Source organism: Moschus berezovskii, chromosome 20, assembly GCF_049115385.1.
Source record: "Moschus berezovskii isolate FMDL1 chromosome 20, NW_MosBer_1.0, whole genome shotgun sequence".
NCBI lineage: Eukaryota > Metazoa > Chordata > Mammalia > Artiodactyla > Moschidae > Moschus > Moschus berezovskii.
This window is the reverse complement of record NC_142479.1, coordinates 30,026,362-30,314,719: the sequence shown is the minus strand read 5'-3', so window position 1 is coordinate 30,314,719 and position 288,358 is coordinate 30,026,362. Positions and strand designations below refer to the sequence as shown.

The following is a 288,358-nucleotide window of genomic DNA, read 5'->3' as shown; positions in this document are numbered from 1 at the left end:
CTGCACTAGGTACTCCTATCAAGGGTTCCCCAAACTTCCTGTCCCTAACTCCTAATACTGTATAAGAAATGTGTCTGTCCTTCTCCCCGACCAGGCAACGAGCTCTCTAAGGGGAAGAACTTGATCTTATTCCCTGCTGGCTTCCCAGAACCTAACACAAAGTAAGCAATCAATAAATACTTACAGAATTTTCAACCGCGCGAATAAATGACTGACAGTCACCCGGTTGTGTTACAGCAGTCAGCATCTGTCTGCCTCCAAGGCTGCCGTCCTCTCATTTCTCTGGAACACTTGGAAGAGCTGGAGAGAAGTTTCTGAACTGATAACCTGTGGAGGGTGAACTTCAAGGCTATGTTAATTCTCTTTTTAATTTCTACGTGGCCTCCTCTCCATCTCCTTAATGAAGGAGTTCCCAATCTCCGGGCCACGGACCTCCCGTCAGATCAGCAGGGTCATTTGATTAGAAATAAAGAGCGCAACAAATGTAAGGTGCCTGAATCATCCCGAAACCATCCCCCACTCCAATCCGTGAAAAAAACTCTCTTCCATGAAACCAGTCCCTGGTGCCAAAATGTTTAGAGACTGCTGCCTTAACTCATGGTTTCCAACCTTGGCTGCACTTTAAAACCATTTAGGGAGCTTTAAAAATTACTGACACCTGGGCCTCACCCCCCAGAGGGTCTTATTTGACGGTCTAGAATGTAACTTGGGATTCTAATCATTTGGCCAGGTTGAAGCCTACCCCTAAGGCTATACAGGGCTTTCCTGGTGGTTCAGATGGCAAAGGATCTGCCTGCAATACGGGAGACCTGGGTTCGATCCCTGGCTTGGGAAGATCCCCTGGAGGAGGGCATAGCAACCTACTCCAGTATTCTTGCCTGGAGAATCCCCATGGACAGAGGAGCCTGGCGGGCTACAGTCCAGGGGCTGTAAAGAGTCAGTCACAGCTAAGCACGTGCAAGGCTATACAACCTTTTCGGCAAGACTCCTATTTACTTTTTAAAACCCATAGCAGGACTTCCCTGGTCCTGTGGTTAAGAATCTGCCTGCCAGTACAGGAGACACAGGCTCAATATCTGCTCTGGAAAGATCCCACATGCTGCAGAGCAGCTAAATCCGTGTGTCCCAACAACTGAAACCCGTAAGCCTAGAGCCCATGCTCTGCAATGAGAAGCCACCGCAGTGAGAAGCCCACAGATGACAATGAAGAGTAGCCCCCACTCACCGCAATGACAGAAAGCCTATGTGCAGCAAGAAAGACCCAGTGCTGCCAAAAATAAAATTTAAGAAAAGAAACCAGGGCAAATGTCACCTCCTTAGAGAAGGCTGCCCAGGCTGACACACACACACACCAGGATTAATCACTTATTTCTCAGTTCTTTAGCTTTTGAACATATTTACCAAGAGGCAATTTGCCACACCATCTCCAGCTCCCAGCACAGGGCCAGGCACATAGAAGATGCTCAACAGATTCACCAAATACACACATGCATAGATGAGGCAATTCCTAAACCGGACATCCTGCCTGAGATTCCCAAGTCCCAGCTGGAGGTCACACATTAGCATGCAGTAGGCAACAGTCCCAGAGAATGATGGTCCCTTTAAACCAACTGGAAGGACACTGCACTCAGAGGCGGATCAGCCAGACACAAGGTAATTGTTGCTCCCCCAGAAATTATGGCAACAAAGCCAAAGAGATGCATAATCATTAAAAACAAAGTTTTCTCCTTGGCACTTTTACAGTTGGGCTGATGGATCAGTTATGAAAATACTGAATAAATAATAAAATGATGGCCCAGGGAGAGCATCTGACAAGAAGGGCTCATGCAGCCATTTTTAAAGGCAGAAACACAGGTTTATTGAACCTGGCAGGTGTGCTCAATCCTGACTCTCAGACTGAGGCTGCGAAACATTCTGTCCTTCCACATACCACCAGAGGTTTATGACTGCTTCAGCTCTAAGTCCATCAGCATGGCTGGGCTTCCTATCCACGTGACTTCCAGGGGCCTTAACGAGAGAAGTCACTGCAATGAGAAGCTTTCACACTGCAACTAGAGAGGAGCCCCCACTGTCCACAACTAAAGAAAACCCATGCACAGCCCAACACAACCAAAAATAATTTTTTTTTAAGAAGACTTTAAAATAATCAGTCTCAGCTCCTCCACTCCCTTCCTCTCCCAGTGAGCTTCTGATTTAATCGATCTTGGTGGGCAGTTGGGTATTGAAAGTTTAAACTCACCCCCACACACAGGTGACTAAATGCACAGCAAGATGTGAGAAACACTGACCCACAAGAGGTGACGTGAGGGATGCTGAGACTCTCACCCGGGGTAACATACCAACTAGGTACCAGAGGGCCATAATCAGAGGTCCTCAGAGCAGCTCTCCATCCAAAGTACATACCAGCATTATCCTGAGTGCTCTTAAGAAGAATGGATAAGAGGCCCTGCCCCAGGCCTTTGAAAAGCTCCCAGGTGAGTCTATGAAGCAGCTACGGTTGAGACCCACTGGGCTAGAGCAGTGTGTCCTCCAGTGTGTGTGAGTCTGAGACTCATCTGTTGCTCTTCAATCTCTAAATCGTGCCCGACTCTCCATGGACTGTAGCATGCCAGGCTCCTCCGTCCTTCACTAAAAAAAAAAACAAAGATAAATGAGTGTGGTTCCCCACTCACAAGAACCCTGGTTCATTCAGTCAGTCAGTCAATCAGACCACCAGGGCATCAACCTTTTCCACACGTCTGCCCTGCAGCAAGGACTGGGATACAAGCTGATAAGACAGCCGCCCCCACTTTTTCTTCCAAGCTATGTGGAGTGGTCTGCCTCACCCTGTGGACCATCTCCAGTTCCTCCCCCAAGAATCCAACCCTCCCCTGACTCTCCTTATCCTTCCAGACCTGCTCTGAGCTAATTCTGCTGAAGAGCAGAACTGACCTCTGCCCTTCGTTCCACCCCCACCCCTGGACACGCATCTGCCAGCCCATTTACAACAACGCTACCCATGACTTGTCTGCACCTCTAGTCTGAGCTCACCAAAAGGACTGGGAATCTGGCTGGTTTATCTGCAACCCTGATAGCCTGTAGCTGGTAAACATTCAATGGCTACTTATAGTTTATCAAGGCAGAAAGACACATACACATAAGACAGAGCAGGAATTGCTAGGATGGAGGTAACTATAACTAAAGTCAGTGGTTCCTTGGTGGTCCTGTGGCTAAGAGTCCGTGATTCCAATGCAGAGCGCCGGGTTCAATCCCTGGTCAGGAAACTAGATCCCACATGCTACAACTAAGACCCAGTACTGTTAAATAAATATTTTTTAAAATAATGAAAATGCAGGCATCAGGGCCAGACAGAGTGCTTGGCCCCACTGGAGACAGAGAGAGGGATAAAGCACAACCCTACCCCCCAGGACCCCTCCCCCAGTCTTGGAAGAAATGTGGAAAACAAAAACCAAGACATAAAGCCAAAGGGAAGGGACATTAGGTAATCAGAAACAAGGTGTCCCCAAAAGGGACACATCATTTCCAGCTATTAATCAGTAAATGTTTCAAGGAGAAGTAGTATTTGAACTCAGATGGAAAGGACAGACTTGTATATTTGAATGAGCAGATGTGGGATGGTCAGGCATCCTAGGAAGAAGTGGTTTAAGCGAAGGTATAAAGGCAGGAACAGGAAGACATGTTTAGGAAGGTCTAAAGATGAGACGTCATGACCCAGAGCCTCAGAGCAGAGTATCTAGGGGCTGGAAAGTCACAGACAGGAGTCTGAAGGGACACAAGGCCTCCTGTATCGTCAGGCTCTCCGGAGGGGCCACCAGAAGAGTCTGGCCTCCCTTTGTCTGCTATTTCCACATTTTCTAGATTTATTTTTCTTAATTAATTCAATTTCCTCAGTTCACACATTCCCAGTATTTGCAACATTTCCCCTGGGCCTCAAAAATCCATCATGTGAAAGATGAGTTATCTGTTGACCAACAGTTTGGAAGAACTTCACAGGCAAGGTCAGAAGTTGGTCAAACCAGGTCTAGTTGGGGAGGCTGGACTCTGCATTGGTTTGTCCAAGAGATGAATTCAAAATGAAGTGTGATTCCTTCGAGGAAGGGGACTTCCTTTTTCCTGGCCTTCTCTCCTGATCCCAAGGTCTGAGGCCAGTGTCAAGTGCTCAGAACAAGAGCTCAACGAAGACCAGGCAACCCGTGGCCAGACCCCCATGATCAGTTCTGGGTGAAGTCTAGTGGAGGCGTTCAGGGAGGGCCACGAGTGTCAGCAGACACTCAGCAGAGCCTGGGGAGAGGGCATGAGAAGCCTGTTCTTGCCTCCTACGCTGTTGGTGTGAATTTAAGTTGGTGCACCCACTGTGGAAAATAGTATGATGGTTCCTCGGAAAACTAAAAATAAAATCACCATATATATGATCCAGCAATCCCACTCCTGGGCATATATGTAAACAAAACTATAATTCAAAAAGATACATACACCCCTATCTTCATAACAGCACTATTAATAATAGCCAAGAGATGGAAACAATTTAAACGTCCATCAACAGAAGCATGGATAAAGAAGATGTGGCACATAAATACAATGGAATACTACTCAACCATGAAATAGAATGAAATAATGCCGTCTGCAGCAACATGGATGCCACTGGAGATTATCCTAAGTGAAGTAAGTCAGAAAGAGACAAACACCACATGATGTCGTTTATATGTGGAATCTACAATATAACACAAATAAACCCATATATGAAACAGAAACACAACTGTGGGCTTAGAGAATAGACTGATGGTTGCCAAGGGAGAGTGGGGTAGGAGAAGGATGGATTGGGAGTTTGGGATTAGCAGATGCAAACCAGTATATATAGAATGGAAAAGCAACAAGGTCCTACTGTATAGTGCAGGGAATTATATTCAATATCCTGTGAGAAATCATAACAGAAAATATGAAAAAGAATGTATATATGTGTATAAATGAGTCGCTTTACTGTACAGAAGTAATTAACACAACGTTGTAAATCAACTGTATTTAAAAAAAATTTTTTTAATGTCTATTCTAGGAAATCCTGAGCCAAGGGAAAGAGAGGTAAGATGCCCACAGTTAACCAGCCATGGAACAGGGGTCAGAGGTCTGAAAGTAGCTAATGATCACCACCACGCAAAAGGACCAAAGTATAAAGGTCCAGGCTTAGAGGTCATCATTCAATGAGGATGAGATACAAACTGGGCACTCACTAGGGTGTTTCTGCAACCAGCGTTGGAGACTGAGATTCTTCACAAGGGCCCAGGCCAAGCCTCATCTTTACTTTATGGCCTAAGTATGTTGTGACTGCTGATTAAACACAAAAGAGCTGGCTAGTAGCTGGGTGGCAAGGCCCAGACCCTCTTTAGAGAAGAATTATTGATTAGAAATACAATTTGTTGTTATTGTTCAGTAGCTATGCCATGTCTGATTATTTGTAAACCCATGGACTATAGCACACCAGGCTCCTCTGCAGGTTATGCATGAAATATGATACGAGCTAACTGTGTAATCTTGAGTTTTCTAGTAACCACTTTCAAAGTAAAAATAAACAGGTGAAATTGATTTTATAGCTATATTTAATGCAATTGATCCAAAATATATTTTAATATGTAATCTATATAAAAATGACTAATAAGATTTTTTTCAGCTAAATCTTTATGTATTTCACACTTACATACACACTTTCACACTTACATTGGGAATTTCATCCCAACTCGGACAAACCACATTTCAGGTGCCCAAGAAGAGCCACGTGTGGCTTAGTGGCACCCACACTGGACAGGGTAGCTTTAAGTTGATTTAGTGAAATCAGATGTGAAAAAGAATATCTCTGCCTCATTCATGGCTGGGGATTCCCTGGTGGCTCAGCGGATAGAGAATCTGACTACAATGCAGGAGATGTGGGTTCGATCCCTGGGTTGGAAAGGTCCCCTGAAGGAGGAGATGGCAATCCATTTCAGTATTTTTGCCTGGAGAACCCTATGGACAGAGGAGTCTGGCATACTATAGTTCATGGGGTCACAAAGAGTCAGACATGACTGAGCACATACACATTCATCCGTGGCCAGAGTGGCTGGCTAGAACGGTGTCCCTTCTGTCCTCACTGCCCTTCAATGCCCCTCCTAAGGCAACATGGTTGACAAAGATGCCCTTGTACACAGAGAAATGGTACAGACATGGTGTGGTCCCTTCTAGACTCTCCAAACCAGTCCTCATGGCCCAAGTACAGAGGCGGGTGTGCTCTGCGCTAAAAGATGAAGTGCTAAGGGACTTCCCTGGTGGTCCGGTGGTTAAGAATCTGCACTTCCACTACATGGGATGCCAGTTCAATCTCTGGTCTGGGAACTAAGATTCCGCATGCCAAGCAGCCAAAAAGTTTAAAAAAAAAACAACTTAAAAATAAAAATTAAAAAAATGGGCAAAGACATTAAAAAAAACAGCAAACTTTAAGAAAAGGAACGGCAAGGCTTCAGGCAAAGACTGCAGAGGGGGAGGGGTGTTAGTCTGCTCCAGCTGACATAACAAAGCACCACACCCTGGGTAGCTTAAACAACAGAAATTTGTTTTCTTACAATTGCAGAGGCTGGAAGTCCAAGATCAAGCCATTGGCAGGGTTACTTCCTTCTGAAGCCTCTCTGCTTGGCTTGTAGATGGGAACCTTCTCCCTGTGTCTTCATCCCTCTATATGTGTCTGTGTCCTGATCACCTCTTCTTCTCAGAACAAATACAGGGCGTAGGGCTCACCTGCGTGACCTCATATTAACTTAATCACCTCTTTAAAGACCCTGTCTTCAAATATCCACTCTGAGTTGGGACTTCAACATCTGAATCTTGGGGAAGACAATTCAACCTATAACAAAGGAAAACACAGGGATACTCTCAGATTAAATGTTAGCTAGAAGTCCAAAGATCCTTGAAATTTCAATAGGAAAGGCAGAAGCTAAGAGTAGGAGGGAGCCTATATTTTCAAAGCTTCAAGCAGGTCTCCATGTTACCAGAGTTGAATTCGCCTCTAGAGAAGACAGCCTTTTATCTGAGGACAAATCCACTCTGTGTGTCTCACAGTTGTGAGGACATAAAGCAAACATTCCCGTAGCTATGGAGATGGTAGAGACAGCTGTGGCTCCGAGGAACCAGAGGAATCCATGAGATGCAGGGAACGGTTATCTGTGTGAGTAAATGGTACCCTGCAGACTGGGAGAGAAAAACTTGCACTAATCAAGAATGTGACTATCCTGTACAAAGAAAAAAAAATTTATCCTTAGGAAGCTCTATGGTCTTATTCAAGCAATACTCTCAGAAGATGAGAAACTGAGGCCTGGTCTTCACTGAGAGTTGGAGAAGAGACTGTAAAAAGAACCTGGGCCAGACTGTTAACATCCACCTCATGATGCCATTCAAGACTGAGGTCACTGGGGACTGGTATGGTTCTACTACCCAGATGATTAAACAAAAAAAGCAAATTTATTCAGGAGGAGATTTGAGACGAAACATCCAGAAGTAACACCCATAACCATGGTCCAAAAGGAAACTGCCAGCCATGTCAAGCCCAATAAGCTTCAAGAACCAGCCCAGCTGCAGTCACTACCACAGCAAGCATTGTTTTCACTTCTGCATCGGAAACTTGACTTTGCTACCTCTGGGAAGCACCATCATGGCAGCCGCCACCACCAAAAGCTGGGCACCTCTGCAGCCATCCACACCAGCAAACATGGCGGCCTCACCCAAGCCTGCTTCTTCCTGTGGCTCCCATCTGAAGCAAGGTCCGCATGGACACATCTGATTGGTAGAGCCAGGTCACAGGCCTGCATCCCAGTCCCAGGGCAGGTGGAAGTGTGGCTTCTGACTTCCTCACTGGGAAGACAGAAGAGGAATTTCCCCAGATACACAAAGATGGTTCAAAAGACACTGGGCAGTACAAGATGAAAAGAGTTCTGTGGATGGTTGGTGGCGATGGTTACACAATAATATGAATGTACTTGATACCACTGAACTCCATGCTTAAAAATGGTTAAGATGGTAAATCTTACATGTATTTTGCCGCAATTAAAAAAAAAAAAGACACTAGGCAGCTGTGAATATGACAAATGACCACTGCTGATCTCAACGAACATTTAGTGAATAAGTAAATAAAGGGAATAGGTGGGTGCTGGACTCCTAGACACACAGTAGTTGTCACCAGCCACTGTTTAACATTTCTCAGTGTACTGAGCAATTCTTGGTGTACTTTGTACTTCCTGCTATCAGAGCTCATACCACACAGGATGACTGTTGTTTACATAATTACAACTAATTTGTATAAGTATTTACAATGTGCCTGGTGCTTACACACGTTATCTCAATTACTCCTCGCAATAACCTGGGAGGTGGGTGATGGGTGACCTCATTGCTCAGAGGGAGTAATTCATACTGGAGGAGGAAGACCATATCAGTCAACAGAAACAAAGTGAATTCAGGGCAAAGATCCAGAAGAACCTGTGGAGAAGCAGAGATTATAAAGAGAGAAACATCAGCCTGTTTTTGTTTTGGGGGGACCACAATAGCAAGGGGCCTGGAAGAGGCTGGAACAAAGGGGAAGTGTAGCTAAATAAGGTCAGGCTAAAACAGCATATGCCCTATATCCAGTAGCCCTGGCAACAAGCCCTCACTCTACAGTCTGATATTATAATGATACAAAGAAAGTAAACAGTCATCCCAGGCGGGGCCACATAGAGTCCAGCTGGTACTACACTAAGGAAAGTTCTGGGAGGAGTTTGAGCCATAAGTTGAGGTCAAAAGAGATATCATCTGAACCATGCATGATAAAGAATTCCCTGGTGAGCCAGCAGTTAAGAAGCTGCCTTGCAATGTAGGGGTCACCGGTTCGATCCCTGGTCTTGAAAGATCCCACATGCCCCTACGCCACAACTACTGAGTCTGCACTGGAGAGCCCTCAAGCTGCAACTACAGAGCCCACAAGCCTTTGTGTCTGTGCTCTGCAACAAGAGAAGCCATCACAATGAGAAGCCAGTGCATTGCAACTAGAAAGCAGCCCCTGCTAGCTGCAACTAGAGAAAGTCTAGGCACAGCAACACAGACCCAGGGCAGCCTACATAAATATACACCAGTCTGAAAAACACCCATCAGGCTCTTTAAAAAGAAAAGAATTAACTTGAACTACGCACTCAAGGGAACCTATTGGTCCAGCCTGTACCAGTTGCTTCTGCCACAGAGTCTGACCAGTGTCTATGAGATTAGCTGACTGTGTGTGTGCTCATCCAAACGGGCTCACTGGATGTTCCTCCCTGGCGTCTCTGCCTGGAAGGAACTCCAGGCTGGAAAAGTGTAGAAGTTCACTCCCTAGTTTGAAACTGAGCAGCTGCAGCAGCCCTCTACCTACACTGCTCTCTTGACCCCCTACCACCACCCAGCTGGAAGTAAAAATGTGAGAGTGTTAGTCACACTCAGTCGTGTCCATCTCTTTGTGATGCCACGGACTGTAGCCCACCAGGCTCCTCTGTCCATGGAATTCTCCAGGTAAGAATACTGGAGTGGCTGCCATTCCCTTCTCAAGGGGAGCTTCCCGACCCAGGTATCAAACTTGAGTTTCCTGCACTGTAAGAGAATTCTTTACCATCTGAGCTGTCAGGGAAGCCCATGACCCAGGTGATGCTAGGGGTAAAGAATCCACTGGGAAGATCCCCTAGAGGAGGGGAAGGCAACCCACTTCAGTATTCTTGCTGGGAAAATTCCATGGACAGAGGAATCCGGCAGGCTACAGTCCACAGCATCAGCAAAGGGTCAAACATGACTGAAGCGACTTAGGACACACACACGTGGGAATGCAGAAAGTACGAAACCTAAGGATCTTCCATTAAAAAAATTAATTTTATTTCATCGAGGACAAGATAGCGGGGCAAATGAGGGTGACCTGGCTCTGTCTTCAAGGGCAGTGATGTGGCCAGTGAATGGGCCTGGGGCAAAATCTGTAGGAAGGGTACCCTTCCCATCTCCTTCCATCAAGGAAATGGGTTTACCTAAGCCAGAGAGTCTTAACTTTGGCCACACATTGTTATCACATGGGCAGTTTTTTAAAAATGCTGCCACCTGGCCCCACCTTCAGATGTTCAGTGTTCAATGGTCAGGCATGCAGCCTGGGTGTTAGTGAATGGGGCAGTCAGGCTAAGAATCCCCAAGCTAGGCAAAGATGCAGTTCTTGGGCTGGGGTGCAGGAGAAGGAGGGAGCATGAACGTGGTTTTTTGTATCAAGGAAGTAAAAGGACCAGTGAGGAGAACATTGCTAAGGCCCTAGACACAAGTCCTGGGCATTCATGACAAGAGCAGAACAGAGCCCCTGCTTCCCAGGGGGCAGCTGCAGGTGTCACAGGCAAGACCTCAGAGCCGCAGTCAGGAGGCACATGCCTCCATCAGCCTGCATAGGGGTTAGTTGCATCCAACTCTTAGTGACCCCATGGGCTGTAGCCTTCCAGGCTCCTCTGTCCATGGGATTCTCCAGGCAAGAATGCTGGAGTAGGTTGCCATTTCCTACTCCAGGGGATCTTCCCAAGCCATGAATACAATGTTCATCTCCTGCATCTCCCACATTGGCAGGTGGATTCTTTACCACCTAACCAACTGTGAAGCCCTCCTTGCAATCAGCCTGAGACACAGCTTATTGCAAGAGCTGCTCACCAGGCTACATGAAAAGGAATGTTATAACTCCAGCTCTGTATCTGGCCTGCCTGACCATGGGAGGAGAGCTGCATGGCCGCATTGAAATGGTCTGTTGTGTTTCCAGAGTCAGAAAATAAAAGGCATTATTATTTTATTAGCAACTCTTAAAAGCTCCTGCAGTGGTGTGAGTTACAACAGATACCATTACTTTCATATATTCATTTTATGTGTTTAGTGCTTAATTCACACTCACTTGTATTGCAAAACACTCAACTGTAACACATTTTTACTGTGTTCTGCTCTTCCACATTCATCAGACTTTATTGATTACTCACCGTCAGGACTTCTCGAAAACAGCTGCCTTGTTTCTAATCATCCCCTTCTTTTGTCGATCTTAATCTGTCATCTTTGTTACCACAGAATCTGCTCTCCACATTGCTTTCTTTCATTAGTCTTTCCTCTGTGGTTTCTCAGAGTTCTTACCATTAGTCCACCATTTTGTGCTTCTTAAAATACTAAGACATAAGATTTGATTGAGGAAAATACTCAGAAAACTTTTCTCTTATCTCCCCACCCCAACGGCAGGGCCCCAACCATAAACCCACACCCCTGTCTTTCAGTGTCATCTTCCCAATCTTCCACCCAGCTTCACTGGTTCTAGAATTTCTGAGGCCTCACTTTCTGCCCCCTCGTTGCTCACTGGACAAACTCAACCCCAGGATTCCTCTCCCTGGACCCATCTCTGGCTCAGCTGTTCCACCCAAACCCTTCCTCAGGTTCCGCCTCCACCCAGGCCCCGCCCCCACCAGCATAGGCTCCTCCCTAAGTCCCACGCCTCAGCCCGAGAAGCACCGCCCTCAGAGCCTGAGCCCTAAATCCCCCATCTAGCCCTAAGCCCCCGGAGAAGGCAATGGCAAGCCACTCCAGTACTCTTTGCCTAGAAAATCCCATGGATGGAGGAGCCTGGTGGGCTGCAGTCTGTGGGGTCGCTATGGGTCGGACACGACTGAGCGACTTCACTTTCACTTTTCACTTTCACACATTGGAGAAGGAAATGGCAACCCAGTCCAGTGTTCTTGCCTGGAGAATCCCAGGGACGGGGGAGCCTAGTGGGCTTCCGTCTACGGGGTCACACAGAGTCGGACACGACTGAAGTGACTTAGCAGCAGCCCTAAGCCCTGGCACCTTTCTCTCCGACGATAGGTCCGAAGGTTCCAGAATCATGGCTCCCAGGCCTCCGGGGGCACTGAAATGAGACTTCGGGGCTCCCGGCTCTGGCCATCTGGTCGAAAACTTAATTCTTATATTAAAAAAAAAAAAACTTTCATGCTCTGTATAAAGCCCAGAGGATGAGATGGTTGGGTGGCATCACCGACTCAATGGGCATGAGTTTGAGTAAACTCCTGGAGTTGGTGATGGACAGGGAGGCCTGGCGTGTTGTAGTCCATGGGGCTCACAAAGAGTCGGACACGACTGAGCGACTGACTGAACTGAACTGAATAAAGCCCAGAATTGATGGTATGTTGAACAACCAGTCCATTCTAAAGGAGATCAATCCTGGGTGTTCATTGGAAGGACTGATGCTAAAGCTGAAATTCCAATACTTTGGCCACCTCATGCGACGAGTTGACTCACTGGAAAAGAGTCTGATGCTGGGAAAGGTTGGGGGCGGGAGGAGAAGGGGACGACAGAGAATGAGATGGCTGGATGGCATCACCGACTCTGTGGACAGGAGTTTGAGTGAACTCCGGGAGTTGGTGATGGACAGGGAGGCCTGGCGTGCTGTGATTCATGGGGTCGCAAAGAGTTGGACACGACTGAGCGACTGAACTGAACTGACTGAACTGAACATTACCTGGTATAGAAATTCTATGCTTAGCTTTCCAAAAAAGGAATAAAAGCTCAGAAACAGGCATAGACCTTTTCATCAGTAGTCATCACCCCTGTCCTTCTGAGTCCTCCAGGAAGCGGATGATGGACTTAGGAGTTAGCAGACCCACAGAGCTGGGCTTCCCAGATGGCACAGTGGTAAATCCACCTGCTAATACAGGTAGGAGATGCAGGAGACTAGGGTTTGATCCCTGGGTGGGGAAGATCCCCTGGAGAAGGAAATAGCAACCCACTCCAGTATTTTTGCCTGGAAATTCCATGGACAGAGGAGCCTGGTGGGCTACAGTCCATGGCGTCGCAAAGACTCTGACACGATTTAGCGACTTGAGCACACAGAAAACACATAGGTACAGAGTTGGAGTTAGAAGTGAAAGATCTGTTGGAGAGCCATAACTGTGAAAGATAAAGGGTGAGGAGGCGAGACTGAGCAGGGAGAGCTTTCGGGAGGCCATGCAGACCCTATTTTGTGAAACAGAAGAGAAAGAACAAAGGGCGGGAATTTCTCAGACCACAGCGCAGATCACGCGGAGTTTCGGGCAATGCAATGGGGGGTGGAAAAGTTGCCTATTGAAGGGTCTGCCAAGGGGCAGAAATGGTAGGTAGGTGCTGGCATCTCCACCACGCTCAGACATTGGTTTGGGGGCTGTCGGGGAGGAGCCTGAAGCTGGCTGAGGAGCTGCTGCTGGAGGCGATCAGCTAACCGCGTTCTTCGCAGCTGAAAAAAACAGCTTTCTTGAAGGGAGGTCCAAGCGCTGCGGGTCTGCGGCGGCCGCGCCCCCTCCCATCTCCTGACAGTGTGCTGCTGCTGCTGCTGCTAAGTCACTTCAGTCGTGTCCGACTCTGTGTGACCCCATAGATGGAAGTCCACCAGGCTCCCCTGTCCCTGGGATTCTCCAGGCAAGAACACTGGAGTGGGTTGCCATTTCCTTCTCCAATGTGTGAAAGTGAAAAGTGAAAGTGAAGTCGCTCAGTCCTGTCCGACCCCTAGCGACCCCATGGACTGCAGCCCACCAGGCTCCTCCATCCATGGGATTTTCCAGGCAAGAGTACTGGAGTGGCTTGCCATTGCCTTCTCCGCCTGACAGTGTAAACCTTTATAAATGAAAGGCGCGGCATTCGCTAACGTTACTAAATGCCTGTCTTTTCTCGGCCTGGCAAGATCAACTGCACTGTAGGAAAAATGCAGTTAAACGTTGTACAGAGGGATACGATTGATAGTCAGTGGTAGGGCCATGGGTAACTTTTCTTTCTGCTTTTCTCTACGTTCCAAATTTTAGACCTTGATTATTTTCTTCTTGATTGGAAAACATTTTTCAATTAATTTTTTTAATTAGAGGATAATTGCTTTACAATGTAGTGTTGGTTTCTGCCATATAGCTAGAATCAGTCATAATTATAAATTTATCAGTCATATTTATCAGGCTTCCCTGGTGGCTCAGCTGGTATAGAATCTGCCTGCTATGCGGGAGACCTGGGTTCGATCCCTGGGTTGGGAAGATCCCCTGAAGAAGGGAATGGCTACCCACTCCAGTAATCTGGCCTGGAGAATTCCATGGACTGAATAGTCCATGGTATCACAAAGTCGGACACGACTGAGCAACTTTCACTCACTAATATATATGTCCCTGGAGAAGAGAACGGCTACCCACTCCAGTATTCTTACCTGGAGAATTCCATGGACAGAGGAACAATATCCCCTCCCTCTAGAGCCTCCCTCCCACTTACTCCACCCCAGTCCTCAATGGGAAACCTTTATAATGAATATTTTAAAATCAGTCTTCATATCATAGCTTTTTGATCCAAAATGGCATTTCCCAATTTGATACCCCAACAAATAGCTTTCAACAAAGAGAACATGGTATTTGACCAAGCATGGCTTTGAGCTCAGACAGATCTGAGCTTGAATCCTGGCCCTGTGACTACCATTCTATACTCCAGGCAGGCCTTTCATCAGGAAAGGGAGACTCATGTCCTTACTTCTCAGCTTTGCTTTAATAAAACATTTTTAAATTGATTTTTAAGGCTTCCAAAACTGCTAGTGGCTTCCCTGATGGTTCAGAGGTAAAGGATATGCCCGCCAATGCAGGAGACTTGCAGGAGACTCGGGTTCCATCCTTGGATCGGAAAGATCCCCTGGAGTAGGAAATGGCTAATTTCTCCAGTATTCTTGCCTGGGAAATCCCATGAACAGAGGATCCTGGCGAGCTACATACCGTCCATGGGGTGGCAAAACAGTCAAACACGACTGGGCAACCAAACAACAAAGCAATAAAACTGCTGCTGCTGCTGCTACATCACTTCAGTCGTGTCCGACTCTGTGTGACCCCATAGACGGCAGCCAACTAGGCTCCCCTGTCCCTGAGATTCTCCAGGCAAGAACACTGGAGTGGGTTGCCATTTCCTTCTCCAATGCATAAAAGTGAAAGTGAAGTTGCTCAGTCGTGTCCGACTCTTAGCGACCCCACTGCTAGCAATTTCTAAAAAATCACATTCAAAGGACAAAAAGTGGCCATAGCTTAGGAAATAGAAAATAATTTCTAGGTAAGTCCCAAAAATGAATTCTAAAAACTGCCTTGATAGCAATTGCCCTTCTAAGTATACAGGCCAAAGAATTGAAAGTAGAGACTCAAACACGTATTTGTACACCCATGTATTCATACAGCAGCATGATTCACAATAGCTGGAAGGTAGAAACAACCCAAAAGTTCACTGACAGATGAATGGATAAACAAAAGGTGGCATATTCATATCATGGAATATTATTCAGGCTTTAAAAAAAAGGAAGGAAATTCCAATACACACTGTAACACAGGTGAACCTTGAAGACATCATGCTAAGTGAAATAAGCCAGATACGAAAGGATACATACTGTATGATTCCACTTATATGAAGTACCTGGAATAGTCAAGTTCATAAGGACCAAAAGTAGAAGAGAGGTTACCAAGGGCTGGAGGGAGGAGGGAATGGGGAGTTAGTATTTAATGAGTATTGAGCTTCAGTTTGGGATGATGAAAAAGTTTTGGAAATGGATAGTGGTGATGGTTGCACAATAGTGCAAATGTACTTAATGCCACTGAATTGAACACTTAAAAATGTTACAGTGGTAAATTTTATGTTTTGTAGATTTTAACACAATAAAAAAAGAATTTTTAAAACCGTGTTAAACTTCCCTGGTGGAACAGTGGATAGGAATCTGCCTGTTGATGCAGAAGACATGGGTTCAATCCCTGGTCCAGGAAGATTCCACATGCTGCGGAGCAACTAAGCCCAAGTACCACAACTACTGAGCTCACCAGCTGCAACTGCTGAAGCCCGCACACCCTAGAGCCTGTGCTCTGCAACAAGAGATGTCACCGCAATGAGAAGCCCATACACCAGAAGGAAGGGTAGCCCTCGCTCCCTGCCACTAAAGAAAGCCCGAGCACAGCAACAAAGACCCAGCACAGCTAAAAATAAATGAATTTTAAAATAATGAAATAAAATAACTACAACCCACCAGAAAAAAACCTCTTTTGTCGAGGCAGTGTTACTACTTACAGGAAGCAAAGCTGAGCTGCCTGCAGGAGTTTCTCACGTAGAAAAGCAACACACACTTTCTGCAATTCATTGTATTTTTCATCACTTTTAATTATAAACATAAGAAAACCACATCACAGAAAAATTTGAAAGTAAAGAAAAAATTCATAATCCCCTTCTTTTCTTCTTTACAGGAATTTTTTTTTAGACCTAGTTGTAATCATACTGTTTGGACAAGTCCCAAAAGTGACTTCCGGAAATCGCCTTGGCCCAGAGCAAGATAATCACTATGATTTCTCTTGGGATGCTTAGCTGTGCCTCCCCCAGAGTAGGAAGCATCCATTCTCTGGTGGATGTGGAGGGCTGAGAGGTGGAGAGAAAGGGGAAGGAAGGTAGGAAGAGAGAAGGCTGATGACCCTCTATGATCCCTTTATACTGGCACCAGGTCATTGGCACACGTGTGCATGTGTTCTCCCCAGGATGAGGGTCTATAACATTACTGAAGGCTCTGTTTGGGGTTAAAATCCAAAAGGAATGCTGAGGTAGCCCCAGACCCTGAACACAAGGACAATCTAGTTGATGGCTGAGACCCTCTGCAAGGAGCCCAGGACAGGGCACCCTGGGGAAAATGAAGTGGAACTATGGCCTCCTATTCGGTTTGATACACAACAGGACAGCAGAATACAAGTCTAGTACTGGACACACCCAGGTTCGAGTCTCAGTACAGCCTTAAGGATGTGATTTGCTTTCATTTGAGCCTCAATTTCCTTAGCTTTAAAATAGGAGTCATATTTCCTACCTCCTGTTGGTATTATGAGGCCTGAAAGAGAAACCATGCAAAGTGCTTGGCAGGGAGCCCTCGCTAAGTGGAGGCTGTAGCAGATACAGCCCTCCTAAAGCCCCAGAAGCAACTTCACTGACCCAACAAATAACTGAAAACCTTTCCACTAGGGACATGGTTGTGAACTCAAGTGAAGAACTCACCAAAATTATCTTAACATTGTAAAGAGACACTGGAAAAACATAATAAAAGGTTTACTTAAGTATTTTCAGAAATACATGGAACACTTAGGAAATTTAATTATATTCAGATCTTAACAAATTTCAAACATTTGGCTTCCTGTCACTTTTTCTAATGGTATAATTAAATTTGAAATCAATTACAAAACTAGGGGAGAAATGTATTTGGAAATTAAGGAGCACATTTTCAAAAGTCATGGGTTAAATAATAAATCAGTGGAAGGACCTCCCTGGTGGTCCAGTGGCTAAGACTCTGCACTCCCACTGCAGGGGACACAGGTTCAATCCCTGATCAGGGAAACTAGGTCCCACATTCCACAACTAAGAGTTCTCATGATGTAACTAAAGACCCAGTACAGCCAAATAGATAAATAAATAATTTTTTAAATAAAATAAACCAGGAATTTAAAAAATACTTAGAACTCTACAGTAACAATAATACTACATGTTAAAACTTTTTTGTTTAACCTAAAGCATTATGGTGGTAGTAGGAATGTACACTTTTATATTTTTTATTACATAATAGGTTTTAAAAAAAAGATTGAAAAACTAATAGTAGAACAAACCCAAAGAAAGTTGTAAGAGAATAATATAAATAACACAGAATGATGAAAAATAAAGTAAACATATACAGAAGAATCAACAAAACAACAATTATGCTATTTTAAAAGATTAATAACACTAACAAACCTCTGGCAACATGAATCAAGAAAAAAATAACAGAAGGCGTAATATTAGGAATGAAAAATAGCATATAACTGCAGATGCCTCATAGATTGAAAAGATGGAGAATATTATGCACAATTTTATGCTAATAAATTTAAAAACTTAAAAGCACATGGACAAATTCCTAGAAAAATGAGCTGACTCAAGAAGAGGAAATTTAAAATCTGAATAACCCTATAACTATTGAAGAAATCGTATCAGTAGATTAAAATCTCACCACAAAAAAACACACCAGGTCTAGATGGTTTTACTACTAACTTCTATCAATCAAGGATCAAATAACTCCAATATTAATTCTTTGAATTATAGTATATGAAGAAACACTTCCCGATTTCTTTTTTTGGTATTATAATTCATACCAGGGTGTCCCTGGTGGCTCAGTGCTAATGAATCCACCTGCCAATGCAGGAGACACGGGTTCGATCCCTGACCCAGGAAGATCCCACATGCCGAGGAGCAACTAAGCCCTTACACCACAATTATTGAGCCTGTGCTCTAGAGCCAAGGAAGTCACAAACTAAAGCCTGCACATGCTAGAGCCTGTGCTCCACAACAAGAGGAGCCACCGCAGTGAGAAGCCCATGCACTGCAACTAGAGGGTAGTCCCACTTACTGCAACTAAGAAAAACCCGCACAGCATCGAAGACCCAGCACAGCCAAAAATAAATAAAAATTATAACAAAATCAATACCAAAACTGATAAGAATACTGTGCAAAACTTACAAGACAATTTCACAGATGAACACAGACACAAAACTCTTCTTTAAAAATTACCAAGCTAGTTCCAGTAATGTATAAAACAAGCTTGATCAAGTTTGTTTTTGCGGGAATCCAAGACTGCTTAATGTTAAAAGGCCAAAAAATATAATTCAAAGATTTAAAGGAAAAAAATATGATCATCTCAGTAAATGGAAAGTTTTGATAAATTTAAATATTCATTCATGATTTTAAAAAATATTTAAAAAACCTTAGAAAGCTAGTAGAATTTCCTCAACCTCCTAAAGTTGACAACAAAAGTCTTATTTACTGTGAAACACTGAATGTTTTCTCTTTAAAGCCAAAAAGAGAATACTTGCTAATAATTGAATTCAACGTTATATTGGAGTAAGAGAAGAGAACTAAAAGTATAAGGATTGGAAAAAATGAATCAAACATTTATTATTCTTAGATATTATTGCTACGCAGAAAACACAAAAATCTATAGAGAAATTATTAGTTGTAATAAAAGTTTAACAAGGTGGCTGAATAAAAAGTTAATATACAAAAGTCAATGACTTTCTACCATCAGGAACAAATGAAAATATAATTATTAACAAGATAATCATGCCAAAAGTATTAACTGAAATGAATAAATCTGACAAAAAACTATGTAAATGCTTTACAGAGAAAATAATGAAATTTTGGAAAACATTAAAGATCTAAATAAATGGGGGGGTTGTGGATACTTTTTCATTTAAATATATTTTTCTTCTAAAATCTCAAAATCAATTATTGGGAAACATATATAAAAACAATTTTAATTTTTAAATATTTTATTATATTCACTCAAACATCTCTGGCCAACCTACAAAGCATCCAGACAGAAACAATTATAGTTAAATTCAGTCATATTTACTGTTTTGTGAATTTCAATAATAGTAATTACATCGTTGGCCATGTATTTTTATGCATATGTATGCATATCTATTTTTTGACTTTGCCATTAGGAGGGCATTTGTCAGGGTAGGAGGATGGAATACATTTAGCACTTTGTTAGCCTGATTCACAACTTTCAAATATTTGGACAGAGGGTATTTGGGCCTCCTTTTGTCTTCTTGTCATGGGATCCTCTGACATTAGGGGCAGGCCTGAAGGCATTGCAGAGGTCCTGGCTGTGGGCAAGGAACACATTTCTGGCTCCTATAGACTCCCTCAGCAGGTGCCAACCCAGGTGAGTCAAGACATCTGTTGTACTTGGAAACATCAATCAAACCCCATGAAGTTGGTTCCTGGGAGGAAGCTACAGCACGTTCAGGGCAAACCTACTCAAGCTGCCAAGAGGGAAACTTAAGCATTTCAAAGCTTCTCACTCTGGGGCTATGTTGAGTCAGGACTGGAAGACATGTGTGGTAAGAATTTCTAGACAGGATGCTGGGGATCACAAGAGGAGAAAGAAAAGCCATTGCACCTTTCTGTCTGTGCATGAGCAAAGCTGCAATTCATTCAACAAACATTTCCAGAGTGCTAGTCAAGGTCGCCATCATCAAAATAGCTAAGATTTATTAAGTACTTATGTCTCGGGACCTGGTGAAATGACTTTTACATAAAATCATGCACAATACATGTTATACAGGATAGTCAGTTGAACTAGATATAATACTATTATTATCAATTTTATGGCTGAGGAAACAGGCTGGAGGTTAGACAACTCATCCAGGGTCATAGAATTTGGACATGACAGAGCCAGGACTTGAATCTGGAAAAACCTGGATGTGTGTCTGGGTCTACACATCGGGCCAGGAGCCAGTGAAGAAGCTATCAAAATGAGTCATGGTCTAAATTCAGTTCAGTCGCTCAGTCGTGTCCAACTCTTTGCAACCCCATGAATCACAGCATGCCAGGCTGTCCATCACTAACTCCCGGAGTTCACTCAAACTCATGTCCATCGAGTCAGTGATGCCATCCAGCCATCTCATTCTCAGTCGTCCCCTTCTCCTCCTGCCCCCAATCCCTCCCAGCATCAGAGTCTTTTCCAGTGAGTCAATTCTTCGCATGAAGTGGCCAAAGTATTGGAGTTTCAGTTTTAGCATCAGTCCTTCCAATGAACACCCAGGATTGATCTCCTCTAGAATGGACTGGTTGGATCTCCTTGCAGTCCAAGGGACTCTCAAGAGTCTTCTCCAGCACCACAGTTCAAAAGCATCAATTCTTCGGTGATCAGCTTTCTTCACAGTCCAACTCTCACATCCATACATGACCACGGGAAAAACCATAGCCTTGACTACACGGAACTTTGTTGGCAATGTAATGTCTCTTCTTTTTAATATACTATCTAGGTTGGTCATAACTTTCCTTCCAAGGAGTAAGTGTCTTTTAATTTCATGGCTGCAATCAGCATCTGTAGTGATTTTGGAGCCCCCAAAAATGAAGTCTGACACTGTTTCCACTGTTTCCCCATTTATTTCCCATGAAGTGATGGGACCAGATGCCATGATCTTTGTTTTCTGAATGTTGAGCTTCAAGCCAGCCTTTTCACTCTCCCTGTCACTTTCATCAAGAGGCTTTTGAGTCATGGTCTAGTGGCAGTCAAATATGCACACAGAAGTGTTCTGATAACCCAACTTGGATAAAACTAGATGATCAGGAGGGACGTCTAGGAACATCCCTCATGGTCCAGTGGTTAAGAATGACAGAACATGCTAGATGTACAGTGAGAGACATATCAGATTCTAGGGGGGAAAAAAACAAAAAACCATAGAAACAGCATGAATAAGTAGCAACCAAGTTAGCTTAATATTGGATTGTGGTAGGGCTTGCAGCTGTTTAGCTAGTCAAGGGAAACTAGTTAAGATAAAGACCAGGAGTAATAAGAACGTACTACCAGGAATGAGACATAATCTTGAAAAATGAGTTATGAACATTACATAGTAATAAAGAAATGCTTATAAGGATAAGTGAAAAGACCAGAATTTTTAAATTCACATGTATACAAGAATACAAATCTCTCTTTAAAGCCCCCCCAAAAAAATACCCAAACAAATTAAGTGAATTAGCCTATCCCAAAATCCTATTTTTAGTTCATTAGTGTTATGGAATGAACTGTGTACCCATCCCACCATTGGACTTCCCTGATGGCTCAGCAAGTAAAGAATCTACCTATAAAGCAGGAAGTACAGGAGATGCGGGTTCAACCCCTGGGTTGGAAAGATCCTCTGGAGGAGGAAATGGCAACGCACACCAGTATTCTTGCCTGGAGAACCCATGGAAAGAGAAGCCTTGGGGGGCTACAGTCCATGGGGTTGCAAAGGATCGGACATAACTTAGCGACTAAGCACAAACAAAAACAAATGCCTACCTTAAATTTGTAGGTTGAAGCCCTAACCCCCAGTGTAGCTATATTTGGAGATAGGGCCTTTAAGGAGGTAAATACAATTAAGGTTAGATAAAGTTAGAAGGGTGGGGCCCTGATCCAATAGGACTGCTAACCTTGTAAGGAGAGGAAAAACACCAGAGTCCTCTCTGTGCACACAAAGTAAAGGCCATGTGAGCACAAAGCAGGAAGTCACCATCTACAAATTAAGAAGCGAGACCTCACCAGAAACTAATACCGCCAGCTCCTCAATCTTGGACTTCCAGCCTCCAGAGCTCTGAGGAGATAGGTATGCATTGCTAAAGCCACCAAGTCTGTGTATTTTGTTATGACAGCCCGAGCAGACTAACCAGTCAGCCACCAAGTCCTGTCCACTCTTTCTTTGCAATACTCGCTTTAAAAAAAAAAAAACTGCTACTGAATTTTTTAATAATACTTTCTTTTTCTTTTATTAATTTTATTTATTTAGTTTTATTTTGGCTACGCTGGGTCTTCACTGTGGCACATGCAGGCTTTTCTTGTTGTGGAGCACACAGGCTCTAGAATGTCCAAGCTCTCTTGTTGCTAGGCAACATGTGAGAGCTAAGTTCCCTGATCAGGGACCAAACCTGCGTCCTCTGCATTGGAAGGCAGATTCTTAACCATTGGACCACCAGGGAAGTCCCTGCAAGTCTTGCTTTCTTCCTCACTGTGTCTACTGTCAGCATAGCTCGAGATCATCTCATGCCCAGATGAATGCAATCAACTCCATTATCTTCTCTGACTTTGTATTTTCTGACTTACTTTTTTTTTTCCCCCTCCACATTCACCCTTTGGTCCTAGTTTAATCCACTTTTTCCTCAGAAGTTGACAAGCATCTCTATTGTTCATCACAGTTAGTTCCTCAAGAACTTTTAAAACAGTTGTAATTGCTTTCTTGAGCTCTCCTTTTCTAAATCCATGTGTGCTCAATCATTAAGTCATGTCTGACTCTTTTGAGACCCCATGGACTGTAGCCTGGCATTCTCCTCTGTCCATAGGATCTCCCAAGCAAGAATACCGAAGTGGGTTGCCATTTCCTTCTCCCGGGCATCTTCCCAAACCAGGAACTGAATCCGAGTTGCCTGGCATTGGCAGGTGGGTTCTTTACCAATGAGCCAGCAGGGACACTGACTTTCTAACAGATGGGTTTGCTCACATCTCTCAAAATCCCTAAGTGTGAACAAAGGGTGACTCTTGAGGGTCCAACTGACCCGTACTTCATTAATCCAAGAGAGTGGAGAAGTGACTGGATCAGGATCATGGGGAAAGGAAGTTCTTCTGGGGTACCCACTTGATCAGGATAGACCTTCTGTGCTTGTCCCCTCTGACCCAGTGGGACAAGAGGCCCTTGATGCCAGCTGGGAACACAAGGCCAGTGGGCAGGGAGGTGACAGCAGAGGTTCTGGGGAAAAGGGGGCCCAGCATAGACTGGTACCCATAGGGCCTGAGACATGGCAGCACCAGGGTGCCTCCACTGTCCCATCCCAAAGACAGGTATTATTATAGCAACAACCACTGAGGGACTGGCTCCAAAAGACAAAGACAACCAGATAATGTTTATATAATTTTTCTTCCAGATTAGATTGTTCACATTAGTATTTTTCTAAATAGCCTCAATCATATCAGTTATTTTATATCGAAAGCATTTTGAATCTCTTTAATGGTTCAGTCTGTTCTTCTTTTATTAATATGTGCTTTGGATTGGCAAAGACCATCTTAAATTACAGCAGTTACAAATCAATGATTCTCCAAGTATGACTTTACCAGTATAGATTAGAGTTTACATAAGACTTTTCTCTATCTATGTCTTGTTTAAAAATAAGACATCCTTGCTTCCAATCACAAATGGTTAGACTCTAATACTCTTCTACATCCATTTTTATTTATTTCAAAGACCTTTTCCTCATCTATGGCTCCTTTTTTTATTTATTTTCTTTACAGTAAGTTCTTATTGGTTATCTATTTTAAATAAAGCAGTGTGTACATGGCAATCCCAAACTCCTAATCTACCCCTCCCTCTCACCCTTTCCCCCTGGTAACTATAAATTCATTCCCTAAGTCTGTGAGTCTGCTTCTGTTTTACAAATAAGCTCATTTGTCTCATTTTTTTAGATTCCACATATAAGTGACATCATATGATATTTGTCTGACTTCACCTAGTAGAATAATCTCCAGGTCCATCCATGTTGCTGCAAATGGCATCATTTCACTCTTTTTAATGGCTGAATAATATTCCATTGTGTGTATATACAACATAAATACAATGACTTGCTTATCATATTCCCAGCCACCGATCCCTACCTTGCCTATCATTTCAAACATTTGAAATGTTTCAATCTGACCCCTAGTATTTTCCTTGAGTACCAACATTTGGCCTCCCTGCACTCACCTCTCAGGGGCAAGTTCTCTGGCCTCTTCAGATGAACTAGAGTTTTTGCTTTTTGTTTTTTTTGGCCACACCACGTGGCATGCAAGGAACTTAGTTCCTAACCAGGGATTGATCCCATGCCCCAGGCAGTGAAAGTGCAGAGTATAACCACTGGATAACCAGGGAGTTTTTGCATTTTAAGTGCCCTACATGCACATGTATCAGTAATATCAGAAGGATCTATTCCTAGCAATGACATTTTGCTAGGGCAACTGATGTTCTTTCAAATGTACACTTTAAATTTTGATAGATACCAGATTGCCTTCTACAGGACTTGTACCAAATTAAACTCTACCCAATAACATATAAAAGAGCCTGTTTCCCCATAGCCGTCACCAGCACAGTCTTTCCCATGTCTTTGATCTCTGACAAACCAAAAGGTAAAAATAGTATTCTGCTTTTGTTTCAATATAAATCTGTCTGATGACAAAGGCTGAGTCATGCAGTTCAGGCAAGCACTCAAATAGCTGGCATGAAGACAGTCTCTTTCCACCTTTCCGGCCTCATCTCTGTGGGTCTTTCCTTCATTCCACATTCCCAGACTTCTATTTCAGACAGAATTTTCCACATGGAAGGAAAGAGGACCACCAGCAGCCATAACCCTAAATCATCCCAACCTATCCAGCAAACTTCATAGGAAAGCGAAGTGTCTTTCTCGCACCATCCATAGGTCAAATTTCAGGAAGGACTGTGACGGGTGTTTCTTGGGTCAAGGGTTTGCTCCTGAGTCTGGCCAAGAAGAAAGGACATTCCTCTAGGCCAGAGCTAGGTCTTGACACTATTGTTTGCAAGAGCAAGAGAAGCCCCTACTACCAGAAGAAAAAGAGATATTGAGCAGATAAAAACAAATGTCTACTCCATGCTGCATTTAAAATGGATAGCCAACAAGGACCTACTGTATAGCACAGGAAACTCTGCTTAATGTTATGTGGCAGTCTGGATGTGAGGAGAGTTTGGGGGAGAATGCTGTACTGTGCTAAGTCACTTCAGTGTCCAACTCTGTGTGATCCCATGGACTGTAGCCTGCCAGCTTCCTCTGTCCATGGGACTCCCCAGGCAAGAACACTGGAGTGGGTTGCCATTCCCTTCTCCAGGGGATCTTCCCAATCCAGGGATCCAACCCTTGTCTCTTATGTCTCCTGCATTGACGGGCAGGTTCTTTACCACTAGCACCACCTGGAAGCCTCTAAGGGAGAATGGATACGTGTATATGTATGGCTGAGTCCCTTCGCTATTCACCTGAAACTATCATCACATTGTTTGTTAAATGACTATACCCCAATTCAAAATTAAAAGCTAAAAAAAAATAAGTTTACCCATCCAGGTGACACCTGAGCTGATGCAACCCAGCACGCAGGGCACCTTTCCCAGGGTCATGCTTACTGACTTTGCCACATCCCAGCAGAAATGAATCAGACGGCACCCACCCCCACCAGACAGAGCCTGCGTGCCCCACACCTTTGGGGCCATAGGTAACCTATTCTGATTGCTAATCCAGGAGAGAAACATTTGAGCGCTTCTTGAAACAAAGGAATGTTTTTCTTCTACAGTGATTCACACAAATTTGGCCGTAGGGTTTTACAGAGAAAGAAAATACACATTGGCATCTCTGATGCAGAACTGAGAGTCCTCCCAGAACAAAGTTGAGCCTCAGTTGGACAGGAAGGATCGGGGTGTGAGGCAAAGTCTGTTGGTTTTAAAGGTTAGGTTAACATTGGTATAGAGCACAAAGTCAGTCTGCAGAAGCTGCATCCTGGGGAATCCCTTTAAATACAATGAGCCAAGGCTGGCAATGGAAAAGCGAATTGGGCACATGTGTACGTTGTTGGTGGGTTGTAAGCTAGTATAAGCCTTTGCCAGAGCAGTTTGGCAATCCTGTTTCTAAAATGTAAATACCCCTGGACTCACAAACTTCATATCTGAGAAGCCACTCCAAGAAAACAATACAAAGTGCTGAATATGTTTTATACCAAAAAAGATGTTCACTATGCTTATTATTTATAACAGTGAAAGTTTATAAACAACATAAAGGAACAGTAAGATATGTTATGGTGAATCCTCCCCATGAGATATTTTTCAGTAACTAAAAAAGAAGTCTAGGGTTTCCCTGGTGGTCCAGTGGTTAAGAATCCACCATCCACCTTAAAATACAAAGGACACCAGTTCCATCCCTGGTCCAGGAAGATCCCATATGCTGAGGGACAGCTAAACCCATAAGCAACAACTAATGAATCCGTCGAACCTAGAGCCCATGCTTTGCAACAAGAGAAGCCACCCTAATAAGAAACCTACGCACTGCAACTAGACAGGAGCCCCTCCTCTCCGCAACTAGAGAAAGCCCGAGCACAGCAACACTCCAGCACAGTCAAAAATAAAACACCTAATTTTTTTAAAAAAGCAAAGTCTAGTCAGTTCACAGAGAACAAAATATAAGTGGCTTTGAAAGATTAGTCTTTCTCGTAAAAAAATTTGTATTAAAAATGAAATACTGTTTTTACCTTTCAGTTTGTCAAAGGTCAAAAACATTGTGGACACTGTGCTGGTAATAGTATGGAGAAACAGGAAATTTTATATCTTGTTGGGTAGAGTTTAATTCAGTACAAGCCCTGTAGAAGGCAATCTGATGGTGTCTATCAAAATTTAATGGTCACATTTAAAAATACCTCAGATGTCCTAGGAAAATTTCTCCTCTACAAAGTTATCCTACAGATGCTACTGACACATGTGCATGAGGGCAGCACTATTGCTTGAAACACTGTCTATAGGAACAAAAGAAAGGAATACTCTTCAATAGGAGACTAGATAACACACTACGGTACATCCAGGCAATATATCTTATCAGCCGTTAAAAAGACCACGTCAAGATCATATGTGCTTTTGTGAGATGATTTCCAACATACATTAAGTGAAACAGACAAGAAAGCAGGGTGTAAACCGATATAACTGATATTCTACTTTTTGTGTTGAAAAGCCCGTTTATATTTGAATAGGCATAGAATTTCTCTGGATATACAAGAAAATTGTGACAATGGTTCCTCTGGAAAGAACATCTGAGGTCAAAGGTGGGAAAGAGATTTTTCATTGTACACCCTGCACTATTCAAAATTTTTTAAATTGTAAGTATGTATTTCCATTTCAAAATAAAAGACAATAAAAACGATAAAATACATAAGCTATAAAAAGGATGTCTATATATATTTAGTTATATAAATATCTATATTGTAACAAGCAAAAAAATAAATTAAAATTATTCAAATAGTATATTCAGTTATATGAAAAGAGAAAAATGGTCAGAAAAAACTTAGAAGAAAATAATGTCCTAAAATGTTACCCTTGAAACTAAGAGTGACTGACTTATCTTTCAACTTTTTCTGTAGCTTCCAAAATGTATTTAATAATCACATTTTACTCTTACAATGGAAAAAAATAAACTTTAAAAAAACTATGTTAAATTAAAATATAATATCCATCCATCTTTATAGTCCAAATGCAGCAGGTAAAATCAGGTGAGACAAGAAGTTTTATTAACTTTTCAATTCCATGATTCTGCATTAAAGAAGTTTGTTGTGGTTTCTTAACTCCTTTTCACTTTTCCAGCTTGGCAACTGCTCCCAATAAAGACAAGACCTAGTTCATAAATCAGTCATGAGCAAACTGTATTTATAATACCCAGTATCAATGGATATGGAGATGGATGAGTTTTTTATCAGACTTTAACTGCAGGCAAATTGATACCACACCGAAACAACCTGACTATATGATTCTGAAGCTATAAAAAGTGTTTCGGCCCCATGTCCAGTCATTTGACTTCTGGAATCTTAAGGGAAAAAAAAAAAACCTGAGATATGGAGAAGTTTACACGTAAAGGTCTTAATTAAGAGTGGTATGCAATCATAAGAAATCACAGTTATGAATAACATGTAGCAACATGAGGGGAAATTTATGACACAGTGTTGGGTAAAGGAAATGAATGCAGAAAAGTGTGTGTCCTGCAACTGACAACCACTTCAGCAAACGCACATGGAAAACCCAGGAGAGCTTGACACCAGCAGGCTCCCAGTGCTTGTGCAGGCGGTGGAATCCTGGGGGAACTCTCGATAGCTTTCTCCTTTCCAAAACGTTTACAGTGTATTTTTAAATAATATATATTTATAAATACCTAAAAATTTGAAGTCTTGGCTGTTCCACAGGAAATAATTACCAAATCACCAGGTCTCTAGATCCCTTAACTGAAAATAAAATTCCTTCATCTCACATAATAATAACAGTCACTGATATTTATTAAGCTACAACTTTCTACCAAGCTCTTTACATTTTCGGTTCCATGAATCCAATGAAGAAATTCTTATTACCGTGCTGCAGATGTGGAAAACTGAGGCGCAGGCTGGCTAGATGGCACAACCAAGTGGTGACAGCACCAGGATTCAAACCCAGGTTCTTCTAGCTTCCAATCCAGTTATTTCTATCACGTCACAATAAAGACCCAAAACAGTTCTCAGGGTCAGGGTGCGTGCAAGGGAGGGAGCTACTGCTTTACACACATGCTTTCATTTAATAACCTTGCAGATGTAGGTGGTATCCTCATGAGGACACAGTGGCTGGGGGAAGTTAAGTTATCAGTACAGCTGGTAAAAGACAGAACCGGGATTCTTCTTTTTTTCTTTTTTTAATTTATTTTGGGGCAGCTCTGCAGGGCATGTGGGATCTTAGCTCCCCGACCAGGAATCAAACCTGTGCCCCCTGCTGTGAACCTTGGAATCTTAACCACTGGATCGTCAGGGAAGGCCCAGAACCCATGTTGGAACCACGACGCTGTGTGGTGCCTTCCCATGACAAGGAAAAGCCAGAGCCTCCGAGCCTGGGGCACAGGGCATCATCATCTCTGGTGCAGCCACTATCAAAAAGGAAGCATCTGGCAGGAAGGTGGGAGATAGCAGGAGGAGGTGGGCTGCCCAGCTCTCCCGCCTGGGCGGAGCCGGCTCTGCGCTCACCGCACACCTGAGGCCCTGGCCGGCTCAGCTGGTGCTGCGCACAGACATCCACGTGGCCTGGCCCGCGGCCAGCACAGATGTCACGTCCTCCTGCCAGCGCTGACAGTGCTGGTGCTAATCTGCCAAAAGGCCTCCAGTAAAGCCCTTAAAGCTCTCTGTAAGGATTCCTGGTTCTGGGAGGCGTGGGGAGACAACGCACTGCCTCTTCCACGGTGGAAAATTCCAGTACCACCTGGCTTGGCAAGAGAAAGGGATGTCTAACCTCCTTGACCCCCAGGAGCCAGAGGACCCTGCAGGGCCCAGGGTCCAGGACAAGGCTGAAGCCGGGTGCGCCTCGACCCAGAGGCTGAGCCAACAACAGGAGCCAAGGCTCCAACTCTCTGGGAAACAGGAAGTTCAGGTCAGCCTGGGGGGCAGCAGGGGAACCAGATCAGAAGAGCTCAGGCCAGAGGCCAAATGAGGCCTGAGTAAGGCCAAGGGGCCTCTGAGACGTGGACACAACTAAGTGGACAGACCGGCACCAAAGAGCGCTCTGAGTCATGCAGTGTTAGGAACACTCACGCCCTGCTGGTGGAAGGTTGGTGGACTCCAGCGCTCGGGAGACATTTTGGCGTGGCCCAGCCCACACTCTGTGACCCAGTAGCTCTTCTCGTCACAGCGCTCCTGGAGAAAGTCTCTCACCACGCGGGCCCCAGCATGTTCGCAGCAACAGTGCTCAGAAGCCCAAATAGCCCAGACCCCTGTGGACGTGACAATGGTTTAAAACATATATATTCTCTCTTCAAAAATAGACTGGTTGCCGAGGGGGAGTGGGGGAGGGGAGGGATGGACTGGGAGTGTGGGGTTAAGAAGTGCAAACTCTCACCTATAGAATGGCTAAACAACAAGCTCCTATTGTACAGCACAGGGAACTAAATTCAATATCTTGGGATAAACCATAATGGAAAAGAATATAAAAAAGAATGTACATTCATGTGTGACTGAGCCACTCAACTAGACAGCAGAAATTAACAGAACACTGTAAACCAACTATACTTCAATTTAAAAAATTAAAATTAAAAATATATATATTCCTTATTCATACAAGGGGATACTATATAGTCTTGAAAATAAATATGCTACAACTTCATGAGTGAATCCCATCAGCACAATGTTAATCACATAAGGTAAATTAGAATATAATATATACAATGTGATTTCATTTAACAGAAGTCCAAAAAACTCTCCAGAGCAAACAATTTATTGATCAGGGACATACGCCTATGTGGTGTAACTATACAAGCAAGACAAACACAAACACAAAATCCAGGTTGGTGATCATCTGCCACAGGTAAGGGTAGGATTTGAGGAGAGCCTAAGGGACGGGGGTTTAGGAAGTACTGGAAACATTAATAAATTAGGGGCTGGGTATATGGGTATTTATTTTTATTATTTGCTAAGCTGACCCTATTCATTTTATACACTCATGGATATATTTGCTGTTATTGCTTAGTCGCTAAGTCAAGTCTAACTCTTTTGCAACCCTCTGGACTATAACCCATCAGGTTCCTCTGTCTATGGGATTTCCCAGGCAAAAATACTGGAGTGGGTTGCTATTTCCTTCTCCAGGGGGAATCTTCCCAACCAAGGGATTGAACCTGTGACTCCTGCACTGGCAGGCGAATTCTTTACCACCAAGCCACCAGGGAAGTGCAATGCGTCAATATTGCTTTATTAGTTATAAGAAATGCATCATACTAATATAAGATGTCAGTAATGGGGGAAACTAGGCGTGAGATGTATAGGACCTCTCTGTGCCATCTTCTTGATTTTTCTGAAAGCCTAGAAATAAAGTCTATTAATTAAAATTATATATAAATATATTTATGTATGCAAATATATAGTTATATATAAAAATTATACATATATATAAAACAAAGGATAAAAGGGACCAAGGGAAGGAGGAAAGGAGGAAACAGGTTGTTGGCCAGGCCCTAAGCCTCAGTCTTCAGGACCTTCTCTTTGGTAGGGGGTGGCGGGGTTGTCCGGGGGTGCCCAAGTTCCCAGCACCAGGGCAGATCCTACCCGCAGACTCACCATGTCCTTACTGTTGTCCCCTCGAAGAAGGCAATGGCAAGCCACTCCAGTACTCTTGCCTAGAAAATCCCATGGATAGAGGAGCCTGGTGGGCTACAGTCCATGAGGTCGCTACTAGTCAGACAAGACTGAGCGACATAACCTTCACTTTTCACTTTCACACATTGGAGAAGGAAATGGCAACCCACTCCAGTGTTCTTGCCAGGAGAATCCCAGGGATGGCGGAGCCTGGTGGGCTGCCATCTATGGGGTCGCACAGAGTCGGACACGACTGAAGCAACTTAGCAGCAGCAGCAGCCACCCACCGAGCAACCATGATGTCATCTGCGTGCAACGTGTCTTCCCTACACACCCTTCCCACCCTCTTTGGGGAATTGATAAATTGCTCTTTATTTCATAATTCTCACCATTGACATTTCACATTTGTCATCTCCTCTCCCAAATCAGACCCAGAGCATGGCAAATTACTGTGAGCACACAGAAAGTCCCCCTGAACTGGGAGCTTTCTCCCCTCACAGTCAGGAGCTCCCATCAAAACAGAGATGGCCTCTCAGTTAACATGGAATCACAGAATCTTTGAGGCCACTCACCCTCAAGCCCTCATGTTATCAGATAAGCTGAGGCCCAGAGAGTCTATGTGATTTTGTGTAAAATCATAGCTAGTTTGAAGGCAAGGCTAGAATTGGGACAAAGGACTCCTGAACCCCAGTCTCTTCTCTGACAGTGTGCCATCTCCCTATGGCTGATGTTGAATGGACTTCTGATTCTGGCCAGCTAGACCCTCCAAACTCCTTCCTACTGAAGCATTCAAAAGGCTGGATAAAACATTGTCAATCCATGAAAGTCACCAAGTGAACTTGCAGAAAGGGTTAAGAATAATCAGAGGCCAAAGAGAAAAGGAAAGCAGGAACCCAGAGAGGATGCAGAAACTGGCTTTCTCCCTGAGGAGCCACGCCAAAGCCGAGTTGAGCATTCATTTTCAAGGCCTTGTGGAGTCCATGCACAAGGAGACAAACCCTGGCTCAGTGCAGGTGAAGAATTAAATGGAGAGCTTCCCATAAGGCTGTGCCCCATCTCCAGTCAAGAGTAGGCTAGAAATATACTTCTGTTCCCCAGAGGGGAGCAAGGAAAATTATCCATGTCATTCATTGGAAGTGGGTGGGAAAGGAAAAAAAAAAACTTTTTCCCTGATAATTCTTTAGCCACAAAGTAGCTCTTTCAGTTCATAGACAGTGGGTGAAAATCCTCAAGCCAATTGAGCAAGGCTGTAGTGGGAGGCAAGAAAGTTATTTCTAAGACTCTCTGGGACAGAACACTCCAGGAAGGCGGAGGTGATTGCCAACTCAAAGGCCCTAAGGCAGAGTCATGCCAGGCTTGTTCCAGAAACACAAGAAGGCCCAAGGGGCTGGGGTGGAGAGAGCCAAGGAGAAGTGAAGAAGATGAAGTCACATAATAGGAGATCCGGTTGGGCAAGTCCTAATGTGCTGTTCTAAGACCCTGGATTCTCCCTAAGACTTTGGACTCCTCCTCCGGAGTGTGGGGTCCATTAGAGGACTTTGAGCAGAGGAGTAAGATGGTCTACCTTATATGTTACAAGGATCACCCTGTGGTGAATGTACTTAATACCACTGAACCATACATGTTAAACTGGTAAATTTTGTGTTATGCACATTTCACCACAATTGACATTCCAGGAATCTAAGTCAGAAATGATGGCTCCAGCAAGGATGGCAACAGAGTAAGGAATGAGACTATATTCTGGATGTGCTAGAAGTAAGGCAGCAAAAAAGGGAAGATCATGGTGACTGCAAGGTTTCCAGCCTGAGCAACTGGAAGGATAAAGCAGCCATCAACAGAAGAGGGATCAGGTTTATAGGAGAACAGAAGAGTTAAGTTTGGGACTTGCTGGTTTTGGGGTACCTACTAAACTTTCAGGTGGAAACATCACAGGTTAGTGAAGATGTGGAGCAAGTGAAACTTTCACACACTGCTGAGGGAGTGAAAAATTGAAACACTGTTGGAAAACCCTTTGTCATGAAAGCTAAAAACATGCATAATCCATGACACAGTGATTCTAGTCCTAGATATATGGTAGTGGTGGTTTAGTTGCTAAGTGGTGTCCAATTCTTTGCAATCCCATGGACTGTAGCCCACCAGGTTCCTCTGTCCATGGGATTTCCCAGGCAAGAATACTGGAGTGGGTTGCTATTTCCTTCTCCACCCTAGGTATATATCCAACAGCAAATCTGCCCATGTGTTCACCAAAAGATAGGAAAAAAATGTTTATAGTATCATTCTTCATAATATCGCAGAACTGGACATGACCCATCAAAAATAGATTAGATAAATGATGATATTGTCACATAATGACATTTTATCAAGCAATGCAAATGAGCGAGCTGCTGCTATGCAATAATGTGGATGAACCTCTCATTAGAGAATATAATCTTCACAAAGTATGAAGTCAGACAGAATATGAATCTGATCCACCAATCCCACTTCTGGGCATGTATCTCCTCTGTCCATGGGATTTTTCAGCCAAGAATACTGGAGTAGGCTGCCACTGCCTCCTCCAAGGGATCTTACTGATGCAGGGATCAAACACCTGTCTCCTGTGTCTCCTGCACTACAGGTGGATTCTTTACTACTGAGCCACTGGGGAAGCCCCAACAATAAAAAAAAAAAGAGAATGAAATAATGTCATTTGCAGCTAAGTGAAGTAAGTCAGATAGAAAAGATAAATATCATATGATAGCACTTATATGTGGAATCTAAAAAGTGATACAAATGAACTTATTTACAAAACAGAAATAGACTCACAGACATAGAAAACAAATGGTTACCAAAAGGGGAGAGGAAAGGAAGGGACAAATTAGGAGTTTGGTGTTAAAAGATACATACTATTATGTATAAAATAGATAACAAGGACCCACTGTATAGCATGGGGAACTACGGTCGATATCCTGTAATAACCTATAATGGAAAGAATCTGAAAAAGAATATATATGTAAAATCATTTTTCTGTGCACCTGAAACATTGCAAATAAACTATACTTCAATTTAAAATAACTGATTCTTTTAAAATATATATATATATGTATCATGTGTCCAATTTAAAAGTTTGAAAACAGATAAAATTGGTGCTCAAACAAAAATCTGTGCATGAATGTTCACAGCAGCACTATTCAAGATGGTAAAAAGGTGGAAACAACCCGTATATCCATCACCTGATGAATGGATAAAGAAATGTGGGGTAGAAACACAATGGAATGCTGCTCAGCCGTAAAAAAGGAATGAACCACTGACGCATGCTACAGCATGGGTGAGCCTTGAAAACGTTTTGCTAAGTGAGAGACACCAGACACAAAAGCCATGAATCATGTGATTCCATTTACATGAAATGTCTAGAAGAGGCAAGTTCATGGAGACATAAAGCACATCAGTGGTTGCCAAGAGCTCAGCAGAATGGGGGGTGGGGAGCACTGAAGGGTGTGAGGTTTCCTTCTGATGTCATGGAAAGCTCCTGAAACTAGGTCATGTGGCTGCACATCGGGAGTGTACTCAATGCCACTGAATAGCATTCTTCGAAAAGTTTAAGATGGTACATTTTATAAATATTTTACTGCAATCAAAGTTAAAAATGATAAAACTCATCTATGGAAAAAAAACAACAACTCATCTTTGGTGTTGTTAAGTCTGGATAATGGTTACACTGGGGTGTAGGGAGGGGTAAGTGATTGGGAGGAGGACAGGGCTTCCAGGGGTACTGATAATAGTCCTTCTTTTAAAAAAACCCAGATGGTAATTACACGAGTGTGTTCGTTTTGTACAGGTTCATTGAGCAAAAGAGACAAGTACAGACAATTCTTGCAAGGTGTTTTGCTACAGAGTGGGGCTGAGAAAGGGGGCAGGAGCTAGATGGAGAAGCGGGATTAAGGGAAGGTTGTTTTGAGATGGGAGAAATGATAGTGATTTCTGTGCACACTCTAAGCAGAATGATCTGGTAAGGAAAGAGAAACAGACGATGTAAGAAAGGGAGGAGAGAATTGCTGAAGTGGGTCTCAGTAAGGGAGAGGCGGCCTCACGCATGCGCATGCGCGGTGAGTTCGGCCGCAAGCCCATGACAGGAACTTGTAAGAGGCCGGAAGCTGATCACAGGATTGTCAGCGCTGGGTTGAGGGGAGGCAGGGAGGTCAGTGGTGCGTCTGTGGAGGTTCACTCCTAGCTTATTACCAGGTTTCTAGTGAATAAATTGAGACACAGGGAGCAGAGAAGGTGGCTCACCATCACACCGGTGGGGCCAGGAGTGACGCCACGTGCAGGGCCCCGCGATGCCCACGGGCCTCCAGTCCATCTCTCCACCATGGAAAGGAGCTGCTTTCTGTGGTTTGCCCTGAAACAACTTCCCAGGCTTTCAGAAAGAGCTCCCTAGGCTTCCGGTACTCCAGGATTTGAGGAATAAATCTGGTCTGCCTTGTGGCTATGCCTTATATGCAAGACTGTAGTTCCATCTCCTCCTCAGCCTCCATCTTTCCCGGAGGGAGAAGTTTCACTGTGGAGCTTGCCCTGATGGTAAAAGCCATGCATCACTCCATTGTCTGGCCCTTTTCCAGTTCTGTTATGTCTTTCTTGGAATGCAGAGGGCATAACAACAGAAACCACAGTGGCTTCCATTTTGAAGAGCTTTTTACAGGGACAAGGGCCCCAATTATGCATTCAAGCCCATGGTCAGCGAGCCTGTGGTCTGCCCAAGGTCACACACAGTGTCAACCATAGAGCCCAATGGGGAACACATGTACACCCGGGGCAGATTCATGTCAATGTATGGCGAAACGAAAGGAACGAACGGAACGGAACGAATTAGCCTCCAGTTAAAATAAATAAATTTAAAAAAACAAACAATAGAGCCCAGAGGAGAATTCCAACTGCTGCGATCTCTCCCCTACATCCCACTGCCCGCATGCAGGACTCCAAATGGACACATGTGTCAGCCAGGGCACACTGAGCAGCAAGAGATGGCAGGAGAGTCATGTCATGTTGTCTGAAAGCAATAAGGATTTAGTGAATTACATAACCGGAAGTCCTGAAGCAGGCAGGCTTCCGGGCTGGTCCACAGGGGCTCGATGATGTCACCTTGGTCCCAATTTCATTGTCTGGCCACCCACGAAGGCTGTAGTGGGTTAAATGGCAGTCTCCCAAAAGATATGTCTCCGTCCTAACCCCCGGACCTGGGAAAGTGACCTTATTTGGGAAAAGGGTGTTTGCAGATGCAATTAAGTATCTTGTGATGAGGTCATCCTGGATAACCTAAGTGGGCCCTAAATCTGATGACAAGTACCCTATGAGAGACAGAAGAGGAGAAGACAGGCGCGGATGGAGAAGGAAGGCAGTGCCTGAGGTGAGTAGCTACAAACCGAGGATGCTGGCCGCCAGTGCACGGTGAAGGAGTCAAGAAACAGCATCTCTGCTAGAGCCTCTGGAGGGGCTCCAGCCCTGACAATAACATGATTTTGAACTTCTGGACTCCAAAACTACAAGAAAATTCATTTCTGTTGTCTTACGCCACCAAGGTCATGGTTATTTGTTAAGCAGTCCTTAGGAGACAAATACAGAAGACAGGAAACACAGATCAACTTAGGCCTGATCCCCACCCCTTAGAAAGGTGTGGCCATCAAGAGGAGGGCCACAGATGTTAAGCGAGGCATCCAGAGTGTCCACCCCACACACCACGTGCATGAATGGGGCCATCTCTGAACATCTGCTCTCTGAGCACAGGAAGGACAGAGGGTGCCCTTGACATGTGACCTTCACAGGCGAAGTTCAAGGTGGAGGGCTACACAGCCCCCCCGGGGAGTCCTCCAAACCCTGAGACCAAAGTTGAACATCTGGAACAAGGAGCACCCTCCTTTTGAAATCGTGGATGTGAAAGGTCTTATGAATCTAGAGGTCATTCACTCTTTAGAGACCATTCCATCCACCTGGTTCCCCAAACCAGGATGACCCTTGAGGTCAGCCCAGACTCTTTCCTCTCCCTCACTGTACCCTTACAGGTGATCTGTCCCCCTTAAATACATAGTCCCTATCTGTTCATCCCCGTCCATCTCTAGAGCCATCACCCTAGTTTAGGTCCCCATCCTCTCTTACTAGATTACAGCCCCAAGACTGGCCTCCCTGGCTTGGGTCTCAGCCTCCTCCCACCAAGAACCAGGAGGTTCTTTTGAAATAAAAAATCTGCCCATCACACATTCCTGCTAAGAACCATTAAACCTTCTTGGCATATCTTTCAGGGACTCTTGCTTAACCTGACTTCATCCCTCACCATGTCCCCAAATATATGAGACCTTCTCACACCTGGAGGCTTCTCTACACACAGCTCCCTCTGCCTGGCTGATCCTCCACCCATGTCATGGCCAAGTCCTCTAGCACTTAGCTTCTAGGTTGTCTCCTTTTAGGGGTCTCCTTGACCTGTCACTCCTTCTTCAGGGTTCCGACCATACCCTGGGCCTACATACTCCTCCTGTGGTGATTAGAAGGGTCCATGTTTGTGCTGTCAACTTCCCCATAGACTCTGGGATCCCTAAAAGCAGGAACCATTCCATCCTGAGTAGACAGTATTAGCAGGTGTTCAGGAATAAATTGATGAATAAAGACAGAGTCTACTTGGGATTCTCCTGCTTTTTCTAAAACAAAATTCATCCTGCACGCTAAGTCGATTCAGTCGTGTCCAGTTCTTTGTGAACTATGAACTATAGCCTGCCAGGCTCCTGTGTCCATTCGATTCCCCAGGCAAGAATACTGGAGTGGGTTGCCATGCCCTCCTCCAGGGGATCTCCCTGAATCAGAGATTGAACCGGTGTCTCTCACATCTCCTGCATTGGCAGGCAGGTTCTTTACCACTAGCGCCCCCTGGAAAGCCTAGAAAGCGAAAGTCGCTCAGTCATGTCCAACTCTTTGCAACCCCATGGGCTATACAGTCCGTGGAATTCTCCAGGCCAGAATACTGGAGCGGGTAGCCTTTCCTTTTCCCAGGGAATCTTCCCAACCCAGGGATTGAACCCAGTTCTCCTGCATTGGCAGGCGGATTCTTTACCCCTAGCACCACCTGAGAAACCTAGGCTGTTGCTAACTCTGGATGTTTCCCATCCCAGTAGAACAAGCGTACAAGCCCGAAAACCTGGGAATCAGATGACTTGCATCACAATCTCTCCTCTTTGTGACTTTTGGCCAGTTCTCTTACGTCCCTGAGCCTCAGTGTCTCTTTCTGTAAAAAGAGAATTATAAGCTTTGTAAGAAAAACCACCAAAGGTGTCATCTGGCAGAGGGATGTAGCACGATGCATTTGACTTTCCTGCATACATACGTGGAGAAGGCAATGGCACCCCACTCCAGTACTCTTTTGCCTGGAAAATCCCATGGATGGAGGAGCCTGACAGACTTCAGTCCACGGGGTCGCTAAGAGTTGGACACGACTGAGCGACTTCACTTTCACTTTTCACTTTTGTATATTGGAGAAGGAAATGGCAGCCCACTCCAGTGTTCTTGCCTGGAGAATCCCAGGGACGGGGGAGCCTGGTGGGCAGCTGTCTGTGGGGTCGCACAGAGTCGGACACGACTGAAGTGACTCAGCAGCAGCAGCAGCATACATAGGTACACTTTGGTTAAAGTCAGCAAGCATATATTAAGTGCTTACTATGTGCCAGGCTCTGGGATGGGTGTTGGGGTGGGGGCAGCGTGGGTGGGTGACTCTTACCCTAAATTTCACAATAACCTTTTCTGAGAAAACTCCTCTAACAAGTCAGGAGTAAATCCTGCCCATGAATTCACAAGTGAGTCTGCTAATTAGCAGGAAGCCCACTAACAGGAAGGTAACCCTGAGCCAGCTGAGCGGCTCTTCCAGGGCTCCTTGCCCTCCCAGCGGTCACACAGCCTACAGCGCGTGGGTGGGTCTGTACTGCCACCTGCTGGAGGAATGGGATAAGGCTACAGGCGGCAGCCAGCAGAGATTCAGGCGCCTGCCTTGAGTTGCCAAACCCATGGCTCTAAGGTCTATCTGCCACATTTGTTCAACAGCTCACGAGAAGCTGTCAGAGGAAATAGCTTTGGAAATCACAATCACCTCACCGGAAAGGGGGCGGGGGGAGAAGAAAAGGAAAGCCAACTGTACCTTGCAATGGCAGAAAGTGGGAGCATACCTCCTGGGGAAACTTCCCTCTCTGACTCAAAGCGGGAGGACTGGAGAACCCTGTAAGATGGAGAGAAATGCCTTCTCCTGAAACTCTGGCTTTGTTTTAATCCCCAGGCCCTGAGTGAGGACACATCCTCGTGGGACCCTCTCAACCTTGGTGCCCTGGGACCCAGTTGAACTCTCCTCCTGCCCATCAACACCTGCAAGATCTAGCTGAGTCCTGGAACCAGCTCCACAGAAACTGCCGGAAGCTGGGAGACCGTGCTTTTCCAAAGGCCTTGGCTTTGCAGCCAGACTCGCTAAGTCAACACAGCAGGAGCCAGCCGTGCAGCTTGCCTTCCTGTTACACCCTCCCACTTCTCCTGGGCCCGCCACGCTCACGCACATGTGTGCACACACACACACGGAGTCCTCCAGATCCAGCAGTCTGTTATTTGGGTGGGGAATCTGCTCTGGGAGAACTGGGAGGCAGAATCCACATGGGCTACAGCCAGGGTATTGGGCTGTTGTGGGTTGTTTTGTTTTTTCTCTTTCTCCATATTCCAACCATCCTGGGAAAGTTGGGTCCAGGAATGTGAACTCCGGAAAACCAAGGGCAGTGCAGCGCCAAGGTATTTACTAAGCCAATGAGCATGCTTCCTTCTCCCTGGAAGGCGATCTCGGGTTTCCTCAGAGCACTGCAGCCTTGCAGACTGCAGCCAGTTGCTCCTGTACATAAAGACAGTGTGGTCTTTGCAGCCTTCCCAGTCGACGCACCAAGCACCAAGCACCTGAGAGAAAGCTACAGGAAGCACCATCCCCCATCTCCCCCAAGGGTCTCATGATGAACATGCTGTCCCCAGTAAACACAGCACCAGGGACTTCCCTTTGCCTTCCAATGCAGGGGCTGTGGGTTCGACCCACAGTTGGGGAGCTAAGATACCACATGCCTCCCAGCCGGAAAACCAAACCAAAACATAAAAAGCAGAATCAATATTGTAAACTTGTAAATATTTAAATAAAACATAAAAAGCAGAAGCAATAGTGTAAATGTTATAAATTTGAATATTGTAAATAATTCAATAAAGACTTTTTAAAAATAAACACAGCACCAAACTAATTTAGGGGTGAGGTGAAAGAGTACATTCCTCCAGACCTTCCAAAAGGAAAGAAAGCCATAAGAGACAGAACCATGCCAGAGCCATACAGAAATACACATGACTTACACAAATTGTGAATGGCACAATTCTGTTTGTTCTGCCACAATACAAAAACGGGGAGTTTTTCATCCAGATAGAAAATAAAAATGAGGCAAAAATTATCGGCACTCTGATATGAATCAGCCCATGATGATACTTCCAATACACCATCGTACCTACCTGATGATCTGGCCCCCTGCCCGCAGCAGTAATTCATTCTCATTTTGGCTTCTGTTAATTCTACGTTTCAGGGGTTCAAGAAGCAAAACGGTCATCTCTTTGACCATCCCAGTTTCCGACCCTGAGCTTCCATGTATACCTTCTGGGGTTCACACTTTCTCAAGCACCTCAAGCAGTGCAAGACATCATCCGATATCCATCTTCACAGGTCTTTCCTGTCCCATGGCCCCTCTGGGTCCCTCCAGTTCTCTGCATGCTCAAGACCTGGGCATCTTTGGGGAGATGGTCCTGACTGCCTAGAAGCACCAACATCTATCATTCTGGGGACCTAACCCCCCGGGGACACACCGAGAAGTAGGGTTCATAATTCCATCTGCTCTTGGCGTCTCCAGAGTGCTCTCTTTGTTCTCTCCACCTTCCTTCTCATATACTAGGGGACTTTTTGTGTGTGTGTGTCCTGGGGAAAATTCTCTGCTCCCAAATTTCTACAAGATTCACAGTCTGTTGGCCCCAAACTCCTCTGCCTGCTTACCAAATATATACGCATTTCTTTTTTAATTTAAAAATTCCTTTTTGTAAAACTGAAGCTAAAAAAAACAAAAAATGTCTTGGCTGTTTTTAACTCTGTCACGTGCCTGCAGGAAGGCAAGGAACCTGCTTGCATGGAGACAGGGCAGGAGAGAAAACAGGGCACATCAGAAATGTCACCCAGACACACAAGAAACACGTATTTCCTCTCCTTTCCATGACCCAAGTTTTTAAAGTGGTCAGCTGTGGTTTCTTTCCTGGTTAATGAGGTTGTTTGAAAGAAACTCCAGAATAAGAGTTTCTCTTCTGTCTCCGCTAACAGTCCCTTCCTGCCTCTATTTCTCCAGCAGCCTCTGCCCACGTCTGCCCCTCTCGCTGGTCACTTTCTCTTCCATCACTGCCTCTTCCCGGCCTGGTTTGCACATTCTGAGAGAAGCTGGCCGGAAGTCACCATTGCCCCCCGTCCAGCCCTAGAGAAACAGCAGCACCAAAAGTTCGGGTGCACCCCTCAAAATGTGTTAGCCTGCGATGCCCCATCCCCACCCCTGCACCAACCCCAAGTCAATACGTTCTCAGAGCTCTGATTCCCACAACCGCAACACCCTCTTTGGCCTGCATCTTACTTGGCCTTCAGAAGAGATGGCCATTCCCTCTTCCTTAAAAGTCTCTCCTCCTTAGATATCGCTTGAGTGGCGCCCACACTCACAGGGGTTTTCCTCCTCCTGGGTCACAGCCTGCCCTCAGGATCCGATCCTTCGTCTACCTGGTGATCACTAACGCCCCCAGGGTTCTGTCCTTGGTCCTCCTCCATTCCACATGCCCTCATTGAACAAGCTCCACCTCTCTCAACGCTGCTGCTGCTGCAGCTGCTGCTAAGTCGCTTCAGTCGTGTCCGACTCTGTGCGACCCCATAGAGGGCAACCATAGACTCTGTGCGACCCCATAGACGGCAACCCACCAGGCTCCCCCGTCCCTGGGATTCACCAGGCAAGAACACTGGAGTGGGGTGCCATTTCCTTCTCCAATGCATGAAAGGGAAAAGTGAAAGAAAGTTGCTCAGTCGTGTCCGACTCTTCGTGACCCCATGGACTGCAGCCCACCAGGCTCCTCCGTCCATGGGATCCTCAAGGCAAGAGCACTGGAGTAGGGTGCCATTGCCTTCTCTCAAAGCTGCAATGCCTGCCAAACCTGCAAAACATTTCCTTCCCCACGTCCCCCCTCCATCCCCTCCTCCCTTCCCCCCTCTACCTTCTTCTCCCCCAACCTCTTGGTCTCAGACACGTTTGCAAGTCCCTAGAAGAGGAAAAGCTGGAGAGAAGATAAGAGTGCTCATTTCCTACAATGGAAAAAATATCAGGACCACAGTGCAGACCAGGACCACCAGATGGCTAGATTCCAACCCCTTACCAGAGAGAATTTTCCAGCAAGTAGCACTAACCAGCAATGGATGGGCTCCTTCTGAGGTAATGAGCTCCCCGTGGCCAGAAGTAAGCAGAGATGATTCCTACACACACGAGCAGGCCAAACTAAACAACATCCATGTTCTCTCCCTATTCTGAGATTGTAAGTCTCAGCTCAGAAATCAGAGATTTAGCTTTTTGGCTTTGGGTTTTGTGGTTTGTAATTTTTGAGTACCAAAAATTAAAGCTCTTCACTACCGGATGCTGGTTAGAAGTCACTGTGACGTTTCCTTATTATTCTATTATTTCTTATATACCCATGATTTGTTGTTTATCTGATAATCTGTATTACAAACTCATTTGTCATACACACGCTCTATAGTGTTTGGAGAACAAAGTTTACATGGTCATTGACTAAAGGCTTTCAGAGGAAAGGATGGTTGCAAATCTGACCACTTCTGGACATTTCTCTCTTCCTATTCCTATACACTGTATTAAAGAAACAGGGAGGCTGAGGAGTCAGACATGGTCCTGCCTTCAGAGAGCTCTCGCTCTGAGGAGGGAGGTGAACCCAAATGCCGGCGATGGCAGCAGAGGGGGGCAGGTGCTGTGATACTTGTCAGAGAGAATGGGGAAGACAAGGCAGAGGAGGCATCTTGTTTTAGGATAACAATGTGCCTTTAAATACCTCACCGCAAAATCTGTATTAAAAAAAACAAAAATACAAAAGCAAACTGCCAACACCTCCACTGTCTGATCAAATTGTTTCCATTTGTCCACGGTAATCCTTATGCCTTACATATGCCATTCTGTCAGGTTTCCAATAGTATCAGAGTGGTTCTAGAGTCTGTATTTTCATTTATTATATCATTAGTATTTTTCCAAGTCCCTACCTTTTTTTCATTTTTAACTCGCACTTCACCCCCTTGAGATAACCAGGGCTCACAGCCTGTGTAGTCAGCCGCCTGTCTACACCCTTCTGTGTTTGATCCACCCTAGCAGAGGGGATCAGAATGAGACCTAAAGCAGAACAACTGACTGGCCCCGTCCCTTTGCCTTTTCTCCTGACATACCCAACTTTCAATCGTAAAAACCAATATTGCTGGGAAGACCCAAGAATGGCAAAGAGTCCAAATGCACCACCATTCCAGGGACCTCGGCAGCTTGTCAATTTTCTTTGCTGTTACTCATGCACATGTGCTTCTTACTTTCTTCCTTCCCTCCAACAAAATGGAATCTCCCCACCTGACCGCTGCTTCTACTCAGTTTCTGCTGCCACGTAGCTGCACGTGCACTGCCCATACCACCAGTTTTCTTTTTGGCGACTCTGCCACGATCCCCAAGCCCTCAGTGTTTCTTGGCTCAAATTCTCCAGGTCCTCTTTTCACGTCAGACATACTCATGGTCTCATCAGCCGTGGCACTAGGAGTACAACAAGAGTAGTGTGGGGCTGTGGTCCGCGACTGTCTCTCCAGGAAGGACAGTGGAAGGGACCGCTTTTTCTCCCTAGGACAGCTGTGGCCGTGGGGGCTCCTCACAGCCAAAGCCATGCCCTCCCTCATATGGTGCTGCCTTATTCACACATTTTATGCACGCGTCCATCATTGTTCAGTCGTGTCCGACTCTTTGTGACCCTATGGACTGTAGCCCACCAGGCTCTTCTGTCCATGGGATACCAGGCAAGAATACTGGCGTGGGTTGCCATGCCCTCCTCCAGGGTACCTTCCTGACCCGGGGATCAAACCCACTTCTTTCATCTAACCTACACTGGCAGGCAGGCTCTTTATCACTAGCACCACCTGGGAAGCCCAGCACACTTTTTAATGGGGCCTCCAAAAAATTGCTTAAACGGTTCATTGTTCATTTAACTGCTGTGAAGTTGACTCAGGTTTCAAGTCTGAAACTTTTTCTTGATTCAGTTTCATCAAGGAGGCAGGGAAGTAAGACGCAATTCCTCAGAATGCCAAAGGGGCAAGTGTGACTGACTCTGTCTGGGGCATCACAAACCTGCCGAGGTGTGGCCCCCCAGGTCCCTCATCCAGACTCACACACGCACATACACACACACACAAGGGCAACCACGGGAAGACGTCAGGGTCGTGTGTGGGATCAAGTCACAGTTCTGCCATCTTCCAGCCATGTGATCTGGGAGAGGTCAAAACATTTTGAGCCTTATTTTCCTCCTCTCTAAAATGAGGTTAAAAAAAATATTTTTAAGTGACTTATGTAAGTAATTGTAAGGATTAGAAGATTAAATGGAAAACAGGGTGTAAAATCCTTTCAGGCCAATTGAGGGTTATACAATTGCCGCTTTAATTAATTTGCCATTTCATTTTCCAGCCTGCAGAAATTCCTTGTTAACTAAGTAAATGGTCAATTTTCCACAGCAGGAATAGAAGTCAGCCATGAAGTCACCAGCATCTCTTGGGTCCCAGTTTCTGGTCAGTAGGACCAGATCCAGAGGCCAAACTAAAATATTGTTTTATTTCACAGTCATTTAATCTTTCATCTCAAAATACGTCAATCCTGAAAATAGACTGAAGGGCTTTAAATGAAGGAGAGGAAGCTCTGCTCAGAATTATCTAACGAAAAAGGGGGAGGAAGTAGGCAAAGGCACATTGACTTTTTTCTTCTTTTATTTATAAAGAACACGGTTCCTCCCCGCAACAGAGACACAAACACTCACACGTTCTAAGGAGGAGCTTATAAAAACAACAACAAAACCAGGGCACTCAGGACCTTATTTAACACCAGTCCACTTGCCCGACTGGGGGATCACTGGGAATGTTTCTCAGATGTGACTTCTCACACCTCAAAGAAAGGAGACCTTGACCTGAGGGGCCCACCTACCCACCCACCAGGCAAAAGTGACACCCTCAGTCTTCTGCATCATCAAACTGTCCTGTTTCAAAGACCATCTTGGAATAATGGGGTATCAGTGGAGGCGGATGGTGCCAACTGGGGTCATAGATCATGTCTCCTTGTGGGGCACAGCACACCCAGGGTCTGACCTCTTGAGAAAGGCAACCTTGGATGTCATCAGCATCTGCAGGCAGTTTTAAAAGATTAAAAGGAAGGAGGGAGTGTGACAAGAGAGACCCAAAAATATCTCGGGGACAGACATTTGCACGTCTGCTTAAACATATCCACAGGTGGGAATACACGCATGCACACAGTCTTCCGTTGCTGGAGAATCCCAAGCACTTTCATTCCAAGGCCACCCACAGTCCCGCTTCTCTGACAGGTTTTTAGCAGTGCAGAGAAAGCAACAGACCACTTCTGTCTATGGCTGCTTCATTCATACAAAGATATTTGGAGAGAGTAATACTGTTTCAACATTCAAACAGACCCATACTGTTTTAAAATAAAATGCAAAACTGGCACTTCCCCCCACCCAGCCCCACCTCCAATATGAAAGAGGAGCTGTCACAGAAATTTCAGACCTGTAAGAGCTATCAGGCAAAGTTAACAGATGTGGCTCCCTCTTCCAAACTGTTTAGGGGTTAATCTGGTAGGAGGGTCTCAGGAGCCTGGCCTGTGTGTGCTCAGTTGTGTCTCTCTGTGACCCCATAGACTATATGTAGCCTGCCAGGATCCTCTGTCCATGGGACTTTCTTGGCAAGAACACTGGAGTGGGTTGCCATATCCTATTCCAGGGGATCTTCCCAACCCAGGGATCAAACCCTCATCTCTTGGGTTTCCTGCACTGGCAGGCAGATTCTTTCCGACTGCACTAGAGCCTGTCCTAGGACCCCAGAAACCCTGCACCTACCATAAGGATTCCCCTGATCTGCTTTCAACTCCAGATCCCAGTCCTCATGAAAAAGGTCACCAGCCTGTTCCTTGGGTAGACAGCCGGATATTCCTTCTGACAGCTCCCAGGGACTCGGTTCCCCATCAGAATCCTCGTCATCTTCAGCAAAGCCTTCCTCTTCACAATGGGTGCCCTCACCATGGGCAGGACTATCGTGAGGGATGCTCTGTGCTCCGTTGGCTAAGAAATAGACAAAAGGAAGAACATCTTAAAACAACAACCTGGCCCTGTTCTGCTAGGAAGATGTTCAGCAAACTTACTGAGAGGGCAACAGTAACAAGTGTATGGAGCCCCTTAGCCACCAGAACACTTATTTAAAAACTGTTGTTCTGTTCCCAGTTTTAGAAGTAGGGTTGATAATTTATTTTCAATAAGATGTTCTGTCTTAAAGGAGGCCATTCATTATCAGGTCTTTTCACTCACATGAGGAAATCGGGCACAGTGTGTATTTTCAGGTGGTTTAAATGACATGGAGGGAAAGGGCTTCTGGCAGTGATAAGCTTTCACAGTACAGACTTCCTTGGTCTCTCCCAAGAGCCACCCCAGCCTCTGTTGCCTACTTGCCTAGTCGATCTGTGGCGTTCTCAGTCGCTCTCTCCTGATTGGAGTGATCAGCTGGGGCAAAGGCAGCCTGCAGGAAGAAACAAGGACCCAGGACTTGGATATCTCAGGAATGGCCAGTATTTCAGCCCCATATCCACCCTTTCAGACCCTCCTTTGTGAGGCTGGGGTGGGACCCTGCAACCCACATTTCTACTGTGCCCTATTATATTGGGACTTGCTGCTTCCCATTCCTGTGGGCATCACCCCTGCTGGCAGGATCACCTGCCTTCACAGAGTGCCTACTGCATCCGGTGTACAGTCTGCCAGCACATACAGAGCCAGTTTCCTTGCTCGGCCCTATCTTTTTTTTTTTAGTTTTTAATATTTATTTGGCTGCACCACCTCTTAGCTGCAGCACTCAGGATCTTTAATTTTGGCATGTGAGCTCTTTGCTGCAGCATGTGGGATCTAGTTCCCTGACCAGGGATCGAACCCAGGCTGCCTGCATTGAAGCGTGGAGTCTTAGCCACTGGACCACCAAGGAAGTCCCTCACTGGGCCCTCTCTTGATCGGTCTGGGCCCTTAGGACTCCTCCTCCAAGCTCAGAGCTCCAAACTAGCCAGGACAGTATCCCCTCCTCAGAGGCTGGAATTTCAACTCCCTGAAATTCTCCTCAGAGCTTGTACATCCTAGTCATTTCAATCTCAACCCTTTGTTCCCTCAGCCCTGAGGCCGCTTGCTGTTTCCCCACAGTGGATACCTCCGTGTTCATTTTTACCTTTACTTAACTTTTTAATCTAGCTAATAGCTCTTTTATCAAATTTCATCTCCTGACCGACACATGAGGACAAAAGAGCTTTAGCTGTTGAAGGGAAATCAGCAGTTGTTGACGGGAAATCGTCTTCCTTCATAGCTATTGCTAGGTTTCTCTGCTCCCATCGCTCAAAAGTTCTGAAATCCTGGGACTTCCCTGGCAATCCAGTGGCTAAGAGTCCACGCTTCCAATGCAGGGGGCATGGGTTCAATCCCTGGTCGGGGAACTAAGATCCCACATCTGGGCAGAAAGGCCAAAACCAAAAAACAGAGAGTTGCTGAAATCCTATCACCTGTGAAGACTTCTTTCTAAGTGAGGCGAGAAATGTTCACAGCCTGCATGAGAAGACCTGACTTCAATCCCATTCACTCAGAGTGTACCTGGGAAACACCACTTCAGCCACTGTGCCTAGGTTTCCGTCTCTGAAAATTGGGGACAATTGTTCTAACCCGGCAGGAGGTTTATGAGATAACACTGATGAAGACACCTAGCACACAGCAGGAATATAACATTTATTGAGCTGAAATCCACCTTGTTTGCCCCTACATTTAAACTGTGCTTGGCACCTGCCCCAGTTAGTTCACAGTCTAGTCCTACCTGGATTTAATGAGCTAATTCCATCTCTAGTAGTTGGTGACAACTCCCGGTCACTCCTGCTGATCAGTAGTGGGACTTCTCACCTCTTCTATTGCAAGGGCTCCCTAACTGCCTTCCCACTCACCCACTTTTTCTTTTTTTAAATTTGGCTGCACCAGGTATTAGTTGCAGCATATGGGAGCCCCCACCATTGGGAGCAGAGAGTTTTAGCCACTGGACCACCAGGGTCCCACACTCACCCATCTGGCCGCAGCCTCACACTGGAAATCACCACTCTGCCCAGAAACCTCAATACGCCTCCACTGCTAGAGCACAAAATTCGCCATGGCATCCACATTGCCCCTTCAGGCTCCATCAACTTGTGCAGCACAGTTCTCTCTCCAAGTTCCCAACCATTTGCCCTGCACATCCTCATCTCCACGCCTCTGCTAGGACCACCATCCTCTCATCTTGGAGAGAAAAGTGCAGGAACCTTGTTGCTGTGGCCTGACAAAATCAGTCTCATCCTAGCTACCCACTAAAGTAATTTTCTTTATAAGCCTACCACTACATTTTTCCTATCTTATTTTGGTTAGGATGTCTCTGATGCTTAGACAAGCATTCCTCTTCCATCCAGTTAATAAATATGCGTGTATAAGGTGCCAGGCACTACACTACGCACCGGGTTTACAGCACTAAATGGAGCGTTCCTACCTTCTAGGAGCTCACCGTCTAAAAGGGATTACTGAACAAGGGCAAGACATGACTGTAATAGCGGTCTTTGAGAAACCGGGAGCTGTCTGGCGCGCAAAAGAAAACAAGTTTCTAGAAAGCCTGCGTCAAACACGGCCTTTTGGTTTCAGTGAAAAGGAGAGCGCGCAGAAGCCATCATCCAGTGCTCTGGCTTAGCTGAGCATCCCACCATGGGACACAGATCCTTCAGGGAAAGTCGCTCTCCTCGCCGCCCTCACCTGGCTCCAGCCCAGAACCCCCAGCAGCAGCCCCAGCTCTCCGTCAGCAGCATCACCTCCCATTTAGCAAGGACGCAAAGGCGCCCTGGAGCCAACAGCCAGCCCTCCCAGCCCAGCGCGCCCACCCACGTCCTCGAGGTTGCCCCGCCCCGCAGTCCCGCGGCCCGGCTGTTTCCAGCTCGGGCGCGCGCCCAAACGGCCCGGCTGGCCGTAGCGGGCTGGGAGCGCTTCCCCAGTTCCGTGGCCCCCGCCCTGCGAGCCCCCGCAACTTCCCGCCGCCGGCCGCAGGTGGTGGCCGCGCCCAGGCCCCGCGCCGCGCTCACCCCCAGGCTCGGGGGTGCCTCCCGCCCGCTCGGCAGCTGCAGACCCCGCGGCTGCTCCGCGGCCCCCAGCGCCTGGGCCCCGGCGGTCGGAGGGTCCATGCCTGTCTGCCCGCGGCTCAGCGCCCTGGTCGCCGCTCGGCCACGTGATGCGCCGGCCTGGCTGCCGGCCGGAGGATACGCCGTTGAGGGCCAATCAGCCGGGGGTGCTCTCGGTCGGGGGGCGGGGCGCGAAGGGGTCAAGAGGGAGGCAGGGGCGGGGCAACGGGCGGGGCGGAGTAATGGGCGGGGCCTGCCCGCCTCCGAAAGCCCCGTCTACCCAACCGTCCCGAAATCTAGTTTTTGTAGGCACTGGCGATGCAGGTCCCAAGGCTAGCCGACTAGCTGGGTCTGGAACGCCCGCGTGTTACCCCTACCCAATCACAATGGACATGATTTCCTTCAAAACCTGTTGGAATAGCCAATTACCCGCGTCTACCTAAGAGTGCATAAAATAATGCTGCTGCTGCTAAGTCGCTTCAGTCGTGTCCGACTCCGTGCGACCCCATAGACGGCAGCCCACCAGGCTCCCCCTTCCCTGGGTTTCTCCAGGCAAGAACACTGGAGTGGGTTGCCATTTCCTTCTCCAATGCATGAAAGAAAAAAGTGAAAGTGAAGTCGCTCAGTCGTGTCCGACTCTTCGCGACCCCATGGACTGCAACCTAAAAGGCTCCTCCCCATCCATGGGATTTTCCAGGCAAGAGTACTGGAGTGGGGTGTCATCGCCTTCTCCGTAAAATAGTGCATAAGAGCTTAAAAACTTTTTATGCAATTGCAGCTCTAATCCCATTTTACTCTTTCCTCTATAAACAGGTTTCTCTAGAACTTGGGCTGGGATCAGGCTACAACTCTTCCACAAATGGATGAGGCAACTCAGGAGCCCAGTGACTCTCACCGAGCTAATGACAAGTCTTAGCGTTAACCCATTAGAAACCAAGCCAGACTGATAAAAACTCCTCTGCCATTTCAGACACCCTTACATGGTGATTCTCGGTCACAGTAACCCTAAACATCCTGCACTGTGCCCATAGTCTCACCTAAGCGCCTATCTTTCAGTGTGCCAAGTCTGGCCCTCTACAGCCGAGGGCAGCATAAGTTATGCAGCACCTAAGCTGGGGAACACCAAATTCTAAAGACAGCCCTTGCCACCTGAACCTCCGTAACAAATCTGCTCAAGGTGTGATAATCACCTTAACCTGTAAGTAGCAGAAAAGCTGGAAGCCGGGATTCTTTGTTCATCAGGCCATTTTATGACAATCTTGAGATTACACTATTCCTTGAAATCTCTCAAATACTGTTTATAGATTATATAAGGCATTTGAAAAATATTTAGCCTAACACAGTCGATAGGTAACATTTTTTTCTCTATGGAGGCTTTCCTACAAGAGTGTAGCCATTTGTCTTCTGTTCTGACCCATGAGTCGGTTTCCCCAGATCTAACTGGATCTAGGTCAAGTTTCTAGCAGAACCTTATTTGATGGTGGAAATAAAAGTTTTGTTATCTGTGCTGTTCAGGAAACCACGGGGCTGGGTGAGCACTTGAAAATGTGTCCAGTGTAAATAGAAGACCGAATTATCTAATTTCAATACATTTAAGTCCCCACATATGGCTGGAAACCACCATTTCAGCAGAGCTCAGGGTGAACTGGCTACATGCCTTTTCATTATCTGCACTGGTGAGAACTAGGTACAGGATGTGATGACTCCAGGGTGACCCATCTTCACAGCCCTGCTGAAAGGACAACCAGCATCCTTATTACTCTCATCTCTTATGTGCTCTTTCCTAAAGTAAAAAAAAGCCCATTAAGGATTTAAATGCTGAACTTCCCAAGACCCAGTGGAGACAGATATGTTTCCTATTTTAGAATAAATGACACAACCAACCATTTAGGGTACAAAAGCTCATAATAAAGGTTTCCTAAAATAGACTAATATTCATAGAAATTTAATATAAAGGTAAAATTAAAATCAGCATTAAGAAAAATGGCCACAAATGGTACTGTGGAAAATTTAGTTACCTGCTTGAGGATAAACAGAGTTGTCCTCAGCAGGAGATGGGATTTTCAACAATAGAAATCATACACGCACACATACAAAACCTCTGAACACCAAAAAACACCACACACAAAAAGCTGGGAGCAAATTATCTGTTAGAAACCACAAGCTAAAGATTACTATTCTTAGTACATAAGAAACTTACAAATTAGTAAGAAAAAAAAAAGTTAAAAATAGTCAAACAAAAAAGTTAAAAATAGTCAAACATGAAGAGAACTAGGAAGAACACAGTAACACACTCTTAACACTATTAACATATACTAAAGTGAAAGAGGAGAGTGAAAAAGTTGGCTTAAAGCTCAACATTCAGAAAACAAAGATCATGGCATCTGGTCCCATCACTTCATGGGAAAATAGATGGAAAAACAGTGGAAACAGTGTCAGACTTTATTTTCTGGGGCTCCAAAATCACTGCAGATGCTGACTGCAGCCAGGAAATTAAAAGACGCTTACTCCTTGGAAGGAAAGTTATACCAACCTAGGTAGCATATTAAAAAGCAGAGACATTACTGTGCCAACCAAGGTCCATCTAGTCAAGGCTATGGTTTTTCCCGTGGTCATGTATGGATGTGAGAATTGGGATTGTGAAGAAAGCTGATCGCCGAAGAATTGATGCTTTTGAACGGTGGTGCTGGAGAAGACTCTTGAGAGTCCCTTGGACTACAAGGAGATCCAACCAGTCCATCCTAAAGGAGATCAGTCCTCGGTGTTCACGGAAGGACTGATGCTAAAGCTGAAACTCCAATACTTTGGCCACCTCATGCGACGAGTTGACTCACTGGAAAAGATTCTGATGCTGGGAGGGATTGGGGGCCGGAGAAGGGGACGACAGAGAATGAGATGGCTGGATGGCATCACCGACTCGATGGATGTGAGTTTGAGTGAACTCCGGGAGTTGGTGATGGACAGGGAGGCCTAGTGTGCTGTGATTCATGGGGTCGCAAAGAGTCGGACACGACAGCGACTGAACTGAACATCAAAGAAATGCACATTAAAACAAGGATATATCACTTTTCACCTATTAAAATGGTAAAAGATATAAAAAATACCCTAATGCTTGAAAGTATTTTCATACATTGCAAATTGGCAATACTTATCAATACTCTCTATCCTTTAACACAGAAATTCTACTGTCATTTGTCAGTCTTTCAAAGAAATAATAACCAGGGGTGTGAACAAGATTTTTAAGAATCTTCACCAGTAGCACTTATAAGAGAAAATGGCGCACGGTCCAACCACAAGCAATTAGTAAAATAAGTCATGACTCATCTATTCAATGGAATGCTATGGATTTATTTCACGTTTTCAAGGCTAATAACATGGAAAACAACATAATATTAAGTGAAACATTTTAAGTAAAACTGTACTGGATGCTTCTCCCAGTGACATCATGTTACGTTGAAGGATATACAACTCAAACAACCGCTTCTTCTGCTCCAAGAATGTCCGTCTCTGCTCTAAGCCACCCTCCATCCTTGCCTCTGAAGCCCTTCTCTTTCTAAATTACTCCCTACCCCTGCCTTTCCTTGTTATTGGGTCTCTCCAGTGTAAACATTTCTGTCCAGATCAGTCCCAAAGACAGAAACACTTTTGTAATTTCTTAAAATCTTCTTAAAGGACAACTTTTCCCCTAATACCTAGCATCCTATTCTGCTGCTTCAACCAACTCAGGATATCAGCTCTATTCCTTTAACCCCCACTTCCATCCCAAAAGCTTGTCTTCTTTCTTGCCCATGACAGGGACTCAATGAATGAATGATCTAACAATATAAATCCAATTCTAACAAAGGAAATCACACCAGTGAGTTTAAGTCCAGATGACAAGATTACAATATTACTCTGTTTCCTCCGTACTTTTACAATAAATGCATACCACATATACTTTTATAAGGAGAAAACAGAACTATATTTTCATCTCCATTTTAACTGAACCAAGGTCTAGATTAAGAGTACTCAAGCGTGACCAGGTGTAGTAAAAACAAGTAAAACATTTAGGACCTACATAGGTCTGGCCTCAACAACTGGCTTCTGGACATTAAACAGCAGCTCTCTTTTCTGGAATTCAAGATTAACACATCAACAAAATTAAAGCAGGCCTCAAAATGAGACACCGTCTCAGCAAACTGCAGATGACTGCATAAAACAAATCTGCCCGGAGGGCTTATAGCACTATTTCACAAAGGTGACTGTGCTCTTCCTCTTTTCACAAATGGCCGGCTTGATGCAAAGCATGTTTAGAGATAAACTCCTCTACCGACTCTCCCTGCAACATTTTCATGGCTCGCCAATAGAGCTGTCCGCAGTTCTCAGGTCTACCAAGCGGGTGGTTCAATTCTTCTTTGATGTAATCCATCCAGAGATCTTTAAAGGGAATCCAAACATACAATGAGATAACTGACAATGCTTTATTAGGTCAACTTTAATTATGTAATAACAATTCAATGCAAGATTTCTAAGAAACAACTCTGTACAGTTATTTTGCTAGAAAACTATGTGAAATAATACCTCTCTCAGCTTCTTACTTTAGAAGGGAGTGGCTTCTAGGTAAAATAATACCTCTCTCCCTTCTTTCTTTGGAAGGGAACGCCTACCCACTCTAGCATCCTGGCCTGGAGAATCCCATGGACTATTCTATGGGATCGAAAAGAGTAGGACAGGACTGAGCAACTTTCACTTTCAGCTTCTTTAGTATGATACATCAAAACCTTTTAAGTAGAAAACTTCACTTTAATCATGACAGTCTATTTATCTCGTAAACTCAAAATGCTAAATATTTTCTAGGGAGGATTTTGCTGAGTCTCTTTCAACGTGAAAGAGACCTCAATGAGTTTATTAGAACCTTGTCAACATGCTTAATAAAACTTGTTTAATGTTAGCAGAAATGCTGTTTTCATTCATTTCACCAGAAAGCATGCTGAAACCTTGTAAAACCTAATGTATGATTTAAAATCTGAGTTTAACATCTGTAAGTGTAATTTTTGAGTTCCTAAGTCAACAGACTTTACATGACACCTATACCCAGAAGTATGTTTTATAAGTCATTTAAGTTAAGACAACGTGGCAATAGCCCATGACAACCTTTGTCAATTATTATCACCACTCCTCTAACCTAAAACCCACTCCATTTTGTTCTGACCTACCTTAATCTTTTCCTTACAAATATCACATTTTTTAAAAGAACCAAACCAAGCAAATCTCCCTCTAATCCAGAGTTCTTAACCGAAGACCCATGGACTTCATTCTGGGCTTGTAAACTTGAAATCAGCAGTAAAATTATGTCTGCAACTATTTACATACAAAGTAAGGGAGGAGGCAAAGGAACGATGCTAAGTTTTATTCTCAAGGAGGGCCATGACCTAAAAATAGTTAAGAAATACGATTCTAAGCATAACGATAGGTTACAGACCACATATGCAAACAGGCTTGTGTGTCAATAACCGAAGTTTACTTACCAGAATCAACAGTTCCAAATTCTCTCAAAGCCCTCTCATAATACTCTCTTAAGTTCTCCATCTTACAGGATTCCTATAAATAATCAGACAATCTGGCCTCAAAAGTCTAATCTGTAATGTCATAAACTCATTCCACACACATTGTTACTACTGTCTGTTAGGTATTTGAAGGAGAGGAAAGATGGGTTTAAATGAACACAGTCTGACTCTGAACTTATCCAGAGAAAAGTCAAATGCACTATGTGGCAGAGTGAAGTAAATGTCAGTGACAAAAGCACTTTGCTCTGGTGGCTTGCAAAAAGCCTAATCAATTCTCACTTGAGGGAACAAGGGCAGCTCCACAAGAAAATATATGTGAAAGCATGCAGGAATTAAATAAATGGGGAAGGTTCTACTCCCTATGGTGAGGGATTTCTTCGTTGAGTATATGGGCTCTAGCACATACTAGCCATGCTCACCTTAAAAAATTGTTTATATCAAGGCACAGTATATAAATACTAGTTTCATGAACTTTAGCAATTTTTTTGAACCCTCTGACTTTCAAGTTTCCTTACCCATAAAATGAGGATAACAGTATCTCTTAGAGCAATTATAAGGATTCAATTAAAATACTGATGAATTATTGGGGGTCGGGCAGCGCAACACCACTCAGCTTATGGGATTTCAGTTCCCTGACCATTCCCCGACCAGGGACTGAACCTGAGCCACAGCATTAAAAGCCAAATCCCAACTACTAGACCAGCAGGGAACTCCCTGCCAGTACTACCTTTACAACAACAAATGTTAATTCTTCACCTCTAAATATCTTCTGTTTCATTTTCAAAGCAGATAAACATCTTCAGTTTAAAAATCTTTTTATGTAGTTAAATAACTATGTCCTTGTTCCAATTTCTCTTTGCTGAGACTGTACTATCTTACAGAAAGCCAGTTTACTTCGTGTCTTACACACGTATGAAAGACAGAATCACACTTTAGGAAGGGCTCATAGTAGATGTGTAACTAGAAAACTTTCCATCCAGTTTTCCATCTGGCCTTGTATATCCCCCCAAAACAGGTATTACAACCTCCTTTACAGGTGAGTATGTCAAAGGTTAAAATTAAGTGACTTGTCCAAGGTACATGACCACTGTGTTATTAATCCAAAGTCAGGCTATGAATTATTATGCTAGATTAATACTACAAAAACAAAACACTGACCCACACAAGGGTCAAACCTTGAAAATAAGAGTTCAACCTCATTATCAATTTTTCAAAATTCAAAGAAAAATAATAAACACAAATCAAAATGCCAAAGAAGAGAAAACAAAATTGAACACATGGAGAAGATATGGAGAAAACAGGTATAATGATATATGTATATATGCAGCAATTATCACCATAACTTTTAGAAAACTATCTGGCAATATGTAAAGAACCATTAAAAAAGCCAGTATTCTATAATCCTAGAAATTTATCTCAAGAAAGTAATTCAAATGAGGAAAAAAAACTCTATATAAATAAAATGCTTGCAGCACAGTTTTCAATACCAAAAATCTGGAAACATCCTATACATAATGGGATAGTTAAGAAAACTTACAGGTTTAGTAAGACAACTATTCAAAATGATATCATATGAAAACACAGGAATATGTTTACAAAATAATGTTAAGGAAAAAAAGAAAAACTCCATGTATCACATCAGAAATAAAACAGTGCAAAACTGCATAGGTAAATAAAGGATTAAAAAAACAACAAAAATAAAAATAATTATGGTTGCTTGTGTCACTGGTGATGGGATTACAGATACATTTGGACTTTTATGTTGTTTTTTTTTAACTGACATTTTCCTGTGTTTTTCCTCATTCACAAGTTCAGTTAAAAACACCCGACAGTTATGCATGCCTTCTCTCTACCTCACAGCCCAAAACAAGAGACAACCAGGGCACTGTAGAGGCAGGGGGTGGTTTCCTATATGAGCTGACGTCTGAGTTGTCTAGTTTCCAGACAGGTCTCTTTTCTTCTTTGCTTGACTACCATTCCTAAAATCACATCTATGGAAAAGGTGCTGAAAGAAGGGACCAGAAATTATACTGTATTATGAGAGCTTCTTAAACAAAATGCTACCATAGATGAATGAGTGTTAATCCATTTTCCCAACAAGAAATGCATAGACAGGACACTTACTTGCTCCTTCTCAAACTGGATCATCTTCCTGAAAAAATCGACTGAAAATGGACGGTTTTCCTGTAAACTAAAGAGGAAGAGGGAAACTGTTATCTTGCACAGAGACAGAAAGCCTCTTACAAACCATGAATACTGTGCCAGGGCCCCAGCCACACATGGTCTGATAGAATTCTGGCTGCGATTCAGTGCGGGGACTGGACCTGACCACCAGCCACTCACCATTTCCAGTCTCCAATGCCTGAACTCTTCACCACCACCAAACACCTACCCAGTTTTCTGTTCTCTTCTTTCTCACTTTTAGGGTTTTAAGTTCCCTCTCCTTCATCTCAAGGTCTTTTTGAAGGAAACCAATAAGCCCATTTCTAAGAATATATTCTGAGAAAATAATTTCCAGTATGGACAAAGAATATTTGTGCAGCAGGGTTCATCAAAGCAGTGACTGTGGCCAAATAAATTATGGCATATCCATAAGTTATTTTTAATAAATATTAAACAATTGTTACTGATAGGAAAAAGGCCAGTCTAAGGTTCATCAATAAAAGTGGTACACTGCATATGATTATAGTATAATCTCAGATATGTGAAAAACAAACTTAAAAGAAGAATTTTTAATATTTATTTGGCTGCACCAGGCCTTAGTTGTGTCATGTGGGATCTTTCACTGTGGCTTATGGACTCTAGTTGTGGCGCCAAGGGCTCAGTAGTTGCAGTGGGCAGGCTTAGCTGCTCTGCATGCTTTTCCCCAACCAGGGATCAAACCCATATTCCCTGCATTGCAAGGGACTACCAGAGAAGTCCCTTTGATTTTTATTAGGGTGAAAGACAAATTTTAAAAAGATTATTAAAGATGCTTTTTCTCTTGATGATGGGATTATAATGAATTATTTGCTACCCACCTCCTTTCTCTTTTTAAAAAAAATTTGTCACAGTGGGTATGAACCAAAAGGCTCTGGATTTATTTCTCACATATAATCTGGGTACAAGGGGCTGAGTATGGGGTGGGGAGACAAGTAACAGCTGTGCTTGTCTGTAAGTACCTTTTAAACACATCTGTAGCCTTTTTATAACCACCACTTCGATAAGCCCAATCCAGGTACAATTCCTTTGCAGGGACTGAGCCAGCTCCTGGGAGACCATAGATAGCTCTCTAAAATTTAAAATAAAAAAGAAACAAGCTACATAAGGAGACATCTAGGTATCAAGACAAATTTCCCAAAACCAGCCCAGTGCACTGAATGAACAGTGCTTTAGGAAAAAAACCCTTTGAAAGCTAGTCAACTAGAATTATTTGCTCATTACCCACACATGAGACTTATGACAGGGGACCTGTACCTTATAGATCATTTCAGTGTCTTCTTGCTTTCCAGCATCTTCACTCCACCGGGCCCAAGTAAGCCACAATGGAAGGCAAATCTGCTCACAATAAAACAGTTAGAAAATGACAGCTTAGTGCCAAGCTCTGAAAACTAGTCACTATAAAGATATGTTCCCCCAGAAATAAAATGTGAAATATGGAGTCACTCCCAGTCTGTCCTCATGGAACACTTGGTACCTGGCAGGAATGGTAAGTCAAAACAGACAGCCTTTGGACTCAGTCACCCAAAGTAACACTATTCTGTTAATTCTACTTCCCCTCTCTTGGGGACTACTGCCTGAAGTTATTATTATCAATGATCTGTTAGTTAAGCACTTAACAGCCCACAATTACACCCAAGCTATCCATAAGGTCACTATATACGATCAATCTGGAGTCTGCTGGGCAGGATCACAACACAAGTGCTAACTCACCTAGGCTGAACTGCCTGGACTTCACTCATGTCCCAGCAGCTCACACAGATAAGCAATAATATAATTATGATTTCTCCCCACTTTAACCCCTAGAATGCTTTTTTCCTACTAGTATAAAAGATTCACCACGAAGCTTTAAAGCTTATTCTTTCAAATTTAAATTTTTTTTTTCAATTTTAAAATAAACTTTAGAGTTTAGAAATATATGTGCTTAAAATGAGACTTAGGTCAGCTTTGGAAGCACGTGAAAATAATATTCTATTAATATTCTTCACTTATCAGATACATAAATAGAAGTAGAAAAGTTTACATAATTTAGTCTATTTTCAAATAAAGACATAGAAACATGCTAGTAAATGGAAGTTATTCTTCCACCCGTGATCCTGATTCAACCATCACCATAAATGCACTCTGAGGCCAGCTCTCCTCTGACAAGTCTACTCCAAACACACTTTGGCTAAAGTCTTACAAGGTCCCAAATAGAACAAAATGCAAAAGACCCAATTCACAGACCTGGGGTTTCAGGTACTCAAAGGCTTGGTTAAAAACCCTGGTCATCTCCTGGCTCTCTGACGAAATCAGGACCTCCAGCTTCACCTGCCACATCTCCACTGATTTTCTGAACAATTTCACCCCAGCGTCTGCCACCTGCAGGGATTCCTTCAACAACTGGCGATGCAGCAACAACTTGCTCTGCAGAAGACAAAAGGTCATCCAAGAGTCACTGCTGAGATCTACATTATCTAACTGGAATTTCGCCTCCACTCCTGTTCCTATTCCCAAAGACTATCGAAAATACAGGCAAGAGCCAAAAAGCAAAGGGACTAAATAATTTACATTGAAAGCTAAATTGTTAATAGCATAGTTCACTGCGACAAAACCCACACCCACCTAACAATATAAAAATCAGTAAAGATAAAACTAGTATCTGTGTGGCAGTAAAGAAACACACTCATTCAATCAAACAAGAGCCTGGCATACTATAAACTGGTACCGTTTCTCTGAAGAGTCATGAACGTGTTCATGCATAAACTTGGGGAATTTTACTTTAACAAGTATGACCCAAGAAATAAACAAATAGGAGGAAATCTTACCTGTTCAGAAATGCTTGTGTCCACGCTACTGTAACAGGGACAGAAAAATCTAAAACCAATCCGTTATTATAAAATTGTGAAGTCATAAGTAAATGGCCGTATGCAATCCACTCATCCAACAAGCATGTTAGCTGCACACTGTGTATTATTATTACTGAATCTTCAATAATGAGGAGGTCAGGTATGTTTCCAAACACCCACAGCGCCTCCAGTCTAGCACCAGAGATAATGTGATATGTATGATCACAGAAAAAGAATCATATGCTATAGGAGTACAAAGCACTGTCTTTGGCAGTGATCAGAAAGGGCTCCCCAAATGGAAGCCCCATCTGTGCCAAGACTTCAGGAAGATCAGACATTATTCAGGTGAAAGCAGAGTTCACCAGGAAGAGAAGACTCTCCCAGCGACATGGGCAAGAGGCTAAAGATGACAGAAACTTTGGATCCAAAAGGAAATCGAAGCACAGAATGACTGGAGGGCTGGGATGTAAACTGGAAAGACTCGAAATTCCTCGGGGGCCAAATTGAGGAGACTGAGCAGCTTTATCCAAAGGACAATGGGAAGCCACAGAATAACCTGATAATCGATTCTAAAAGATCATTCTGTGGAGAATAATCTGGAGAAAGGATGGGTGTAGAATCAGCAAAGCATTTGAAGTTAAGAGGTAGTACAGCGAAGGATTCCCACGAAAGGCAAGGTCACCAAGTCAGTGACAAGCAGGGAGGCCTGGAAGGGTTACTGCCAGAAATGAAAAGAAGAGAAGATGTCTAAAACGGCAGAGCAGGCCTGCCCTGGTGGTCCAGTAGTTAAGACTCCATGCCCCCAATGCAGGGGATGCAGGGTCAATCCCTGGTTGGGGAAGTAAGATCCCACACGAAACACAGTGCAGCCAAAACTTAAAAATAAATATATAAAAATAAAATGGTCAGTTATGACTGGCAAAAGAATCCAATAATGGAACTTGAACAGGACTACCAAGGCACTCCAAGACGCACCCAGCTAAACAAATGTACAGGGTGGGACTGTCTTGCAAGTATTCAGTTACAGCTTAAACATGGCATCTAAACTCATCCAGATAGGGGATTTTTCACAGCTAAGATGCTGTAATGGACGAAGGGCACCCCAGTCGGGGAATAACACGATACACTACTAACATGTTGCTTATGTAGATCCATGTAAAAAGTATAGAAAAAATATTAACACAAAAACAGCAGAATACAAAACAGTAGTGGCAGTTATGTAAAAACTACATACATAATATAAATAAAAAGAATTGTACAAATAAAAAGTACTCAATAAATAATGTCCTTTCTTCCCCTACAAAAGTATTTAAATACATTAACATTACAATCTCATTTAATGCTCCCAACAGTTTTGAGGTGGCAAAAACAAGGATCACTCACTCTAAAATCAAGTCAACAATCTCAGAAGGGTTAAACGGTCTGCCTATTACGTGGCAAAATCCTGTCTAAACCTGTGTATTCCCACACTACTATTAATAACAATCCCACTATTATTCCGGTCTCTATATCACCTTTACCCACTTCAGAACATAAGGATGGGTTAATGTCAGCTTTAAAACACTGGAACACATCTGTCTTTATTGTACCAACAGTTACTCTGAGCCAAGCATAGGTTCAGGAAAACATGGACAGACAAAATACACCCAAGTATGACTCTTGAATGTTTTCCACTTATGTACTAAATAACATTCCTCCCTCTACTGGTACAGATTTCATTTCTGGCCCACACCAAATACCGACAACAAAATAATAAACTCTCTACATCTACCACGCCAATCTTCCAAATGTACTTAGTTATAAAGCCATATATATTAAAACACACGATATGAGCATGAACCAACCAGAACGAAGTACATGGAATCAGCATCAAAGTGTCCTTACCAACTGCCTGTACTGGAGTTCTGGTAAAAGTTTGAGCTCATGTGCCTTCCAGAATGCAACCATGGTTCTTTGCAGCCTCTGAAATCAAAAAAATCTTTTCAGTTCATTACAAAGATCCTAGCAGGGGCCTTTGGCCTCTACAGGAACAGAAGCAGTTTTACTTCCGAGAATTCAGAGAGGAGACTGAGGTGGTTTCACTTAAGATTACAGGATTTGCACCAAACACAGCCCAGTAAGAGAGCGCCCCCTAACATGGTGGCCAGAACTAGAGCAAAGCAGCTGACTGAGACCTTTCAAATCAGGAAAAAGTGCTTATGCATGACCTTCTTGGAAACTCCCAGACCCCAAGAAGCTGTGCCCATGTTCGTCTTTCAGAAAACATTTTCGGGAACTTCCCTGGTGGTCCAGTGGTTAAGACTCTATGCTTCCAATGCAGGAGGCATGAGTATGATCCCTAGTTGGAGAACTAAGATCCCCATGTGCCATGCGGCCCTTCACGCCCCGCCAAAAAAAAAAAAAAAGTGTGTGTGTATATATATATGTGTGTGTGAGTATATATATATATATATATATATGCGTGTGTGTGTGTATATATATATATATATGAAAAAAAGAAGACATTGTCTAGTCAGCCACTTTAAACACTTAGAAGTCAATACCTTCTTTCTGAGGAGCCGACTGCTTGTCTTCTTAGTAAACCTCTCCATGCAGAATTTCATGTAACACTTCCACATAGCCTCTGAAAAAGTCAAAGCTTATGTTAATCAGACCACCACCAATTATTTTAGTCTAACAGTCCTCACATCTTCTCAGGAAAAATTCCTCTGAGGAAGAGCTTGAAGTGGAAATAAAATATTCCGATTACAGTCTATCAAACATCTCAAATATTGAGGGCAAAACAACTGAGAAGTGACAGAAAGATAAACATTAAAAGCCTTAAAAAAAAACAAAAGTCCTATCCATGTCAGGTACCGGCTACTTTTCTCAATATTACAAAACTGTGAAGTAAATCTGTAACAGGAAATAATCAAGGAATGATGATTAAGCAATCTTCTGAAATATCATTTCCTCAGTGTAATTTGGGCTTCCCTTATAGCTCAGTTGGTAAAGAATCTGCCTACAATGCAGGAGATTCTGGTTCAATTCCTGGTACAGGAAGATTCGCTGGAAAAGGGATAGGGTACCCACTCCAGTATTCTTGGGCTTCCCTTGTGGCTCAGCAAGAATCCACCTGCAATGCGTGAGACCTGGGTTCGATCCCTGGGTTGGGAAGCTCTCCTGGAGAAGCGAACAGATATCCACTCCAGTATTCTGGCCTGGAGAATTCCATGACTCTAGTCCATGGGGTCGCTAAAGCCTTTGACTGTATGGATCACAAGGAACTGTGGAAAATTCTTCAAGGGATGGGAATACCAGACCACCTGACCTGCCTCCTGGGAAATCTGTATGCAGGTCAAGAAGCAACAGTTAGAACTGGACATGGAACAACATGGTTCCAAATCGGGAGTACGTGAAGGCTGCATATTGGCACTCTGCTTATTTAACTTATATGCAGAGTGTATCATGCAAAATGTCCAGCTGGATGAAGCACAAGTTGGACTCAAGATTGCAAAGAGAAATATCAATAACCTCAGATAAATAGAGGAAAACAACAGAATGGCAAAGACTAGAGATCTCTTCAAGAAAATTAGAGATACCAAGAGAACATTTCATGCAAAGATGGGCTCAATAAAGGACAGAAATGGTATGCACCTAACAGAAGCAGAAGATATTAAGAAGAGGTGGCAATGGAATACACTGAAAAACTAAACAAAAAAATATCTTCAGGACCCAGATAACCACGATGGTGTGATCACTCACCTAGAACCAGACAGCCTGGAATGCAAAGTCAAGTGGGCCTTAGGAAGCATCACTATGAACAAAGCTAGTGGAGGTGATGCAATTCCAGTTGAGCGATTTCAAATCCTAAAAGATGATGCTGTGCAAGTACTGCACTCAGCATGCAAGCAAATTTGGAAAACTCAGCAGTGGTCACAGGACTGGAAAAGGTTAGTTTTCATTCCAATCCCAAAGAAACACAAAGTCAAAGAATGCTCAAACTACCACACAATTGCACTCATCTCACACGCTAGTAGAGTAATGCTCAGAATTCTATACGCCAGGCTTCAGCAGTATGTGAACCGTGAACTTCCAGATGTTCAAGCTGGATTTAGAAAAGGCAGAGAAACCAGAGATCAAATTGCCAACTCGCTCACCAAAAAGCAAGCGAGTTTGAGAAAAGCATCTACTTCTGCTTTATTTACTACGCCAAAGCCTTTGACTGTGGATCACAACAAACTGGAAAATTCTTTAAGAGATGGGAATACCAGACCACCTTACCTGCCTCCCGAGAAATCTGTATGCAGGTCAAGCAACAGTTAGAACCAGACATGGAACAACAGACCGGTTCCAATTGGGGAAAGGCATACATCAAGGCTGTATATGTCACCCTGCTTATTTAACTTATATGCAGAGTACATCATAAGAAACGCTGGGCTGGATGAAGCACAGCTAGAATCAAGACAGCCAGGAGAAATATCAATAACCACAGGTATGCAGATGACACCACACTTATGTTAGAAAGTGAAGAACTGAAGAGCCTCTTGATGAAAGTAAAAGAGTAAAGTGAAAAAGTTGGCTTAAAACTCAACATTCAGAAAACTAAGAACATGGCGTCTGGTCCCATCACTTCACGGTAAATAGATGGAGAAACAATGGAAACAGTGACAGACTTTATTTTCTTGGGCTCCAAAATCACTGCAGATGGTGAATGCAGCCATGAAATTAAAAGACGCATGCTCCTTGGAAGAAAAGCTTTGACCAACCTAGATAGGATATTAAGAAGCAGAGACATTACCTTGGCAACAAAGGTCCATCTAGTCAAAGCTATGGTTTTTCCAGTAGTCATGTAGAGATGTGAGAGTTAAGACTATAAAGAAAGCTGAGCACCGAAGTGATGCTTCTGAACTGTGCTGTTGGAGAAGATTCTTGAGAGTCCCTTGGACAGCTAGAAGATCCAACCAGTCCATCCTAAAGGAAATCAGTCCTCAATATTCATTGGAATGACTGATGCTGAAAATCCAATGCTGTGGCCACCTGATGTGAAGAACCAACTTACTGGAAAAGACCCTGATGTTGGGAAAGACTGAAGGCGGGAGGAGACGGGGACAACAAAGGATGAGATGGTTGGATGGCATCACCAACTTGATGGACATGAGTCTGAGCAAGATCCGGGAGTTGGTGATGGACAGGGAAGCCTGGCGTGCTGCAGTCCATGGGGTCACAAAGAGTCGGAAATGACAGACCAACTGAACTGAAGTATAATTTATTTCCCCAAATAAGTGAACAAATGCCACAGCTCTTGGGGAAGGTCATAAAAAAGAAAAGTGGAAAGCCAGCCAGGCACATTGTAAACTACCACACAGAGGTTCCAGAACTGATTCTGCTCCCAAGAATGAAGCTCCAGGTTCCCACTCAGGAACACCATTGCTCCTCGGCACACAGGGCCTGGGGAAACTCACCTGTGGGCACAGTTTTCACCGCCTCCTCATACACAGCACAGCACCTCTCCTCCCGGCAGCCCATCTCCTTCGCTTTGGCTTGTTTGGTTGTAGGCAGCTCTTCTCCTGGCTGTGATTCAATCACTAATTCTTGCCGGGCCACAAAGTCCCAAGTGACGGGGTCGTCTGTATGCAGAGCCTTAAGGCTAAAAAATACTGATATCAACCTAGATCTTGTAACTGATTCAGACTATCAAAACAGAGAGTCCCAATGCTCTAAAAATGTACTGAGAACACTTCTTTATCAATTCCCTCATCACAAGTCATTTCCCAACAGTCTCTCCAGATGTCTTCACCCTCACTATGTAATATCAATGGATGAGAACAGTCCATCCATTAACAAGCATCCACACTTGTTAACTGCAGACTGTCTCATTCATAAATATTAACTTACAAAGTCAAAGACAGGTATGTGTGACAAGATGCCTGGTTCTCGAGCCCAGGAGAACCTTCTCATAACCAGGCTCTGGGTTTTCTCTAATAGGAGTCTAATCCTCTACCAAAATCCTAAAGGTATCCACAGAACAAACGGATCCAAGTTCTACCTTATCTCCTATGAAAGTAAGAGTCCTCCCAAGGGTGAAGGACCCACAAGGTAGGCTGCAAATAATTCTTCAACCATACAACAAAACAATAATGTCTGACTACCTGTAGCACTGAACTAACATTCACTCACACTCATCTTAAGGACAAAAAAGACATCAAGAAGGCAGGAATATTGATTTTTACAGAAGCTGTAGGATATATTTCTTACTGAACAAAGATAAAACTACTTCCTAAGGAAAGCCAGTAAGTGAGTCAAAACAACTTCTCCAAAATACATTTTTCAGGGACTACCCTGGCAGTCCAGTGGTTAAGACTCCATGCTCCAAATGCAGGAGGTCTGGGTTCGATCTTTGGTCAGGGAACTAGATCCCACATACCACAACTGAGGCCTGGTACAGCCAAATAAGTATTTTTAAAAAATACATTTAGCTACTGTGATATACTAGTCCAAAAACAGCTTTCTCCCCAAGTATTTTATATGGTATCTTCCATCCCCTTCTCTAAATATCCAACTTAAATCATTACCCCAAGATCAAAACAGACATATTCACCTTCCCACTACTTTACTTACTCATCGTAAATTTCTCTTTGCAGATCTTTGGCAAAGTCGAACAGCTGTGCAACTGAAAGCAGTGACACATGAAATTTTGCACCTAAAATTTTAAAAGCAGGGGAGTGGAGTAAGATTCTAAAGGAACACTTTCTCGAAGTACTAGCGTTAGTTTTGTTTTTTTTATAAAATGCAAAGAGAAAATGGGGAAGAAAATAACAGTCCCACTATACAGAGTCTTTGTTAATATCTGAATATTCATTAAGTACTTCTAACTTTTATTCTAAGCGTCTTAGGGCAGAAAGGAACTTAATTAAATCATCTACTTCTTTTCAACTCCCCACATGATTTAGGTACTCAAAAACTTATCAAAACATGGTTATAATCCAAGGGGAAATCTGCGTTTTCTTAAAGAAATAGGACACTATTTCCTACAATCATGAGTTTTACACATTCCAACAGAAATTTTCAAAACAGGCTAAAGGTCTTCCTCATTATATATAAAACGTTTCATTTTCCTACCATAAATAAGTTTTCAAAAGATACCTACTTTTAATTACACTTATAGAATTCTTATAGATGATCCGTGCCAACCCTCCCGAAAGGATTTCTTCAGCATGCTCGAGATTCCCCTAAAGAGTGTGATGTTAAACAAATGAACAGATGGTGCTGGCAAGTAGAAAAAGCACTAGGGTGAAAATTAACAATCCTAGACTAACTGTGCCACATGACAGCAATCACGCATGACACGAATCACACCCTCTGGCAAATCACACCTCTCTCTAGGCCAGTTTCCCTCACTTGTCAAATGTGCAGCATGAACAAGATCTTTGATCTTACAACTGTGTTCCCAGGCTCCTGGAGTGATGGCAAGATCACACGGCTTAAGGCCCTACTCTCCATCTAGCCCTAAATAGGTCAGGTTTTACATGCTTTATTTCCTCTTCTGTGTAAAATTTTAGCTAGTTAAAAAAGTTCAGAGCTGGAAACCACCATAACAGATGATAGTGAAGTTCCTTTTTCAGCTCTGATATTCTCAAACTTATTTCTATAAACTCACTCTGTCAGGTAAAAAATTACACGAATAGGAAAAGAAAGAAGGCTAGGGATCATACATTTCACCACCTTTCTTGAGCTCCTTAGAACCATTAACATATCACTGAATGAAATCATAAAGAATAGTTTTTGGCCATTCCATCAGTAATAATTTCAAGGGCCACTCCAATGAGTCCAAATGTTTGTTTTAAAAGCACAAAATTTCACTTTTATTACTAGATCCATTTTAATTAAGTTAATGCAGGACATTAAAAGTTTCCAAATATTAAGCTGGAATGAAAAGTACATTCTGGGACTTCCTGGATAGTCCAGTGGTTAAGAATCCGCATGCCAATGCAGAGGACATGGGTTCTGGTCCAGAAAGATTCCACATGCCTTGGAGAACTGAGCCCACATGCTACAACTACTAAAGCCTGCACACTCTAGGACCCATAGACACAACTAGAGTAGCTCCCACTCCCCACAACTAGAGAAAGCCCCGGTGAAGCAACGAAGGCCCAGTGCAGCCAAGAATAAATAAATTTTAAAAAAGAAAAAAACACTCTAAAGATTTTCTTTTTATCTCACTTTGTCTCCAAGACCTTAAACCGAGAGCCTCCAGGCAGTCAGTCACATGGTGCTGGAGCTGCTATGGCACTGGAATGGAACCCGCCAGCCACAGGCAGACCAGCAGGTCACGAACAGTGCTCCCAAAGACTTTCTTTTACTCCTAAGCAGACTCAAAACTCTCTACCTTATTAACAAGTTACAGCGTATTAGGATCTTACCACATCCATGTTGGCTTTTTCAAACTCTTGCTTTTCCTTCCTCAACTTTTCAGCATGCATCAGCTCCATCCTAAAGTACTACACAAAAGAGAAATAACAAACTAATAATCTTTGGAGATTATTTTTTAGTTAGAAATATGTAAGATGACACTTCTTACTCGTAAGTATCAGATCTGAGGAAGTGTGGAGAGACTATTATATCTTGTTATGAAACTAGCTGACATTGACAAGGTATGGTTTTTTGCTCTTTTGATTTTTGGCCATGCCAGGTTTTACAGAAAAAAGAGCAAAAGCAGCAGGAAGGGAGAGGAGGGGAGGAAGAAGTGGAGGGGAGGGGACAACGGGAGGGGAGAGTAAATGAATGAATGCGTATATACCTATGTACAAAAGTATGAAGATGAACCTTAAGCCTCAACTAAAGAACGGTAAGGTTCAGCTCCCTATCCTTCCCGTCATAATGGGAAAGTAGGAGTCTCCATCTCTCACTAAAGATCTGGAAGATGAACAAGGCAAACACCTATTACTGGCCAAGAAATACCCCTTTTCTCCAGCAGCTCCCTATAATCCCGAGCCTCCATGAATCAAAGCCTTCTTAACTTAATGAAGCACGCTTTCCCCAGAGGACCGAACAGAGCCATTCCTCTCATCTTACATGCACACACACTCACTTCCTCATGAAGTTTTGGGCAGCGTGGGTGAAAGCGCAGAGCCCGAAGAAACAGCTGTCTCGCACTTTCTGAAGAAAAACAGTCTTCCAATTCCCATTTGGCCGCCAGAATCCACAAACCTGTAAGTGGAGACATCCAACTTCATTTCAATAAAGTAATCAAGTCAGGTAAGAAAAAACCAATGCTCCCATTTTGATACTCAACTTTTTTTAACCTTGACAATCAAGAAGAAGAGGATGGAGATAGGGAGTTTCTAACAGTTATCTATAAAGTACTGCTGCTTTATCTACAACAAAAAAGTGTTCTGAACCAAACTGGTAAATGTTAACACCTGTTACTTATCAGATTCAAGGTCAATCATCTCATTTTTAAGTCACATACAAATTTTAAGTGTTAAAAGGCTGGGAAAAATTGTGCATCTTAGAGTCAATCAAATAAATTTTGCTCTTTTCTCTGTATTTAAATGATTTTTCATTTAAAGGAAAAATGATTTAAATATTAATGATTTCTTTCAAATGACTGAATTTAAAAATCTGTCTACCTACTGGGAATAAAGGCTTTAAAAGAAAAAAACCTTTGCCTTTCTACATGAGAAATTAACATTGAGTTAACATTCTAGCTCTCTCCTAGAAACTTCATAGAATCAGCTATTACCAGAGAAGACTGTTTTTTGTAAAAATGGCCCATGATTGGTAACCGTGTCTGGACTAGGAGAACTCGGAACGGTACAGAGCCACTGCTTTGCACTTTCTTGAGCATGTGACTCCTGAAACTGAGCACAGTTCATATATACACTACCTGGAAGCTACATGCCCTCCAGGGGTCTTCTTTCCTCTGCCCACTCATGTGCTCCCATGCCCTCTCATCTGAGACAAACCTCCAGGCTGCTGAGAGCACTACTGCCTTCCTGCTGGATCCTGCTGAAGTAACTGGTGCCAAATGCAGCCAATTCTGAGTCTTGTGTAGTGTGAACCTAATACTAGAGAACAGACACTGAAGCACCTCCAGTATGAAATATCGGTGTTCACAAGAGAAGGTTTTCCTCTTGAGTACCAACCCTGTGCCAGTGCTACTGCTGCTGTTTTGTCACGAAGTCATGTTCAACTCGGTGTAATCCCATGGACTGTAACCCGCCAGGCTCCTCTGCCCATGGAATTTTCCAGGCAAGAATACTGGAGTGGGCTGCCATTTCCTTCTCCAGGGGATCTTCCCAACCCAGGGATTGAATCGCCTGCCTGGCAGGTGGATTCTTTACTCCTGAGCCATCCAGGAATAACCCTTGTAAAAATCTGTACTCATATTTTCCCCTTTAAGTTTCTGAAATCCTCAGATTTGAGTGCCTCCAAACAGAATACCCCTCAAAGCACTGAGGAGTTCCACCATCAGTTAAAAAGAACTGCAGTCCTTCTTGCCCACAGATACAATACCTAGCATAGTATACAGTAGGCAGTGATGAACTAAAAGGCAGCTAATTCAGGAATAAAAACTGCTGAGGCCAAGATCCTATGCTCAGGTCCTGAAAATAATTCTTTCAGGTTTATAAAGCAAAATAAATTCCAAAATGGCTTGAGTCCACAAAAAGAGGTAGATAAAGAACTAAGAAGGATATCACCATACCTGGCTTGTTCGAATGAATGGCCAACAAAGAAGAAAATATCTTGCTAAGTTGAACATTGGCAGCCTATAAAAGAAAAAGAAAAACTCTACTTTCTGCACAACAAAGGCATTGCTATGAACCTCTAAGTGATCCGCACTGTACTGTACTCCCCTGTAAAATCCAATGAAGCGAGATCTGTTATTACTAGGGAGATATAAACAAAGATTCACTCAGAGCTTTCTTCTACCTAAACAACTACAGATAAACATTTTACATTATCTGAAAAATGTTTTAAATTTTAATGAACAAATACACATAAAGGTCATTTTCCTTTCAAATGATATAGAAGCCATCTATATAGTCATTCAGACATGCAAATGTTACACTGAAATTCCACACTGAGTTCTCTTCCTGTTTGTTAACCCTCTCTACATCTTTGGAGAAAAATAGAGTTCAGCAGTCAAGTATGAGATTTAACATGCAGGCTAACCTAAAGAAGGAGAAAAGGAGCAAGACAGGGCTGCCCGATACTCACCCACTTCCTACAAAAGGCTATAAAAGACAGCCAAAGTGGAACATCATCCTGAAAGAAAAGCAATGTAGTAAGTTACTTGAATTTGAAATTTTATATACAATACACCTTTGCATTCATTAATTTTGTTTGCAACAGAGGAAGATTTCGGAAACTCCAATGTGTTATATACCACATCCCTCAGCCTATTAGGCTGTCTCTCACCCAGGCTTTAGATCTCTTAACCATGATAACTGTCTGTCTCCCCCTACCCCCGCCTCCCACACTCTAAGACAAAAACCTATCCAATTTGTTTGCTGCACTTTTGAGGGATTTGCCTGGCACTCCAGTGGTTAAGACTCCATGCTTGCGATGCAAGGGGCACAGGTTTAATCGCTGGCTGGGGAACTAAGGTCCCACATGCCATGCATCACAGCCAAGAAAATATTTTTTAAAAAATGCACTTCTGAAATGGTCTCAATCAGGGATCGCAAACTAAAATTTGTCATTCCCAAGAATCCAGAGTACTTCACAGATAATATATTCCAGTCCCAGAACCAAACTTGAAGAAAAACCAAGTTACTGTGCTGCCCCTACTCTCAAGATCAAACCAGTCCATCCTAAAGGAAATCATTGGATTTCCTTTCCTGAATATTCAATGGAAGGACTGAAGCTGAAACTCCAATACTTTGGCCACCTGATTCAAAGAGCCTACTCACTGGAAAAGACCCTAATGCTGGGAAAGACTGAGGGCAGAAGGAGAAGGGGGCGACAGGATGAGATGGTTCGATGGAATCATCGACTCAATGGACAAACTCTGGGAGATAGTGAAAAACAGGGAAGCCTGGCATGGGGTCGCAAAGCCAAACACCACTTAGAGACTGAACAACAACTCTCACCTTTTCTTCCACCTCAAGTCTTCAGGGTATTTTACTTAGAGACATAACCAAACACATCTCAGATAATTTTAAGATCCTTAAATATGTATGAAATCCACTGTTTTCAGCATCATCCTCAAAAAATAACCCTAAGGTAATGCAATCAATTTTCTTAATGGTTGATATATGGTTTCAAGTAATGACACTATCACCAGAGTATCAAGATACCCATGATAAGAATCTACAGCCACACATTTGAGCATCCAAGTCACAATACATACAATACATATCCTCACATCTCTTACAGTTAAGGACACACTGAACACTTACTTTCCACTTAGTTGCTGCACGTCGGAAGACACTCTGTATCCGACGTATAATAGGATCTTCAATCTCATCCTGCTTAAATGTATATCCAACGCGCTGAAAAAGGACATAAAAAAAAAAAAAAAGCCCCAGCTTAATCCCACTTATCCAAACCAGCATTCCCACTTGACCTAAACTTTAAACAGTACCTGACAGAGAAAGCAAACAGTTAAAAATATCATTATGAGCACACCACCACACAATTATCAGTGCCATTTGCTTCCCAAACCCATTCTAGAGTCATGTTAATTAATACTGTATTTTTTCCAAGTTTCAGAAAATCTACTTACAGTTCTTCTTTTCTGGATCAGCTCCAAAAGATTAATTTCATACTGTGAAAGAAAAACATACATAAAAAAGAAAACAAGAAATATTATAACCTTTTATTTAGAGGCGATGCACTTGGTTAAAACTATAAAGTAAATAAAAATCAAGAGCATAAAACAGAAGATAACTTTCTATCAAGAAACCTAATTTACAGTAAGTATCTAGCATTCCCTGAAAACACACATCTACAAAACTCACAAATACATACATTAGCATACAAATATCTTAGATAAAAGAACACATATTACTAAAACTGTAAGACTTATGATTTACTCATCAATCTAACCTAGTCTACAACAGTGTGTGCCAACTTTCAGTAAATCAACCATTTAAATATTTTAGCCGATGTATAAATAAAGCAGATAAACAGGGTTGTACTAGTTGAAACACAGTCCCTAATTGGCTCTCTCTACCGTCACCTCTAAAGGACCCCTGAAGAACCTCTTAGACTCTCCAAAAACCACTACTGTGTAATTCCTCTCTAAGCTTGAAAACTATTGTGTGTAGGGGGGCGGGGCGGGGGGGCGCAGAATACTAGAAAGAGAAAGCACAGAACCATACAAGATCTCACGCTTCATTTTAAAACTAATAAAATATTTCAAACATACAGAACACTCATGCAGCTACCAGTTACATCAAAGCCTACATTTTACTCTATTTGCTTCAAGATATTTTTAGAAATAAAACATTTTGAATAAAGGCAAAGCCCCCTATGAACCATGTCTGATTCTACTCTTCTTCACCAGAGGAAATGACTATCTTGACTCAGCTGTTTGTCATTCACAAGCATGACTTCAAACTTTATTGTTAATACGGTCTTAAACGCTTTTAAACTTTATACAAATGGTATCATACTGAACCCATCACTCCATTATTTTACTCAACATTATGACTTTAGATATATCCTTGTTGTCACATGGAATTCAAGTCCATTCATTTTAACTGCTGTATAGTATATCATTATAGGAATGAGCAATTTACCTATCCATTCCCCTATGATAGTATTTGTTTCCAATTTTTCTATTTCAAAAAGTTGAAATTAATATTCTTGAACAGATCTTCTTGTAGCTACATCCAGGAACTTTACTACTAACATGTAAGCTCCTAAAGGCAATGATTTTTATCTGCTTATTTTTGTACCCCCATGGGACTGGATAGTGCCATGTACTTAACAGGCCCTCATTATACACCGTATGAACAAATGAAACCACTGGGTCACAGAATACATGCATCTCCAACTTTATGAGGTAGTGCCAAATTGCTCTTCAAAGTGGTGGGACGAACTATATACTAATAATGTCATTCTTTAAGATGTCTGGAAATATGACGCTATAAAGCAGTAGTGTACCCTGGTTTTAACCGATATTGACCTGATTACTAAAAAGGCGAACATCTTTTCATAAGTTTACCAATGACTGATGCTTCCCCTTTGTGAACTGCATGTTCCTAGCTCTCCTGTTTTCATTTTCTTTCCATTTGTCATTTCTTCTTGATTTTTAGTTCTTTACTTATTCTAGATTCTCACTGTATGTACTGCAAATATTTTATCTCATTTTGTGGCTTGTTTTTTTACAATATTTATCTTTTCCTTTTTGCACAGAAATTTTTACCTTTAATATAATCAAACTGGTCTTCTCTTTCATGGTTTGCGCTCACAACTCACTCATAAAAAAAGAATGAAATAAGGCCATCTGCAACAAAATGGACAAACCTAGAGACTATTATACTAAGTGAAATAAGTCAGAAAGACAAACGCCGTATGCTATCACTTACATGTGGACTCTAAAATATGACACAAATGAACTTGTTAACAAAACAGACTCAGAAACTTAAAAAACAAACTTAGTTTACCAAAGGGGAAATGGAGTGGGGGAGGGATAAATTAGAAATTTGGGTTTAGCAGATACACACTGCTGCTGCTAAGTCACTTCAGTTGTGTCCGACTCTGTGTGATCCCACAGACGGAAGCCCACCTGGTTCCCACGTCCCTGGGATTCTCCAAGCAAAAACACCGGAATGGGTTGCCATTTCCTTCTCCAATGCATGAAAGTGAAAAGTGAAACTGAAGTCACCCAGTCGTGTCAGACTCTTAGCAACCCCATGGACTGCAGCCTACCAGGCTCCTCCGTCCATAGGATTTTCCAGGCAAGAGTACTGGAGTAGGGTGCCATTGCCTTCTCTGAGATACACATACTATGTATAAAATACATAAGCAACAAGGTCCTACTACGTATAGCACAGAGAACTATAATCAGTATCATGTGATAACCCATAATGGAAGAGAATATGAAAATGATTATATGGGTATATATACACACATATACACGAATAGCTGAATCACTTTGCTATCCACCAGAAATGAACATAGCATAGTAAATCAACTACACTTCAACTTAAATAAGAAACCATTCCCGAGGAGAAATATCATACATCCCTTATATGTGGAATCTTTTAAAAAAAAAAAAAAAAAAGACACAAATGTACTCACCAAACAGAAAACCTCAGAACAGACTCATGGTTGCCAGAGGGAAGAAACAGTTAAGGACTTTGGGAAGGTCACGTATACACTACTATATTTAAAATGGATAATCAACAAAAACCTACTGTATAGCACATGGAACTCTGCTCAATGTTATGTGCCTGCCTGGGGGAGAATGAATACATGTGTGTATATATATATGTACGGTTGAGTCTCTTTCCTGTTCACCTGAAATTATCACAACACTGCTAATTGGCTATACCGCAATACAAAATGTTTTTGGTGTTTAAAAGAAATAGTAAAAACAAAAATTTTTAAAAACAAAAATAAAACTCTTCCCAACCTGAAGTCATTCATTATTTTTAGAAGATTTAAAGTTTTCCCAGCACATTCAGCTATTCAATTCAACAGAAAGGGATCTAATTTCTGTTGAATCCAGCCCGGCAATTCGCATGATGTACTCTGCATGTAAGTTAAATAAGCAGAGTGACAATATACAACCTTGACGCACTTCTTTCCCAATTTGGAACCAGTCCATTGTTCCATGTCCGGTTCTAACTGTTGCTTCTTGACCTGCATACAGGTTTCTTAAGAGGCAGGTAAGGTGGTCTGGTATTCCCATCTCTTTCAGAATTTTTCAGTATGTTGTGATCCACACAAAGGCTTTAGCACAGTCAATGAAGCAGAGATAGATGTCTTTCTGAAATTCCCTTGCTTTGTCTATGATCCAGCAGATGATGGTAATTTGATCTCTGGTTCCTCTGCCTTTTCTAAATCCAGCTTGAACATCTGGAAGTTCTTCGTTCATGTACTGCTGAAGCCTAGCTTGAAGGATTTTGGGCATTACTTTGCTAGCTTGTGAGATGAGTGCAACCATGCATTAGTCTGAACATTCTTTGGCATTGCCTTTCTTTGGGTTGAAAATGAAAAGTAACCTTTTCCAGTCCTGTGGCCACTGCTGTTTTCCAAATCTGCTGGCATATTGAGTGCAGCACTTTAACAGCACCATCTTTTAGGGCTTGAAATAGCTCGGCTGGAATTCCATCACCTCCACTAGCTTTGTTTGCAGTGATGCTTCCTAAGGCCCACTTGACTTCACACTATAGGATGTCTGGTTCTAGGTGAGTGATCACACCATCGTGGTCATCTGTTTCATGAAAATCTTTTTTGTATAGTTCTGTGTATTCTTGCCACCTCTTCTTAATATCTTTTGCTTCTGTTAGGTCCATACTGTTTCTGTCCTTTATTGTGCCCATATTTGCGTTAAATGTTCCCTTGGTGTCTCTATTTTTCTTGAAGAGATCTCTAGTCTTTCTCATTCTATTGTTTTCCTCTACTTCTTTGCACTGACCACTCAGGAAGGCTTTCTTATCTCTCCTTGTTATTCTATTAAACCTTAAGACCTTTCAAATACAAGATTCTTAGCCAGGTATCATTCTAAGATTTATCTTAGTCATATATCATTCATTCACTAGGTTTTTATTTTAAATAAGCCTTAGACCCTTTACTCTTATAAAGTTTATTAAAGTATGACCAACCTGGATAGTATATTAAAAAGCAGAGACATTACTTTGCCAACAAAGGTCCGTCTAGTCAAGGCAATGGTTTTTCCCGTGGTCATGTATGGATGTGAGAGTTGGACTGTGAAGAAAGCTGATCGCCGAAGAATCGATGCTTTTGAACTGTGGTGTTGGAGAAGACTCTTGAGAGTCCCTTATACTGCAAGGAGATCAATCCTGGATGTTCATTGGAGGGACTGATGCTAAAGCTGAAACTGCAATACTTTGGCCACCTCATGCGACGAGTTGACTCACTGGAAAAGACTCTGATGCTGGGAAAGGTTGGGGGCGGGAGGAGAAGGGGACGACGGAGAATGAGATGGCTGGATGGCATCACCGACTCTGTGGACATGAGTTTGAGTGTACTCCGGGAGTTGGTGATGGACAGGGAGGCCTGGCGTGCTGTGCTTCATGGGGTCGCGGAGAGTCGGACACAACTGAGCGACTGAACTGAACTGAAAGTGTAAGACTTAAAACATCTCGTTATTGGGTTCTTTCTGAATCCTGAATTTGTCCTCCAACAGATTATCCTCGCCAAACTGAAAATTGATCTAGCATATATATTTTATCTTCAATCAATTCTTCCATTCATTCACAGGACTGAAGAATCTTGTAGCAAACCTAACCTCTTTCTAAATCAACAGACTATGAGGATCTAATGTTAACTTTCTAACCACCTGCTAGCATCAAATTCACACTCCTTTTTCCCCACAAGACATAATCAATCAAATCTCTTGCTGAAATCCTCACACACTGGTTTTTTATTTCTGTTCAAAAACTGCCTTTCTACTCACCCTCAGTCCAGAAGTTCAAAGAAAACTGACATCAAGCTAACTATTCTATAACTGATTTTAAATTTGTGAGGGGATTCAGAAGTAATAAAATTACTCACCTGAACATATCTGATAAAGTCATCCTTTAGAAGACTTCTTCGCTGTATTCTGTATTCTAGTTCTAAAGACTTCCTAATGATTGCCCTGAAGAAAAAACCACTTAAAATGTAACACTTGACATATGCAGAAATTAAATAAAAGACTTTGGAATTTTAAGTCTATTTTCAATATATTTAAAACATATTTGCCAAAACATGATTCCCAAATAATTATCCTTCATTAAGCAAATATTCTCTTATACACTCACTTCTGTATTCTTTATTATTAAGCCATAGTTGATTTACAATATTAGTTGCAGGACATAAGTGGTCTCAAGAGCATGAAGATGTATTTTAAAACTTTCATGAAAATCACCTCAGTAGTCCCACCAGCAAAGATTTCTTTTCCTCCAAATTCAGGTCACTTCAGTTTAAATAATAAACAAAATTTCTTTCCTAAATTTCTCTTATTTCTGAATTCTCAACAAGCAGATTAAAAAAAAAAACCTGGATTGTCTCTACCGGTATCATTACTACAAAGGGCTTAGGGAGGAAGACTCACTGTATTTAAGAAATGAACATGGGTATATTAGAATTTAAGGTAAGATGTGCAAGACCAAAAATCGCCTTTATTTAACGGTAACAATAACATTTACTAAACAGTTATTAAAGAATTAACAATATGTTGTGTTTCATTAACAAATGTTAAAGGTTCCCATAGTCACGGTACTACTTTTGCAGTCACTGTAAAATGAAAAAAGTCACAAAAAGCTATTAAAAACTATTAAACTAAATTTTAAGAAACTAATGAATAACTACATGCTGGTCGTGGTTCGCTAAACCCTAGGGTAAAACATGAAACTGAATTAAATGATACCCAAAATCAAGTCTTTTTAGAAAAAAATTATCACTCGTGGGCTTCCACGGTCCAGTGGTAAAGAGACGCGAGAGACGGGGGTTCAATCCCTGGGTCGGAAATATCCCTTGAAGTAGGAAATGGCGACCCACTCCAGTATTCTTGCCTGTAAAACTCTACGGACTGAGGAACCTAGCGACCCACTCTGTTCATGGGGGCGCAGTGAGACGCGACGGAGCACTCACACGTACCCCCAGGCGCACAGCACCGTGAAAAAAAGGTTTCACTTGTCTGACTCCCCCTCCGCCCCCCGCGACTGTGTCAGGGCTGCTGCTAGCTGTTGACCGGTAGGGGTCCTGGTTTTATCACCTTTATAGCCTCAAAACTCGGCTCCACGAAGAAACATACTGTTTGCGGGGTAAAAAGACGGATACCCTAGCAACGAATGAGATATTAATTCTGGGTAACATCAAAATCTGTAAACGGCCTTCCGCCATATTAGAAAAAAATAAAAACAACCCAACTGCCGCCCATATCCGCTCCCGCCACACACACGCCACTGCCTCCCCTCTGCCCGCCCCAGCCCTTCTTCTTTCCTCCGCTCTCTCACCTAATCTCCGCTTCACTGAAGAGTCCAGTGCGCTCCAGCTGCTCTAATTCGGGAAGTCGATCCTCTACACGTTCCTGAGTTATTTCCGCCATGATAGCCGAACTCCACAACACACCACAGCTCCTCTCACCGACGACACGCGAAGGAAATGGCCACCCTCTAATCCCGAGAACCGGCAAAAACGTTCGCACGTGCTGACGTCACGAGGGCCCTAAGTCCCGCCTTTTCCGCTTCCGCCGCCTCCACCATTGGACAGGGCTTCCAGACTCTTGCGGCCGCTATCTCCTCCTGGTGGCTAACTGTGAGGTTGCAGCGAGTACTCGAGGTCTAGAGTTGAGGCGCGGGGCTGAGATGGGGGCGGCGCTAAGTTCGCGCATGGATAGACCTGGGCTGGGACCGGGAAAAGCACCTCGCGGTCTGGAGGGTTTACCTGAAAGGGGCCTGAAATGCATTTTCTGCAAGATCCTGTCTCCCTTTAGTCTGCTTTCCGACACTAAGAACACTAAGAACCAAAATACAAACACCCCAAGGCGGGAAGGGATAGAAAATATCGTAAAATTGTAGTAAGCATTTCAAAGAAAAGTGATGAAAGTGGTAGGGGGCGTTAAAAATGGTTCAGACTTTCCCAAACACTATGCCTTTGCATTCGACGAGATTTGGTAAACTAGTGTGATAACACTGGTTTTTCATGTGCCAATTAGCTAGTGTTTAATTTGTAAATGGGGAGAGAGTTTTATTATTTAAAAAACTATCCTGCCTTTGCAGACAATATCTTTCAAAACATGGCCGGCCCCTGGGTGGCTATCAGAAACTTTTTTTTTTTTTTTTAAGAAGAGGGAATCTTGGTATTGAAAAGTTTGGGAGTTACCCAAATAAGAGTCAATAAGATACATACCCTCCTTTAACCTCTGCCCAAGCAAGTCAGCATTTCTAAGAGACAGACAACCGAGCTTGAAAGTTATATTGTTGGTGTCATTACTAAATCTAAAATATTAACTACGTGGCTCAGTTCAAGTTCTGGAATATGATTTCAAAAAACCAAAGCAGGAGTTCTTGCTAGACCTGTATATTTCAACATTAGCATTAGTACCTTGATCCTCCGTGTGATTTATTAAAGGGGAATATAGGCTTAGCAATTAACCATGTTCTACCCTTGATCCTTTTCCTTTCCTTCTTTCTCCCCCTCTGGTCTCAGAACTTAGGCTAAGGGTGGCTTGATTCTTGATTACCTCAGCTGTAAGACATGAGGGATGTGGAAGGAAATCATGGATGTAAAACACAGATGGAATTTCTTTGTAATGTGAAAATCTCTGGGGCCTGGGTTAACAGTAAGAGCACAAATGCTCCTAGAGAGTAAGGTCCATATGGGCAGATTTTTGTTTCTTCTACTTTGATACCTGGGTTAGAACCGTGCCTAAATGTAACAAACACTCAATTAGTAAAATCATGACAGAATGAGAAAATGTACCAAATGTTCTTTAGGTCCAAAGGAGTCAGCAAGCTCTGATAAACTTTCCTTTCAAGGCAAATTTGATGGATAACTACATCAAATCAACCCAACTATAATACTTTGCTCTCTTATTTTCAAATTTAGCTTCCACATTTATCTCGCTCTGCGTGATTAGTCACGTCCGACTCTTTGCAACCCCATGGACTATATAGCCCACCAGCTCATCTGTCCATGGGATTTCCCAGGCAAAAATACTGGAGCAGGTTGCCGTTTCCTCCTCCAGGGGATCTTCCGCACCCAGGGGTCAAATCTGCATCTCTTGTGTCTGCTGTGTCTCCTTCATTGACAGGCAGATTCTTTACCACTAGCACTACTTGAGAAGCCCCTTATCTTGCTCTAGGAATTATTATAACGATAATGACAAACCTTCTTTTGTCTCTTCTGCATCTCGTAATCATAGTTATCACTTATCTAGGACTTACCAATACTGTGTGCCCAGCACCTATGTGCACTAAATTTTTTATATATTAACTCTTCTATTCATCGCAGACATTTTAAAATATAAACCCCAGAAGGAGCTCTTGAAGAGATAAAAAGCGCGATTAAAGAAAGTCTAGTACAGCAGAAGAAACTGCATAATGCCCACTGGGTCTCAGAATCCTTAGCTCAGCACAGCTTCCTTTTCGTTTGTTTTGTTTTTTAGCCATGCCACTCAGGATGTGTGGGATCTTAGTTCCCTGACCAGGGATCCAACCCGTGCCCCCTTGATTGGAAGCTCAGAGTCTAATCACTGGACTGCAAGGGTAGTCCTTGAGCACACCTTCTAATTAAGAAACCAAGGGCCTGAGAAAAAGTGCTCTTGAGTCCGGAGCTCTAAGGTATACCTCAGAAAGTTTCACATATCTATTCGTCCTTTATTTGACCTTTAAAATTAACCATAGATATCAGATTATTAAGCAGGTCCAGACTGTAAAGAACCTGCCTGCAATGCAGGAGACCCAGGTTCAATCCCTGGGTCAGGAAGATCCCCTGGAGAAAGGAATGGCTACCATTCCAGTATTCTTGCCTGGAGAATCCCATGGACACAAGAGCCTGGTGGGCTACAGCCCATGGGGTCTCAAAGAGTCGAACAGGACTGAGCAATGAACACTTTTCACACTTTCACTGACTGGGAGGGGGGTACAAGGGAGTCTACTGGGTGCTGGGAAGTTCTGTGTTTGATCTAGATGGTCTTTATATGAATGTACAGATTATAAACTTCCATCCATTGAGGGATACACTTAAGATTCGTGTACTTTATGAAAGTTATACTTTAAAAGAAAAACATTAATGACCATGCCTTCTCTTTGAGGCTATCTTTCTCTCAGAAAGCTTCGACTATAATTTTTATGTGTGTGGCAGGGTCAAAATATTGACACACAAAAGACCAAAGCCGTCTTCCTCTCTGAAAGAGTTCATTCCAATTTTGCATTCTGGCCGGCAGTAGATTAGTATTTGAATATAAATTATGGTGGTTTTCCCCCAAGCTTGTCAAGTAAGATTACTCCCAGAAAGTTGTACCCGGCTCACCCGGTGTAGAACAACACTTGGTCCCATTGCAATGCGGTCCCAAGACAATCTTTTAATAAGTCTGATGGATGAACATTAGCCAGACATTTGAGTGTGTGAGTGCATGTGTTCGACATTTTGTGACTCCATGGACTGTAACCTCCCCCCCACCCAGGCTTCTTGGTCCTTGGGACTTTCCAGGCAAGAATACTGGAGTGGGTTGCCATTTCCTCCCACAGGGGATCTTCCCAACTCGGGATCGAACCCACATCTCCTGCATCGGCAGGTGGGTTCTTTACCACTAGCACCACCTGGGAAGCCCCAGATGTTTGCAAATCAAGTTAAAATTTCTATTATGGGCTTCAAAGTACTTAAATGTTAATTTCAAAGTAAACTTTAACTTTCCCCTAGAATGTTCTTTGTCACATCTGAAGATTAAGTTCACAGATAGCTCAGTGGTTGAAAACAACAGTAAAGGGAATTCCTTGGCAGTCTACTGGTTAGGTCTCTACACTTTTACACTTTCACTCCTGGGGCCTGGTTCAAAAAATGCCAGCAGAAAAAGAAACACTCCTCTCTTTCTTCCAGTTTTATTATTAGGTAAAGAGATGTACCTAATTTCAGTGCTAATGAGAGGAGAGACACCTGGAATCCCATCCCCCTATCTTGTTCAAAGTCCCCTGCCTGCTTCTCCCACACAGAGAGCCCTGGTAGACTTCAAAGTCACAGAAGAAGTGATAGACACAGTCTGGTCTTTGATGCCTGAGAACATCAGATCCCTCAGTTTGATGCGGATGCAAAGCATCTGTACTTTTCAATCCTTTCATGTTATTTTACGTTGCTAACAACAAAAGCTGAAAAGTTTGAGGTGACACGCATTACACACATTAAAATATTTGGAACCAGGAACTTTTCATTTCTTCTTCTATTATATATAGCTTCTTTTACTTTGCGAACCACACTGGATAGTAAATTACTTCTGGCACTCAGCCTTGTCAGCTTGCCAAATTTCAACTGGAGCAAGTTTTTACAGCTAGGCTAATAAGCCCTGTAAATTAGGAGGTAAGTATAATGGAAATAATGACATGGTCTTTAACTGTAGGAGCACAGAATGACAACGTGAGGTTCCAATAGATTATACTTTTCCAAGTTTTTTTATTCTAATGAAATCTTTAAAAAAAATTTTAGGTTATTCTAGTTCAAAACCCATGTAAATGGAAAGAGTTTCTTTTAATTGGTGAAAAGTACTTTTGTGTTTTTTATGTTATTGCTTTTTGCAAATTCAGGGGAAAAAAAGAAAGAAAGAAAGAAAACCAAGAATATAGTAGCTCAGAGATAACAACCTACTATTAAAACAAACTGACATCTTGAAAAAACATGTTCTGAAATGATTGGCTTCCAGGATGGGGTGCAATTGTTTGTGTATGAATACTTTTCATCAAAGCCACAGCTAATTAGCTACATCAACTTCATTTCAATCCAGATAGAAACCCATGTCCTGCTAAGTAACTTTCAGGTCTTTATGGAACAAATCTTCAAAAAATGGAAAATTACTGTGATCATTTGATTTTTATTGCTGAAACAGGTAGTATGGATTGTAAGGTAGTATCCATTTCTCTAAATTTAATTCTTACATTCACTCCCAGTTTACAAATGACAAGGGAAATTCTTTTTCCCCTTCTCGTTCTGCCCTCCAATTAGACCTTGACTGATTAGCTTCAGCATCACGTGCTCAGTCCCAAATTGTTTAAGCAAGGAAGAAGCTTGGAGTTGTTATGTGTGTGTGTTTTAACTATATTAAAATAATACAGCCTTGCTCCAAAAGTGCCAGCTTTCTTATAGCTCCCCAACCATACCACGCTATTTTGTACTTCTGTCGACGCCCCTGTTCCATGTGCCTGGCATGTCTTTTGTCCCCTTATTTACTTGGCAAACATAGATCATGCAGGGTAAAAAAAGAAGCCAGCCCTTAATGCCCCACCATCCCACCATCAGCACCAATTTGTGTACTTACTTACATACATTTATATAAAGGGCTCAGCCTTGGCCACACCATGTGGGTTACAGGATCTTAGTTCCCTGATCCAGGATGGAACCAGGGTCCTGGCAGTGAAAGTGCCGAATCCTCACTACTGGACCTCCACGGAATTCCCCTAAAGGGCTCAGTCTTTGAATCTCTTTTATTCCCCTCTCACTAATTCTCTAGGTCCATAAAAGAAGAAAATCATTCAGGCCTGTAACATTGAATGTCTTCTATCAGTACTGTCCAATAACACTTCAGTGATGATGGAAATGTTCTGTATCTGTGCTGTTCACTACAACAGCCACAAGTCTCATGTGGCTATTGGGTACTTGAAATGTGGCTAGAGCAATTACGAAACTGAATTCCTAATGTCATTGAGTTAATTGAAATTTAAATGTCACATGTAGCTAGTGGCTGTCATGTTGGACAATGTAGATCTAGGTGACACCCATATTTATAGCACCGATGCATAACTGATGCATTCCCTGAACTCCAGACTCATGCTGGTATACCCAAGTGGCTACTCTATATCTCCACTTGGAGATCTTATAAGCATTTCAAAATTAGTGTGTCCAAACCCATGCTGCTGATATTCTCGCCCCAAATCTGCTTTTGCCATAATCTTCTCCATCTTGGTTGAATGGCAATTCCATTCTTCTAATTTCTCAGGCTAAGAACCTTGTCCCTGATTCCAAATCTAATTTGTCACCCATCCTTTCTGTTCTACAAAATATAACCAGAATGTGATCTATCCCATCATTGCTACTGCAAGCATCCTAGCCCACAGTCCTCACCTGGACTATTGCTAAAGCTTCCAACTCCTCTCCTCGCTTTTCCTTTGGCCCTCTTGAGTCTATTCTTAACAGAAGTCTACTCTTAAGAGCAACCAATGTTGGACTTCCTTGGTGGTCCAGTGGTTAAGGCTCTGCCCTTACAATAAAGGGGACATAGGTTTGATCCCTGGTCTGGGAACTAAGATTCTGCATGCCATGCAGGGTGGTCAAAAAAAAAAAAAGGCAGCCAATGTCACTTTGTTAAAATATGTCAGTCCACATCACTCCTATGCTCAAAGCCCTGCATGGCTTCTAGACTCAGAGTGAAAACTAAAGCCATTTTCACATGCCTACAAATCTCCTAGGATCTGCTGCCCTGCCCCTCCCTTTCCACTCTGACCTTATTTCCCACCCCTGCCTAGTTTTCTCCACTCCAGAAACACAGCCTCCTCCATATCCCTCCCTACAGCAATGCAGGGCCTTTTCACGGGCTGTTTTCTCTGCCTCAAATTCTCTTCCCTTAATAAGTTCTTAGCTCATTCCCTCACTTCCTCTCTCAAAGAGATTTTTCCTATTTAAAATGGCAGCTCCTACCCTCAAAAATCCTTATTCTGCTTTCTTGTTTTTTTTCCCCTCCATATCACCACTATTCAACATATTACAGGAGTGTCTATTATTTGTCTCTCTCCTCAAGCTTATGCTGAAACAGAATTTCCATGAAGCTGACATCGTTTGCTGATCAATCTGCAGAGTTAGGCACATGATAAGTGCTCATTACCTGTTTTTTGATTAAATGAATGGATATCTGTGTAGTTGCCCCACTTAGCTTGGGCTTCCCAGGTGGCTCAGTGGATAAAGAATCCGCTTACAGTGCAGGAGACACAGGAGATGCAAGTTCAGTCCCTGGGTCTGGAAGATCCCATCAAGGAGGGCATAGCAACCCATTCCAGTATTCTTGCCAGGAGAATCCCATGGACTGAGGAGCCTGGCAGGCTGCAGTCCATGGGGTTACAAAGAATTGGACACGACTGAAGCGACTGAGCACACACACACACACACACACTACTTAGCTTGTACTGTAACTTTTCTTTAATCTACCTCTATCCTTTATAATACTGTGACTTCTGTGACAGAGAGAACAAATATTTCATTTGTCTTTGAAGTTCCTAAAACCTAGTATTGGAAAACATTAGGTACTCAATAAACATTACTGAAAAGTAACAACTCTACATTACACACACTGTCATGAGTTATTCACAGAGTTTAATACGCCCAAAACCCTTCCTGAAGGAAACTGATCTACTCACAGCTACTTTTTTTCCTTCCACCTGACCATGGGCGACTTGCTACTACTGATCAGACCACAAGTAAGCTCCTGACTCAAGAACAACCCATCCATTGGGTGGCCAAAAACTTATAATGATCCCTGGCATGAAAAGATGAACTGAACTAACTTAACCCTCCCTCTTTGGACTCTGGATTAAGAATTAAAAAGAGAAGTACGTGATGGGAACATATGAGTTAAAAACCAAAGAGAGCCCATGGATTAGAGACAAGAGCTTGAAGTGTAGAAAGGCAAAGTTGTCAGGAAGTAGAAACTAGGTAAGTAGAAATTATTAAATATAGAAAAATATACAGGGTAAAAGTGGATGGGGGAAAGAAAATAGTGCCTAAGAGAACATGGAGTCACTGAATCACATTAATAAGAGTGCCCTGGAGTGAGGACCCATAGACTCCTGCAACTGAAGTCCCATTTCATACTGCTCTGAATCTCTGTGCCCTTTCTTGCTCTCTGTGTCACTTATAAGAATGCCCATTTGCTTGAGGTGCCTTAAGACGTTGTCTCTGTAACTGACAATGCTCAACCTAACCAAAATACCATTCTTGGTTCATACAGTTGCTGTCACCTGTCAAAGACTGAGGGTATTATGTTTTCATATTTTTTACCAAATGGTACACTTGAGTTGTTCTCCAAAGCCTTAAGCAGTTAACCCTTTGAGCTTTGAATGTTTATTGGGAAGAACAGGGATGAAAGTTCTCTTCAGAGCCATTTGGTTTCTCTTAAAGCCAAACTCCTACGGCAGTTAGAATCCACTCACAACGTGAAATGTACCTTGCTTTAAACAGATTTGAAACTCTGGATTTACAGCAATAGATTATTATGTGTCACTTTAAAAAAATATATTTATTTATTTATTAGACTTTGTCAGTTCTTAGTTGCAGCATGTGCGATCTAGTTCCCCCACCAGGGATCGAACCCTGGCCCCCTCATTGGAAGCTCGAAGTCTTAGTCACTGGACCACCAGGGAAGTCCTTATGTGGTCACTTTTAACAAACTTTATTTATTTTATCCAAAAAGTCACATACTGCTAGAAATTCAAAGGCCATATTCTTCAATAGTTCATAACCACAAGAGAGCCACAAACCTCAAGTTCCCTTGCTATGTTTCAGGGCATACCATTGGCTTGGGTAAATGCAAAGCACCCAAGGAAAGGGGCTGTCTACTTCAATGACTTAGTCACAATCTTTTTCTTTTTCCCCTTCCATGGATAGCCCTCCCCTATGGGTCCACACAGCTGCCACTACCCAAGGAAGCCAACTATTTCAAAATGCAGTTGCTACTTCGCTCAAAGGGCAGTGGGATATAATCATTAAAACCAGGAGCTTTATTTTGAGTATGTTTTGTCAGTAGCTAAAACATTTTAAGCATGCATGCTTAAGGCCTAGCCATCCTGACATCTACAAAGCTATCATAGAAACACTAACAAAAATGCACAGACATATACATACTGGGTTGAATGAAAAAGTGCGTTCGGATTCTTCTGTAAGATATTGTGGAAAAACCCAAATGAACTTTTTAGCCAACCCAATATAAGGAGGGTCACTGAATCAATGTTTATAATAGCAAACTATTGGAAAGATCCTACACTGATTATCAGGCAAGTGATTAAAATAAATTACAATACATCCATACAATGGTATACTATATAACTACTAAAGAGAATGAAGAGTGTTGTATATGTTATAAGATGGAAATAGGCCTATTACACATTGTTAAATCTAAGACCGGCAAGTTCCACAATAGTAGTTACTGTATAATCCATTTTAAAAGTGTGTATGTGCATGTTATGAACAAAATAAAAAGCTAGGAGGATTGCCCACCAAACCATTCATTCATACATTGGTTGCATCTGAGAAGTGGGATGGGACTTTCTCCATTACTATTTTGTTGAGCAATATAACAAGGTGTATTATTTTTGTAATTTTTATTTTAATAAAACATTTCAATAGAGAAAAAATTAAAAAATGAAAGAAGAGATTTCAAAATCAAACTCTGGTTCAAATCCCAACTCTATCATTCTTTTTGGGTTAGTTGGGATATTAAAACACAAACTTGCTTTATCTTATTAACACTTCACAGCAATTGCTTGAAATACCTCAACTTTTATTTTACACATCGCTATTATTAAACACCAGAGGTGATTCTGCCTTAAGGGACTTAGGATCCGCTTTTCACGTGAGGAACACTTTGTAAGAGGAGTAATTTCACTCCCTAACTTATCTGTGTGCTAACAAGATACTCATAAGAAATAGGGCATATTCTCTCTCTTTCGAAAATCCTGCTCCCTTTTCTCCCCTTCTCACCCCAAGTGTCCACAACCTGGGAGCTGTCCAGGTACAAATTAACATTTAAAAAGACCTCTCGTTCACACAAGCAGCTCTATTATTGCTTTCTCCTTTACAGCCTTGGTCTGCTCAAAAACCCACATTCAAATTGGATCACATCCACTGCAGCCCTTCAGCACACAGGTATTGTGGCAGGGAGGCCGCTTTTGGCTATGAATCCCTTTATTCATTCTAAAGTAACTTCATTCATAAGGTTCACTGAACAGCTAGCTTGTGCCCATCACAGACTCTGACAAAGTATCTTTGCCTACCTGTCACTAAGCCTTAGGAAATGCTGTGGGTGGCGCTTCATTTCACAGCCCAGCAAACCAAGGTTCCAAAGGGTGAAGTGACTGGCCCAAGTTGACATCGCTAGTAAGTTGCCGGAGCGTGCTGGGAAATCCAAACTTCAGGGTTACTAAAGGTCACCAATGGTTCTTTATCTTCCTCCCCCTCCTTTTCCTAACTAGTTTTAAAAGCCAAATAGTGCTGTAAAACTTGTAAAGAAAAAACAGCCTTCCGCTACCCCAGCAATCCCCAATCTTTTTGGCACCAGGGACCAACCGGATTAGTAGAAGGCAATTTGTGTGTGTGTGTTGGAGCAAGGGGGTATCCAGGATGGTTTCCCGTCTGCTATGCGGCCTACTTCCTATCAGGCCACCTAGAGGTACCCGTGGCAAGGGAGTAGGGGACTCCGGCCTTACCTTAGCCTTCCCTTCTCTCCTGTGCAACCACGAGTAATCTTGTAACTCTTCTGTGCAACCACGTGCAACACCCCCCCTCCGCCCGCGCCACACACACACCCTGTCTACCGGTTTACGGGCATATCTCTCAATAAACCCATCTGTTGCGCAGTTCCCCTGTAGCTCAGCTGGTAAATAATCTGCCTGCAGTGCAGGAGACCTGGGTTCGATTCCTGGATCAGGGAAAGATCCCCTGGAGAAGGAAATGGCAACCCACTCCAGTATTCTTGCCTGGAGAATCCCATGGACAGAGGAGCCTGGTAGGTCCCCAGTCCATGGGGTCGCAAGAATCTGACACGACTTAGCGTCTAAACCACCACCAACAACAACTAGGACATAACCAAAACGCCACTCTGCGGTCCACTGCTTCTGCTCCCTCTCGATTCAAGGGGTCACCCGCCCCGCCCAGCTTGGAAACTCGGTCCGGACCCCTCTCCTCGCTCACTGAGTGTCTAGCACCACCGCTGCGGTCACTAGGTTGGTCGGAGCCCAGGGACCACCAGCGGGACCCGGACCCTGACGCGGGCTGAACGGTCAGCTCCCCCGGGCCCGGCCTGGCCTCACCGCAGATCCCTTGCGGGCTGCGAACCCGGGTCCGCGCGGCGGTCGGTGTCGGAGAGCTAGGATCGGGCAAGGACGGGCCGGGGTCGCCGGCGAGGGCCAGGGGTGGGGCCCAGGGCTCGGCTCGCGGGACCAGGCTCTGGGTCAGCGGAGTAAGACGGTCGGGATCCCGGGCTGAGAGCCGGGGTCAGGGGACTTGGGTCAGAGTCGCGGGTGGGGGCTGCGCCGGCGCGGGTCGCTGGGCGAAGCGGAGGCCGGCAGCGGGCGCCTGTCCGCCGGGCCGCGGGGCCCTCGGGGGCTCCTGCCGGCGGTCGACAGCGCGGCCGCGGCCGGGGACAGGGCGCCGCCCTCCGCGCCACCAAGTCCCCGCCGCTACTCGGCGCCGCAGTCCCGGCCCAGCCCGACAGCCCTCCCCTGGCGCCCGCAGGCCGTCGGCCTCCCCGGCCACGGACTGCCCGCGAGAGGCGGCCCGGGGTGCAGCCAGCTCGGGGCGGGCACTGGGTTTCCGGGTTCCCGGCCACTCGGCCCGAAGGCCGCTCCTGAGTTCGGGGTCGAGAGTCCCCTCGAGGGACGAAGGGGACCACCATCCCGCAGCCTTGCTCCGAAGAACCTATCCACCAAGCCCTCCAATTTTCCCTTCTGGCTGGTTCCCTTTGCATGTCCTCTCTCAGACTGAGGAGGTCTTCGGAGGGATATGTTCTTTCTTTATGGGGGACTGTTTCACCCTCAGTGTGGCATCCTCTTACCAGCCTCTCACCAACTCCATACCTTTTCCTCCACACAGGCTTATCCTTCCCATACTGTGGGTTAAACCAATCTTTAATTTACCTACAACGAAAGGTATTGAGAATACTTTTAGCAATGGGTCCGAGTAATGTATGATTATATCTCCTTTCTAGTACCTGAGGTTAATCATTGTCTCAATTCCTTGTTCAGCTTTCTATGTAAATCTCACTTATTTCCCCCCAAATATTCTGCCCAAACTGTAAATCCCCATTCATTCAAACTCATCAAGGAATACATCTATTTTGGTTTTTTCTCAGAAATCTTCCTCCCGTTCCAGTCTTCACTGTTGCTCAGTAGGCCAATAAATACCACAACTGTTGTTGTGGGATTTCCCTTCATCGTCATCCTGGGAATTTTCCTTACTTTTTGGTGAGTCCCCTGTTTCCCATGGAGTCCATGTGTTATTTTTATCCCTGATTTTGGTACAGCACATCTTCTGCTAGCTTCCTGAAAAGACTGTAAGGGAGGTGATTTTTTTTCTGACATCTTGCAAGTCTGAAAATATCTTTATTTGACATTGATCCTTCGTCTGGGTATATCATTCTGGGTTGGAATTCATTTTTCCTTATGACATTTTACCTTAGACAACTATGAATTGTCTTCTAGATTCCAACATTAGTGCTGAGACATCTGATGAAATTCTTACTTTTGTTCATGACCGATAGTCCTTTATTCTATTTTTATTATTTCTGGAAACTTTATGTTCTATCTTTGGCTTTCTGAAAATGCCCAATGGTTTGTCTTCATGTACATCTTTTCATTCATTGTGTAAGACACTCAAGGACTCCTTCACTTTAGAAACTCTTGCCCTTCAGTTCTGGAAAATTTCTTCCTTAACTTTTTATCCCTTGCACAATTACTCATTAGATCTCTCCCCTCCACACACATCTTCTATCCCACTCCATCCCCACCCTTCTTTCTCTGTTTTTACTTTCTCAAATTCTTGTTATTGGTATATCAGGATCTCCAAATAATTCTAATTCTCTCATCTTTTCTCCACCACTTCTCATTTCTCTTTTTTTTTTCCTGCAAATTCTCTCATTTCCTTTTTTGTCTGCAAATTTCCTCAACTCTATTTTCCAAACTTTCCATTGCCTCTTTGTCATTTTTGCCTTCTAAACAATGATGTGCCAGTAAATAACAATGAACTCTCCAAAGAGGAGTGTGGGGAACCATCACTGCTAGTGCTTGCCCATTTCCTCTGTGCAAATATTTCCACCCTGCCTGATTTCAAGCCACCAACATTATATCCCTGAAAACAGAGTTGGGGAGAGAAGCATAGTAGTGTATCATTATACTAGTATTTATACCATATATATACAATACACAAATAATCTCAAGAGCATAGGTAACAGTAAAATGTTAATAATAGAATAATTTGGAAGTGATGAGTTTTAAATATTACTTTTATTTTTAATATAATATCTTTAATTATAACCATATATAACCTAATGATATTATATTAAAAATAGAAGTAATACTCAAAACTCATCACTTCCAAATTATTTTATCTTTAATTGTAACTTTATGTAACCCAAGGCCTCCCTGGTGGTTCAGTGGTAAAACATCTACCTGTCAATGCAGGAGATTCAATCATGGATTCAATCATGGGTCAAGAAGATCCCATGGCAACCCATGAACCCATGTTCATTTTTTTGTTAATGAGTTCAACAAACATTTATTGAATGCTTATTCCACAGTAGGCTTTAAAGATGAAGATCCGGTGCAGAAGGGCAAGGTAACCCACTCCAGTATTCTTGCCTGGAGAATCCCCATGGACAGAGGAGCCTGGTGGGCTACAGTCCATGGGGTCGCAAAGAGTTGGACATGACTGAGCGAATAAGCACAGCACAGACATTGGCTAATGGGATAGACAAGTCCATACACTGTCGGTAATTTACTCTATCTCGGAAGATTAGGTGATAGTTTCATGTCAGAGATGACATCTAAGTTAAAGTGATAAATGTATAGCACTTTAATGAGGAAACGAGGAGTAGACATCCCAAACCTAGTAAGAAACTATAGAAATATTCATGGAGTAATGCTTAAACTGGTGTGACTGGACAGCAGGCAGTACAGCCATCAATATAATGAGGCAAAATATGAAAGTAGGAAGGACTCTGACATTGCAAGCCCTTTTCCTGAGAAATAAGGAACATTTATTAACTTTACAAAAGGCTCTGTTTGAAGTATTGTTTGAAGCAGGATTCAGTAGCTTAGGCACTTGAAAAAGTCTTCAAGACTCACAGCTTTCCAGACCACTTGCTACCTGCCATTCTTCTCTCTGAAATACTCCCAAATTCACAGGGTCAGGAAACATTTATCGCAGAATAAAACAAGTTCCCCAACGCTGTTTGCAGGTTTTCTAGTGAAATTCCCTCTGTTCAAAATGTATTCTAGTCTCCCTTCTTCTGCTCAGACAGTTCAGTAAAATTTTAAGTTTTCCAAGAAATGAAAACTAGCTTCTAAGGAGTAAAAAAAGGGAACTCTGCTTTAACTGAGTATAGAAGCAACATCATTAGAATCAGAAAAATATAACTGATTATTACCATTTTCTAGGAGTCCTTAACGTGAGAAACCTGAAACATGCCCCTTATGATGGGGGCTCACGTTGAAGAGGAAGCTCCCGGTTTGGAGGGTGAGCTCTGCCAGGAAAGAGCTGGGAAGCAGACCTTCATTGCCTCTTTCTCTCACCAATGAGCTGTGCCACCCTTCCTTGTTCAGGAGGATTTAGTTGTCATTTCTCCCCTTAAAGGAATCAGAGCTCCTTGGAGAAATGGCTGATATTGACTATGCCAAAGCCTTGGACTGTGTGGATCACAACAAACTGTAAAATTCTTCGAGATGGGAATACCAGACCACCTGACCTGCCTCCTGAGAAATCTGTATGCAGGTCAAGAAGTAACAGTTAGAACTGGACATGGAACAACAGACTGGTTCCAAATAGGGAAAGGAGTATGTCAAGGCTATATATTGTCACTCTGCTTATTTAACTTATATGGAGAGTACATCATGAGAAATGCTGGACTGGATGAAGCACAAGCTTGAATCAAGATTGCTGGGAGAAATATCAATAACCTCAGATATGCAGATGACCCCACCCTTATGGCAGAAAGCGAAAAGGAATTAAAGAGCCTCTTGATAAAAGTGAAAGAGGAGTGCTTGCTTCGGCAGCGCATATACTAAAATTGGAACGATACAGAGAAGATTAGCATGGCCCCTGCGCAAGGATGACACGCAAATTCATGAAGCATTCCATATTTTTTAAAAAGAATACATTTGAATGAGTTCTAATGAGGTGGATGAAACTGGAGCCTATTATACAGAGTGAAGTAAGCCAGAAAGAAAAATACCAATAAATACAGTATACTAACACATATGTGTTCTTGCCTGAAGAATCCCAGGGACGGCGGAGCCTGGTGGGCTGCCCGTCTATGGGGTCGCACAGAGTCGGACACGACTGAAGTGACTTAGCAACACATATATATGGAATTTAGAAAGATGGTAACAATAACCCTGTATACAAAAGACAGCAAAAGAGACACAGATGTATAGAACAGTCTTTTGGACTCTGTGGGAGAGGGCGAGGGTGGGATGATTTGGGAGAATGGCATTGAAACATGTATATTATCGTATGTGAAACAAATCGCCAGTCCAGGTTCGTTGCATGATAAAGGGTGCTCGGGGCTGGTACACTGGGGTGAACCAGAGGGATGATATGGGGAGGGAGGTGGTAGGGGGGTTCAAGATGGGGAACACATGGACACCCGGGGCGGATCCATGTCAATGTATGGCAAAACCAATACAATATTATAAAGTAATTAGCCTCCAAGTAAAATAAGTAAATTTTTTTTAAAAGTGAAAGAGGAGAGTGAAAAAGTTGGCTTAAAACTCAACATTCGGAAAACTAAGATCATGGCATCTGGTCCCATCACTTTATGGCAAATAGATAGGGAAACAGTGAAACAGTGACAGACTATCTTTTGGGGCTCCAAAATCACTGCAGTTGGTGACTGCAGCCATGAAATTAAAAGACACTTGCCCCTTGGAAGAAAAGTTATGACCAACCTAGGCAGCATATTCAAAAGCAGAGACATTACTTTGCCAAGAAATGTCCATCTAGTCAAAGCTATGGTTTTTCCGATAGTCATGTATGGATGTGAGAGTTGGACTATAAAGAAAGCTGAGTGCTGAAAAATTTATGCTTTTGAACTGTGGTGTTGAAGAAGACTCTTGAGAGTTCCTTGGACAGCCAGGAGATCCAACCAGTCCTTCCTAAAGGAAATCAGTCCTGAATATTCATTGGAAGGATTGATGCTGAAGCTGGAACTCCAATACTTTGGCCACCTGATGCGAAGAACTGACTCATTGGAAAAGACCCTGATGCTGGGAAAGATTGAGGGTGGGAGGAGACAGGGATGACAGAGGATGAGATGGTTGGATGGCATCACCAACTCAATGGACATGAGTTTGAGTAAACTCTGGGAGTTGGTTATGGACAGGGAGGCCTGGCATCCTGCAGTCCATGGGGTTGCAAAGAGTCAGACACGACTGAGCAACTGAACTGAACTGAACTGAAGACTAGGGTAGGGAATATACAAGATGAGGCTGACACTTACAACACAAGAAAGTAAGAAATTGCTAAAAACAAAACACAAATGATGGGACCACGTCAAAGGGTCCGATCTCCCCAGTGGCCAAAGCAGGAACAATCTGAACAACAAAATAAATAATGTAGCATTGGATATAGCCCAAAGTATCCAAGTTCAGTTCAGTTCAGTCGCTCAGTCGTGTCCGACTCTTTGCGACCCCATGAATCACAGCACGCCAGGCCTCCCTGTCCATCACCAACTCCCGGAGCTCACTCAAACTCGTCCATCCAAGTAAACACCCATAAATAAATGATTGAAAAAATACAGAAATGAGGGAGAAAAGTCTCCTCTACAGAGAAATTGTAAATAACTTACAAAGCTACTTGCCCATCAAGGAAGAAGAGCTTAATTCACCTCCACAACCGCCATCACTACACCTGAGTGTGGGTTACACATGGGGACTTGCTTCCAAGGATGGGAGTGGAGAAGATTGTCAAATACTAAGTTGGTTTGGTGATTAAGGTTAACATCGTCAATGACGATCATGTTGATGGCAGGTACCCTGGACATGAAATGATGAAAATGGCACTTCACCTATACGATCTTCCTCCCCAAAACCCATAACCCCACTCAATTAGAAAACTGTCAGACAAATCCAAATTGAGGAACATTATATAAATTATCAGTACTCTTTAAAACTGTCAAAAGTCATCAAAAACAAGGAAAGTCTGAGAAGCTGTTACAGGTCACAGACTAGAGGAGACTAAGGACCAAAAGCAATGTGGTATCTTAGATGACAGATGGATGGAGAAGTAGACAGACATAGATGATTAACTTTGTGTTTTGGGGTGTATTTTTGACCACTGGAGGCTTTCAGGTATCTTAGTTTCCCAACCAGGGACTGAACCGAGCCCCCTGCAGCAAAAATGCCAAGTCTTACGCACTGGACTGCCATGGAATTCCCTACGTGATTAACTCTGGACAAAACAGAAAATATTCATATTATTTAAACACCCGTGAAACATTAAAAAATAATTGACCATTTGGGACCCTGAAAAAGCCTCAACAAATTTCTAAAAGCAATTTGTCCAGGCCTCTTTTTTTTTTCTTCTTTGTACAGGCCTCTTTTTTTTTTTCTTCATGCTGCTGCTGCTGCTAAGTCACTTCAGTCATGTCCAACTCTGTGCAACCCCACAGATGGAAGCCCACCAGGCTCCCCTGTCCCTGGGATTCTCCATAGTGTAACAATTAATTGAAGATTGGTTGAATACATTACAGAATTTTTGTTAAAAGGCCTACCAACTTATTTTTTTTAATATTCCTCTCTGTGGGCAATTCAGTCGGCTCAGATCTTTTTGGATTCTCAGCATTTTTCAGATATTTTTGCTTTTATCGGTGAAAGAAGACTTTTATATTCTTACATGACAAGTACAATATAAACTTTCCTGTTTTCATTTCCCATTCTAAATATTGTGTAGTTTACCTTCCTACTGGGCACTCTTCTACATCATTTGACATGTTTTGAGCTGAATTTGTAACCCTTATCTGCTCCATTAGAGAAAAGATAACACTATTTGCCTTTTGTTTATTGTTTCATTCAGGAATCAAAACTAGAACTGTTTTATAATTTTATAGAAAAGGACATTTGGATGAATTTAACTGTGGTATAGCGCACTGGAAGGTGATTTCTGTTATTTTTCTTAGAATTAAAAAACTGGGATAACTTTAACAATAACCTGTATCAGTGTTTCTTGATTTTTTTCCCTCTATACCTAGTTTGATTTTTAGAAAAGTTCCTATTCCCCTACCTCTGTAACCCATGTCTATCTTTGTAGGGAGATGTGCCTTAAGAACACATATTATAGATGTGTCATGTGGTATATGGAAGACTATTTTTTCATATATTCATTGATAAAGAACTTTATTTTTACTGATTACTGTAGATAGCTTTGTTTTTCCCTTTCAAAAACAAAATTATAATGCTGAACATGATTTCCCACATATACATAAACTTCCAGGGATTCTGTTATGGACAAAAATCACTATTCTAAATCAATCCTTAATTTTATATTTGAGAAAACAAAGACCAGAGAACTTAAATAACTTTATCAAACTCACACTGTGAAATAATGACAAGTCACGAGTTGACTGATAGTATAATGTTCTTTTTCCTAAGTTTGTTGCAAGATTTTAAATCTAGGAAAAAATTAGATTTAAAAAATAGAAATAGAGCCAGAAACATTTCTCTCCTATTAAGAAAATTCTCTTCGAAGAGTGCTCTCTAAAGAAAGCCCAACCAAATTAATTTCTTGGCTTCTGTGTATTAATTTGATCCCCAAAGTACAGAAACTTAATTTATCTTGATATGAAGTAGAAGTCCTACTCCCCCAATTGTTCTCTTTACAGTGCCTCTGTGATAAAAAATGGTTACAGAATTCTGATATCTATTACCCAGCGCTTTTATAATCTCAGGGAATTTCTTGCAGGCACACAGAGTACTAGATATCCCAGTGGCAACTTGTAAGCTCTGTGCTGTTCTATCAAAAACAGCTGCCAAATCATTCGGTAGTCTCTTCAGGACATCTCTCTCCTTCAGCTCAACCATCAAGGTGGCAACTTTCTCAAACTAGTCCCATGAATCAGTTATTGTAGGAAGCCATGAATGTGAAGGAGAAAAAACTAGCTCAATCAGGAATAATAGCAATGTTTCCCCAGGATCTAGTTCCATTGGATAGTGTGCAGGCAGAAATAAAATTCTGAGTAGAGTGAGGTGGAAAAGAACTTTTTTAAAGAAGAACATACAACATCCTAAATAAAACTGAATGTAGAAGCTAAGAGGCAGCTTTTCCACAAGTATTTAACCCTATATTCTCTCTCAGCATATACTTCCTGTGTAATCTTAGCAAATTAAACTCTGGAACTCGGCTTCTTCAGATGTATAAAAAGAGGCTTAAGCTAGATACTATCTAAGTTTCTTGTAGCTATAAAATTTGTTTTCACATAACAAAGTCACTTATAAAGAGAAATTGCTAAATATACGTCAAATAAAAAATGTCTCAGGGAAATAAGAACAGTATCTGTAAAACGACAACAAGCTACAAATAAAGGCCTATATCTCTTAATTTGTTCTGATTATCAATAGTAATCAGAAATTGTACAATAAAGGTGAACTTACAAGCTTTAAATGGAAATTCAGACTACAGCATTATTATGGAAGTGGTATAATATCTATCTAGTTTTGTTGATATTATTTATGAAGGATGGTGACATAGTAATGCTTTTCTTCCCCTTAGAAGATAAAGGGGAAACTTAGTTTGGAAACAATCAGTTCACACAAAGATAAGGGATAACAAAAGCAAGAAGATTAAATTTTTTTTCTGGGCAGGGCATGTGAGAAACAGAATTTTTTTCATCTATATTTCATTACTTTTAAAGTAAACTTCATTACTCTTAGCCATACTCATGTTTTTCATGGTGTCAAATTTTGAGGTGAGTATAGCCCACATTATTAGTGCCATTTTAGCTCATTGTTCCTCATTATCAGACTTGGGAAGGTAGCAGAGAGTAATGCAGTGGTTTTCAAAAAATATTTCCTGAGCAAGCAGATCCATTATCTTTGAAATTACAGAACACAGAAAAGCAGAACAGCTCTGACTGCAGATGAATGGGGAAGTAGAGCCTATGTTTACTTTTTGAAACTCTGGGTCTTCCAAGATGACAATTTGGATACCTTTGTTTTACTGGAAAACACATGGGGTTTTGAGTTCCCTGTAACTGGGTTCAAATCTCAGCTTGCTGTGGGATGGTAAGAGAGTGACTTAATTTCTGAGATTCAATTACTTGTGTGTAAGAGACTAACAATAGTAAATAACAATTTACAACTGTTATATGGATAGAATGCTCAATAAATCTCAATTCACTCCTGCTTTTGCTTAAAATTAAAAGCACTTGTCCCAGTTTAAAAACAATGGGCATAGTAGTTATCTCCAGTTATAGGCCTCCCAAAATTCAGGTTTAGATATTTCCATTGTGTCTCAGGTGGTTTCTCCTCCCTCAGGTTATTAGTGTCAAGTTTTTTTTTGTCCCAGGGGTTCTAACTATGCCCCTTATTATATCTAGTTAAACCTAGATAAACACACACAAATCAGTGTTTTATTATGAAAACCCCATAATACACAGTGAATATTCTATGGTTCTTATGTTTTTCTTTTCTCGACAAAGGCAAAAATATGCAAACTTTTGATTTTAATTTTCAAACAGAACTGTTGAAATTATTTTTTCATACTAACTTTTTTATTAGGAAGGTTATTAATATTTTTACTTTGGGGGTCATTCCTTTTTAAAAACCGAATTTGATTGTACCTCTCTCAGAACATGTCAGCAAATACAACTTTAGTTCCCTCAAAGCGAGACTTAAACGTTCTTTTTCGTCTGATATAGCTTTTATTGGCCTACTCTAATAGACTCAATGCTAAATCTTAAAGTGATGGGTCCAAGTCACAGCTCTGCCACCAAACCTGAGCAAGTGACTTAACCTCTCTGAGCCTATTTTCTCTTCTGTAAAATGAAAATAATGCCAGTTTCATAGGATCACTATGATAAACTGAGGTAACATACATAAAAGAATAATTACGACTATAAAGGTCAATACGATTGCTATTCTTTCCTTGCACACATATCTAGTCTGGTGCTAGGAAATATAAAAGAAAAGGTCAGTGGCCTTTGCTTTTTAGGGGTTTACCAATTCCAAATATGCATGAAAGCCAAAACAAACAAAACCCTTGAAAGCAATTCAAATTCAGTGTGAGGTCGGGGACTAAACATATACCTGTCTTTGACAGTGAATTGGCATCACCAGTCTCAAAAACAGTTGCCACACCAAACTTAAAAAATAACAAAACAACCTAGTCACAGAAGTGACCAACCTTGAGGTGATCTATTGACATTTTATCTACGGAACATAATCTGATTAAGAAGACGGTAATGTGATCAAGATAATTAATTCTAATTTGTTCGAGGTTATAAGGATTTTTTAGTATGCTACATACATTCTCGACAAAGGAGAATACAAAAAGTGAGAATGTGTTACACAACTCTTCCATAGCATGGATAGCTTTGATTCTCATAATCAGAACTGGTTAGCTACTGTACATTAAAACTACGCCCAGGGTGAAGCCTAGAATGCTATACCATGGCATTCTTAAAGGAAATACCCTTTACCAACTTCCCAAATCCTTCGGTTCCATTTCTCTGTTCATTGGAGATTTACGATAACCTGTGACTTGGTCTTCATCTTTGGCTCTACCTGTATTTCCACCCTCCCCTTCAAAAGGAGAGCCCCATTCTCCTAAATGATGAAGACTGGTAATTTTGTCAGTTATATTTACTCTTAATTGACAAATTAGCCTTCAGGCTTATAACTTGATATTTTGTGATTTGCTTAGTATGCTTAGTACTCCAGACCTTGACTGAATTGATGAAACTTCATTTTGTAACCCTGTAAAGCTTAAGATGAGCAGTTTAGCAAGATCTAATACCGCACAAGCCTCTAGGAAAAGGTTATTTCAGAAATCTAAAGAACAAAACAAAATCTCTTCTTTATTTTGGTAGGGGGAAACTAAAAAAAATACTGAGTACAGAACAGTGTAACACAGGAGAGCATTCTGAACTTTTTGTCTGACTAAAAATATAGACTAATTAAAAACCAGCAACAGGTATACCTACTTTTGGATGTGTTTCTGAAATGCCAAATTTTATACTACATGCAAAATATGCAGAGCTCACTTTAAGTAGAAAATACACTGATAAAATCAGCGCTTTGGTTATTTAAATAACCATTCCAAAGATGCCTGCTTCGTAAACAGCATTTTGAAATTAACTATAAAGGGCCCAACGCAAGCATTTAAAAAATATAATTGGAAGTATGAAATGGATCTGTGTTTATAGATTGAAATTTTCGAAGATAATATTTCATTTTAATGTAATACAAGATCACACGGTTTCAACTGGAAGGACGACGTTAGAGATCATCTTGCTCAACCTGAAATTCAAATCTCGGAGTATTAGCTCGACTCCAAACCAGTCCGGGCCGGAAGCGTGAATCGGGCCTACCCATCTCTTTTTAAAAGAGACAGGCGAAACACCGGATTCCCTGTAGTTTTTGAGCGCAAAATAAGTAGATTCTCAAGATGGGTGTAGATACTTCTAAAAAATCATCTGGTTTGTCCCTCTGACAACTCTTCTGGTATCCGGGGATCAAATATCTAGGTTTTGCTTCTAACATGTTGAGAAGCCACAACCTCTCTCAGTAAGCATCCTGAAGCCTTACCGCACCTTCAGAAAATCGTTTTCTTCATTTGATTTTTGGACATTCAAGCTCCCTAGAAATCGCTCCCTTTGCTGGAGCCCTGCGGCGTCAGAGAGCAGCAGCCGCAACCCCTTGGTTGCCCCAGTCCTCTCAGGGTCTCGCTGGGTGGGATTCGGCCAAGGGCGGCTTGAGGCACGTGGTGACGAGGGGATCGGGGACGCGATCCCCGGCCCGCGAGCCCCTTAGACCAGAAGCGACCCGACCCGACCCGACCAAACCCCTAGGCAGGCCCCTTCCTGTGAAGTTAGAGACTCGACGATCCCGCATGGATCTCAGTTCATTTAACAGGGCCCTCGCCCCCCAGTTCCTCAGAGGCCCGCCTCTCCTCAGGAGTCCTATGTACCCCGGGGGCGGCGACTGACGACGCTCAGAAGGCGAGAAACGGCTCCCTAAGCGGCTCGCTGGGTCCCTCTCTCCCCAGAATGCACCGGGGCCAGCAGGAAGGCCGCTCCGACCCCTAATTTTCCCGCGAATTCAGTTCAAAGAGGCGGCCGGGCCCGCGATCGGCAGCGCGCACGGGCCAACCAAGCCGCGCCTCCGCGAGAAGCGCCTCCGCGTGACTGACGGGGGAATCCGCGGGCCAACGAGCTGGGCGGCCGGGCGGCGCGCGCTCCCGCCGACCAATCAGAGCGCCAGGCGGGGGAAGTGGGCGGAGCGAGGCCAGGCTAGGGTGAGCGGTCTCTCGAGCGGAGCGGGGTTCTCAGGAGGAGACACTTTTTTTTTTCCTCCCTCCTTCCCTCCTCTCCTCCTCCCTTCCCTTCCCCTCTCCTCCCCTCTCTCCTCCTTCCCCCCTCGGTCCGCCGGAGCCTGCTGGGGCGAGCGGTTGGTATTGCAGGCGCTTACTCTCCGGGGCCGCCCGGCGGGTAGCTGGCGGGGGGAGGAGGCAGGAACCGCGATGGCGCCTCAGAAGCACGGCGGTGGGGGAGGGGGCGGCTCGGGGCCCAGCGCGGGGTCCGGGGGAGGCGGCTTCGGGGGTTCGGCGGCGGTGGCGGCGGCGACGGCGTCGGGCGGCAAATCCGGTGGCGGGGGCTGTGGAGGCGGCGGCAGTTACTCGGCCTCCTCCTCCTCCTCCGCGGCGGCAGCGGCGGGGGCCGCGGTGTTACCGGTGAAGAAGCCGAAAATGGAGCACGTCCAGGCTGACCACGAGCTTTTCCTCCAGGCCTTTGAGAGTGAGTGTGTTGGAGGCTTTGAGGGCAGGAATCTCCACTCTTGCAGCATTCGGGGGCCGGGACACTTGTGCTGGGACCCCCTTCGTCTCCTGGAGTCGGTTTGATTCGGGAGTGGAGGGCGAAATTGAGGGGGCTGTTGGCCTTCGGGGCTCACGGCTCACGGGGGCTCGAAGTCTAGCGGCTTTGGGGGAGATAGGCTAAGGGGTCCAGGTGAGGTTTGTGCCTCCCCAAAGATTTACACGCGAGCTGAGGCCGTGGGGCCCCGCGTTAAGAGCAGGCTGCTTTTAGGTGAGGAGGTCACAGTTGGATCTGCGGTACAGGACTAGTTCTTGCTTTCTTTCATGCCTTCCGTACTCCAGAAGTACAAGGCTGTCGGTTGTAGGTTCAGAGGAGCAAAATTAAGCCTGTAAAGAGAGGAATGCAGTAAAATCGACCAAATTGTCAGTCTGAAATGCCTTCGCAAGAACTTGGTGCTGCACATTAACATGGCACCTTTTGATGCTCTAAACCTTTCAAATCTTTCCACCCATTTAAGGGGGACGTAAACTGAGACAGGCAGTGCTGAAGCAACTCACTTCTCTAGACACGCTCTCGGAATTCTGCCCGTTGTGTTTATCTTCATTTCAGAACATTTTCTGATGTCAATTTCTGTTTTTAAGGTCTGTTTCGAGGGCAAAGCTACGACTTAAAATTTAGGAAGGGGGCAAGGTGTCTGGAAACAAACAATAGAATTTGTGAGAAACAGCATGACTATGAGTAACCTGCCCTGTTCTTTAATGAATATTATATTCTGGTTGTTTTCCTCTCTGCTTTGGTGTGGATGTTGTATCTGGATGATATTTAACAGCTAGATATCTTACAGCAACTTGAATAAACTCGCTCTACCACTCAGTGTCTTTATTTACAATTTTCCGTGGCATATGTTAAGGGCATGGTATCAGCTGTGCTTGGAAAGATGTATTACATTGTTTAATACCCTTCTTTCATTCTCTCTCATTAGTACTTCATGAAATTCTAATTGAAATTTAATACAAGGAATTTCAGTTTTTATTGAAATGAGTATTGAACCTGCTTTAGAGAGATTTACATTATTCTCGTGTTTCCTTAATATAGTTTTGGAAATCTGTAGAGGCTTTTACTTGGAAATACTAAAGCACAGTGATGACAATAAACATACATGTTTGTACCCTTTCTAAAACATCTCATCTCCTTTTAGTTTATTTGAGACTTAAACTTAGCTAACTAAGGATTGAGTGGAAATTTAAAAAAATTCTCTCTAAACATTATGAGAAGATAAATCCTCCAAGAAAGTTTTATTTATCTTGCTTTCTGATGAGTCTGCTTTGTAGAGATGAACTGTCATTAAGAGTTAGATTTGGGGAGGGAAAAAAAAGAGATTTGGTCACAGAACAACTTGATTCTTCTCTAATATTGATCTTAGTTTCTGAACGTATATATGCTTTGATGTATTTACTAATACAGTCATTTTTATACTGCTTTAAAGAAATATATTACTAACATGTCATTAATATAACTGGTATTATGGTATTTGTGTATAAAATATTTTTTATCTATAACATGCATCCTTTGTAACAGATTTAAACATCTTTAAAAACATTCTGGGAATCTATTACTTAAAAAATATGTGTTGTGATAGTATTTACATACTGAGGTAATATTTACATTGAGCAAAATAGAAACTTCAACTATAGCTAGAAATTTATTCAGTGAAAATTTTAGCTGATCTGTGTTTTAGATTTCAGTACTGACTAACTTTGCTTATATCTGTATTGGGACATCTATCTAGGTAACAGTTGTATTCTGCTTGAGCTGACTACTGCACAGACTTTTGAAAAGACCAATTAAAAAGTGAACATTTCATTTTTGTTATTGGCATCAATATGGAGTTCTTTTATGGAATCCAACTATATCATTTTAGCTACTTTTTAGAAAAAGATGGGTTATTAGTAGTTTATACTAAGTTAAATTAATATAACTACTTCTCTGCAGTTCAGCATACAGACTCATTTAAAAATAGCTACCTTAGATATGCAAGGCTTAAAAACAAGATTATAGAGTACCTTAAATTTAAAATAAATGTAGATGCATTTTATGAATGTGCGTTGTAGACTGAATGTCATTTAATGTAATTGTGCATACTAATTTTCTTGATGTAAATATTCAGTACATGATTTTCATATAGGTGTTTAGTTTATATTGGTTATAACATGGGCTGGGTTGGTATTTTCTTAACAACTTAAGTAATGAGTGAATTTAGATAACATTTGGATTTTGTTTCTGTTACCTAGAACCAACGCAGATCTATAGATTTCTTCGAACACGAAATCTTATAGCGGTAAGTAATCAACAAAATTCATCAGCATTATTTTTTCCCTAGAATTTCATCTATTTAATTTGAATATTTTAACTTTTTTTATAGCCAATATTTTTGCATAGAACTCTTACTTACATGTCTCATCGAAACTCCAGAACAAACATCAAAAGGTACATTTTATGAATCTTATTTCAAGTTGATCAAACCATGTTAAAATTTTGTTTTAAAGTATGATCTCTAATGAAAGGTTAAATATGAAAACTGAGGTGAAAGAGTAATTGAATTGATTGCAAAGCGACTTTTTAAAGTACCACTTTTGTAAATCCCAGTTGATTGCCAGTTTATTCCTGATAGAAATGATTTAGTAGTGAAGTAAATGAAGTGATTTTACTGACTGATGTTTTTGCTCTGTGCTAATAGTTTTTTCCAAGTTTGGTAGGAGTTGATTTAAATATTTATTAAATTAGGGCTCATGGGAACTTATCTTTGATACATAAGTTTACCAGTAAATATCTGAGTATTTGTTTTTGTTCTAACAATAAAGAAATTATATTTTATATTTTTGGTGGTTGTTTTATTAAAAGTCCTATTGACTTTTGAAGTCAGTAGGAGGAATGTCTTTTAAAACCTCTTAATCTTAATTACTTAGTCTTAAAGTGGAATCTAGAGGTGTCAGAGAGCTTATTTTTGCTTTTAACATTTAACTGTATATAATTATGGAATGCCAGTTTTTTGTTCTGTGCCCATGATTATTTACTGAGCATATCGAGTGAACAAAACTTTAAAGGAGAGAACCTCTTAAGCATTTGGTATTGTTATAGTCTTGACTTAGGAAAACCATTAAGCTTTTCAGTAAACTTTGAAACTAAACTCCTTTGGAGACTCCTGCTGGTTACTAAGTAAGTATCAATGTTTTTTATGGTAAGACATAGTTTAGTTTTGTAGATCTATCTAGATGTATTTTGAAGGATTGAAATGTTAAAACCATTTGTCTTTTGATAATCCCTCTGGATCCACAGAGAGAGGGCACGCACACGCGATTGTGTGCACGCCTGCACACGTATTTAACCAATGAAAACTGTCAAATTTGTAAACAACTAGAAAGAAAGTGATAGACTAGGCAGCAGAATTAAATATGTCAATTCTTTACCTGTCTACTCTATGCCAGTGTTCAGGAAACTTTTTCTGTAAAGGACCAGATGGTAAATATTGTAGGCTTTGTGGTCTCGGAAACGGAGACAGAATTGAGGATATTAGGTAGTATATAGATATTATACAAAAAAGAAAAAACATACATCAACAAATTTTTTTACCGATGAAATTCAAAATATAATGATTGAGTGCAGTGTATTTTTTTTTTTGGCCACATGGCCTGCAGGATCATAGTTCCCTCACCAGGGATTAAACCTAGGCTCCAGTGGTGAAAGTACTAAGCCCTAACCACTGGACCACCAAAGAATTCCCTACTGCAGTGTTTTATAATACATGCTTACTAGTGAGAAATGTGAAATTATTTTATTTTTGCAAAGTGGGGTGAGGGGATAGCATTTAACACAATTGGAATTTAGAGTTCTCTGTTATCAAATCACTTGGAAATGTTTATCTATAAAAAGCATTCTGGCTTATAGGCTGTGCAAAAACAGACAGTAGGCTGGATTTGGCCAACGGTGCATAATTTGCACTCCCTTGATTTACTCTATAAAAGTAGGAGGATTTGATTAAGTAGTAAATTTTTCTTTCAATATTTTTAATATGGAAATGAGATCATCTAGAGGATTTTCTTGGAGATCCAGTGGCTAAGATTCTGTAATTGCACTGCAGGGGGGCACGGGTTCAATCCTTGATCGGGGAACTAAGATCCTGGATGCCGCCATATGGCCAAAAAAAAAAAATTACTGCAGTTATCATCTAGAATGCTATGTGATTTTAATTTAAAGTGATAAAGTTCTTGTAAAGTAAATTTGAGTTAATCTATAAGTGGATTAAAGAATACATCATAATTGTTTATTAGACTGTCCATGGGATACATTTCTCTTGTTCTCTAATGAGTGGAAGCCATTTTAAAAGTTTGGTAGTAGAAGTGAATTTTCTTAGTTTAGTACCCCAAGGGTAAAAAATTGTCTTTTGGGACAGTTTCTAAGCAGTTTGCCATTCAAGAAACATACACGTTCCATTTAATCTATTTTCCACGTAAAAATGCATTAGGAATCACTTTATTCTTCTGTTGCATGCTTGGCCTGTATAAGACACTGACTCATTTTTAACAGTTATACTACAACTTAATATCTTCAAATGAGTGCTGTCTTTTTCAAAGTAGTTAGTGAATTTGGAAGGTGACGAATTTAGCCTAGTGATTGTGGTCTTTGTTTACGGTGTTCTTGAAACTGCTTTTACAAAATTGCTTTTAGTACTATCCCTTTGCTCACCATGTTTTGGGAACTCCTTTTGTACCATTACAACAACATAATATTCATTGTTGGAATATACTTATCACTCCTTTTGACATGCAGGTGTAAGATTAAATCTGGTGTATTTGTTAAAGTCTTTTACTTTCGTTGCACTTCATAGAGGTATTCAAATTTTATAGGCTGACACTACCCTGGCACAGTGGAAACACTGGTGAGGAGAGAAGGGTGTCTTATTGAGCCCATTTTACTAGGTTTCATGTAAGCTGCTTCTGAATCCTCCCTCCAAAATTTCCTGAAATTTCTTGAATTTTAATAATGTTCTCCACGGGCAGGAATACTGGAGTGGGTTGCCATTTCCTTCTCCATTTGATAACTATATCCCTTGTTAAATCTGAGCTAGAGTAGCAGTACCTTTCTAAAAAACAGGAATACTTGGTGTTGGGAGGTGAGGCTGCTTTTATGTAGTTGCCTATATGGTTTGTTTTGTTTTTCCTAAGGAATGCTGGGTTGCTTGTATGATATAACCTATTTCAAATGGTTGTTAATATTCAGTGCTCCTATGTACAGTCTCCATAAAGTTGGAAGAGATGAACCTTGTGACCTACAGTCTTAACTTTTCTTCCTACAGACAAGGTTTCTTCTTAATCATTACACAAAGATAAACATTTTATTCTTAAAAGTTTTCAGAAACTTTACAACCTCCTCAGTAGTACATTTTAGTATTTATACTGAAAAGTTCTTTGTAACTAGCCTAAAACAATCATACGTTTTTCTTCTTTCTTCTCTCTTATCTATGGAGATTGAAAATGTATTGCCATCCTTCTTAAAGAACTTCTTCCTATGCTTTATCAGTTGAAACTTTAATATTGAGGTTTTCAGTAACTCTAAAGGTAAAGAGAGAAGCTTTTTTTAAAAAAGACCTTTTGTTAATGGAGGCTATTTATTCACCTGAAATATAGATAATAGCAATTCTATTCTTCCTATCAGTGTTGTACTATGATATATTTACATCAGCATTTCTCTACTGATATTTTATTATAGGGTACAGTAGCTGTTTTTGTGGAGAAGGAAATGGCAACCCACTCCAGTGTTCTTGCCTAGAGAATCCCAGGGAAGGGGGAGCCTGGTGGGCTTCCATCTATGGGGTCACACAGAGTCGGACACGACTGAAGTGACTTAGCAGCAGCAGCAGCAGCAGCTGTTTTTGAGGAATGAGCATATTAGTAATTTCTAGTATCTGAATTCACGCTTTACAAAGTAATGTGGAATGCATGAATCTTTTCGAGTTCTAAATTTGTAAGAAATACTTGTTTCTCATTAACATATATGAGTCTAGTTTTTTAGCCTCTTAAAAATGTAAATAGTAGATTACCTTAAGAACGAAGATGAGGCTTGTTTTAGAATCCATTCATTCTTAAATTGCTTACTGAGGGTGTGGTTATTCTTAATTTAAGTTTCTGTTTTGTGGAAAACTACTTTTTTCTCTTAAACTTGTTAAGTTAAAAAGCTGATGATTTTGTTATGATTTGATGGTATGTCCTTTAAACTTCAAAGTTTTTTTCATGATGGTGACAACCATCTCTTTATAATGTTAGCCATTGCTGCCCATCTTTGAGGGTGTTTTACTATACTTCATATGATTTATGGAATATCCGTATTTGTCAGGTTACTTAATAGAAATATGAATGTTTCAAAATATACATAATTTGCATTTGTTTGGCGCAGTCCGACAGATGTTTGGCACCTACCAAGATTAAGGCAACATGCCAAGCATCATATGGCTTTCCTTGAAGAAGACGAATCTCTGCCCTTTAGGAACTTATAATCTAATAGAAATAAAATATTTATTCAAGTTTCACATTTAGGAGACTAAATGTCAAAATAAATATAAACCAGTTGCCATAGGTAGGGAGAAATCCCTCTAGTTTCGGATTAATTACCCAAGGTTTCATGGAAAAGTTAGCCTTTGAAATGGGACTTGAAGGCTTGTTTGCTGAATTATAATATACACTGTCTCAATAGTATTCATCGTTATGGCTAACCATCCATAATTTATCTTATTAAAAATAAAAATCACATACCCAGTTTGCCTATTATAGTGACAATAAAGTATAATTTGTTTGTTTTTCCCAGTTGAGAAGTGATTGTTTTGTTTATCTGTTTCTTCCAGGAAAACATTTAAAGTTGATGATATGTTATCAAAAGTAGAGAAAATGAAAGGAGAGCAAGAATCTCATAGGTAAGATAACCTATCAGTTTACATTAAGTGACAAACTTGAGGAAAAAAGAAAAAGTACAGTGATCATTTGCATTGTGATCACCTCAATATTGTAAGCAGTTAGAGCAAACTTTAGAGGTCATCTGTTCCAAACTCATACACAAATCAGGGATTACTTCTACGGTAGCCTTTCTGGCAGAAACTCTGTTCTTAAGCCTTATCTTGAATATCTTCAGTGCTGGAAACTCACTGTTTTCTAAGGCAGTTCTGTTCATTATTATTTTTCTCCACTACAATTTCTTGCATTTTGAATCAAAGTTTCTGGAACTTTTGCAGTTAGTATTAATCCTGCTACCTCATCTGAAGAAAGATGGAGGCTCATGTTTATGGTATACTCAGCTGTACTCGAGGTGCTGTGCCAAGTGCTTCACACGATCACATCTTTTCTAAGGAATCATCTACAGTTCTGAGAGAGGCACTTTTTTTCCCTTTCTCATCCTTTCTCTTATTGACGTCCTTCAGACAAAATATTCTTAACTGTAGTTTATATTTGAAGTGTGTTTATCACATGATAGTTTCAGAAAACTGGACTTTTGGACAGAACTTTAATGTGTGTTTTCAAATATGATTCCCAGAATTAATCCCTGAATGTTCCCAGTAGCTTAATATCTCCCTAGGCTAGACAGATGCTTCCAATCCTAGACAGTAGGCATCTACTTACTCTTTGATAAGAAAGTTGAGTGTTATTCTAAAGAGAAACAGGGACTTGGGTGTTATTTGTTTATTCATTGACTACTTTTCGGGGAGAATGTAGAACTAAAAATACTAGATTTTTTTAAAAATGGAATTGAGAAAACTGCCACATGGATTTTTCTTTTTCTCTTGAAGTTTTAAATCATACCTTACCAATTTAGATAGGATGTACAGTAACACAATGATGCTTTATTTATAGTATCTCATTTTTGTGACTAAGATGTCATTTTTGTAATTGCTTTTAAGTTTGCCTTTTCAGTTTGGTTATTATTTGAATTTGTTTTTTTTAATCTCAATTAAAAAATGTTTTCAGTCTTGTAGGACTGACGTGTAATTTATATTTCCTTATCTAGGCATTCTTGATTTGTAAATAAACTTTGATGGTTCATTCTAGAAGCTGAGATCCCAAATCTTTACCTAATCGATCACTGCCCAAGGAATACCTTACAGTATTGGTTTATATAGACTGAAAATATGCTCAATGCATGCACCCTCTGTTCTTTGCTTGAATTTCTATTCCAAATCATTGTCTGTTCACCTGCCCTGGAAAGAGCTTTTGGGACCCTCTGGGCCTTTTGTAGTTAAAGTGTGAAGCTGTAGTCGGAGCCTGACCATACATCCTCTCTTCTTTTCTCCTAAACACCTTAATAGTTTGCCCTCAGGTCTTCTGAGGCTTGTGTGAGTAGGAAAAGTGAAAACAAAAAGAAGAAAACTTGACCGTTTCTTCATCTCCCCCATCAAGGTTCTCCCTTCATCACTGCTATACATGACTACTATCTCATTGTGACCTTGGCTTTGATAAATATTATAGAACTTCTCTTAGAGTGTGTGTTGTGAGGAAGATAGATTATTATACTGGTACTCACCAAATAATTATATTCCTTTTGACCCAATGAGTTTAACAACTCTGCCAGTACTGTAACAGTGGTATTGTTGACCAACTCACAGAAGCTTCAGAGAGTTGCACAGAATTCCTGCCAGTAATTTTGAAAATAGTCTAGGATCTAACTGGGACCAGTGAGTTGGTCATTTCAGCTCTCCCCAAGATCTTTTTAAACAGACCTAACTGAGTGAACTCCGGGAGTTGATGATGGACAGGGAGACCTCGCGTGCTGTGATTCATGGGGTCACAGAGAGTCGGACACGACTGAGCGACTGAACTGAACTGTGTTGGAGCTGACCATGCTTACTTAATACTCAGCAAGGCTCTTTAGGCCCATGAGGTATTGAATTACTGTACTAGATATTCCAATCTCCCACCCCGCATGCCACACACACACTCCATCTTTATGAATGTCTCATTGTTGCTCCCAGAGTCACTAAAATTAACTGAGAAATTGGTTAATTTTAAGTTTACCCGCAAGGCCCTATGTTATTAAATTTCTTCAGTGTATTTCGCATCTCGAATTAGGCATAATTCTGTCGTTCTACTAAACTTTATCACATAGGATTGTAAGTTCCCTAGACAGCAGTGTATAATGTCAGCACTATAAAACCTTGCTTGCAAGATCTATTGTCAAATTCTCTTATGGGAGAACAAGGTAAATCTTTGTTGTTCCATGAAATTAATTAGTAGACATTAAAATTGTAAATCATATACAAATAAAGTATCTCCCCTCTATATTTTTATACTTTACTATCTTAAACATAAAGCTCTTCCTCAGTTTAATTGGATCTTGGGTTTGTTCAGTAGCTACAGTTGGGATATATTCCATTGGAACGCATGTTCTTTCAGTACTTCAGCAGTCTTAAAATGTCTCTCTACTCTCAAACCCAATGCATTTCGTTCCCCAAAGTTCCAGGAGACTGTTGAGATACCCCAAATACTGTAGTACTGCAGCCCAAAGGTTAGAACAGGCAAATGCCTGATCTATTTATCACAGTTGTAGAGACTTAAAATCAAATTCCTGGCATTATCTGTGCAAAATGAAGTTGGTGTTGAAGGATCTTTTTTGTCTTTTGTACTTTAACTCTATAGTTATCTTACTTATCACAGTTAATGGCAGAAATTTATTAGGGGAGAAGCTGATAGAAAAAAACCCATGGGACATTTCATGGTTTTCCCTTCTTTAAGGTATCAGTCAAATTAGTGACAGTAGATCAGGGTTGCATTTGTAACCTTAAAACTCAATAGTAATACCCACCAACTATGAAGATTATTTCTTTTGTTGTACAATGGCTTCTGCAAGCTCCATAGCAATTAGCAAATTTTAGAAATTCATAGTGGTCACATCTCTAGTCTCTATTTTTTCCTAATCTTCTTGCTCTTCTAGTGTGGTTATGTATATTTAAAATGTCTTTCTTTGTAGAATTTATGATATAATACTTTATGTTCTATCCTCTCCATCTCTTGTTTCTGACTTGCCAGTATATTGTGGATTTTGAATTTATTTTGAGTTTTGACCAAGCACTACGGTTCATTGGTATAAATCTCTGATCTTTGTGTAGTTTTCTGTTTTAGCAGGATCCCAGGGGATCTCTTGGGCTATTAATCCTACCAGTTTGGGAATTCTCTAGTCACAATTCCTGATGTCTAAGTGCATCTCCACTGACTGAAAGGTAGCATGAAAAGATTTCCAAATTGGAATTGCTTCTAGAAATATTTCCTGTGATCAAATGAGAAGCATTTCCACTTAATCATTTTCCATTCCTGGTCCTGTTAGTAGCTGGAGAAATTCCTTCCAAAGATAACTGAAGTAGAACATCTAGGTTTATTTCGAAGCCTATGTTTTTAGTAGGTTGAAAAGATAAAGTGCCTTCCATCACTTTATGATGTTATTACAACCTAAACTTTTGAGTTAGCAACCTGACTTTTCTTACCATCTTTTTGTACTATAACAAAATTTGGATCTATTTTTTTCTGGGATTCCCATTTCCTTCATGTACCATGTCCCAGACACTTTACTAAGACCTAGTGGATATAATGGTGAGCAAAACAGATGAAGACCTTGCCTTTCTGGAGTTTATCAGCATTTAGGGAAAAAAGGCACGTGTAAATATAAGTGCTGGGAAGTAAAAGTACACACATAGGGAAACTATGGCTGTATGAGGCAGGAGAATCAGCTCTTGTTTGAGAGTCTAGTTTGGGAATAGAAATGTTCAATGAGGGCTTCCCTGAAGGAATAAGCTGAGATTTGAAACATGAATATAGGAGTAAAATGAGGATAGAGGGTGAGCAGGTAGGTGATTCTAGATAACGTAACATCATTTGAGGGCAGTGTAGCTGACTGGAGAGAAAATGACATTTGATAAGACTAGAGCAGATGGCCATGACCAGATAATGCAGAACCTTGTAGGCTATTTAAGGTTGTTGGTCTTTATCCGAAGAAAGCTGTATATTATTTTAAGTAGATATATTGCATTAATGGTGTTACTCTAGCCACCTCTTCTGTAGGTTTAGCTGCACTTTTAAAACTTCAAACTGCTTCTTAAGTTAATAATATGTCTTTTTCCACCATAATAGGATCCGATGTCTTCCTCCCCTTTCTCTCTCTTTTTTTTTTAACAATTCTGTCTTGATTGTAAGTTTTGAAGTTGTTTTCATATCAACATCTTTTTAGACTTAAGTTTTAATTGTTCCTTTTTTAGAATCTGGGCCATAGATTTCTTTGTACATATGTACTTCTGAAGGTGCCTTATCATTCACCACTAATCACATATGATTCTTAAAATCTAGGTATTTGAGAACAGATTTTTTTCCTCCAAAACAATCATATCTTTATTGACTTTTTCTGAATACAGTGGCTGTGTTTTTACTTAAGTCTTAAGGAAAAGAAACATCTTTTAGAAGCAGCTTGATATACATAGTTTATAGTGTGAAGCAATATTACTAATAAGAAATGCTAGTCGTCTTAATGTTTACATCATAACATTAAATGTAACTTAGCTTATCATCACACTTGACCTGTTTTGAGGTCATATAGCCATGCATGGAGGAGCCTGGTAGGCTATAGTCCATGGGGTCGCTAAGAGTCAGACATGACTGAGGGACTTCAGTTTCACGTTTCACTTTTATGCACTGGAGAAGGAAATGGCAACTCACTCCAGTGTTCTTGCCTGGAGAATCCCAGGGACGGGGGAGGCTGGTGAGCTGCTGTCACTGGGGTTGCACAGAGTCGGACACGACTGAAGTCACTTAGCAGCAGCCATGACTCTAGAAATGAAGTCTTAAATCTGCCACTGTCAGATTAATGTGTATAAATTTGAGGCACTAATCTTGGTTTCTTTCCTGCATAAAAATGTTGGTCCTTCTGTGGGATCTGTCTACTCCTATAATTTGAGTTTCCTACATGAATCTCATCTCAAAATATTCGTCCCTTATGAATTTAAACTTACTTAACCTTATTCTGCAGACTGCTTTACAATTGTCAGATACTTGTCAATTACTTGTGCTTAAAATCTTATCCCCAAATTTCACATTCCCCCTCTAGTTTCCTGTTGCCATATTGCTTTCTTCCTAAGAAGATAAAAATAGGGAACACATCACGAAGATGAATCAAATCCTTATCTGATATCTTACTCTGATCATCTAAGCTGGATTCTGTGCTGCCTATGACCAGATAGGCTTGACCAGGCCTACATGTTTCTTTCTTCCCTTCCTCTGATCCAGCTTAACCAATTAAAGATGCAGACACAGTAGCCACAAGAGAGGGAAAAGGGTAAATCAGAAAGGGAGAGAAAACTGTCCTCTTTCCTTGGACTAAACCACCTGTGAAAGGGATCAGCTCGGCCTCATTGTTACTTTGTATTCTAGGCACATATCAGAGTGTTTACTTTTAGGAGAGTGTTTTCCCCCAGAAGTGCTTACTTTTAGGGGAAATTATGCATAGGGAGTTGGTGATAGACAGGGAGGCCTTGGTGTGCTGTGATTCATGGGGTCGCAGAGTCAGACAGGACTGAGCGACTGAACTGAACTGATGCATAGCAAATCACATTCCCAAATTTATTTTTTAAGATAGTTAATTGAAATTTGGAATTCCTTTTCTCAAACAATGTTACATGGTGGCTGAATGGATCTGCCATCTCATTTAATTTGTAATGTACCATTTAAAACTGTGCTTCAAACCATCCTGTAGTGACCTTTTTGTTAGCTTTTAATTTCCAGTCTTTTGTAGATGGATACGTTTGTAAAATATATTGATCACATACTTGGATGTCATGGCAATGCTAAATTTCTATAAAAATGGTTAAAGTCTAATTCTCAGTATCTTGCCTTGTGGAATGGTACGTTTCTCCAATGATCTCAGTGGGTAGACCAGGTATTGAATAATACTAATATAAAGTGTTTTCTGGGCTAGATCAATGCAAGGTATTTTTGTTGTTTCACAGTTGGAACCTCGGATCGAATTTCCTATAAAAACAATGTAAATAATTTTAGAAGTACCACAATATAATGGGTCCTGATCCCTGACCTTAAAAATCTTACAACTCTAGGGAGGACATCATTATCCTTTTGAAAATCATTTGTTGAGTGCCTTTCTGTAAGACATTGCTAGATACAAAGGACACTGATACGTTAAAAGAGAATGTGTTTGAAAAAATTGTGACAAAAAGTGGTAAATACAAGTGCTTATAAAGGAAATTAAGCTCTGGGATGATTGGGGGTGGGGTCTTTGTAGAAGGGGAAGCAAGTATTTTGATGGATTCTTTAGTATTTTACCCATGCCTTCCAATCTTCATTTTATGGATACCAGGTCACAGCTAATAACTGAAGCCAGAATTCAAACTTGGATTTGTCTCTATTTTATCATTCTATTCTGCTTTCCTATATGAGGCTTTAGTACGGTTAACGAGAAATAGGAACCATATCACAGACAGCACTTAGACAAAAGATTTTGCAGTTGGGGACCCATTAGAAAATTGGAGAAAGAAATGATTCATTTAAAATGATGTTTTAAGAAAATTAACCTGGCCTTTAGTATGTAGGTTTAGGCTGGATGTGACTAACAAATTGTCTTATAACATGTGGAAACTGGAATATTTCTCTCAGTTTCTCAGTTTTATTTTGGAGTTTCACCCGTTCTACATTATAACGTTTCGTTTACGGAACAGTTTTTTATAGAAAAATGTTAGTTATCTTTTAGTAAAATGGCTTGTAGGGTTTATAGATGGTATGTATACTATTTAAAAATCAACTTGGTATATAATTAATATTCAGTATAATACACTCACCTTAAGTATATAGTTTGAGTTTTGACAAATGTATGTATTTGTGTAACCATAACCACAGTTAAGATGTAGAACATTTTCATCACCTTGGAAAAAGTCCTTGGAGCTCATTTACAGTTGATCCTCTTAATGTACTCTTGAAAATTTTTTCTTGATACTTAAGTTACAGTTACTAATTTTTCCTTTATGTTTATGCTTTCTAACTCTGCTTGAACCCTTACACTTCCTAGTCATTTTGTTAGTCTGTTGATATCCTAGCTTACTTTTCTTAGTGCTGTTCTAGAAATGCCCTTTAGGACTCCCACCCTGTAGTTTTTTTAGCATACACTTTGATGGGTTATCTCACTAGAATATAGAGGCACCCTCAGGTCTTGTTTTGAAATCTCTCACTTAGCCTCCTGTTGCGCTAAGACTTGGGAGTCCGGGGCACAGTTACAGAACTGTTAGTAGTGTGTCCTCATTTCTGACCATCAGTCGTTCCTCAGCACTCTCTTGCCTCAAAGTCTTTATACAGCTGTTCCCCTCTGGTTATATGAAAGCATACATTGTCACCATCACTTTAAAAAAAAGGTACCCTTTATTGAACCATATTGTGCTTTTACTATTTTACTTTGATTCTTTACACTAGTAAATTTCTTGAGTAAGGGTTCAGTACTGTTTCCCTTTTCCCAACATCTGTTCTCTATAGCCCTCTATAATCTGGTGTCTGTATCACATGACAGAAACTGTTCTGGAAAGTTATGAATGGCTCCCGATTTAAAGATAGATTGCTCTTTTCCAGTTTAAAGCTACTACAAAAGCCTGTTGATGTTTTCATTTATCCCAAATTAATAGTTTTTCCATTGTTGGTAGATAGTTTTCGAAACAAAAGGATCATTATAGTTTATGCTTCCTTTTCATTGCTTCTAAAACTAAAAGTGAAAATGACATGTGAATAGTAAGTAACAAATCGATAGCATATTTGTGGTTGTATATTTCATCCCTCATTAAAGTAGAAAGTGTTGGTTCTGCATCATTTGTTAAGGAGGTTGAAATTCTGTAGCTTGAAAATACTCAAAACACTTTCGAGTATTGAGTAGCATGGATTCAGCTATTTAGAGGGATGGGAAGGGAAATCTGTCCCTGTTTTACAGGTGGAACACTAAAGCACGATAAATTATCTTGCCTCTTATTTGGTGGTCTCTTTCTGCCTTGCTTCTTTGGTGTTTTTTGTTTTTATTTGTGTGATGTGTGTATTTCAGTGTGTATAGACACACTGTTTTGGATGTCATACTTGACACGGAAAGCATGGAGTCAGTGGGCTTGAATAGAGTTAAGAATTAGACAGCCAAATATTTATAAATTAGCTGAAGTAGCTTTGATTTCAGTGTTATATTTAAAGTCTAAGTTATTTTTGTTATAGTATATTAAAGTAGTAAAATTTTTTGTTTGTTCTGTTTAGCTTGTCAGCTCATCTGCAGCTTACATTTACTGGTTTCTTCCACAAAAATGGTATGTATTTAAAAGTAAACTTACTGGCAGTCTAAAGCAGCACACCTTTGTGAATGCAAAAAAACCCTGTAAATTTGTAAAATTATATTTAATGGAAAAGATGTTGATTGTGATCATTTAATTTCTCTTTAGTGGATTTCCCAAGCAATTTCAGTTATGGTTTTTGTGGTCAATAGTGGAATATGGAGGATGTAACTTATAACTCATTAAGCTTTAAAAGTAGTAGTTCTTAAGTCTTAGTTTGTGTGGAAACATTTTGACTGTTTGAAATACATATACGTGGACCCTCTTAAGGCCTCAGATCTAGTAGGGTTTTGGTGGAGTTCAGGAGTCTGTATTTTAATGAGGCATGAAGGTAATTCAGAAATAGGTTGTCTGAGAAACAAGTTTTAGAAATTACTTTAAAGAATGTGTATAACTGAGTCACTTTCCTGTATATCAGAGGTTGGCGCAACATTGTAAATCAATTATACTATTATAAAAATAAATTAAAAACTCTGTCTTAAAGCTTTTTAAAATTGGAGGTCAACCTTATATGAGATTGTGCTCAGCACCTAGTTTCCTTATAGCTTTCTTGCTGTCCATTTAAGTTATGAGTGGATTTTTAAATTGTTAAAATAATCAGTATTTTGTGGGTTCATTCTTGAAGGTAAACATTAGCTTATCTAAATAGATGAAATTCCATCTTTTAAAACTCAATCATACCTTTTAGGGCTCCAAGTATTGCAGTTAAAAAAAACTGTATAACATCTTTCCCAACTCAAAGCCCTCATCTTTCCAAAGATTGCCAGTATAAAATATGGGAAAGATTTAATAAAATGAAATTTCTTAGATTTTGTCATTTTTTATTTACAACATTTTTCAAACTTTAAATTATAAAGATGGTGAGAATTTTAATTAATTGCCTCAGAACCTGGAATAGGGATAAACATTTTGAATTTTTTTCTTAATGACATTTTATGGAAAAACCCAAACAAACTTTGTGGCCATCCCAGTACAAAGCTATAACAACTGAAACGAGCACTGCTAACCAATGTGATATATCAGTATGTTAGATATTGTAAAAGGAAAATTATATAGTCTTGAATGTTACTTCATTAAAAAAAGGTGAAAGCATACTGGGAAAAGTTTCAGTTGGTTTCAAAATGGATAAAATGCCTCTGGGCTTATCCATCTTAAATTTGTGTGTGTACCCTTTAATATAATCATGCAGTGGAATAAAATCTTTATAAGAAACAGGTCAAGTTGTTCATTCTTGGTATTGTTTAGTAAGAAAGTGTAATAATAGAATGGTTATATTAGAACAGTTTGATAACTAGTCAAGTTTTTAATGTAAGAAATTTGAAATCTGGTCATATCTGTCCTATTAGTCTGGTCATATTAGCAGCTAATGTAACTTCTAGTTTTTGTGGGGTTTTTTTTGTAACTTCTAGTTTTGCCTTAGACCTGGTCTATTTTTTTTTTTTTTATAGAAGTAACCTGAGTGGCATTTTCATGTTTTTTCTCCTAAATCATTTATAATCATCTTGTAGAGTTCTTATTTCTGATCATTCACTGTATTTGATCTCCTGTGGTACTTTAAAAGTACATGAATTCTAATACTTTAGAAGCTCAGAATTTGAATTGTATTGGTTTGTTAGCCCTTTGTTCTCAGGTACTTCTATAAACATAAATTTCTTATCACTGAAATTATTGATGGATATTAATTGAGTACTGTTTACTAACATTATATAATTAACAGTAATTTACTTGAATTAATTGGTTGAAATAAACTGGCACATGGTATGATAAATTTTTTTCCTGTCTACATGACAGAAAAGTTCAAAAATCGCTCAAATTCACTTTAAGTTTTTTTCTTGATATTACTGGAATAAATGAGAAAGTAAACTGTCAATACTTCTATTTCCAGAAAGTAATTTCCCATTATAACTTTGAAATTAGTGGAAGTTGGAAAGAAGCAGATATATTGCCTCTCTTGTCTATTCAAGGTATATTTGTAGTTTTTTTAAGAAATAATATTTTTAAGAAACCAGGATAGAGAAACAACATCAAGATCCCTAAAATGTTATTTTTTCTTTTGTTTTTGAATGAAGACTTGTTTAGCAATTACTACTTATAACTGCTTAGAATGAATACACAGATTATTAGGGTACTATTTTCATGGCGAATATTTTTGTTATTGCATTGGACATTTGGATATTTTGGGTATGTTACATTATCTTTATCCTGGACATAGCTTTCAAGAGACTGATTCAGATGTATTTTATGTGTATACCCTGAGTAAGAAGAATGTTTCTAAGCAGAAAAACTGTTGCCTAAAATTTCAAAACAAAGATTATTTCTTTTTATATGGATTCATTTATAACATATATATGTATATTACTCATCTATAACATACGTATGTGTATGTATACATATATATAACATAGTTGTTCTGTATATTGTTGAAACATAATGATAAATGAATGATAAAATATTTAAGGTTTTGGACTATTAGTGCCTTTGGGATTAAAGACAAGTTGTAGGGAAGTATTCTGGAACCTTAATTTGCAGAAGCCTTTTTTTTAACGTTCATTGATAAAGAGACTATATACTGTCACTTTAAAATTAACATTCCTAAACTCTAAACCAAGAGATTCTCCTAGGTAGTAAATAATATCTTGATTTTTGCTATCCCATTTAGGCTTTAAAGAAATTCTGGGGGAGGGAGGGGGGTTCAGAATGGGGAACACATGTACACCCATGGCTGATTCATGTCAATGTATGGCAAAAACCACTACAATATTGTAAAGTAATTAGCCTCCAATTAAAATAAATTAATTAAAAAAAGAAAAAAATTGTAATAAATGGAGAAAGAATCTGGGGGAGAAAAAAAGATTCTGGGGGAAAGGTAAAAAAATAGTTCACTTTCTTGTGAAATGATAATATGTTTATATTATTATAGATAACTTTTATGTTTAATATTTTTTGAAAACCTTTTTTTAATCCTTTCGGTTACAAGTTTTGGTCAAATCAGCCTTTTAGTTTAGACATCTGAGCATTCAAAATGGAATGAAAGATAGTAACCAATTTAAATATATCTTAAACTAGGAAATTTTTCTAATAGATTTTGAGAAAGAAAAAAATGTTTATTTTGTGTCTTACCTCTCCTGAACTATTTCATTTATACTTTCTACTAAGAAGCTTTAACTATATTTGTTAAATTTGGACCTGATTTGGGGGAAAAGGAATGAGTAAACTTCTGAGAAGACTTCATTATAGAAAGTCTTTGTTTGAAATTCTCAGACGTCTTAGGAAAATGAGTAGTTTTTTAAAATAGATTTTGAAGTATTGTTTCTCTATTTAGATAAACCATCACAAAATTCAGAAAATGAACAAAATTCTGTCACCCTGGAAGTCCTGCTTGTGAAAGTTTGCCACAAAAAAAGAAAGGTGATGTATAAAATGATAACTGGTGGATTAAATGGAATAATTTTTTCCATTAAATATGTTTATGCAAATATATGTGTTTTTAAACTATGTGGTGGTTGTTTAGTCGCTAAACCATGTCCGACTTTTGCGACCCCATGGACTGTAGCTCGCCAGGCTCTTCTGTTCATGGTACCTCCCATGCAAGAATACTGGAGTGGGTTGCCATTTCCTTCTCTGGGGAATCTTCCCGACCCCAGGATTGAACCCAAGTTTCCTGTATTGGTAGATGGATTCTTTACTATTGTGCCACCAGGAAAGCACTTGTAAACCTTAAAAGCTTTAAAATACATTGATGGCTGAATTGTAAAATTGATAACCTCTTTTGCCAACCTCCCATGTCTTCAGGTTTTTCTAATCTGTAGGTATCTGCATAAAACTTTGTTATAGAAATATGACAGTGTGGGGAAAGAAGCTTATTTTTTAGCGTCTTAGGACATAAATTCAGTTGCTTCCTGCTACTCTAATCTCTTAGCTTGTTTTTTTTTTTTTTTTTTTAACCTTAGCTATTTAAACACACTGGTATTTTAAATAAGGGCTAAGAGAGAGTTTTTCCTAAAGGATTATCTTGTACCAGTACTGTCAGGCAAAGAAATTCTGCTGCTAGCGTTATCAGTCATTAACTTGTTAATATATTGCTTCAAATTTTTATTTACATGATGAAATCATTTGACCATAGAAACAAGTATTATGCTGGTTAAATTTCCTGGGCAACTCACCAAAGCCAGTAGGTTTACTTTTAGTAGTCTTGGAAGTCCTTGGGTGTTTTAAGAATAGGAGGGACTTCCCTGGCGTTCCAGAAATTTAGGACACTTTCACCGCTAGGATTATGGGTTTTATCCCTGGTTGAGGAGCTAAAAGCCCACAGGCTGTGGGGCAAGGCCAAAAAAAATTAATCAGAATGATCTGTATAGAGGTTCCTATTGCTAATGTTCTTCCAAAATCATAGTAAGATGATATGATAAAAACTGTGCTAGAGATATGGAGTAGACCAAAGTGATGGGAGATAGCAGTGTCAGTGTATATTAAAAACTCTAAAGTTAATTAATAATACTCTCTAGTCCCCCAAACCCCACACACAGTAAGTAGTCATGTGAAAATTCTTAAAGATACAGTATTATTTAGGCAGAAAAAAGAAATGACTATAGTATGATCCTTCTTGTGTTAAGAAAAGGCATAAATATTTTCTTCAAAGGATATGCACTGCCACTTGCTAATGTTAGTCCTCTCTAGAGTGTAAGAACTGGATACTTATATTTTTCCTGTTTTACACTCTTGTAGAACAGAATTTTAAGACTATAAGCATGTGTTTGTTTAAAAACAGAAGCTACCTAAAATATGTACTGTGTTTTCTTGTTATAAAGGTCTTCTGCATCTTGCAATTTTCCGGCTTTGCTCTTTCAGCATAGCCCTAGTTATATAACTACAGAACATTACTCATAAGATGATTAATATTACTTCTTATAGACAATATGTTCAATATATGGATTTACTATTTCTTAAGGTTGTTGTCAGTAGGGTTATTGTAATCATCTTTTTTCATTTCTAATGATCCTATTCATTATTTTATATAGAATATTTAAGGGAAGAGTAGTTTACATGAGTTGTAATACTTCAAGCATGGTTTTAGTTCTATATTTCTAACTTAACACTTTAAGATGACCATCAGCTAAATATAAGATATACTATATCAGTATTTTCGTTATATTGAGGAAGTCCTCAATTGTGTTACTATTTGAAAGATGGTTGATTGATATTTTCTTTGTGCTTCATCACAATTTTCAGACCTTTGTTTAGAATCTTAGCATGCCATTTGGAAATCATGCCCTAAACTGTACTTCCTATAGCTGTAATTAGAGGTTTTATTATCATTCTTATCATTGCATATACATAAATATAATAATCTTTGCCTTTGCAGGATGTAAGTTGTCCGATAAGGCAAGTTCCTACAGGTAAAAAGCAGGTGCCTTTGAATCCTGACCTCAATCAAACAAAACCTGGAAACTTCCCATCCCTTGCAGTTTCCAGTAATGAATTTGAACCTAGTAACAGCCATATGGTGAAGTCTTACTCATTGCTATTTAGAGTGACTCGTCCAGGAAGAAGAGAGTATAATGGGATGATTAATGGAGAAACCAATGAAAATATTGGTAATTTTTATTTTAATAATTTTACTAGATTTTATTGTTGGAGATTAAGATGAACTGTAAAAATGATTGAAGTAGTACATCTTCATAGTATTCATAATTGTGTACAAAATATTTCTTTTTTAGTTATGTTAATAATTATTTAGAGGGAAAAATGATGCAGAACTAGAAGTTATTGCATGTGCTCTAACAACATGGCCTTTATTAGGAAATCTCTAATGAGACAATTAATTTTATGGTAGATTGGCCTGGCACTTAGACTATTGGTTACTGTGCTATACTAGGTATTTAATTTGTAAAATTTTCATTATTGTATGGTGAAACATTTTATGTAGTAAAAAAATATATGGTATATATTGAACACTGGATGGAAAAGACTGGTATTTAAATTAGTCTCTGAGCAAATAATTCATCCCTTCCCCCAGCGTGTGAAGAATTTCATACATACAGAACATTCAAAAGAATTTGGTAGTGAACAACTATTTATCTACCACTTAGATTCTACAGTTAACATTTTATTATACTTACCACATATCTATCCTTCCTTCCTCCACACTGTTCTGAATCCACCTTTGAGGTAACTATTCATATAACATATAGGTGCTCAGGACACGATTAAGAAATCCAGTCCCATCTTCCACAGGCTTATTACCTAGAATCCAGAAATAAAATATAATTGCAGCTAAGTTATCCATGGTATAATAGAGGTATCTGTGAAGGTTAGTGGAGACATACCTTGACAAAAATAATCTTTGAGTCTTGAGGCATTCTTTGAAGTTCTTGGAAAGTAAGCATGAATGAGGAGGAATTTTTTCTCCTTGCCTAGCAGGGAAGATCATTCTGAATAGAAACTAACATCTGCAAAAATGTGGGGTTAATAATGTCAATGAATATTAAAAAGTAAGAACATACAGATAACGTAAAAACATAAAATTGAAGGGTGTAAGTCTGGGTATTATATTGCAACTTCCTGTACCTCATTTGGGATAGAGTATATGGTATGTGAGGGGTCCAAATGTCATAAATATGGTGTATTTGCTTGAATATTTGATTCATGAGTAATGTTTGTCAAATTCAGATGTCAATGAAGAACTTCCAGCTAGAAGAAAACGAAATCGTGAAGATGGGGAAAAAACGTTTGTTGCACAAATGACAGTATTTGATAAAAACAGGTAATGCTGGACAGGCATGGCTCCCATGCTTTAGGGATGGTTTTATTTTGAAGCAGAATATAGTGGTGACACTGTTTCTTTGCCTTTCTCTTTATTCTTATGGATGAAAAAGCAAATTTGTAAATACTCAACTTTTCTCTTTATCACATAGAAAGCAATAAACACCGATGAGTTGTTTGAATGTTCAGTTAAGATTGTTTATTCAGCAAGTATTTTCTCAGTGTCTACTTTTTTTTTTGATAGTGTTTTCGCCCATGAGGAGGCAGCAAAACCCCTGCCCTCATGGAGCTTAAATTCTAGTAGAGGAAACAGGTACTACTACTCCCCAAAACTATATGAGCTAATGTACTAAGTGAGAATGCTGTGAAGAAAAACGAGAATAAATGGTTGTTTTATAGAGAAAGCCTCTGGGAGAAGGTCATATTTGAGCAGAGACCTGAATGAAGTGGGCTTCATGGAAATATTGAGATTATGTACTTAAGAGTTAAGAAAGAAAATTGTGTGTTATCATCATTGTGTGGCTCTGTGTGCATTTGACACAGGGTAGGAAGGAACACTTGGATTTATAATCATTTCTGCAGTTTTCTCTTGGGAATTAAGCACCTCAGTGCCAGTAAAGAACCTCTGGGAAGTGAATGCAGTATTTTTTTTTGATATGATTAGCGGATGAAACCTGTAATATGCCATGATTTCTTGTCCTGAGGTGCTCACTGGTAGTGAACACAGTTCACTTTCAGTCAGGGATAGGAGAAAGCCAAGCCAACTAGTGCGTTTTTCCTGCTCTTTAAAAAGTAGATTACTGCCTTGATATAATCCGCTTACTAGCCACCAGGGTAAAGAAAGGTTCGGGGCTTTTAATGGGAAAGCAAAGGTGATTAGGAATAGTGCCATTGATTTTGCTACCATATTGTCTTTGAATCTGTCAGTTAATGTCAGCGACATTGTTTTCTCTAAAGTCAGAAATTTGAAAGGGGTTATATCTGTGGGAAGAGCAGTTAGGATATTGTACACTGGACTTCATCAATGTTAGTAAATGTTCTGTTTTAGGCACTGTAGGAGGAGGAGTACATTATATTCTTTTAAAAATTCTTTCTACATTACATATGTTAACATATTCCTTGTATATTTTTTAAAAACTGCTTTTTTATTTTTAATTAAAAGATAATAGCTTTAAAATATTGTATTGGTTTCCACCATACATCAACATGAATCAGCTATAAGTATACATATAAAAACTGCTTTTTAAAAAAGTACCAAGAGGAAATCATAGAATAATTTTCTCCCAACTTAAATTTTGGAAATTTTCAAACTTAAAAAAGTTGAAGGAAAAATACAGGTAGTTAATGCCCATGTACCCTTCACCTAGATTCATAATTTGTTGACATTTTACCACATGTGCTTTATTCATGAGTATTTTTGTGATAAACCATTTGAGGGTTAGATCATGACACTTGATTCCGTTTCTTATTCCTAAACTTAGCCCAGATCTCCTGAGAGCAAGGACATTAACCTCCATAACCACAATACATCTACCATATGCAGAAAAGTTAACATGAGACAAAAGTACAGTACTCTCTCCCCAGTTGCCTCGGTAATGTACTTTTCTATTCCCTCCTTGCCGTAGTCAAGGATTGTGATCTGTAGCTAGTTGTCCATTGTTTCTATTCAGTCTCCTTCAGTTTGGAATAGTTTTCTAGTCCCTACCTCCCGCTTTTTTTTCCTTCTGTGACACTTTAAATACAGGCCTATAGTTTTGCAGAATGTATTCCATTTTGGACTTTTGTGATTGTTTCATGTTTAGATTCAGGTTAAACATTTTGGGTAGGAATACTAATTGATGATGTGTTCTTTATGCATGTCACAGACACAGCTGATATTTGGTTTGATCACCTGTTTAAAGTGGTGTTCATATTTCTCCATTGTAACGGTACCAAGTATGGATTAATGAATTCCACTTTTATGGTCTGTTTTAATCTATTCTGTTGCTATTTTAATGTTCAAATTGTCCTAAATTTGCTCAGGAGGAGCTCTGGAGCTCCAAACAGGTTCCTAAGTCCCTTTGACTTATTTTTATTTATTTCCTTGTTTTCCGGAGTATTCTAGATATTCCAGGCTTTACATTCTCCTTTTCCTATCTCTGCTCTGGAATTGGCTCTTTCTTCAGAGTCATGGTTCCTTTTAGTAGAGGGAAAGTATTTGCCAGCCAAGATCTGGGGATTAGATGTTTAAAAATTCGTTTTATAATCTCTGAGAAGTTAAAGTCTCCTTAAAGAATAAAAATCAAAAGCCATATTGAAAAATATGAATATGGAGCAAAATAAAAAACTTCTTTTAAAAAATGGACTTCCTGGTGGCTTAGAGGGTAAAGCGTCCGCCTGCAATGCGGGAGACCTGGGTTCAGTCCCTGAGTGGGAAGATCCCTTGGAGAAGGAAATGGCAACCCACTCCAGTACTCTTGCCTGGAAAATCCCATTGACAGAGGATCCTGGGAGGCTGCAGTCCATGGGGTCGCAAAGAGTCAGACACGACTGAGCGACTTCACTTTCCTTTCCTTTTGAAAACAGAAACAGCATCGTAAGCCAAGTTGAAATAAAAATGACAAGTCAGAAGAAAATTAATTTGAATTCACAATACGTAGATATCAATGGATACCTCATTCCTCTAATATATACAGATCATATTAAGTAAAAAGGAAAATACAGCAGACCAATAGAAGAATGAGAAAGGGATATCTTGAAAATATAAGAAAAGAAAATATATATGGTTTTTAAACAACTAAAAGGTAAAACATCTGAATATAAAAGTGCATTGAGATGTCATTTTTTTCACTTACCAGTTTGATATATATCAAAAAACTTGGTAAAGTACCGTTAATGAGGCTGTGGGGGAAAAGGGACTCTTCATACATTACAGATAGAGTAAATTTGATTGTAGCCATCAAATGTACAACCATAAAACAGAATGTTATGTAGCCATGCAAATGTGTGAGGAGAGCTCCTTTCCATTTTAGAAGAATATTAATATCTATTCAAACTAATAAAATCAGCTTTAAAAAATATTAAACTGATATATTGAAGTAGAAAAAATGCAAGTAGCGCAACATAAAGACAAAAATTCTTAAGTTCTTGAAATCATTTGCTATTAAGAGTCAGACTTTAGAGACAAACTATCTGTATTGTATTGCTAGCTCTGGCTACTCACTGTGTCATCTTAAAGCAAGTTATTTAACCCTCTCTGTGCCCCCGTTTCCTCTTCTGAACAGTGAAGTAATAGTATATACTTCAAAGAGTTGTTGGGAAGATTAAATGAACCATGTAAATAAAGTCTTTAAAATAGGGCCTGGCACATAGTAAGCACTCAATAAATGTCAGCTAATATCACCTAAGAGAATTTCTCTAAGACTGATGAGGAGATGCCAGATTCTTGATATATAGTTAATTATTGGGTATGGTTGGAGAATGGTGTTTAGGTTAGTAGTGTTACCAGTGTTTAATGGTATGGAAAAAGTAAAAAACTATATATACACACACAAATATGTACACACATTAAAACTGTACTGTGAGTATGGGTTTAATTGATTCTTTAATTCAACCAGTATTCCACATATTCATTCACCTGTGAAATGTTTATTGAGCACCTATATGTGCCAGGTGCCCCCTTAGGATCTTATAATCATCTGATTTGTCATTATAATCATCAGTTTGCTGAGTCAAGAATTCTATTTCAAGTATTTACAATAATTAAAGATAACAGACATAATTCTTAGTGGCTGCCTAAGGCAAGTATTAAAACACTGTTGTTATTTCATTTCTAAAAGTATAAAGCCTGCACATATGCTTTATACTTAATATTTAAGCATATTATACTTTAAATGTTTAAAGTTATATCTGAGTAGCTACAATAATGAAATAATTCTCTAGTAATAGTTATTAGTACAAATCATTAAAAAAAAATTTTGGCCAGGAATGGAGTGTAGGTATATTTTTAAATCTTGTTGGGAATGTAAGCTAGTTTATAAATTTAATAAATGCTTTTGAATATAAATCTAAAGATGTAGAATTTGTGTACTTACAATAATACTCAGGTTACTTTAAAGTGTATGTGTTTGTCTAACAGGCGCTTACAGCTTTTAGATGGGGAATATGAAGTAGCCATGCAGGAAATGGAAGAATGTCCAATAAGCAAGAAAAGAGCAACATGGGAGACTATTCTTGATGGGAAGGTATGGACTACTCAGAAGACTGAGCACGTTATAGTTACAAACTCCCATTTCTGATTGATGTTTTCTTCCTGAAAGCAAATTCATGTTGAAAGGAATTCACATTGGAAGGAAGAGTCCTTTTTTTTAGTACCTTGAAAAACACAAATCAAAATTATTATCTAGTCAGAGTATTTAATGGAAGGCATCATCCTTGGAGCCAGACCACCAGGTTCAAATCTCCACTCGTAGCTGTGTGGCATCTGGCAAGTTACTTAATCCTGTGTGTCTCAGTTTTCTCATGGGTAAAGCAAGGCATAGAATTGATGGATTAAATGAAATAATTAATGAAAGATGCTTAGTACCGTGCCTGGCATAAAATAAGTGCTCAATAAATGTTAACTGATATTTTAAATCCCATTCATACTAACAGCAGGTAACATCTGACTAATAATAAACTTATCAGGAAATCTTTAAATCTTAGATGAAACAGGCTTAAAATAACTTTTAAGAGACTTAAAAATAGGCATACATACATTTCTTGGATAGGCAGACAACAGGACTAGTGTCATTTGTTTCCAGATAGATTAGTGTACCAGCACAAGCAAAATCCTAAAAGGATTTTTTCTTAAACCTTAAAATTAGTCTAAAGTTAACCTAAAACAGTGTATAATAGTACTATGGAAAATTATGGAAAAGTTTTCTGAGAACCTTTACTTTCCAGATAACAATAAAAGAACTTAAATTTATTGTACACGTGTAGGAATAGACAAGCACATCATTGAGGCATAGTCTTGAAATAGTTTTGAGTTTAATCTGTGATAAAATTGGTGTTAGATTTGTGTGGGAAAGATAAATCGTTCATTATCTGTGTGACAGAATTGCTCTCTAGCCATCTGGAAATAAATTTAGGCTTAATAAATTCCAGAAGGCTCATAAATGTAAATGTAAAAATTAACAGTACATAGCTTCAGAAAATAGGTGAATATTAATATAATCTTGCTATGAGAAAGCCCTTCTAGGTATGATACAAAAGCTGCTGCTGCTGCTGCTGCTAAGTCGCTTCAGTCGTGTCTATAGTTTAAAAATCTAAAGTTAAAACTAAATGATGGACTGGGGCAAATATTTGTAACATACAAAAGGCTGTATGAATATGCGATTAATAAAAAGCAATCTAATTAGGAAAAATGGATAAAGAACAGTCTGACAGCTCTTAAAGGAACAGATACAGATGACTAGTAAGCTTTTTAAAAAGATACTCAACTTTACTACTATTCAAAGACATGCAAACAAAATCAGAGATTACTAGCTTTTGATTACTAGTTTGACAACAGTTAAACGAGGTTGACAGTTTCTAGTTGGAGATGTGAGGACATATATTCTCAAAGAATGCTTTAAGTTAAGAATAAGTTGATACAACTTTACTGGAGGGGAGACTAACAATATAAATGAAAATTTTAATTGTGTGTATAGTCATTAACAATTTGATATAACAGTTTACATTTTACAATTTTGTCACAAGGTAGTGCCCAGATAACTGAAAAGATCTAGGTAACAAGTCTTGCCTGAAATTTTTAAATAGTGAAAAATTGGAAACACCTTAACTCTTAAAATGATAGCCATTAAAAAGGGCAATATTTTGAAAAGATTTCCATGATATTCAATTTTTACATAATAACACATACCACCACCTTTTCTAAAATTAAGCATAATAGTAGTTACCTTCAGGTGATGGGATTTTAAATAACTTTTATTTATATGTATCTACAGTGCTTGAATTTTCTGCAGGTATTTATGTTTTACATTTTTAAAGTCTAAATTTATCCTTGAGAAAATAAGATTATTATGTATGAGTTTTGAGGTTTTTCCAAGAAATTGAGACAATATTTTCTTTTTTAAAGTTTAAGTTTCTTCATGAGAAAATAGAATTATTATATATGAATTTATACTCATTATATAATGAGTTTATATGCATGCTGCAGTCCATGGGGTTTCAAAGAGTCGGACACGACTGAACGACTGAATTGAACTAATATATGAGATTGGGGGTTTTCCCAAGAAATTGATGTATCCTTTTAAGTCAGGTCATATAGATTTGCTTCTTTTTAACAGCTCTGTGTTATTCTTTTAAGTAAATGTCCCATAAGTTGCTAAACTAATGTCACTTAAGTTGATAATTTGATTATTTTTTTTTATATTTTAACAAATGTTGTGAGTATACTTGTACTCACTTGTACATGTATCTTTCTGCATTGCAAGTATTTTTACAAGATAAATTCCTAGATACAGACTCATTATGTCAGAATTGGCTTATATGATTACCCTTTCACTTCACTCCAGTCTAAAATTATAGTTTTAAAAGGATTATTTGTAGTAAAGATGTAGAAGGAGGTTAGACTTGTGTGGCAGTAAAATAGGAAATCATTGAAGATTTCTATAAAAAGGAATAGCATGAAAGCATCTTTGACAAAAATTACTTGGTCTCCTGAATATGGATTGAGAAGTAAAAATTAGAAGCAGAGAGAGCAGCTGAGATACTGCTCTCTAGTAATAAGATACTGTAGTAAGAATCTATACGTGGTAATTATATGAGAATAGCAAGAATAGGTTTCAAATGTAATTCTGAAATTTTTAGTTTAGGGTCACTGCTCCTGCGGCTGCTGAGTCACTTCAGTCATGTCCGACTCTGTGCGACCCCATAGACGGCAGCCCACCAGGCTCCCCCGTCCCTGGGATTCTCCAGGCAAGAACACTGGAGTGGGTTGCCGTTTCCTTCTCCTTTAGGGTCACTAGTAGAATGATAATATTTGGGACAAAAATTAGTGTACTTGGGAAGAAAAGATAATAGATTCATGTCTAAACATACTTTAGTTCAGGATGACCTTGATCCAAGTGACAATGTTTAGAGCTCTAAGTGTAAAGAAGGAAGAATCAATTTGGGGATAATCCAATAGGTAAATCCTTGAGGATGGGTGAGAGATTGGGGCTTGTGGCTAAATGTTAGCTAGGAATTAATTAAGGAGACCAAGGGAAGAGTGGTTTTGTAAGTGATTGGAAGTGGAGGAGGAAAGCCTTAGTGTCCTAAAATTCAGAGGAGAAGCAAGGGCAGTTGTTAGTGAAGCTGAGCAGTCAAAAATTATTCATTGCTAATTCAGTCAGAAGTAATTGGTCATCTTTAGAGAAGTTGCAAACTGGCAGGCTTTGGGTACCATAGTTGTTGTTTTTTTTTTTTTTAATTTGTTAGTTACCAGCAAATAAAAATTGGAGTATTTTTCATGAGAACTTAGAAAAAAGCCTGACAATCTGGCTGTATTGGGCCAGTGTTTGTATGGGGAACCAGTTTAGCAATTGCCAGTCTGAGCCCTCTAGTACTATATACAATCTTTACTGCGCCATACATTTACTTTATTTCCCTGGCTATCCATGTAGGCATTTGGGGGTTTTTAAAGGAAAAATCTGTTGATTAAAGTCAATTCCACATTAATATGTCATAATAAGTATTTTTTTTTTACTCCTACAATTTCTTTCAATTCATTTTTTGGAATCTTCACTGTTTTCATGTTTTTTCTTTTTTAGAGACTGCCTCCATTTGAAACATTTTCTCAGGGACCTACGTTGCAGTTCACTCTTCGTTGGACAGGAGAGACCAATGATAAATCTACAGCTCCTATAGCCAAACCTCTTGCCACTAGAAATTCAGAGAGTCTCCATCAAGAAAACAAGCCTGGTTCAGTAAAACCTACTCAAACTATTGGTATGAAAACTTTGCTGTCAAAATAATGCTTTGCAGAGTTAGGACTTAGGTTTTAGATTAATTTGTCTTTTGCTCCAGTAATCTTTGGAAATATTATTTGACTTACTAGACACATTATGAGTAAATTGCGATTCTCCTAAAGTTTTGTGATGAAGTGCTGATCAACAGTACTTTATTCACTAGATGTATGTGGGAATTTTGGAGATTTTTTATTTTTTAAATTTTAGAATCATGGTATAATATATGGCATATATGCCATATATTACATAATATCTTCAAATAAGGTCTATAGGTAGCTTTATATCAATTTAGGATAAGTTTTTCCATTAAATAAATTTGTCCCAAACTCATGAGAAAATGATTGGTTTTCAGAGCTTTGTAGTTTGTAATTGCAGCTATAAAGGGCTTTGGAACTATGTGCTTTTTCAAATTTACGTAAAAATTTGTTTATTTTATGGAACTGACTTAACCATTTAAGAATATTCGAACAATTTGGGGGCTGGAAGAGGATTATTATAACCTGAATTTTATCAGGTTAAATTTTGTAGTAAATTTTTAAGAGGAGAAACATTTACAGATTGTAGCAGTTAGCTCTGTTAGGTTAAGGCCCAGGTTGCAGTATTCTTTCATTTTTTTATCTGCCTGATGAGAACACTGTCCTTGACCTGAGAGTATCCATGTGTTTTTATTTAAGACTGTTTAAGAAGGCAGAAGGGAGCTGTCTTTGACATATACCACTCAAGTCCGTCCCTTAGCTGTGTGCAAGTCACTATAGTTAGTCAGCTTTAGGAGATGTAAGAAATGACCCATGTCAGGTAAAAGATTTCCCAAGGAAATTGTAGTCTGGGCACTTCTCAAAGTGTTCTGTGGCCAAATACTAGTAAAAGAGTTCAGGAAACTGAGAAAAGATTTTTACAAAGTTGTACATAGGAAATGATTACTTATGTCAAGAGAAATATAAATTTTCGTTTTTAAGTCAGTAAAATAATACACCAGAATTATTAATAATGATTATGTTTTGGATTTGGAATGATATTATTACAATCATTTTCATTTAATTTCTGTTAAACCAATATTTAGTGGGTGTCGGCTCACTGTTGTGCACTGGGAATACAGAAACCAATCAAAACCTTACTTTGACCTCAAAGTGCTTAAAGCATTACAGTGACTATGTACAATTACTTGGGGTTATTTTTTAAATGTTTTAGAACATGATAGGTGTCCTAATGTTTTAGGACATTTTAAAGGGGAAAAAAAAATGGATCCTACCAGTAAAGACCTTAGTATCTGGTTAGGTTGCCGATAAAGGGATTGTTCACCTGAAATCAGTTGAGGGTGAGAACAAACATTGTATTAAATGCCACAAGAAGAATTTTGTGAAACCTTTATTGTTTAATTATGTTCACAACAGATACTATTTCACTTTTTAGAAGCAAGTATTTTCATTAAAAGTATATGTTTTCAGCTGTTAAAGAATCATTGACTACAGATCTGCAAACAAGAAAAGAAAAAGATACTTCAAATGAAAACCGACAAAAATTAAGAATATTTTATCAGGTAAACATAGCTGACCCTTCTTTTTTTAAGTAATCATAAGATACCTTTGTTTTGCACAGTTCTATCTGAAATATTTTGGCATATTTAAATAAAAAGAATGCCTCTGATTTGATTTTCCTTTTATATTGTTTTAACTATGTTTAAAGTTGATATTGAAACAAAATATCTTGAGATATGTAAGTTGGAGATTTACTGTTCTTTTTGCTTTTTGTTCAAGTTCCTTTATAACAACAATACAAGACAACAAACTGAAGCAAGAGATGACCTACATTGCCCTTGGTGCACCCTGAACTGCCGCAAACTTTATAGCTTACTTAAACATCTTAAACTCTGCCATAGCAGATTTATCTTCAATTATGTTGTAAGTTAGCTTTTCATTTTTTCTTACTATTATACATTATGATACAATTTGGCTCTCAGAAACTGTACTTTGTGTAGAATGCCAAAGTTTCTAGATTGAATGGATTGTTTATGGATGAACTACGGTGAATGATTCAGTGTTTGTGTATATTTGCACAGTGCACCTCTAATGACTCACATAATCCTCACCCCAGCTCTTTTGAATTAAGTGGTAATTTTCTTATCCTTGCTCAGACAAGAAATAATTTGTACAGTTACCAAGCCAATAAATGGCACAGCCAGGATTTTAACATGTATCCTTTTGACTCCAGATCTTCTGGCTTCCTGTTCATCATGTGGTATGCCTGGCTTATTTTAGTTTTCAAAACATTTAAGAACCCACAGGTACATTTTAATTAATTAAGTTGGAGGAATAGGTATAAGATAGGATAATTAATACTTTATTTTTCTAATCACCTTGCCATTTTTGTTACAGTATCATCCAAAAGGTGCTAGGATAGATGTTTCTATCAACGAGTGTTATGATGGCTCCTATGCAGGAAATCCTCAGGATATTCATCGCCAACCTGGATTTGCTTTTAGTCGCAATGGACCAGTAAAGAGAACACCTATCACACACATTCTTGTGTGCAGGTAGGTAAAAAGGTCATGTGGCAAAAGTTTATTCTCTGACTTTATTGATGTTTGAGGAATAAAGGGGAGCCAGTCAAAACTACTATTTAGGTGGCAGTTCTTATTTCAGTATTAACTAAGTCTCTGGGGAGATATACTGCTTTATAACTCTCCCTGGCTCCTGTTTCTACAGCGGTTTTCTCACTTCCTCCTCACAGCTTTTTCCTATGTTAATGTGGCTACTGCTCTAGTGGTTATAGGGGGATTAAAGGGTCTCCCTGTAGAAGTTTCTGTGTGCATGCCTAGGTAGAAACCTCTGTAAGAAAGGAATGTACTCTGTGTGAGCCCTCTCTGTGTTACTTAATATTACATCAACATTTCTTTTCATTAGGCCAAAAAGAACAAAAGCAAGTATGTCTGAATTTCTTGAATCCGAAGATGGAGAAGTAGAACAGCAGCGAACATACAGTAGTGGACACAACCGCCTATATTTCCATAGTGATACTTGTTTACCTCTCCGTCCACAAGAAATGGAAGTAGATAGTGAAGATGAAAAAGACCCTGAATGGCTCAGAGAAAAAACCATTACTGTAATTATTACTGTTTTGTTGCTATTACCATCATCATCATCATCATTATTACAATTTTATGATGAAATGATTTTGTTTGAAAACTAATAACTTTAATATGAATTGAATTTTAGATTTAATGTTGAGCATTTTTCTAAATTAAGGAATTCAGGAATCTACAGTTTTTCTAATTGTGTCATTTTAATAGTTATGGGTTTTCTTCGTGTGATTTTGTGTTTTTTCATTTTATTTAAAGGCAACTATTTCATAACCAAGGATTTCCCTTTTTAAATTACCACTTAAATGGATGTTGGAAACATTGCTGCTTTGCTATATAAATAAGTTGTATTTTTAGTTACAAAAAATTCTGTTTTTAACATTCTCACAATTTTTTCTTAGAAATATCAATTATATTTATTCTGCATCTAACAGATTTTTTTTCCCTCTTTTTTCTAAAAGCAAATTGAGGAGTTTTCTGATGTTAATGAAGGAGAGAAAGAAGTGATGAAACTATGGAATCTCCATGTCATGAAGCATGGGTAGGGTGTTTCTAGATTTAAATACTCCATTTCCTTTATGTTCTTTTTGTTGCTTCACATTCTGTAAATCTGTGTTAGGATCTTACTTAAAATTTAGGTACAATTTGTCCTAAATATCCTAATTCAAGTATTAGAAAGATGGTTATCTTCAAAGAATGTTTAAGTAAGGTGCTAGCTCCATCTAACAGCAGGTTTTTAGTTAATATTTTTTTAATAACCCAGCTTTTATTCCTTTTATTGCTAGGGAATACATAAATAATATACCGTATGCTACACACTTGGAAGTCCTGAAAACCACTAACACAATTATTAACAAAATTTTTAACTGGTTTATTATTCAGAGTAAAATATAAACAGCTTTTCTTATTTCTTACTACCATTTCATAAAGCTGAGGGTAGAACAATCCTAATTTCTCGTGCCTTTGGGGCTGAAGCATTATTCTTCCTGTACATCTGCTTCCCTATGTGAACTATTTACCTGTCGGTACATAGATTCTTCTCTACCTTCGTTAGTATTAGACCCTCAAATAAGGCTTTCTTTTATAGCACATGCACCTAAGGTTTTTTTTCCTTTAAAGGTTAAGTGAAATAAATGGGAAGGAGTGCTTTTTTTTCTTTATTCTTGGGGAATGGAGGACTTAAGTGTTTTAAGTTCTAGTTCAGATGACTGGGTGCATCGCTTATAGCCTCTCTTTTTTTTGGTAAACTGCCTTGAGCTAAGAATAGTCTTCACATTTTTAGTGGGTTGTAAAAAATTAAAGAGGAAGACAGTAGAGATTACATATGGCTTGCTAATTCGTTTCAGTCGTGTCTGACTCTCTGTGATTCTACGGACTGTAGCCCACCAGGCTCCTCTGTCCATGGGATTCTCCAGGCAAGAATACTGGTGTGGGTTGCCATGCCCTCCTCCAGGAGATCTTTCCAACCTAAGGATCAAACTCGCGTCTCTTATGTCTCCTGCATTGGCAGGAGGTCTTTATTTACCACTAGTGCCATCTGGAAAGCCCACATATGGCTTGCAAAGCCTAAAATACTTAACTGTTTAGCCTTTTACAGAAAATGTTTCCCCCTTCCCTGATGTAGTCAAAAACTCAGTTATGAGTAAATATGTATGTGGAGGCTTGGCTGAAATCTCTTTCTCCTTTTGTCCTGATATTCCAGTTTCAAGATAGAATTTTAGTCAAATTACTTAATTGAGTTATATTTTAATTCCTGATCCAAATCTGTCAGCCTAAGAACTACTAGGTTCACTATAAACTGGCATTACAGCGTGGTAGGTAGTTGGTAAACTATTTGTATTTTTTCAGATCTGCAATCAGGGTTTACATTTTACAGATCTGTTTTGAGTCTCAGTGGGTAATTGAACATCCATCTCCTATTTGGTTTAATTTGGTTCTCTCAAATTTTATTCCTTGCCTTCCACCAAAACAGTCACATTATACCACAATTGTTGTGTCATCTTCATTTTTTCAAAAGTTCACCATGAACTGAAAGTGTGTAGAAACACTGCTTCTGAAATAGGAAACTGAGAGAATAGTGTTACACAGTTAATGAAAGTGGAGTGGAAGAGAAAATATTTTACACTTTTAACTGCTAACTTCCTAATTTCATTAGGAAAAACAAATGACATCTGTTTAAGCTCTGGTTAAATTAAACCTCTTTAAATTTCTAACATGGTAAGTTTATTCAGGTGATCTAATCTCAGATTCACTATAGTTTCACTAGTTAAATCATCACTTACCTAGATATAGTCTTATGCTGTAATAGTTATCACTGTGGCCTTTGACAGAAATACTTTGTATTGTTGTTGATGTGTTTGTGTTTTTATTAAATAGGTTTATTGCTGACAATCAAATGAATCATGCCTGTATGCTGTTTGTAGAAAACTATGGACAGAAAATAATTAAGAAGAATTTATGTCGAAACTTCATGCTTCATCTAGTCAGCATGCATGACTTTAATCTTATTAGCATAATGTCAATAGATAAAGCTGTTACCAAGCTCCGTGAAATGCAACAAAAATTAGAAAAAGGAGAATCTGCTTCCCCTGCAAATGAAGAAGTCACTGAAGAACAAAATGGGACAGCAAATGGATTTAGTGAAATTAACTCAAAAGAGAAAGCTTTGGAAACAGATGGTGTCTCAGGGGTTTCAAAACAGAGCAAAAAACAAAAACTCTGAAAAGGCTTAACCCCACATTATGGACAAACACTGAAATTTCATTCTAGGGAATTCAGCCTCTAGAAAGAGTTCTGTTTTTGTTTTTAATCATAGGTTCCAAACAGGCACTGTCAGATGAAGTAAATGATTTCAACAAGGATATTTTTAATCAGGGTTCAACTTCACTTCAGTATGCAGCATTACCCGCTTATCAGTTTTATTGATGTCATTAAAATATTCTCAAGTTCGAGCATGAAAAGCAATACCTTAAAGTATTTTTAACTTCAACAGTTGTCTTATGAAATATACTGAATTGATAATCTAGAAATTATTTCATATTTATAATGTGTTCGGTTTTGTTTTTTTTCGTTTGTGACTGGCTGTTTTTCTACTTTGTAATTGTGAGACATTTTCTTGGGGAGGGAAAATTAGAATGGGATTCCCTTTTTTAGACACTGAAGATTTTTGTGAAATTATGTTGCAGTACTGTTTGAAATCAGACCTTAATCCTTGACTTTGAAATCATTTATCAATTTGGAATGAAAAATTACAGCATAAGGTATTTTACATTATGTGAGTTCATTTTACAATTTAAAAATAGCACTTCTTCATCTTACACCTGTTTGAGAACGTGTTAATTTTTCACATTGTTGTCAGTAAAATGTCAATGTTGGCTTCTAAGGTTACTGACCATCCATTTGTTTTTATGTGGATAATTTTAGTGCATTGCTCACCCAGTATATTTTTTTAAACTTGAACATTTTGCTGTTTTTTTTTTCCCCCCAGTTAGGTAATCACATGGAAGATTCAGCTGTCCACATCTATTCATTAGGATTGTAAACCAAGGGAAGAACGAGTTTAAGATTTTTAAGATGCCACTTTTAAGGGAGGAAATGTTCTATAAAAATGAACCAGAAAATGTAACTTTTTTTCTTTCTTTGCAAGGATGTCTTCATAATGTATTTCATGATTAGAATATCCAATACAGATAAGCTGACTTGAATCGTTTTGAGCAATTTTGCCCTGTGTTATATGTGTCTCATGCACATATTTACAGTTGGATTTTCTCCAACAGAAAGTGGTTTCACTACTGGCACATTAACAAGCACCAATAGATTTTTAGTCCAACTCCAAGCACTGTGGTTGAGTAACATCACCTCAATTTTTTATTATCCTTAAAGATAATTGCATTTTCATATTCTTTATTTATAAAGGATCAATGCTGCTGTAAATACAGGTATTTTTAATTTTTTTAATTTCATTCCACCACCATCAGATGCAGTTCCCTATTTTGTTTAATGAAGGGATATATAAGCTTTCTAATGGTGTCTTCAGAAATTTATAAAATGTAAATACTGATTTGATTGGTCTTTAAGATGTGTTTAACTGTGAGGCTATTTAACTGATAGTGTGGATGTGATTTGTCATCCAGTATTAAGTTCCTAGTCATTGATTTTTTTTTGTGTGTTAAAAAAAATAGGAAAGAGGGAAACTGCAGCTTTCATTACAGACTCCTTGATTGGTAAGCTCTCCAAATGATGAGTTACAGTAAACTCTGATTATGCCTCTGCATAGTGGATTTCAAGCATTTCTCTTGGGCTTTAATTTGCTAAAGCTGTGCACATATGTAAAAAAAAAAAATAGATTATTTTAGGGGAGATGTAGGTGTAGAATATTTGCTTATGTCATTTCTTAAGCAGTTATGCTCTTAATGCTTAAAAGAAGGCTAGCATTGTTTGCACAAAAAGTTGGTGATTCCCTCCCCCAAATAGTAATGAAATTACTTCTGTTGAGTAAACTTTTTATGTCATCTTATAATAAAAGCTGAAAAAATCCCTTTGTTTCTATTTATAAAAAAAAGCTTTTCTATATGTACCCTTGATAAGAGATTTTGAAGAAATCATGTAAGATGATAAAGCATTTGAATGGTACAGTAGATGTAAAAAAAAATTCAGTTTAAAAGAACGTTTGTTTTTACATTAAATGTTTATTTGAAATCAAATGATTTTGTACATAAAGTTCAATAATATAAAAGCTGCATTCTGTTTTGTTTTTTATTATGCATTGTTAATACACAACACAAAAATTTTGGCTTGCCTAGGATAGGAAATATCCAAAAAAATATATCCATCAGTCAGAGCAAATAAGTTGAGAAAAATTAATGTGAAATCCTGTTTTCAGTTCTAGTACTAGCAGTTGCAACTAGTATGTTACACTGTCACATAAAAAATATTTTAAAATTTACAGTCTAGGACAATGTCAATATTAATTGCCCTAATGCCGATTCGCTTTTGGTTTTTTTCATTTTCTTTTGAATGAAAAAGAACTTATGTTGACTTTCAAAAAGCCATATTGCAAGACACAAATAATAAAACAATTATATAATAAAATAGTATATTCTGTGAGGTCAGTAGTTGAAACTGAGGAAAACGTTACTGAAGTGTTGACAGTTCCACTGTGCTTGCTTTATTTACAAGAAATAGCTGGCCTGTACACATGTGTATTTGAGCTGAGCACCCCTCTGGTTCCAAAGCTCACTCTGTTTAAGCACCTGCTTCATTAGACTGCTAAGTCAGTCTCACTGGCCTTTAGTAGTGACTCATGGTCTTCACTGGTGTTCAGATATTTGTTACATAAACTGAAGGCCTTATATGCCATGCTAAGTAAGCATTTGGATTTCAGGCAGTAAGAAGTATTTGATTTACTGCACAGACATGACACAAACCAGTCTGTCATAGGTGAGCCGTGGCTCCAAGAATCTGGGAGTGGAGAAGCTCTCCACAGGGAGAAGCACAGGGATGCTGTGGGAGTTCTCCAAGTGAGATACCCAGGTAAATAACAGAACTCTGCCCATTGTGAATTGAGTGCCCAAAGAGTAATCATGGTGTTTCAGTGTGAAGAAATGAACTAAGCAGCAGTGACAAAGCCAAGGGAAAAAGGGTTTCATAAAGGAAGCCGTCCTGTAACAGAAAATGAGTTTAAGACAGCAACTTCAAGGGTTAAGTAACAGAAAACAAGTTTGAGGAGTTTAGTGTTAATAAATGGGAAATGAGTCGGAGAAGTTTATCATGAATATGTGGGAAAAGGGGCCGTTGAAAAGAGGGAAACGAGCAGAGAGACGGGAGAGTGGATAGGGAGGTTGAGCCTGCAGACTACGTAAGACACAGAGAAGACCAAAGATACACAGTGCCAGAAAAGGAAAGAATGAGACGAAGAACACAGGCGGATTCAGCTTGCTAAAGATGAAAGACTGCTGATAATACTGTTGGGTAAAAAATGAAGTGGGTACTCATGACATTCCGGTGGGGAAATAAGCTAGTACAACCTCTACAGAGAGTAATTTGGTACTTAGCATTAAAATCATAATGCGTTTAACCTTTGCCCCAACAATTTCACCTTCAGGAATTTAATCCAACAGATAAATGGGCACATGTAAATTGACAAACTGACCACTGTTGAGCAGATTAGAAAGGTACAGAAAAGTTTCTAGAATACTTGTAACAAAATTTGAAAAAAATGTGCCCATATTTGCTTGATTGAAGAATATGACGAAATGGATACACAAAAGCAAACTGCTGTCAGAGAAGATGGCTGGGCGAAAGGACAGGTAGGAGGGAGGCTGTTAGTGTGCAGTTTTTAAATCTAAATGCACTGCCTATTTTCTGTAGTTCTTATATTTTAAAAACCTGAAAAAACAGAAGAGGGATGGTTTCTCACTAGGAACCAGGTATAATGGATAAGTTGTTAAAGATTTGGAACACAGTCAATTGGTATTAAAACAGGTGATGTAAAAAATAGTCTGAACGCTGTATTTATATTTTTTTTTCATCTAAATAGTATGTCACTCTAAGGAAAGCAGAGATACATGTTTTATTAACAATACCAGTACCATATTAAAATGGATCATTGATGGTTCCCAGTTGTTGACTGTGTAGATCACAACAAACTGGCAAATTCTTAGGAATACCAGACCACCTGACCTGCCTCCTGAGAAATCTGTATGCATGTCAAGAAGCAACAGTTAGAACTGGAACAACAGACTGGTTCCAAATGGGGAAAGGAGTATGTCAAGGCTGTATATTGTCACCCTGTTTGTTTAACTTATATGCAGAGTACATCATGCAAAATGCCAGGCTGGATGAAGCACAGGCTGGAATCAAGATTGCAAGGAGAAATATCAATAACCTCAGATACGCAGATGATACCACCCTTATGGCAGAAAGCAAAGAATTATTAAAAAGCTTGATGAAAGAGAAAGAGGAGAGCGAAAAAGTTTGCTTAAAACTCAACATTCAGAAAACTAACATCATGGCATCCGGTACTGTCACTTCACGGCAAATGGGGAAACAATGCAAACAGTGAGAGACTTTATTTTGGGGGCTCCAAAATCACTGCAGATGGTGACCGAAGCCATAAAATTAAAAGACACTTGCTCCTTGGAAGGAAAGTTATGACCTACTAGACAGCATGTTAAAAAGCAGAGACATTACTTTACCAACAGAAGGTTCGTCTAGTCAAGGCTATGGTTTTTCCAGTGGTCATGTACAGATGTGAGAGCTGAACTGTAAAGAAAGCTGTGAGCCGAAGAATTGATGCTTTTAAACTGTGATGTTGGAGAAGACTTAAGAGTCCCTTGGACTGCAAGGAGATCCAACCAGTCAATCCTAAAGGAAATCAGTCCTGAATATTCACTGGAAGGACTGATGCTGAAGCTGAGACTCCAATACTTTGGCCACCTGATACAAAGACCTGACAGACTGGAAAAGACCCTGATTCTGGGAAGGATTGAAGGCGGGAGGAGAAGGGGACGACAGAGGATGAGATGGTTGGATGGCGTCACCGACTTGATGGACATGGGTTTGAGTAAACTCCGGAAGTTCGTGATGAACAGGGAAGCCTAGTGTGCTGCAGTCCATGGGGTCACAAAGAATCGGACACAACTGAGTGATTGAACTGAGTTGCTGACAGCATAAAAATCATACTTTTCCTGCCTGATTGGAATTCACTATCTTTTCAATCTTAATCTCTGACGTATGCAGTCTCCCCTCCAACCAGGTAGGGTACCAGAGGACAGCACGGTACACACCATGCACCCTGGTGTTCTCCATACACAGTCTACATTCCAATTTCTGGAGCACCTTCTGTTTCTATGTACTATTTGTACAAGTGTAAGATTGATTTTTATACAGAGGTAAAAATTCACTCAAGTATATTCTTAGACAAACATAAGATTGTTACTTAAATGTTACATGGATGAATCACATTATAAAGCTGGTTTTAGAGAACAGGGTTTATATCTCCCAAAGTACTGTATTTAATCGGTTGTCTTTTCCCGTTTCTGACTACCATCCTATCCACCCACACGGCAAAACTTAACCAGTGGCCACCTACAGGTATACACCGACTCCTGGAACTGTATTTCTATCCAGGCTCCTCCATGCTTTTTCAGAACCCAAATAGCTTCTACCTGCTTTGGTAGCACACTCCCACTCCAGCCGTCCTGTGTGCCGGGACTTGTCCCAAGGACTGGGAATGAGTTGAGTAAGACTCAGGTTTCAAGGATTCTCCCAGTTCTCATGGATCAAAACTAAAGTCACTTCTTTTTCCTATCCCTAAACAAGCATGCACCTCTTCGCTAGACTTATTGCTCATTACTCCAGAGAAGCAGTGAAGTTACACAGGTCACAGAATGAAAGCTTTTTCTATTTTGAGACAAACGTATGAATCACCTAGAACAAGGGCCTAGAATGTAATGGGTCCAGCAAATCTTAGCTCCTTTCTTAACTAATTCAACTAAGATTTTCTTCTGAGTGGATTCTGTCCAAATGATCCCTATTTCTCTTATTTGGGGAAAACGCGGAGCTGGCTCTTGTGTGAGGCCCTGAAGGGAAAGGACCACGGTTGCCATGCCGTTAATTAGGCTCACAGAGCCTTATTTATTCCTTAAATACTTCTTGGGCACCTATAATGGCCTTTGCCTTTAGTTAAGTGTGATGATACAAAGATGAAGAAGCCAGACATTGTTGACCTCGTGAATCTTGGATTCCAGAGAGGGCAACATTCGTTCATGTTTTAGTACGCCAGGTTAGTAAGCTAAATGTCTTATCTCAAATTGGTGCCCCAGGGACATAGGGCAGTATGAACATAGAGGAGCATGACAGAAGAACTGAGAGTCCACAGGCCTGGATTTGAATGCCAACTCCAGGGCCTTTGCAGCTCCAAAACTCAGTTACTTGACAACACTGAGTTTGTTTCTTCAACTGTAAAATGGGATCAAAATCCCTCCTTCAGTAGGATGGGAGGTGAGAGGGAGGGATTCAAGAGGGAGGGGACATATGTATACCCATGGCTGATTCATGTTGCAATATGGCAGAAACGAACACAAACTTGGAAAGCAATTAGCCTCCAATTAAAAATACATTTAAAAAATAATAACTATGTCAACAGACCAAAAAAGAAAAAAGTGCCTCCTTCGACAAGGGATCTAGACAATAGCCTGCTCTTGGTTAACATTACTATTTCATTCCCTACAACCTTACGGTCTTGTCAACTTCAATCCTCAGCTCCCACTTCTGAGGGAAAATCACAAGCTTGCTCCTTCTTCCACAAGCTACATATTTTAAGACCCTGCAGAAGTCTCCTGAGATTACATTAACAAAGTCTTAATTCTCTACAAAACTGCAAGCTTTCTAACACTGCCTAGGTAAGACTAATGAGCAGAAGTGACACAGAAAGGTCACTTTTCATTTAATCAACATTAAATTCCATGAAAGAAAGGCTTTTGTGAGAGATTAGTTTTATTTTGCTGAATATGGTTTTTGTCTTTTAAGAAGAAAAGTACTGTTCTTAGTTCATAAGTACTTATCAGATGTCCACATATCAGGAAATGTTGGGTAGGAAGTACATCCCAGACTTTTGTATTTCACAGACCTGTAATATATATTCAAAATATTTTTTGACATTTTGTCAGATAGGATTTACAAACAAAGCCAGCAAACCTGACATCTACTGTCACTTTAATTTTACAGAAGGACACAGAATAAAAATAGCAAGAAACTTAAATTTCAGAATAAAGGATAATCTTCCAAAGAGAACAAATTTAGATTTACCAAAAAAAATCACCATGGATACTGGACTTTTAGTTACTTTGGAGTGGTTACTCCCAAATCTGCCTTCATAATAATAATTTCATTTCTTAAAAAAAAAAAGTGAGCGCCACTAATACCACTTGAATCAGAATTTCCGCTATTTTTAAAAGCTCTCCAGGAAATTCTACTGTGAGGCCAGGGTTGAGAATAACTTGCTATAGAAGATACAAAAACTCAAGGAATTTATAATCTAGTGAGTTTAAAGCAGGTATTAGAAACTCACATACCTACAGGGTCAGCTGTCAAATGAGCTATGTAGCTGAGTGTTCTACCAAAAACTAGGAAGACAGAACAAAGCAGCCCCAGCCTCTGGGATCTAATACATGATGATCTCAGGTGCAGCTTGTGGAATAATAAAGTGCACAAAAAATATAACGTGCTTGAATCATCCCCAAACCACTGCCCCCGACAGTCCGTGAAAAACTGTCTTCCGTGAAACCAGTCCCTGATGCCAAAAAGGTAGGGAACCGCTGGAATAAAGAGAAGATACTAACTACAGTCTTCCAAAGAGGAAAAACACCCAACATACCAATGAGCAGGTGTCAGAGAAGGGCATTAGTTTTCCTGGGAGACCACAGAGCAGTGCATTCAAATTCTGAGAGGGAATGATTGCCAACCTAGAATGCTTGATGAGTCCCAGTCAAAGGTAGGATTGAATAAAGAGATTTTCAGCTTTCTATCTCAGAAAATTTACCTCTTGGGCACCCTTTCTCAGCAAATGGAGGAAGTGCTCCACTAGGGTTAAGGAATAATCCAAGAGACACACTGACTGGAGCTGAACAAACTGTCCGTTTTGGCACTGGCTGATTCACACACGTGTGGAAAGTTCTGAACCTGTTTAGGAGATACCTCAGTGAGTGCGCTACTGTCAACAGTTGTCACAACAGTTTGTTGTCAATAACTGAATAAATGTCACTTCCTGAACTAAATCTTTCATGTTTAACCAAAGATCTAGATGCTTACTCTGTTCCCCTCGACAGAGAAAGCCCTCCAAAGAGATGTATTTACCCTTCATCCCTACTTACTCTTTTATTTTTGTTTTGATATTAAAATCTATTATACAGCTTCAGAATTTATGCTTCTGAGAAGATGGAGTAGCATAATCTTCCTACTCCTCCTGCTGAGAAAAACTAAAAACTATGGGGAAAAAATATAATAAAACAAATGTAAGAAGACTGACAGATGACCAAGGTACCTCAAAACTCAAGGAACTCCATACTGTGCATTCTTAAGGTTTTTGTCTTGTGTATCCCAGAATTGGGGGCAAAAGATGCTGGCAACATGGAAATGCCGACACAGACAAAAAAGCCCCAACAAAATCCTGCTCTCTGCAGCCAAGGGATCAGGAAAGGGGCAGCCTAGCAAGACCAACTGATGGCCAACAACCACTCCACTCCAGCCAAACACCATCATCCGTGTTGAATGGTGGTGGCCCACAAAAAGACATGTCCACATCAGAACCTATGACAGCAATTTTATTTGGAAAAAGCGTCTTTGCAGGTATAAGTAAATTAAAGACTTGGAGATGAGATCATCCTGGATTATTTGAGTGGGTACTAAATCCAAGACAAATGTCCTTATAAGAGACAAAAAGAGGGAATTCCCTCGAGGTCCAGTAGTTAGGACTTGGTGCTTTCACTGCCATGGGCCTGAGTTCAATCCCTGGTCGGGGAACTAAGATCCTGCAAGCCTCACAGGGCAGTTGGAAAAAAAAAAAAAAGCCCAAGGGAGAAGGCCTTGGAAGACAGAGAGAGAGACTGGAGTAACGCAGTAAGAAGTCAAGGAATGCCTGTGGCCACCGGAAGCTCCAAGGATTCTCCCCTAGACCCTCTGGAAGGAGTACAGTCTTACCAATATATATGTTATACATGTATACATAACTTATTTATTACCATTATATATATATACACACACACTTAAAAGTGAAGATGATTTTTCTCCCTCTACTTAAAAGATTAAATCTGAATTAATCTCATGAAAGAAAAAAAATACACACACATACCTTTTACTTTTTTATTTTTGTTTCAGATAGTTGGATGAGGCATCTACATTCTAGAACATCTTCTGAATCACTAAACAAGTGAAAAACAGCTTACTTATATATAAAAAGGCAACAGGAAAAGGTCATGATTGTCTAATAGGGAACTGGAATCCCCCAATAAATTATCTTACAAAAATATCAAACTTGCTTTTCCACTTTTCTACTCTTAAAAATGGAAAAAAAAAAATTCACATTAAAGAGAAAAGATCTTAGTCTGGTAAATAGCAAGTTAAGATAATCATGTTTACATCCAAGTCCTTCAAATAAATATTTTAAACAAATTTTTTTCCCAAAAACTAGGTCAAGTATTTAGCCTACACTTGTTTGGTCCCCTAAAAGACCATTCATGAACTGGACTGCAACTCAGACCCTACCAAGAGCGACACGCAAGTCACTGAGGCTGGATATGCACCGGTGCATATTTCATACATGGGACATAGCTATTAATAACACTGCTGTGCATACTACTTCTATAAGTAGTTTTACCCTGTAAAACCCCTCAAACCTAATTGGGAATGGAACTGCAAGGAAAGAACAAAAGAAAACACTTTGCCTGTTGTAGACATTTGCTCAGTAATTTTTAAAACTTATCACACTTTTGGGACTTAAAGATTACTGAACATGAGATAAAATTCAATACTGCTTACAAATCCCTGAAGATGAAGAGCATATTCAATGCTCCTGTGGAGAACACACAGGGGATTGCACGTGACAGTGTCCATTATGGCATATTCTGCCTGGTCTATTCCTGGGTTTTCATTCTAAAGTCTTAAATGGCCTTGGATCTTTAAAAGATGGAGACTTAATAAAAAATGATGTTATGTTGCATTTTTCTGTTCTTAAAACCAACTTTAGAAGTACAGTGGAAGGGTTCATAGGGCTTTCTGTATCTCCTCATACTTTAAAAGCCCATTTGATTTTTATTGTGATGTCATATTCCAATTAACACTATGCTAAAAAATAAAATGGACTGCACTGCGATGGTTTTGTCCACCATATTCACGCCTCTTATTGCTAAGATAGTCCAAAAGAAATTCCGTAAATAATTTCTGTTTCCAATGGCTTAACTGAGAGATGAATCTAACCATTTTTTAAACCAGTGACAACTGGGCCGAGAGGAAAGCTATGTGAAACCCCTGCACACCCAAAGCCAAACATCGGAAAGCCTAGAACACCAACACTTTCCACCCAGGATAGAAAAACGAGCATCCAAAGTAAAGAGAGCCACAAGACTGATCGAGCGACCAGTCAAACACCACTTCTCTGTTATTTGAGCTAATAGTCACTCGAAGCTTGAAGTTTCCGCCTTCGTTATTATTGGTGGATCCTAGAGCCACAGCTTCAATGTCAAATGTGACAGTGGACCCAGAAGTAACTGCGGGCAACTGATTAGTCATTTCTTTTCCATTTACAAAAACTGCACCTAAAATGTTAAGGTAAAGAGTCATTCACATGTGAGCAACAACTCAGAATGGAAACAAGATGCTAGATTATTGGTAATGCAGCTAATTTCCTAATTAAAGAAAACATTTTGGAATGCCAACTGGTCAAAGATAATGCAGTTAAATATGTTCATTAACCCCCACATGCCCAAGGCAGAAGGAAAAGTTAAAGCTTTAGTAATGTTTTAGGCTTCTGGTCCAGGGTTCCACTCTTAAAATAGAGACCATGAGTTTCCCACGTGGATGGCATCAAAAGAAACTTGACTCGGAATAAATAAGGATCCTGTCTACCAACTGTTTGACCCACACCATAATAAAATATTAACACATCTTGGTAGTGATTTTTAAGTGTGATCACTGTGAAGTAAGGGACCAAAGAACACTATAGATGTAAACTCTCCTCATTTCCCTAACCTATGCTGAATTTATCTTTCTCTATGTTGACTTCAGATGACTTGCTGCTAGGCACACGGAATCCAGGAGTAAACTGCCTGGCAAAAAAAATCTCAGCTCAATCACCTCCAAACGAAGTCATTTTACGCCAGCTGCTTAAGCCATAGCTTCTCTGTGGCTTATCTACCGTGTGCTGTGTGTGCCCAGTCACCCAGTGCTGTGCGTGCTCCTTTCCAACTCTCCGCGACCCCATGGACTGTAGCCCACCAGGCTCCTCTGTCCATGGAATTTCCCAGGCAAGAACACTTGGGAGTGGATTGCCATTTCCATCTCCAGGGGATCTTCCCAACCCAGGGATTGAACCTGCGTCTCCTGCATTGTCAGGCAGATTCTTTACCACTGAGCCACCTAGGAAGCCCTTTCATCAACTACAAAATGGATATAACGCTACCCCTCCCTTCAAAAAGGTGTTAAAGATTAAATAAGGTATTATTTTTAAAGGGTACAGACTAATGCCTGGTATGAAGCAGTCACATAGATATGTCATTAAGACCTAAATTTTTTCATCTTATGGTATAAACGTGTGATACTGAGACTAATTCAAATCTTATTATAGGAAATCATACATTTCAAAGAGAACGGCAGTTATTTCCTCCTTACTTACCATTTGTACTAATGCATACTGCTTGATCCCGCTGCAGGGAGTCATATCCGTTCTGTTTTTCTGCACACACTCCTATACTGTCTCTTCTGTCTGGTTGTCCCACAGTTTCAACTCTGTCAATGGGGCAGAAATGTCTTTTAAATATTTTTTTTAATGTGATCTCTACTACCTGCTAAGCTTAACAAGAGCTATCTCATCACAACTCCTCTTAATAATAGCGAACAATGATTTAGCACTTCTTAAATTCCAGGTCCTGTTCTGAAAACTTTGTGTCTGTGTATCTTATCTATAAATCTTCTCATTCAATTCATGTAACAATCCATGATGTAGGCGCTGTTATTATCATACCCAGTTTATACATGAGTAAACTCAGGCACAAAAGAAAAAATAAGGTTTTAAAAAAAAGGGACAATAAACAGATCTGATCACCGAGCTGAATGGTGGAGCTAGGACACAAACTCAGGCATTCTGACTTCAGAGTCCACGTTACCTGTTTACGGCTATGACAGCACATGTCTGCTCTATGTTCTGTTTCTAGACATGTAGAAAATGTGTCATATCTGCCATTATAACGCATGTGACCCTCACGTAAACGTTTATTAGGAGAGTCTATGCAATGACTACTGTTTACTAAGCATTTAAAAATAGACATTATCCTTATTTTAAAACAGAGGAAAATATGGTTATGGACACATTCTGTCTGGAGAACTTCATACATAGTAAGTTGAAGCATTTCCTTTTGCGTTTAAGTCTCAAACAATACGTCATCAGGTACTTAGATATAAAGGTCAACCCACATCCCGATTACCAGGGTCATCTTTCTCTCCATTACAGAAAGCTAGACTTTGCAAGGACAGAAAAAGAAAAATGAGCAAGGGGCAGCATTTAGCTTTTAAGGGAAGATGTGATTACTGATACTCAGCATGGCCTCAAAATGTCTTTCCTTGTAAAGTGGCAAACGAATGAGTCCATAATAAACACGTGGGTGGGTTTCTGAAGTCATTTCAGTTCTAAACCAGCAGTATAAAGAAGGAAGAGAATGACGCCAGCCCCACGACAGCACAGTTAAGTTCTAGGACTCATTCTACCATAGGGACACACACTTTCTAAATGATATACAGACCAAAATACCTTTAGGAGATTTCCAGAATTCAGTTAAAAAGTCTCAAAGGAGCACCAAGCTGAGAACAGCTGCACTGAACTGGGGAAGAAGAGTAATTTCACTGGCCTCATGTCAACCCCTTTTCCAAGCTACCACAGCTCGGTACCAGGCAAGAACAGCCCAACTCCTGACTTTTCCTTCAGAAAAGACACACGGGAGTGGAGTGTGCATCCAGCATTCCAGCTCCCTGGAGGGTTTCCCAAGGACTGGTTTCTGTCATGTCTCATTTGCTGCACTGAAGGAACTGGCATAGCATGGATGTCTGAATGCTGCCAAGACCAAAGAAAAGTGAGGGGTGGCAGCCTGCAGCCAGGGCTGCAGGGAGGGAGAGGAGGAAGACTTCTTTTCAGAAGGTGTGCTATCTTTTCACAGGCCAGCTCAAGGGAATGGTATCTGTCTCATTCCCTTGTCAGGAGCCAGCATACTCTGGATCTCTGGGGGCCACTGGGTCCAAGAGAGTGAAGGCACTCTGCGGCCTCAGAATGTGCAGTACCACAAACTGGCACCAGAGGGAGCAAGAGATTACGAACGCCTGAAAAGCCAGCAAGGCTCTAACTGAGAAACCACACACACAAACTCAGGGAAGTCCATTTACCAGGAAGATAGAACAATCATAAATATATACGCAACCAACATCAGAGCACTTACATATATGCAGCAAAAAATGACAGAACTGAAGGGAAAAACAGTTACACAATAACAGAAGGAGATTTCAATACTCTGCTTCAATAGTGGATAGAACATCCAGATCAACAAGGAGTAGGGGATCTGAACAACACCATAAATGATATGGACATTCCTCCCAGAAGCAGCAGAATATACATTCTTCTCAAGTACACAAGGAACATTCTCCAGGATACAGCACATGGTAGGTCACAAAATAAGTCATACCAAATTCAGGAAGACTGAAATTACACCATGTTTATTTTCTGACCACAATGGAATGAAACTATAAATTAATGGCAGAAGGGAAACTAGAAAGCTCACGAATATGTAGAAATTAACCAACTTTTGAACAGCCAATGGATCAAAGACAAAATCAAAAAGAAAATATCCTGATACAAATGAAAACAAAACCAAAACATATAGGATGCAGCAAAAGCACTGAAGAGCAAAGTTTACAAACACATACATCTAAAAAGATATCAGGGACTTCCCTGCTGGTTCAGTGGTTAAAGCCTCTCATTTCCAATGCAGAAGGTCATGGGCTCGATCCCTGGTCAGGGTACTAACACCGACATGCCATGTGGTGCAACAAAAAAAGTTTGTTTTTTAAATCCAATTTTCAAAACATTTAAATAAATAAATTTTTAAATATCAGAAAACAACTTATACCTCAAAGAACAAAAAAGAACAAACGAAGACTAAAGTTAAGAGAAGAAAGGAAATAATAATTATATTAGAGCAGAAACAAACAATATAGATACTAGAAAAACAACAGAAAAACATCAACAAAACTAAGATGTTTTTTTAAATTGATTGACAAAGTTGACAGATTCAGCTAGATTAACTAAGATAAAGAAAGATAAGACACAAATAAAGTCAGAAATGAAAGAGGAGACATTACAACTGATACCACAGAAATTAAATGGATTATAAGAAACTCATGAACAAAATATACCAAGAAATTGGATAATTTAGAAGAAATGGGTAAACTTCTACAAATACACAACCTACCAAGAAGGAATCATAAACACACAGCAAATCTGAACAGATTTATAATTAGAAAGTAGTCTGGATCAGTAATCAAAAATGTACCAAGACCAGCAGTAAACAACAGCCCTGGACCAAATAGCTTCACTGGCGAATTCCACCAAACGATTAAAGAATAAATAACAATCCTTCTTAAAGTCTTCAAAAACACTAAAGAGGAGGGAATACTTCTGTCAATTACAAACTGGCACTTGTCAAGGGCAGTTGCCATCTCCCTCTACAAGGAATTAAATCCTGTGCTGCTGCAGCTGTTGACTTTCAACACCCGTGAAAGGAGTTTGGGGAGGAGAGCAGGAATGAGCCACGCTGTGCTCAGGGAAAAACTGGCAGGACAGGTCTTCAGATATTTTCAGAAGCAGATTTTATGAGCCCAATTCTTGTATTTCCTCATGTCTAGAAAAGCACTAAAATCCTTTACGGTGATGACAGTTCTTCCTGACTAGCATAAACCTTCTGAAAAAAAAATAAGTGCTTGATTGCATGTATTCCCCTTTCACCAAAATCACATATACACTGAACTCTCCCCGCTGCCTCTTTGGAGCAGTTTCTCGGAGCTCTCTGAAATGCTGTTTCCCAGGCTACAGTCCTCATTTTGCCTCAAATAAAACTTATTTTGCAATTCTCATGTTGTGCAATTTTTTTTTTGGTCAACATTTCCAAACTTATTTATAAGGTTAAAATTATCCTAAAACCAAAGTCAGAGAAAGACACTGCAAGAAAAGAAAACTTCAGGCCAACAATTCTGATGACTGACCATAGATGTAAAAATCCTAAATTTAAGTACTAGCACTGTTGGTGAGAATGTAAATTGGTCCTGCTACTCTGTAAAACAGAACGGAGGTTCCTCACAAAACTAAAAACAGAGCCACCACATGATCCAGCAATCCCACTCTTGGGCATATATCCAAAAGAATTCAAGGCACTGAGAAGAACACAACATTACTTCTATAATGTTCCCGCTAAAGATGCATAATCTGAATCTTAACATCTAGGAAACACTAGAAAAACCCAAAATGAGGGACTGTCTATAAAATAACTGACCTGTGTTCTTAAAAAAACACCAATATCATAAAATTGAAAAGAGACAGAGAAACTGTTCCAGATTAACAGACACTAAAGAGAGACTTCCCTGGTGGCCCCGTGCAAAAGAATCTGCCTGCCAACGCAGGTGATATGGGTTCAGTCCCTGGTATGGGAAGATTGCACACGTCTCTGAGCAGCTAAGCCCCTGCACCACGACTGCTGGGCCCATGTGCCGCAACTGTTGAAGGCCGTGAGCCTAGAGCCTGCGCTCTGCTCAGGAGAAGCCACCACAACGAGGGGCGCAGGCACCACAGAGAAGAGCAGCCCCTGCTCCCTGCAACCAGAGAAAGCGCGCCACAGCAACGAAGAACAAGCACAGCCAAAAATGAGTAAATAATTCAGAAAAGAAAGACTCTTCCTGACAATGCAGGGGACATGGGTTCGATCCCTGGTCCAGGAAGATCTCACGTGCTGCAGAGCAACTAAGCCTGTGTGCCGTAACTGCTAAGCCTGTGCCCTAGAGCCCAAGAGCCACAACTGCTGAAAGCCCTTGGCACCCAGAGCCTGTGCTCAGCAACCAGAGAAGCCACTGCACTGAGAGGCCCGGGAACCTAAACCAAGAGGGGCCGCTGCTCTGCAATGAGAGAAAGGCCGCTCGAAGCGACAATGACCCAGCACAGCCAAGAGTAAATAAATAAGTGAGACTAAAGGGACAGGACCAATGAATATCACACATGAGCCAAGATCTTTCTCTTTTCCGCAAAGAATGTTAATTGGGACAACTAAATCTAGTAAGCTCTACAGGTTAGATAATAGGGTATCAATATTAACTTTATGATTTTTATGATCTCTTTTTATGAAATAGTCACTGAAAATGATTTGGGAAAAAAAAGAAAATGATGAAGCAAATGTCGTATTAGGGAATCTGGGTGAAGGCTTTTCGGGGATTCTTTGTACTGTGCTTGCAATTCTTCTGTGAATCTGAAAAATCATGTTTATAAAGATTTCAAAAACACACAAATCAGGGACTTCCTTGGTGGTCCAGTGACTATGACTCTCTGCTCCCAATGCAGGGGGCCAAGGTTCAATCCCTGGTCAGGAAACTAGATCCTACATGCCACAACTAAGAGTCTGCCTGCTGCCACTTGGACCTGACACAGCCAATCAAATAAATAAAAATAATTTTTTAAAAATCAAAACACACAAAACACTATATGCATAAAAATATATATATATATAGAGAGATGAATGTGAGAACCATAAGATACTTCAAGTTTATCCTTAACATCTCTAATATTGTTCTCTAAAAAATAAAAACATGCTAATATTATCACTAATAGATGGAGGATAGTAATTATTTGTTTTATTATTGAATTATGAAGAATTTGGCTTACCTTAATGCCTGGAGATAACCTTGAAGCCACTAGAATGTTCCAAGTGACAGGACTGTGTTTTTACTATCCATGGTGGGCATCTCAGACCCACCATGCTAATGAGGTGCTCCAGGAGGTGGGTCCCTAGACAGTTTATGCTAACAAGATGACTCAGGATGGGAACAAGTCACCCAAGAAAGATATGATCACAGGGTTGAGGCTCTGAGTGAAGGGATGTCAGTCCAATCTCACAGATATGTATGTGTGTGCATGTGCGCATGCTCAATTGTTTCTGACTCTTTGCAACCCCGTGGACTATAGCCCGTCAGGTTCTGCTGTCCATGGGATTTTCCAGGCAAGAACACTGTTTTGGTTACCATTTCCTTTTCTGGGGGATCTTCCCGAGTCAGAGACTGAACCTGCGTCTCCTGCAATCAATAAAATCCCAATAAAAACTCTGGACACCAAAGGCTGAGTAAACATTCCTGCTTTGTAATACTCTTGAGTACTGTTATTGCAAAAGGTCTTGCTCCCCTGACATGTACGCTTCGGTCTGGAATCCCCTCACATCTCACCCTGTGAGTCCCTCTCTCTGGCAGGTTCTGATGTGTATCCTTCTGCTATATTAACAATGCTATCATAAGTGAAGTACTTTCTTAAGTTCTGTGAGTCATGCCAGCAAATTATAAAACCTGAGAGTGGTCATGGAAACCTAGGAATTTGTAGCCAGCTATGTAGTTAGAAGCAAGGATGGGCCCTGGGGACCCCCGAGCTTGCTACTGGTATCTGAAGCGAGGGCAATCTTTTGGCAGACTGTGCTCTCACTTGAGTTTGGCCGGCTCATTTCAAATCTACATTTTTTTCTGTGATTAAGCTTTTTAAATGAATAATTAACTCAAATTTTCTTGAAACAAAGTATGAATTAATAGAACTCAAAGCAGGAAGTTGCTGCATAGAACAGGAAGCTCAACCCGGTGCTCTGTGACAGCCTAGAGGGGTGGGGTGGGGAGGGAGGTGGCAGGGAGGTTCAAGAGGGAGGGGACATATGTATACTTATGGCTGATTCATGCTGATGTATGGCAGAAACCAACACAACATTGTAAACCAATGATCGTCCAATATAAAAAAAAGAACCTCAAAGCAGTGAGAAAAAACATCTTGGGAAGAAAGGAAAAAAAAACTCTTAATCTGAATAAATCACAGAACTGTTCCTAGAAACATTCTGCATGAAAACAGCATTTGATAAATAACACAAGTCTGCTGATAAGCTTACAAAAATTTCTATGAATATAAAATGAACCATGAAAATAAAGAGCTAATTTTCCTGAAACCCAGAACTATGTTCATAGCTCACTACATCATGAGGAACGCTAGGCTAGAAGAAGCACAAGCTGGAATCAAGATTGCCGGGAGAAATATCAATAACCTCAGATATGCAGATGACACCACCCTTATAGCAGAAAGTGAAGAGGAACTAAAAAGCCTCTTGATAAAAGTGAAAGAGGAGAGTGAAAAAGTTGGCTTAAAGCTCAACATTCAGCAAACTAAAATCATGGCATCTGGTCCCATCAATTCATGGGAAATAGATTGGGAAACAGTGGAAACAGTGTCAGACTTTATTTTTTTGGACTCCAAAATCACTGCGGATGCTGATTGCAGCCATGAAATTAAAAGACGCTTACAACCAACCTAGATAGCATATTAAAAAGCAGAGACATTACTGTGCCAACAAAGGTCCGTCTAGTCAAGGCTATGGTTTTTCCAGTGGTCATGTATGGATGTGAGAGTTGGACTATGAAGAAAGCTGATCGCCGAAGAATTAATGCTTTTGAACTGTGGTGTTGGAGGAGACTCTTGAGAGTCCCTTGGACTGCAAGGAGATCCAACCAGTCCATTCTAAAAGAGATCAGTCCTGGGTGTTCATTGGAAGGACTGATGCTAAAGCTGAAACTCCAATACTTTGGCCACCTCACACGATGAGTTGACTCACTGGAAAAGACTGATGCTGGGAGGGATTGGGGGTGGGAGGAGACGGGGACGACAGAGAATGAGATGGCTGGATGGCATCACCGACTCTGTGGACATGAGTTTGAGTGAACTCCGGGAGTTGGTGATGGACAGGGAGGCCTGGCGTGCTGTGATTCATGGGGTCGCAAAGAGTGGGACACGACTGAGAGACTGAATTGAACTGAACAAACAGAATGCAAATTTAACATCTTTGAATACTGTTTTTTTTTGGGGTGCATATCACACAGCTTGCAGGATCTTAGTTCCCCAACCTGGGGATGAATCCAGATCCCCAGAAGTGAAAGCACTGAGTCCTAATAACCACCAGATTTTCAGGGATTCCTAACATTTTTGAATTTTTAAGTTGCAAGACAAATTATCAGGACATTATATCTTAAAAAACTACTTGAGTGGTTCTCTCACATAAACAAGTCCTATTAAAAAAAAAACTCTCCTATAAATCATCCAAATATAAAAAATATATAAAAAAGAAAACGGCATACAAAATAATTTATGTCAGGGTACAGTGACCCCAGAGATATAATTAAATTAAAAAATCAGCTTATGCACAAATTAGCAGGAAGGCATCCATTGCATAGAATCACGGAGAAAGCTGCAGAGGATAATTTTTCTCAAAGATAAAGTATTCTGAGAAAGAACGTGGTTTAGAACAAAAAGAAGCAAGATGGACAGCAAAAAGAAGGCTAAACCTATTACTCTGCACTTTGGCTAACTGGGATTTTAAGTGGTAAAGCCTCAGAACCTCACACTTCCTTCTTCCCACAGTGAACACCTGGAGCAAAGATCCAAAAATTCAGTTGTTTGGATAATATATCCAAACATATTATGAAAAGTATCCAACTTTATGATAAATATAAGAAAGAAAAGAAGAATATTATTATGGCCTACAGCTACAGATTAAAACAGTAACACTTAAGACTGACAAGGATGCAGCAACATCAGTCAGGACCCTCACATGCTGCTGGGAAGACTGCAAGTACCTCCAGGAACACGGCCAGCTGGCCTGTGTGTCACTAACGGGAAACTAGTCCAAGGAACAAATAAGCCGTATGTTAACAAAGAGGGTCATGGCACAGCTTGACTTGTCAGGAAAAAAAGAAATAGAGAAAAGGGATGTCTTATCATGTCACGGTAGACAAGGATTTTTTTAATATAGAAATATATTCCTTACTATACAAATCCTAAAACAGCTTTTATCCTCTCTTAAAATAAAACTGATTATCTTATTATTATCGTAAAAATTGAAAATCTTCCAACAAAGAAAGTTCTAGGATGGCGAATTCACTGGTGAATTCTATCAAACATTTAAGGAACAATACCAATTCTCACAGACAGTTCTGAGAAATAAAAGAGGAAGAATTATTTCCCATCTCACTCTATGAGGCTGGCAATTACCCTGATACCAAACACATCATAAGAAAAAAGAGATAGATATCTCTCTTGTGAAGAGACATAAAAATCCTCAAAAAATAAATAAAAGCTAAATTTACAGCAATATATACAAAAGAAGAACACATGGTCAAGTAGGGCTTCTCATGGGAATGCAAAGCTGATCCAGTATTTAAAAATCTATTGCTGTCATCATATCAACAGAAGACAAACCATATGATTATCTTAGTAGTTATATGAAAATAATATGACAAAATTAAACATCCATTTATAGATAAAGCTCTCAGCAAAGTAAGAATAGAAGGAAACTTCCTTAACCTGATAGAGGGTATCCACAAAAAACATACAGCTAGCATCATACTAGTACCTTATCCCTAGATCTGGAATAAGACAAGGATGTCTACTTTCAATGCTGCTACTCAGAATTACACTTCCTAGCATGTGTAGTAAGACAAGAAAAAAAATGACAAAACACTGATGGAAGGCATTTTTAAAAAAATTAAATGAAGATGGGAATTCCCTGGTGGTCCAGTGGTTAGGACTCTGCCCTTTCACAGCTGTGGGACTTTGTTCGATCCTGGCTTGAGGAATCAAGAACCCACCTCGAGGAATCAAGATCCCACAGGCCGAGCAGTACTGCTGGAGGGAAAAAAAAAAACCTAACAAGGGTGACTTTCAGATTTACATACCTGAGTTCTCTTCACTGGTGGCTGAGACGGTAAAAAAAAAAAAATCTGCCTGCAATGCAGGAGAAAACCTGGGTTCGATCCCTAGGTCAGGAAGATCCCCTGGAGGAGGAAATGGAAACCCACTCCAGTATTCTTGACTGAAGAATTCCATGGACAGAGGCGCTCTCGTCAAAAGCTGCTTACAGACCACTGTCCACTGTCACCAAAACACACAGCCCCTGCTTCGTAAGGTGACGCACTCTGACTCCCCTGGAGATTTGTTACACCTTTTCTCTCTGCTTCCTCAGGAACACTCAAGCACTGTTCTGTCCTGGCCTTGTTCATAAGTCTTGAGGGGTCTTCTTTTGGGACTGAATACCTGGAGATTCTGAGGTTGGCCAGCAAATTATCATAATGTCCTGCCTAGCTGTGTCTTTATGAAGCCTTTGCAGCTCACGTGGAATGTGAGTCTTCTCCATTACTTCAGTTCAGTTCAGTGGCTCAGTCGTGTCCGACTCTTTGTGACCCCATGAATCACAGCATGCCAGGCCTCCCTGTCCATCACTGTTCAAAAGCACTTCTGGGTGCCCCCACCTCTTTTACTCCTCCAAAGTTTCCAGAAGTGGAAAAAATTCAGACCTAAGGTACTGCTATGCATCTACTGGCCCCAAAGATCTCATCTCTCTTTTAAACCCACTCTGACCAAACTTCCTCCCCAGCAACTCCCCTGAAACTATTCACTTCAGGGTCACCAAGCGACGTCCACACTGCAAACCCAAAGGTCAATTCTCAGCCCTTTTCTTTCCTGTTGGGTCAGCGGCATTTGATCACTAGCCCCTCTTGGAAACCCTCTCTTTGCTCGGCTTCAAGGACGCCACATGCTCTCACTTTTTCCATCTACCTCACTTGCTGCTCTTCCTCAGAATCCTTTCCTAGTGTGCTCTTTCTCCCCAAAAGGTAAATGGTAGACTTCCCAGTGTCCTCTTCCTACACGCACTCCCTTGCTGATCTTATCAAGTCTCATGGCACTAAATACTCATCTGTATGTTAAAACAGTGCTTCCCTCGTAGCTCAGTGGGTAAAGAATCCCCTTGCAATGCAGGAGACCTGGGTTCGATTCCTGGGTCGGGAAGATCTCCTGGAGAAGGAAATGGCACCCTACTCCAGTACTCTTGCCTGGAAAATCCCATGGACGGAGGAGCCTGTCAGGCTACAGTGAATAGGGTCTCCAAGAGAAGGACATGACTTAGCGACTAAACCACCATGTTAAAATCTCTGAAGTTGGACTTCCCTGGCAGTTCAGTGGTTAAGACCCATCCTCCAATGCAGGGAGTACAGGTTCGATCCTTGGTCAGGGAACAAAGATCCCACAAGCTGCGCAGTGCAGACAAAAAAAAAACTAAAAAAAAACCCTCTCACTAGTATCTTCAGCCTGGTCTTCTCCACTTAACTCCACACTTGTATATCCACTGTCCATTCCACATCTTCACTTAAATGTCTTATAAGGAAATTAATTTGTGAAAGAACAAACTGATATTCACCCAGAAATAGGCTCCTCAAAAGACCTCACCTACTGCAGTAAATGACAATTCTACCCTAAGTTACTTACTCTGAAAATCCCAAGGTTACACTTGACTCCTTTCTCATACCCCACAACCAACTTGTTAATAAATCCTCTCAGTGCTTCCTTCAAAATAAATCCGGATTTTGACCACTTATCACTAACTTCTGGTCCAAGTCACCATGAGCTGTCACCAAGATTAATCCTGGCACAGCTTTTCCCTCCTTTCTGGTAATATTTTTGCCCCTCCTCTCCAGCCTCCTAACTGGTCTCCTCCAGGCCTTCACCACTTTCCAGACTTCTTTCCACCCAGCAGCCAAAACAACTTGTAAAACATACGTCAGATCACCTCATTCATCTGCTCAATGTCCTCCAATGGCTTCCTGTCACATTCTAGGTCCAAGCAGAGAGAGACGGGGCTGGACTGCCAGGATCTGAATCTCAGGATAACTGTAAGAATTTGTACAGGGAACTCCCTGGTGGTCCAGTGGTTAGGACTCCATGCTTCCACTGCAAGAGGCACAGGTTCCATCCCTGGTTGGAGAACTAAGATCCCACATGCCTCACGGTACCATCCCTGTTCCCCAAAGAATCTGTACAACCTCAGGCAGGTGGTTTAATCTTTTTACACCTCAGTTTCCTCATCTATATAACATTTCTACCTCCTGAGCATGTAAGGAGGATTTATAGACATTAACTCAATAAATACTTAAGAACTAAGAATATCCTACTTTTCTGGGGTTCTTTCTGACTATGTACCTGTCTCTATTAACCCCACTTACACTAATTACTGGGCTTCCCTGGTGGCTCAGAGGTTAAAAGTTCTGCCCTGAGTGCAGAAGACCCAGGTTCGATCCCTGGGTCAGGAAGATTCCCTGAAGAAGGAAATGGTAACCCACTCCAGTACTCTTGCCTGGAGAATCCCATGGACAGAGGAGCCTGGTAGGCTACAGTCCATGGGGTCGCAAAGAGTCGGACACGACTGAGCAACTTCACTTCACACTAATTACTTCCTGTTCTCCATATTTTTCCTCCTCCATATCGTTAGTTCTTGCTTTATTTCCCTACCTGAACTGTCCTTCATCATCCCCTCATCTAGAAGTAAATTTCCCTTCCCCTATATCTCATAGCATTCAGGATTTTTTTAAGGTTTGACTGTCTAATCATATTTTTTTAATGGTGCTACGGTGCTACCAGTTTCTTTTATTTTTAGCCATATTGAACGGCATGTGGGATCTTAGTTCCCTGACCAGGGATCAAACCTGTGCCCTCTGCAACAGAAGCATTGGAAGTGCACAGTCTTAGCCACTGGACCACCAGGGAAGTTCCTCAGTATCTCTCTTATCCTAACTTATAAACTACTAGCCAAAGGTTCTTGTTTTTCTTTTTAAAAAAAACTTTACATTCCCAACCATACCAAATACTGCAAATACCATCAGAGTGGAATAAGAGTTGAATGAAATGGTCAGCATCATTCAGAAAGACCTCAGGTGAGCAGGAGAACTATCCTTACGCTTTAGAAAAGCAGTTTCAGACAGAGAGACATGGATAGGAAAAAAGTATAAGAAATATTCCTCAGATTATCTGTAAGGAATAGTTATAACTCCTTGTGAACATCCCAAAGCAGATATGATTCTATGATTTCATGTCATCCTCTCTCTACAAACAAACTAAAAACTACAGAATCTTTAATCTACTTAGGAAACACCTGTCTTATTTCATCCAAGTTTATAATAAAAGGTCTGTGGGGAAAACTTCTGTCTGACAACATCCCCCACACCTGTAATAAGAGACAAGCTTCACCCTGAAAGAACTTACACATCAAGCCTCCAGAGAGGCTTGATCACTCTAACAAAATAGAAAACACCAGCAAAGCTGTATTCTCCTAGGACAGGGCACTGTCTCAATAAAAGAAGAAACGGACAAGATTTCAAAGACCCTATAGTTAAAACAATTAACTTCCTAATCCTAGTAGAGACAATGCCCAGATGGGATTTTTCCAGATAAAATTATATTAGACTGAGATTTTTGTTTTTTTTATGATATAAAGAGGTAGTAATTAGTATTGAAGATATACTTGGTAATGACAGAGACCAAGCCTGTACAGAAAAAGAAAGATCTCCTCCAGCTTAAATTCATTCAGAAAAGGTAATGCTAATGTTCAACCAAAGGCAAGCACTAAACCAAATGCACATATTCCAAGAAACCCCTTTCTAACAGCTACCAACCATGGCATTTCTAACAGCAAGCCCCCAAATTCATTGATATTTCCTCCATCAAGAAGCAGGGTCTAGGGACTTCCCCTGGTGGTCCAGCAGTTAAGACTCTGCACTTCAACTGTGGGGGGTGAGTCTGAGCGCTGGTCAAGGAAGGTGCAACCAAAACAACAACAAAAAGCAGGGCAAGGATCCAACCAGTCCATTCTAAAGGAGATCAATCCTGGGTGTTCATTGGAAGGACTGATGCTAAAGCTGAAACTCCAATACTTTGGCCACCTCATGCGACGAGTTGACTCACTGGAAAAGACTCTAATGCTGAGAGGGATTGGGGGCGGGAGGAGAAAGGGACGACAGAGAATGAGATGGCTGGATGGCATCACTGACTCAATGGACAAGAGTTTGAGTGAACTCCGGGAGTTGGTGATGGACAGGGAGGCCTGGCGTGCTGTGATTCATGGGGTTGCGAAGAGTTGGACACGACTGAGCGACTGAACTGAACTGAACTGAAGGGTCTCCCCGGCAGTCAAGGAGTTAAGACTGGGCAATGGGCATGGGTTTGATCCCTGGTTGGGGAACTAAGATCCCACATGCTTCAAGGCACAGCAAAAAATATAAATAAATAAAGCAGGGTCTAAGTCTCCTCCTTGGGATCTGGACTCTGACCAGTTGAGCAACAAAACATGGTAGAAGTGACACCAGGTTAGTTTCCAGGCTCAGACCTTAAGAAACTGTCAGTTTCTATTTCCTATCTCTTGGGATGCTTATTCTTGGAACCCAGCCAGTGGGCTATGAGCAGGCATGGGCAGTCCACAGAGAGGCCCCATGAACCAGAATCAATCTGCCAGCCATATCAACAAGTCATCTTGGAAGTCGATCCACCATCCTTGGTCAAACCACCCCAGATGACTCCACATAAGCAGAGATGAGATGTCCTTGCCACACTCTGCAAATTGTAGTTTCCTGAGCTAAATAAGTGACTAGAGTAGTTTAAGTTTGGGGCTGGCTTGTTACACAACAATAAGTAACTGGAACATGACTCCCCCCACCACCCCCCACCACCCCTGTCCCATTGATTGACAGTCGCCACTGACACAGTCCCAGGGCAAGGATATAATCAAGGGTTGTCAATTTCAGCACCAGCTACCAAATCCTGGCCCCACTGCCTAGGGGAGGACCTGTGAAAGTGCTAGTGGAACTTTACTTTTTGATGGTCTTGGAAGAAAAAAGTTAACAATAAAAAGCAGCCAGCTGATTTGCCACGTCATGTTACTTGTGAAAGGCAGGGCAGCACAGTGGTTACGAGCACAGACTAGGGTGAGACACTCAGGATTTAAATATTGATGAGTCAGTCTCTCTCTGCTCTCATTTCCTCATGGGAAAAGAGGAAGACAGTAATCTCCGAGGCTACCAGGATAAGGAAGGCTGTTAGAAAGGAAGATTTTTTTTAATTAATTTATTTAATTGGAGGATAATTTCTTCACAATATTGTGGTGGTTTTAGCCACACATCAACACGAATCAGCCATGTTGTACAATATGTACCCCCATCCTGAACCCCCCCTCCCACCCCTCTGGGTTGCCCGAGAGCACCAGTTTTGAGTGCCCTGCTTCACGCACTGAACTTGCACTAGTTATCTATTTTACATATGGTAACGTACATGTTTCAATGCTATTCTCTTCAATCATCCCACCCTCCCCTCACCTTCTCCCATATAGTCCAAAAGTCCGTTCTTTACATCTGTGTCTTTTTTGCTGCCTTGCATATAGGATCGTCATGACCGTCTTTCTAAATTCCATATATATATATTATTTTTTTCATATACTTTGTTTTTGACAGCATGGCATGCGGGATCTTAGTTCCCCAATCAGGGACGTACTGGAGTCCCCTGCAGTGGAAGCACAGAGTCTTAACCACTGGACTGCCAGGGAAGTCCCTGTTTTATTTTTTAATAAATATATATGTATGAGAGAACATGATGCTAAAGCTGAAACTGCAATACTTTGGCCACCTCATGCGACGAGTTGACTCACTGAAAAAGACTGTGATGCTGGGAAAGGTTGGGGGCGGGAGGAGAAGGGGACGACGGAGAATGAGATGGCTGGATGGCATCACCGACTCTGTGGACATGAATTTGAGTGTACTCCGGGGGTTGGTGATGGACAGGGAGGCCTGGCGTGCTGTGATTCATGGGGTCGCGGAGAGTCGGACACGACTGAGCGACTGAACTGAACTGAACTGAACTGAGAGAACCAAAATCAATCTCTATCATTCACATGGCAACATAGTCAAGTGCTGCAACAATACCCACACTATAAGGTTAACTGTAGCCACACTTCCCTCCAAACTGAAACAGCCCGGTATGGAGGAGAACATACAGGCTCACCACCACCACCTCCTCTACAAACACTATCCAGGCTCAGAGAGCTCATCACAGGTGCACTCAGTAGTATCCAACTACTCTCTTTTGCCAGGCTCTTCTGTCCATGGAATTTTCCAGGCAAGAATATTTGTTGCTGTTTCCTCCTTCAGGGGATCTTCCCGACCCAGGGATCAAATTCCCATCTCCTGAATGGGCAGGTGGAGTCTTTTACCACTGAGTCACCTGGGATGCCCTCATTATAGATAACAATTGCGAAAAATAAAAATTTTAAAAAGTAAGCGCTTCGCCAAACATTCACAACAACAGCAGAAGACTGCTCTCCCTCTGGGCTTCCTTGGCGTTGGGCAAAGTAAGGCTATTTGCAACAATAGTGCATAAGCTGACTATGACAATGCCCACAGGAGAAATGAGGATTACAAAGTTTCCTTACCAAGAATTATTAAATAATTTTCTGAACTAAAACCAAAGTCTCACCATCAAAGAAAATTTTCTTCGTCCCAGATATACTCATATAAAAATGAGATTTCTCAATATCTCAGATTCTTTACTTAATATTAAGCTACTAATGCATAGAATACATTCTCAGGGCTCAAGTCTGAGTAACAGTGATATTCTGAGATATTTCTACACACTTTGCAGATCAGCAAATATTTTATAAGACTAAGGGAAGCTAGCCGGACCTTTGTTGGCAAAGTAATGTCTCTGCTTTTTAATATATTATCAAGGTTGATCATAACTTTCCTTCCAAGGAGTAAGCGTCTTTTAATTTCATGGCTGCAATCAGCATCTGCAGTGATTTTGGAGCCCCCAAAAATAAAGTCTGACACTGTTTCCACTGTTTTTCCATCTATTTCCCATGAAGTGATGGGACCAGATGCCATGATCTTTGTTTTCTGAATGTTGAGCTTCAAGCCAACCTTTTCACTCTCCTCTTTTACTTTCATCAAGAGGCTTTGAGTTCCTCTTCACTTTCTGCCATAAGGGTAGTGTCATCTGCATATCTGAGATTATTGATATTTCTCCCAGCAATCTTGATTCCAGCTTCTGCTTCTTCCAGCCCAGCGTTCCTCATGATGTACTCTGCATATAAGTTAAACAAGCAAGGTGACAATATACAGCCTTGACAATATACTCCCTTTCCTATTTGGAACAGTCTGTTGTTCCCGTGGTCATGTATGGATGTGAGAGTTGGACTGTGAAGAAAGCTGATTGCCGAAGAATTGATGCTTTTGAACTGTGGTGTTGGAGAAGACTCTTGAGAGACCCTTGTACCGCAAGGAGATCCAACCAGTCCATTCTAAGGGAGATTGATCCTGGGTGTTCATTGGAAGGACTGATGTTAAAGCTGAAACTGCAATACTTTGGCCACCTCATGCGACAAGTTGACTCACTGAAAAAGACTCTGATGTTGGGAAGGGTTGGGGGCGGGAGAAGGGGACGACCGAGAATGAGATGGCTGGATGGCATCACCGACTCTGTGGACATGAGTTTGAGTGAACTCCGGGAGTTGGTGATGGACAGGGAGGCCTGGCGTGCTGTGATTCATGGGGTCGCAGAGAGTCGGATACGACTGAGCGACTGAACTGAACTGAACTGAAGGGAAGCTAAAGAAAGGAGGTGGTAGAGAACAGACAGTAAAAATATGGTTTAAAAAATAGTAAAATCAGGAAATTGTGGAAGCAAGGGAAGGCAGGAATATTCAACACAGGAAGTCAGGGAGTGGCCGGGAAGGAGTGGACCCGGGCACCACCTGCGACTGGGCTGGAGAGACTGTTAGGTTTCTTTGACATCAGCAGCTCTAAGCATTTCAGAAACTTCAGCATAGATTGGGTTGAGCCACAGGACAGGGCCTGCAGGAGTATAATCACCCCTCTGACTATGAAGTCCTTAAAAAACTAGATAAAGTTTACCTTTATTCAAGTAGGCCTATCTGCCTGCCCCCTCCCCCCAAACACATGACGGTGCCCCCTACACAAACACACCAATCACATCTTCTGCCTTCATGGCCAATGACTGGCATTACTGTAAACAAGGAAAGAAAACATTTTCAATGCACATTCAAAGGAAAAATGACAAAAATGCGAAGGTCTGACTAAGGTAATACTGAGCTTAACTGTCAGTTAATCACCTGCCAAGAGGGGCCCAGTCAAGCCCTTTGGAGGAGGAGGGAGAAGCTAATGGGTTATTAAGGCCAACTAAGTGTCAGGCCACAGGCTGCAGAAAGTAGGTGGGTGTAAATCAATGTGTAATTTCTAATGTCGTAACCTAAAAACATTTATTGAATGACTTAAGAAACAAACCTAAGTAGGTCATCTATCGGCCCGGTTGCCCTGGTTTCACAGAGGAAGAAGTTACCAGTAGAAGAGCATCCGATCACCATCATCAAGGGAGAAAAGTCACAGAAGACAGGAAAGGAAGAGAGCTAAGGATACGGAGAAACTGTTAATTTCCACACTCTGCCACGGAAAAGACTAACAAGAAGCAATATTGCTGTTTGTTGTTTAGTTGCTAAGTCGTGTCCGACTCTTTGCAACCCCATGGACTGTAGCCAGCCAAGCTCCTGTATCCATGGGATTTCCCAGGCAAGAACACTGGAGTGGGTAGCCATTTCCTTCTCCAGAGGATCTTCAGAACCCAGGGATCGAATTCAAGTCTCCTGCATTCCTGCAACAGGGAAGCCCAAGAAGCAATAAAGGCCAGTGTTAAAATCATGGGACACAGACTGACTGGGTTCAAATCCTAGTTTTGCCATTTACTAGTTATGTGACCCTGGGTAAGTGAATGGGCTTCCCTGTGTCTCAGTATCTTCATCCATAAAATGGGTAACTAAACCTATTTCATTGGGTTATGAAAATCAATGAATGAAGTGCTTAGAACAGCACCTGGCACATGGTAAATGCAACTTAAAATTGCAATATTACACTGATTATTATTATGAGCTGAGATATCTGGCCTGAACCTATTAACTCAGGAAGCCCTGTCATTATACAGAAGTCCTTTGTTCTCAGAAGACTCACCAATGGGAGTATCTCTATCAACAAGGGACATAAGCAGAGAAGAGATTTGTTAGTTCAGAAAACTGATTACCCGGGGTAATAACTAAGTACTAGACTCCTTACTTCTCTGTCAGTAATTTTCTGGTTATTAAGTCATTCTTTCATCGTAACGGAAAGGGCAAGGGGAGGTGTCAGAAATGAGACAAAGCATAAACTAGTGCATTCTGATCATGCTGACAGTTCAAATGACTTGGCTGGTGGAGAACATGGCAACATTAGCTTAGAAACAACTTTCAGATACTCTCCATGCCTTCTACCACAAGAGGCTGAGAACAATAGTAACCCGGAACAAGCATGCACAATAAAACCCCACAGTTCTCACGACTGAAAACCTAGAGGAGAGTTTGCTACACTGAGGTGTGTATGGTGAACATCAGGCGAGCTTTACTTTCCTCAATCAAAACTGGGAAAAGTTATTTAGAAACAGGACTACAGAGAGTGTATCTCAGACAACATGAAAACAAGGAAAAGGGAATTTTTCTAAGACAGGGAGCAATGGGTGAAGAAATAGAAAATTAACTGGTGGCAGGAGAGGTTTGTTTTCCATTTTATTTTACAGAGACTAAACATATATACCAGATGTATCTATATACATAGTATGTTTACATAGGCTGTCTCTCACTGACACCTGCTCTTATGGATTCACAAAGGAAAAAAATAATTGGGGACCTCTGAATTTTTAAGATGGACTTTTGAGAGATATTCTGTTTATCTCTATTTACCAGGAAGAAAGCAGACCTAAACAGTGAATATGCACTATGTTATCAAGCCAAGGAAGGCATTTTATATACACTATCTCACTTCATCCTCATAATAACCCTATGACTCCATATGAGAAAAGCGAAGCAAAGAGAAATAAGGAAATCGCTCCAAGGTAATACTGCCTAGAAATGACAGAATAAACTCAAGACTCTTTAGAGCAGAAGCTCCTGGATGCTCTGAGTATTTCCCGCTACTGCCCAAGGCCTGAGAGTCAGATCTTTTAATATCCACTTGCCTGAATGTTAATGTCTGCCCACAGAAGTAAGTGGGAGCGCTGGAGTAGAGAACACCGGACGACTCGGCATCGTTACGAAGCGCTATGTTTCTTCGACTGCTCAGGCTGTACCCCTCAAAGCCAGCTGTCCACTCTTTCGAAAAAGCAAAAGATATTGAAGATCGTTAGACTCATTTGGGGAAAATCTTCAACACAGATATGTTAAATAAAACTTGGAAGTGGAAGACGTCACCCTTAGGAGTCATGGGCACGTTCAATAAAAGGAAAAATTCAGTGATAGGGTGTCATGGTTAATCCTACATATCACAAAGAAGATTTTAGTCTCTTCCTGAACATTTGTGGCAAGGAAGATCAAACAAGCATTATCTCCTACTACTCAATAAAATCATGTTTGAGCTTATTCCAACCTAGAAGTAATTAACAAGTGAGTCTAAATATTTTTAAAAAGTAATACAGGAGAGATCAATTTCAAACCCTAAGACTCTTTAAAAAAAAAAAAAAGCCCCTACCAAGATATACATTGAAGGTTTGGGCTAAATATTGCAGTCTTCTAATGCAATATTTAAAAATCTTTGGTTTTAGGGATATTTATAATCCTATCTGGCACTATTTGGGGACCCTTGTGTGCATGCATGTTCAGCTGTGTCTCTTTGTGACCCTATGGACTGTAGCTCACTGGGCTCCTCTGTCCATGGGATTCTCTAGGCAAGAATACTGGAGTGGGTTGCCATTTCCTCCTACAGGGGATCATCCCAACTCAGGGATAGAACCCACATCTCCTGTATCTCCTGCATTGGCAAGCAGATTCTTTACCATTTGAACCACCTGGTTAGCCCATTTGGGGATGTTTGAGAGAAGAATGAATGAAAATTTATCAAAATTCACATGAAATAATTTAAGCAGGAAGTAAAAGACATGTCTCATGTCATTCTCCATCAATTCAGGGTCTATCCTTAGGGAAAAGGGTTGTCGGTGGGCTGCCTTTTAGCAAAGAATACAAGTCTTCACACATAGGAAAGTTTCAGGAGTAAGAGGGCAACAGCATACCATGTGGCACCAGCGTGGAATGACCGATCTGGGGGACGCTCCACGGACTCCACTCCTGTCGGCCGTCTCCTCGGGCGCAGACTCTGAACTGATAATCAACGTTGGGGTCTATGTGCAATACAATGAATTCCGTTTCACAGCCTACATATACATCCTCAAAATGATTGGAAGTACATTTACGGAACTGGAGCCTATAATCTTGGGCGGTAAAGTCGTCATCCACCTGGGGAGAAAGGCTTTATGTTAGGTAGAAGTCAGAGAACAACTTTTCTCAGCATCACAACTTAACTCTGAATGGGGGCCTTTGGGGCTCAGCAAACAGGCCCACACGCTAAATATGGGCTGGTCTCAGGAAGCTCAGAGAAAATATGACATCATTATTCCCCTTCTTTTCCTTACTGAACCATGTGTTTTTATTTTGTTGGCTTTTTTTTTTGCTGCACTGAGTCTTTGTTGTAGCACTTGGATTTAGTTGCTCCTGCTGCTGCTGCTGAAACTCTAATACTTTGGCCACCTCATGCGACGGTTGACTCACTGGAAAAGAGTCTGATGCTAGGAGGGATTGGGGGTGGGAGGAGACGGGGACAACAGAGAATGAGATGGCCGGATGGTGTCACCGACTCGATGGACATGAGTCTGAGTGAACTCCGGGAGTTGGTGATGGACAGGGAGGCCTGGCGTGCTGTGATTCATGGGGTCGCAAAGAGTCGGACACGACTGAGCGACTGAACTGAACTGAAGTGAGACATGTGGAATCTTAGTTCCCCAACCAGGGATTGAATCTGCATCCCCTATAGTGGCAGGCAGATTCTCAACAACTGGACTGCCAGAAGTCACTGAACCATGTGCTTTATAACCTCAGTCTGATATGAACAGATCTGCTTCCTTTGAAGTAACGACGTGTTTCCTACACAATAAAGCCCAAGATAAGACAGTCAAAATTCAAAGACAAGCATCTCACAACTACATTATTCATATAACTAAGACAGAGGTAATATCTGAAATATATAAAGGACTGTAAAATTAATAGAAGACAAAGCACCCAGCAAGGGAAATGCACAGAAGACACGAATACGTGTTTTACAGAATAAGAAATATAAGCAGCTGAAAATTATAAAGATATTCAGCCTAACTTGTAGTATAGAAAATGCAATCAAAACCCACAATGAGGTAGTAAACTGGCAAAGATATAAAGTCTGACAACACCAAGTACTGGTGAAGATGCAGAGTAAGAGGAATGCATATACTACTGGTAGAAGGACACTCTGGGACAATCACTTTGGAAAGAGTTTCGCTATTTCCTGGTACAGTTTAGATGCAATATGCTACCTCATAGTTTTACAGCTAGGTATATACTTTAGAAAATCTTGAATGTGTATGCAAGAAAGCATGAATAATAATACTTATAGCAAAAGAACTGACAGGCAAAAAAATAGAAATAGGATAAGAGTCTTTGTTTTGAACCAATGAAAGTATCTCGACTTCTTTCTTCTGTACAAAGGCTTCATTTTTAAAATCTCATTAAAAACAATGAAAAAAATAAAAAATTAATCAAAAACAAGAAAAAACATTTTACAACAAAAGTAAAAATCCCATTTAAGAAAACAGTTTCCAGAAGCTGACCACCCACCTCTGAATGATGTATTTGTCAACAAATAGGAGATTATGACTCACTTGGACATGATTTTTATCTGAAATATGGTAATTCACATGCTTAATAAGAACTTAATACACAAAATTCTTGGTAATGCTGAGAGTGTGGGGGGAAAAAACATACTTTTGAACTTTTATTTCAGAGGTACTAGTTCAATGTTGAACAGAAAAATATCCAACAGCCAACATTCACTAACACCTTCTGAACTTTTCTAATAAACAGAAATGGGAGCAATTCTCAACTCTCCAAATTACGTTTGGGAAGTGTGTGATGGGAAACATTTTGTTACAGAGATTTTAAAAAGTGCCTTCAAAACTGTTTATCTCAAGTTCAAGTTCCCTGTGACCTTAATTGTAAAGCAAAAGGCACTTTTGTTCATGGAGAGAAGAAAATAGTCAAAGGTAACTAATAAAAAAAAATTATAAAGGCCCCTAAAACTCAAATTCACAACGTGGAAGCCACTTCTACAGTTCTGAATTACATACCTTACACCACCGTACGATGATGCCTCCAGGCTTCTCTATCAATTCTTCTATCTGTACTGGTGGGCGAGACGCTACCGTTCCATGTTTAAAAATATGGTCTTTCACTATGTTAAGAATTGAGTCATCCAACTGAGCAGACAAGCAAGGCACGTCGACCAGTAAAGGCACTTCTGGTAGGCTGAGGAAAGAAAGCTCATGTTTATGAGACTTTTAACCAAGAGTTAAAAATACAAGGGAGTATAGGTTTTAAAAATTGCATTTCACTATGTCGTATTGGGCTTTCCTGGAAGCTCAACCGGTAAAAAATCCGCCTGCAATGTGGGAGACCTGGGTTCAGTCCCTGGGTTGGGAAGATCCCCTGGAGGAGGGCAAGGCAACCCACTCCAGTATCCTTGCTTGGAGAATCCCCACAGACAGAGGAGCGAGCCTGGTGGGCTACAGTCCGTGTGGCTGCGAAGAGTCAGACATGACTGAGCAACTAAGCACAGCATATGTTGGATACCCAAAACGCGTACAACACTGTAAATCAACTAAACCTCAAATTTTAAAAAATTAATGAAGAATATTTTATTTTTCATTTCACTTATTTATTTCTTGGCTGAAGCTTGTGGCTTGTGGGATTTTAGTTCCCCGACCAGGGGTTGAATCCAGGCCCTCAGCAAAGAGAGAGTGAAGTCCTAACCACTGGACAGCCAGGGGAGTCCTAACAAGAAACATTTTCAATCACTCACATGCTGTAAGGACACAGAAGCCGCTGGTAAACAAAGCTAGTGGCGGTGGGAAATGAAAAGGGATAGGATCACAACTGTCAAGTTTATGTCAAAAGATTTGGTTTACTGAGTTGTAACTCAATTTTCTTTGTTTTAATTGAAGTACAGTTGATTTACGGTATTGCATTAATTTCTGCTGTATGGCAAAGTGATCCATTTACACATATTACATACATTCTGTTTTATATTCTTTTCCATTATGGTCCATCACTGGTTATTGAATACAATTTCCTGTGATGCACAGTAGGACCTTGTGGTCTGAGCTATGACTCAGTTTTAATGATATATCCAGAATTTTAAAAATTTAATGATTCTCTTACACATTAGGATTGAAGAAAATCTGTAGTAGTTCTATTTCATAGATTACAATCTCGACTATTCCACGCTAGTAATACTGGTAATGGGTAGTGAAACTTTGAAAAATACACTCTCTATCTCCTTGAATCATAATTTTTAACAAGGAAAAAGAAAAGGAGAGAGGGAGAGAGAGAAAGAAACAAAGAAAAGCAGTTTAAGCCCAAGAGACACGAGCTCTCACCTGTCCAGCTGGATGTGCGAGGCTTTCTTGGTAAAGCTCCAGAGCTTTTCATTCTGTTCTCCTACACCTCCCCGTATGGCGAGCTCACCTACAATCAGGGGTAAGAGAACCAGTACAGGAAAAATGGTCACCTGTGTTAGGTGGGTCTCCGCATCTCTTGAAAACGATGCTCATGTGATGTCACAAATTCCCCAAAAGCAAGTGTAGAAACTATTCAGAAGTGACTTTAAAGTGAAACACAAGAGGAACGGGGTATACAGCGACCGCATTCTGCCAGAGATGAAAGATTCTGCTCTACAAGTGGAAACCTGGTTTATCAACCAATTGTATGGCCAAGTCCCCAGGGACCCTGTTCTTCCGCAGCCCTAAAGAACACTACCAGAACTGCTTTCTGTCTCACTGTGCCCCGGAGTCACCCAAGTGTTTTGAGACCACATAACAATGATCCTACCCCTTACCAAAAGGAAAACAGAGGCATACCAACACTGCTTCAGAATCCTTAAAATTCCATAAATAAGTTTTTATCCCTTGGGAAGGGAAAGGAGGAAAAAGTCTGAAATTTAAAAATATTTCTGAAGTATATATAAAAAAAAAAATTAGCAGCAGATGCTGTAACAAACATGTATGTGCCTCAAAGGATTTATTTCTAAAATAAAAACACTGGTTAGGCCTCATGCTGATGGGTACACACTCTTGACCTGTGCTGAACTGCTGCTGAGTTTGTTTCCAAATGCTGAGCCCCCAGGGAAAAACATTCTGCAGTCCTGCTAAAAAGAATTTTCTCAAACGCACTGTTACGGTCAGTGGCAAATAAACACTTATCCTTGAAGAGAAGATGGAAATGGAATCAGCATGTAAAGATAACACTAGTACTGTATTCTAAGTGAGACCAGAAAGAGGACTGACTTCCAGCTGAAGTGACAAACTTGGGAGCCATACACACTTTTTATTCTGTGCCACGCACAGCACTCAATGAAGAATGGTCGGCATTCAGTCTCCTTCCCTGGATCCTCTGTCCTTAACTGACCTCTAGATGTTGGCATCTCTCAGAGCCCCACCTTCTGCAGCTTTCCCATCTCATATTGTACCCCACCCTTTTTTAACTGAAATGTAACTTTTACTTTGATGTTTTTAATGGAGAAAGAAAGACAGGTCTTTGAAAATGTCATAGTTCAGGTAAACCTAAATTCTAAGAATAGTAAGAGTGGCCCTGAACCTTTGAAAGTACAGAGGCGGGGTGGAAGGTGGGAGGGAGGTTCAAGAGGGAGGAGACATATATATATACATACCAATGGATGATTCATGCTGATGTTTGGCAGAAACTAACACAATATTGTAAAGCAATTATCCTCTAATAATAATTTTAAAAAAAGAAACTACAGAGAAAGAGTGGAAATATGAACATCTCAAGGAGTCATTTTAATCATATTGTGCTATCTTTTGATGACTTTACTTATTCCCATGGATTCAGATGTGTTGTACACACCACTCCCTGCCATAGTCACATCTCCAGGGAGGATCTCTTTCCTTAGCATCACACCCATATTTCCAGCTCCTGACATCTTCAGCACCTCAAGCCCAACATACCCCAAACCAACTGTCTAACCACTCACCCTCCCCCTTCATGTCCTGAGTCAGTCAATGGTACAATTCACCAGTCATCTAAAACCACACTGGCCTGGGTCATCCCAAACCCTTCTCTTCCTCCTCCATCCTATAACTGGGCAATCAGCAATACCAACAGGAAGAGCTCAGTAAAATCACTAATCATTCTACCTCCCAAAAATCTTAAAACCTGCCCTGTTTCACCTTCACCTGTCACTGCCTTTGTCATTTCCTATCTGGACTGCTGCCATGGCGTTCTCATTAGGCTCTTTTTAGTTCTTTAAAACCCCTCACACAGTTTCCAAACTGTGGGCAGTGTCTTTTTTTTTTAATGTAAATCTGACTGTGTAACTCTGTTGCCTAAAAGACTTCATTCAAGACCTCCCAGATATGCCATTCACTTTATTCTTGGCATGACTTCTGTTTCCAGTCTTGCTGTGAACTCCTTTTCTTCTTTTGTCTGCTTGATGAATTTCTTCAAACCTTTGTGGAAGTTCTCCTGTTGGGAGCCACCCCACCCTCTTCCAGAGCTAAGCATTTTTCTTTTTGTGCTCCCACGAGGTCTCAGATCTTTCTCACCATGTGTGCCTATCTCAGTGGCCTGTGAACCCCAAAGGGCAGAACTAGTACCCTTTTATTTAATGGACCTGACAAAGACCTACAGGAGGGAAGGAAGGAAGGTAGATAGACATGGAGGCAGAAAGTTAGCAACGGAAGAACCGGGCACGCTTTAACCAAAGTAACTGACTACATTCAGTAATATAGCCACTGCAGTCTCAGGAGTAAACACCAGTCCTACTCCTTAACCTTCTAAAAATAACAATGGAATTAAATCCTATAAACCATCAACACTCTGAAAACTAAGTGAACAGATTCAAAATGATGGCAAAATTGCTGTGCTAACCATGAATGAGAGACTGTTATCACAGAACCATAAGAAAGATCATTTACTCTGTGTTCTGTAAATTACTATAATTAGCACAAGAATTACAACTTACCCTAGGGTACCTCACTGTACCCCTGTTATCCTATTATCACAAACTTTCCCAAGGTACGAACAGCCTAAGCACCCAGAGACGGCAGGAAGTCTGCTGGTGCCCTGGGAAACCAGCACAATGTCAACCTGAATGGGCAGCATTTAACAGGCTCCCTGGACTCCCACCTTCTTGGACTAAGTCCTCTGCGGTGTTAACTCCGTGTTCTATCAGCTTCTGGCAGTCATCTAGTGGTTTGATGGTCTCCTGCTCAATGGTGTCCACCTCTTGCAAGAGGGTCACCAATCGCTCATCCAGGAGCTTTGCAAGTGTTCCCTTTAAATCATTAAAATGCTGTTTGAGGACATCTCTTGTCTGGGATGCACTCTCCTTGATCTGAAACGAAATAACATAAAAACTCAGAATCTCTAGGAAAGGCTGATCCGCAGGCATCACCCATAATAATCTCAAGGCACTACCCCAACATCATCTTTCAGTCATTGGTAAACCAAATGTGATTCATCTGTGCAGACTTGCATAGCGTTTGCCTTCAGGTGAGACAGAACAGCCTCAAACCCTGGTCCCATCACTCACAGACTATGTCAATCGGATTAAGTTATTAATAATTAAACACACCATGCCTCAATTCTCTTATTCATCAAATGAGTATAATTATGCTCACCTGATGGAGCTGCTTGTGGATTAAATAGTCTATGTCCTGCACTTGGTAAAATAAATGGCACACTGTTGTTTTCAATAAATAAACATCAGCAATAAGTATTATCTGCACAAAGCAGTTTTCGGAAATAGTAACGTTTCAGTGCCAAAGAAAAAAATCAGATTAGCAAGAGATTAAAATTCATTTTACTGGAACTTCCCAGATGATCCAGTGGTTAAGACTCCATGCTTCCACTGCAGGGGGCATGGGTTTGATCCCTGGTCAGGGAACTAAGATCCCACATGCCACGAGGCCCACCCCCACCAAAAAACACCTCATTTCACTGAAAAGTAGAAAAGAAATGATAGCTTAAGAAAGCGCAATAAAAAAAAAATCACTGTGGACAAAATGTCCTCATTATGGTAAAAAGAAAAAAAACTAAGAATTTATTTACAATCCAAAAAGTTCACAGGAAGCAGAAGATGTTCAAAGCACACCTCTGGGACAATGACGTCATCCTCTTTGAGTCATGGTCCTCAGTGAATTTCAATGAGAGGTTTATAGACCTTCCCAGAAAAAATGAATAATCCCTACCAAAAAGAAACTGATTCAATATCAGAGATCACAACGTCCCTCAGATCCCAACCACAGCTTGCCCAGCCAGAGCAGTAATTCTGAAACTTGGTTTGAGAAGAATCACATATCAGACAACCTGTTATAGCTTAGATGGCAAGGTTCCACCCCAGAACTAGCTTGGAGAAGGGGTCGGGGGAACGTACGGGCAGAGACCTCCTTTTTCACAAGCACACCTGTGACTCTGCAGCCCATGGTTTGACATACACTACCCTTGGTCCACAGAGCCCAGATTAAGAATGGCTGTTCTAGGAAATATGACAGAAAAATCCTTACATCTCACAGATATTCTGAAAACAAGTCGGCTGTCTGTATAGACACCAGATTTTCTTTTTAAGCATAGAGATAACACACAATTCACCGTTTCTCACTTAATAGGAAAATTGTAACTATACGCCAGTCAGCTGAATTAAAGCAAACTCACACTTTGTTGTTGTTCAGTCACTAAGTCGTGTCCGATACTTTGCAACCCCATGGTCTGCAGCATGCTGGCTTTCCTGTCCTCACTATCTCTTAGAGTTTGCTCAAAATTCCTGTCCTTTGAGTTGGTGATGCTATCTAACCATCTTCATAACCAAGTTCATACTGTACTTGGCAAACATTAATTTCCTAAGACATATGGCATCACCGACTCGATGGACAAGACTTTGAGTGAACTCCGGGAGTTGGTGATGGACAGGGAGGCCTGGCGTGCTGTGATTCATGGGATCGCAGAGTCGGACACAATTGAGCGACTGAACTGAACTGAAGACATATTATGTTTATTACCCTAACCCTCTGCTAACTTGATCTTAGAAAGAGCATTTGAAGGCTAAGAGAAATCCACCAAGAAAAGAACATATCAAAATACAGATAAAGCCCTATATTTCAACAGGTAACAGAGAAATTCTGAAAACTTTCTGTTTATTCTCTAACACTAAAATTGAAAACCAGAATACAAAATTTTTGCCCAGGGGTTTCCCTGGTGCCTCAGGGGTAAAGAATCCGCCTACCAATGCAGGAGACACAGGCTCCCTCCTGGATTAGGGGAGATCCCACATGCTGCAGAGCAACTAGGACTGTTCGCCACAACTACTGAGGCTGTGCTCTAGCGCCTGGGAGCCACAGCCACTGAAGCCCGTGGGCCCGAGAACCTGTGCTCAGCAGCATTGAGATGCCTGCCCACGGCAACTACAGAGTAGCCCCCACTCTCCACAGCAATGAAGACCCAGCACAGCCAAAAAATAAATAAATAGAACCATTAAGAACAAAAAAGTTACCCAGAGAGTTACCCAGAAATGTTCATGAGCACGTGAACACAAAAAATGCCCACATCTAAGGGCTACTAAGAAATATGGGCAAAAAAATGGTTTGATTGGCTGGGGAGATCACAGGAACAATCTCTTCTCCTTTCAACATTAATGGAAGTTACAATGGTGCTTGTGCAGTAAGTGAAAGAATTTCTTAAATCATAAAGAACAAAGAGATTCTAACTTAAGTTTAATTGCTATTAATCTCTGTAAAGTTACTGCTGCTGCTGCTGCTAAGTCACTTCAGTCGTGTCCGACTCTGTGTGACCCCATAGACGGAAGCTCACCAGGCTCCCCTGTCCCTGGGATTCTCCAGGCAGGAACACTGGAGTGGGTTGCCATTTCCTTCTCCAATGTGTGAAAGTGAAGTCGCTCAGTCGTGTCCGACCCTTAGCGACCCCACGGACTGCAGCCTACCAGGCTCCCCCATCCGTGGGATTTTCTAGGCAAGAGTACTGGAGTGGCTTGCCATTGCCTTCTCCAATGTAAAGTTACTAGAGAACTTCTAAATCCAAGTCAAAGTTTAAAAAAATGAGAGGGTTATATTAAAAATGTCCTTGCTTTAGCACATCACCCAACTGTGGGATCAGGTACCCAAGAATCAGGCCCTAACATACATAAAAACTAGCAACTAAGCGCTGTTCATCTCACACACTAGTAAAGTCATGCTCAAAATTCTCCAAGCCAGGCTTCAGCAATATGTGAACCGTGAACTTCCAGATGTTCAAGCTGGTTTTAGAAAAGGCAGAGGCGCCAGAGATCAAATTGCCAACATCCGCTGGATCATGAAAAAAGCAAGAGAGTTCCAGAAAAACATCTATTTCTGCTTCATTGACTATGCCAAAGCCTTTGACTGTGTGGATCACAATAAACTGTGGAAAATTCTGAAAGAGATGGGAATACCAGACCACCTGACCTTCCTCTTGAGAAACCTGTACACAGGTCAGGAAGCAACAGTTAGAACTGGACATGGAACAACAGATTGGTTCCAAATAGGAAAAGGAGTACATCAAGGTTGTATATTGTCACCCTGCTTATTTAACTTATATGCAGAATACATCATGAGGAACGCTGAGCTGGAAGAAGCACAAGCTGGAATCAAGATTGCCGGGAGAAATATCAATAACCTCAGATATGCAGATGACACCACCCTTATGGCAGAGAGTGAAGAGGAACTAAAAAGCGTCTTGATGAAAGTGAAACAGGAGAGTAAAAAAGTTGGCTTGAAGCTCAACATTCAGAAAACTAAGATCATGGCATCTGGTCCCATCACTTCATGGGAAATAGATGGGAAAACACTGGAAACAGTGTCAGACTTCACTTTTTTGGGCTCCAAAATCACTGCTGATGCTGATTGCAGCCATGAAATTAAAAGACGCTTACTCCTTGGAAGGAAAGTTATGACCAACCTTGATAATATATTAAAAAGCAGAGACATTACTTTGCCAACAAAGGTCCGTCTAGTCAAGGCTATGGCTTTTCCAGTGGTCACATACAGATGTGAGAGCAGGACTGTGAAGAAAGCTGATCGCCGAAGAATTGATGCTTTTGAAATGTGGTGTTGGAGAAGACTCTTGAGAGTCCCTTGTACTGCAAGGAGATCCAACCAATCCATTCTAAAGGAGATCAGTGGGTGTTCATTGGAAGGACTGATGCTAAAGCTGAAACTCCAATACTTTGGCCACCTCATGCGACGAGTTGACTCACTGGAAAAGACTCTGATGCTGGGAGGGATTGGGGGCAGAAGGAGAAGGGGACGACACAGAATGAGATGGCTGGATGGCATCACCAGCTCGATGGAGGTGAGTCTGAGTGAACTCCCGGAGTTGATGATGGACAGGGAGGCCTGGCGTGCTGTGATTCATTGGGTCGCAAAGAGTTGCACACGACTGAGCGACTGAACTGAAGTGTTGTTCAATACAATTAAGTTAATCATGTATGTGTTTGTGTGTTAGTCACTCAGTCGTGTCCTACTCTTTGTGACCCCATGGACTGTAGCCCGCCAGGCTCCTCTGCCTATGGGATTTCCCAGGCAAGAATACTGGAATGGGCAGCCATTACCTTCTACAGGGGATCTTCCTGACCCCAGGGATTGAACCCAGGTCTCCTACATTGCAGGCAGATTCTTTACCGTCTGAGTCACCAGGGAAGCGTGTTTAAGACCTTTCAAAAAGAACCAGGGAAAGAATGCCTTAGGATTTTGATACATCTCATCTGGAATATGGTTAGAAATGGAAAATCTCAGGTCCTACCCAGAATTATTGGATCAGAACTTGCAATGCTAACAAGGTGATTCACACAGACCTCACAGATACCAGGATAAATGAAGACGACAAACTGGAGCTCTGAAATACAGTTCGAACCCCCCTCCACCACCAGCAAGAGGAAATTCTGCAGTCGAGTGCTGTACCAACGAGGTCCTATATCTCTCCCTAACGGATACCACATACACAGGAAGTGCACTGGTTAGGTAAAGTCAATTTCCTCTTTAGAAAGAATTCAAAAGCTCCTGCTGCTGCTGCAGAGCCCCACTACATTTTGTTTTGTTTCAGAACCTCAGAAAAAAAGGAAGTGTGTGAACACAAAGCAGAGAGAAGGCCAGTGAACGGAGAGTCCATTTCCAAACTCACCTCCTGTCATTTTATTGTAAATGTGACTCCTTTTTGCTCATAAATTCTGGACCACCACGTTTCAAACTTGACACTTTCTTGGCACCAGTTTCTTCTCCCAGAAATAGCTCTTAATTCAAAGCTACACTCACCTTTAATCAAAACATGTAACTAATTAAGGTCATTCCTTGGGCTTTTATACAACTAATTTGAAAATGTGGACTTCACAGTTGAGTGAATTTCTTGGTATTTGATGTGGCACCATGGTCCAGTGGGCTCACTGTTAGCTCATTCACTCATCCCAACGACTGTGAGAGGTGGGTCTGTATTGTCTACATTGAAGAAAAAGCTCAAAGAAGCCAAAAAACTTCCTCACAGCCTCCCGGTGCCAGAAACAGTATGATTCAAAGGTTCACGGTCTGTCCAGTGCACCAAGCTGCTTAGTGCATACAGGCCCCATTTTGTTTGTTTTTAAATTCTTTTTTCATTTTTGGCCATGTGGCATGTGGGATCTTACTTTCCCAACCAGAGATCAAACACACACACTATGCATTTGAAGTGCACAGTCTTAACCACTGGACTGCCAGGGAAGTCCCCGAGAACCCATTTTAAAGCATTCTGGTAAACCTGTAAAGTTATGTGATTGGTTGAAGACATTTCCTGCTGCAATGTGTATTTCTTGTCCTTGCATAAAGAAAGGTGTGGTAGACAACCACTCAGGGCAAAACAACTGTTACAGTTTGTAACAAAGTAAATTTAAGAAAGATACAAATGATCTACAACTCAAGGTCTCAGAAAAGAAATGTAATATACATTATTTATATTGATTAACAATATTCAGAACCAATTTTCTACTAAAACTTCTAGTATCAGTTCAGTTCAGTTCAGTTCAGTCGCTCAGTCGTGTCCGACTCTCCGCGACCCCATGAATCACAGCACGCCAGGCCTCCCTGTCCATCACCAACTCCCGGAGTACACTCAAACTCATGTCCACAGAGTCGGTGATGCCATCCAGAACCAATTTTCTACTAAAACTTCTAGTATAACAGAGCATTAAAACTTACCAACTTTCCTCTGCAGTTGATTCTAATTCCAAAGCAACTTTTAAAGTTTTAACAGAAGTTCTCAAGAAGTCAATAAGTTTATATAACAGTACAAAGCCATACAAAAGCCTAGTAAAAGATACTTCACAGCCCTCCAAGACAACAGTGACTGATACAGATTTTCCTCTAGAGTTTAGCTACTAAAATATCAAAAAGCCTGTGTAGAATCTGATTTAAGACATCTCTGGTCTTAAGTGGCAATATATAGTAGCTCTATCTATAACATAACATGCCTGTGTTTCAGGAAATGAAGTAACTGGAATCTCCTCTAAACCATGGATTCTCATGACCACAGAAGAAAAGAATTTTTATCCTCCAACTTTAACCTAAGAATTTATGCTCCCAATTGTTTTGCTTATAGGAAACTAAAATTATTAGAGGCTGGCTTTAAATACGATTAGCTAATAAGAACATACGAATCAAAAGTAAAAGACAAAGATACAAAGTAATCAACTGAAATTGAAGAAGCTAACCAAAATGTTCCTTCTCGGTTCACAGGAAATGTACTGCATTAGCTATTTGTCTTCACACTGACACCAAGACATGTCATTAATAATAATAGTAATAATAATGGCAATAATAACAATATAGCAGCTGCTCCCACTTACTGAACACCTGTGTGCCAGGTACTTATACCCATGTTCTCACTTAAATTCTACCACAACCCTATGAAGAAATCATCTGTACGTGAGTGACCTATAGGAGTCAGAGAGATGAACTTATCCACATCACAAAGCCAGTCAAGTGGCAGAAAATCTGAACTGTCTGCTTTATGTATGGACTCATAAGCGCTGCTACATTTCCTTCTTGTCTCTCTTATAGTTCAGTTCAGTTCAGTTCAGGTCAGTAGCTCAGTTGTGCCCGACTCTCCGCGACCCCATGAATCACAGCACGCCAGGCCTCCCTGTCCATCACCAACTCCCGGAGTTCACTCAAACTCATGTCCATCAAGTCGGTGATGCCATCCAGCCATCTCATTCTCTGTCGTCCCCTTCTCCTCCCGCCCCCAACCTTTCCTAGCATCAGAGTCTTTTCCAGTGAGTCAACTCGTCGCATGAGGTGGCCAAAGTATTGGAGTTTCAGCTTTAGCATCAGTCCTTCCAATGAACACCCAGGATTGATCTCCTTTAGAATGGACTGGTTGGATCCCCTTGCAGTACAAGGGACTCTCAAGAGTCTTCTCCAACACCACAGTTCAAAAGCATCAATTCTTCAGCGATCAGCTTTCTTCTTATAGTTAGGCTTTCTTAAAAAATGCTTACTAAACTTTTAAAAGGAAAACTTTACTATATGATTTGGCAGTCTGTCACATTAATGGCCCCAGGGAACCACAAACTATGCCTTGTGGCACTCAGATCCTTGTAGAGACCTCTCTGTGAGAATACAGGCTGGGCGGTGACTAGCAATGCAGTCATCCGTGCATCGTTACAGAGTGGAACTGAACTGTGCTGGTTCCAGGCTGCAGCCTTAAGACGACCTGGCAACTTCTGCTTTTGCACTTTGAGGGGTCCTGCCATTTACGAAGCATGGCTATCCTTCTTGAGAGACAAAGTAGAGAGGGGAGAAAAGTGGGACGGGCGGGAGGAAGAGAGAGGGCCTGGCAGCCAGGCCCAGCCACGCCAGCATTCCAGCTGAGCCCTGCTACCACTTAACACTCCAAACAGGTAAGTAAATATTCCATCTTGAACATTCCAGCCTCAGCTGCCATCTGACTGCAATTACAGGAGAGCTGCCAGCAAAATCAGGAGAACTGCCCAGCTGAGCCCCAGTCAGTCCCCAGAACACTAAGCAAGTGACTGCCTTTTAAGCCATTATGCTCTGACATAGTTTACTATGTAGCAACAAATAACCAAATCATAAACAAATGTTTAATTCGTGATTATCTGCATTAGTGAACAGGGTGCATATCATCAAGGCCACGAACGATCTAAAAAGAATGTCTCCAAAAATACACCCACAACATTCATAAAAGCACTCATTCAATATTTATTGAGCTTTAGTATGGACCAGGAACTGGGGTTATAAAGAAGAATAAAGCATGATCCTGACCTCAGAAAACTGTGTCACTCTAGTAAAGGAGATAGTTCCATGCCCACGTAACTATAGTAAAAAGTATTAAGTTCTTACGTAAATGGGACAGCCACAAACTGCCATCAGAGCTCAAAAACCCCTTTCTGCTGGAAGAGAGAGGAGACGTTTCAAGAATTAGTTGCCAGTGGAGAAGTAGGGGAGGTCACCCTAAATAATAATATAGTGGTATTAGTTCTATAGCTAACGTTTATTAAGTAGTTCATAAGTCTCAGGCATTGTGCTAAACATTTCAAATACATTTCTCCCTTTAATTCCCACAGTGGCCAAATAAAGTAGGTCCTATCCTTATCCTCATTGTACAGATAGGAAAGTGAGGCGTTGGGAAAGTTAAGTGTCTCAAGGTGTTATGACTAATGGGGCAAATGCAAATAAAGTAAAATAACTGCAAATATAAATGATTCATGGATACCCCTCAATAAGAAAAGCATGGGACTTCGCAGGTAGTCCAGTGGCTAAGACTGTGTGCTCTCAATGCAGGGGCCCAGGTTTGATCCCTGGTCAGGAAACTAGATCCCGCAGGCTACAACGAAAAGATCAAAGATCCCACATGGCACAATTAAGACCCGGTGCATTCAAATGAATAAATATTAATAAATATCCTTAAAATAATAACAAAAGCCTGTCCTGGGAATTCCCTGGGAGCCCAGTAGTTTGGACTTGGTGCTTTCACTGCCAGGGCCCAGGTTCAATCTCTGGTCAGTGAACTAAGATCCCAGTGGACTCCCCCCACCCAAAAAAACACCCCAAAGCCTGTCCTACATTTGTTTGGCTTTTGAGATCACAAACTAGTCATATAATTTACCAGGTTTCTAGTAATAAGAAAAGTTCTTCTCTATCAAAATTAAATTTACATCACACTCTATCTTGAAAAAAAAAGAAATCCTAGACAGAAAGAAACTGAGCCTTTCTGTGACACTCACACACTTTTTAATTAAGCTCCTCAGTTTCACATTATTAATTCCAAATTCTTTCATGAATTCTCATTTCCTACTATATTTCAAGTGAGTTTAACACAGCTTTCAGAGTGCTGTGTTTAAAGACAATTTGTGAAGACTTGTTTGAGAAAAGATGACTAAAAAGCCAATGTAAATATGTGGTCTTTTGCACACAAATATATGTGCAGCTTTTTTCCCCTTGGTGGTTGCTTCTAGAGCTTTGCTTCTGTTTTGTATTTTGACATATCTAAGTCAATACTTTTCAGCCTACTATCAACAAATGCTCTATAAGTACCTAGGTAATTTTTATTCACCTCTGGATTAAAAATTAGACTGTATGTGGGAAATCTGTCAAAATAAATGCTTATGATATAACACTAGCCAAAAGAAAAAAGTAGATATAAAGTTGCATATACAGTAGCTTTTCAATTTGACAAAATAATATGTCTAGAAGTATACACCAAAATGTTAACAGTGGTTGTCTGTAAACAGAATTATGAGTTATTTTCAAATTATTTCATCTCTTCTTAGGTTTCTCCAGCTTGGGATTTAACTTTTTCTTAGGACACTATAATGGATTTCCCAGGTGGCTCAGTGGTAAAGAATCCGCCTGCCAAAGCAGGAGACATGGGTTCGATTCCAGGGTCAGGAAGATCCCCTGGAGAAGGAAATGGCAACCCACTCCAGTATTCTTGCCTGGAAAATTCCAAGGACAGAGGAGCCTGGTGGGCTACAGTCTAGGGGGGTCACAAGAAGTCGGACACAACTGAACACACACGCACACAGGACACAAAAGGAACATTTTAAGTAATGCTGCAGTAACAAATTATCTTCAAACAGATTTTTGGACTGTTTTGAAAATGGGTAACAGAAGGGGAAGTGGGAGATAAAAGAAGCAATAACAGCTTTCTTTTCTTTGCTGAGCTACTAAGACTTCCTGCCCTGGTTTTCTGAAATAACTTTTTTTTTCCCCTGCGCTGAATTCCCCACACTGAGTCTTAAGTACACTACGTGTTTTCAGATCCTGTGGGAATAATGATATACAGAGAACCTGGTACGGTACATTAAGAATATCAAGGTTTCTAGTAAGATCCTCAAAAAATTAGCTGAAATCAACTATTTAAAAGTTTGAAAACAGCTTTCCCAGGAGGCTGCTGAGGATGATGGAGAGGCAGGTCCTGGGGCTCGTTGCCGAGGCCATCTCCTGGGCCGCCTGGAAACCGCCGTGGCCAAGCAGGTGCTTCTGGACCGGAAGGCTGTGGTCCTGCACTGTGAGGGCATCAACACTGTTGACAACTTCCACAGAAGGATGCGGAAGTACCCGGCCTTTCTCTGCAAGCAGATGAACACCAACCCCTCTGGGGGCACCAACCACTTGCGAGCCCCCAGACACATCTTCTGGCAGACAGTGCAAGGCAGGCGGCCCACAAGACCCAGCGTGGCCCAGCCGCTCCGGGCCGCCTCAAGGTGTATGATGGGATCCCGCCACCCTATGAAAAGAAAGAGCCGATTGTGGTTCCTGCTGCCCTCAAGGTTGTCTGTCTGAAGCCTATTCCGAAGTTCGCCTACACCTAGGGTGTCTGGATCATGGTTGTCTGTAAATAGAATTATGAGTTATTTTCAAATTATTTCACCACTTCTTAGGTTTCTCCAGCTTGGGATTTAACCTTTTCTTAGGACACTATAACGGATTTCCATTATAGTGAGTTTCCTGGTAGCTGGAAGTACCACCAGGTGGTAACAGCCACCCTGGAGGAGAAGAGAAGGGAAGAAGGCCAAGATCCACTGTCGGAAAAATCAGCAGCTCATGAGGCTATGGAAGCAGGCTGAAAAGAACACAGAGGAAGAAAACTGACAAATTCACAGAGGTCCTCGAGACTCATGGACTTCTAGTCTGAGCCCAATAAAATTGACTATTTATTCCTCATGCTTGGCCTGGCCTGCCCTTCCTCCATCGCCACCCTAGGATGTGGGGGACCCCTATGGGCTGCCATCCAGGTGCCACAGGCAGCCTGGGGCTTAGAAGACTGGGTATAGCAAAGGGGCCTTAGTCACTGCTGTTTAAGAAGTATGCATGCTCAGTCATGTCCGACTCTTTGCAACCCATGGACTGTAGCCTGCCAGGCTTCTCATGTCCATGGAATTGTCCAGGCAAGCATACAGGAGTGAGCTGTCACTTCCTACTTCAGGGAATCTTCCCAACCCAGGGATCGAATCCACGTCTCTTGCGTCTCCTGCAGTGGCGGGTGTATTCTTTACCACTGTGCCACCTGGGAAGCCCAGCTGTTTAAGAAAGGCCTTTTAAAAAGTGGAGGGCTGTGCAGGCATCATTTGGGACCTATTCGTTCATGAACTTTAGGACACAGTTGGAATAACCAGTGCAATACTGGCAAAAGTGAGCTGGAAGACTTAATTGGAAGGGATCCCACATCGCTGCAGGGTGTGTGTTTAAGGTTTCCACGTGGTTGGATACTATACTCTGTACCTGTTAGGATGTGAGAGAATACTTGGGCAGCACAGGTCTGGGATTTTAAAAAAGAGTTTATGGAAAGGAAGCGCAGCCAAGTGGTCACAGGCATCACCTTTGTGTCTTTCCTATATTTTGTGATCCAAAACTAATAGATTATTTTTAAAGAAAAAAATCTGAAAACAAAATACCATGAGAGACAAATGGTTGCATTACAGATGTTTAAGATATGCTGAAATAAGTGCTGGCTTGAGATTGTCAATTAATCACTTGTCTGACATTGTATAATTGTCTAACAAACCCGTGCAATTTCAAACAGCATTTTAATCTTGAGGCTAGGGCTTCCCTGGTGGCTCAGTGGTAAAGAATCCACCTGCCAACGGAGGAGACAGGGGTTCCATCCCGGATCTGGGAAGATCCCACTTAACACGGTGCAACAAAGCCCGGGTGCCACAACTACTGAGCCTGTGCTCTGGAGCCTCGGAGCTGCAACTACTGAGCCCATGTGCTGGAATTACTGGAGCCCACACTCCAAGACAAGAGAAGCCACCAGTGCAAAGCCCGTGCGCCACAACTAAAGAGTAGCTCCCACTCCCCAGAACGAGGCAAGAGCCCTCCCAGCAAGAAAGACCCATCACAGCCACAAAATAAACAAAAATATAAAATTACTAAAAAAATCTTGATGATAAACCACAACATTTTATAACACATCTAAGGGTTCAGCAGAGAGCTGATGAAGTGTTAATGGTACACTCCAAGGCCCTGAGCCTCAATGTTTAATGTGCATACACTTCACACCCAGCAATACTGTTAAAGTACAGATGACTATTCAGGAGGTCTGGGTGGGGCCTGATTCCTGCATTCTTCATCAGCTCTCAGGTCAGGATCCCCCTACTGCAGCCATAGACCACATCTGTAATAGCAATGATCAAAGGGACACCCACAGGACAGAGCTGGGCAGGGTCCTCACCAAACAGTATCCTAATTAGACACCAGGATCTGGCCCATTATTCTGAAAGAACAGGGATCTGCTCTTGTCAGCGCCCTCTGAGACACTGAATCACACTAATTAGAGGCACATGACGGCCTACACATTTATTATATGAACTATTAACTGCACACGGACTGGAATATCAGTATTTCTACCATCTCCAGTACCTCAAACTAACCCCCCTTTGATAATGTACAAAGATGGACCTTCAGCGCCTAAAGATGAGGCTCTGGACCAAGGCAATGTCATCACGCTGGTGTCACTCCGTGAGGCATCTCTGACTGGCCAGCTGACATTACTACCTGACATCCTAATCAGCTATCTCTACTCACAACAAGCAGGAAAGTCAACCCTGTAGAAATAAACAAGGGATGAAGAACACAATGGAAGTGAAATCCGGAAAACGAATACATAAGAATTTAGATTTCTCCTATTTGTTTTGTTTTGAGGCGGAAGTCTAATGATTAGCCACAGAAGGAAAAGATTACATCTGTGACGGCAGTGGTCTGTTTCCCTGACCACAGTATTTCTAGGACCTAGAAGTATCTCTGACCCACAAGAGGCACCCAATACATATTCACTGAATGAATGAACAGATAAGTATTTAAAGACAGTGGGAGTTGATTTCCTTGGCATTTACATCTTAATACCAAGGATTCCAGGGAGCTATATAGAACTATTCTTAATGATTTCAACATCAGTGAGGCCAAGTTGACTGTAAATATCATCTGATTTCCTGAAGACAATGAACCCGTCTCTAGTGTTTAACACATTCAAACAGTAAGAGTTACTGACTACACTTCATTCCTACACAGAACTTCCTTTTCTCTGAAGACAGAGGGTAAGGCTTCAACTTAACCACAAGAGGAGAAACTGCTGCATGCTGGCAGTTGTTTTTGACTCTAAAAGACTGACAGTAAAAGACGTTACTCTTGTTCCTTCTAAACTTTCAAGACATGATTTCCTACAGGAGGCAAATTTCATGAGAGATTTTTCAAGGGTAAGAAACAAAAACAAAGATAAAAAGTATGCCAAGAGTTCTTGAGAACATTAAACAAAGAGCTACCACATGACCCAGCAATTTCTAAGTACATTCTCAAATATACAAATATCTACACTGAAACTCATCCTTGAATGCTCACAGCAACATTATTCATAATAGCCAAAAAGTGAAATCAACCCAAATGTCTATCAGCTGATGGATGGAAACATAAAACGTGCTTATCCACAAAATATTACTCAGCCACAAAAAGAACTAAAGTATGGATACATGCTACCACATGAATGAACTTGAAAACATTATGCCTAAGTCAAAGAAGCCAGTCGCAAGGAGTCACATTCAGTATGGTTTCATTTTTATGACATGTGCTAAATAGGCAAATCCAAATAGAGACAGAAAGCATTTCTTTTTTGGGGTGATGAAAAGGTTCTGGAAACAGACAGTGGTGATGGTTGCACAACTTAGCAAATACACTAAAAACTGCTGAATTGTACATTTTAAGGTACAGATTGTATGGTCTGTAAATTATACATCAATTTAAAAAATTCTGTAAGGAAGTAAAATCAGCAAGTAAAAATATATATACGAAGGGAGCATCCTTTTTCTCTGTTCTCTCATTCATCCCCCACACAAAACCTTCAACTGAAAAGTCATATATTTTATGTAGTTATTCTGAAAATGACTGGAACCCTAAAAATATCCCAACCACTAAACAAAAGCAGCTGCTTATTTTGATAACATTTCTGTAACACAGATCCTCTTTAGACTGCAAGTTGATAGAGGACTTATTCTCCAAATCCAAACGAGTATAACCCACTAGAATGAACTCTGAGGAAGAATTAAAGCTTTTATTGGATTGATGAGAAAGGTTGTTCATGACTTTCCATACAATCTTACAAACTTTTTGGCCAGCCCAATAAAACCAGAAGCCACTGTAACTGGCTGGCACAAAACACATTTCAGGTCACACAAGAGAACTACCATATTACTCAGTCTACTTGGAAGGCAATGTTATTGAGAACCTAAGCATAATGGATGGTCTCTTAGTGTTTTCTGTTTCAAGCCTGAGACAATGGAACTAAACAAAACAAAACCCCATACCAAACTCCACTAAATTATAGGGAAGTGTGTCCAGTATTTAAATTATTGGACATGGAACTTTAAAGAATGTAGGTTTGGAAACTTAGAATGAGATCACACTGAATTGTTTTAATGTGTTCAATAACACATGAGAAATTAATAAGTACTACTCTAGGTGCTAAGCTCATTCATTCATTTAATATCAACTTTGTGTGTCTGTGTTTAGTTGCTTAGTCGTGTCCAACTCTTTGCGACCCCATGGACTGTAGTACACCAGGTTTCTCTGTCCATGGGCTTCTCCAGGCAAGAATACTGAAGTGGGTTACCATTTCCTCCTCCAGGGGATCTTCCTGACCCAGGGATCGAACCGGTGTCTTCTATGTCTCTTGCACTGCAGGCAGATTCTTTACCCACTGAGCCATCAGGGAAGATAATATCAATTCTAATGTTTCTTAATTGTTGATACAGATAAACAACAGTCTCATTCATATATAAGATGATATCTTAACTGGCTGAAACATTAATCATATAATAAGAGATACTTAAATCTCTTTTTAAACATACCCTAGATTTAGAATCTCTGTTTCACAATAGCAGAAGGAATAATACAGATGTTGTCAAGTGGAAATCAAGATGAATGTATTGGAAGGTCTTAAAAAGTATTCATCAAGTCAGAATCACCATATCTAGATTTCCCTCTCAGATTTGCTACTAAACTACAAATGATGCCTGGCCTTCATTTAAAAATCTACAAGAATTTTAGGACTTCCCTGGTGGCACATTGGATTAGAATCTGCCAGCCAACACAGAGGACCCTGGGTCGATTCCTGCTTCAGGAAGATCCCACATGCTGCAGAGTAACTAAGCCACAACTACTGAGTCTGCATGCTGCAACCACCGAAGCCCTCTGGCCCTAGAGGGCTATGCAACACTGAGAAGCCACTGCAACTGAGAAGTCTGCACACCGCAACCAGAGAGCAACCCCCACTTGCCGCAACTACGAAAAGCCCACGCAAAGGCAACGAAGACCCAGCACAAAAGCAATGAAGACCTAGCAGAGTCCAAAGTGAAAATAAAAAAAAAAAAACCTACAAGAATTTTAAAATGGATAAAACCTCAAGCATGTTGAGTAACCTTAATGATGAGAACACCCAAAGGCACTCTTATCACAGCAGTGTTCAACTAGTTGTAATTTTCAGATTCTTTGCAGCATGAGAGCTGCTAGGATGACCAAATAGTTTAGTGACAAGTGTGATGAAGAAAAACGCCACTCACTCAAATGATTCCACTCACCTGGAATCCCACTGATTCAAAAAGCACTTATTAAGCACCTCAATTAAAAGTTGCTCAAGGATTATCTGTCCAACTACACACTGGCCGCCGGTTATATCTTTTTCCGTATATGCTCCAGGGTGTGGAAAAACCATGTGGCTCTCCTATATCTTTGAGGACCAGGTCCCCACGGAGCAGATAACTGCTGTCACTTGAAAGTATATTTAGCTTCTCCTCTCGACACGTCTGTCTTTAAATCTGTTTTTCCATTTCGCTACACTTTTGTATCCCATCCCTCAAGGGTTTCATTTTCCTTCCTTGCCCTTTCCACACAGTTTCACTTTAAAATACAAACTCTCTAGAATGGGATTCCGCTAAATTATTTTTTAATGCATTCAAGATCATAGGAGATATTAAAGACTACTTTCAGACACTAATTCCATTCATTTAGTGTTAACTCTGCTGCTTCTCCTCCCGTCTCTTTAGTCCTTCCCTTCCACGGTCCATTTTGCCTCCAGTCTGCGCTCTCCCAACTCGCTGCCCTACATTTTCCTCGAGCTCTCTAAACTCAATTTCCATCCACAAGGCAGGTTTTCCAAAGAATCTCCACCGCCCCCAACTCTCGCAATCTTGACCACTCTCTGCGACGCCCTCTGTTTCCGCGGCGACCCCGGACTCCCCCCAACCTCACAGCCCTTCGCAGCCCTTCGCATCGCCCCCCACAGCTTAGGAAACACCTCTCACACACCCCCTGCACTCCCCAAACGCGTCTCTTCCTCTCAAGACCCCCTCCCCCAACCCCCCTCAGAGCCCACCGCCCCGCCTCACACCCAGCCAGGTCTCCGGCGCCCTCAGCGCCGCTTCCCTCCTCCCTTCAGAGTGTCCGGACACTCCTGCCCCTCGCAGCCTTCCCCGCGCTCGCCCGCCGCCGGGCACCCCGCGCCCTCCCCCGGGGCCCACGGCGCCCCGGTGGGCGCGGCCCTCAGACCTGCCTCCGCGCCTCCCGCAGCCCCTGCAGCCTCTGGCTCAGCTCCCGGCGGTAGCTCTGCGCCGCCTCCACGCTCTCGCGGGCCTCCTGCAGCAGCAGCTCGGGCTCCAGCTCCATCGTCCCCTCGTCCGGCCGCGCGGCCGGCGGCGGCGGGCGCGGCTCCCGACTGCCCCAGGCGCCGCCGAGCGGCCCGGTGCGGCCCAGCGCAGGCGGAAGCCCCGCCCCGCCCCGCCCCGCGGAGGCCTTGATGGACAGCGGCGCGAGACCCGCGTCAGGGTCCCAGCGCCTCCCGCGCCTCCCGCCCCGCCGCGCACCTGGCCCGCGGTGGAGCTTCCTAGTCCGCGAGGAGCCAACGAAAGGTTAATGACTGCACCTAGCAAAGTGCTTCGCACAACTTATCTCCTTCTGGCTTTTCACTACCAGGCCTCCTTGCACCTCTATTCCACAGCGGAGGAAAGAGAGGGACAGAGAGAGGAATCAACTCTCTTAAGCCGTCAATAGCTCTTAAATCATTGTCTTCAGTTCAGTTCAGTCGCTCAGTCATGTCCGACTGTTTGGGACCCCATGGACTGCAGCACGCCAGACCTCCCTGTCCATTAACAACTCCCGGAGTTTACTCAAACTCATGTACATTGAGTCAGTGAACGAGCATTCCTGCAGCGGCCAGTGGTTTAGGAGGTTACCGTGAGCCAGTCACCAGGCTCGGAGGGATCGCTAACCACCCAGAAGCTCGTAGTCTAATAAAGGAGCCAAGACAGAGGCCTAAGCATGGGCGCCCCCCCGCCCCCCCGTAGGTACCTCAATCCTGCCAGAATTCCAAGACAAGCTTTTTCCTGTACCGGCCAGGTAGTGAACATGTGGAGCTTGGCTGGCCATAAGGCCTCTGTTGCAATATAGTAAGTGGGCGTGACCATGTACAAATAATACTTATGGACACAAATTTGAATTTCACCTAATTCTCATGTGTCACAAAATATACTTTGCACCCTTTTTCAACTACTTTAAAAGGTAAAAAACATTCTTCATTCAGGAGCCCCATAAAGACAGGTGGTAGGTCAGACTTAGACCATGGACAGAGGAAACTGGAGGGCTACAGGCCATAGGATCGCAGAATCAGACACTACTGAAGTGACTTAGCACACACCACACATAGTTTCCTGACCCCTGGCCGAGTGTGGTAGGCTTGCTTTCCCTCAGAAACAGACTGCCTCAAGGTTACACAATGAATCTGTACTAGAGGCTAGATTTCAGTTTTCCTGGGCCAGACTCTCATGTTCTTTCTACCATACTGTTTTGTGCTAAATAACTGACACTTGAGATTAGAGAAGTTTAGAAAAGGAAAGCACTTCTGGAGAAAGTGGGAAATTATCCTAAATTAGCCAGGCACTCCTTAGATGCTCAACAAGCATCTGTGGCAAGAATCAACACATGAACTAAACAAAAAGGAGTAAGGAAAGGCACCCCAGTTAGGACAAAACTAAGTGGGGAAGGATATAAGGCAGGCAGGAATCTAAGTGGATGCTGTAAGGAAGGAGGAGCAGACCACTTTGACTGGAGAGAAAGGACTGAAAATATATTGGGAGATGAAGTTGAGCAAAGTAAGGGCCATGGAGTTCAGGTTAAGAAGGTTAACAGGTACTCAGAAAATCTCCAGAAGATCTCAACTGGGTTCAATCCCTGGATCAGGAAGATCCCCTGGAGGAGGAAATGGCAACCCACTCCAGTATTCTTGCTTGGGAAATCCCATGGACAGAGGAGCCCGGTGGGCTACAGTCCATGGGGTCACAAGAGTCAGACATGACTTAGTGACTAAACCACCACCGCCAAGTACATCAGTCAAGTGGGAGAAGTGTGTATTCCAGAATAACAACAGTGATAGTTATCAAGAGAAAATGGTATAATACTGGGGAGAAAATGACATCTTCCATTTTTCTCCATGTGCTGAGTACATGTCATTGCCAAAAAGCACTAAAATTTGATTTAGGAGACTAGCAATTTTGGAAACGTGTGAGCTACATTTCTAAAAATTGACAATAATGGAAATGTCTTCCTTACAGGGAGTGTGCAAAGTCTTGTTAATATGGCCAGGTAAAAGCACATATTTATGTACAAAATGTTTAAAGAGTGTAAGGTGTGTGTCTGGCTCTGTGCCAGGTGTTGGGACTCAAAACAGGAATGAGACCTCGGACTTGCCTTCATAAACCACTGGGGGGAATTGTGCAAAGATAAGCAGGAATTTGTATTCTAATACATTGAAGGCAATGAGTAGAAGCACAGAAACCTGCTGCCTGATCCAGCCAAAGGTAAAGTGGAAGGAAGAAGGTGTCAGGGAAAGTTTCTTGGAAAAAGTAGCTTCTGAGGTGACTCTTAAGTTTTTTCTTGGCATGGCCCCAAGTGGGTCTCTCTTTTCCCTTCCAAAAACCTATCAAAATAACAACTTAAGGAGTTTAAAACTGGATTAGGGGACTTCTCTGATGGTCCAACGGTTAAGAATCCACCTGCCAATGCAGGGGACACAGGTTCAACCCCTGGTCTGAGAAGATTTCACGTGTTTTTGTTGTTGTTCAGTTACTAAGTTGTGACCAACTTTTTCCAACCCCATAGATTGTAGCATGCCAGGCTCCCCTGTCCTTCACCATCTCCCAGAGTTTGTTCAAATTCTTGTCCATTGAGTCAGTGATGCTATCTAACCATCTCATCCTCTGTCACCCTGCTTTCCTTTTTCCCTTCAATCTTCCCTAACATTAGAGAATTTTCCAATGAGTCAGCTCTTCACATCAGGTGCCCAAAGTATTGGAGCTTCAGCTTCAGCATCAGTCCTTCCAATGAATGTTCAAGGTTGATTTCTTTAAGGATTGACTGGTTTGATCTCCATGCAGTCCAAGGAACTCTCAAGAGTCTTCTCCAGCACCACAATTTGAAAGCATCTCTTCTACTGCACTCAGGCTTAATTATGGTCCAACTCTCACATCCATACGTGACTACTGAAAAAACTATACCTTTGACTATATGAACCTTTGGTGGCAAATGGTGTCTCTGCTTTTTAATATGCTGTCTAGGTTTGTCATAGATTTTCTTCCAAGGAGCAAGTGTCTTTCAATTTCATGGTGGCAGTCACTGTCTGCAGTGATTTTGGAGCCCAAGAAAATAAAATCTGTCACTGCTTCCACTCTTCCCCCTTCAATGTGCCATGAAGTGAAGGGACTGGTTGCCATGATCAAGCCAGGTTTTTCACTCTCCTCTTTCACCTTCATCAAGAGGCTCTTTAGTTCCTCTTTACTTTCTGCTATTAGAGTGGTATCATCTGCATATCTGAGGTTGTTGATATTTCTCCCAGCAATCTTGGTTCCAGCTTGTGAGTCATCCAGGCTGGCATTTCACATGATGTACTCTGCATAGAAGTTAAATAAACAGAGTGATGATATATAGCCTTGTTGTACTCCTTTCCCAATTTTGAACCGGTCAGTTGTTCCATGTTTGATTCTAACTGTTGCTTCCTGACCTGCATACAGGTTTCTCAGGAGACAGGTAAGGTGGTCTGGTATTCCTATCTCCATAAGAACTTTCCACAGTTTGTTGTAAGCCACATAGTCAAAGGTTTACCATAGTCAATGAAGCAGAAATAGATGTTTTTCTGGAATTCCCTTGCTTTCTCTATGATCCAATGAATATTGGTAATTTGATCTATGGTTCCTCTGCCTTTTCTAAACCCAGCTTGTACATCTCAAAGTTCTCAGTTCATGTATTACTAAAGCCTAGCTTGGAAGATTTTGAGTACAACCTTGCTAGCATGTGAAATGAGTGCAACTGTATGGTAGTTTAAACATTCTTTGGCATTGCCTTTCTTTGGGATTGGAATGAAAACTGACCTTTTTTCCAGTCCTGTGGCCACTGCTGAGTTTTCCAAATTTGCTGACATATTGAGTGCAGTCCTTTAACAGCATCATCTTTTAGGATTTTAAATAGCCCAGCTGGAATTCCATTACCTCCACTAGCTTTGTTCTTAGAAATGGTTCCTAAGGCCCAGTGGACTTCACTCTCCAGGATGCCTAGCTCTAGGTGAATGACCATACCATCATGGTTTTATGGATCATTGAGATCTTTTTTGTATAGTTCGTCTGTGTATTCTTGCTACCTATTAGTCTCTTTTGCTTCTATTAGGCGTTTACTGTCTATCCTTTACTATGCCCATCCTTGCGTGAAATATTTCCTTGATATCTCCGATTTTCTTGAAGAGATCTCTAGTCTTTCCCATTCTATTGTTTTCCTCTGTTTCTTTGCATTGTTCATTGAAGAAGGCTGTCTTGCCTCTCTTTGCTCTTCTCTGGAACTCTGCATTCAGGGGGGGTGTATCTTTCCCTTTCTCCTCTCCCTTTCATTTCTCTTCTTTGCTCAGCTATTTGTAAAACTTCCTTAGACAACTGCTTTAACTTCTTGCATTTGTTTTTCTTTGGGATGGTTTTGATCACTGTCTCCTGTACAATGTTACCAACCTCTGTCCATAATTCTTCAGGCACTCTATCAGATCTAATCCCTTGAATATATTTGTCACCTCCATTGTATAATCATAAGGGTTTTAATTCAGGTCATACCTGAATGGCCTGGTGGTTTTCCCTACTTTCTTCAGTTGAAGCCTGAATTTGGCAATAAGGAGTTCATGAGCTGAGCCACAGTCAGCTCCAGGTCTTGTTTTCGCTGACCTGTATAGAGCTTCTCCGTCTTCGGCTGCAAAGAATATAATCAATCTGATTTTGGTATTGACTGTCTGATGATGTCCACGTGTAGAGTCGTCTCTTGCGTTGATGGAAGAGAGTGTTTGCTATGACTAGTGGGTTCTCTTGACAAAACTCTGTTTGCTTTGCCTTGCTTCATTTTGTACTCCAAGGCCAAACTTGCCTGTTACTCCAGGTTATCTCTTGACTTCCTGTTTTCCATTCCAATCCCATATGAGGAAAAGGACATCTTTCTTTGGTGTTAGTTCTCCTTTTTTTTTCTTTGGTGTTAGTTCTATAAGGTCTTATAGGTCATCATAGAACTGGTCAACTTCAATTTCTTCAGTATCAGTGGTTGGGGCATACATAGACTTGGATTACTGCAATATTGAATGGTTTGCCCTGGAAACAAACTGAGATCATTCTGTTATTTTTGAGATTGCCTGCAAGTACTGCATTTTGGACTCTTTTGTTGACTATGAGGGCTACTCCATTTCTACTATGGGATTCTTGCCCACAATAGTAGATATAATGATCATCAGTATTAAATCCTCCCATTCTCGTCCATTTTAGTTCCCTGATTTTTAAGATGTCGATGTTCATTCTTGCCATCTCCTGCTTGATCACGTTCAACTTACCTTGATTCGTGAACCTAACATTCCAGGTTCTTATGCCATATTGTTCTTTATAGCATAGGACTTTACTTTCACCGCCAGACACATCCACAGCTGAGTGTTGTTTCTGCTTTGGCCCTGCTGCTCCATTTTTTCTGGAGCTATTCATAATTGCCCTCTGCTCTTCCTTAGAAGCATATTAGACACCTTCCAACCTGGGGGTCTTGCCTTCTGATGTCACATACGTTTGGCTTTTCATACTGTTCATGGGGTTCTCGCAGCAAGAATATTGGACTAGTTTGCCATTCCCTCCTTCAGTGGACCACTTTTTGTCAGAACTCTTCACTATGATCCATCCATCTGGGTGGTCCTGCACGGCATGCCTCATAGCTTCATTGAGTTATTTAAGCCTCTTCGCCACGACAAGGCAGTGATCCATGAAGGAGAGTGGAACAGTAGAGAACACAAAAAGCACTATCAAGTTCCACAAATTTTGGAAGATAGGAAGTGGAGGAGTAGTGATTGCCCAAGACTACTGCAAGAATTTATATCCGAAACTGTAGAAGAGGAACCATTCAGAAAGGGGCTAACTCCCCCTGAAGACTCCAAGGAAATTCAGGCTATATATCCTTTAAAAATATTTAGTCACTTAAAAAAAACCACAACCTATATTTTGACATTCCTTTTCTTATCTTATTTCCTGCATTATTTTCCCCTTAGCATTTAGCTCTGTCTTACCTGTACAGCCCATGGGGTCACAAAGAGTCAGACACAACTGAGTGACTTTCACTCACTCACTGCCATATATTTTACTTATCTATCATTTGTATTATATATGTCTACCAACTAGAATATAAATCCTAAAAGGAGAGAAATTTTTGTCTGTTTTGTTACAGCTGCTTTGTTCACAGCTGGCATGTATCCGACACTCAATATTTATAGAATGGATGGAAGGATGAATAGCACAGCACATTACAATGAGTTATGGGACTAACTTGGGGGATATCTGTTAATATTAGAGTTAGATATTTTAGGTCCATTGCCCTAGTCCATGCATTTAGGTGATTCCTCCCTACTGCTTCCATGAAACTACATGAGATATAAACACCCCTGCCCCTAAATAGGGGTTTCCCAAGTGGCACTAGTGGTAAAGAATCCACCTGCCAATGCAGGAGATATAAGATTGATCCTTGGGTTGGGAAGATCCCCTAGAGGAGGGCATAGCAACCCACTCTAGTATTATTGCCTGGAGAATCCCATGGACAGATGAGGTTTGTGGGCTACAGTCCATAGGTTTGCAAAGAGTTGGAGAACACTGAGCGACTGAGCATGCACACATGCCCCTAAATAGACTGGAGAAACCAAGTGGTCCAGAGAAAAGACCTCCACCTCTTAATACTGGGAAATTTCTCAGTGAAAATGCTAGTTTATCTTCTGATCATCCTACTGTAGAACCCACTAATCAGTCCTGCCCATGCTGAAAAACTTCAATCAGCATTAACAATTTTTTTAAAACAGCTTTATTGAGTATAACTGATTTGCAATAAACTGCATGTATTTAAAACATATAATGTGATTAACTTTTTCATGGGGAACCATTACCATAACCAAGATAACAAACACTTCTATCACTCCCCAAACTTTCCATGTAATGGATTCTTTTGTAATCCATGCCTTCTTCAACTCCTGAACACAGACCACGATGTCCTGCTTCTTGTCAGTAGAAATTAATTTGCATTTTTTCAAATTTTTGAAAAATAGAATCATACAGTATGTACACTTTTTTCATCTGGCTTCTTTTACTCACCAGAAAGATTTTGAGATTCATCCATGTTATTTCATGTATTGATAGTTCATTTATTTTTACTACTGAGTAGTATTCCATGTTTATTAACATGTTATTAACATATGGATATGTTTATTAACATATGGCTATGCTGATATGATTCCTGGATTTTTACTATTACAAATAAAGCTTCCATGAACATTTGTGCACAAGTCTTTATAATTTAACTGTATTGGGAATGTGGGAGGAGAGGAAGAGTGGAGGGTGGTGTTACAAGAGAATTAAATCCTTACCCACCATAACAGAACATTAATGAATACTGTTTAAAATTGTTAGATCAAGAAATAGCTGTGTAAAGATATTGGATTATTTAAAGATAAGCAGATATTTGTAGTGCTAGAAGAATTTTGAAAGTGGTTGCCTCTGGGAAATAGAACTGGGGGTTGAAATAGAAATTATGTGTTTTTTGATTAAAAGTTTTGTGATGTTCTTTGACATTTTTTTTCTTTTTTTTAAAATTACTTTATGTTATTGTATTGGTTTTGCCATACATTGACATGAATCTGCCCCGGGTGTACATGTGTTCCCCATCTTGAACCCCCCTCCCACCTCCCTCCCCATCCGATCCCTCTGGTTCATCCTAGTACACCAGCCCCGAGCATCCTGTATTATGCATCGAACCTGGACTGGCGATTCGTTTCACATGTGATAATATACATGTTTCAATGCCATTCTCCCAAATCATCCCACCCTCACCTCTCCCACAGAGTCCAAAAGACTGCTCTATACATCTGTGTCTCTTTTGCTGTCTCGTATACAGGGTTATCGTTACCATCTTTCTAAATTCCATATATATGTGTTAGTATACTGTATTGGCGGAGAAGGCAATGGCAAGCCACTCCAGTACTCTTGCCTAGAAAATCCCATGGATGGAGGAGCCTGGTAGGCTGCAGTCCGTGGGGTCGCTAAGGGTCGGACACGACTGAGCGACTTCACTTTCACTTTTCACTTTCACACATTGGAGAAGGAAATGGCAACCCACTCCAGTGTTCTTGCTTGGAGAATTCCAGGGATGGGGGAGCCTGGTGGGCTTCCGTCTATGGGGTCACACAGAGTCGGACACGACTGAAGTGACTTAGTAGTAGTAGTAGTAGTAGTATACTGTATTGGTGTTTTTTCTTCTGGCTTACTTCACTCTGTATAATAGGCTCCGGTTTCATCCACCTCATTAGAACTGATTTAAATGTCTTCTTTTTAATTGTTGAGTAATACTCTATTGTGTATATGTACCACAGCTTTCTTACCCATTCATCTGCAGATGGACATCTAGGTTGCTTTCATGTCCTGGCTATTATAAACAGAGCTGCAATGAACATTGGAGTACATGTGTCTCTTTCAATTCTGGTTTCCTTGGTGAGTATGCCCAGGAGTGCGGTTGCTGGGTCGTATAGCAGTTCTATTTCCAGTTTTTTAAGGAATCTCCACACTGTTCTCCATAGTGGCTATACTAATTTGCATTCCCACCAACACTGTAAGAGGGTTCCCTTTTCTCCACACCCTCTCCAGCATTTATTGCTTGTAGACTTTTGGATAGCAGCCATTCTGACTGGCGTGAAATGGTACCTCATTGTGGTTTTGATTTGCATTTCTCTGATTATGAGTGATGTTGAGCATCTTTTCATGTGTTTGTTAGCCATCTGTATGTCTTCTTTGGAGAAATGTCTTGACCCATTTTTTGATTGGGTCGTTTATTTTTCTGGAATTGAGCTACAGAAGTTGCTTGTATATTTTTGAGATTAATTATTTGTCAGTTGCTATTATTTTCTCTCATTCTGAAGGCTGTCTTTTCACTTTGCTTATAGTTTCGTTTGCTGTGCAGAAGCATTTAATTTTAATTAGGTCCCATTTGTTTATTTTTGCTTTTATTTCCAATATTCTGGGAGGTGGGTCGTGGAGGAGTTCTTTGACATTTTAAACCAAATACAGGCATTCAGTTCAGTTCAGTCGCTCAGTCGTGTCTGACTCTTTGCGACCCCATGAATCACAGCACGCCAGGCCTCCCTGTCCATCACCAACTCCCGGAGTTCACTCAAACTCGTGTCCATCTTACTTGGATGAATATAAAAGCTAATAGTAATTTTTAAAAGTAAGGATTAGCCAGACGGGGAAGATAATAAAAAACAACACAGGCACATTGTAAATGCTAAATTGCCATACAAATATGACAGCTCATTTAATTTAAAATTAATAAATGCTATAAGCTCCTAAATAAATTTGTGTAAAATACTAACTCGATATCTAAAAAAAATTCAGTGCAAATACTTAACAACACAACACATTTTAAATGTGTAGTTTTTTGGAAGACTGAAAAGCACTGCATACTCTAGAAACCAGCAATTCCACATCTAGATGTGTATCCTGGAAAAGCACTACTTGTGTTCAAGGAGACAAGAATGTTCATCAACTCACTATTTGTCTAACAGAAAACTGAAGACAGTTTAAACGATCATCATTAAGGAAATGGGTAAATAAAAGGTGCATAATTGGGTGAAATGCTCGAATGAAAGAGAATGAATCAAGTGGACCTGTATTACGGCTAGCTCTTGAAGACAAGGAAAAATTGATGGGTGATATTTACGTTGTTACTTTCTATGTAAAGAAAAACAAAGCTAAAGATTTTTCTACAGATACTTTTATATGTACTTTGACATACATTTATGTATCCATATACATGGAATTCTGGATCGAACCGGGTGTCCTGCATTGCAGGCAGATTCTTTACCGTCTAAGCCACCAGGGAAGCCCCCAAAGAAAGTCTGCAATACTATACACCAAATGGGCAATATTGGCTGCCTTTGAGGCTAAAAGGAAGAAACTGAATTTGGGGGTGCGAGTCAAGAGAGACTTTCAGTTTTTTTCAGTAGTTTTCTAATTGATCCCTCCTCTTCCCCCCGCCCCAACTCTAGCTCCGCCTCCTGCTCCTCCTCTTCTCTGTCCTCCAAGAGCCGTGTTCTTATTTTACACGAGTTGTAAACAAACCAAACCAAAACAACAAAACAATTTATACTTAGAAGTGCAGTCTCCCTTCCTGTAAAACCTTATCAAGGTTAACAATTTTCAAAGACAGCGTAATTACCACTAATTTCACGGGAGACATTTGTACTTTTTATGTTGTCCTGCTTCTGCTGCTAAGTCGCTTCAGTAGTGTCCGACTCTGTGCGACCCCATAGACGGCAGCCCACCACGCTCCCTCGTCCCTGGGAGTCTCCAGGCAAGAACACTGGAGTGGGTTGCCATTTCCTTTTCCAATGCATGTTGTCCAGACAATAGCAAATACCATAATGATAGACACAATTACTCAACAATTAAAATCAGTCTGCATAACCCGATGAACAAGGTGGCTTCTCGTTATCATTTGATAGGTCTGTTTACATGTCTTGTTTCAGCTCTTACACATCGTGTATTCACTCAAGCAAAAAATACAGTCCGTACGTTGCAAGTGTCATGTAAAAAAATGTAAAGCTAAACGTATGTATGAAAACAATGCAAGAGATATATGAAATTATCGTGACTACAAACTGACATACTACTGGTACCCAGGGACAATTCAGACACACGCCAGCCAGCTGAGGCGATGACCGTGTGCTTGTAGCAGCTCGCGCGGACAAAATCCACAGGAAGAAATGAGTTCAGTTAGGACTAAAAAGTTGAAGACACACACACACACAAAATAAATAAATAAGAAAAAGAGCTGGGGGGAAAAAGGAGTAAAGTGTCGAAATCTTGGATCCCCCAAGTGGGAGTGTCTCGAGGTAGGACGCTTTGCCAAAATAACGTTTAGTCCGTGTGGGAGGAGTGTAATCAACCATTATTCCTTTTTCGGTATTTCTCGAATTTTCACTTTTAAGTAGGGGCTAATCTGGGGCATCAAAATATAGGGGTTTAGGGAATTCCCTGGGCGCCCAGTGGTTAGGACTCCGCGTTTTCACTACTGAGGGTGCCGGTTCAAATCCTGGTGGGGAAACTAAGATCCCGCAAGGCAGCCAAAAAAAAGTATACGGTTTTAATTTTGCCACCCACGGACTTAGTCAAAGCACATCCTCATCCGTGAAACTGGGCGTTAGAAGTTTGAAATCGGCAAACTCCCCGCTACTTTTAGATTCTCGATCAAACAGTCCCGCTTCCCGCAGGCTTGGCAAAGAAGTTTTTTGGCCCTCTCGGCTCACCGTCCGCGCAGCCTCCGGAAGCAACCTAAGCTCCGCCCCCTGCGCGCCAGTCGGCGCGAAAACCCAATTGACAAGAACTCCTTCCGAAGCCCGGGGGTTGGTTCTGCGTTCGACCTGCTTTTCCCGCGGGACCCCCAGCTCCGATCACTCAGGACTGTAGCGCCCGCCTCGGGGGCACCCCGCGGTCACCGACCACACCCGAGAGTTCTCGCTGCCCGCGCTTTCTCACCGCCTCTTCCCGCGTTCGACTCGGCTGAGCTGGGCCCAGCCTCTGCGACCACCCCGGGCCGTGGGCGCGCGGGAGTCCGAGGCGGACCCCACGGCCCAGGTCCTCGCTCCTGCTGGAGTCGGCCGCCTCCATGGCCTCCCGACAAGCCGGGCCGGGCCGCGCAAGGTCCTAGGGACTGGGATTCCGGAAAGCAGGGAGCATGGTGGGGGTCCTGGCCATGGCGGCGACAGCTGCTCCCCCTCTGGTGAAGGACTACGAGATTGAGGTGAGCTTGACTATCTCCGTTTGTGAGGAGAGATCGCAGTTTAGGATCTATAAGGGCAAAGGAGGGACCTGGTGAAGCCCCACAGAGTTGTGACATTGTGTGCTACAATTGCTGGGGTGTATCGTTTCTTGAAGACGTGATAGGTCCTGACAAACGTTTGGATTGTGAGATGTTTGCGGGGACTTCAGGATGCCTAGTTGAGTACCAGTTCCCAGATCCTGAAATGTTGGAACTGGATGTTTTGGACTTGGTTAATGTCATGAAGGATCCCACGGTCTGGTTTGAGTTCATGATAAGGAAGCAGAGAACTTTCATGTTGAAAAGAATCTTTGAGTTCTACTTGTCCACCCAAATCCACCTGCTCTAGGAATACCGATTAGATTGTCACTACAAGAATCAAACAGAACCCTTCATTTAAAAATCACTTTCTCATTTTTCTATAGCTTAAGATCTGCACTTAGAAGTCCCACCTTGCCATACTGTTATTCTCTTGTGTTCATCAAATTTCAGTGCGATGTACTAGCAGTTGTTATGAAGAGCTGCTAACACCATTAAGTAGTGAAGTAGCCTCTTAAAGTAGATAGTTGCTGTATTTTTACTTTTCATCTCAGGCTGGCATTCTATCTGATGTACGTATGCATACTGTATGTATGTCCTTAAAGTGAGCCAAGATGCATATTCACTTATGTAACTGGGACACTTTCTTTTTAGAATCGAGTTCTGTTATTAGTTGTTATGCCAGTGCTTGTTTGCTAAATCAAGGCAGTTGCTCTGCTTGTCTTAGGTGTGAAAAAGAACTTTTAATCCTGGAATCACACAGTTCTTGCTTTTTGTTTGGGCGGTTTTCCAGTCTTTTTGTTACAGCTTCTGCTTCTGATGCCCGGCTTAGAGGGTTATTTCATAGTAATGTTTATTGTTCAGTATTGAAAGGGTATATCAACTCTGTGATGAGGTGTTATTATCTGTATTCTGCGGATGAGAGGTTAAGTAGTAATTAAAAGTAAGTTAAACTAGGTGGTTGTTGTTCAGTCATTAAATTGTGTCTGACTCTTTGTGACCCCAGGAATTGCAGCATGCCAGGCTTCCCTGTCTTTCACTGTCTCCCTGAGTTTGCTCAAACTCACATCCATTGAGTCAGTGATGCCATCCAACCATCTAAATTAGGTTAGAAGAAGTAAATTAGAAAATTAAAAGTAATTTGCTTAAGGTCCCACACTAGTAGATGACGGTACCAGCACTTGAACTTAGATCTGCCTAACTCCAGAGCCTATGGTATACCACCTCTGATACCAGTTCAGGATAATAATACTAACAACTCACTAGCATTTTCTTCTAATACATTTATCACTTCATTTTAAGAGGTAAAATTTTAATCTGTCTGTAATTTATTTTGCCTTATATTTATCCAAAGGGTTAGAAATTTGCCCCAATACTTTTTATTAACTACTTCTTTGCCCACTGACTTGAGTGCTAATATTATCATATGCCAATTCTTAAATATCTAAGTCTTTTTCTGGTTTTCTAATCAGTACTGTTAAATTGCCTATTCATGCAGCAGTGCTATGCTTTAATCATGATAGCTTTATAATACATTTAAATTTTCTAGAAGTATAATTTCTTCATTCCGTTCCGTCGCTCAGTCGTGTCCAACTCTTTGCGGCCCCGTGGACTGTAGCCTACCAGGCTTCTCTGTCCATGGGATTCTTCAGGCAAGAATACTGGAGTGGGTTACCGTTTCCTTCTCCAGGGGATCTTCCCGACCCAGGGATCGAACCCGGGTCTCCCGCATTGGAGGCAGACGCTTTAACCTCTGAGCCACCAGGGATTACTTATCTTTTTTAAAAAAAGGTTTCCTTGTTATTCTGGCAAGTTTATTCTAACAAATGAACTGAAGGAAATTAAAAATAATGAAAAGACTGATGGAGTTTTTTTATAAGGGCAATGAAGAGTGTAGGAGTCAGGCAGTAACTGTTTTAATCAGCTCAGTTCAGTCGCTCAGTCATGTCTGATTCTGCAACCCCATGGACTGCAGAATGCCAGGTTTTCCTGTCCATCGGCAACTCCTGGAGCTTGCTCAAACCCATGTCCATCGAATTGTGGTGCCATCCAACCACCTCATCCTCTGTTGTCCCCTTCTCCTCCCACCTTCAATCTTTCCCAGTGTCAGGGTCTTTTCAGATGAGTCAGTTCTTCTCATCAAGTGGCCAAAGTATTGGAGTTTCAGCATCAGTCCTTCCAATGAATATTCAGGACTGATTTCCTTTAGGATTGACTGGTTTGATCTCCTTTCAGTCCGAGGGACTCTCAAGAGTCTTCTCCAACACCACAGTTCAAAAGCATCCATTCTTTGGCTCTCAGCTTTCTTTACAGTCCAACTCTTACATCCATACGTGACTACTGGAAAAACCATAGCTTTGACTAGACGGACGTTTGTCAGCAAAGTAATGTCTCTGCTTTTTCATATGGTGTCTAGGTTGGTCATAGCTTTTCTCCCAAGGAGCAAGCATCTTTTTTTGTTCTAATAGCATATTAAAATACTGGAAAATCTTATTTATTTGTAGTAAGTGCCCACTATAATTTTTGCTTAATTAGTAAATTTTGGGATTGTAGGCTTGTTCACTGTGTACCTGTTTCTTGGAAATAGAATAATTTGTTTACTAAAAAACCATAATGGGAATGGAAACAATATTTATAAAGCTCCTATCATGGGTCAGACTTTATGTATTTGTATGTAACATGTTCATTGCAAATTCTGTTGGAGTGTGTGGTACTATTTGAAGGTTATTAAGTGAACAGAGGCTAACAGTAATTAATGTATTTATACACAAATATAGTGTCCTTGAAACTTTCTATTGAAGTATACATACAGTAAAGTACCCAAGTTATTATTGTGTAACTCAGTGTGACATTGAGATTTGATTGTAGGTTTAAGTTTAAAGTTCTTTTTATTCCTAACATATCATGTTTATCAAGTAAGGAAGGCTTCTATTTTTTATCCCATTACATAAAATAATAAATCCGTGTTTAAACTTTATAGTATTTTGCTTGAAATAAATGCTTTTTTTCTTCTTTTAAAATTGATAGGCATGCAAGAAGCGAAGGAAAGATGATGACAAAACTTCTTGCAGAACAATCACAAAGTATTTATCACCCATGGGGAAGACTGGAGACAGGGTTTTCTCTCCACCCAAATCCAATAATATTCTGGATTACTTTAGAAAGACTTCATTCACAAATCAGAAGGCTCAGACAACAAAAAAGTGCAAGACAAAGTCATCCACACCGTTGCCTGATGACAGCGGCAAAGACTATTTGGAAATGCCCTTAAAAACAGAGTGTAAGAAGAGAAGAAAGAGACTAAATTTATCTCATCGACTAAGTAGTATTAAAACTGAACATAAAACTCCAATTGAAATTAACAGTGATGAGAGCAAAGAAGACTGTAGTTTAGATAACGATTTTGTGGAAAGTAGCGGCAGTACTTCCGCTTTCCTTGACAAGAAACATGTCGAGGTACTTGCAGAAAGTATTCAAAGTCTCAAAAAACAATCAAGCACTGTGACCTCCAAAAAAAGTTCTAAGAAAGTAAATCCTAAACATGGACCCTCAAAAAATGATCGCAGAACATTGAGAAAAAGGAAGCACAGAGAGGTCATAGATCTATCTGAAAGCTTACCCTTAGCAGAGGAACTAAATCTCCTTAAAAAAGATGGTAATGATAGTAAACAGATAGGGTCTTCCCTAACTAATGAAATCAAAAGTATTGCAAATGATACTGAGCCTAGAGATCAAATAACTGAAATAGCCCCATTAAATGATAGTACAATAACTGTCTCATATGAGGAATTTTTAAAAAGTCACAAGGAAAATAAAGTGGAGCAGACACCAGACTCTACAGTGTCAATTTGTATTCCTTCTGAAACTGTTGAAGATACAGTCAGAAGTGGTTGTATGAGTGACCCTGAAATCTATGAAATTTCCCAACAGACCCGCTTTAAGACAGTCACTGTTCTCGCACAAGTTCACCCCATCCCCCCAAAAAAGACAGGGAAAATACCCTCCATTTTCTTGAAACAAAAGCAGGTGGAAATGGAAAGTAGTCTGTCTGATCCTGAGAATGAACAGGCAGTTCAGAAAAGAAAATCTAACGTTGTTATACATGAAGAAGAACTAGAATTGGCGGTGTTGGAAGCTGGAAGCTCTGATGCTGTGAAACCTAAATGCACTCTAGAAGAAAGACAACAGTTTATGAAAGCATTTAGGCAGCCAGTATCAGATACGCTTAAAAATGGAGTCAAAAAGTCTTCCGATAAGCAGAAAGAGCTCAACGAAAAATCTTTAAATGAGGAAGAAAGAGACAATAATTCTAAAAAAGTCATGGAAAATTCTAAAATCCAAATGGCTTCAAATCATGGCAGTTCACAGCCCCACACTGATAAAGGAAGTTTTCCTAAGGAGAAAAGTAAAACACTGAAAAAAAAGAATAAAAAAATGTTAGAGACTGGTGGCATTCCAACTGAAAATAGAGAGGGAAATACTCAGGAAAAAGAAACAACTCTTTGCTTTAAAGAGAAGCAAAATCAAAACAGGCTTAGAATGAGTTTAAGACAAAAGAAAACAGACCTTTTCAAAAACAGCACATTATTTAACAGGGAAAGCCTTGTTTGTGAACATGCAGCATATGATGACCCTCTAAAGATTTCCTCTCCATGTAATAACAAGTCTTCAAAAAAAACCAGCTTACCAGTTAAGGATAAGTCGAAAGCTGAGACCGAAGACAGCTTGAGAAATGTTTCTACACCCAAATCAAGCAGAAGATCTATAAGAAGTAGCAGCACGCCTGCCACAATAATCGTTCGAGGTACTGATTCTGAAGATGCACAAGAGGATAGTCCAGTCAAAGCTTCTACTCCAAAAGCAGCCAGCTTATCAGAGAAGCATCGCTTATATACAGCGGAGTTAATAACAATACCCTCTGATTCAGAGAGTCCTATTAGGTAAAAGTTCTGTTTTGTTCTCAGGTTCTGAATATCCCATGTAAGTTATTAGATTCGAAGGAAAAGACGTCAGGCACTGGAGAGTAGTTTGGTTTTTTTTTTTCCCCTTAGAACACAGCTTATTTATAAGAAAAAGAAAACAGGGTTTCAAAAATGCTGCTTGTTTTCCATACTTAAAGTTAGGCATGCTTTCAGAAGAATTCTGGATGTATTTTAGATGAGCTTTACACTCTTGTTTATCATAGTTGCTAATTCCTGGAGGAATATCCTTCAAATAAGAATTCTGTGCATTTAGCAACCATGAAATTAAAAATAAGTTATAGAACTTTAGGTAAACTGAGCCATATACTATGAGATATGTACTTGCATGCTGGTTCTAGCTAATGTAAGATTGTGAAGTGGAGTTGAGTGAAAATTGCTCAGTTGTGTCCATCTCTGTGACCCCACGGACTGTAGTCCATAGAATTCTCCAGGGCAGAATGCTGTAGTGGGTAGCCTTTCCCTTCTCCAGGAGATCTTCCCAACTCAGGGATCAAACCCAGGTCTCCCACGTTGCAGGTGGATTCTTTACCAGCTGAGCCACAAGGGAAGCCTAAGAATACTGGACCGGGTAGCCTATCCCTTCTCCCGGGGATCTTCCTGACCCAGGGATGGAACCGGTGTCTCCTGCATTGCAAGCAGATTCTTTACCAACTGAGCTATCAGGGAAGATAAGAAAGATCTTAGGGACTAATTTTCTGGAAAACTTAGGATTTACAAAAGAAGCTTTATGTTTTCTAAGAGTTTAATATTGAGTTTGGCCTACATTTGAACCAGTAACTTGAAACTAATGGAGGATTTGATTTTTTTTGTTTTCTACTTCAGAACTGTCCAGAAATTAGAGTTCTAGTTAGTTGTTTACTATATTTAATTGAAATTCTTAGACATTATAATCATAAAAATATTTGTCAATATCTTTCTGGTTTGCTTTCAGAATGAAATTCACCAGGATTAGTACTCCAAAAAAATCGAAGAAAAAATCTAAGAAAAGGTCTAAGAAATCTGAAGCTGCTGATGAAGATTTTGATATTCAGACTAGAAAGGTAATTGAAATATTAGGGAGTCCTGTAAGTGGTGTTCTGTTTTCTAAAACAACAGTTGCTACTTTTGGAAGTGATACACCAAAAGAAGATTCACATAATTCATAGACTGGTTTATGTTAACTACAACCCTTTACTATTTTTGACTATTCACTCCGTGAGTTAGCTTATTAAGAGATCAATATATCTTACTGTGAGATGAAAGCAATTGATAAAGACCGTGTAGTTTACTTAGAAAAGGTGTTCTTAATCACAATTATATTCCAGTCATTTTCCTTAAGGCTGCTTACGGAAATAAGCATGATTGAATTTTTTTTTTTCTCTCGATTAGAGGCTAAAAAGTGGGGTCTCTCAACCCTGGTACTGTTGACATTATGGGCTGCATAATTCTTTGTTGTGGGGGACTGTCTCATGCATTATAGGGTGTTTAGCAGTAACCCTGGCATCTACATGTGAGATGCCAGTGGCAGTCCAACTCGCCCAGCATTGGCAACCAAAAATATCTCCAGACATTGCTGAATATCCCCTGGAGGGAAGAATCACCCCCAGTTGAAAACCACTATCCTGAAAGGAGAATGTGTAGGAATAGTTTAGTTGCTTCTGTAAAATAGACTGCTTATCCCTTCCGTGAGATAATTGGATTCTCTCCTGGGTGAGTAGATACAAGTGTGTGTGTGTGTCTAAAAAGCTACCAGGGTGATTCTAATGTAATCCTTGGGAGAAAGCCCCTGCCACAGAAAGTTGGTATCTCCTTTGTTTTTCTTTAACAGCTGTCCTTTTTTTTTTTTTGACATCTTATCACATTCCAGGTATTATGCTTAGTACTCATGAAGTAAATATTTAGCCCTCTTTTGAAGGACAGTGGTGCCAAAGAAGGTTAAAACATTTTTGAGAGTTGAATTGATACACAGTGCGTTTTAAGCTGGGGGCATGGGAAGAGGGCTACCAGAAGCTGATAAATAGGAAGAAAGTAGAGAACTGTCAGGACGGAGGTTCCTGTTATATTAGGAGTAAGTAAGAGCTGGGAGGACAGGCAGCTCGGTCACAAAGGAGGATATTGGAAACGACTGTTTTTTGAGGTGATAGGATTATGGTTGATTTTAATTTTCTTCATTTTTCTGTTTTTTTTTTTTTATAAATAAGAACTTTTAAAAACTTATCAGAAAAATAACTATTAAAAAAAAACAATTTCAAGTAAGAGCAGAACTTGCCAAAATGCACGTGTATTTTTTTCCCACACATTTACTAAAACAGATCTCTTTGTTAACTGGTTCAGTGATGGAGTTGTTAATTTAAATTTAGCTGGATTATTACCCTAAGGTTTATCACCAGCCTGTCAAAAATTTTGCTAACAGAACAGATATCTATCACTCTACTCCTATAAAGCAAATCCCTAACATTCCTAACCTCCTTATATACTGAATATCCATGCCTGTTCTTTTTTATTTTTATTTTTTTATGCCTATTCTCTTTAACATTTTTTTAAAAACATTTGAAAAGTTTTGAAGAAATAGCAAACATTTGTTTAAAAAGCTCAGTAGTATATATATATATATAAAAGTGAAAGCTTTTTAAAATTTTTTCTCTCTTATTCTGTAAGGGTAACCCACTTTTAATAGTTATAAGTTTATTAGTCCAGACTTTTTCCTATGCTTAAATAGATATGTAATTTTTAAAAGAGATCATATAATGTAAGCTGTTTTATAGCTTGTTTAATACAAATGTAAAAACTTGTAGAACTCAAAATATGGAAAACACATTATCTGGAAGATTATATTTGAATACACAAAGTCACTTAGTACATCAGTGACAGAGCCAGACCTGCAGGGCAGACTTTGTTCTTTTCTAGTACTCTTTTCTATGCCTACTACCTTTTCAGTTTCTCTCCAAGGATTCAGCCTAAAAGTGACTGAAAACAGAGAAAAGATGCCATGAAGATGGAAATAACCAACAATTCCAATCTATACAGACATCTGTTTTTTTGTTTGTTTTTTTAAAATTTTTATATACAGTCATCTTTCTGGGTGTTTTTTAACAAGTGTAATTTATCTGGATAGATTTCAAGTAAAAAAATGAAGGCAAACCAAATATAATTAGATACATTTTAATTTCATTTCCATGGTAAAATTTGAATAGGCATTTTTTTGGTCCTTTATTTGGTGTGATCTGTGATTATATTTTTCTATTATGTATATATTTAGTGGATTTCAGTTTTTAGAGCACTTTCAGGCTCATACCAAAACTGAGAAAAAGGTACAGGTTTCCCATATACCCTCTGCTGCCACACAGGCAAAGCCTCCTCCATTATTAATTCCAGAATAGTACATTTGTTACCATTGATGAACTTACATTGATACGTCATTGTCACCCAGCGTCCATGGTTTATTTATTTATTTGTTTAAGTCTTTCCAAAAAACATTTATTTATTTATTTAGGACTTGCTTTGCAAGGGCTGTCTCTAGTTGCAGCAAGTGGGGGCTACTTTTTGTTTCGGTGCCTGGCATTCTCTTGTGGGGCCCAGGCTCCAGAGCTCTGGCTTCAACATTTGTGGGAATGGGCTTAGTTGCTCCATGGCATGTAGAATCTTTTTGGACCAGGGCTTGAACCTGTGTCCCCTGCATTGGCAGGCAGATTCTTATCCATTCCGCCACCAAGGAAGTCCCCATAGTTTAAGTTAAGGCTTACTCTTGGTGTTGCATAATCTGTGGGCTTAGAAAAATGTATACTGACATGTATCCACCATTCTATTAATAGTACCATCCAGAGTAGTTTTGCTGCCTTAACAATCCTCTGTACTCTGCCTGTTCTTCCCTTCCTTTTCCCCTGACAACCCACCTGTCTTTTTACTGTCTTTAAAGTTTTGTCTTTTCTGTTTTTTCTATTATTAAATATAATTTGCCAGAAAGCTAAATTATTATTTCATATTTGTGTTTAGGTAAGCTGTGCTTCAAAAAATGTATCAAAAGCAAAACAATTGATCGAAAAAGCAAAAGCTTTGCATATTAGTAAGTCAAAATCTACTGAAGAAGTAGTGACACCTTTAAGGCGTTCGTCTAGACATCAGACGCTTCCAGAAAGATCAGAAACAGAAGTAAGTATTACAGATATTTAGTGGTATAAATTTTGTTCTCTTCTGTTTGAAGTGAGAGAAGGAAACCATTATAAAATTATAAGATAGAGTACTTGTAGGAAGCCTTGAAGTGGTAGGAAGAATATAATTTTCCATTCTTTTTTAGAGGACTTCGGCTCTTTTGCCCACAGAATACAATCTGAATCCTTATCAAGTCATTCAAGACCCTTCATAGAACTAGCTCCTACCTCAAAACAACCCCCTTCCTCAAATACACACTTTCACTCTGTTTTACTAAATTATTCATTTCTCTCCAAAGGGTACAGTTTTAACTCCTTTCAGTTTGTAGTTTCAGCTTGAAATGTGTATTAGGTACTCAGTCCTACTGGAGGAACTCCTACTTAGATTTGAAGATCCTGCTAAATGCCACCATCTTCTGTTTTTTAAAAACTACAACAACAGCAATTTCATTATAGAGACATATAGCTTTGTTAGAGAGAGATAATTTCCATACCATATAGTTTGCTGTTTAAAGTATGCAACTCAGTCATAGAGTTGTGCATCCATCACCACAGTCAATTTTAGAACATTTTAATGTCTCCAAAAGAACCCCCATTGTCCTTAGCTGTCACCTCCCAATCTCCCCTCCCTCAGCCCTAGCCAAACCGTATAGATTTGTCTATTCTGGACATTTAATACAAACGATATATTATCACATATAATACTATATGTGGTCCATTGTATCTGGCTTCTGTCATTTAGCATAATGTTTCAAAGGTTCATCCATGTTGTAGCATTAGTGTTTTCTTTCTTTTTATTGTCAAATAATACCCCATTGTATGGAAATGCCACATGTGGTATACAGAAATACCACAAGTAACGTCCGTCAGTTGTTGGACGTTAAACTATCCACTCATAAATCAGCTCTCCCTCTGTCCCCTAAACCCTGGTTCTAGCCTTGATGCCATATCTCTAGACTTTCATTTGTCTGTGTTTCAAGTGCCTGCTCTTGCCTAGACATAGTAGATACTCAGAGATATATATTGACCATATGAGTACTTATCAGACTTCATCTAATATTTTTCTAGGATATATAGTTCTGAAAGGGGATAGCTAGAATTTTTATAGCTTGGTTGTATTGATTCTTTTATCTGGAATATAGTTTGTTAGTTGCTTCTTTAAAAAAGAAAACTATGATCATAATAAATCTTTTTGATTATGTGAACTTGTACGGTATAAGCACAGACTACTGCCATTCCTGTCATGTATTTTTGTATCAAATAGTTTCTGACAGGGAGATGTATGGAATTTCTAATGTGATTTTCTTGTCTATGACTTCTAGCACTATAATCTTTTTGAAATTGTAATATAACTGTATGTTATTAAAATTTTTTTTTCTTATTCTGTCTTAGGACTCTGTAATAAGTTCCAGTCCTCCTCCTGTTAAGCATCCTGAGAAAAATGAGAAGAAACTTCAGTGTCTGAATGATGTGTTAGGAAAAAAACTTAACAAGACTCCTAAAGATGTCCCTGGTAATCAGATTTGATAATATCGATGGTGAACATTAGGAGGTTCGAGGGGGATTATATAGTTCTGAATTTTAATTTAATTTAAATTTAAATTTCTTGTCTTATAACCTTTTTAATTATATTAAATTTTTCTATTTTGATGAGTTAATGAGTGAAGTTATAGTGTAGCTAGTAAAGACTTTTACAAAGAGTAAGTGAGTATATTTTAAGTGATTGCATTTCTTTGTATCTATTTAGCCTCAGTTAACTTAGTGATTCTGAAAGCTGACTGATCATCAAAATCATCTGGGTAAATTTTTAAAAATGTTAAATTTTTAGGTCCTTTCCTAGACATTACTGACCAAGAGTCTCTAGAGGTGGGTTGTGGGAATCTGTAACTTAAAAAAAGCTCCCCGGGAAATTCTGCTATTGATATTGCCAGGTTGAGAGACCAACTCATTATATAGAAAAATTTTAGTTAAAAAAATTTTTAAAGAATTCAGTAATTGAAGGTAAGTGGAGATGATAAGCCTTGATACTAACCTAAGTATTTATTTTTCTAAGGAAAAGTGAAAGTCGCACCTTTATTTCTTACTAGAAAGACTCAGAAGACAGCTGATCCTGCCCTTGGTTTTGATGAAAGCAGGTCAGTCTGATACAGATTTTAGAATGCCAAAATATTCTATGGGATGTGTTTTGTGTTCCTTTACTTTGATGAGAAAGGTTTAAACTATCATTTGAAGCTTTAGTAAGTCCATTTTAAAAGATGACAATGTTGACATTGCTACAACTGCAATTTGAAGATCTTGGTTTTTTGCAAACATTTTGTGGCTATCTCTAGACACACTAGTGGAAAAATAAATAGGCAAACCAAAAATACCAAAAAACTGATTTATGAACCTAGTAAATATTTAAATATCCATTATGTACCAGGCACTGTGTTTGGTACTAGGAATATCATGGAAGTAAGACACATTCCCCATCCTCTTGACTGGTAAAGAACCTGCCTGCCAGTGCAGGAGAGGTAAGAGACTCAGGTTTGATCCCTTGGTCAGGAAGATCCCCTAGAGAAGGAAATGGCACCCCACTCCAGTATTCTTGCCTGGAGAATCCTATGGACAGAGGAGCCTGGAAGGCTACAGTCCGTAGGGTCGCAAAGAGTTAGACACAACTGAGCGACTTAGCACACACTGTCTTCTTGAGGCTTACACTTTAGAGGAAAGACAATCTCTGATTAAGCATTAGTTGAGCCAACAAGTGAAGATTTGGAGTTGTGCTAAGGAGAGGTACAAAGTTCTATTAAGTAGATTTGGACTGGTTAAGAAAGGAGTCGCTGAGGAAATGATGCCTGAACTGAAGGATGAGCAGGAGTTCACTGGGGAGGAGCAGTGGTCCATCCAGAGGGACCATCTAGAGTCCCTGTGACTGCAAGGAGCATGGTAAATATAGGAAGTTGAAGGAATGTCCCTGTGACTGGAGCACAGTGAGCAGAGTGTGAGATTATGCTGGAGAGGTGGTACCAGCCCACGTGGGTAGGACCTTTCGGACACATGAATGGATTTTGTCACTATGCTAAGAGCAGTGAGAAGCAGTCAGAGGGTTTTAAACATGAGTGGAAACTTAAGCATTTTAATTTTGAAAGTGTAATCTGACTGCTGGATTAATTTGGCTGTTGTACAGAGAATGGGATGGAGGAGGGATTAGAGTGGATACAGGAGTCCTGGTGAGAGATAATGAAGTGTGGACTCAAGTATTGGAGAGGATGTATGAAAGATTTTAGGAGATCCATTCATTTGTTTATTTTTTGCCATACTATGTGGCTTATGGGGTTTTAGTTCCCCCACCAGGGATTGAACTTGTGCCCTTGGTAATGAAAGCATGAAGTCCTAACCACTGGACTACCAGGGAGTTCCCTAGGGGATAAATTTCAGAACCCTTTATGATTAATTGGGCTTCCCTGATAACTCAGTTGGTAAAGACTCCTCCTGCAATGCAGGAAACGCTGGTTCGATTCCTGGATTGGGAAGATCCGCTCGAGAAGGGATCGGCTACCCACTTCAGTATTCTTGGGCTTCCCTGGTGGCTCAGCTGGTAAAGAATCTGCCTGCAATGCTGGAGACCTGGGTTCTAATTAATTATGATTAATTAGACATGGGGACTGGGGTTGGGAGAGTTGAAGATGGAAAGATGACACCTGATCTGGGCCAGTGGGTTGCACAATGGAAGAAGACTAGGTTTAGGGACATGAGTTCGGGTTAATTTTTCTTTTTTTTCCTGTTTCAGTTTTATTGAGGAATAATTGCCTATTGTTAAATGTACGTATCTTAAGCACACAGTTTTGATGAGTATATCTGGATATAACATCTTTCTTTTACTCCCAATTGGTTTACGTTTTCTTTTTCTGTATCCCTACCACCACCAGAACAAAAGGTTGTCACTATTCTGGTTGCTGTTACCATCAGTTAGTTGATTTCTGTTGCCATTGGTTATTTTTTGTCTGTTTCCAAACATCATATAAACGTTATGTTATTTTGTGCTTACATGCACTTGCTTGGTACACAACATACACACACTTATTTTTTTAAATCAACTTTATTCAGGTATAATATGCATACATTCATATGCACCCCTATTAACTAAACAGTTTGAACTGTTACAAACATTCATGTAGGAGCCTGCCATGATACGTCAGCACCACTCTCTCCCCTCGGCCTCCCCATCCCCCCATCCTCCTCTACCCTGTCACCACCTTCCCGTGTAAGTCAGGAGTTTTAGGATTAGCAATAATCCTAAAGATAAGCCAGGTGAAACTGAGACATCAGTAATAAGGGCCCTATGGTTCCTACTGTTGGAAACTTAAAAGTTCTTCTATTAATTTCTAGAAATGTGGCACTGATTTTATCTGATTATAATATAAATGTATGTTTAAAAAAAAAATGTAGACAAAAGACAGGGAAAAAACTCACCTACCATTCGAAGATAGCCTCTGTTAACATTTTGGTGGATGTTCTTTGATGCATTTTTTTTCTGTATATACTTATTCTTATTTAATTTTTTAACATTGACTAGACTTTCATTTTTATGATAAGCAGAAAAAGAATTTGACAGTTAACATCTCAGGGAGCTGATTAAATTTTTTCACATAAAATTAAGAAATATTTATCTTATAGTGTATTTTTTTAAGTGTTTATAACCTTAGCTGTCCTTTTCTCACATTATTTTCTTAAAAGCCAAGATGCATCTGAAAAGTCTCAAGATTGTGATGTGCAGTTTAAAGCAAAGCGTGACTTTCTCATGAGCGGTTTGCCAGATTTGTTGAAACGACAAATTGCAAAGAAAGCTGCTGCGTTAGATGTGTACAATGCAGTGAGCTCCAGTTTCCAGAGAGTCATTCATGTTCAGCAAAAAGACGATGGTGAGTTTATTATTATGAGATATTTTTAAACGTTAGTAGCAATATGAAACTATGTAAGTTGGTTTTAGGTGAGACAAAGGTTCAGGTATTATTCTTATGTGGAATTTAAAGTAGCTTTTTATCCTCTCCATTCCTGGGAAATCCCATCAACAGAGGAGCCTGGTGGGCTACAGTCCATGGAGTCACAAAGAGTCGGACACAGCTGAGCAACTAAAGCGACACCACCGCATCCTCTCTGCTGCAGCCTTGGGCTGAGAAAGGGGGTGGGACAGGAAAGCTGAAGCCCTTACCCCTGCTGACAGGGGAGGGCAGGCACGTGTGTGGAACTGGAGTGACTGCTGTCCAGAGAGGCACTGTGTTCTTGAAATCTGAGCCTGTATGTACACAGGTCATCTTTTAAGAGTTTCTTAGAGGAACTCCATCCCTGTCTTTGTCCAGTCTGCAGCTCACTGTTTAAGAGAAATCTGTTTGCCTCCTTGCTGTAACAGCTTGTGCTGTTGGGCACCACACAAGTATCTTGTGAACCATCTCCTGGAGTTGGTAACAGGGAGCCGTGCTCCACTGTTCTAGCTCTCTCTATCCTCACATGTACCGCACTCGAGAGCGAGATGTTTACCCAAGCCTTGTAGGATGGTGTTAACTTGATCCTGATCTAATTCTCTGTGGATTCAAGTGCTCTGGCAACCACAGTCTTACTTTACCTATTTAGTTCTTAAAAGTACTGATCATATACAAAGCCTTCTATCTTTGCTTTGTTGTTGTTCCTGAAAAGTGTTAGTCACTTCAGTCATGTCTGACTCTTTGTGACCCCATGGACTCCGTCCATGGAATTCTGGCTTCTCTGTCCATGGAATTCAGTGGCAAGAATACTGGAATGGGTAGTCATTCCTTCTCCAGGGGATCTTCCCAACCCAGGGATCAAACTGGGGTCTCCTGCATTGCAGGCAGATTCTTTAGTCTGAGCCACCAGGGAAGCCCCCTATTGTTGTTCCTACCTGGTGCTTTTTGTCAGGGCAAAAACAGTTATATTCTTCTCAGCTGGCTTTGTGGTTTGGTTTAGTGTAATCCCTCTACTCATGAAATGTTCACTATGTTCTGTTTTCCGTTCTTTTCCTTTTATGTTTCTGACCTTGATGGTTTTTGAGTTTTATTTAGCCTGTCTTTTCTGTGTTGTATGGAGAAGTTCCCAGTCAGCCTTTCTAATAATATTCTACTTTTCCTTTTCTCTCAGTTCTGCTGTGGCCATTCAGTGGATGAAACCTTTCTTGTTACTTTCACCAGCTCAGTTTTATAAAGCATTTTCTAATAGTATGTTCAACTATAGAAATTAGTTATACTTTTCCTTAGGATCATGCCCATGATCACCTAGTAACAGAATCTGGATTTCAGGATGCTAATTGCCCCAGAAATTTTTAACCTGAGTAGCAAGGTTGATTTTAAAAGGAAATGAAAAATGTGCTAATATTTGCTTATTTTTAACAATTGGGACGGAAGACTAGGTAATTTTTATTGATCGTATTTGTTACAGGTGAGGATTTTGTTCCTCTGTACTCCTTTGAATTTTGATACTATTGTGTTAACTGTGTAGTTGTTGTTGAGTCTTTTTGGGTTTGTTGATTTGGCATTTATTAAATGGACAAGAATGTGAATGAAGGTAATTAACGTTTTTCTGTTTTTCTTTAGGGTGCCATTTGTGGCGTTTGAAACCACCCACTTGTCCTCTCTTAACTAAGCTTAAAGAACTAAATACTAAAGTAATAGATCTCTCAAAATGTGTTATGGCTCTTGGTGAATTTTCAACATTGAATTCAAATTCAAAAAGTAATGATTCCACTGTTGTGGTAAGTATGAGAGCGGTTAATATTATAGGATGTTTCCTTCACGTTTTTCAGAGGGAAAAAATTTTGCGTGTCTACTATTGGAGCCTAAAGATCATCTCTTCCTAGAGTCCAATTTCAAAAAATAAATCCCAATTGAAATACAAATCTCTTTTAAATTCTCTGAGAGCTTTAAAAACATTTAAGAGTTAATGATTGCCAGTTTCAAAAGAATATTAGATTATATAGCACATTTAGATACTTTGTCAGTCAGAATTATACTCTAATAAATGTATAAAATACAATTAGTTTAAAAAAGAGCAATAAAAATATGAACTAAGTCTTTCTAAAGCTATGCAAATGCAGCTTTGCTGTCAAGGGTTGTATTTAGGAACTAAAGTTAATCCTACCCTGACATAGACTTATAGACAGAAAGTAATTGGTAGTATTCTAATTAATATTATTAGAATGTGAGTTTAATTGAACATTTGGTTTTTTATTGCAGTTTATGGGGAGAAGGAAAGATCTGACTGAAGAAGTAAGAAATCTTTTGTTGGAGGAAATTAGGTGGTCAAATCCCAGATTTCCTTTGAAGAAATACTTCTCTTTGCTTCTAAAAAAGCGAACTGAGCACCAGGTACTTTCTGAGTGTCATTATAAACAAGGTTAGTGATAATTACTATCATTTCCATTAACATTTCCCTTTTGAAAATGCTGAGGTTAGCTATTAACTCTTGGAAGTGGTCACCACTGACAGAACTTTTCTTGTGGTTGACAGTGAAGTTTGTTCAACTAAAGTAAAGCATCTTGTGTGATGCATTGCTGGCCTCTGCTGGCTTCCAGAGTGGCCAACCCCAAAACAGCTTTAATTATCTTAAAATACTAACAATTTATTTAAGGAAAGTCTTAGATGAGGTAGTTTTTATAGCCTGTACAAAAGGCAGTCTAAATAACAAGATAGCAACTAGCTTTCAGCATGCAATATTTGATTCTTGGCTTTTCATTTCATAGTAATAAGGCTATTGGATATTTTGAAGTGGTATTAAGATTATTGGGTAATAAAATTCGTTTTCTGTTGATTGGTAAGCACATGCATTTCTATAATTTCCCAAATAGAAAGTCCACAACTTGAGTCCATTGTCAGCCGAAAAGAAACCAAAAGGAAACGAGTGGAAACGGAAAATCATAAATCCAAAAGAAGGAAACCAAATGAATATTTAGAAAGTCCAAGAAAGATACATGGGAAACCAGAAGAACTTGACAAAAGAAACAACTCTAGTGGGATAAAGCTAGATTCTTCCAAAGGTCTGTTTCCGAAAACATCCAGGAAGAAACAAACAGCTTTGAGTACAAGGTGTAAAGTGGGAAAAGCGACAGTAGAAGATCCTGATATTCTGATAATAGATGATGACAAGGAGCCTTCATCAGCAGTGTCCTCTAGTCCAGGTAAATGAGATTCTTTTCTCCTGGTCCTAGACATTTTTAGTTTGCTTGTTTTTAGCCTCTCATTTCTCCCCTCTTTTTTAATGTATGCTTATTGCAGCATTCAAACAAAATAAGACGTGAAAGCCTCACTGATTAGGGGCTTACAGATAAACCACATTTAAAAGATTTCTGTTTGGCTGTTGATTTCTCTGTGCTTCCCTAAATACGTATGCCTTTTTAAAAACTTGGGATCACACTCTACCTATTATGTTACACCTGTTTCACTGATTTTTCTGACATAGTCTCATTTGGTTATCTAGCGTATCTGGAGTATTCTATTGAACTGATTAATTTATTCATTTAGAGTATGTTTTGGTCATTTGTATAGCAAGTCTCTTTTTTTTTAATTGAAGTATACTTGATTTACAATGTTGTGTTAGTTTCAGGGATGCAGCAAAGTGAATCGGTTATACATGTACATTATGCATTCTTTCTTTTAGCTTCTTTTCCCATATGGGCCGTTACAGAGTGTTGAATAGTGTTCCCTGTGCTATATAGCCGACTCTTACTAGTTATCTATTTTATATACAGTAGTGTGTATATGTCAATTCCAATCTCCCAGTTTTTCCCTCTGTCCATCTGTGATTCTGCTTCTGTTTTGTAAAAATGTTCATTTGTTCCCTCTTTTTAGATTCCGCATATAAGCAATATCACATGTTATTTTTCTTTCTGTGTCTGAGAATGTTCTAATGTATCTTTTTAGTGGTCAAGAAGAGGCTTCGTGAAAAGTATGCTACATTTGTCCTTTTGATCATTTCTTATAATACAAATTATTTTTCATAATTTGCATTTCTTGAGTGCTTTGAGTAACATTTTTAATGTATACTTTTAAATCTTATAGTCATAAGACTTTATGGTGTTTAGCTTTTAAGGGGAACAGTTTCGATGAGAAGAATTTTCAATGTAATATTAAGTTTTTAAAATTGCCTTTTTTGGCAGTTTATAAATATAGACATTTCTACAAATACTTAATGAAACAATAATGTAAATGTATAAGTATATATGTTTATGTCAAGGAACAAAATACTTCAATACGTATTTTTTTCTTTAGATTCAGGAATTGAAGACATGCTTTGGACGGAAAAGTATCAACCTCAGAACTCCAGTGAACTCATAGGCAATGAGCTAGCTATAAAAAAGTTACATAGGTTGGTAAAATTTATAAAGAAATTGAGAAATAGTTTATGAATCTAGTTTTACTATTTATTTATACTGAAATCTAGAAATTATGGGCTTCTCCGGTGACTCAGATGGTAAAGAATCTGCCTACAATGGAGGAGACTCGGGTGCAATCCCTGGGTTGGGAAGATCCCCTGGAGAAGGGAGTGGCTACCCACTCCAGTATTCTTGCCTGGAGAATCCATGGACAGAGGAGCCGATAGGCTACTGTCCATGGGATCTCAAAGAGTCAGACACGACTGAACAACTAGCACAGCACTAGGAATTATAAAGTTATACATCACAAGGTAAAATCTTAAAAAATAAAAATCCAAAGTGAAAAGTAAATGTCCCTCTCTTCTCCTGTTTCTACTCCCTACTATTGAAGATGTCTTGTAAAACCTTCCAGAGAAAAATTAATGCATATATTTGCTCTTCCTAACAGATAGGATCATATTACTACTAACTCAGGTCATAATCCTTTGCCTTCAATTCCCACCTCCAAAGAGTTCTGGAAATTGAAAGTTTATTAACTTTATTATATACATAATATTTATTATGAACTTCCCTGGTGGCTTAGAGGTAAAGAATCTTCCTGCAGCATAGGAGATGCAGGTCAGGAAGATCCTCTGGAGAAGGAGAAGACAACCCACTCTAGTATTCTTGCCTGGACAGTCCCATGAACAGAGGAGCCTGGCAGGCTACTGTTCATGGAGTCGAAGAGAGTCGGACACAACTTTAGCAACTAAACAACAATGACAAGTTCATTATAGTCTTTATCGGTCCCAACCAGAAATATTCAGTGATTATAGATGTACTGCTACAGACCCACTCAAGGTATTATGTGATATGTAGTATATGTTCCAAATTACATTTCTAATATCTGAAAAATCCTGAATTCTAAAACTCACCTGGCCCAAAGGATTTCATGCCATAATAATAAACACTTTGAGATTGGCCTTGTTCTAAGAACTTGATAGTTCTTAGCTCATTTGATCCTTAGAACGATCCTATGAGGGTAAATACTATTCCTCAGGAAGAATGAGTCCTAGAGAGGTTGAGTTATTTGTACGAGGTCACACATCTAGAAAGTGGTGGAGCTCAGTTTAAATTCAGGCCATCTAGCTCCAGACGAGAATTTAATCTTCCTACTCATAGCGTGGTGTATTAGACATCTTTCAAGTCATCGTACAGTCTATTCCATTTCTAAGTTTCTCTGTACTGGTTTCTTATGTGACCATACCATAAGGTATCTTTTTCCTTACTGATGCACTTTTAAGTTTTCCTTTTGGAGGCTAATTTAAACAGTGTTGTAGTGAATATCCTTGCACATATAGTCTTGAATATTTAAGCAAAATTACTTCATTTTAAAATATTCATGCCACTGTAAAATCATTTTACTATATAGTTGATTCAAAAGCATCATGGAATTCTTAAAATGTAACAATATACCATACCTTCCCCCAACAACCATTTTAAGATATTGTCTAAAAACTATATTCTGTGACTTATTTTTATTAACATACATTTTCTTTTCATAGTTGGTTGAAAGACTGGAAAAGAAGAGCTGAATTGGAAGAAGGACAGAATTTGAAGGGAAAAAGAGATGAGAAACAGGAAGGTATTTTGAGTCATTTTTTTTCCATTTCACTGAACATTTTTAGAATTAGATTAGCTAAATACTTCTGTGAGGCTTCTTATTTGGTATCTTATGTTTGGTTTTCTCGTTTTTGTACATTGAATTGCCAACATTTATCGGCAGGAAGTTGTGGGATTTGGTCACTGGGTTAAGTGGGATAGAACGGCTGCCCATGCAATTGTTTTATGTGCATTTGAATGATTTTTCAGATTCATTGGATAGCAGAGACTTCAAGGGCAGTCCAGATGACGAAGAAGAAAATCGCCTTTGTAATACCGTTCTTATAACAGGGCCAACAGGAGTGGGGAAGACTGCTGCGGTATATGCTTGTGCCCAAGAACTTGGATTTAAGGTTAGCAACAGCTCTAGTGGATGAATACTAATGTTATGAAATGAATGAAATATTAACTATTCTGCCCCTTTTCACGTATTCTTCTAGATTTTTGAAGTGAATGCCTCTTCTCAGCGCAGTGGTAGACAGATTCTGTCTCAGCTGAAGGAAGCTACTCAGTCTCATCAAGTAGACAAGCAAGGTGTCAACTCACAGAAACCCTGCTTTTTTAATAGCTACAACATCGGCAGATCACCAAGTAAGTGAATTATTTTCTTCAAATCATAGCCTTTAAGAAATGAAAATCTAAGAAAAGAATTTTAATAATCAATATTTTGCCGCATTTTATCTCTTCCTACATATATATGTGCCTTTCAAATTTTTCTCGGGTTTTATGTTTTAAAACAAATCTCATGACCATCACATAATTTTACTCATGTATATATATACACTTTAATATTTAGCTCTAACTGATAAGGACTTTTTAAAAGCATAATTGCAGTATCATAACCAGACTAACAAAGTTAACCACATACCTTAATTTGATCTGATACGTAGTCTGATTTCAGTTTTCTGTTGTTTCTAATGGTTCGTTCAAATCAGGATTCAAACAAAGTCCACACCTTAGATTAATGTCTCTTAAGTGTCTTTTCATCTCTCTTAACAACCCCCTCACTCTTTCTGTTCATGTTATTTGTTTGTTGAAGAACATGGGACATCGGTCATAAAATGTCTCACATTCTGGATTTGGCTGATTATATCTACATGGTTTCAGTTAACACATTCCTCTTCTTTGTATTTCTTATAAACTGGCAGTTAGATCTGTGGACTTGATTAGATTCCTTTCCGTTTTGGTGCTGGTATACGTTCACAGATGGGGCTGTGCTTCCTGCGGTGTCATAGCAAGAGATATATAACAACTGGTTATACCACTTTTAGTGATACTATTTTTTATTTTAAGATTATACCTCTTCCCTTGTGATGTTAAAATGTCTAATTTTTATGACACGATAGTGATATCTATGGTAATTTTTTTCAAAACTTCCACTGTTTTTTCAAACACAAGATACACAAGAAATATAAGCTCTCTGAAGGTGAGGGTATAGGAAAAGAATAGGACACAGTCATGTATATGTGCACGCATGCTGGCATGTAAAGAAGATCCTGCACTGAGTCTAGGTGGTGATAACTAGTGCATGGAAAGGCTGAATTGGGGTCCTTAGAGGGGAGCAAAGGACAAGCTCTGGGTTAAATGCCAGGCTGCTGAAAGGTGAACATCAGCCATTTGTTTTTTACTTTGTATCCATCTTTCATATCTAGAAAAACATATCATATCACTTGCGTGTAGTATCATTTACTGTGGACTAAGAGTTTGAGTGACCTCCAGGAGTTGGTGATGGACAGGGAGGCCTGGTGTGCTGTGATTCATGGGGTCGCAAAGAGTCGGACACGACTGAGCAACTGAACTGAACCGAACTGAAATCAAAGTTGGACTAGAAGACTTGTAATGTGCTCAGTATACACCAATATCACTTTTCCTCCAGCCTTTAGTTGTGGCATGTGAACTCTTAGTTGCACCATGTGGGATCTAGTTCCCTGACCTGGGATTGAACCCAGGCCCCCTACACTGGGAGAGTGGAGTCTTAACCACTGGATGACCAGGGAAGTGCCCCTCTAGCTTCTTTTGACCTCTAGCAGATATGACAGAGTGAATGGCAGGATTGTGAACAGTATTTACTTCAAAAATGGAAAACAGTATCTTTTCCAATGACTGGCTTTATCTTTTCTACTGATAGGCTAACAATACAGTAATATTTGAGAGTAAAGAGTATTTGACTATAAGAATGAAAAAGAATTTTTATGTCTTTGCTTTTTAACTGGTATGAGTAGAAATATACTGTGGATAACTCAGTCTTGCCATCTGTTTAATTTTTAGAATATTTGTTTTTAAGTGCAGTTTGTTTTTGGCAGAAAAATTATGCTCCCCCAAGAAGGTTGTTACATCACCAAGAAAACTTCCTCCGCCATCACCACAAAGTAGTGGACCAAAGCGAACACTTCCACCTAAAACTTTGGCAAATTATTTTAAAGTGTCTTCTAAGCCAAAAAATAACGAACAAATAGGAGCACTTCTAGAAAATAATAAAGGTAAGACACTAAATTGACAAAGAACCCTGATACATAAAAATTGGATCATATTTCATGAGTTCCTATTGTTATTTTTTAAACCTCTGAAGTTCCTACGTGTAGCACTCTTGATACTTTGTTTCAGTTTTGATAGGGGATTTCAGTTTGAGCTTATTCTGTGGAAATAGTCAATATTCAGTCAAAAGTTGATTTGAAAGAAGATAGGGTACATATATACAATGAATATTCATCCCACTAAGAGAAACAAAATAGGGTTGTTTGTAGAGACCTGAATGAACCTGGAGTCTATCATACAGAGTGAAGTAAGTTAGAAAAACAAATATCATACATTAATGCATCTATGTGGAATCCAAAAAAATGGTACAGATGAACCTACTTCCAAGGCAGGAATAGAGACACGGACATATAGAAGAAACATGTGAACACAGGTGGGGAAGGGGAGGGTGGGATGAACTATGAGATTAGAATTGACATACGTACACTATAGACAGCTAGTAGGAAGCTGCTGTATAGCACAGGGAGCTCAGCTCAGTGCTCTGTGATGACCTAGATAGAGGATGGGGAGGGAGGGAGGGCCATGAGGGAGGGGATATATGTATACATACAGCTCATTCCCTGCATTGTACAGCAGAAACGTAACACTACACTGTAAAGCAATTATATTCTAATAAAAAGTTGGTTTTATATCTTATTTTATATACAGGAATCAAAAATTCATTTGAACAGAAACAAATCATTCAGACTAAATCTACAAACACAACTAATTCAAATGTCAGAGAGTTTGGGGCTGAGGAACCCAACAGGAAAAATGCAACATCCCTCATTCTTTTTGAGGAGGTAGGTTTCCAGAGGTATACATTTGTGATATCTCCTGATAAAAGCTTATTCTAGAGGTTACTATATATTTCACTCTGACAATCTGTAAAACAGCCAAGAAAGTCAAGAATAATTGTGTCTATGACCCGGGTTCAATCCCTGGGTCGGGAAGATCCCAAAGAAGAGAATGGCAATCTACTCCAGTATTGTGGCCTAGAGAATCCCATGGACAGAAGAGCCTGGCGGGCTACAGTCCATGGGGTTGCAAAGAGTCGGGCATGACTGAGTGACTCAGTTCAGTTCAGTCGCTCAGTCGTGTCCGACTCTCCGCGACCCCATGAATCACAGCACGCCAGGCCTCCCTGTCCATCACCAACTCCCGGAGTACACTCAAACTCATGTCCACAGAGTCGGTGATGCCATCCAGCACTCACTCATTTCAAATTAAAGTGAATGAAACTGTCAACCATAGAAGAATTTTTCAGGAACGTGATTCATGCAATTCTATTACTGTTTAGAGTTTGTAGAATTATACTGGATCATACTTATCCAATTATATTAATAGGTGACTCTATTTCTTTGGTTTTAATGTTTGATAATTTCTTTACTCTTTTAATAGTGTAAGACATTGTAAGTGTGGTGTGAAGTCACACTGTTTACAGATTCATAAATTTTGTCTCTGACATACAGTGTGTCTACTGTGTATACAAAATTGATACTCAAGTAAGTGTATTGTTACTATGTCAATATCCTAATCATTTTATTCTTAGGTTGATGTCATTTTCGAAGAGGATGCTGGATTTTTGAATGCAATCAAAACATTCATGGCAACCACGAAAAGACCTGTAATCCTTACGACAAGTGGTAGGTAACCAGTGATTTTACAATTAATTACTTTCGGTTAAAATATTTGGGGAAAGCTTCTAGTTTTGGTTAGATACGTTGCTTTAGAAGTCTGCTGGCAAATTAAATTGGATGTTTTTTCCTAAAGAGGAGGCTTCTAGATCATTTTTATTAATCAACTAAGAATTATTCAAATTTGGAATTGATCTGCAGCCTTGAGTAATTATAAAACTTAATATATTAATTTGAAAATAGCAATGACTTTAAAAAATGGGTACTACTTTGAATTACTGTGTTGGGGTGTTAGATATTTAGGATGCCAACAACAGCCTACACCGATAAATTTATGGACAAGCCAGTGAAGGGGTTTTGGGAAGGAAAATTAACAGATCTTTCTCTTTATCTCTTCCTTACACCTATAATTAGGTCACCAAACCTCATTTACTGGTCAGAATTTTTTATGGAACCTAACTTTTCTGCAGTTCCTTAATATTGAACTTGGCCATTCCTTAGCCCTTGATAATGTTTCCATATGGATTAATTGCCTATTTTAGCTGAAGTCAGCCATCATCAGTCTTACAGAATTGGTCCCCTTTTCTTTATAATTATAATTCGGTTTTTAATTTTAAAATTTCATGCAATATTTTTCATTCTATATATTGTATTATAATACTTTCAATATTTGTTATTGCAGATATTCAGAATGTTTCTACTATGGATTTGTAGGAAAATGTGTTTGTGTTAGACTCTACTTAGAAATTAATGGCCCATTTCATAGTTAATGCTTGTACTCTAAAAATATCGTTAAAATCATATTAATCACAATTGACTTGGTAGTTTTTTTTTTTTTTTTTGACTTGGTAGTTTAAAAGGTCAAGGTAGAAATTCAGTTCCTTAATGATTTATAATTTGTGTGATGTTTTCATTACTGATGAAATATAGAATACTTTGATAGAAAATGTATGACTAGAGAAAGTACCTTAGTGGTTTTAATGTTTAAAAATATGTTTTTTCACTATAGATCCAACATTTAGTTTAATGTTTGATGGCTGCTTTGAAGAAATTAATTTTAATACTCCTTCACTGGTAAGCTTTGAATTTTGATGATCATAAATTATATATCACAATTACATAACAGGTAATTTATTATAATATTTAATCTATCTTTTGACTATTAAGGGGTGTGTTTACATTTTTGGGTTTTAGGAGACTTCTGATTTTTTTTTAACTTAAAAGGTTTTCTTTCAACATTTGAATATTTACATTTTTACTAGACTCCAGTGTTTAGTTCTTTTTCATAGTAACCAGTGCTTTTTTAAGGTGAAATTTACATACAGTTAAAATTGCACTTCAGTATACAAGTTGAAAAATATGAACAGAGATAAACATCCATGTAACCATTATCCAGATCAAAATCACCTCAAAAATTCCCTTGGGGCCCTTTTTAGTCAGCACTCCCCTCTCTACCAGAGATAACCACTATTCTAATGTGTATTAACCCAGATTAGTTTTGTCTGTTATGAAACTTTATGCTTTAAGTTTCAAATTCTTTGTGTTTGCATACATTATAACTCCTCAATACAATGCTCTGTTTTTTGCTTTAGCTGATCATATATACTTTAAAGAAATTAAGGTAAAAAATCAAGTTTTTGTTTACCTGTGTAATTTTGTATGTTCTTCTTTATGAAGATCTGAGTTTTTCTTTGGTTTTATTTCTCTTTAGCCTCAAGAACTTCATTAGCAATTCTTGTAGAACAAGTCTGCTGGCAGTGGATTATATTAGATTTCTTTCAGTTTTTCCGTCACTACTTTAAACATGTCATTTCATTGTGTTTTGATCACACTGTTTCTATTATGTCCCAGCAGTTTGAACAGATTTTTTTAAATTTATGTTTCTGTCCCATATGTAATGTGTCATTTTCTTCTAGATGCCTTCAAGATCCTCTCTTTAGTTTTCAGCAGTTTTCTTGTGATGTTCCTAGGTATTATTTTTCTTCATATTTATCCTGCTTGTGATTCTTCATTATCTATTATTCTTAATTATATATCATTCTTCCAGTTAGGAAACTTTGTTGGCTTATTTTTCCAAATTTATTTTATTTTCATTTTCTCTTTTTCCCTTCTGGGGATTTAATTACAAGAAGGTTGGACATTTACATTGACCCCCATGTCACTGAGATGTGCTGTTTCTTCCCCAAGCCATTTTTTTTCTGTTTATACTTCTGATTTGGTGATTTATATTGATTTATCTTCAAGTCTACTGACCTTTTTTTCCTGCCATCTCTGTTTTTCCATGAGGTCCAGCCACAGAAATCTTTATTCTAATATTACATTAATTTTTAGTTTTACAAGTTCTTTTTGCTTTTTATGGATTCTGTTTTTCTGTTGAAATTTCCTGTTGTTCATTATAAGCATGTTTTCCTTAAGCATAGTTTTACTAGCTGTTTTAAAATTCTTTCTTGCTACTTCCAGCTTTGTCGTCTTGTGATAAGTCTCTACTTGATTGTCTTGCCTCTGAGGTATTGGTTACTTTTCCTATTTCTTTGTATGTCTAGTAATTTTAGATTTTTATCTTGTACTTTGTGAATGATCTATTATACATTGTGAATGTATATATTTATTCTGGATTCTTTTTTGTTCCTCTGAACAAGTATTCTGTTCAGTTCTTTTAGTTTTAGCCGGGCTGCTTTAAGACAAGCTCACACACATCAAAAGTTCAAGCATCAACCAGTGATTTGCGTTCTTTAGAGCTAGGATTTCTGTTTCTGTACTTTCGTGGACCTCCCCCTCACTTTCTAGCTGCTGTGAGTTTTAGCTACCACTGTTATGGCCTGCACTCAGTCAACAATCTATTTTAAAAGGTGTGGTAGGGATTCACCCAAGGCCATTTCATTTGTCCAAGTGTTGATTTTCCTTCCATTTACTTCAGCCTTTGATTATTCTCTTGTTCATTCAGATAATTGGCTTTTTATATTTTCTTAAGTTGATTATAGGACTTACAGTTATTATTGATGGCAAGGTTTGTCTTACAGCAGGTACTCTTTTGTTATTGAAAGGAGAATTCCTGGTCTGTGGGAAGAAGTCCCAGGTGTGTGCAAGAATAATACATATATAGAGAATAAAGTCAAAGATACCATAGGGAAAAATGTTTTTAATTATCTTATTTATTATAATGTGAAAATGCTAGTAGTCTTGTAATATCTGTGAACTGTGAATATAATTTTATATGTTTTAGCTTTTCAAGGTAAAAAGCTTCCCATAAACAATAAGAAGAGAATTATATTGTTTTATAAAAAATATAGCAAATTAGTTGTATACTAAATAAAATTTAAAAGTAAACTTTGTACATTTTCTGCTAACAAATATCATGTATTTAAATTTTTTTCTTCTATTTGTCATTTTCATACATTTATTCTTTTATGCATGCATTGATATAATTTACTAAGTCTGGTTTTCAAAAGTTATACAGTATTTTTCTTCCTGTATAGTATTCATATTTATCATTTTAATGGCTGTAAATGTTCCATCAGCTTGTACCACTGATCCTAAGGGATTGTCTTAAGGTTTAGTAAGATTGCCTTTAGTATTCAGGTTGGAGAATGTCCCATAAAAAAAAAACCAAGATACAGTCTTGGTGTCTCAGACTGTATACAGTTGATAAAAGCAGTATATATAGACGCTTTTAATTTGGTAACATATTTCCTTATATTTTTCAATCATTCTCAATAAGAATTATGATGTTTTAAAATTTTAGCAAAATTTGACTTTTTGTTAGAGTATTGATGTATTTCTGGTAACTCTGCAGTTGACCATGTTTCTTTCCTCTCTTTCTCCCTTTCTACCCCTCGCCTCCCCCCTACCCCAGCTAAATGTTGCCAGCTACCTACAGATGATCTGCTTGACTGAAAATTTCAGAACTGATGTAAAGGATTTTGTAACGTTGCTAGCTGCAAATACTTGTGATATCAGGAAAAGTATCCTTTACTTACAGTTCTGGATTAGAAGTGGAGGTGGATTTTTAGAAGAAAGGCCATTATCTCTTTGTCGTAAGTTGCTTTGTTAGAAAGGAAATTTCTGTTATGGGGTTCTATATTAAAATATATGCTGTACCAAAATATTTGAAAAATTAGAAAACTTTTAAGCATTGGGGTATCGTGTCAATATTAAAAGAAACATATATACATCAACTTTGTTCCTGAAAGCTTTGTAAGCATTAAATGTGGGTATTTACAATTAAACTGAATCTGGAACAAATGGTTACTTGTACATTTATAAACATATAGTTTCTTATAAATAAATAGAATTATTTAGCAGCTTCCTTTTTTTACCTATTAAAAATGTATTGGTGATTTTTCCATATGTAAATTATTTTTAGATGGCTGTATTGTAATTTCCCTGTTTGCTTCTTTAATAGCCTATAATCCTGTCTTTCTTAAGAATTCTGTTATTTCAAAAATGCTTAATTTCTTATCAATCTTCAGTCATTGTTACCTAATTCAAGTCACAGACATTTTCTGAGGACTTTCTCCATGCCAGGTCCTGTGTTTATATGAATAAGACATGGTTCTTTCCCTGAAGAAGTTCATAGTTTGTGGTTGCCATGCTCCATAGTCACAGTTCTGTAGTTACAGATCTTGCTCTGGGAAATATACTAATATTTAAATTTTAAAAAGGTGAAGTTCTGTTATATTAATCCCTTATCAGTTTTTCAATTAGTTCAGAATTTAATATCTTATTCTTTTCAATTATTAATAATTCAATTTAAGCTGGCAGTTTCACTATTTCTTAGAAGTAAATATGATAAATAAGACGTGAAATATCCTATTATAAACAAAATAGTTAATAACTATCACCATATTACTGGATATAAAATGCAGTACCAAGAACTTTAACATTATTTATTTTCTTGAAGGTCTTAAATGCATTTCATCCTGTCTTAAAAACACACATACATACACACAGATATACACTCAATGGAAATCAAACAGTAGAGAAACATTATAACATAAAAAGGAAAAAGGTCTTCCCCGCTTCTTTAAAGGTAGCTACTGTTAGACCTTTATCTGTGCATATACAAATATTGCTGCCTACTATTTAGCAGAATTACCAGCACTGTGTATAGTTAAATAATTTACTTTTTTTACTTGACAATTTATTGTCAGTATATAGTTCTAGCCCTCTTTTTCTCAACTGCACGCTATTCTGTAATATAAAATGGATGTAACATAATTAACTGTTACTTCCTAGGCAACATTTAAGTCATCTTCAGTTTCTCATTAATGTATGCAGTGATGATCTTTTTAATTTTTCCCAATTTAAAAGGTGAAAAATGAATATCTTAATCTCCATGATCATTGGTGAAATTGTACATCTTTTTATGAGTTTATTAGATATTTGTGTGCCCTTGTACTTTTTTCAGTTGGATTGTTTGTAAGCTCACCGCACATCCCACCCCCATTTAATTTATGTAGAAATAATGTTTGTATTGTTCTCTTTGTGAATTAGATACACAGATGGAGAATAAACAAAATGAGGATTAGGTAGAAAAAAATGCCAAAGAATCTTGGTTGTTAAATAATTGCTTGTTAGTCTGATAAAAATATGGATACTCAGTTTTTGTTTTTCTAATTTTCCAGGAGGAAATAGCAGAAATGTACCACTTGTTTGTTCTGAAGATGACCCTGATTCCAAAAATAACCCTAAAAATACAAAAAGGAATCCAACAGACCTTCCCAGATGTGACGCTGGTTGTGCTGAGACCTTGTTTGGCCTTAAGAACATTTTTTCCCCATCTGAAGACTTATTTTCATTTTTGAAGGTATTTTCAGTGTCTGGTTTGGAATACTTACATTCATCTTCATCTTCCCAACACTCACTTCTGTCTTTTGAATCTAAGGTTAATTGTAATTTACCAATAATTTTTATAGGCTTCAGATTGCTGATTTTAACACATTGTACCACTTTGACAAATGGTGCATAGGCATTGCTTTAAATATATATTATAGAATATAGAACTTAGAGATATTTCAGATTAAAAAAAGTTTCAGAATAGTAGTTTTTAAACAAATGAACTGCTAATTATTGAATTAGGGTATATACTGACCATTAGATAATTTAATTCTTCACTTTAATACTCCAAATTAATTTTTTAGACTCATAATATTGTTTTGATGTATTAAGGAAGTGTAAGTTAATAAAATTATGAAGGCTAGAGACTCATTACTGTGAAGATAGATAGGAATGACACTATTCATATGGGTAGAAAAATGTTCAGACTAGGTACTTTTATAACATTTCTTCACTCACAATTGTTTTTCAGCACAAAATCAGAACAAAGGAAGAATGGCATAAACTCATCCACCTTCTTACAGAATTCCAAGTGCAGAACGTGGACTTCTTATACAGTAATCTTGAGTTCATTCTACCACTGCCTGTTGATATCATTCCAGAAACAGAAAACTCTTCTGGTTCATCAATAAGTGTGGACACCAGTGCAGCAACAGAAAACGTGAGAGGTCTTGCTGGGACTGCTTTTGAAGGAGAGAAGCCTTTGAAAAAGTCACCAAAAAAGAAACATAAGAAAAAGATAGTAACTTTAGATGATAGTGATTTATTTGACAGTGAATTGGACATTTCTGATGAAAATATTAGTCTTTCCTCTGCATCTTCTTCAAATTTAGAAGAAAGGAAAGCCAGATATAAAGAAAGCAACCCAGAGACAAAGAAACTAAACAAATGTCTAGAGTCAAAGGTTGAATCTATTCCTCGTCCTCCTACAACACCAGCAGAAAAAAAATGTTCTATCCTTGTTTCTCACTGTTTAAATTCTCTCACTGATTTCATGGACAACATGTCCTTCTTAGATGCCCTTCTACTGGATGTACGGGAACAAAGGGAGTTTGGTAAAGAGGATTTTGGTTGGACAAATGGAAAGGTTAAAAGTGGACTTTGTGATGAGTTTAGTCTCGAGAGTAGTGATGGATGGACTTCTCAAAGATCTGGAGAAATAAAGGCAGCTGTAGAAGCTCTCAGCTTTACTAAATGTTCTTCTGCTATTTCAAAAGCATTGGAAACATCTCTGAATTCTTGCAAGAAATTAGGAAGAGATCCCACAAAAGAGCTGACTTTTTATATTTCTCAAAGACGCAACAATGTACACTTCAGTCAGTCTGCAGCTAATTTAGAGTAAGTTTTCTGTTTAATTTTTATTTTTCAATAATGGTAATGGGGAAGTTATCAGTTTCTTTTTCTTACTAATTTTGAAATGCTGGGCTTTATTGATCAGGTAAGCCCGTAATATTGTAGCTTCTAAGGAGACAGTTAAGTAGACCAGCCTGATTTCTGGGAAGAGAAATAATGAGAGATTGGGGGCAGGGGGAGTAGATTTGGAAGACTCTTGGGTCACAGGGACAGGGTCTGGATTTGCTGTGCAGACAGCAGGTGGCCAAGAAAGTCTTTTCAGTACGGAAGTGACTGATGTGTTGAAAATGGTATAGGAGGTTCATCTGGAATACAGTTAATCTAGTCTAGACTAGAATCAGGGTGGGGTAGAGACCAGAAGCTGGTCGTGTTTGAGACTGTTGCACTTTTTTTGGACATTAAAAATCAAAAGGTAATGCATTATTTTTAATTTGCAGCAGTGCTTGGCAGAGGGTAGCAGTCATCAAAAGTGTATTTTCCAGCCGATCTCTTCTGAACCTGGGTAATAGACAAGCTAGTATAATTGAATACTTGCCAACTCTTCGAAACATCTGTAGGACTGAGAAGCTAAAGGAACAAGGAAAAAGTAAAAGAAGGTAAAGTTTCTTATAAAAAGAACATTTGACATAGCTGTTTACAGATTGATAAATATTCTTATCTGATGGAACTATTAATATTTAAATTGTATTTTTCCTTGTAATTTTGACAGATTCCTGCACTATCTTGAAGGAATTCATCTTAACATTTCAAAAGAGACTATGAACACTTTGGCAGCTGACTTCCCTTAATATACTACATTAACATCGCCTTCTACAGAGTCTCATGTGGCTCTCAAGATACATTTTTATATTGATTTTCATGGAAGTGTTTATTTCTCTTAATGTACATTTAAAACAGACTATTTGTATATTTTTATTAGTGTGTAAATATTTAAAATGAAAAAATTGGAGTTACAAATTATATTTATAATTATGGTAGTATTTTTTTTTCTGTATTTTTTTGTATTACCTGATTTAGCTCTGTTGGAGTATGTGTGTGGGCTGTTTCTAGAAGGTAGAGTTCCCTAAATATTCCTAAAGGTGCTTCAATGCCAAACTAATCCAGACCTTCTCCCTTTCTTGTGACCCTCAATCCGCCTCTCTCCAACCAAGTGTCAGCGCCCTGTCAAATTGTGAATGTGAATCACCCAGGTGATGGTCTTTTTAAAAGTAAGTTTACACAATCCAGAATATGAAGTAGCATGGACAATAGTAAGAAAACTTCCAAGGAAAGAAATTATGTATCATTTTTCAAAAAGTAAGTTTTTCCTGATAAATTTATTTTTAGTGTGCTCCTCCAGGATATGTTACCATGTGAATCACTGAATACTGAGAAGGTGAGATCAAGATTATGAATTGTAGTTTTCATAAATCTTTTTTAGCAACAGTACAAATGTGATATCTTGTATATTTTGATAACTCAATTTGTCTTGTACATTTTTCTTGTATTTTTATATCATTGATGTTTTATTTCATAAAGATATTAATATAAATATTCCGGACAAACTGCTGTTCATTCAAACTGTAACAAAGGATTCTACTCTAGGATTTCTACATGATAGCCATTTCCACTTAAGTTATATTTTTGGAGAAAGTATGTATTTTTAATTATAAGATTTTAAAATACACATTTCACGTAAAACCATTTTTACAATCAGATAATCAGGTGTATCTGAAAATAGTTTCCTATTTCAAGTGTTTATATTATATATTAGCTTAATATTGTTTCATTATCTGGTGAATTATGTTTTCACTTCAAAAGGTAAGGATCCTAATTTTCTACAGTTGAAAAACATAGACATATACCTGTGTACAAAATGTTTTTACCTCTTACAGTATTTGTTCAATATCTTTTCTTGTATTGCTGGTACATTGATTTAATTAAAGGCTCAAGGTAAGACTATGCAGTATTTAAATGGGAGCTCCAGATGAAATCATCTGGGTAGTATGGATATTGAATAGGTTCGGATATAGACTGTATCTTATAGGTTTTGTCTCTATACAAAAGAGAATACGATCTAAGGCACCTTTTTTTTTTTTTTAAAAAAAAGTATATGGATTTATTTTTTCTACTGAATACAAGAGTCCACTGCCTGTAGAGCATTTAACAATTAATTTGGTCTTTAGTTATTAGAAAATTTTGACAGTTCTCATCAACTGAGGAGCTAAAGTAAAATTAACTATAGAATTGTATTTAAATGACCAAAAATCAAGAAATAAAAGAAACATTTTCCTCCGTAGGATGGACACAGGTAATAGCTTTTTCTTTTTTTCAGGTTTAGCATATTTTGGGGAAATACTTTCTCAGTTCTTAAAGGTGATAAATACCTGTAAGACTTAAGACTTTTGTCATAAAAGTAACCACATTTTGATGACTTTTCAGTACTTAGCGTCTTATCCTTTAAATGTCTACATTGAACACATTTCACCACAGCTATTGCCAGAAATATGTGAGAAGTAGAATGCCACCCACCTGGCCTGACCAACTGAGTGGTTGGTGAAACCGTTTACCAGAGTGCAACACAGCGGCAACCGCGGTCGTCTGGAGGGAGAACGATGTTGGATGTGCACCTGGAGGGATCTGCAGCAGCGCCCAGACGGAGATGCTTCTGTATGCGGTCACATAGAGAGATGTACAGTGTGCATGGCTGCAAGTCTGCAGTGCACATCAAAGTGCCTTGGGAGTTGGAGGCGCTGGAAGGGAGGACGTTCTTAAATTTTTTGTTTCAACAAGTATACTTCACTTTTAGTTTAAAGGAAAGAAACGACTTAATGCTCTGACATCAGGGTGATTTGGGTTCAGTATAAGTGAGATATAAGGAGGGCCTGAGTTTCAGCAAAATGGAGAGATAATGGGGAAAAATATTAAGTGCTACTTTTCTGAGAAGATGGTCTGTTGAGTAAAATATTTCAAAGTTAAAAAATGAGCCTGCACAAAATTCTGTAAAGCAATTACCCTTCAATTTAAAAAGTTTTAAAAATGAGCCTGTTGGGCTTCCCCAACAGTCCAGTGGTTAAGACTCCATGCTTCCACCACAAGGGGCACAGGTTTGACACCGAGTCAGGGATCAAATACCTCACACGCCACATGGTGCAGCAACAGAAAAGAGAGCCTGTTAAACAAAGCTTGTTTGTTTGGTGCTTAATAGATTGAGCTGATGAAGAGTGCCTTCCCAAGCCATCAAACCACATTGTACTCACAGAGCAAGAGGAGGACTCCACAAGTTGCATTATCAATTATATTTAGCTTTATTCCCACGATGAGCACCATCCAGAAAATTCATTAGTCCTTTAACAATATGATAATAATGCAAATTTTTAGTATAGATGGCACTTGCCTTTCAAGGAAGATAACTTTGTTTCCTGTTTTGGATGTTCAAGGAACATCATATTTTTTAACACTTAAACCTGAAAGGCACAGGATCTCATATTTATTGATTTAGCCTTGGTTTATTATTGTGTAAACCATTCAAGAGCCAAAAGTCTGACTTTAAACATCTAAATACATTCAAACTTGTGTTTTCTTCTCCGTTAACATGGATGTTCAAAACAGTTGCTTTTACAACTTAGGAGCTAATAAATATAAATTCATAGAATATTAACAGCATGTAACATATTAACCTCAGAATTTTAAGATTCAGTATTAAAAACAGCCAGTTCATAGAAGGCAATAGCTTGTAATAATGAATCATATAATTCCTCCACTCTGTTGTGTTCAGTAGATGAAAACATCTGTCTGTAGCGGACTATCTTCTCTGGTGGGAAGAATACCCGAGGCTCATCTTTCAGTACAGACTCTGAGAGGAGCTGCTTCACAACCTCTTTTCCACTAGTCCGTGTGTCCCCAATCATCAGCTCAAAATGTTTCCCCACTACATTTCGATTCATGCTCAGCACCTGATGTTGACCATCCTGGGCAAACGTCATATTCAGTAAGGCGTACAGCATGGCTTCTGTCATATGAAAATGTAACAGCACAGGAAACAGCGATGTGTTCTGAAATGAAGGTCCTGTTTTTTCCAGAACATAGAAGTCGGCTTTAGGCATCTTTGAAATGACTGAAGAAATCTTTGGGAGGAAAAAAAGGTAAAATAAGTGAACAGGACAACTAGGCCCGTGCATCCGAGAGCCCATGCTCTACAACAAGAGAAGCCACCGTAATGAGAAGCCCGAGCGTGCCAACTAGAGAGCAGCCTCTGCTCGCAGGAACTAGAGAAAGCCCATATGCAGCAATGAAGACCCAGTGCAGCCAAAACAAATTAAGGAAGAATTCATTGAGTTTTATGGTTTAGGCCTCCATCTCTGTCCCACTTCTGTTTGTTAAATACATAACTTCCATTATATTGCCATTGACAATTTTGAAGTAACTGAAAAAGACTTTTATGGAGGAGTAAGGATAGCCAAGTTCTGGTCATGGTTCTAGCAGGAACAAGCTAAGCTAAAACAAGCCAGTTAATCCTCCTAATTACTAGTTTCTTCATCTGTGCAATGGGCTTCATAATTCCTAAGATCTACACTACCTTTAAAACTGGACAAAACTGTCTTATTTACCTTTTAAAAAATTCTAGGGTAGCCTATAGGGTTGGAATGACTAGCCTAGACTCAATCACCTCTGCCACTGACTGATCATGTCAGACAACTGATTGAACCAGTTTTTATAGATACAATCAAGGTGATCATTACTGCCTGTCTCACCAGATTCTGAAGACTCAAATGAGACAATAAATAATAGTGTGTGAAGAACAAGCTTTATAAACATGGTGCAGAAGTTTCTTAACATTGAAAACAGTATACTTTACCACTGATTTTCTCAGGATCGAACTTTGATTCATAAGGCATTTCTTGAAATAAATTATTCAGTTTTTAAAAAGATCCTAAGTGGGGACTTTCCTGGGGGTCCAGTGGTTAAGAATCCACCTGCCCATGCAGGGGATGCGGGTTCGATCCCTGGTCCAGGTGGGTCCCACATGCCGCAGAGCAACTAAGCCTGTGGGCCACAACTATGGGAACTCAAGTACCTAGACCCTGTGCTCTGCAACAACAGAAGTCACTGCAATGAGAGGCCCACACACCGCATCTAGAGAAGGCCTGCACGCAGCAGTGAAGACCCAGCACAGCCAAAAAAATAATAAATTTTTTAAAAATTAAAAAAACACAAGCGATGGAAAACGCAATAGGAACAGGTGAGTAGTAAGTACTCAGAAAATCCATCCTTACTATTTTATTTCACCCCTTAGAGGACTAAAAGATTCACAAGGAGCTCCAGCAGGTCAGGATTTGGAGGTGCAACTGCCTTACCTCTTCTAAATAGACAGATGATAGGTATGATCCTTTCATCAACTGGCAATATTCGGTTTGCTGCCAGTCCAGCACTGCCAATTTACGATCGAGGTGAGCCCAGGCAATTCTTCGAGTACCAGAAACAATGGATACAATACTATTAACTGCCTGAAACAAAAAAGCCTGGTTTAGTTATAAGTGTGAACGTTTTAACAAACACAAGATTTAAGATACAAACTCAGAAATCCAAATTAGTTTATGTGATAGAAATATGTACAGTTTATGAACTAAGAATTATTAAAGAGTAGTTATTATTAAAAGGTAGCCAGCAGTAGTCTGTTTACAGACAGAACTTTTACTTGTTCTCAGCACCCAGCTCAAAGCAGGTGTTCAGATATTCAGACGGTGCTGGGGAATGTGCTAGATACTGGGAAACAAGGGAACATGACCCTACATTGTAAGAAACACCACCATACAAGTTACACTGCAGAGCGGAGAAATGGTCAGGAAGACTTACTGGAGGACTAGGAGACAGTAAAATGGTAAACAGTAAGTTATTTCACCCAGATGTCTGCAGATATAGGCTGACACCTCTCAGACAGTGGCATAAAGAATGCAAGTGGCGAAAGGGCAGAGGGGAGGGCAGATTTCTGCAGAAAGTGACTTCCTTTATCCTGAGAGCTACTAGGAGCCACCAAAGCATACAACATTCAGGTGTAACATTTACATTTCAGAAAGAACACGGACAGCTGTGAGAAAAGTGGATGGGCTAGACTAGGGAGGAAGATCTGTACTAGGTACCTGTTACACAACAAAGTTTTAAGAATCTTAGTCACAGTGAGAAGCACAAACAGATTAAAAGCAAGAGGAGTATAATTGATAATGTGGAATAAGGGAGGAAACGAAAACAGCCAGGTAACTCAACATTCCTACGTAAGTCCTGCACAGACCTACTTCTCTACATGAACTATCCTTTCTTCCTAAAATGCCTTCCTCTTCCTACTAGCCTAGCTCTCTCCAGGATCCAGGCTGAGTTCTAGTAAACATTCCCCAACACACAGTTCTCTCCACTAAATTGCCAATTTACTACCTGTACATCTCATGTCTTTGAGAATAACTATCAATAGACTGTTTATGTGTGTATCCCTGGGTCCACAGGACTAAACTATAATGGCCAGAAGAACCCCTTGGTGCCCAGAATAGTACTTTGCAAAGTAGGTTGTCAAATATTTAGGCAGTAAAAGACATTAAGAAAAAAGAGTGTACCTTAATTCTCTCTCTTCCTATTTCTGGTTTGATGAGCTTTCTCAAGAGCCTGCTTTCCTGTAACTTCTTTTTTTTCCCTCCAGTCTCTGGATTAAGAATGGAGTTACAAACTTGAATGGTGATTTTATACTGGAACAAGGGCACATTCATTAAACTCTCCAAATTCTGAAATGGTCCAAACTTTTCTCTGTGTTCTACAATATTGAGGGACTTTTTTCCACGAAGCAATTTGAAAGCTTCAAGTTCTTTATTAGATGCTGTATTCAACACATGCAAGATGGAAGCCTGCTGTTCTGAAGAGAAGAGCTTGTCAAGTGTCTTTCCGGATTCCTTTGCAGTCTCATCAGAAAAATCAACATGGGAAATGATTTTCTTTGGTGCAGTGGATTCTTTCCGACAGCAGGAATTATGTAGGGCCTTGAATAAGGAGGACCCTAATGGAAGTGGAAAACATCTCCATCTCCCTAAAAGAAAATTTTAGCAAAATTTAAGTTAGACGTTAGTTCCTTATAGTGTTGTGACCTAACCAGGGCCTTTGCAAAGTGATAAGGACTTTCCCATAATTTAAGAACTATCCATAAGAGATATAGTCTGATTTTTGTGGCTAACAAACCTAAATTTTACTACATATAAATCTTGTGTCCAACAAGAGAGATGTATTTAAAACGATTATTTCCAAATTTTTAACGTTTTTAAAAATTTAAACCTTAGAGAAATCTTTTTGCAATTAACTGATATTTTAAACAATATTTATCTTCACTAGTTTCTTTCTCATCCAGTGGAACCAAATAAAACTACATTTTAGAGAATTCCCTGACGTTGGAGTGGTTGGCGCTGTCACTGCCAGAGCGGGGGATTCAATCGCCAGGCGGGGAACTAAGATTCCGAAAGCTGCACACAGACCGGATAAAATAAAACTAAATTTTACAAGTTTACAAGAAATGTTTTAGCTGAGTGATAAATTTAAGAGCGGTTTTTTTTTTTTTTTTGTACACTTTTCACGATTTCTACCATAAGTCTACAAAGAAGAAAACCCATACAAACAGCAACTCTGTAAAACCAAGGGAAAGTTTTTCATTGCGGCCACAGGACAATAACGCATCCAGAAATCAGCAAGCAGCTGTCAGACACGGGACCCTCTGCCCTCAGCCCAGGCCGAGGAGTAGCTCGTGGACCCTTAACCCAGGGAAAGGAATCCCAATCGCTCCGAGGCTCGGCGACCAGAACCGCCCCGTCTCCTCGGGAGGGTCTCCAAGAGGGAGACCTGGACACGGGACCTGAGAGGGTAAATACGCCAGGCGCTAAAAGCATACGGCAGATTCACCCAGTATTCCACGCACCCTACCTCCCGCCAAGAGGAAACTAGAGACATTCATCCTCCAAGCTAAAGCAGTAGGTTCCCACGGTCCAGACTTCCCCCACGGAGTTCCGGTTCCTGCGTGCTTCGCCCAAAAGCGCCCGGCCTCTCAAAGGTTCCGGCGGAAGCGGCGTTCCGGCCCGCCACTAGGGGCCTCCAGCTGGGCTGTGGGCACCTGCTTCGTAGAGCCTCGCTGCGGACTCCGCAGGCGTAGTAGTGCCGGGATCCGGAGCTCCCAGCTGCGCCGTAGGTTCATTCCTCTCCATCCGGAAAACGGCCTCGCCCACTGTGGCCCCTGAAGGCAGCAGAGCCGAATCTCTGGGAAGAGAACGCCTGGGCCGGTTTTAGCTTGTAGTTGGCAAGATCCCTCCTTTGGGGAGCCTCTTTGGGTTTGGATCCAGGCATCTAGATTGGTGAACACCTATCCGGGACCCTGTCTGGGGCGCAAGGAGGAGAGCTTGGCGGGGGAACGTAGGCAGGAACATACATAACCAATACCCCAGGTAGAATGGACTAACTGGGACAGGTGCGAGGTGGTGTTTCAGGAGCCCAGCAAGCTGAAGACAAGCTCCAGGAAGGGAGCCTTAAGAGGAAGTGGCTTTAGCGCCGGGCCTCAAAAGTATCCCCTGTGGAAGGGATGGATGCAGATCAGGCTGGCACCAAAAATGGTTGGTCCTGTTCCACCAGCTAACTGGAAACCAGCTGGACTTTTATAGAGTCAGACTTGAGGTGTGTTTCTGAAAAACTGACCATACGTTGAAGTGTGAGGCTGGATTAGAGGTAACACAGTGTATCTGGAAGCTAGTGTATCCTCAAGGCATAGGCAACCGTCAGGAATTGAACCTGGGTAATTGTGTGATCAGGTAACGCTGGATGGCTGTTCCTTGCTCTTTGTACACTCACTGCCAGAACAGTCCCTGCTTCACCTATACCACCCTCACATGACTGATCATCCCTCCTAGTCATAGAACCTAACGAGTAAATGCCTATGTACTTGCCCCCAGCCCCAGCTAGTGATTTTCCTAATCTATAGCTCAAAACATCTCTACTAGGATAGTTTATCAAAGGGGTACCGAGGGGCATTCTCCTTCCCTGGTTTCCGGGCAACCTGGGGTCATTTCCACCACACCCAGTGAAGACAGACTGCCTTGTCCTGCCTGCCACTGTGCAGTGCCTCTCCAGAACGCTTTTGCTTCAGACATGTAAGATACCTTATCCGTGAAACCACTGATGTCTCTGTTGCTGACTCAGCCCTTTCACAAAAGATGGTATGGTATGATGTGTGTCCTCAGTTGTGTCTGACTCTTTGCAACCTCATGGACTGTTTACAACCCACCAGGCTCCTCTGTCCATGGGATTTTCCAGGAAAGAATACTGGAGTGGGTTGCCATGCCCTCTTCCAGGGGATCTTCCCCACCCAGGGATCAACCCCACACCTCTTGCATCTCCTGCATTGGCAGGCAGATTCTTTACCACCTAGCCACCCATTTCATGAAAGATGGAGAGACTTTAATTTTGTGATGAACAGGGAAATCAGGGGCATGGTGACTTTGGGAGGGAAAAGTGGTGGGTTTGTGTTTTTATGAGGCAGTGGTGTCTGTGTAGATACTGTCCAAGAGGTGGTGGAGATGTAGCCAGTGGTAGGTACTCATGAGAATTCTAGGATTCTTGCCAATTTCTGAGGCACTTATGAATCCAACAGAAAATAAAGCCAACTTTTTGTGCAAAATTCTTCAATGGGAAATAATTTCCTTTTTATTCTGAGGCTTATTCCACTTAAGTGAAAGTCACTCAGTCATGTCTAACTCCTTGTGACCCCATGAGCTATACAGTCCATGGAATTATTCAGGCCAGAATACTGGAGGGGGTAGCTGTTCCCTTCTCCAGGGGATCTTCCCAACCCAGGGATCGAAGCCAGGTCTCCCACATTGCAGGTGGATTCTTTACCAGCTGAGCTACTGCTGCTGCTGCTGCTGCTAAGTCACTTCAGTCGTGTCCGACTCTGTGTGACCCCACAGATGGAAGCCCACCAGGCTCCCCCATCCCTGGGATTCTCCAGGCAAGAACACTGGAGTGGGCTACTAGGGAATCCCTAATTCCACTTAATGAAATGTTAATGAGTTGAAATGTATCTCTCAAAAAGATACACTAAAGTCTTACCCTCAGTACATTAGATCGTGACCTTATTTGGAAAGATAGTCTTTGCAAACACAATCAGTGAAGATTAAAATGAGGTCACACTACAGTATATGGGGTCAGCTCATCCAGTATGACTGCTGTCCTTATAAGATGACCCTGTGAATGCCTGTGAAAATGAAGGTGGAGTTTAGGATGACACGTCAACAAGCCAAGGCCAAGGATCACCAGCGGGTCACACACACCACAAGCTAGGAGACAGGCATGGTACAGAGTCACAAACAGAAGGAATCCCCTCTGCTTGCATCTTGATTTCAGGCTTCTGGCCTCCAGAATTAAATGCTTAAAGTGCGTTTCTGCTGCTTTAAGCCACCCAGTTTGTGGTGATTTGTTTATCAGCCCTAGAAAACCATAATATGGGGCCACAAGGAACCCTGGCAATGCTTTCTGAAATGATGTGGTTCCCTGGTAAGATGCAACAGATGACTTTTTACCTGTGCAGCTTTATAGACAGTTTCTCATCCTTTCTGAACCTCAGCTTCCTCACTTGTGAAATGGAGATTGTGGTACCCACCTCATACAGCCAAGAAATCCTGCTAAGAGGATTTCTCCTTAGAAACTGGATGCAGAGCGCCTGGCATAGAATAAATGGTCAGTAAATGTTACGTCCTCTATTAAAGCACTACCTCTTCTTTGGAGCTAATTATTAATGACCTTGAGGGGAAATGCCGTCATTTCTCAGAGCATTCATTCTGAATTATGTTGACCAGAGTCTGAAAGTAGTGAGAGGCAACCACTAGGCATGATTTACTGTAAATCAGAATCAGTGGGTTCAAAATGAAAGACATCATCTTCCCCAGAAACCAGCTGCTCACTTCCCTGTTTTTGTTGCTCAGATGCAGATGACCCTGGCTCCTCCCACTCCTATTTCTAGCCCATTTTACCCAGTTTCTATATTTTCAAGACTTTTTTTGACCATGACCCAGGAGATGTTGATGTACATGTGAAACAAAAGCTTTATTTAAAAATACTTGTACCAACAAGGACCTATTGTATAGCAGAGGGAACTATACTCAATATTTTATAACAACCTATAATGGAAAAGAATCTGAAAATGAACTTTATATATATGAACATTAAGAACATTATTATATATTGTTACATATTTATGCACATAACATTTTATATATATATATATATATGAATAACTTTGCTGTACACCTGAAGCTAGCACAATATTGTATATCAACTATACTTCAATAAAAAGAGAGAGAAAGGGACTTTCCTTGTGGTTCAGCAGTTAAGACTCTGCACTTCCAATGCAGGAAGCACAGGTTCGATCCCTGGTCAGGGAATGAAGATCCCATATACTGTGTGGTGTGATCAAAAATAAAACAAAATATTGATTAAAAAAAGAGAAAAAAATTTGTGTTCTTATGTAGGATGAATTTTGAATTTTGTAGGATGAATTGAATTTTCTATTTCAATTTGTGTGTGTGTGTTTCAGCTTTTAAAAAACACTGATGTGTATTTATTTGTTTGTAACACTGGCCTGTTTTTAACCACAGGACACTGGGTGGAGATGTCCAGTAGATGGTTAGATATGTAAAGGAGAGGACTGTGCTGTGACATAAAAAAAAAAAAAAGACACTTTATCCCATGAGAATGTCTGGGCTGAGCCAGGGAGAGGGGTGGGTTGAAGGAAGTGCAGGGAGTCCAGGAGAGAACCTGGGAGCACCAGCTCTGGGGGCGAGTTGAATATTTGGATCCCTCAAAAGATGGAGAAGCGACATTTGGAGAGATTCAAAGGGAGACGGGACAAAGGCAAGTTACAAAGGGGACAAAGGACACAGAATTTTGAGGTGGGAAAAGAATTTTTTTTTAAATCTGGGTTAATTGGAACCACTAAATTGATATTAATTTCACAACTCACTACTGTGTGGTATCTTACAGTTTAAAATATATGAAACTATCATCCTTACCTGCAAAATGTCTTTTTTAACCTCTCCATTGCCATGGCCACTCAACTCAGGACTTCCCTGCAATACCCCTCGCCCTCCTCATTTCTCTGCTTTCTGTCAGCCTGACCCTGTCACTATCCTTCACATACGTCCTCCCTGTCCGGACCCCAGTGCTGGCCAAACCTCCAACTCCTGCCCTGTGGAGGGCCCTCACCCCGCTCCTCCAGGTCTTTCTCTGCTCACCACCAGGTACCCACATGCTGCTTCTCCACATTCTTGATACATTCCTGGTTGTGGGTAGGTGGCAATATTCCAGGAGGTGAATTCATTTTGGGAATCCCACTTCCCTTTACTAAGGATTAAGAAGGGGATAAGAGAGGACAAGATGGTTGGATGGCATTCTCGACTCAATGGATATGCGTTTGAGCAAGCTACGGGAGATGGTGAAGGACAGGGAAGCCTGGCGTGTTGCAGTCCATGGGGTCACACAGAGAAATGACTGAGGGAATGAACAACACAAGGATTACGATGAGGGTGTGTGTGCTGGACTTTCCTGGTGGTCCAGTGGTTAAGACTTTGTGCTTCCACTGCCGGGGGCTTCCCTGGTCATGGAACTAAGATTCCACAAGCTCTGTGCTGCTAAAAGAAATAAATAAATAAGAGTGGGTGTAGTTCTGTTGGGGGACTAAGAGGAAAAAATTTTTATAGCCTGATCAAGAGTGGGAGTGATGTATGGGAGCGGAAGTGGCCACCTCCTCTTTCTTCTTGTGACTGACAGTGGGCGGGTGATGTCAGAGAAGCAGCCATCTCTCCATGCACAGGCAGCACTGAGGAGGACTAGAACACACCTTGATGACGTTGTGCAGCTAGAGGACCAACCCTGAAACCGCCCACTTTTGGTTCAGGGAGGGAATAACTGACCTTGTTTAAGGCATTTTCCGATCAGTATTCTGATACTTGGAACTGATCACTTCCGGATTAAGATACCCACTCAGGAGACAGTCCATGCGTTTTTGTTTGTTTGCCTTTTGTTTTTTTTTAATGTGGATGAATTGTAAAGTCTTTAGTGAATTTGTTACAATATTGCTTCTGTTTTATGTTTTGGTTCCTTGTCCCAGAGGCATGTGGAATCCTAGCTCCCTGCTGCTGCTGCTGCTGCTAAGTCACTTCAGTCGTGTCCGACTCTGTGTGACCCCACAGACGGAAGCCCACCAGGCTCCCCCATCCCTGGGATTCTCCAGGCAAGAACACTGGAGTGGGTTGCCATTTCCTTCTCCAACGTGTGAAAGTGAAAAGTGAAAGTGAAGTCGCTCAGTCGTGTCCGACCCTTAGCGACCCCAGGGACTGCAGCCTACCAGGCTCCTCCACCCATGGGATTTTCCAGGCAAGAGTACTGGAGTGGCTTGCCATTGCCTAGCTCCCTGACCAGGGATCAAACCTGCACCCCTACATTGGAAAGCAAAGTCTTAACCACTGGACCACCAGGGAGGTCCCATGTCTCCTTACTTGTTCCTCTTTCCAAGATGATCTGGAAGCTACCAACTAGGATATATCAAAAAGTCATTCCTGGGGACGTTCCTGGTGGTGCAGTGGTGCCAGTGCAGGGGACACGTGTTTGATCTCTGGTCCAGAAAAATCCCACGTGCCCTGGAGCAACTAAACTCCTGTGCCACAGCTACTGAAGCCCGTGAGCCTAGACAGAGCCTGTGCTTCACATGAGAGAAGCCTGTGCCCTGCAACCCCCACTGGCCGCAGCTAGAGAAAGCTGAACAAAGCAGTGAAGACCCGGTGCAGCCAGTAATAAGTAAAGCAGTGTGTACCTATCAATCCCAAACAAAACGAAAAGGCATTTCTGTGGCTCAGTAGCTCTCCTGGAGGCAGAGGAGCTCAGTGGTTATGCTTAAACTTTGAGATCATTCAGTCCTGTGTTTTAACCCGGTTTTAACCGAGCAAACCAGCAGTGTGAACTAGGGCAAGTGACATCGCCTCTCTGTGCCTCTTCAGATCCTCCTAGAGTGCAGGAGGGATTCGAACCGTAATTATATCTGTTATAATATCCAGCGCATAATTTAAATTCTTAGGCCAACTATCAAAATGAAAAACAGCATTCACACTTTGAGACCCAGAATCAGAATACTTGAACTGTATTATATATGTATATATCAGTTCATTTCTATAAGAACAGTTTTCTCTTCTGCAATATAAAGCTCAAAATACCTCTACCTACAAGGCAGTTGTCAAAATGAAATTATATAAGTGATTGGTAGATTAGAAAATGTTATACAGTGAGTGAGGTTATTAATTGGACAATTGGTTATATAGGTTGAGATGAGATGTGGTTGTCTAAGAAATGATCTCAAGGGGAAATACCCAGATGCTTTATAAGATAATTATTTATGGAATTGATTTAGGTGAAACTAAAAGAAATGAAAGTCTTAGTTTTTTTTTTTAAGTCTTAGATTTTGAACTCAATTTAAAAACTCTAGTTCAATGGGGAAGTACCCTAGTGTTCAAATCAAAATGTCACCTGAATTCCTTCAACTGTAGCAATAACTTCTCACTCAGGGCTTCAGGTAATGATGTAAAATGTAAACACTTAACTATCTTGTGTTTATTCAGGCTCTTCAGATTTCATAACTGGATTCTTCAACCCTCCAGCTCCCTGAATGGTTGTATTTTATTCATAATGCAAATTCCCATAAGCCAACTACCTTTGTAACATGGCTCTTAACTCTACTCAATTCAAGTCATTCAACCAATATTTTTTTGTTGTAGAAAGGTACACATAAAATTCACCATTTTAACCTTTTTGAAGTCTACAATTTAGTGGCATTCACAATGTTGTGCCGTCATCACCACAATCTAGTTCCAGAACATTTCTAACACCCTAAAAAAACCCTTGTCCACAGTATTTAGCAGTCCCTCTGTGTCCTCCCTTCCCCAAACCCCAGGCAACCACAAGTCTGCTTCCTGTCTGTATGGATGTGCCTATCTTGCACATTTCACACAAATGGATCAACCAATATTTTTCAGGCTCAGCACTGCTAGGCACCACGGGTTCAAAGATGAATATGACAATCTGCTCTTAAATGAGATCGCTTTCAACTGGGGTGAAAGAGATTTTAAAAAATTAATGTACAATGTGATGTAATGATTATTGAAATGAAAGTATGGACAATGTGGGAAAACAGATGAGGTAGAAAAAGGGTGCTGCAGGAAGTTAAGATTTGCATCTGGGGGTGGTGGGGGCAGGAGTTTGCTAGAACAGTGAGGGCTGGGCAGGAGGATGGAGTAGAAAAGAGGGAGCTGGAGTAGGACAGGAAGAGTGTGAGCAGGGCAACCCCAAGCATGTCACCACCCCAGGGCCTTTGCACTTGCTGTCCCCTTTTGCTGGGACTGTCTTCTTTCAGATGGGTGCCTAGCTGGCTTAACCTCTTCCTTTTCAGTTCTTTGCTACAATGTCACCTCCTCAGAGAAGACCTCCTTGACCTCTCTGTCAAAATAGAATCTTCCATATCCCTCTACCCCCTTACTCTGGTTGTTTTCCTTTATCGCATTTTCTGTCTCCCCCACTTGAAGGTAAGCTGCCTGAAGGCAGAACCGTCTGCTTTGTTTATAACTGTACCCTCGGTACATACACAACAGTACCTGCCACATAGTATGCACCCTGTAAGCATGTCACGGGTGAATGAGCAAACACTTTGGCAGGATGGCAGTCAGGAGTCCCTCTCAGCGCTGTACTAGTTGCTGGTGAAGACAAAGTGACGTTGAACAGACAAATAAGCAGGTGAAATCCATCCGATTCAGAAGGACTGCTTGAGTTTCAGCTGTTACACATGCCTGCCGGTTATTTCTTTCCTTTAGAAAGGAAAACACTTCCAACAGGGATCTACTGCATAGTACAAGGAACTATACTCAATATTTTGTAATAACGTATAAGGGAAGAGAATCTGGAAAAGAATATATATAAATATATATACACATACATATACATATGAGTAAATTAATTCCTGTGCTGTATGTGGTTATTGGCCTTCTCCAATGGCTCAGCGAGTAAAGAATCTGCCTGCAATGCAAAAGACACAGGAGTTTGATCCCTGGGTCGAGAAAATCCCCTGGAGGAGGAAATGGCAACCCACTCCTGTGTTCTTGTCTGTAAAATCCCACGGACAGAGGAGCCTGGCGGGCTACAACCCACGGGGTGGCAAAGAGTTGGACACAATTGAACAATTAAGCACATGGCATTGTTGTTTAGTCGCTCAGTTGTGTCTGACTCTTTGCCACCCAAGGACTGTAGCCCACCAGGCTCCTCTGTCCCTAAGATTTCCCAGGCAAGAATACTGGAATGGGTTGCCATTTCCTTCTCCAGGGGTCTTCCCAACCCAGAGATCGAACGCTTGTCTCTTGCATTGCAGACGGATTCTTTACCACTGAGCCACCAGAGAAGTCCCTATACTTCAATTTTTTAAAAAAAGAAAGGAATACACTTTTGTGACCTCAAGCCCTCTCATTTTATTGCTTGCTATTTTTTTTACCCACACTTTTATTTCTTCGTTTTTATCACAAATATTTATTGAATCCTTGTTTTGTGGCAGACAGGTGCTGGGGGTACAATGGGGATACACTGATCTGACTCTGTCTTCACAGATCTTGGATGAGTGAGGGAGACCAGTGAGCAAGTTCAGCAGAGTTGGGTGCTTGAAAATTCAATGTTAAAGAGGGAAAAGGCTTTGGGAATAAAGTTACTCATTATAGTGCTATGTGTAACAGCGAAAAATCAGTCATGATCCATGTGTCCAAGAATAAGGAAATACATATACCCCATGGACTATTTTAAATCTTTTAAAATGATGTCATGAAGCATCCATAGTAACATAAGATACACTGTAAAGAAAGTTTTAAAGGATAAACAATTATACGAAAAATATGGCCGTGATGATAAAAAGGTGTATAAAAGACCAGAAGGAAATCCATGTAAATATTTATAATAGTAAATCTTGGTGAAAGGACCATTAAAAGAGAATTAGGTTGAACTGCATGACATTACCATTTTGATAAGTCAACTTTACACATTTCAACATAATATTTTGTTGCAAAGAGCTCAAGATGAACTTGGGTTTGAATCCCAGATCCAGTCCTTTGTATCATCCAATATGCCTCAGTTGTGTAACGTTGGTTGGACAAATTTATTTAATTCTCTCTCAGGGCCTCAGTTGTCTCATCTGTAAAATGGGCATAAAAGTAGTCTACACCTCAGGGTTATATTGAGGAGGAAATGGAATAATAATGCCCATAAGGGGCCTGACATACAGCAATCCCTGAATAATGCCCTGAATAAATGGTGGTGTTTTCTTTCTTCTTTATTATGTATTCCAAATTTCCTATAATTATAGATTTCAAATTCTGTGTAACTAATGAACATAATTATTTAAAATTTCCAGAGAGTTATGGTCTATCCCGTGGGGATCTTAAGCTCAATCTAGGCCTGGGAATGTGGTTGAAGGCTTTCTTCCAGCCCTGTCAAGGCTGGGCTCAGCTCGACAGAGACCTTGACCCCAGAAGCAGCACTGATGTTCGTGCTCTGAGGGACCCTGGGAGCTTTATTTACAGAGAACACTGTGTCCCAGGGCCTGACTGCCCCCTCACCCCAGCAGCTGCTGTATGGACTGAGCCGATAAGGTGGGCTGCCTCTGGCTGATCCCAGTGTTCCGCTGGGTCACAACCTCCCTTGGCACAGAGTTCTTCCCTTAGAAGCAGCTTCTGGCTCCCGAATGCAGAGCTGAGCTTGATTTTTATCATATCCAATCCCCACGAGGGGGTTACAGAGTCTCTTCTTTTGGCTTTGAGAAACGTTTGGAACTAGATAGTGCTGATGGTTGCACAGCACTGAATTGTGCATTTGAAAATGATTCAAATAGCCAACTTTATGTTAGAGATTTTTGTCGCAATTTTTTAGTGGAAAAAAAATCCAGTTGTGGGAGGAAGACTAAAGGGAGAGAGCCTTGTCCTGTGGGGTTTTGTGGTCACTACAATAGAAGAACTGGATGTAAGCCCCGTTCCCACCCTTGCTGGCAATGACCTTGGGTACCTTAACGTCTCATCCTCCATGAGAGTAGCAAGCTGCCCTCAGATGGCTGTCATGGGATGCAAATGTGATCAAATAGTGTAAAACTCTCTAAAATAACACTGAATACTTTAAAATTAGAATTATCTCCCCTTCCCAAAGAAAGAAGGAAAGGAAGAAATTCATCACCAGAAGTATAACAGTACTGGTTTTGGTTTGTTTCTGGTTTTTTTTTTGTTGTTGTTCTTTTGTTTGTTTTTTCTTGGCAAATCTTGAGGCTTGAAATTCTGTTTGTTTTAGTTTTTAAAAATGTATTTTAACGAAAAAAAGTTTGGCCAAGCCCTGCAGCATGTGGGATCTTAGTTCCCCCACCAGGGATCGAACCCATACCTGCTGCAGGGGAAGCACGGAGTCCAAACCACTGGACTGCCAGGGAAGTCCCTTGAAATTCTGTTAACTGGAAATAAGGAAGAGAGGAAACTAAAGGAACCTCTCAATATCTGGCCAAAGAGATGCTGTTTTTTCCCTTCAATTGTTTTTTTGTGGGACTTCCAGAGAGGGGATGTTGAGACTCAAGGTGCAAAGGAGGGCAGCTCAGTGGGACAAAAGCGCCCAAGAGCCATCCCAACATCACCATTCTGCCCTGGCATTGTCAGTGGAGAAATGATGTCTTTGGTCTGTCCCCTGTTTGTCCCCCTCTTCCCCCTTGCCTTGCCTTCATACCTTAGGTTGCCTTTCCCATCTTTCTCCTGGGAGATTTATTTCTGTCTCTTTTTCATGTAAAGCAGCGGAAATGAATCATCTTTCGGCCTGTTTGGTAAACAGCCTCTGACCCTTCTCCAGACTCTCTCACTGGTTCCTCTAGAGATGTTCCTAGGCCAGGCAGCACCCCCACAGCCAAGACTGTCCTGGCTGGTTATTCTTGGTCATATTCCCCTCCCCCCGGGCCTGGAGGCCTGACCTCCTCCACCCTGGAGAAGATGGGAAATGACACAGAGCATTCCAACAGATGATCCCATGAGCTGCCCAGAGGGGAAGCAAGGGAACCACTGAGTTTTGAGGGCTTTGTGTGCCAATGACCGTCTCAATGACCCTATTCGGTGATCTCTCGACCCTCATTTTACAGATGAGGAGTCCAAGGCTCTGAGAAGTGAAGGAAATTACCCAAGGCCACACAGCTAGTAAATGATAGAGCCAAGATTCAAAGTCTGGATTCCTGAATTCATTCCATTATACCATGCTGCCTTACATGTTCGCATGCATATATGCATATGTGATGAATTGGAGATGCTGGCAGGTCAGCTAGAAGATCAGCTGCAACCCACCAGGATGGAAACCGAAGATCCATGTGCATTAAGCCTTATGCTTATGACAGACAGGTGTTTGTGTACAGAGGGAATGGCACGTGTGCACAATGAGTGCCTTACCAGGAGTCTGTGCATCCCTGAGGATGCTGTCAAGGAGGGACAGGAATGGGGAAGGGGGAGAGGGATTCATGAAATGCCCAGATTCAAGACCACCTAAACCCTGCCCACACCTTAAATGAACATTCTCAGATAAAAGTGCCCGGTGGTATCCCATTGGTAAAGCCTCACTTCCTGGGGAACACAGTCAAACAACTATTTATTGAAAATATGCAGGTGCTGTTTCTAGGAGCTGTGTGGGATACAAAAGTAAAAGTTCTGACATCAAACTAGTGTGTGTCAGAAGTTGGGGAGGAATTAACATAAATATATAAATAACTGTGATGCAAAGTTGGTTGAAAGCTCTCAGGGCCAAAGGGAGAAATGGATCCTATAAGGGCCAGTGTTCTAGCAAGACCAGAAGCTGGAGAGATCACTCCAAGCTAGCTAAGTATCAAGGAGGGCTTCCTGAGGAGGTGGCATTTAACATCTCTATGTCTTTAAGTAGATGTAGGATCTACATCGATATTTCCTACTAGCTCAGCTGGTAAAGAATCCGCCTGCAATGCAGGAGAGACCAGTTTGATTCCTGGGTAGGGAAGATCCCCTGGAGAAGGGAATGGCTACCGACTGCAAGGAGATCCAGCCAGTCCATTCTAAAGGAGATCAGTCCTGGGTGTTCATTGGAAGGACTGATGCTAAAGCTGAAACTCCAATACTTTGGCCACCTCATGGGAAGAGTTGACTCACTGGAAAAGACTCTGATGCTGGGAGGGATTGGGGGCAGGAGGAGAAGGGGACGACAGAATGAGATGGCTGGATGGCATCACCGACTCGATGGACATGAGTTTAAGTGAACTCCAGGAGTTGGTGATGGACAGGGAGGCCTGGCGTGCTGTGATTCATGGGGTCGCAGAGTCGGACACGACTGAGCGACTGAACTGAACTGAACTGAACCCACTCCAGTATTCTCGGGCTTCCCTGGTGGCTCAGTCGGTAAAGAATCCATCTGCAATGCTGGAGACCTGCGTTCAATCCCTGGGCTTTCCCCTGGAGGAGGACATGGCAACCCACTCTAGTATTCTTGCCTGGAGAATCCATGGACAGAGGAGCCTGGCGGGCTACGGTCCATGAGGTCGCAGAGTCGGACACGACCGAGTGACTAAGCACTGCACAGGACCTACATCAGGAGAATGCCTTAACAGAAGTTAGAGCCTTTCTAGTTTTCCAAGGACATATGTCCTCATTCCCCTTTTACAGAGGCGAAAACTGAGGCCCAGAGCGGTTGATCAGGTTGTCCACAGTCACAACGCTAGCCGGTGATAGGCCAGGATTTGATCAGCGGCCAGAGTGAGCGACTCCAAGCCCTGCGCTGGGTCCCTCCCGGACGGGTGCGGCCTTAGAGAGAAACGCGAGCCGCGCAACTGGGGGACAAACTGGACGCGCCGGGGGCGGGGCGGATAGTCCAGAGTGGGCGGGGCTTAACGCCAGGGGCGGGGCTGGCGGCGAGGGCTTGGCTGTAGGCGCTGAGGCTGCTTCCCGCTCCACCTGCGGGCGAGCGGGCGAGCGAGTTGGCCATGGGCTGCCGCGTGCCGAGAGGCGGCCGGGCTGAGCCCTGAGCCCGCCGGGGCCGGCCATGGGCGACCGCGAGCGCAACAAGAAGCGGCTGCTGGAGCTGCTGCAGGCGGCGGGCACCGGCAACTCGTATTGCGCAGACTGCGGGGCGGCGGGTAAGGTCGCGGCGGCGCGTGTAGCTCGGTACTCTGGGCCGGCCAGCGGCCTGCGGGTCCCGTTTCCTGCCTCCAGACCCGGGCGGGTCCCAGACCCCCTTGCACGACTCTTATATCACCTTCGGACCCGGGCCCCAGACAGCCGTCTCCTCGGCCAGTACTGCCCCCACTCGAAGCCGGGCCCCCTCACCTGCCCCCTCTGGACCTCGACACTAGATCCAGCCCCGGTTGCCCTGCCCATTCTACTCACCTCCCTCTGCCAGACACCCTGCCACCCGGACCACGGTCCTTGACCTCTTCTTTTCGGACCCAGCCCCTTTCCCCACCCCCGGATCCAATCATCCCACACACCAGGGTTCCCAGACCCCGGACCCAGGTCTTCCCGGATGGTCCAGTGTCCCCTCCCGCGCCTCGGACGTCCCTGGGGTTCTGCGCGCTCAGACCCGGCACACGCCAAGGGACTCTGACCCACCTTCCCACCCGAAGCTCCCGGCGCCGAGTTGCGGGTCTGTCCTTCCGCGCTCTCCTCTCAGTTCCTTGAAGTGCTGTCACTTCCACTTCGCGCCGCCTCAGCCTCTCTCTCTCCTTCCCCCGGACTCCTTCCAAGATCTTCATTCTGGCCGCCGCCGCAGCCGCGTCAGGGCCAAGTGTGGGCTGACCAGAGGGATTCATGCTGGTATCTTAGTTCGCACAAGGGGGGGAGGCCGAGAGAGAAGGCATGGGCTGTTGGTACCTGCCAAGCCCTTGCCTCTCCTGGCGCCCCTAGCCTAGCCCTGGTTTCTTCAGCCAGCTCTTCACCCAGCTCCCCACCCTGCCCTCTCACCCCGCAGATCCCGATTGGGCCTCTTACAAGCTGGGCATCTTTATCTGTCTGAACTGCTCCGGAGTCCACCGCAACTTTCCAGACATCAGCAAAGTGAAATCCGTCAGACTTGACTTCTGGGACGACAGTATCGTGGAGGTAGCAAGGGTCCCAGGTGGAGAGCCTTTGAACAGGAGCCTGCTCCCATTCTCCAGGGAAGGAAACTGAGGCCGAGAGGGGGGCAGTAAGGAACCAGTTAGCGTTGCCTTAGACAGAGGCCCTGAGTTCAAATCCTAGCTCCCTCGCTTACTTACTTGCAAGCTATGAGGTCCGGAGCTTGCTATTTAACACTAGCTGTGGGCCCTTCCCACACGTATATTATAAATATACCACTATCCCTTCACAGGGCTGCTTTGAGGATTAAATGCTGACTCAAAGTGGGTACAAAGTAAATAGTCAATTAACAGCTGCTGTTCTTAGTAGCTGAAGTCCTGGACCAGAACAGAAGTATCCTGATTCATGGTCCATAGACCTTCTCCAGTCCCCCTAGCCAGGGAGGGAGCCACCTTGTTCTCCTGATCTCCAGAGATAGAGAACACTTTCAGCCTGGATGATGACACCACTCTGGCCAGAAAACCTTCAGAGAGCAGGCAGTCCTAAACTGGGCTGGCTGAGGATATCAAGGACTACCGGGGAAGCAGACCCATGTTTACTGAGTACCCCTGTCTGTGTCAGGCACTGTGCTAGACCACTGGGCTCGATGCTTCATTCATTCATTACTGTAAGCCTGCGTTTGCTGGGTGTAGGAGAGAGCAGTGAAGATAAAGTCTCTACTTACGTGCAGCTTACATTCTAGTGCAGGAGAAAGACCAGAAACCAGCACATAAACCTGAATGTCGTTTCTTTGTGCTTCATCACTCGCCCGTTATGGGCTTCCCTGGTGGCTCAGTGGAAAAGAACCTGCCTGCCAATGCAAGAGACATGGGTTCAATCCTTGGGTTGGGAAGATCCCCTGGAGAAGGAAATGGCAACCCACTCCAGTGTTCTTGCCTGGGAAATCCCGTGGACAGAGGAGCCTGGTGGGCTACAATCCAAGGGGTCGCAAAGAGTAGGACACGACTGAAGCAACTTAGCACTTAGCACTCCCCGGTTATAGCTTCTTCATCTTTGCGGTTGAGATCCCTGAAGCTCAGGGGGTTAAGTGTAGCCCAATGGGAACCCTGCTCTATGGAGACTCAAAGCCCATGCAAATCCTGCGACACAACCCAGTGGCCAGTGGGGAAGGGAAGAATTGGGTTCACTCTTTCCAAGAGACATGGATTAAAAATGGGCTGTTTTTCCCACATGTGTCCCCAGCCCAGATATGCCACTGATGTTACTGAGTTCTGACTGATGGCCAGGGCCACTCCTGACACATACGCATGCCCCTGGGTCTCTCTGGTGCGGTCTTCCTGACCCACATGCGTTATGGGGTGAAGCACTGAAGTGCCCCATCCTCCAGTTCCATCTATCTCCTACGGACTTGCAGGGACTACTGCTGGTGGTCCTGGCCATCTGTGGAGGGCAGTGGGGAAAGTACATGAGCTTTGGAGTTAGGCAGGTCTGGGTTCAAATTCCAGCTCTCCACTGACTAGCTGTGTTACCTTGGGTAAACCGCCTAACCTCTCTGAGCCTTGGTGTCCTTGCCTTATAACAGGGACAGTAATATTACAGTGATTGAGGGGATCAAATGAAATAATGTGGGAGAGCTGTAAAATGCTATGCCTGTATGAGGTGTGGTTGTTACAGTGTTCCAGGCTGGGACTTCTGAGCATCATGCGTGACCAAACTGGGTCGGGGGAAATGTCAAACTCCAGGAGGAGTGTCTCCTGACTCAGCCTAGGAGCTGGTGAGAACAGTGGCCTTCTGGGTAGACTGTGGTTTCGTTTCACATTTTTTCAAGTTCTAACATTACCCCAAGTTGCTGTTGTCTTGCAGTTTATGACCCACAACGGGAACCTCCGAGTGAAGGCCAAGTACGAAGCCAGAGTCCCTGCATTCTACTATATCCCCCAGGCCAACGACTGCATGTGAGTGGGTGATTTCCTGGTCCCACCCACTCCCACCGCTACCCTGTCTCCCGTGCCTTTGTCTCTGACAGTCTTTTCTGTGGACCTGCCCTGCAGGTGGAGCCAGGAAAGCATTTGGTACATGAGAACACGCAGATGTGTGTAAGGCCCTCTCTACCTTCGAAGCAGGCTGCATTTCTACCACCATTGTCCTCTAAGCATGGCAGGATGCTGTTGGACAATGCACAAACTACACAACCATATCTAGTGTCCTGTAATTTCCCAGTATTTAAACAACCTGGGAGTGGCAGAGCAGGCACAGCTTTCCACTCAGGAGATGCCAGTGTGGTTCTCTGTCTCTATGCAGCTGTGGAAAGGTAGACAAGGGAGCAGAACTCTGCAACTTGTGGCAGCCTCATCTCTGAAACATAGACGGTGATGCCCACATGGTAGCATGATGGTAGAGATTAAAGGAGATAACTTAGGTAAAACATCTCACAAGACACCCCTCATGCCATTTTTTGGAGGGGGGATTTATTCCGGAGAAGGCAATGGCACCCCACTCCAGTACTCTTGCCTGGAAAATTCCACGGACGGAGGAGCCTGGTGGGCTGCAGTCCATGGGGTCCTAAGAGTTGGACACAACTGAGCGACTTCACTTTCACTTTTCACTTTCATGCATTGGAGAAGGAAATGGCAACCCACTCCAGTGTTCTTTCCTGGAGAAGCTCAGGGACGGGGGAGCCTGGTGGGCCTGCCGTCTATGGGGTCACACAGAGTCGGACACGACTGACGCGACTTAGCAGCAGCAGCAGGAGGATTTATTTACTTATTTTTATTGGTTTGGCTGTAGTGGGTCTTTGTTGCTGTGTGCAGGCTTTCTCTGGTTGCAGCAAGCTGGGGCTGCTCTTCGTTGAGATGCGCTGGCTTCTCACTGCGGTGGCCTCTCTTCTCGGGGAGCCCAGGCCCTGGGCACGTGGGCTTCAGTCGTTGCAGCACAACGGGCTCAGGAACAGTGGCGTGTGGGCCCTAGAGCACCCGGGCTTAGTTGCTGCTCAGCATGTGGACTCCTCCCGGACCAGGGATCCTACTGGTGTCCCTTGCCTTGCAAGGCAGATTCTTCACCACTGGACCACCAGGGAAACCCCTTCATGCCAGTTTTAATCATTTCTGTGTCCACTTTGGCATACTGGCTGGTGGCTGGCCCAGCTGTGGGATGTACCAGGCTTAATGTGAAAGGGCTCCTTTTGCCTCACTGCTGCCACCCAACCCTTTGCTCCAAGGGGAAGGGACCGGATACTTGGTGAGCACCTACTGAGCTCAAAGCTCTCTGCCAGTGCCACACAGACACTGTGTGTCCTGACCCCAACCACAGCCCTGAGCTGTAACCCCTTCTGGTTGAATACTAATGGCCTCCATCCCTAATTCTAAAAGTCCCCTCAATTCTCCACCTCCAGAATCTCGGTCTCCATTCCCTCTCCCAGCTCTGATCCTGTGATTCAGGGTTCCTCCTTGTCCTGGGGGCGAGGGCTGTACATTCAGTAGGGCTCTTGACTATATACAACAGAAACCCAGTTTAAACCCGCTTATGCACAAGGTGATTTTCTGGGTTCGGATCAGACCGCACAAAGAACAGAGGTGGAGCCACCCTCCGGAAGGACCAGCTGGAGGCTCCTGCACTATCAAGTCTCTGAAATCCCTCTAGTCCCCATTCCTGCCTCTTTCTCTCAGCCAGGCTTTCTTCCTGTTGTCGTTCAGTCGCTCAGTCATGTCCGATTCTTTGTGCCCCCATGGACTGCAGCACGCCAGGCTTCCCTGTCCTTCACTATCTCCTGGAGTTTATTCAGACTCATGTCCATTGAGTCAATGATGCCATCCAACCATCTCACCCTCTGTTATCCCCTTCTCCTCTTGCCTTCCATCTTTCTCAGCATCAGGGAGTCAGCTCCTTTTCCAATGAGTCAGCTCTTCGCATCAGGTGGCCAAAGTATCAGAACTTAAGCTTCAGCATCAGTCCTTCCAATGAATATTTAGGATTGATTTCCTTTAGGATTGACTGGTTTGATCTCCTTGCAGTCCAAGGGACTCTCAAGAGTCTCCTCCAGCATCACAGTTCGAAAGCATCAATTGTTCGGTGCTCAGCCTTTTTTATGGTCCAGTTCTCACATCCATACATGACTACCGGAAAACCATAGCTCTGGCTATATAAACCTTTGTTGGCAAAGTGATGTCTCTGCTTTTTAATATACTTCTTCCTGTAGCTGGAAGCAACACCATATCCATGTTCCCAGCTCCAGCTCCCAGCTCAACCCTGGAGAGAGGGCTTCCAATCCACCTCTCTCAGTTTTGCTCCTTTTGGTCCCCACAGCCCAGGGCCAAGCTCTGATTGACCAGTTTGGGTCAGGTACTCAGTTCTAGGTCATTCCCTGTGGCCATGGGATGAGGTTATAGCAACCTGGGAACGTTTGCCTGGAAAAGGCAAGAGGGAACCAAACAATTGGAATGAAGTCCCTCACAGCTGCGTGGATTTTCTGCAGTAGTTGTGGGTGACAATGTCTGGTTGGGCTAATAGCAAACACCTGTTATGTGCTCAGCATAGTACTAGGCCCTCTGTATGCATTTAAAGCTCTCAACAAGTCTAAGGGATAGGTAGATATACTATTACTGGAATACTCCCCAAGTTCAGAGGAGTAAAGTAACTTGCCCTTGGTCACACAGTGGATAAATGGTAGAGTAGGACCAGGTCCCACATGGTCAGACCCCAAGACCATTGTTCTGTCCATTGTAGCATGCCCAGATCTCATGGGTGGGCCTTGGGGAGAGGCTCATGGACTCTTCTGGCTTAAGCTCATGAACACACAGTGCAATGTGGCATAGTAGACGGTCCAGGGGAGCTGGCATCTGTCTCATTGACCTAGAGGATTGGGGCTAAGGTTGGAATAGCATAGCGGTTTGAATTTAGCCCCTGGGGGAACACATTATTCCCTGGTGAGATACTGGCCTTGTCTGCAGGCAGTTTGGAGTATCACAACTTGGGAGGGGTTGCTATTGGTATCAAGGCGGTGGAGGTCTGAGATACTGTTAAACATCCTACAAAGCACGAGATAGTCCCCCACCATGAAGCATTACCTGGTCCCAAGTGTTAATAGTATGCAGGTGGAGAAACTTGACCAGGCTGGGCAGGCAGCCAGGCATTGGTGTGAAGCTCCCATCCTCAGCTACAGGGTCTCATAAAATTGCCATGAAAAGAGGATGCATCAGACACAGCTGACTAAAGGTTCTCTCTTTTTAGGGTCTTAAAAGAACAGTGGATTCGAGCTAAGTATGAGAGACAGGAATTTACGGCCGATGGGAAAACCATCTCACCCCCAGGTAAAGTTATTTTCATTATCTCTTGAGGGCTGATTCTGATGCATTCTAGAAAACAAAGTGCCTGAGTATTAGGAACAAGGTCAGCAGAGAGATACCTGCCGCCCTCGCTCTGGCCCCAGAGACCAAGGTGTGGGTTCCTCTGCTTCTGAAATAGCAACACATTGGCTGGTGGGGTTTTATGGTCTTCTTGGCTGAGAAGCTCATTCGTTTCAGGTCCTTGCAGGACCACAGGGTGTACAGAATCTTAGTATAAATTGCAAAAGGATTCATCCCCTGGGCAGACCAGGTAGAAATAGACAACCTGCTTCTGGCTAAGGGAGCCCCTGGTGTGGCACAAGCCTTGAGAAGGAAAATGGGCTGGATTTTGCCTCCCTTCCCGGCTTTGTACAGGGCATGACCTCATCGGTGGCCTTGGACCTGTGGCACATTCTACCCCTCTGCTGTGAGTCCAGATGGACACTGTCCCAGAGAGAAGAATGTACAAAACCGCTCGAGGACCAGAGGCAGCCAGTGCTGAACGCTCGTAGCTGCCAGGAGCAAAGAGTGTTCATCTACCAGCAGGGACCTAGAGGTCACTCATTATTCCCCTACTTGGGAGACTTTCAGTTGGCTGATACGAACGTGAAGTTGGGCCTCTTTCAAAATTGGTCCAGTTTCTCAGTTCTTCGCCTACTTAAGCCTACTTTAATTTTGAATGTAATTAATTTATTTATTTTTGGCTGTGCTGGCTGTTTGTTCCTGCACTGGCTACTCTCTAGTTGCAGTGCATTGGCTTCTCACTGTGGTGTCTTCCCTTGTTGCAAAGCACAGGCTCTAGGCTGCAGGCTTCAGCAGTTGTGGCACGTGGGCTCAGTAGTTGTGGCACATGGGCTTAGTTGCTCTGCAGCATGTAGGATCTTCCCAGACCAGAGATGGAACCCATGTCCCTTGCATTGGCAGGTGGATTCCTAACCACTGGACCACCAGGGAAGTCCCCACCTAAAGGTTTACTATGTCTTCTTAGGAAACAGCCAAGAAAGAAAGCTGGGGGGACCCCCAACTAAAATCATACAGCACTGCAAAGTTTCCTCAGAGAGGACCCCACATCCTGCAGCTGAAAGAGCTAAATCAGATCCGAGACGTCTCAGCAGCAGGTGGGAAGTCCATTCCACCCCTGAGACTGCACAGCGCGGGGTCACCAATAGGCAGGTGAGTTGCCTGTTGGTCTCAGAGCTGTGGTGGTTCACTCTTTCTCATCTTTGGTGGCAGGTAACCGAGAAGGGTTCCTGTGGAAGCGGGGAAGGGACAACGCACAGTTCCTGAAAAGGAGGTTTGTCCTCCTGGCAAGAGAAGGCCTGCTGAAGTACTACACTAAAGAAGAGGTAAGCTTCTCTTACTCCTGCCTGAGCGAGGGCACTCACCCCTCTCCGGTCTGTGTTTTGATCAACCATGCCTGGTCTTGCAGATGAGCTCAGTCACTGAGACTTAGGTTCCACATGCTGCTACTTTTCCTCATTGTACAATCCATCCAGTCCACTGAAGACCTCACCTTCTCTTCACCTTGAATGGGCTTAGATTGGTCCATGATTAAGCTTTTGATGATCACTTGACTTTCCTTCATTTATTCATTCACTCAAGGAATATTTATTGGGTTTCCTTGGTGGTCCAGGGGTTAAGAATCTGCCTGCCAATGCAGGGGACACGGGTTCGATCCCTGGTCCGGGAAGATCCCACACGTCGCAAGACAACTAAGCCTGTGTGCCACAGTTCCGGAAGCCTGCGTGCCCTAGAGCCTGTGCTCCATAACAAGAGATGTCACTGCAATGAGAAATATGCCCACTGCAACTACAGAGTAGCTCCCGATCACTACAACTAGAGTAGGCCCTCATGCAGCAGTGAAAACCCATTGCAGCCAAAAAATATATATTCATCAAGCACCTACTATGCTAGACCTTATTCCAAGCCCTGAAGATACTGCAGTGAACTAAACGCAGTTCCTGATCTCTTGGGGCTTCCAGTCTAGTGAACAGAGACGGGTAATAACCAAAATACATGTTACCTATCCAGTGGCAGTAAGTTCTATGAAGTAAAATAAAAGAGAGTGAAGGGTTAGAGCATGATACAAGTGGGGCATGGGGAGGTGGTCAGAGGAGGCCTCTCTGATGACCTTTGAGCACAGAACAGAATAAACCTGAGTAAGTTATGTGGATATGTGGGGGATGGGTAGAAGAAGCAGAGAGAACCGTATGTGCAGGAGCATGGTCACATGTGCTGATTAGAAAAGATGTCCCCTCTGAGAGGGTGCATCCCTGGTCCCAGTCTAGGCAAGCAGAAGCCTGGATGCCAGTTCTCCCTCATCCCTTCAGCCAGGAGCTTTCTGTTCAGTGCACAAACTGCCCAACCGTGAGCCATAGCCATGGCTTGAGCTGGGAGTGTATTTGGTGAGTCTACAGGGCATGAAGGAGGCCAGAGTGCCTGGTACAGTGTGAGCAAAAAAAATAACGGAGAGAGACGAGCTCACATAGTGGAAGACTTTGAAGACCGTAGGAAGATTTTTTTTTTTAAACAGCTTTATTGAAATGTAAATTCACATACCATAGGATTCACCTATTTCAGTTCAGTTCAGTCGCTCAGTCGTGTCTGACTCTTTGTGACCCCATGAACCACAGCACGCCAGGTCTCCCTGTCCATCACCAACTCCCGGAGTCCACCCAAACCCATGTCCATTGAGTCGGTGATGCCATCCAACCATCTCATCTTCTGTCGTCCCCTTCTCCTCCTGCCCTCAATCTTTCCCAGCATCAGGGTCTTTTCAAGTGAGTCAGCTTTTTGCAATTCACCTATTTAAAGTATATAATTAATAGCTTTTAGTATATTCGTGGAGTTGTGCAACTTTCACCACAGTCAATTTTAGAACATCTTCATTACCCTAAAAAGAAAACCCACATGTGTGAGCTCTAGTTCTCCACTCTACTAGCCTCCCCCAGCCCTGTTGTTGCTTAGTCGCTCAGTCGTGTTTGACTCTTTGCAACTCCATGGGCTATAGCCCGCCAGGCTCCTCTGTCCATGGGATTTCCCAGGGGGTTGCCATTTCCTACTCCAGGAGATCTTCCCGACTCAAGGGTGGAACCCATGTCTGCTGCTTGGCAGGTGGATTCTTTACCGCTGAATCACCAGGGAAGCCCTCCCCTTGCCCTGCTGCTGCTGCTGCTAAGTCACTTCAGTCGTGTCCGACTCTGTGCGACCCCATAGATGGCAGCCCACCAGGCTCCGCCGTCCCTGGGATTCTCCAGGCAAGAATGCTGGAGTGGGTTGCCATTTCCTTCTCCAATGAATAAAAGTGAAAAGTGAAAGTGAAGTCACTCAGTTGTGTCCGACTCTTAGCGACCCCATGGACTGCAGCCCACCAGGTTCCTCCGTCCATGGGATTTTCCAGGCAAGAATACTGGAGTGGGGTGCCATTGCCTTCTCCACCCCTTGCCCTAGGTAACCACTAATCTCCTGTCAGATTTGCCTGTTCTTGACATTTCATATAAATGGAATCATGCAATATGTGGTCTTTTATAGCAGACTCCCTTCATTTAGCTTAGATTTTTAAGGATCATTCATGTTGTAGCGTGTATCAGTACTTCATTTCTTTTTATTGCCAAGTAATATTCCACTGCATGGATATACCATATTTCACTTATTTATTCATCAGCTGATGGACAGTTGAGTTGTTTCCACTTTTTGGCTAGTATCAATAATGCTGCTATGAACAGTCATGTACAAGGTTTCATGTGAATCTACGTTTCCAATTTTCTGGGGTAATTCTCCCTAGGAGTGGAACTGTTGAGTCACATGGTAACTCTATGTTTAATTTTTTGAGGAATTTTTCCAAAGTAGCTGCACCATTTTACATTCCTAGCAGCAATGTATGAGGGTTCTCCACATCCTCACCAGTGTTTGTTATTATCTGTCTTTTTGATCATAGACACCTTAATGGGTACAAGATAATATCTCCTTGTGATTTCAATTTGCATTTCCTCGATGGCTAGTGATGTTGTGTGTCTTCTCATGTACTTATTGGCCAGTTGCACATCTTCTTTGTAGAAATGTTTATTCAGAGCCCTTTCTCATATTTTGATTATGTTATTTGTTTTTTTTCTTTTTTGAGCTGTAATAGTTCTTTATATAGTCTATATACAAGGCCCTTATTGGGTATATGATTTTTTTAAAATTACATTCTTATTTCTTAATATTCTTTTTCGTTATGGTTTATCACCAGAATATTTTTACAAAAATTTTCTGTGTTTGGATTTTACTCTGCTATTGGGAAGACATACGAGGGTTTTGGGGCTTCTCAGGTGGCACTAGTGGTAAAGAACTTGCCTGCCAGTGCAGGAGATATAAGAGACCCAAGTTTGATCCCTGGGTCAGGAAGATCCCCTGCAGGAGGGCACTCCAGCATTCTTGACTGGAGAATCCCTTGGACTTTGGAGCCTGCTGGGCTATGATCCATAGCATCGCAAAGAATCAGACACGACTGAAGTGACTTAGCATGCACGCAGGAGGGTTTTGAGCAGAAAAGTGATAAGCTTTGACTAAAACTTTTAAAAAGAGGCACTCTGGCTGCTACTTGGGCAAGAGTAGGGCAGGAGGAGCCAAGAGTAGAAGAGAAACCAGTTAGGAAGCTACTACAATAATCCAAGATTGGGATAATGGTGTTGGAGATGGTTAAAAGTGGTCTGCATGCATTTTGGAAATACAGCCAATGAGATCTACCGAAGGATTGGACATGGGGTATGAAAGTCAGAGGGATCAAGAATGATTCACAGGACTTCCCTGTTGGCCCAATGGTTAAGAATCCACCTGCCAGTGCAGAAGACACAGGTTCGATCTCTGCTCCAGGAAGATTCCACGTGCTGTAAAGAACTAAGCCTGTGTGCCACAGCTACTGAGCCAAGTGCTCTGGAGTCCGTGAGCCACAACAAGAGAAGACACCACAATGAGAAGCCCATACAACTAGAGAGAGAGTAGCCTCCTCTCGCGGCAGCTAGAGAAAGCCCAAGGGCAGCAACGAAGACCCAGCACAGCAAAAATAAGAATGCATCCTGGATTTTTTGCCTTATGCAACTATGAGGTTAGTTTGTCATTTGCTGAGATGGCAACGATTTAGCTCCCTAAGGGGATGATCATGAGTCTTTTTTCATTTGAGATGCTTATTAGTCATCCACGTAGAGACTGAGGAAGACGTTCTCAGAAGTTCTGAGTCTAGAGGTTTGGGGAAAGTTTTGAGCTGGAGTCAGCAGCATGCAAACTGGTTGAGCAACAGGACTGGTTGGAATCACCGAGGTGGGGGGTGGGGGGCGAATGAGAAAAGATGTCTAAGGACTGAGTATTTTAGGTATTTGTTACTGAATGACACACCACCCTAAAACTTAGTGGCTTGAAATAGCAATTGATTGTGTCTCATAATCTTCTGGGGTCAGGAATTTGAGCAGGTGGTGGCAGTTGCAGGGTACTCCCTGTGACTTCAGCTGGGTCATTCCCTCTGCTACATTTTCCTGGGCTGGGCTAGGAGACCCAGAAAGCCTTCACTCACATGTCTCAATCTTTGCTTTCTTGTGGCTTTTCTCTCTGTGAATGTTCCTCATTCAGGAGTCCAGCTCAAACTTTGTTACAGCATGGCGGCTGACTTCCCCCAAGCAAACGAGCATGCTGCCAGGCCTCTCAAAGCTTAGGCCAGGAACTGCCTGCTATTGGTCAATTCAAGTCATGCAACCAAAACCAATTCAGTTCAGTTCAGTCGCTCAGTTGTGTCCGACTCTTTGCAACCCCATGGACTGCAGCACGCCAGGTCTCCCTGTCCATCACCAACTCCCAAAGTTTACCAAAACTCATGTCTGTTGAGTCGGTGGTGCCATCCAACCATCTCATCTTCTGTCATCCCCTTCTCCTCCCGTCTTCAATCTTTCCCAGCATCAGGGCCTTTTCCAATGAGTCAGTTCTTCGCATCAGTTGGCCAAAATATTGGAGTTTCAGCTTCAACATCAGTCCTTGGGGAGGGGATAGAGATGGTGCCTCTTTTTCTTTTTTTAATATTTATTTATTTATTCCTTATTTTTGGCTGTGCTGGGTCTTCACTGCTGCACTCAAGCTCTCTCTGGTTGTGGCGAGCAGGAGTTACTCTCCAGTGGTACCCGGGCTTCTTACTCTGGTGGCTTCTCTTGCTGTGGAGTATGGGCTGTAGAGTGCTTCAGCTCAGTAGTTGTGGCTTATGGACTTAGTTGCTCTGTGACATGTAGGATCTTAGTTCCTTGACCAGGGACTGAGCCTTTGTCCCCTGCATTGCAAGGGGGATTCTTAATCACTGGACCACCAGGGAAGTCCCTGATGTTGTATATATCTTGATTGTGGTGGTGGTGACATGAGCATATATGCTTGTCAAAAAAACTGCACTCTTAAAATGAGTTCCATTTATTGCTTATAAATTATACCTCAGTTAAGTTGAATAAGTGAAAATTAACAACAAACTGAGAGTCCATTCAAACTCATCGTGTTGGCAGAATGTTAAAAAACTGGCAGCATCAAGTGTTGGTGAGAATATGGAGAAAGGAAAACTCTTCTGTGTTATTGTTGTAAGTAAATATTGGTGCAGCCTCTGTGGAGAGCTAGTAGTGAAATAATTTGGCAGTTTTCAGTAAGTCAAAGATGTACACACTTGTGAGCTAGCAATTCCATTCCTAAGTATGTACTGTGACCTAGAGACACCCTCACAGATGTATACCCGGGAGGCAAGCTGACTGCAGCAAAAAATTAGAAACGATCTCAATATTTGCCACCAGGAAAATAAATGGATAACTTCTGGTGTAGTCATTTACAAGAGCTGAGTAGTTGGATTTATTTCAACATGGACAGAACTAAAAACGACAAGGCTGAGTGGCAAAAGTAAGATGAGAATGAGCTGTATTATACGATAACCATTTATGTAACTTAAAGCCACATAACACATGTGTGTTCACAGGCATGCGTATCTGTGTATAAAAGTACAAAAAGTGAGCTGGAAAGGTGAACATCAAACTCATGATGGTGACTGACTGTGGGGAAGGGAGGAGGGGAAGGGACAGGGTAAGTCGTAATTGAGGGATTTCGACTTTATTAGTAATCTCATATTTTTAAAATAAATTTCCTTTTAAGGAACAGTATTGTCAAAATATACTCTTTTTGTATTTTTAGTATTTTTTATAGTAAATATTTTAAAAGGAAAGTCTTCTAGTAATCTTTCAAGAAAGCTATTATGAAGAGTGTTGGCCTGAATCTGTCCATACTCCCTGTGTATGTGCAAATAAACATATACACATATAGTTTATGTGCATCATTGTACACTATATGCAGGTAGCGTCTGCATATATGTGTGTCTACAATTTTCGCATTAACAGGTTCCTACTATATGTCCCTTGGACTGCAAGGAGATCCAACTAGTCCATTCTAAAGGAGATCAGTCCTGGGTGTTCATTGGAAGGACTGATGCTAAAGCTGAAACTCCAATACTTTGGCCACCTCATGAGACGAGTTGACTCACTGGAAAAGACTGATGCTGGGAGGGATTGGGGGCAGGAGGAGAAGGGGACGACAGAGGATGAGATGGCTGGATGGCATCACCGACTCGATGGACATGAGTTCAGGTAAACTCCGGGAGTTGGTGATGGACAGGGAGGCCTGGTGTGCTGTGGTTCATGGGATCGCGGAGAGTTGGACACAACTGAGCGACTGAACTGACTGACTGACTGACTGACTATATGTCCTGTCCCAGTACTAGGTATTTCTTACACGGGGATATCATGGATATTTTTTCATATCAGTAATATTGATTTGAATTTTCCTTAAACAATTCTGTGATACTTTGTTGTGTGGATGTGCCATGATTGATTTATTTATTTAACCCATTATCACTGATGGACATTTAAATAATTTTTTTTCTAACTAATATAAGCAACATGGTAGTAAAACACCTTTTGACATAGGTATTTGCATAGTAATGCAGGTACTTTCTCAGATAGATTCTGAGATGTGAAATTGTGGGTCAGATTGAAACAGTCAATGTTTTAATAAATCAGATCAAATTTCCCTCTAGAGAAGACTGTCCGTTAGAACTTTTATCAGTGATGAAAATATTCTATGTCTGCATCTGTCCAGCACCCTAACCACTAGCCACAGATGGCCACTGAGTACTGAAATGGGATACGTGTGCCAAGGAACTAAAGTCTCTTTTAAAAAAATATTTACTTATTTATTTGGCTGTGATGGGTCTTAGTTGCAGCACTCGGGATCTCTGGTCTTCATTGCGACATGCAGGAACTTCATGCAGCCAAGGGATCTAGATCCCTGACCAGGGGTCGAACCCAGGCCCCTTTAATTGGAAGAACCGAGTCTTAGCCACTGGACCACCAGGGAAGTCCCTGAAGTCCTAACTTTCATTCATTTTAATTTTAATATCTACACGTGACTACAGCTACCGCTACTGTGGAACTAGATGGTTGGTATCATTTTTCTTCCTCTCATTAGTTATGAAAGGAAGCATCTGTTTTCCCTTCGCCTTCTTAGCGTCAGGGAGTGCTCAAACTGTGTTCAGACCCTGAGAACAGAGTATAGTGTGGGAAGGCATGCTCTGAGGCCCCCACCCCTGCTTTTATTTATCTGTTTCATTTGATTGGCTTCCATGGATATTCATTATAAAATTTTTTTTTTTTTTGGTTTCATAGCATGAAGGATCTTAGTTCTCTGACCAGGAACTGAACCCATGCCCCCTACAGTGGAAGCATGGAGTCCTAACCACTGGACCGCTAAGGGAAATCCTAATGATTTATTTTAGAAAAAGTTCTAAGTTACAGTCTTTCCAAGCCCCCTTCCAGCTCAGAGAAGCCAACTGATTAAGCAGGATTGGTGGGATGGCTGGATACAGAGAGTGGTAGAATATCTGTGGATCTTGATATTAGAGCAAGAACATTAAAAACCCATATGGAGTTCTGAATTGGTCATGTTTGCCTTAAGGTTCGCTGGTGAAGGTGATGAGAAGTCACTCCATTGACTGTAGGCATCCTGAGTATCCGATTCTTCCCTTTTAGGGTAAAGACCCCAAAGCTGTCATCAGCATCAAGGACTTGAATGCCACCTTCCAGACAGAGAAGATTGGGAACCCCCACGGGCTGCAGATCACCTACCGGAGAGACGGCCACGTTCGGAACCTGTTTGTTTACCACGAGAATGGGAAGGTGAGAGCATGGTGTTGCCACTCCAGCCTGCAGCTCAGTAGCCCCGAACCTTGCAGACCCAGCTCACTTACTCCCTGGTGCAGCAGTCTCTTGAGACTCGCTGCTGCTCTTCGCTTTCATCTGTTGTCACTTTCTGTTTTTGGCCACACTGCATGGCTTGTGGGATCTTAGTTCCCCAACCGGGGATCAAACCCGGGCCCACAGCAATGAAAGCACTGAGTCCTAACCACTGACCCATCAGGGAAGTCCCTGTTGTCACTTCTGGTCTGGACAGAGAAGTTAAGGCAGAGTGAGATCTGGAAGAGGAACCTGGCGGGGACCAGGGGTGTGTCTGGATGGTGCACAGCCACCAAGGGGCATCTGGTTAGCAGACGGGACTATGCCCAGAGGTGGCAAATCAGGTGCAGCCAGAGATTCCAAATATGAGAGGAGGGATGACTCGAAGCTCAAACAGCAGTGCATCCCACGGCCTCCCTTCTCAGTGTGTGGTCCAGCACCAACTGCAGGAGCATCACCTGGGAGCTTGTTAGAACTAGCGTCTCGGGCCCACTCTGGACCTGCTGAGTTAGAAACTGCATTTTCGCAGGATCCCCAGGTGATACGCAGGCACACTGAAGTTTGAGAAGCACTATCAAACGTCCAGGAAGTCAGATTCATCAGAGAAGAGCAGGCCAATAGTCACAGCTGCAAAGACAAAAGCCGGCTCTAAATGGCAGGGTCATGTGACTGGGCAAGGGTCAGAGATGCTAAGTGGAGGTGAGGAGGTGTGAAGGTGGGGGCTGACGTTTTGTGAGTTGCTATTAATTCTGTGCTGGGCACTTTTCTTGGAGATCACTATACATCATTGCTTTTCTTTTTTAAAAAATAATTAATTAATTTGGCTGTGCTGTGCGGCATTCCCTGACCAAAGATGGAACCATTGGAAGCGTGGAGTCTTAATCACTGGACTGCCAGGGAAGTCCTGTATATCAGTTCTTAATCTTCAAAACAACCCTGGCAATGTTTTATCCTCATGTTATTGAGGCATGGGACTTCCCTGGTGGCTCAGCAGTAAAGAATCCACCTGCAGTGCAGGAGTTGCAGGAGATGAAGGTTCAATCCTTGGGTCAGGAAGATCCCCTGGAGGAAGCCATGGCAACCCACTGCAGTATTCTTGCCTGGAGAATCCCAGGGACAGAGCAACCTGGTGGGTTATGGTCCATAGGGTCTCAAAGGGTCACACACAACTGAAGCGACTTAGCACGCATGCACTGAGGCACGGGTATGTTAAGTGATTTGCTCAGAGTCATGTGGGCGATGGTTCCTGAACCTTGTACATGTCTTACCACCCCATGTGCCTCTGCTGGAGGGAAGACTCTTGAGAGCAGGAGTCAGAAACTAGAAACAGGGACTGGATCTTCCCAAGAGGCCCCAGCGCTGGAATACTGACAGTGGATCGTCCTCCCAGCAGGCTTCATGCTGTCTCCACAGTCTGGGCTGACTTCCCGGCGTGGTCTGAAGAGCTGGGGTTTGGAGTCAGAAGTTGGGACCCTGCTTCTGCCACTCCCTTGTGTGATACTAAGGCAGGTCCCTTCCCCTCCTAAGTCTGCTTGTTTATGGTTGATAATACCCACTTCCCGGAGGGGTCTTGAGGATTGAGAGACTGTGAACCACGAATGTGAATGCATCTCATTTCTGTGAAGTGCATTATAAACATTAGTTGTCACTGTTGTTATTTGTTCATGATTGTGGCAGCAGCAGAAGACAAGCTCTTAAGGGCTGTTTCTGATCATTTCTGTGTTCAGCACTTCACTCTTTCAGTAAATTCTTACAGCTCCCCTCCCTGCAACGTGCACAGCACTGGGGTGTGTAGTGAATGAGACAGAGCTCTGAGTGGGCTTCTGGGATCTCATAGTCTTGGGAAAGAGACAGATGGGGAAATAGGCACTGAAGCTACTGTGTGATGATGCCCGCGGAGGCCGAGCTAGAGACACACAGGAGACATATTAGTGGCCTAGGCTGGGGGAGGACGTGGGGTTGGGGTGGGAAGGGGCAATCTAAAAGGCTTTCCAAAGAAGGAGGTTCTACTTAAGAATTGTGTGAGTATGTTGAGAAGGAGAACACTCAAACCAGCTTAAAAGGGTCATGAGTGGAAAAGAAACAGGGGTATTTATTTCAAAGGACAGAAGCATGGTTGGGCCACCTGAGAGGTTAGAATTAGGAACTGTGGTGTGTGTGATTCTGTGTGTGTTTGGAGAGAGAGAGAGAATCCACTCTTAACAGGAACACATTGTTCTATAAAACCAGGAGTGCAAGTGACGTCTCGCTTCTTTGTTTCTCTAAATGCAAGGATCTCATTCCCCAAACTGCCAAGAAGTCTAGTGCCACTCATTTTTCTCAGCTCCCTCCATTGGCTTTACCAGAATCTTGGGACTGGGTGCAGTCCAGGAGACATGGAGGAGATCCCTGGCTCTCAGTCCATGGTGGTCTCACTGCTATAGCCCCATGTCCAGACTGACTGGACACCAGTGGCTACCTCTCCACGCCCATCACTGCTAAAGGACTTTTGCTGAGATGCCCACAGTCTCAGACACTTATGGTACCTGATTCCTTCCTACTGGCCCAGCTGTGGGGCGTCTGACAACATGGTTCTGGCCAGTCTCCTCTCCCTGGTGATGCCCCAGCTTCTCCCTTAGATGGGCGTAAATGGGGGGGCTACAAACTCATGCCTGCAGGAGCCAGGTGGGCAAATTAAAAGCAAAGTGGACAGTCTTAAGTCTGTGGCAAACAGGAACACGGGTATAGAGAACTGAAACAGGCAAAACTTAAGGACAAACAAACCTGTATGCAGGTTGGATTTGTGACCGGAAGAGTCTTTCCAAAGTGAAGGCCTAGGTGGGTCTTCTGTGGGGATGATCCCCTTTCCTTAGTGCCCCTTCCCTATAAGGTTCTTAATGCCCTGGTCAAGAGAGCTTAGGAATACTGAACCAGCAAAGCTTGACCTAAAACAGAGCAAAGGAACTGATGTTTCATACCTTTGAAACCAAATTCAAAAGAATTTCTCAATCACTGTATTACATCCAAGTGCAGCACAACAGCTATTTGAACAGGTCTTTCCTCTCCTCAATTCCATCCTCCTGTGAGATAGAATCTGATAAGCCCTGTTCAGCCTCTGTACTGGTCCAGCCCTCATCCAGTTTCTGTGGTCAAGAAGGGGTAGGATCATAGCAGCAAGTGTGACTGCAACTGTGGATGGGTGGTGCGTGGCTGAGAATGGGTGGGGCATTTTCATAGAATCAAGGTTTGGGTGGAACAAAAATCTATTCCATCTAAACTCACTCTCAGGATGAATAGAATGTTCTAGATAAAAGGTGTATCAAGGGTGAGGGCAGAGAGGTGGGCGAGGCAAGGTGTTCCAAGAGAAGGGAAGAACATGGGGGCAGCGATTGCAAATGATTTTGTATGAAAAGAGCTCAGAGAGCAAAGTGAAAGTGACAGTGTTAGTCACTCTGTCCTGTCCAACTCTTTGTGACCCCACGGACTGTAGCCCACTAGGCTCCTCTGTCCGTGGGATTCTCCAGGCAAGAAGACTGCAGTGGGTTGCCATTTTCTTCTCCAGGGGATCTTCCTGACCCAGGCAGATTCTTTACTGTCTGATCTGTCAGGGAAGTCCAGAGGGCAAAGTAAGTCATACTAAAGAATTTAAGACTCTTTCCCTGAGGGTAGTGGAGAGCACTCTAAGCTAGACTCAATTAGATTTGCAATTTGAAACTCACTCTGGCTGCCGTGAGGACTGAATGCAGAGCAGCAGAGCAGAGGCAGAACCAGCTGGAATAAGGGGTTCAGCAGGTGAGAGATGATGGTGGACACTGCTGAGGGAGGTGCTCTCCCAGAGGGACACAGGAGGTCCACGCCAGCTTCAGCCTAAGATGCACTCCAGGTGAGAAGCATTTGCATTGATGGAGCATCCCCAGGAGCACCTGCCCCCACCTGAAAGCTGATCTTTGACACCTGAGGACCTTTGCTCCTCAACGTGTCTCCCAATGACCAGCAACTCATCATCTGTGAACTTGTTAGGAGTGCAGAATCTCAGGCCCCACCCCAAACCCACTGAATTCAAATCTGCATTTGAACGAGATCCTCGGGTGATGCACACACACAGTAGCAAGTGCCAAGCACTGTGCTGGGCCGCTGCATAACTCCTGTGCAGTTGTCCTTGGTCCTTTCCCATGGCCCTGGGGATCTGTTTCCTACTTGCTCGGGTGATGCCCTGGGCTCTGGCACCATCCTGGGATCAGCCTGAGTAGCACTGGGGAGTGTGCATGTGCCCAAACCTGAAGATCCAGCTGACTGCCTGCTACCAGCTTCAGCTGCCCAACCCCCCACCCCGGCCCCCAGCCCGCACTCGGTCTCATTGACTGACTGTCTGTTCTTTGCATGTCTCCCTGCAGGAGATAGTGGACTGGTTCAACGCCCTCCGTGCAGCCCGTCTCCAATACCTAAAAATGGCCTTTCCTGAGCTCCCAGAGTCTGAGGTGAGCTAAATGCGGACCCCAACTTCCACGGCTTCTGTCTGCCACCTCCTGTGCTCCTGGTTGGCTGATCTCAAAGACACGCAGAGGCCAGACTCAGTTTGACTGCAGGAAAGACCTTGAGCCTTGGGGTTGGGGACCTCAGCGGGAAACCAAAAGCTTTCTCCTGGGGAGGCTGGGGGATATGGCCTCACTGTTGGCAAAGCAGTCTCCAAAAAGCAGATCAGACTTTCCCCTTTGGGATCTGTCACTCATAGTGTTACAAAAGGCTTAGGATTTGGGCATCTCTTTCTGACTTCTCCCACTGAAATGCACAAATGGTCCCTCACATACTGCTTACAACGTGTTTTTGAACCTGCTTTATCTTGTCGTCCCTTTTATCTAATCGTCCTTTGCTGCCAGCAGTTAGGTGAGGTGATTATTCCCATTCCAGTGATGAGAAACTGAGTCCCAGGAAGGTCAAGGGCATAACCGAAGGTGTTCTTCCCACTTGAACATCCACCCCTTTGCCCTTTCCTAGTCTGCTTTAAGAAGGGCAGTGGGATCTTTCCCATTATCATTCTAACAGGAAGAGTCTGCCTTTCATGGCCGAGGTGACGGTGAGCCTGAGAACTTCATTTCAGTTGTCTTCAGAGGTCTGGGGCATCCATGTACATCCCTCAGGCTTGGCTGGGGAAGCTGTATAGAGTGGGCCAGAGGGTGTGAGCCGGGAGGCCTGGGCCTTGTGGATGCTCTGCTGCTGACTTGCTGTGTGACCACTGCAGGTGGAATCGCCTCTCTGAGCATCTGTTCCCACATCTGTAAGATGGTGCTTGGTCTGGGTCATCTTCAGGGTCTCTTCTAATTCTGAGGTGCTGTACTCTAGTCCCTGGGTTAGGCCTGCTCTGGAAGGATTTTGTAAGAGATAGGGGGTGGAAAGACCATGTTAATCTTGTGACTTTTTTTTTTTTTTTGGTCATACCACACAGCACATGGGGTATTATTTCCCTGATCAGGGATGGGACCTGGCCCTCTGCAGTAGAAGTGCAGAGTCTTAACCACTGGACCGCCAGGGAAGTCCCATTCCTGGGAGTTTCTGATTCCCAACTGTTAGACCCTTCTTGAAAGCCTGCTGCTGCTGCTGCTAAGTCACTTCAGTCGTGTCCGACTCTGTGTGACCCCATAGACGTAAGCCCACCAGGCTCCCCCGTCCTTGGTATTCTCCAGGCAAGAACACTGGAGTGGGTTGCCATTTCCTTCTCCAATGTGTGAAAGTGAAGTCGCTCAGTCGTGTCCGACCCTTAGCGACCCCATGGACTACAGCCTACCAGGCTTCTCCATCCATGGGATTTTCTAGGCAACAGTACTGGAGTGGCTTGCCATTGCCTTCTCCGTCTTGAAAGCCTAAGTGCTGCTTAATTTCCCAATTTGCAGGGAGCCAAGTGTCCGGGATGGGGGTCCACTCCAGACCTAGGGATGCAGTGAGATGGCAGGTCTCTACGAGTTCCTCCAGCCGGGCCTGGCTCAGGGCCTTCCTGGTCTGCAGAGTCAGCACCCATAGGGGTGAATGCCCACTTGCATGGGTGTGGCGTGGGGGTGCTGACTGCTGCCTGGAGACACTGGAGGACAAATTGCAGATGCCCCGCCTCATTGTCTGGGCAGCTCTCCAACTCGGCTGACCCCCGCAGGGGAAACTGGGCTTTGGTCAACACCCTCAAGGTCCTCTTCCTCCCTCCTCCGCTAATGTTACCCCTTATCCACCCCTAGTTTCCTCCCTGCCTGCCTCTCCCCCGTCTTCCCTCCCCGCATGTCTACATAGGGTGTGAGGTTCTGAGCAACCACCCAAGTCTGGCTCGAGCTCAGGGATCCAATGCCAGATACCTGGGGGACCCCAGTGGGATTGTGGTCCTGTAAAAAGAAACGCGTGGACCCGAAGGCAGGGAAGTGTTACGGAGGGCAAGTGGCCTCACCTCTCCAAGCCCCAGTTTACTCATCTGTCACCACTGGGACAGTCCCTGCCTCCAGGGCTACATGTGTCCAGTGAGCCAAGGCATCTAAGGTGCAGTGCATAGTAACCCATTCCCAGCCTCTTTCTCCTTCTCAAGGCCTAGATTCTCCCTGCTCTGGCTTCAGTTCAGATGACTGAGCGATTAGGACTCTTGTCTTTGCTCCAAATGAAGGAATTAAAGCCTACAGAATGCATCTTAGGGAAAGGGGAGTGGTGTCCTTTATCTTTTTGGTTTCTCGCTCACAACTTTCTCCCTTCAGACTTCCCATTCCTACTCCCAAACCTCACATCCCCTTTGCCCCTGCTCTCGACCCAGGCTCCTTTCTCATTTGAAGCTCTAGACTTGCCAGTTTGACACCCTAGAGCATAGGAGGCCAATGTCAATCCCTGGAAGCTTCTCTGAGCGTAGGACGGTCTTGCAGATCACATAATGCCGTATCCTTATTACACAGAAGGAAACAAGCCCAGAGAGGCATAAGGTCTTAGCAAGGTAACACAGCTGGTTGAGGTCAGACCTGGAGCCAGAACTCAAGTCTCCTGACTCCTCATCCAGAGCTTTCTCTACTTAATCCATCCTGCCATCACCTCCCATGGCCCTGGCTCGGAATCCCCACCAATGCCCAGGTCTTGGCCAAGGGCCTGATCAGAAGGTTCTGGCATGTTTATACTTGAGCATCACCGAGTAGCAGGAGAGGTACCACTAGGGTCTGGCTGGTGACTGTTGGCTCAAGGTGGTGAAAGTTCTTCATCCTCCCAGCTTCATGTCTTCGGGAAAATCCTCAGTGACTTTTCTGAGGTCTTATTTCTTTATACAGAGCATGAAAATGATAACACCCACCTCACAGGGTGGTTGAGAATTACACGCAGAGCCTGACACACAGTCGGTCAGTTCAGTCGCTCAGTCATGTCCAATTCTTTGTGACCCCATGGACTGCAGCACACCAGGCTTCCCTGTCCATCACCTACTCCTGGAGCTTGCTCAAACTCATGTCCATCGAGTCGGTGATGCCATCCACCTGATGACACACAGTAGATACTCAGAATACAAACCCCCCCCCATACCAGGAGGGTCTGCTCAGAGCCTGACCTGTGTCCTCCTCCTGGAATTGCTGAAGGAACCCTTAAACTAAGTATTTATACCAAGACTCAGCTGTGCTGGTTAGCTCTGCAGACATCTGGGGTGCTGTTGTCCAGCTCTGTCGAAATGTGAGCGTTGCATCCATACCAAATATAACCATGTGCACACATCCTTCCCCATTGCAAACTTCCCCCTTTGTCGGGAGCCAAGTTCGCTGGGGAAGCTCAGCCTCCTGGGTGGGAGGCAGGGGGTCAGTGTGTGTCTCTCTTCCCCCAGCTCGTGCCCCTCATCACCAGGAACTATCTCAAACAAGGCTTCATGGAAAAGACTGGTCCGAAGGTACATCCCATGTTCCTGGGTGGGGACTTTCATGGCCTCAGTCCCAGTGGGCAGTGGAGCCAAAGTGGGGAGGTGGGAAAATGGGGAACCAGGGGCGGGGGGGGGAGGGAGGAAGCGTAAGTAAATGGACTTTTGTGAGTTCCAGGGGTGAAGGACCAAGTGGAGACAGGGTGGCTGGAGGGTGGTCCGGCCTCACTGCAGGCGCTTCTCCCTGCAACTGGGCATCTTCCTTCCTGATCAGCATTACATCAGTGGCTCTCATCTTTACACCACCTAACTGACCCTGTTCTTGGGAAAGCACAGCTGAAAAGCACAGCTCCTTTGGGGGGCAGCTCTTGAACACTTGTGTGCTCCGAGCTGGGGCCCTACCAGGGCCGTTCAAGTGAGGCAGGACTCACCTCGGTACCTATGCTTGGACACCAGTGAGGCCCTGCCAGCCCAGGACATCTCAGACCCAGCCTGGATGCTGGTGGGGTGTGGCTCCAAGCCAGAAGATGGAGATGGTGGGGGTGGTGCAGGAAAGCAGGGAAGGGAGGAGGAGAAGGAAGAAGGAAGAAGCAAGCAGATGTGTGCGTGCTCAGTCTTGTCTGACTCTGCGACACCGTGGACTGTAGCCTGCCAGGCTCCTCTGTCCATGGGATTTCCCAGGCAAGAATACTGGAGTGGGGTGTCATTTCCTTCTCCCAGAGAAAAGCAGAGGAACTTCCTAAAAAAAAAAAAGAATCCCAAAGCAACGACTTTCCGATGCTTTTTTTTAAGGTGTAATACGCTGACGCGATGTTTGTTAAGTGGCAGTGAAAGTGTTAGGCAGTCACAGTAAAGGAAGCCTCAGATGGCTGGGTAAAGGGTTGCAGGTTTCCACCCTTCACCAGCTGGTGGCACCGCCCCTGTGGCTCTTAGGGGGACTTTCCTTCCCCTGACCTAGGTTAGTATTTGGCTGAGCAGTAGCCACTTCTGATTTCCCAGCTTCCTTTTTCTGAGATGTCTCGTCCACAGCCTGAGAAAGAGGAAAATGCTTCTTCCAACGCACATAGGCAGCAGCTGGAGGCCGCAAGGGAAAGCTGGGGTGGATGGGGGTGTTTGGAGCCGTCAGAGCTCGAGGCCTGGGGGTGGGGCGAGCGCTGGGGTGTCCGACTGCCAAGCCAGGAACTGGCCAGCTCCCTCGTCCTGGCCCAGGCTGGCCCTCTGACCTCTGTGCATCCCCCAACCCTGGCCTGGCCAAGCCTGATATGAAGTTCCCTCTTCTGCAGCAGAGAGAACCTTTCAAGAAAAGGTGGTTTGCTCTGGATCCCCAGGAGCGCAGGCTGCTTTATTACAAGAACCCGCTGGTAAGAGGCACTGACGGCCCCTCTGCTGAGCACTCGCAGACGGCGATGGGGTCAGAGCTGGTCGGGGGCTGTGGGGCTGCGACAGGGCTGGAGAGACCCGGGGAGAGACGCCCCTCCATCATCGGCTGTCTCTAAGTCATCCTTGTGCATGAAACTCTGCTCTCCCTCACTTCAGGAAGTCCTTCTTGTGTCTCCAAAAGCTGCCAGTGTAGCCAAGAGAGGGGTTCCCCATCCTCTAGTCTCCAGGGCTCCCTTCCAACATGGAGGCTGCGGAGAGTCGCAGTTGGGAGTAAGAGCTCTAGAACTCGACTGTCTGGGCTCTGGGACCAGCCCTGCCACTTTTAGGGGTGCACCCGTGGCATTTTGGCAGAGCACTCAGTTCTCCTTGCCTCAGTTTCCTCAATCAGGAGATGACTTAATAACACTGCCGTCTTCAGAGGTTGCCCTGAGGATTATTCTACGAGTTACTATACATAAAGCACTTGAATTCTTAGTGCAGAGTTCAGTTCAGTTCAGTTGCTCAGTCGTGTCTGACTCTTTGTGACCCCATGGACTGTAGCCCGCCAGGCTCCTCTGTTCGTGGGATTCCCCAGGAGTAGTTTGCAGTGCCCTCCTCCAGGGGATCTTCCTGACCCAGGGATCTGAGCCACCAGAGAAGCTCATTTAAACAGAGGCTGTGTGTGATTTCCTTTATAGTTTGAGCCTTTTAAACTCGGGGGTCCACCTAGCTGAAATCCCCAGCAGAGCCCCCCACCCAACACACACACAGCCCTCTTACTAAGATGGACCTGGGGGCTCTCAGGCCTCCCACCCAGCACACCACAACACAACACAATACACAAACACGCAACACAACACTCAAACACAGAGAAACACACACCTCTTACTAAGATGGACCTGGGGGCTCTCAGGCCTGCAGGTGGCCCTCTGCCCCAGGTGTGGCCTCTGATGACCTCTGTCCTCTCTTTTCAGGATGCCTTCGAGCTGGGCCAGGTGTTTCTCGGGAGCAATGAACAGGGGTACCAGGTGTTTGAAGACCTGCCCAAGGGCATCCGGGGGAACCGCTGGAAAGCTGGCCTCACCATCGTCACCCCCCACCGGAGGTTCGTCTTCACCTGCCCCAGCGAGAAGGAGCAGCGTGAATGGCTGGAGAGTTTTCGGGAGGTCCTCTCCAGCCCCTTGACGCCCCTCAACCTCCTTGGTAAGATACAGGGCCCTGTGTGTGTTCCTTTGGCCAAGGAGAGTGGGCAGAAAGGGGCTTCTTCACTTGGGTTCAGCTGTGAGTCCTGAAACCCGGGTCATGGCTCCTGACCGCCGTCTTTCCCTTTTCTTCTCTTCCGGCCAAAGAGAAGTTCAGACAGTGCACATTATTGCCCGAAAATCCACTCTGTCCACATTAAGTTCCTCTACCGGGAGGCTTTCCCTAGTGGCATCCGGATGAGCTTTGTCTTGGCAGAGCTGTCACTTTTGGTGTTGTTCAGTCTCTAAGTTGTGCCTGACTCTTCTGCGATCCCTTGAACTGTAGCCCTGACAGGCTCCCCTGTCCATGGGATTTCCCAGGCAAGAGTACTGGAGTGGGTTGCCATCTCCTCCTCCAGGGAATCTTCCCAACTCAGGGACTGAACCCATATCTCCTGCACTGGCAAGCGGATTCTTTACCACTGAGCCACCAGGGAAGCCCGAACTGTTGCTTAGGTCCTGTTTTCTACCCTGCTTCCTCCCAGGAGCCGAGCAGTCTCTCTGTCCCTCTGCTCCCTGCCCCTGAGTCTCTTTTCCCGTGAGAAATCCTCGGCCTGTTAGGAAGGTCACACCCACCGGCAGCTCCTGGGATTCTGGGTTCCTCCCCACTCATAGAGGGAAGGCTATTTTTAGGGTGCTGCTCTTCTCTGGGCCCTGGTCTGTCTGCTCCTCTCCTGCTCCTCCCCTTTGCCCCAGATGTGTCTCGAGCAGGCTTCCCCATCTGCAGACAGCCTCGTGGAAGGAGGGGAGACATTCTGAGCAGGAAACTTCTGGCCCAGGGCCTTCTGGTTCCTGGGACACCGAGGAGAAGTTCCGTGTTTGGAAAAGTACAGACTGAGTAGGTGACCCTGTGCGGCCCCTGGGGAGAAACCCTGGTGGCCTTTGAGTCTGACCAGGGATAAACACAGACTCGCTTCACTCTCCAAAAAATCCCAAAGCGGAAGGGCCTCTGAAATGGGCTGGGAAGTTGTTAACGACGAACATCATCTGGTGCTCTTTTCCCCCCCGGGGGCCTGTGCTTCTGAGTCTCTGCTGCTCTGTTTCCGCTTTTCTCTCCTTCTCTGCTGTGTGTGTCCCTTCATCTACCACTTTTGGGCCTGTTTTTTTATTCTGTTTCCCTCTGTCATTGTTCCCCTCTCCTCTTGCTGTTCCTTCCCTCCGGTGGGACTACGCTGGCACAGCCATACCCCCAGCCCTCTTTTTTTCCCTTTGTAGCTGTGTCAACAGAGAGTGACTGCGGCCACAGGTGACCCACTGGCCACCCAGCACACCTGGTGGAGAGGAGAAGTTACCACTTCGGCCTTGGGAGCCCCGCAGGAGTGGCCCCCGCCCCCAGTTGGCAGCAGTCACTCTGCCCAGACCAAAGCTTTGGCCTTTCCCTGCCGGCTCCCTGGGCCTCCCTGCTGCCCTAGGGGTCTGGGGAGCTGGTAAATGTCCTCGGGGCTCAGGACACCGGGACTGAAGGCACTGCAATGGGAAGGCACCCGTGGCATCAGCCAAGCTTGCTGAAAAAACAGAAAACAACAAAAAGTTGAGTCTGAATCCAACCATGAGGAAACAACCAGACAAGTCCACGTGAGAAGAATTCTGCAAAACAACTGGCTAGACACTTCAAGACTGCCAGTATCATGAAAGACCAAGTAGTCTGGAAACTGTTCTAGATTAGACAAGACTAAAGAGACATAGCCACAAAATGCAATTCATGATTCTTGATTAGATCTTGGATTTTGAAAGAAATTGTTTTTGAGATGTAATTGAGATAACTGGGGAAGTTCCAATATGGATATATATTAGCTAGTAGTATTGTAAGATTGTGATATTGTGCTGTATTTGTGTAGGAGGATGCTCTTGTGCTTAGGGATTCTGAAGTGGTCAGGGATAAAATATAATATGTCTACAACTGACTTAAATGGTTCAGTAAAATATGAATGTATCTGTACACAGAGTATTTACATAGATATTGTGTGTGTGTGTTTATGGAAAAGAAAGTCTGTGTACACACACTCAGGGGGAGACAGAGAAAGCGGACCACTGTGCAATATGTTAGCAACTTCATCTAGATGAAGTATAGCTGGATGCTTATTGTCCAATTCATGCCAATTTCCTATAGGCTTGAAAGTTTTCGAATTCGAAAGTTAGGGGGAAATTATTTTAAAAGCATCCACTTTTCACTCTTCAAAAGTAGTGGGTTTTTCCCATGAATCGAAAATGTTCCTGGTAGAGTTCTACCTTTGTGCACATCTTAGAAGATATAAAAGTGTAGCTAATACCAAAGAACAAACAACCCCCCTCCCCCCAAAGCACAATGTTCCCATCCACACTCTGGCAGGAAAGGAGGAGGACAAGACGACCACTCAGCTGGACCCCAGGGAGAAAGCTCTCCAGCCTGAATACCCTGTCTGGCCCTGCCACTAAGGCATGTGTGTGTGCTTAGTCGCTCAGTCGTGTCCGACTCTTTGCGACCCCATGGACTCCATCCCGCCAGGCTCCTCCATCCATGGGATTTTCCAGGCAAGAATACTGGCTGCTAATGAGACTGTTGGAAAGCTCACTTCCCCACTTCTGTGCCTCGGTTTTTCTCTTTCAAATGAGGAAGTTGTAGCAACTGCTGAAATTCAATGGAAGCAACAGCTATTTCTGAGCACCTCCTAGGTGCCAGACTCTGCACGGGCAGGAACCAGATGACGTGGTCCCCGCTGTCACAGATTTCAGCCCACCGGACAGCAGCCCTAACAGAGGGCAGGACAATGAGGCAAGTGTTCAGAAAGGGGAAGTGCGGGCTACTGCGAGGTGTGTGGCAACAGGGTTCACCCTGAGCGGGAGGAGGGAGCCTCCTTCTCCTGAAAGTGACGTCTAAGTTGAAACCTTAAACTGTTCAGAGGTTAGTCAAAGAGAAGAGGGCCAGGAAAACACTCTAGGGTAAGGGAGGAAAGTGTTCAAAGGCTCCCAGAAGGGCAAGAGGAACGGAAATAAATCATGGATGGCTGCAAGGTTAGAGAAATAGATCACCCAGGTCTCGGCTCTAGGGTAAGGGAGGAAAGTGTTCAAAGGCTCCCAGAAGGGCAAGAGGAACGGAAATAAATCATGGGTGGCTGCAAGGTTAGAGAAATAGATCACCCAGGTCTCGGCTCTTTGATTCTTTATCCCTTCAAGTGACACGAAGA

The 288,358-nt window shown here is 41.6% G+C and overlaps 7 protein-coding genes, 1 long non-coding RNA gene, 3 other non-coding genes and 1 pseudogene across 20 annotated transcripts; 5 read left to right on the top strand and 7 right to left on the bottom strand.

Annotated features, from left to right (window-relative positions):
• Positions 1-45,494: 45,494 nt before the first annotated feature.
• COPRS (coordinator of PRMT5 and differentiation stimulator) lies at positions 45,495-50,126 on the bottom strand. Its single transcript, XM_055395879.2, has 4 exons — positions 49,918-50,126; positions 47,255-47,321; positions 46,649-46,870; positions 45,495-45,922 (listed from the first exon to the last, which is right to left on the bottom strand). The coding sequence occupies exons 1-4, from the start codon at positions 50,014-50,016 to the stop codon at positions 45,753-45,755; spliced, it is 558 nt and encodes a 185-aa protein (XP_055251854.1). The 5' UTR covers positions 50,017-50,126; the 3' UTR covers positions 45,495-45,752.
• A 3,154-nt stretch (positions 50,127-53,280) lies between these two features.
• On the bottom strand, positions 53,281-79,824 carry UTP6 (UTP6 small subunit processome component). 3 transcript variants are annotated; one of them, XM_055401425.2, is made up of 19 exons: positions 79,651-79,822; positions 78,206-78,290; positions 73,239-73,280; positions 72,913-73,005; positions 71,729-71,776; positions 71,214-71,277; positions 69,597-69,715; positions 68,929-69,006; positions 67,656-67,737; positions 67,127-67,208; positions 65,971-66,155; positions 63,070-63,149; positions 62,411-62,488; positions 59,925-60,104; positions 58,956-59,036; positions 58,661-58,770; positions 57,624-57,690; positions 55,461-55,533; positions 53,281-54,369 (listed from the first exon to the last, which is right to left on the bottom strand). In XM_055401425.2, exons 1-19 carry the CDS (start codon positions 79,740-79,742, stop codon positions 54,212-54,214), a joined length of 1,797 nt encoding a protein of 598 aa, XP_055257400.2. In that variant the 5' UTR covers positions 79,743-79,822; the 3' UTR covers positions 53,281-54,211. The 3 variants fall into 3 exon arrangements, with proteins under 3 accessions (XP_055257400.2, XP_055257404.2, XP_088684820.1); XM_055401429.2 differs by lacking the exons at positions 78,206-78,290; positions 79,651-79,822 and adding an exon at positions 74,886-75,677; XM_088828694.1 differs by lacking the exons at positions 53,281-54,369; positions 55,461-55,533 and adding an exon at positions 55,543-57,504 and having other exon boundaries at positions 79,651-79,824.
• Positions 68,728-68,850, bottom strand: LOC129544838 (small nucleolar RNA SNORA54). Its single transcript, XR_008683582.1, has one exon. It is a non-coding gene; the product is annotated as a small nucleolar RNA SNORA54 (small nucleolar RNA).
• A 14,534-nt stretch (positions 79,825-94,358) lies between the features above and the next one.
• LOC129544891 (U6 spliceosomal RNA) lies at positions 94,359-94,465 on the top strand. The gene has a single exon (XR_008683628.1). It is a non-coding gene; the product is annotated as a U6 spliceosomal RNA (small nuclear RNA).
• Positions 94,466-102,511: 8,046 nt separating this feature from the next.
• On the top strand, positions 102,512-141,163 carry SUZ12 (SUZ12 polycomb repressive complex 2 subunit). Of its 2 annotated transcripts, XM_088828691.1 has the most exons (16): positions 102,512-103,328; positions 105,638-105,684; positions 105,769-105,833; positions 110,242-110,310; positions 118,652-118,701; positions 122,048-122,133; positions 124,088-124,319; positions 125,395-125,488; positions 129,605-129,710; positions 133,263-133,440; positions 134,906-134,997; positions 135,215-135,358; positions 135,833-135,990; positions 136,361-136,559; positions 136,998-137,077; positions 138,913-141,163. In XM_088828691.1, the coding sequence occupies exons 1-16, from the start codon at positions 103,055-103,057 to the stop codon at positions 139,256-139,258; spliced, it is 2,220 nt and encodes a 739-aa protein (XP_088684817.1). In that variant the 5' UTR covers positions 102,512-103,054; the 3' UTR covers positions 139,259-141,163. The 2 variants fall into 2 exon arrangements, with proteins under 2 accessions (XP_088684817.1, XP_088684818.1); XM_088828692.1 differs by lacking the exon at positions 110,242-110,310.
• Positions 103,322-128,078, bottom strand: LOC148774662 (uncharacterized). Its single transcript, XR_016035467.1, has 4 exons — positions 127,948-128,078; positions 125,052-125,174; positions 124,845-124,968; positions 103,322-103,732 (listed from the first exon to the last, which is right to left on the bottom strand). It is a non-coding gene; the product is annotated as an uncharacterized LOC148774662 (long non-coding RNA).
• A 5,272-nt stretch (positions 141,164-146,435) lies between the features above and the next one.
• CRLF3 (cytokine receptor like factor 3) lies at positions 146,436-194,866 on the bottom strand. The gene is made up of 8 exons (XM_088828693.1): positions 194,684-194,866; positions 177,756-177,963; positions 174,989-175,076; positions 173,681-173,858; positions 171,542-171,764; positions 170,495-170,627; positions 150,926-151,038; positions 146,436-149,849 (listed from the first exon to the last, which is right to left on the bottom strand). Exons 1-8 carry the CDS (start codon positions 194,798-194,800, stop codon positions 149,593-149,595), a joined length of 1,317 nt encoding a protein of 438 aa, XP_088684819.1. The 5' UTR covers positions 194,801-194,866; the 3' UTR covers positions 146,436-149,592.
• On the bottom strand, positions 165,121-165,251 carry LOC129544836 (small nucleolar RNA SNORA30/SNORA37 family). The gene has a single exon (XR_008683580.1). It is a non-coding gene; the product is annotated as a small nucleolar RNA SNORA30/SNORA37 family (small nucleolar RNA).
• Positions 187,921-188,460, top strand: LOC148774661 (large ribosomal subunit protein uL13 pseudogene; annotated as a pseudogene).
• An 11,216-nt stretch (positions 194,867-206,082) lies between the features above and the next one.
• Positions 206,083-239,373, top strand: ATAD5 (ATPase family AAA domain containing 5). 2 transcript variants are annotated; one of them, XM_088828688.1, is made up of 23 exons: positions 206,083-206,515; positions 209,600-211,512; positions 212,486-212,594; positions 215,527-215,682; positions 217,074-217,194; positions 217,735-217,816; positions 220,401-220,585; positions 222,269-222,426; positions 222,908-223,067; positions 223,519-223,848; positions 224,939-225,035; positions 226,587-226,666; positions 226,894-227,036; positions 227,124-227,274; positions 228,987-229,163; positions 229,867-230,000; positions 230,750-230,843; positions 231,844-231,908; positions 234,688-234,868; positions 236,459-236,640; positions 237,142-238,007; positions 238,463-238,618; positions 238,732-239,373. In XM_088828688.1, the coding sequence occupies exons 1-23, from the start codon at positions 206,450-206,452 to the stop codon at positions 238,808-238,810; spliced, it is 5,685 nt and encodes a 1,894-aa protein (XP_088684814.1). In that variant the 5' UTR covers positions 206,083-206,449; the 3' UTR covers positions 238,811-239,373. The 2 variants fall into 2 exon arrangements, with proteins under 2 accessions (XP_088684814.1, XP_055257382.2); XM_055401407.2 differs by having other exon boundaries at positions 238,460-238,618.
• Positions 236,634-246,018, bottom strand: TEFM (transcription elongation factor, mitochondrial). 3 transcript variants are annotated; one of them, XM_088828690.1, is made up of 6 exons: positions 245,952-246,018; positions 244,607-245,070; positions 243,359-243,508; positions 241,262-242,128; positions 240,534-240,754; positions 236,634-237,370 (listed from the first exon to the last, which is right to left on the bottom strand). In XM_088828690.1, the coding sequence occupies exons 1-4, from the start codon at positions 245,980-245,982 to the stop codon at positions 241,691-241,693; spliced, it is 1,083 nt and encodes a 360-aa protein (XP_088684816.1). In that variant the 5' UTR covers positions 245,983-246,018; the 3' UTR covers positions 236,634-237,370; positions 240,534-240,754; positions 241,262-241,690. The 3 variants fall into 3 exon arrangements, with proteins under 3 accessions (XP_088684816.1, XP_055257390.2, XP_088684815.1); XM_055401415.2 differs by having other exon boundaries at positions 240,534-242,128; XM_088828689.1 differs by lacking the exon at positions 236,634-237,370 and adding an exon at positions 238,468-238,589 and having other exon boundaries at positions 240,534-242,128.
• Positions 246,019-259,040: 13,022 nt separating this feature from the next.
• ADAP2 (ArfGAP with dual PH domains 2) lies at positions 259,041-287,133 on the top strand. Of its 4 annotated transcripts, XM_055401382.2 has the most exons (11): positions 259,043-259,257; positions 260,088-260,218; positions 262,037-262,128; positions 265,400-265,479; positions 266,728-266,840; positions 274,566-274,712; positions 279,143-279,226; positions 282,565-282,627; positions 283,878-283,955; positions 284,928-285,156; positions 286,410-287,133. In XM_055401382.2, exons 1-11 carry the CDS (start codon positions 259,164-259,166, stop codon positions 286,442-286,444), a joined length of 1,146 nt encoding a protein of 381 aa, XP_055257357.1. In that variant the 5' UTR covers positions 259,043-259,163; the 3' UTR covers positions 286,445-287,133. The 4 variants fall into 4 exon arrangements, with proteins under 4 accessions (XP_088684813.1, XP_055257364.1, XP_055257357.1 ...); XM_088828687.1 differs by lacking the exon at positions 283,878-283,955 and having other exon boundaries at positions 259,041-259,257; XM_055401398.2 differs by lacking the exon at positions 259,043-259,257 and having other exon boundaries at positions 260,096-260,234.
• Positions 287,134-288,358: the final 1,225 nt, after the last annotated feature.

What these genes read in the sequence shown, in the direction of transcription:
- COPRS (XM_055395879.2), bottom strand. Translation starts at nt 50,016, where the DNA reads ATGGACCCTCCGACCGCCGGGGCCCAGGCGCTGGGGGCCGCGGAGCAG. An exon ending in AGGCACCCCCGAGCCTGGGG is followed by an intron (nt 47,322 to 49,917) that starts GTGAGCGCGGCG and finishes TTCTTCCTGCAG; the next exon opens with GCTGCCTTTGCCCCAGCTGA. An exon ending in GAACGCCACAGATCGACTAG is followed by an intron (nt 46,871 to 47,254) that starts GCAAGTAGGCAA and finishes TCTATTTCTTAG; the next exon opens with CCAACGGAGCACAGAGCATC.
- UTP6 (XM_055401425.2), bottom strand. Translation starts at nt 79,742, where the DNA reads ATGGCGGAAATAACTCAGGAACGTGTAGAGGATCGACTTCCCGAATTA. An exon ending in ACTTTATCAGATATGTTCAG is followed by an intron (nt 73,281 to 78,205) that starts GTGAGTAATTTT and finishes TTTCTTTCACAG; the next exon opens with TATGAAATTAATCTTTTGGA. An exon ending in ATTTGGAACTGTTGATTCTG is followed by an intron (nt 54,370 to 55,460) that starts GTAAGTAAACTT and finishes TTCCCTTTAAAG; the next exon opens with ATCTCTGGATGGATTACATC.
- SUZ12 (XM_088828691.1), top strand. Translation starts at nt 103,055, where the DNA reads ATGGCGCCTCAGAAGCACGGCGGTGGGGGAGGGGGCGGCTCGGGGCCC. An exon ending in AGACTATTCTTGATGGGAAG is followed by an intron (nt 129,711 to 133,262) that starts GTATGGACTACT and finishes TTTCTTTTTTAG; the next exon opens with AGACTGCCTCCATTTGAAAC. An exon ending in AAAACCTACTCAAACTATTG is followed by an intron (nt 133,441 to 134,905) that starts GTATGAAAACTT and finishes ATATGTTTTCAG; the next exon opens with CTGTTAAAGAATCATTGACT.
- CRLF3 (XM_088828693.1), bottom strand. Translation starts at nt 194,800, where the DNA reads ATGGAGCTGGAGCCCGAGCTGCTGCTGCAGGAGGCCCGCGAGAGCGTG. An exon ending in AGAGGACTTAGTCCAAGAAG is followed by an intron (nt 175,077 to 177,755) that starts GTGGGAGTCCAG and finishes CCCTGATTGTAG; the next exon opens with GTGAGCTCGCCATACGGGGA. An exon ending in TCGCACATCCAGCTGGACAG is followed by an intron (nt 173,859 to 174,988) that starts GTGAGAGCTCGT and finishes TTCTTTCCTCAG; the next exon opens with CCTACCAGAAGTGCCTTTAC.
- ATAD5 (XM_055401407.2), top strand. Translation starts at nt 206,450, where the DNA reads ATGGTGGGGGTCCTGGCCATGGCGGCGACAGCTGCTCCCCCTCTGGTG. An exon ending in GCTATAAAAAAGTTACATAG is followed by an intron (nt 225,036 to 226,586) that starts GTTGGTAAAATT and finishes TTCTTTTCATAG; the next exon opens with TTGGTTGAAAGACTGGAAAA. An exon ending in ACTTCTAGAAAATAATAAAG is followed by an intron (nt 229,164 to 229,866) that starts GTAAGACACTAA and finishes TTTTATATACAG; the next exon opens with GAATCAAAAATTCATTTGAA.
- TEFM (XM_055401415.2), bottom strand. Translation starts at nt 245,982, where the DNA reads ATGAATGTCTCTAGTTTCCTCTTGGCGGGAG. An exon ending in TAGTTTCCTCTTGGCGGGAG is followed by an intron (nt 245,071 to 245,951) that starts GTAGGGTGCGTG and finishes ATTTTCTTTTAG; the next exon opens with GGAGATGGAGATGTTTTCCA. An exon ending in TAGGAAGAGAGAGAATTAAG is followed by an intron (nt 243,509 to 244,606) that starts GTACACTCTTTT and finishes TTTTTGTTTCAG; the next exon opens with GCAGTTAATAGTATTGTATC.
- ADAP2 (XM_055401382.2), top strand. Translation starts at nt 259,164, where the DNA reads ATGGGCGACCGCGAGCGCAACAAGAAGCGGCTGCTGGAGCTGCTGCAG. An exon ending in TTTACCACGAGAATGGGAAG is followed by an intron (nt 274,713 to 279,142) that starts GTGAGAGCATGG and finishes GTCTCCCTGCAG; the next exon opens with GAGATAGTGGACTGGTTCAA. An exon ending in CTGAGCTCCCAGAGTCTGAG is followed by an intron (nt 279,227 to 282,564) that starts GTGAGCTAAATG and finishes CTCTTCCCCCAG; the next exon opens with CTCGTGCCCCTCATCACCAG.